The sequence below is a fragment of the Dama dama genome, chromosome 11, assembly GCF_033118175.1.
Source record: "Dama dama isolate Ldn47 chromosome 11, ASM3311817v1, whole genome shotgun sequence".
In the NCBI taxonomy this organism is placed as follows: domain Eukaryota; kingdom Metazoa; phylum Chordata; class Mammalia; order Artiodactyla; family Cervidae; genus Dama; species Dama dama.
This window is the reverse complement of record NC_083691.1, coordinates 6,750,830-7,032,439: the sequence shown is the minus strand read 5'-3', so window position 1 is coordinate 7,032,439 and position 281,610 is coordinate 6,750,830. Positions and strand designations below refer to the sequence as shown.

Genomic DNA, 281,610 nt, shown 5'->3' with positions numbered 1-281,610 from the left:
GGAAGCTGAGAAATGGAGCGTTTTCATTTTCTGGATTCTGTACAGAGGAAGACCAGAAGGAAGGGGATTGGAATGGGTGTTTGAGAGGCTGCACAGATAGTTTTCTGCAAAGTCTCAGCTTTCCTTTCATGTCATCTCACCCTAGGTCTTTGTATGGAACCTCAGCTCCCATGACTGACTGGTCACCAGCACCCCGTTCCTCGAAGGTGGTCGGGAGAGCCCAGTTCAGCCTGCAACCCCAGATGCCATCAATCCAGACTGGTCCCTGTGTCAGGGACACCAGTGCTGCTTCTGTCTGTTTTGCAGTTTCTGGCTTGAAGAGCACCCAAACTCAAAGCTTGTTTTCAGAGGAAGGCCCTCAGAGAGAGTTGCCAGATAAAATAGTTAAGTATGAATTTTGGATAAATAGTAAATAACTTTTAACTATAACTATCTGCATGGGACATACTTAAAACCTTATTATTTATTCAAAATCAGATTTAACTGAGTGTCTTGCAATTTTATTTGTGAAATCTGGCATCCCAGCACCCAGTCTCAGGTTCTATAGCTAGGAGGGAGCAACTCCAGGGCAGCTCTAAAACCACCCTGCTGTGTGATTCTGGGGATGTCACCTCCCCTCTCTGTTCCGGAGTCCCTGTCTCTGGAGGGAGCTCACCTGAAGGTCCCCCCCAGGGCTGGAGAAGCCTGTGCAGCCTCTAATGCCAAAGGAGGGACAGCGCCATCCCATTCGCACTTGGCACTGCTTTGCTTTGCAGCTGTATTGACCAGGAACGAAGAACATGGCGGGCTATGGTCCATGGGGTCTCGAGAGTCAGACACCACTCAGCGACTAAACTACCACCACCAAACTGACGTGTAGCTCTGGAGTTCCGCTGTGTAAGACAGATTGGATATTGGCGCATGAGACCCGTTCTGGCCAATGAGGTGAAGGCAGAATTAGGCTGTTTGTTCAGCCTGAGAATTCGCCATAGAGAACAAATGGGCGGAATTCCCTGGTGGTCCAGTGGTTAAGACTCTGTGCTCCCACTCCTGGGGGTGCAGATTCAATCCCTGGTCAGGATCCCCGTGTGCAGTGCATTGCTGCCCCCCGCCCCCGCCAAAAAAAAGGATTCTGAGATATCTCTACCTGAATCCTGACGCGCGTCTCTTTCTAGCGAGGAGACTTCCCCTTCCAGAGCCTCAGCTCATGTCCATCTGTAAAATGGGTATGTGTGCAGTGAGGATTCCATGAGTTGTGTGTGCCAAGTGCAGGAGCAGCGTTTCCCCACCCCTCTATGCCCACCTCCGTCTCATGGTTGGAGCATCTCCTGGGAGACACCAGCTTCAGGGTATGTGGAGGGAGGGGCGTGGAGTAGGGGTACTCCACCTCCGCATCGCGGTGCTGGGGTGTCTGTTAGTGCCCCTGCAGGGCTGTGCCCACCTTCCCCTTGGCTGGGAGCTCAGAGCGTAGCCTGGTGGCGGAGGGTATGGGGGCTTTCTGGGAGATCATGCTTCCCAGCCAGCTGTTAGGACCCCATGAATGACCCCCTGGGGAGTGGAGACCCCCCCCCCCCTCATGTCGCTGGCACCTGGGGACACCGGCCCTCGCCGGTCCATCCACAGTGTCCTGACCGCCGGGTGAACCCAGAAGTCATGGGCCGGAGAGGCCCTCCCCCCTCTCTCTGAGAAGAATCAGGGAAGGGTTGTCTTGTTTTTCTATCTTATCCCACTTCCTACCCCTCCCCAGACCGGCCAGATTGTCTGCCCAGACCTCTCCTCTTTCCAGCTGGGTGACTCCCTGGCCCCGAGCCGCAGTTTTCAGACCCGCAGAAGGGGAGGGGTTAGCAGCCTGCTCACCGCTGAGGTCCCAGGCGTTGGTGGGGCCCGCTCTGCCGCCGGCTCCACAAGGCCTGTCTTGTGCAAGCTCCCCCCTTTCTAGAATCCAGACTTGAGATGGTACAGCTCAGAGCTGGCCACCACCTCCCACACCTCCGGCAGGAGCATGTGGGGGCCTGGCATCAACGTGGAGGAACCTGAGCGGCAAGCAGGGAGACAGGCCGCTGAGAGTCATGGCACGGGGTGGGGGGCAGGGTAGATAAGCAGTTAGGGAGAGGGGACACTGGGCTTGTTGCTGTGTCAAAGCTGCCCCCCCCCCACGAAGCCACCTGAAAGCAGCGCCTGCAACCTGTGAACCCAGAGGACACCTCTCTCCTCCTGGTCCCCTGTCTCACCCCCCCACCCTCCCCCACCCCCTAGCCCCCAACCCCCCCCACACACTGGACTCCTCCTTCCCCTCTTCCTCTCATCCCCCCAGCTTTGCAGGTTTCCTCTGATTTGTTTAGAGGACAAGTAGAGGCCCACCAGGCTAGCTGTGTGCGTGCATTTATTGTGCTGTGTGCACATGTGGGTGCCTTTGTACATGTGTGTGTGCATGGGTGCATGTGTATGCATGGATTGTGTGTGTGTGCACACACGCATGTGTATGTGCCTTTGTGTATGTGTGTGCACAGGTCTCGTGTGTTTGTGTGCTGTGCATGTGTGCACACGTGCACGGGTGTGTATTGTGTGTTCTGCACACGTGTGTGCATGGGTGCTCGTATATGTGTACACCGTGCATGTGTGCATACTTGCACGTGTGTGTGTGTGTGTGTGTGTGTGTGTGTGTGTGCGCCTGTGTGAGCGGCCTGCAGGCTCGAGGAGGGGGCCCGCCAGGCTCGGGAGGGGATTTAAAGCCGCTTTCCCGACTGCCGGCGTGAGCGCTCCTGATAAACAGCCCGGAGCCGAGCGCTGCTGGCGGCTGGCAGGCTGCGTATCAGAGCTCCTGGCAGGCTCGCAAAAAGCTGTCCCCGGCCCCGCGAGCCGCTCTATCAGCCCACGGAGGCGGGCGGGGGAGGCAGGAGGGAGGGAGGGAAAAGTATTTGCTTCAGCCCTTAATCACGGAGTTTGAAATCCCAGTGAGTCCGTGCCATTTATTTTCAGAGGCTGTCAAGGCTGGTTTCAGCATTTAAAAGAAAGGAGGATAAAAAACATTTGCATTTCGCTCCCTCTCTGCCTACCCGCTCACTCTGCTCTCTCCTTCTCTCCCCCTCGCTCTCTGCTCACCTCACCGCCGGTGGGGCTGCGTGTTGGGGAAGGGATGCCATAGAGAGAGATGTTTCAGGGCACTCCGGGCATCCTCTAGGGTGGGGGGACAGCCCCGGTCAGAGGCAAGGGTGTGACGGAGGGGCACGGAGGACCAGTAGGGCAAGGGGTGTGGGTGGGGAGCAGGGTCGGCCAGGGCTGCTGTTTTGGGGTGTGTTGGCTGCCGTCTGTGGGGCTCTCCTGGGTCACTCCAGAAAGGAGCCTGGGCCCCCAAATTTGCCCCAGTCCCGCGAACTCCACCGGCTCCTCCTGGTGTCTGCAGGGGAAGTCTAGAATGTTGGGGCTGCAAGGGCAGCCAGGACACCCCGGGGGAACACCCTCCCTGCCCAGATAGAGAACCTAGGACTGCAAACCGAGAATGGCATGGCCAAGGTCACAGCCTGGCAGGACCAGGAGAAGGATGGAGGCTAATGGGGTATCAAGTGCATGCTGGGTGCCAAGCGCCGTGCAGCACCAGAGACGGGGACGCTGGACGCTGGATGCTGGCACAGCGCTGGACACTGGGCAGGGGGGCTAGGCAAGGAGATCTTTGCCATCAGGAGGACCAGTGCGCCCATGCAGGCCGTGCGGCTTCCCAGTACAGTGACCGTAGCCAAGGTCTTCTCTCTGACCTTCAGCTGGAGCTCATGGTACCTCCCAAGAGGACCAAAGAAATGCCTGCACTGCACTGCAGGGGTGGCTGTATCAGCAGGACCCTCATGTGCCCACAGCACCCACTCTTCTTACCCGGTATCTCTATTGCCTCTTGGGGATGACTTGATGGCTGGGTGACTCTGTCCTTGAAGAGGCTGGAGCACAGACCCGCTAGGTCTGCCTCCCCTGGGGCCCCTCTCTGAGACAGTTTCCTCATCAGTAAAATGAGAACACCCACAGCACTGTGGTCAGTGAGCCAATGTGTGTGAAGATCAGGGCGGAGCACGGAGAATGGGGAGGTGCCCCCACCCCACCCCATCCCACCGCCATCCCTCGCCCAAGGGATGATGGCTTTTATCTCTATGAGGATGTACCCACCTGTCTCACTCCAAAGACCTCAGGCTTCTCCAGGCCAAGACTCGGCTATTTTTCCTCAGAATGCCTCTTGGTCCCAACTTAGCAGAGTGATGCTGAAAACCGCCCAGTAGTTCCGCCCCTCCCCCCCACCCACCGCCACTGAGGCATCCAGAGAAGAGAAAAGAACCCCAGCCCTGTGGATGGAGCCCCCACTTTTGTCTGAACCGAGCCTGAGAAGGAAGTTCTTGTATCTGTGGAAGACACTCAGGATGCCCCACTCCACGCCTACCACCATTTGCTTATTTTTTTAATTAGCAAAATGAGCCATCTTCATTGTCACAGTGCAGAAGGTGTAAAGAAAATAGTAAAGTCGTCTCCCTCCCTCCCCCTCACAGTTCAGCTCCCCAGATACCCAGCGTCCAGAGTTGACCACGAAGACTTCCCACGTTTTTCTGTCAATGGAAGCACATATCAATACTTTTGATAAAAGCCAAGCAGCGCTATATATCCTTTTTATTGCTTTATTTTCCTTTACACATGACTATCTCCTTTCCAGGTCTGTGGGCTTCCTTGGTGGCTCAGATGGTAAAGAATCCGCCTGCCAAGCAGGAGACTCGAGTTCGATCCCTGGGTTGGGAAGATCCCCTGGCGAAGGGAAATTGCAACTCACTCTGGTATTCTTGCCTGGAGAATCCCATGGACAGAGGAGCCTGGCGGGCTACAGTCCCTGGGGTCGCAAATGGTTGGACAGGCCTGAGCGTGTCCAGGTCATGTCACTTCCAGGTTTCTATGAGGGGCGGCCCGGCTCTGTCTCGTGGCTGCAGCGTGTTCTCTTGTGCGCATGCTCCTGCAGGCGGAGGTCCACTCCCCGAGGGATAGGCACAGAGGCTGTGTCCCGTCTTGCCCTCTCAGGGCTGCAGAGGACAGGCTGGCCTTCCCCAGCAGGCAGCATTGCTGGCATCGGAGGGGTGCTGTCCTGAGGGTGCACGGGGCGGACCAGGGAGCCTGGGGGAGGCAGGATCCCCCTCCCCTTCCACGGGGACTGGCTGGGGGACCATGCCAGGACCAGGGCTGGGTGCGGAAAATGGCCTTGGGGAAAACAGGGTCCAGGGCCCCAGTCCTCATGGAGGCAGGGGAAGGAAGCCCCTTACCCCGCTGCCTGGGGGCCCTGGGATGTGGAAGCCACGGTGACAGGACGCAGCCTGGGTGGTCTGGGTCAGGTTCCTCCCTGCGTCCTCCCGTCCTCCCATGAGGAGGTGGAGTGGTCCGTGTCCCTCAGGTGGAGGGGGCCAGCTCTCTCTCCTCCTCCTGCTGGGCTCCAGTCCTGGCCTCCCTCTCCCCTCCAAAATGCCTCCATGTCCCAGAGGGGGACCTCGTGGCCCCAGATGGCACCTAAGTCAGCCAGGAGGGGCTCTGTCTGCAGAGAGGTGGTGTCTTGGTTCTTGATTTTGTTGTTTGTGCATCGGTGGGAATATTCAGTGTGGCTTCTGGAGACAGGCTGACCTGTGTTCCATGACACTTCCATCTGTTCCAAGCTCCAAATCCTTGAGCCTCAGTTTCCCAATCATTAAAATGGGGGCATTGACAGCACCTACTTCATAGGGTGATTGTGGGGACTGGGTGAGGGGGTCCACGCAACGAGTGTTAGGTATTATGTATGGGCTGTGTGTGTGTCGGGGGGTACGTGTGTGTTGGGTATGGTGTATTGTTTCTGGTACGTGTGTGTTAGGTATGGTGTGTTGTTTCTGGTACGTGTGTGTTGGGTATGGTGTGTTGCTTGTGGTACGTGTGTGTTGGGTAGGGTGTGTTGCTTGTGGTACGTGTGTGTTGGGTATGGTGTGTTGCTTGTGGTACGTGTGTGTTGGGTATGGTGTGTTGCTTGTGGTACATATGTGTTGGGTATGGTGTGTTGCTTGTGGTACATGTGTGTTGGGTATGCTGTGTTGTTTCTGGTACGTGTGTGTTAGGTATGGTGTGTTGTTTCTGGTACATGTGTGTTAGGTATGGTGTGGTGCTTGTGGTATGTGTGTTCAGTATGGAGTGTGTGGGTTGTGTGTTATACACAGTGTGCATGTGAAGGGATGTGGATGCGGCATGTGTGGTGTGTGTACATGTGTGTCTCACGTATGTCAGGTTCTCAGCATCTTCTGTGCCCTCTGCCCCCACCAGGCACTCTCTCCATTATCGCAGGAGCCTGGACTCTATCCCCCTCTCCCAGAATCACTGCTACCCCTAAATCTTCCTTGTGGCTGATGGACAAGCTTTGTTGACTGGGGGCCTGGGAGGGCCCGAGGACAACCCTGGGAAGCAGAAGACACCCCATTCTCTAACCACTTCCCTTCCCGGCGCCCCTCCCCAAACATGGAATGCAGATCTGCATGGGCCTCATGTTCAGTGGAGTTCGGGTCAACAAGGCCGTGGGAAGTTGCTTTCACCTCTCTGGGTGAGTTTCCCCATCTGGAAAAAAAAAGGATGATAACAATGAAGTCCTAAGATTGTTTAAGCCTCTCCTTTGCTCCCACCAAATAAGTAAGCAAACAAACAAGCAAAAAAAAAAAAAAAGCAGATGGACCAGAAAAAGCTCAACCCCCCCAGAGGCACTAAGAGCAGAAGGAGCTTGTGCCCAAGCGGGCCATCAACACAGATCCACATACCACACGGGCTCCTGGCATGAAGTGAGATTCTCCAGTCACTCTTCACAAGTGGGGGCCCCCACTCTCCCCCATTGTGTTTATTGACATAAACCATTTGCCCCTATCCCCCCAACCCTGCATGGCTCTGGTGGAATACCTAGATTTGCAGGGCAGGTTGAGCCAGGTGGAGAGGAGCTGAAAGGTGAGCTGTAGGTTCCCCAAGGAAAGGGCTCTTCAGACACCATGGCAGGGGGCACAGCTGGCTCACAGCACCCTATGCCAACAGAACACTGTCACGGCTAACACTCATGTTCATGCCTCATCCTGAACCAGCCCCCTCTCACCAAGCAATTTCTCACCGTGGCTGCCAAGAAGAGATGTGATGGGAATAAGACCCCATATGTGTGTAGACCCTTGTGAGTTCTTCAAGGCATGTTCACAGATCGTTTATCATACTAGATAGTGATCGGGTCTCTTCCCCTCTCAAGTCCTCAGTGTTCTTATCTATAAAACAGGGCTGTGATGCTGAAGCTGAAGCTCTATTCTTTGGCCACCTGATGTGAAGAGCTGATTCGTTGGAAAAGACCCTGATGTTGGGAAAGATTGAGGGCAGGAGGAGAAGGGGGTGACAGAGGAGGAGATGGTTAGATGGCATCACCAACTCAATGGACTGAGTTACAGCAAGCTTAGAGAGATGGTGAAGGACAGGGAAGCCTGGTGTGCTGCAGTCCATGGGGTCACAAAGAGTCAGACACAACTCAGTGACTGCATAACAACAAATGATGATGAATCAGTGAGCTAAGGATGTGAGGTTGCTGGCACAGAGCCCCACGTTTGGTAAATCTTAACCAGGGGAAGTCTTGTGGCAGGTGGTGCCATTGTTCCCAGTGATCCTGGGCCCTGAAAAGGTGACGCCTCCCCGCCCCGGTCAGTGACCCTCAGTGCCTCCCTACGGGCAGGGCAACATTCACACACTGGCACACTCACAGACAGCAGACTTGGTCATGTGAATTGCTCTGAAGCCACACACAGCATGCCCCATATGCATACATGCAGCACACACCACACATATAACATATAACACACCACCCACACCAGGTATGTGTGGGACTGCCCTGGTGGCCCAGTGGCTAAGACTCTGCAGTCCCAATGCAGGTGGCCCAGGTTTGATCCCTGGTCAGGGAACTAGATCTCACATGCCGCAACTAAAGCTCCTCCGTGCCACAACTAAATTGATGGCTCCAGGGCAGCCAGATAAGATAAATAAATAAATATCTTTTTAAAAGATGGCATGTGAAGCAGAAGGGCAAGCAAACTGTGGCCAACATTAAACCTGAATGAAAATAAACCTTTCCCATGGTAATCTACTGATATTTAAGGGATATTTGCTATGTAGCATAACCTAGCAAAATCTGACAGATACAGAAATTGGTCCCTAGAAATACTGGCGACAACAAAGAGCTGTAGCCCCTCCCTGGGAGTAGGTAACAGGTGACAAGGAGTCAGTTACTGGAGGTAAGAAACAAGACTACCCGTGTTATGCAGTGGGGCTTCCCACGGGGCGCTACTGTGAGGAACTCACCTGCCAACGCAGGAGACCTAACAGACATGGATTTGACCCTTGTGTTGGGAAAATCCCCTGGAGGAGAGCACAACAACCCACTCCAGTATCCTTGCCTGAAGAATCCCATGGACAGAGGAGCCTGGCGGCTGTGGTCCAAAGGGTCACAAAGAGTCGGACACCCCTGAACTGACTTAGCACGTGCTGTTCAGTAGGAAACATTTGGGAGGCTTCTTGCCTATAACAGCTTTACAAAGCTGATACTATCCAGCACTTGTGGTTTTAGTTGAAGACCTTGGGAAACAGAAATGTCTGGAATATCCTGGTTGCTTTTCACTACCTGTCATGGGTTGAATCAAGACCCCCAGTTCACATGTTGAAACCCTAATGCCCAGGACCTCAAAATATGAGTGTGTTAGTCACTCTTGAGACCCCACGGACTGTACCCACCAGGCTCCTCTGTCCATGGGATTCTCCAAGCAAGAGTACTGGAGTGGGTAGCCATTCCCTTCTCCAGGAGATCTTCCCGACCCATACAGGGTCCTTAAAGAGGTGATTAAGAGACAGTGAAGTCATCAGAGTGGGTCCCAATCTAACATGACTGGTGTCCTTCTAAAAAGAAGAAACGTGCACACAAACACATACAGAGGGGAGACGACGTGAAGACAGGGAGAATATGGCCCTCTACACAGCAAGGAGAGAGGCCTGGAACAGACCCTTCCTTTCCGGCCTTCAGAAGGAACAGCCCGCTGACACTTTGACTGTGAGAGCCAGCCTCCAGAATTGAGAGAAAGCAAACTCACACACTGCCTTGCACACACACTGTAGAAAACAGACGCCCTCCAAAAGGAATTAGTCTGCTTGCAAGCCGGAAAGAAAGGAAAAGGAAAGAAAGGGAAAATCCAGAAATTGGGAATGCGCAGAGTTGAAAAAATGCAACTATTTCTCATCTCTATCGAATGAATGAGAAAGGAAGCAAGTGCTCAGAGGCCTGGAGCCTGTGGGAGCACGCAGAGATGCCATCAGGAGAAGGGGGTCCCCGTGGAATGCTGAGCTTGGGCATAAACACCTCCTCCCCAGTGGAAAAAGGCACATCCCCAACTCCGCAAACAGCAGAAATTTACTTTCTCCCAGGCTTGGAGTCTGGAAGTCCAAGATCAAGCTGTCAGCAGGCTTGGTTTCTTTTGAGGCCTCTCTCCTCGGCTTGTGGACGGCCATCTTCTCATTGTGTCCTCACGTGGTCTCGTCTCTGTGTGCACGCACACGAGTCTGGTGTCTTTGTGTGCGTCCCTCTTCTTATAAGGACACCAGTGGGTTAGGACGCACCTCAATGACCACCTTGCAACTTAATTACCTCTTAAGATGTCCCTGGCAGTCCAGTGGTTAGGGCTCTGTGCTTTCACTGCCCAGGCCCCAGGTTCAATCCCTGGTCAAGAAGATGCGGCAAGTTGTGGGACTTGGCCAAAAATAAACAAAAGAACAAGTAAACAGATCAACAAAAAGTTAATTGCCTCTTATAAGCCATCTCTAAACACAGTCACATTCTGAGAGACTGATAGGTAGGACTTGGAAAAGACCCTGATGCTGGGAAAGACTGAAGGCAGAGGAGAGGAGGGAGACAGAAGATGAGATGGTTGGATGGCATCACCGATTCAATGGACATGAACTCGGGCAAATTCCGGGAGATGGTGAAGGGCAGAGAGGCCTGGCGTGCTGCAGTCCGTGGGGTCACAAAGAGTCGGACACGACTTGGCAACTGAACAACAACAACAACAGTGGGATTTCAACATACAAATTTTGGGGAGACACAATTCAGTTGACAACTCTGTGTGAGACCAGAAAACATTACCCTGTATATAGAGATCTGTATTAAGAGAAGCATGAGGGTGTGGGCGGGGGTGTTTACTCAGTTGCATTTAGCTGGCAGCTGGGCTGGAAGGTCAGAGAAGTCTTACTTTGTAGGTCGGGCACCTCAGTGCTTCTCCGCTGGCCTCTCTCTCTCGTCCTCTCCGTCTCTTGGGCTTCCTCACATTATGGCGGCTTTTTACCTGGCAGCTGCCTTCCAAGAAGGAGCTCTCCAGGAAGGATGAATGTAGAGGCCTCAGATCTCAGACGTCCCACAGCATCAGGTTGACTGCATTCTGCTTTACAAGGCCAGTCCTGGGGCCATCAAGATTCAGGGAGGTGGGGGGGGGGGGGGAGTGGGGGAAACACCTAGGTCTTGACGGGGCTTCCCCAGGTGGCTCAGTGGCAAAGAATCTGCCTGCCAACGCAGGAAAGGTGGGTTTGGTCCCTGGGTCGGGAAGATTCCACATGCTGCAGGCAACCAAGCCCTTGCGCCACAATTACTGAAGCCTGCATGCTTTATGGGCTGAGATGCAACTACTGAGCCCAAGTGCGGCAGCTCCTGGAGCCTGCATACTTAGAGCCTGCGCTCCGAGACAGGAGAAGCCCCCGCAGTGAGAAACCTGAGCACGGCAATGAAACGCAGCCCTGGCTTGCTGCGACAAGAGAAAGTCCGTGCACAGCAACAAAGACCCAGCACAGCCAGAAATGAAATAAATAAATACATTTTAATTCAAAATTTTTCTTAAATTAAAAAAAGAAAAAATCAAGACAGCTTTCAATGCCCAGCCACCATTCTGAGTGCCTTCCATGAATTAAATTTATTTACTCCTCCCAGGGACCTGATGAGGTTATGGGTCATCCTTAATCACATTTTACTGATGAGGAAACTGAGGCACATAATAGGTCAAGTCTGTGCTTCTCAAACTATCCACGGTGAATGAACTTAGGGTAAAAAAATTTCCAAGCTCTGGGGAATGATGCTTTTGTAACCTACACGGTCACAATGGATGCAGGTAGTACCAAACGGCTCTGAACATTTCTAAATGATTATCAGCCTCTATGTTTCCCCTATCAAGTCAACAAACAACGTGTGTCCCAGCACCAGCCTGTGGACCACACTTTTACACAGGATCAAGTGGCTTGCCAAAGACCACACAGCTGATGAGTCACAGGGTCCAGGATCTGGATAGGAATTTGGGTTCTTGACCACTTACTCTATCTGCAGGAAGATGGCGAAGGGTTTGGTCATTTGATTATTCTGATCATAATAAGAATCTGAGAAAGAAGGAAAAGAACACAGAGTGGCTGAAAGGCCCGTAGCTTGGTGTCAGAACTGGTCAGGAGTTTGTGCAATATTCTATAGGTTCTATCAAGAAAACTAGAAAGAAAGAAAAGAAAGTGAAGTCACTCAGGCGTGTCTGACTCTTTGTGACGCCATGGACTGTAGCCTCCACCAGGCTTCTCTTTCCATAGGATTTTCCAGGCAAGAGTACTGGAGTGGGTTGCCATTTCCTTCTCCAGGTGCTCTTTCTGACCCAGGGATTGAACCCAGGTCGCCCGCCTTGCAGGCAGACTCTTTACCCTCTGAGTTACCAAGGAAGAAAACTAGGGTGAGAGCAAATTGGTTGCTAAGGGACTCCCCCAGTGGTCCAGTTCGGTTAAGACTCTGCACTTCCAAGGCAGGGGGTGTGGGTTCGATCCCTGGTTGGGGAACTAAAATCCCACATGATGTGTGGTACAGCCAAAAATATTTTTTTAAAAAAAGAAAAGGATATACGCATACCTATGGCTGATTCATGTTGATATATGGCAGAAACCAACACAATATTGTATAGCAATCATCTCCAATTAAAAATAAATTAATTTAAAAGAAAAAGGCTGCTCTGCTGAGGGTTGTGAATTTGATCCCTTTGAAGTTCTTTGTGGGAAAAGCGAATTCAAAAACTCATTTAAATACTGTTGACTTGCTGGACTATGAAGTCACTCAGTGCCAAGACTGAGCTACGTGGAACCTCAGCTTTTATTTAGGTTATACTGACTCTAGCCTGGAGAATCCCACAGACAGAGGCACCTGGCAGGCTATAGTCCATGAGGTTGCAAAGAGTCAGACACGACTGAAGCGACTTGGGAGCAGCACACACATGAGCTTCAGTTTCTATACATCTCTTTCCACCCCCACAGAATTCAAACCACCACCAAACTGTGACCTACTGAGGTCTCAGTGATCACTTTTGGAATTAATGAGTAATGAACAACAGGTAAAGGGTCGGACAAAAGGTCATTCTTACATGTCTACTGTGCGCAGGATTCCAAGAGAGAATGCTGGGTGTGGAGGACCAGGAGGGGAAGTGAGCCCTCCAAATCTCAAAAGTGGACATCATTAAGTTACAGGATTAAAAGTGGTCTTTTTTATTAATATCTTCACTGAGCTTATCTGTATTCTGTATAATATCTATAACAAGCCTGTCTTACTTTTGTAGTAAGAATGAAGTTATTTGGGAGAACACAAACAGCCTCTGCTTGAAATGTGCCCCCAGTTTAATTGGAGAAAAGATGGTCAGATCATTGAGAGCAAGGATCCAGGCAAACAGGAGATGCTCAATACATGTTTGAATTAAATTTCAGTCCTGCGTCAGGAAGAAGATCCTTTCTGAGAAGGGAGCTTTGCTTTATTTCATCACCTCTTGCCCCCCGTAGGCGCCACTGTCCTCAGCCCGCAGGCTCACGGAGGGCACAGCACGGTTGCCTAGACTGGTGGCCACCACTTAGCGCTGGATCTGTAGCAGCCACAGTTGGCCCCCATGTGGATGGCAAAGTTGATCTGTTTGGGTAGTTTACTTTTCCTTCCAGCTCTCTAGCTTGTTTCGTTCCAAGGGGATGAGGGATGGGGACACCCTGGGGACCTCAGAGGACCAGGAACTGAAGAGGCCACCTGTTTCCCATTCCTCAGGACCTCTGTGGTCGGCGGTGCCTGCAGCATGGCCTGTCTCCTTCCTTTCTTCTAATTTCACCTGGCTGGTCCCTCGGGGCAGAGCGCAGCGTCCTGGGGCCACAGTTCCAGCTTTTCTCCTCCTTCCCCTCCCAGCTCCTGTCTCTCCTCTTTCTGGCTGCCTCAGCTCCTGCTCAAGGTCAAGGAACAAACAGATAAACCCTTTCCCTGGAGCCAGCCGCGGAAAGGACGCCTCCAGCTAGAATCCAATTCTGAGTCAGGGCCAGGGCTTTCTCTTTCCTGTGAATGCGAAGACAGGAAGGAAATTTTCTGTAGCCATAAAATCAGTTTTAAAAAAAGTGTTTTGTAGGCACAAGGCACAAATAACAAATGGAAATGGTCAGATGTGGGGAAGGAGGGTCTGGGAGTAAACGTGAATATTCTTGCAGCTTTTAGCAATATTTTCTCTTACCTGAGGGCCAACCAGGTGTTTGTGGTGGGATGGAGAACATGGGATGGCTCCCTGGCTCTATGGGACAGAATGGGGGATTTAAGTAGAGACAAGTGCGGGGAGGAGCAGGGAACTGACGACTCAGGATGTTTCTAGGCTTTGGGCCAAGACGTCCAAGGGCTGGAGCCAGGATCATAGTTATGGAGACCCAAGATGAATAGCAATGAATTTGACGGATTTCATATCTTAGAGGGATGAACCTGGAGCCCAGAGAAGGCAGCTCTGGCCAACTAGAGAAAGGTCTTCTTGGCAGCGACAGCGATTTAAGACTATCCAGAGGACAAGGATATCCATGAAGGGTTTAAGTGGGAGAATCGAAGGGTCACGTTTCTAATGTAGAAAGAGCTCTCTCATGGCACCCGGCATGTGGCCTGATGGACAGCAAACCTGAAGGCAAGGAGAGCGGTGAGGAGACTGCTGCTCTGATCCAGGTTGGTAGCTGAGCAGGTGGAGAGAAGATTCAAGGTATGTCAGAGGTGAAATGACAGGTCTGGGGGATCAACTCACAAGGGGGTGGCACTGGGGAGAAGGAAGGGAATGAGGGTGGAGCCCAGGTTTTGGGGCAGAGTGACTGGGTGTATGGAAGGGGTGCCCTCAAGGAAGAAGGGGAGGGTTGGGGGGCAGGATATATATTGTTTGAGCTTTGGCCAAGTACCGTGGGACAGGACACCAAGATGGGTAAGGCATGGATCTGACCCTGAGAAGCCAGAATTCACGGATATTAAAAAAAAAAAAAAAAGCCTGTAAGGGTGGGGCTGTCGCGATCTAACCATGAGATGTTGGGACCTGGGAGGATGGAGAGGTGGGGTAAGGGTTGTAGGAATTGATGGGCCTATTTGGAGGGGTCGGTAGTAAACAGCTGCAGGATCACAACCTTACCTTCCAGATCTTTCACATCCCTTCCCAAGAGCCGGTGTGCCTAGCTTCTCTGCCCACTCCAGCCTCAGAGCTCAGCTCTCCCGGGCTCTCTGGTAAACTACTCTCTGTTAAGCTGAGGCCAGAACACAACTTGATGTTCCCCTAAGAGACCCCTGTCTCTCGCTGGGAAACATGGCCCCTCCTCCATGTCGCCTGGATCGCATCTACCCTTCTTTATGCCTCAGCTTAGGAAGCCTTTCCCGAACCCCCTAAGGCTGGGCTGACTGTGCCTCTCCTGTGCTGAAGAAATGGTCTCTGGGTAGATGCATAGGGAATGAATGGACATTTGGGTGGAGCGGATGAATGAATGAGTGAAGGTGGATGGCTGGCTGAGGAGATGAACTAACGGATGGATGAATGAAGGAGGTGATTGGAGAACTAGGTAGAGGCATGGTTGGGTAGACAAAGAGCAGAGAGTGAACTGGTGAGGCAGGGGTAGAGGAGGTGGGATGGGGGAATAGGTAGGTGGGTGAGTGGGTGGAGGTGGATGGACAGTGGTGGGTGGCTGGAAAGGAGACTGCATACAAAGAAAGGGAAAGGAGACAAGGCGGGCTCCGGCATCCGGAAGTTTCTGGAAAGTGCAGCGTGTCCAAGGCAGCCGTGGAGTTGGAATTCTGCTCTCTGACTTCCGCCCTCTGACCTCTCAGCTCCCCAGAGTGCTCTGCTCCCCAGAGTGGAGGGACCCATTTCTGAGCAGCGCAGTCAGAGGTGTAACTGGCACCTGGAATCTCCCTCCCTTTTATCTCGCTGTCTTTATATATATATATATATATATATATATATATATATGTAACTCTTCATCCTGTGGATTTTCTTCCCCCAGCTGGTCTGATTATTGACAGATGATGCCCTGAGTTGGGGGACGAACTAAGAGATTTCAGTCTCTTCATAGCCATTCTCCTCTCATCTCTTCCCCTGCCTTCTGCACTCCCCCTCCTCCTCTGCTGGGTCTCTCCAGCAGATAGCCCAATCCCCACCGGCGCTGGGCCAGTGTACAGCCTTAGCGAGCAGCGGCCGCCTGAGCCCCGTTGCCCTCGGCCCCAACCAGCCCCGGTCCCCGCTGCCTGGTGCCTGCCCCCGCCCGGCAGCTCCGATTTTTCAGCTTGGGTTTGATCGCCTGCCAGGATCTCCCAAATGTCAGCTGCGACGTTAGCATCTTTAAGAGAGCGCCCGAGGCGATCTTTAAGCAGGGAGGCTGGGGCCCCATGCTGATGAGAGGAGCCTGCTCTGAGCTGACAGCTTTGCCTGCCGCCTTCCAGAGCCATGGCTCTGGGGACCTGTGGCCCCCCACTCTTTGGGCCTGGGCAGAACCTGGGTTTATTTTTAAGGCTGGATAAAGCAGGGCTTTGCCTGGAGTTGAGCTCTATCCCCATCGCCTCCCCCTACCAGGGAGCCCCAGGAGGGCAGGGAGGGGCCACAGTGTCATCACAGCCCTACCTCCAAGGCCAGTGTGGGGCCTGACCTCGAGAAGAAGGGGAAAAATATTTGTTAATCTAAATATTTGCTAATCTGCATGAGTGCGCGAGCATCCTAGGTTGCCCCAGAGAGCGAGTGCCGACAGGGGCGCTTTCTCCCGCACTTTCACCTTGAGGGCGAGATGTTCAAGGGGAGGGGCGATGGGCAGAGGCTCCAGACTTTGAGGTCAGACTGACAGATCCAGTGTGCAGAAGCTGTGTGACTTTGGGAAGGTTGCTGGCCCTCTCTGAGCCTGGCTTTATCATTGATGAAATGTGCAAGAGGATGGAATGATGTCCACATAGAGCTGTTGGGAGGATCCATGAGATAATGAGAGGGGAACGCTGGGTACAGTGTCCCCCTCCCACTACTGCACACAGTAGGCACTCACTCAGCTTCCCCTCTTCACCCTTTCTGCCCCTTCCCTGCCCCTGAGGCTCTGCAGGGGCGAGCCTTCCATTCCTCTGTCCCGAAGGCCCCTTTCCAATCATCCTTGTCTTTCCAGATCCTGCGTATGCCCCTGCTCTGGGACCCCCTCCTCGACAGCCCAGTCCAGGCCCAGTTGACATCCCTCCTCAGAGCCCCTAGGACTGAGCTGGCTCCTGAACCACCACCCACGCAATATGACTGTGCTTTCTGTCCCAAGACGAGGGTCAGCAAATTTCTGAGGGGCAGAAAATATTTGTTATTGATTTCCAGAGTCTTAAACAGGTCCTGTGCTGTGCTTAGTCGCTCCATCATGTCTGACTCTTTGCAACTGCATGGACTGTAGCCTGCCAGGCTCCTCTGTCCATGGGGATTCTCCAGGCAAGAATACCGGAGTGGGTTGCCATGCCCTCCTCCAGGGGATCTTCCCAACCCAGGGATCGAACCAGGGTCTCCTGCATTGCAGGTGGATTCTTTATCAGCTGGGCTACTAGGGAAGCCCCCCACCCTAGTACCAGTCCTAGTACACAGCTACTGCAGAATGAATGAATGAATTACGCTCATACCTAGTTAGCTGGCCTGAGCAGAATCAAGGGACCTTTCTGGAAGATTTTAGTAATAAGAGAATGTACACCTCAAAGGCTGAGCCCTGCTAAACCCTTCAAAAACGGCCCCAATGCGTTACTGAAAGGCTGTTGCCTTTTCCTGAAAGGCCATGTCTCACTCCGGTCCTCAGAACCGGGATGACTATTGTGTTTTCAGTTGCCATTTGTCACACAGCAGGCTGGAGGCAGGTGCAGAAGTTGCCCCTGGCCTGGTCCAGATCATCCTTCTGATCCTTGGTCCCTGGACTAGTGGGTCTTGGCCCATCCCCTGGCCACCACTGGTGCCCATGGCAGAGTCCCCAGTGCCCTGATGATCTATGTGCTTTGCAGAGTGGCAAGGCTTAGCAGTAAAGAATCTGCCTGGCAATGCAGGAAACTCGAGTTCGATCCCTGGGTCAGGAAGATCCCCTGGAGAAGAAAATGGCAACCTGCTCCAGTATTCTTGCCTGGGAAATCCCAAGGACAGAGGAGCCTGGTGGGCTGCAGTCCATGGGGTCACAAAAGAGTCGGACACAACTCAGTGACTCAACAACAACAACAACAAAGGCTATGGAAGTGACCTCCATGTTGGTGGCTCAGTCGTCTTCCACATTTTTGAGGTCTCTCACTTGGGACTGAAATACCCAGATGGGTAGGTGAAGTGACTCAGAAGAGAAAAGGAGAAGTACCTCCAGGCCAGATCCCACCCAAGTGGAGGCAAGGAGGGGAGGAGCGCAACTTGAACCTCGTACACAGGAGCTGCAGTCTCGATGGGGACCAGTTGGAACTGCTATGCTAAACGGGGAGACGGGGAGTTGGTACACTTCCACGGAGAGGATAGCATCCGCACCCAGCTCACACAGTGTTAGTCACTCAGTTGAGTCTGACTCTTTGTGACCCCGTGGACTGTAGCCCACCAGGCTCCTTGTCCATGGAATTCTTCCAGGCAAGAATCCTGGAGTGGGTTGCCATTTCCTTGTCCAGCTCACATAAGATATGTTTAAAAATTGAAAGGTGAAGGAACTGGACTCAGAACAGCTATGGAATAAAATGACTGAGTGACCGAACAACAAAGTACAATGAATAGATGAACAAAAGGGGAGTGAGTGGTAGGCGGACAGATGGCTACATGGGAGGGTGGTGGTTGGACAGGTGACAGCTAGGTGACCGGATGAGCTGAGAAATGAATAGATGGGTAGATGAATGGGTGGATGGATGGGTGAATGTGTGGGTGGATGGATGGATGATGGATAGATGAGTGGGTGGGTGGATGGGTAACGCAATGGATGCATAGATGGGAAGATGGATGGGTGAATGGGTTTATGCAGGAGTGGGTAGGTGAGTGGACAGGATGGATAGATGGAAGATGGGTGGATGGATGAGTGGTGGATGGAGGTGTAGACGGGAAGATGGACAAGTGAATGGGTTCATGGATGGATGGGTAGGTAAGGTAGATGGATGGATGGGAAGATGGATGAATGAGTGGGTAGGTCGGTGAGTGGACGGATGGGTAGATGGTAGCTGGGTGGAGAGATGAGCAGATGAGTGCATGGATGGGAAGATGGAGAGAGGAGGACAGGAGGATGGGTGAGCGGGTGGACAGAGGTAGCACTGGGGTAACTGGTTGGGGGTTGGGGAATCTTGCCTTTACCTTGATTCCCACCCTCATGAGAATCACTGGGGCTTGTTGTAATCATCTGATCTTTTTGAACTTCAGCTTCCTTATCTGCCTAAAGGGGCAGTGGTCCCTGCTCCTCCCTCCCCGCCCCACCACCACTACCCAGGGATGAGAAAAGATCTGGGCTGTGAGTACCCCAGGGCACCACGGCCTCTCCAGCCCTACTGACCAGTCTCACCCCGTCATGTGTCTGTCCCGTGATGAGCTTCCTCTTTCCTGTGCCCACAGGGGAACTTCTGTGCAGTTTCCATCAACATTTCCTAATGAGGTCAAGGGAATTCTGGTTCACAGCCAAGTCCAGCGTAGGCAGCACCCACACCCCTGAGTCTGGTTGCACCTGGCTGATACGGGCCGGGGTTATGAGGTCATCTGTGAGATCAAGAAGTGGATTCCAATCCCAGCTCTGGCTCTCAGTGCGGTGGGGACCTGAGGCAAGTCAACACACTTCTATGAGCCTCACTTTCATTACCTGAAAACAGGGAGAGCAGCAGCCACCCAGGGAGGGTGCCTAGGAGCTTCCCGTGACAAAACACATGTGGGTGTTCTGCCGGCGTGAGGCCCGGGGCTGGGCTCAGAGAGGCACCGCCATCCTTGCTATTACCTCCACGGGAACCAAATGATGGCCCACAGGCTTGCTGTAGAATGAGCACCCGTGTGTGAAGGTCTGGCTGCACACACGGGTGTCCCAGGGAGTCAAGAACCCCAGGTACAGGCAGGCTCGCAGCCACAGCACCTAGCCTGAATGACCCCTCTGTGCGGTCACGTTGTGGCTCCACACGTACCTCCTTCTGGACAGCCCAGAGTCTGGCGCTTCCCGTTACCAGCTGGGTGACCCTGGGCAAGTGACCTCACCTCTCTGAGTCTTGCTTTCCTCACTAGGAAAGGTGGGCCTCGGAGTTACCAGTGTGGTTTGCCATCTGCTTCCCCATCACAGGGCTTCCCTCGTGGCTCAGACAGTAAAGTGTCTGCCTGCAATGAGGGAGACCTGGGTTTGATCCCTGGGTCGGGAAGATCCCCTGGAGAAGGGACTGGCAACCCAGTCCAGTACCCTTGCCTGGAAAATCCCATGGACCGAGGAGCCTGGTAGACTACAGTCCATGGGGTGGCAAAGAGCCAGATGCGACTGAGCGACTTCACTTCACTTCACTTCCCCATCACTGGCTGGTTTGCCTTCCAGCGAGGGTGGTGGGGTGGGACCAGGACCCTTCACTGCTAGAGATGAAATGCTGGGGTCCGAAGAGGTTCTGAACAGGCCTCAGTGAAGAGCTGAGATAAGAATGCAGCCCCCTTCCAAGATCTCCACCTTAAGGATTTCAGCTGCAGCCTGGAGCTAAATAAAGGTTGGGCTCTGGGGCCATGATTCCTCGTGCTACTGCTACTCGGGCCAACGCCTGGCATTTCCTGGCCAGTTGTGGAGTCCTTGCTGTGAGCTGAGGGCTCCTGGGACTCTCCTTTCCATGGAGCCTTGAGAGACTGCCCCCTCGGGGGCCCTCCCAACCCTGCAGACCCAAGGCGCACCCACCGAGTCCATGGGAGTCTGGGTGGCCCAAGTGACATGGTTGTTGGGTCAGTGTCCCCCAGGCCTGGGTGCCCCGGGCTTGGGAGAGGTGCTGGGGGAGAGGAATGGGGACCCAGGGCCCCTGGAGGTGGCAGCAATGCAAGGTCCCAGCCCCCACCAGCCCGAGGGTCCCTCCTCCCCTTCCCCCACTGCTGCAGACTCTGGTTAAAATGGCACCTCTGCCATCTGTCATCCCTCCCCCACTCCACTGGCGGCTGTGACTCTGACTGGGGGGGGGGGGGGGGCGTTGCCTGTAAACAGGAGGCAGGCGGGTCCCCAGGGCCAGGCGAGCAGGGTAGTGATGGGCCTGATGCTGGCCCAGGGCTGCTGAGCTGGGGAGGAGCCCCTGGTGGGCGGGCAGGATACCTGGTACTAAGAGGTCCCCAAGCCCTTCCCAGGTGGGGGGGGGCAACTCCCCAGGGGTCCCTGGGTGGCCATCATCCTGGCTGCACCATGCCCTTCCCTGAGCGCCTCCAGCTCCATGGATCTCTCACATCCTCCCCGCCTTGCTTCTGCTGTGTTTAGAGAATTTCAGATCAATACCTGGGTCTGAGAGGGTCGATGGACCCTCCCTAACAAGGGCTGCCTCCCTGGGCAGCATGCACCCTGCCTCGGGCATCTCTGCTTTACAACCAGGAAGACCCAGGCCAGAGAGCAAGGCAGTGGGGGAGCCCCGGGGTGGACCCAGACTCACCCTGGCCCTGGCCCTGGCTTAGCTTTGCCTCACAGTCCGAGGTAGATGAGAGGAGGCAGGGAGGGGTGTCACAGGAGGTGAAAGGCTCTGAAGGTCAGCAAGCCTCGGAGCCTCACTTTTCCCACCGGGGGAATGGGGGAGTCGAGGCCGCTCCGAAAGGGTATCTTTGGAGCCAGAGGCACACAGGGACTTGTCCTTCTCTCCTAATGCCCCGCGACTGGAAAGGGGCAGCCTGGGGGTAAAGCGGGGAGCGAGATGGGGGTCGGGTAGGAATCAGTAGGTGTCAGCCCCCTCCACGGGCCTCCCCCACCCCCGCTCTGCAGCGGCTCCCTGCCCCCACCGCAGGGCCGCCAGCTGCCCCCTCCCCTCCATGCCTTCTGACTGCCAGCTCCTCCCCGCAAAGCCCCAGACCCCAGCTGCAGTGTTTTTACAGCTCTGACCGGCCGCTCAGCCTCCCTCCTCTCTCTCCCCCTGCTCCTCCCCCCCTCCGCCTCCGTCTTTCCCCCCCCCCTCCTCCATCCTCCCCCTCCCTCCTCCTCTTCATCTTTCTCCCTCGGTTCTCCCCTCTCCATCCTCTCCCCCTCCTCCCTTCCGCCTCCCCCCTTCCTCCAAGCCTCCTCCCCCTCCCTCTCCCACCTCCCTCTCTCCCCCACCGCCCCCCTCCCTCCCTCCCTCCTTCCCTCCCTCTCTCCGGGGGAAGAAAGGTCACCGTGCAGCTGATTACTCAGAGCTCAGTTGCTGTAGCAACCGGCGGGGGAAGTGGGACAGGCTGGCTTTGAGGACGCGTGAGGTCGGCCGCGGGCGGCTGGAGCCGGCGCGGGCCTCGGTGCTCCCGCGAGCTGGAAGCTGCCGGCAGCCGGGCTCCTCGGCCGCCGCGGGCCCGGCTGCGGGCTTTCATTTTTAATGAAGAATTCCTGCTCCCCTCTCGCACCCCACCCTGCCTCCTTCGCACCTCCCTGGGGTCTGGCAGGGGAGGTTTGCCCCTCCTCGGTTCGGCGGCTTCTTTCTGGTCCTCGTCTGTCTCTCCCCCCGCCCCCCCACCTCTGTTAGGTTCTGATGGCTTCTTTCTTTCTCCTGTCCCAGCGCTCAAAGGCACAAGGCCCCTTCCCCGCGCACACGCGCGCACACACTCACCTCTCACCAGCTTGGTAAGGAGCCCAGTGAAACCCTCAGCGTTCCCACCCCACCCAGGAGCCTTTGTCCGGGGCCTGGGAGGCCCCAGGCTCCCTCACACAGCCAGAGACAAGAACCCAGGGAGGTCCAGCCCACTGCCTCCTGGGCCCAGCCACATCTGCCTGGCACCCGCTGTGTGCCCAGCTCCCCGTCCAGGGGGGCTGGGGAAGGCAGCTCTCTGCTGGAAAGGGAAGCCAGACCCCTGGAGGGGAGGGTGAGATGGCAGCCCAGCCCCCTGCTGTGGGTTGGTCCCTCTCCTGCAGCCCAGAAGCCCCCGGGGTTGGGGGCGGGGGGCGGTGCAGGGTCAGCTGTGACAGAGGGTCCGGGAGGTCTGGGGCCTGGCAGTGAGGGACACAAGCTCTGTAGTGGGCTGAGCCTGGGTTCCAGTCCCCACCCTCCTCTGGGACCCTCCTCCTCTGCTGATGGGAGTGTAAAATGGTTCAAACACTCTGGAAAACATTTGGTAGCTTTTTCAAAAGTGGAGCATACACCTTCCATATGGTCAGGCCATTCCCCTCCTAGGCATTTATCCCAGAGAAAGGAAAACTTAGGTCCACGTGGACTTGGACACAAATGTTCACCGCAGCTGCATTTGTAACAGGCAAAACTGGAACCAACCCAAATATGCATTGGTTAGAGTGGCTCCACAGGTCCTGGGCATCCCTACCACGGAACAGGACTCGGTAACAGTAAGAAGAAATGCACTGCCGACACTGCAGCAACGCAGGGATCTCAAGGTTGTGATGCTGAGTGAAAGGAGCCAGGAGACACAGAGTGCATCCTCTGTGTCTCCATTTCTAGAACATTCTAGAAAGTGCCAACTGACCTATAGTAACAAAGCAGGTCTGTGTTTGCCTGGGGCCTCTGGGTGCTGGGAGGTCACACAAGGGGCACGGGAAAAGTTTTGGAGGGTGGTGGATATGTTCGCTGTCTTGACAGTAGTGATGGTTCTTTGGGTGCATGCATATGTATGCTCAGTCGCTTCAGTCATGTCCAACTCTTTGCAACCCCATGGACTGTAGCCTGCCAGGCTCCTCTGTCTGTGGAATTTTCCAGGCAGGAATACTGGAGTGGATTTCCATTAAACATGGGAGAAACTGGCCCTAACCCCATCCTCGTGGGTACATGGTCTGGGGCAGTTAGAGCATGAGGGACAGAAGTCCAGGCATGTGCAAAGGCCCTGTGGCTAATGGCAGCCCTGTACCTCCCAGAAGCTGAAATGGAAACAGCAAGAGGCACACAGACAGCCGCCACTGTGTAACCTCCTGCGGGCCCTGCTAAGGGGTCCACAAGCCTCCTGAGGGTTGCCAAGCTCCTGTGTGTGGTTTGCAGGAGACTGTAGAGGCATTGAATTCCAGCTCCCAGCTCAGCGTCCCTTTCTCTAAGCCTCAGATTTTCCATCTGGCAAATGGGGATGGTGATCCCTCATGCCACACTGTGTTCTAATTCTCAGGCTCTGTGGGCTCCCCTCTGAGCCTCTGTGCCTGGCACAGAGCAGACACCCAACAATATGTGAATAATCAGGGCACTGAGGCAGGAAGGATAGGGAGTCCACACTCAGGCTGAAAGACAGACTACTTCTGTGGGTGGGAAAGTATGGCCCCCACCCCCCGCAAATTCTCATAAGGTATTAGCTGGACACTGTCTTACCCCCCACCCTCAGCCTCAGTCTGAAGCCTTCTCTTGCACTGAGAGCAAGTGTGAGTGTGTGCTAAGTCATTTCAGTCATGTCTGACTCTGTGACCTCATGGACTGTAGCCCCCCAGGCTCCTCTGTCCATGGGATTCTCCAGGCAAGAATACTGGAGTAGATTGCCATGCCCTCCTCCCGGAGATCTTCCTGACTCAGGGATCAAACACACACGCCTTATGTCTCCTGAGAGCAAGCATGGGGAGAATTTTCTTGATGTTCTGAGCCGCAGTTGGTTTTGGCCCTTTGTCAGTGACTTTGACCGGCCAGGTTGTCACCTTTACTCACTTGAGGAGGCCCTGGAGAGGGCGAGGTTCTGAACTTCCATCCCCACCCTGGACGAGGTGTCCAGAGCATCACGGGGAATCAGGCTGATGTGAGAGATTTCCACCAGGAATCTCATGCCCAGAGAGGGGGCAGGCCTGGGCCAGCTGCACAGGGAGACCACGCCAGAGCCTGCCTTGGGCTCACCGTCCAGTGCTCTTCCCACGGGGCTGGGCCAGGCTGCAGACGAGCTGGCTGATTCCTTTCTTTGTTTTTTTTTTGCCACTGAGGCTCACCCCAGAGTTTCCAAATCGTGCCAGGGACAGGGGAGTAAAGCGTTATGTTGACACCCCCCACAGAGCTGGCCGGGAAGGTGGGCTCCAGCCTCTGAGTGGCTCACGTGTCCACCACTCCTTTCACAGCTCCCCGTCCTCACTCCTGCCCTCAGAGCAGAGGGAGAACCAGGGCCAGAGCCGGCCTGAAGCCGCAGCCCCGACACCTTGGAGCCTCCCCGGCTCTCCCTTGACCCGGCCGAGCAGTGCACCCACCCGCCAGCCCTGATCGCTGCCGTTTCAGAGAGAAGCTTAATGGAAAAAATCTCACGAGATACCACAGCCTCTGAAGCTGACCCCCACCACTCCTCCGTGCTCTGTGACCCCAACCACGTCACCGCCCCTCTCTGACCCACCTCTTCTGAAAGCTGTGTCTGCATCACGCTCACCTTCAAGGCGCTGACTTCACAAGCCCCCTGAAAAGCGGTCATTGCAGTTAAGAAATCCACTTTTCTGGAGGCCTGCAGAGTCTAGGTGAAGTGCCCCAAACCAGCCAGGTGGTGGCTGATGACACATGCAGCCAGAATCCGGGGTTCCCACCCCAGCACTGGCAGGACTGCATGACCTTGAGCAAGTCCCCGCACCCCTCGGAGCCTCAGTTTCCTCCTCTGTGACCTGGGGATGAGAAAGGGACAGAGTGACCTCCAGCAAGAGTGGCTCTTTTCACGGAGCAGGAGGCAGTCACCGGTATGTTGTCCTCGGTGGTGCCCTCCAGCTGCGCCTCCATTTGTGGCTGTAGCCCAAGGCCTCCCATGGGACTCTACTGGTGTCCAAGAGACAGGGGGTTACATTTGCTACAGTGGCACCGGGGCTGCCTCCTTCTCTCCCCTGCCCACAAACCCCAGAGGCCTGAGCCTGACCCTCCCGCTTGCCCTTGAACTGTCTTCCAGACACCTCCTGTGTGTGGGCATGGTGAGACCCTGAAGAGGAGGAGCTGTCCAGCGTGGTCAGGGGTGTGATGGGTGGGGCAGGGTCTGGAGAGAGGGCAGCAAAAGAGGGTCTAATCTGAAACCCAAATCTTGAGTCAGAGTAAGCCAGGCCAGGCAGAGGCTGTGGGGGGGCTCCTGGCAAAGGACACATAGCATATGCAAAGGCCCAGGGGTGAGGAAAAAAAACAGGGCTAATTCAAACAATTGAGATATGTTCCGTTTCAGAAGCAGAGAGCTACAAGCTGCGGAAAGGACCACTAAGAGGGGAGGTGGAGAAGTCAGTTTGGGTCAGGCCATTCCTGGGGCTTGTGTTAGTTTCTGTGTTATGCTGAGGGTCATGGGGAGCCATGGAAGGTTTTAGCAGAGGAGCGATGCATTCAGGGACCTTCCAGAAAGATTGCTCTGGCTCCTCCGAGCAGAAGGGACTGCAGGGACAAAAGGAGAAGCAGGGGAGGGGAGCCCAGCGGGGTGGCTGCTGCAGATGTCAGGCTAGAAATAATGGGGGCCTGGACTGGGGCGGCAGAGGGCTGGCAGAGGGGACTGCCGGGAAGGGTAATTTTGCTGGGACTTCCTGGGTGGTTCAGTGGCTAAGACTCAGCTCTCAATGCAGGGGACCTGGGTTCGATCCCTGGTCAGGGAACTAGATCCCACATGCCCAAAGACCAAGTGCATTCAAATGAAAAAAAAAAAAAAAATGTAGCTTTGCTGGACAAGGGGATGAGGAAGGAGGGAGGAAGAGGCTGGACAGCAGTGTGGGTACTGGGGCGTCTCTGAGTCAGGCCACGAGGGAGGAGGGAGCGGGGCAGTGTCTTCACAAGCCTGAAAGAAAGAAAGAAAGTGAAGTCGCTCAGTCGTGTCCTACTCTTTGCGACCCCATGGACTGTGCCTACCAGGCTCCTCTGTCCATGGGATTTTCCAGGCCACAGTTTTCTGGGGGCCTCATGGGATAGCCCTGACCCTGAAACAGCCCTCCTCAGCCAACGGGGAGCTGGAGCTGTCCTTGTGGAAAGCTGGGATCTCTGGCAGGTAGAAGCCCTTGTGGGTAAACAGCCGGCAGTCATGGGGGCCGGGTCCTGGGATCCAGGGAGTGCCACCTGCAGCTGGCAGAACATCCAAACCCCGGCCTGGAGGGGCAGCTTCCTGGGATGAGGCATCGAGCAAAGCAGAGCCAGGAGGGTCTGGCTCCAACCCTGGTGGATATTCCCTCTGCCTCGGGGTCCCTCTTCTCTGAGACGGACCGATGCAGAGGGACAGACTGACTGCCAGCCCCTGAGGGGCCCAGAGAGCTGAACATGGCACGGGACCCCCATGGACTACGGAGAACCAGGACGTGGGGTGGGGCTGTGGCTCCAGGGAGTCTATAATCTGGGGGTTGCCCCGCTCATTGGAAAGGACCCTGATGCCGGGAAAGATTGAGGGCAGGAGGAGAAGGGGGTGACAGAGGGTGAGATGGTTGGATGGCATCACCGACTCAAGGGACATGAGTTTGAGCAAACTCCGGGAGATTGGGAAGGACAGGGAGGCCTGGCGTGCTGCAGTCCATGGGGTTGCAAAGAGTCGGACACAAGTGAGCAACTGAACAACCACTCATAGAGGGGTCAGTTCTGACCCCAACCTCAAGCTCCACTCTGTCCAAGGGGTGAAAAGTGAATGTCCCCAAACTCAGGGTCCCCCCCGACACCATACCCAGTCATAAGCAAGTCCTGTTGGCTCTGCTGCCAGACCTGTGCCCTGCCCCTCCCCACGGCCACCCTGGGTCCAGCCTCCCCATCTCTCCCTGCACAGCAGCCTCCTCAGGGCCTCCCTGCCTCCACCACACTCTGACCCGGCCTCCTGCTCACTGCAGCCCGGGGAGACCCAGGGTGCATTTGAAGACAAGACTGGGTTCATGTCCAATGCCCGGCGGCTTTGCATTGTACCCAGAAGGACAGAGGACTCTGTGCCCACAGTATCAGCCCATGCGGGACTCTGCCTTGGTCCCCATCTTCCATCCTTCCCTCCATCTCTCACACGGGCTCCCCTCTACCCTTCCCTCCAGGCCTTTGCACTTGCCATTCCTGACACTTAGAGACCCTCTCCCTAAGGCTGCTGAGGCTCCATTTTTTGTTTTTTAAAGACTTTAGATTTTGTATTGGGGTGTAGTTGGTTAACAAACGATGTTGTGATAGTTTCAAGTAAACAGCAAAGGGGCTCAGCCATACATATAACATGTATCCACTCTCCCCCACACTCCCCTCCCATCCAGGCTGCCACATGACATTGAGCAGGGTCCCCTGAGCTACACAGTAGGTCCTTGTCGGTTATCCACGTGTACATGTCCATCCCAGACTCCCTAACTATCCCTTCTCCGCATCCTTCCCCCTGACAACCGTAAGTCCATTCTGGAAGTCTGTATGTTTCTGTTTTGTAAGTGTGTTCATTTACATCATTTATTTTTAGATTCCATGTATAAGAGAGGTCATACAATACTTCTCCTTCTCTGTCGGACTTACTTCACTCAGTATGACACTCTCTAGGCCCATCCACGTGGCTATAAATGGCATTATCTCATTCTTTTTAGGGGCTGAGTAATATCCCGTTGTATATATGTCCCAAATCATCTTTATCCATCCCTCTGTCGATGGACATTTAGGTGGCCTCCGTGTCTTGGCTGTTGTAAATGGTGTTGCGGGGCTCTTTTTACTGATCCTTCCAATCTTAGCCAGATGTCAGCTCCTGAAGGAGGCCCCAGCCCAACCGCATCCACTCCACAGCTTCACAGCTCTGAACACACCTGAACGTCCTTGTGCCGTGCCCTCCACGCATCGCCAGCTGCCCTGCGGGAAGCTCACTGTGGACAGACCCTGGGCTACCTGTGTGTCCTGTTGCCCACACAGTGTCTGAGTGAGTGAATGAGTGACTCTCTCCCACCCTCCCACCCACCCAACCACCTGCTGGAACTACTGAGGCCAGAATGTGGAAAGGGCGGGTGCCCCAGCTTGTGTAGCAGAGGTGAGTCCAGGGTCCTCATGCCTGGAGCACCCCTCCCCCCTTCCTTCACCAAGGGACAGAACAGCATGGGTGCTGAACTCCGTCAAACAAGGTTCAAAACCCAGCTCTGCCATCTGCAAGCGGCAGGGCCCCGGGTAGACTTCATCTCTCTGTGCCTCTATCTTCTCATCTATAAAATGGGGAGAATAACCGTCCCTCCCTCACAGCGCCAGAGGGAGGAGTCAGCAGGCTCCTGTGGGGCACAGACCGCTGAGCCACTGCATCTAGCACATGGTAAATCCTCAATAAATGGCAGCCCCTCAAAAGCATCAGTGGAGGGACTCCCCCGGTGGAAAGTGTTAGCCACTCAGTCGTGGCCAACTCTTTGTGACCCCATGGACTGTAGCCCACCAGGCTTCTCTGTCCATGGGATTCTCCAGGCAAGAATACTGGAGTCGGTTGCCATTTCCTTCTCCAAGGGACCTTTCCAACCCAGGGATTGAACCTGGGTCTCCTGCATTGGCATGCAGATTCTTTACCGTCTGAGCCACCAGGGAAGCCCTGTCTCCGGGGTCCAGTGGTTAAGAATCTGCTTTCCAGTGCAGGGAACACAGGTTTGATCCCTGGTCAGGGAACTGTAATCACACAGGCCTAGGAGCAACTAAGTCCTCACGTGGCAACTACTGAGCCCATGCTCCAGAGCTTGGGCTCTGCAACCAAGAGCCAGCACAGTCAAAAGAAAAGAACATCAGCTGAGCTTCTGAGTTGGGCACAGGGGCTCATGCCAGGTGAAGACCCCAGGCCCGTGTTTGGAGGCCTGTTTTCTTATCAACAATGCACATCCATCGCCCTTCAGAATCCCTCCGTGTGGGATAGGTGGTCATCCCTTGGGCTGGGAGCTCCATGAGGGCAGGGACCGGGGCTGTCTTTTACACTGTGTGGGCTCCTCACAGGCCTGTGAATGAGTGATGAATGCTGAGCGAGTGAATGAATGAGGCCAGAAATCATCTGCCTCCCAAGGCAGCATCCCAAGAGAAGCCCACGTTGGCTCCAACCTCTGCGGGGATCACCAGCCCAGGAGAGGAGGTTGCCAGGGTTGCCAACGGCTCAGAGGCTTCTAAGAGTCTCTTGACAAAAGGATCAAAGGAAGCAGATGACAGAAGGGCAGGAAATGGCTGCTGGTGGGTGGGGTTGCAGAGCCCCCTCCCCAGGCCGGGATGAAAGAGGCACAGGAAAAGGACACAGATGGATCGGCCATGGTGGGGAGGGGGGCGGTGACAGGATGTGGACAGAAGGTCTCAGCCACTTCCCTTTGCCCAGAGGATGAACTTGATGGTTTTCTTCTCCTGTACTACCCTCCTTCCTACTCCCCAGACCAGCAACCAGCTCTGAACCCAGTACTTGGAGAACACCCAGAAAGTGTTTGCCAAATCACTGTGTGCCTGAATGAATGAATGAATGAATGAATGAATGAAAGCTTTTGTCAGCTACTCCTGAGCTTTGCAGTAGTGAAGGGGAGTGGGTCAGTCCAGGGAATGTGGACATAAAAATGCAGAGCAAACTCCACTGGTTGTTTCAAAGAGAATATTAATAATTATGACTAGCTGATATTTTATAATAACTATAAATGGAGCATACCCTTTAAAAATTGTGAATCACTATGTTGGACACCTCTAACTTCTATAACATTGTACATCATCTACAGCTCAGTTGGTAAAGAATCCGCCTGCAATGCAGGAGGCCCTGGTTCGATTCCTGGGTCCGGAAGATCCACTAGAGAAGGGATAGGCTACCCACTCCAGTATTCTGGCCTAGAGAAGTCCATGGACTGTATAGTCCATGGGGTTGCAAAGAGCTGGACACAACTGAACGACTTTCACTTTCATACTTTGATAAAAAAAAAAAAAAAAAACAAAGAAAAAAAGAATAATTATTACAGCCAGTGCTTACTAAGCAGTTACTACGCACTGGGAGCTCAATATCTCTTCAGTATTTCCCCATGATCTCAGTGACTCCTCGCAACTCTACTATGCGTTGTTAGTTTCTAGAGGAGGAAACTAAAACTCAAGAAGTAGGGGCAAGTGGTTAAGAATCTGCCTGCCAATGCAGGGCACATGAGTTCGATCCCCGGTCCAGGAAGATTCCGCATGCCACAGAGCAACTAAGCCCCTTGAGCCACAATTACTGAGCCCATGCTCTAGGGCCCACGCTCCACAACGAGGGAAGCCAAAGCAATGAGAAGCCCGCACACGGCAAAGATGAGTAGCTTGCTGCAGCTAGAGAAAGCCCACGCAAAGCAACAAAGAACCAGTGCAGCCAAAAAAACATATATATATATATTTTTTTTAAAGAAAAAGCAGGGAGGAGGTGGGCATGGAAAAAATAAAAAATAAGCAGGATCCTGTTCCAAGTCACCAGCAAGTCAATGACTGAGGTGACATTAAAATTAGTCTTTCTGAGTCTCTGAACTCTGCTCTTAAATACACATTCTCAGGCAGATGGCAAAATGCCCTCATCACTCATGCAGCCATTGATTCATTTCCTCATTCATTCATTCGGAGAGCATTCACTGGGCTCCTCACCATGCCACCACACCCTGTGTTGGGCACCAGGGCTATGCCAATGAATGAAATAGGCACAGTCTCTGCTGGCTCAGGACTCTGGGTCAGGAGGGCAGTGCTCCACCCAGAATGAATTCATCATGTTCTGGAAAGTACTGGGAAGGAGAAAGCTGCAATGCAAAGCTAGCGGATGCAGGGGACCTGCCCAAGCTGGGGGCCTCAGAGAAGGCTTAGCGTGCAGACGGTGGGATAGGAGGGCATCGATGGCAGGGAGGTATGGACAGGTGGCGGGTAGGCAAAGGGGGTGGAATGGATGGAAGAAAATAACAGTCATCACCCTGGTCTGAACAGACACTCTTCACTGAGCTCTTTCTCTCCACAAGCACCTTGCATGAACTATTTTACAAATCTTTACAATAAGATGGAGCGACCGGTGCCTTTATCATCATCATTGTAATTGGAAAGATCAGCTCATGCAGCTGCTAAGAGGCAGAACCAGGGTCTGTCTGATGGGGGGTGGTTTGGGGGGTGCCTCAGCTCCTGAGCCTAAACCCAGCCTCTGAAGAAGAGAACCTCCTGCAACGTGACTAGGGGTGCACTGGACCCACAGGGACACACTGCCGTGGGAGGTGGTGTTCCTCCTTCCTGTGTCACACACCAGTCTTCCTTAGGCTGAGAAGGGCTTCATGTCCGGAGGGGAATATTCAGGGACTGAACATCTCTCTGAGCTCAAACCAGCTGGTGCTGCATTCAGAGGGTGTGGAACAAAGATGCCTGCCAGGGCTTCTGCCCAGGTTTTGAGAGCCTGAGAGCGGCAAATGTGGACCCCAGCCTCAAGCCCTGGGTTAGCAGAGGCTGCCATGCTCCGTGGAGGCAGAGCTGCAAGGGCCCCAATGTCTCCCACCTCTCCATGTACCCAAGCCCTGAAGACAAAGCTGCTTTCCTGTTTTTCCTTTGAAGGGAGAGAGGAGACCTGAGAACTTCCCCAGGCTGGGCTGGGAGTCCTGAGGGGTTGGGTGGAGGACTGCTGTCTCTTAGGGCTCCTCCCCATCATCTAGAGAATGCAGGGCACGGCGTGGAGGCCCCCACTTAACAGCCAGAGCAGTTCCCAGGGCTTGGGTCTAAGTGGGTCCCTGTATTCCAGAGTGCACATTTCCTGAGCACCAGCCACATACCTGGCCCTGTGTTGAGTGCTTCCCCAAAGTACCCCCTGAATCCTACATGGCAGAGGCTGCTGGCTGCTGCCCAGTACCCATTCTGCCATCTTGCTTTTAGTAATAGAAACCCCCTCTCCAGGGTTTTAATGAGGCACATGGCTGCCAGGCTAAATACTACATTTCCCAGTATCCCTTGCAACTAAGACACGGTCATGTGGTCAGTTCTGGCCAATGGGATGTGAGAGAGATGATCCAAGAGTTGTCCAGCTCTCCCTTAAAAAGGAGGAACAGTCTCCACCCCCTGGGTCCTCCCAACACACAGGAAAGAATCGGGAGGGGAAGGTGGTGGCCATCTTCCACCTTTAGGATGGAGGCAATTCCCTATGGAATGAGAGAGACAAAAAGTGCCTAGGGCCTGGACAACTCCCAGCACAGAACCCCCTAGACTGACCCGAGAAGGGAGTCAGTCCTTCTCTCCTTGAGCTGCTGTCCCCCGGGTTCTGCTAGAGCAGCCGGACGGCATCCTACCAGGAGACATGGAGGCTCCCAGAGGGAGGTTCATGACTGCTGGAGAGTGATGAAGCCGAGATCTGAACCGAGGACAGGGAGGAGTTGACGTGGAGCCTGGGCTCAAAGCTGCTGGGCTGGACATACTGTTGCACACAGCAGGTGCTCAATACATGATTTCAAGGCAGATGGATGAATAAATGAATGGGATGCTTTCCAGGGAGGATCTAACACTAGGAGACCTGATGGCTCTCGGCCCTAAATGCTGGTTAGTTTCCCTGAGAGGGGCTGCAGCCCTTACTTCTAAGCTCTATGCCCAGCATCCAAAGATGATCACCGTGGCGGTGTCCTCCAGTTTATAAAACAGCTGCTTCGCATTCACTGTCACCTTTAACCGTGACCCCCTCCTGCGAGGTCAGCGGGGAAGCATTGTTATTATCCCCATTATAGGCGAGCAAACAATCTCTGCACGCAGTTTAACTGCTTCACACGTGGCAGGTCTTCTCATTTCTTTAACAATGTTTTCTTACACATATGTGACCATTAACAACTTTTAAAATATCACTGTGAAAGAGGAGTAAGATGTGGGAGTGCACAGGAGAAGCCCACGTGGGGGACCCAGGAGACCAGCAGCCACTGGACTTGCTGATGACACTGAGACATCTCCTCCCCTCTCTGGTACCTGTTTCCCTTGGTGTAAAATAAGGGAGTTGGAGAAGAGGGTTCCCCTCTCCCTATTCCCATGCCAGTTTCTACTGCTCTGTACCCCTGGGGTGGGAAATGGCCAGGGTCCCTGCCACTGAGGGTAGAAGTAGCCCCACAGATGGATGGCAGCATGGCTCTGTGTCTTAGTCACATGTCAGTTCTCTGAGACTCAATGTTCTCATCTGTTAAATAGGAATGATAGTAAAAGTAAGGACATTGTTCACAGGATTGTCATGTCAGTAACATGGGTTTAAACATACAGCACCTGCCTCAGTAAGTACTCAGTTCATGCTATGGATATTAGGATTATTGATTGTCGATTATCACTAATAGTATTATTAATCATTATCATGAAGGGCTAGTGAGCATTTACAGATGACTGCAAGAGAAAGCAGCACGTCCAAATGTTAAGCAATAGCAGTTTTGTTGGAAGGCCAAGGGCTGTGGGCTGGGTTCCATGTCCCTTGGGTGCCTCTTCAGGGTCTGTGGGTTCCCAGTCTGGGCACTGTAACCTGTGGTCACCTTCTCTCTGTGTTAATTTTTCCCATCAGCTTCACTTGGGCTGGTCAGCTACATTAAGAACGGAAATTCCCAGTCTCAGTGTGGAAAAAGCTCTCAAAGTTGCCTCAGCCGATCCTTTTCCCGAGTCATGGCTCTGTACACACACAGACACACCCTATCCGTCCTTGAATACCTCCCCAGGCAGGATACTCACCACCTACAAGGCTACCCTGACAATTAAGACAGTTTGCCGTGTGAGGCTAAACACCTCTCTGGGTGACCTCCCCTAGTTCTGCCTTCTGGGTCTTCTCAGAGTGAGTCCACACCCTCTGCCCCGGCTAGTCCCTCAGGCACCAGGAACAGAGGCCACTAAATCATCTCCTCCCCAGCGGACGCCTCCCCAGTGCCTTGATCACCCTAGTGGAGCAGAAAAGAGGCTGTGGTTGCACAGAGCACTGGCTCAGGGGATCAGATGATGGAGCCCCGCAGATAGCCAAGAGAGCCACGCTGGCCCGCAGTGTCAGCCTGTCTGCTCACCACCAGCCCAGGTTCTCTCCTCTTGCTGGCCTGGCCATTTCCCTTTGTACCAGAACAGCAGGCAGAGAAAAGGCAAAGATTTGCCTGAAGCAAACACATCAAATCCTTCCGCAAACATGCATTCCCCAGAACACTGACTCCAAAGATAACCAGGAAGAAGAGGCTTACTTGATTAGATTTCTTTGGGGTCTGTCACCTAATTTTTTGCACATCTTAGCCTGAGGTCCCTGTAGTGATTGTACATTTTTCCAAGCCGTTCACAGGCGGTGAATATATACTCTCATCTTTGGAGACCCTTGTAAGTTACACTGCTGAGGCCAGTGGTCCTGCAGACAGCTCTCCTGTTTCAACCTCCTTGTTCCCCAGTGCCTTGAAATGGCAACCTACTCCAGTATTTTTGCCTGGAAAATCCCATGGATGGAGAAGCCTGGCAGGCTTTGCGACCATCCGTGGGGCCACAAAGAGTCGGACATGCCTGAGCAACTTCACTTTCTTTCTTTCTTTGCCCGTTTACAAGTCACTTTGCCTCACCTGGCCTCAATTTCTCCATCTGTAAAATGGGGACAATAATTGTCTCTACTTCTTAAAGCGTTTTTGTGAGTGTCTAGTCAGGTCAGCTATCTGAAACCTCAGATCCAGTCCCAGGGACACCATTGATCTTTAATAAGTATTAGAAACAATTAGCTTTCAGCTTGAAGGTGAGCTTGGTACACTGGTAAAATTGGCCAGAATTAGGTGTGATGAGGGGCTTCTCTGGTAGCTCAGTGGGTAAATAATCTTCCTGCAATGCAGGAGACCTGGGTTCGATCCCAGGGTCAGGAAGATTCCCTGGAGGAGGAAACGGTGATCCACTCAAGTATTCTTGCCTGGAAGATCCCATGGACAGAGGAGCCTGGCAGGTTACAGTTCATGGGGTAGCAAGAGTAAGACACGACTTGGTGACTAACCCACCACCAGGTGTGATGAGTCCCCTTTGTGAGAGGGACTTGGTCGACACATAATGTTTTGCGTGTCTCAAACTTTGCTGAGCTTGGGATGTACCTGAGGGAGTTCTAAAATGCAGAGTCCCAGGCCCTAAGTTCAGAGAGCCTGATTCAATAGGTCTGGAGGGACCCTGGTATCTGCAGTTTAACAATGTCTCCTCTGCCCCTAACATCCCATCCCCTCCTAAAACTGGGAATAGGTGTTACTTCTAAATGTATTTTAATGGTCTGCTCCATACCTACCCTGTGCTGAGAGCTGAAAATGCTTTGCCAAACAAGACGGAAGCAGCCCCTGCCCCTGGGAGCTCACCACCTAACAGGGGGCATTCCCTTGGGGTCATTTGAGGAGCCTGGGTTCTGGAAGGAGCAGGAACAGCTGTGGGAACTGAAAGGTCAGAAGAGATCTACCTCCTGGTACTGTGTGGCTGTTGTCACAAGACAGACAGTCTCCTAGGCTGGAGCGCTGGGGCATGAAGGCCTTGGGAAGGAGGGCACAGGCTGGCTTGGAGGAAAGGGCTGCTCTCCCTGACCTTACCTGGGCTGGAGCCATGGTGGGCACAGGTGAGATATGGCATGGTGTAGGTGAGGTGGTGGGTGGTATGTGCACTGAGGCAGTTCAGGGTGTTGCCCATAGAGTAAGACCTGGGCTGGTACCCCAGCTGCATTCTTTCCAGCTCTGTGACCTTGGGCCAGCGACTTCCCTCTCTAAAGCTTTCTTTCCACCTCTGCAAAGGAATAATTATGTCCCCCACCTCCAGTGGCCATTTACCAAGAAGATAATGAAGCTTCAGGTTCAGGGACTCCTGTCAAGGCTTTGGGCTTAACAGTGTATTCATAACTTTGCATTATTTTTCTTAAAGAGGGTCACCAAGATGGTAAAAGCTTCAGGCCCCAGGAAACCTGGATCTGCCCAGGTTCACCTCACACAGCTGTTTTAAGATTTGGAGGAGAGGGTGGGAGAGGATGAGATGGTTAGATAGCATCACCGACTCAACGGACATGAATGTGAGCAAACTCCGGGAGATACTGAAGGACCGGGAAGCCTGGTGTGCTGCAATCCATGGGGTCGCAAAGAGTCGGACAGGACTGAGCGACTGAAAAACAAGATTTGGTGAGAAGACAGTAAACCCCTTGACAAGCCTGAGTCTGGAAACAGAAGCCTGCTTAGTTCCTGAGCTCTGAGAGGATATACTGGCGCCCTGAACAGTGTGTCCAGAGACGCCAGGACCTTCTCGAGAGCTGAACCCACTTCTATTCTGACAAGCCCGGGCCCCCAGGGCCTCAGAGCTCCAAACCTCTTCAGCGGATGGGAAGCAGGGAAGAGAAGGCTGGAAGGAGGATGAAGGACGTGGGGAGAGGAGGAGGCTGCGGAGGAGGGAGGGATGTGGGGTGCAAGAAGATCCAGCTGAGGCTCACGGAGACCCCTCTGGCTGCCTTAGGCACTTGCCTTTGAAGGGCTAGGCAGTGAGAAGCCTGCCAGAGGTGAGAGCCCCGGACAGAGGCCTTGGGGTTGACTTGGTTTTGATAATGACCTTCAAATGTCTGAAGCCAAGGGAAGATGCAGGTTATCCAGCACCCACAGTTGGGGGTGGGGGGTGGGGCAGGGGCTCAGTCTGTAAAGAATCTGCCTGTGATACGGGAGACCTGGGTTCAACCCCTGGATTGGAAAGATCCCCTGGAGGAGGGCATGGCAACCCACTCCAGTATTCTTGCCTGGAAAATCCCATGGACAGAGGAGCCTAGAGGACTGCAGTTCATGGGGTCTCAAAAAGTTGGACACTGATCAATTAACACAGAGCACAGAGTTGGTGGGCAGGGGGGAGGGGAGGACATTGGGGGCCTTGGCATGTTCCCCTCAAAGTGAAGAGAGAATCTCTCCTCCCACACCCCACGTCTTTCAAGTTCTCTTTCTGCTCTTCTCCATCCAGCAGATGACGGAGGCTCAAAGAGGGCAAGTTCCTTGCCTAAGGGCACAGCGCAGGGGGAACACGGTACAAACGAAGAAATGGACCCAGCTCTAACTCCAGGGAAACTTGGCTATGCTGCAGTCCATGGGGTAGCGCAGAGTCACGAAAAAGACACGACTGAGAGACTGAACGGAACTAACTCCAAAATTCCTGCTCTTAACCCTCTTCTGCCACCGGCCATCCTCAGCTCTGGGCACAGTGGACCCCAGTGGGCTCGCAAAAAAGAAGGGAACGAATTAAGTCAGAAAGGAAAGAATTCGCAGCCAGGCTCTTCCCACGCCACCCCCCACCCCCCACCCCTCACCCCCAGTCAGCTCTTTCCAACCCCAGGCCTCCCGGTCTAATTGGGATGTTTCTGAGTTGTCTCTGTTGTTTCCGCGGATTCCCCCGCGCTCCTCCTGGAGCCCACCCCGAGGCAGTTTTCTCACAACAGGACCCCCGGCGTGGGGACGCCTCCCGACCCCCCGAGGCCCAGCAGGAGAGCCGCGACCTCAGTCAGGCGGGGTGGTCTCCGCAGCCGCCCTCCAGCTCCTCGGCCTTACCCCGCCCCTCCCCTTCCCGGGGCAGCTGAATAATTGATTCGGCCATAAATAATTGATCAGTGTTGCGCGCGCGCCCTCTGCCCCCCAGGGTGCGGGGGTTCCCCAGCAGGGTTGGGGGGGCGAGGGGGCGGGGTCTGGGGGAGCAGTGTGGCTCTACGGGCCTTTTTCTCTCCCTCTCTCTCCCTCGCGCCGGCTTTTTCCCTTTTTCTTTTTCCTTTTTTTCTTTCCTGGAGCGGAGCCCGGCGCCAGGAGTCTGGAACCAGCTTGACAAGCTTTTGAGTTATGGAGCGGGGGAGGGGAGGGAGCGGGCGGGCGGCCCGGGGAGGGGAGGGGAGGGGAGGGGAGGGAGGAGGGGGAGGGGAGGGGAGGGGAGGGGGAAGGAAAGGGGGGTGGGAAAGAGGGAGGGGAGGGGCGCCGCAACGGGTGGGGGCGGGGCGGCGGGCTCCGGCGGCAGGGGCGCGCGCACCCCCACGGGGAGACCCTCCCCGACTTTGGGCCCACGTTGTCAGAGGGTCTGCCGGCGGCGGCCGGGAGGGTCCGGGGGTTGGGGGGGGGCGGGAGCGGGCGGCGGGGCGCGGGGGTGAGTCATGCTGCCGACCCGGCGAGCAGCCGGGCTGGCGGAACGAGCCCGGTTTTAGAGCCGCAATAAATGAGGCCCGGGGAGGGCGGCCGGGTTTACACGGCCTCGGGGGCCCGCGGCCTCCCCCGCCGAGCAAGACATTCCTTTCCGCTGAACTGGGCGCCTGGGCCCGCGCCGCCGCCGCGCCCTGCACGCAGCGCCCTCAGCGGCCCGGCCCCGGGGGCGGGGAGCGGCGCCCGGCGGGACAAGGAGGGAGCGGGGAGCTGAGCCTGGGGTGGCCCCGTTATTACCCCCTACACTGTTCCCCTGGAGCTCACTGAATCCCCAGCTGCCGGGGAGAGAAGGGATCGATCTGCCCCTTTAATGGGTGGGGGACCTGAGTCCAGGAAGGGTCATCACTGCGGCGGCGGGTTGTTCTGCTGCCTGGCCGGGATGTCCGAAACCCCCGCCTCCCCCTTGGCCACCCCATTCCTTTGCCTGGGATTCTCCCTTCGCCCCTCTCCCCTGGTTGTGACTTGGAATCTGGTAACAGCCCTGGGAGCCGAGGGCGAGGCACTCTGTACGGGCACCTCAGCCTCTGAGTGAATTTGACCGCGCACTTTTCCAGGGACCTAGAAAGCAGTGAACAAGCCTGAAGCATCTGACCTCACAGGGTCAGACGCCCCCAGCCCCAGAGCCAGGCAGGGGTGGGAGGGGTCTGGAATTACTGGTTTACCAGGACTGGTTGGGGAGAGGTTTTCAGACTCCATGAGGTCTCCAGGGGTCCCAGTGTACCCTCCAGGAGGCTGCTAACAGAGACCCAGGGGCCAAGCATGCCTTCACGTGAGCTGCAGTTTCTGGTCGAGCCATAGTTGATGTTTGTGTATCAGAGTTGCCTTTAGTGGCTCCCAGTGTTTCCCCCACCCCAGGCACCCCTGGGTGCCTTCCAGCCCTGCCAGCTCCCAGCCAGCTAGTGACCTGCACCTCGTGGGCTCTGGAATGTCACAGGCCCGGCCTTGGCTTCTGCCTCTGTAGCCTCGATGGCCGCCTTCACCACTCTGCTTCTCCTGCTCATCTGTGAGATGGGTTAGTAACAGTGCCAGCCTTGCCTGGGCTATGGCACTGATGCTGTGCCAGTCTTGACTTAGCACAGAGTCTGGCACTCAGTAAGCGCTCAGTACAGGGTCACTGTTGTTGGAACCGGTTGACTGTTATCACAGTTATTTCTGAAGGACTCACCAAGGCCTAGCGAAGCCCCCCTCCCATTCCCCCCAAGCAGAGCCGTGAGAACGCTGAGCCGGGAGCAGCCTGGCTCCTCCCCATCCCCCGCTGAGCCGAGTGTCGAAATCCTCCCAGAGAAGCTGCTGGGCAGAAATTTCCAGTCTCCCTGGCAAAGCCTGGAAGAGTTTGGGTGCGGCTCAGAGACGCAGTTGGGCAAGCTCTGCGGGGGCCAGGGCTGGGGAAGAGCCCCCAGATCTTCTGCGAAGGGCAGCACCCTGATCCTGGGCCGTACCCAGCTTCCAGCTCCAGCTCCAGGGCTGCCAAAGCCGGGCAAGAGCTCACTGCCCTGCGCTGGTCAGTGCGGGCTGGGCCGAAAGGGTGCTGGTCCTGCCACTCCTTAGGCAAGCCCCTGTGCCCCAGGCGTGTGAGTGAGCCCCTGGAAGACAGCATAACAGGGGCCCTGTGAGCATCCCATACGTGGGGACTCTTTGCTTTAGTGACTTCCCTATTGTGGGGGCCATCGGGCCACCAAGAGGCCCTCTTTGCTGATTCCTTGGCCCCACAGGAGGACCAGAGGCCCCCGATCAGGGTGGTGGGTCTCACTGAAGCTGTGGGGAAGGGGCCCAGAGAATCTACCAGGGGCCTGGTGGACAGGCTGAACCTTACTTTGCTCACAGGGCTGTGTGACCTGGGGTCACAACTCGGCCTCTCTTGACCCTGTTCTCCTTATCTGCCAAACAGACAGCGATCTGTGAGCCTCACTCATCAGAAGGCAGTCAGGTGCCCTGGAGTGGGAGGAGACAGGGGTCGAGTACCAGTACTGCCCTTGACCTGACCGTCGACCTTGGGCAAGTCTGAATGAGACTGAATAGGACTGAATAACTCCCATGAGTAGAACATGTCAGCAGCCCTCTGCTTCAGCCCAGTGCTGGGTGTTTTACACACACTGTCATCTCACTGTTACTCTTGGAGGGAGGTGTTAGTATTGACATTATTTTCCAGATTAAGTAACAGAGGCTCAGAGAGGTTGATTGAATTTCTCAAGGACACACAGCTAGGAAATGAGAGAATCAGGATTCAAACCCTGATCTGCTGTCTTAGAGACTGAATCCCTAAAGAAAAAGCAAATTGAACACTTAAAAAAAATCTTTTTTCAAGCACCTACTATGTGTAAGACATCGAAGTAGGTGGCAACAAAAGAATGTGCAGAGAAGCTCATAGTCGAGTTAGAACACATGACTCGATGACACCCTTGTGAAAGTTAGATTTGAAAAGCACCACCATGAAAGGACCACCGGGGCTGTGGGGCACCAGGAGAGAGGTGAGGGGCAAGGAGGGTGGGAGCTGAGAAAGGGGGCGGAGGCCTGACAATGAGGAAGCCTGGTCTGGAGCAATGTAGAGTTTTGGCAGAGGCCCCTAGAGGCTGGCATAGCAAGGGCAAAGGCACGGCAGCTTGAGAGGAGGAAGTGTTGCTGAAAACCTTGGAAGAGCTACCTTTGCTGTATAAACGTGGGAGCCTCTGCAGGTCTTTGAGTGGAGGTGGGTACCATCCCATAGGAGTTGAAAAAAGGCAGTTCTATAGGTGGGGAAATGTCCTGGAAACCTACACCCAGAAGACCGGAAGGGTGGCTCAGGATGCACTATGCGAACTTTTATAGCGTTTCCTTCAATTTTTATTTTTATTTTTATTTTTGCCTTGTACAGGTATAACTACTCCAAAAAATAAAAGAGAAAGGAAATTTTCAAAGGAAAGAGGAGAGCTGGGAGGCAGAGACGTGGGAGGTTGCAGCAGGAGCAGGCAGGACTGAGCCAGGCCCAGGCCGCCTCTCTTGACTCCCGGCTTTCCGGCAGTTTGAGTGATGGGCGATCTGGCAGCATCTTCTCAGAGACAGGTGGGGCTGGGTCTGTGGGACCTGGAGACCCTCCTCTCACCTGGAGCCTGAGTCTCCCCTGACTGACAACTTCAGCCTGTCCCTGCTCGCCCCAGAAGACTGTCCTTACCAAACTCCTCCCCCTTGTGGGACACAGGCTGAGCCTTAAATCCCCTTCTGGGCTAAATGGGGACAGTTATCCCAGGGGCCTCCCTCTGTCCTTGAGGACAGCCTGTCCCCTGTAGGAGCACCGGGCACTGTGCTAGGTGCTTTAGGGACAAGTGTCTCTTAATCTGAATAGAACCCAGCAGAGAAAGGAGAAAAAAGTGCTGCTCTTCCCAATGGACAGATGCAGAAAAGGGGCTCGGTGTCTTGCCCAAGCTTCACAGTGCAGGGGGAGTGGGATTCTTACCCAGGGTGGGCTCATCCGAGAGTCCTGACCACTAGGCTGTCCTGCCTTGGGCTCATCAGGAGAAAGTCCATCCCTCCTGTCTCCCCAGATCTCTTGCCTTTGGCCTGCTCTGGTTTCTAGAAGAGGGGCTGCAGTCACCCGCCCTGAGCCATTCACTGCCTGGGATGCCTTTCCTCCTTCTCCCCCCGACCATTTACTGGGCGAATTCCTACTTGACCGGTGGAGCCCAGCAATACCCTGACTTCCTTCCCAGAGAGTCCCAAACTGTACCTCCTATCCCCTTATCTGTGTTCCCACAGAGCTCCCCAAGAAGGGGGGGAAAAAACTCAGGGGATATGGCTGGGACATGAGTTCCAGCCCAGCCCCGCGTGGGCAGAGGGGAGGGGACAGTCAGCTTGTTCTGGGTGCTCAGAAGGACAGGACTGGGGCAGGGTGGACATGAGAAGGAGGAAGTCCTTGGCTCACCCAGGAAAAGATGGATGGGCCACCCCTGTGACTAGTTGGCTTAGAGGCCAGGACGAGGACAAGTTCCAGAAAGAGAGGGAAGCAAAGATCCAGACTGCCTAGCATTGTCTGGCTGGCTCTCCCCTAGCCCAAGACGATAGCCAGGCCCTCCTGGTGTGTGTGCAACTGGGCTTCTGTGATAAGGCTGGGGGTGGGGGTTATGTTTTGTGCACAGGGGCCCTAGACCCCTATGCCCAGTGAGCATGTGCACAGAGAGACAAAAGCCTCCCTGAGAGCCCAGAGACCCCCATCCCAGGGTGGAGACAACCAGCATTGGGAACAGAGTGGTGTGGGTTCTTCCTAAACTCAAGAGAATCCCCAGTGCCGAGAACAGTAACTGGCACACAGTGGGCGCTTGAACACTGGTTGGATGAACAAATGAATGAATGAATGAGTGACTGCCTGATCCCAGGCCCAGGAGCCTTGAAGTCTCTCTGCCTGCTCCACTGTGAGGAAAGACTGCTTGGGTTCTGTAAGCCTGGGAGAGGGGGGTGTGCAGGCAGGCTTCAAGGGACCAGGAGGCAAGGGACGGGGACTGGGAGCACCATGGTGAACCACCCTCTGACCCCTGGGTATTCTCAGCACCGAGGAACTCTCAGGCACCCCGGGATCCCCTGGGGGACTCATACACACAGTTCCACAGTAGTCGTTAAAGCCGGGTCTGTGGACTCTAACATCTCACTAGCTAGACCAGTGTCTGTGGTTTGGCCTGCTAAGGGGCCTGATGGAACCCCCGAGGCACTGGTTTGCCGGCCCACCCACTTCCAGGGGTGACTTTGCACCAGCCCCAGCCTCTCCCCAGGCCTCAGTTTCCCCACTTGTACAGTCAGATCCTGTGATGCCCTCTCCCTGCCCCAGGCCAGACCTCGCATACAGCTGCCTCCCCCCATGACGGGCAAACAGCCCCTGGGACTGCCCGGGGGATGCATGGACGTGCATGAACACACACGTGCACACGCAGAGGCACACACACAGGCTTAGGCATGCGCACGCAGGCCCATGCTCCCATAGGCATGCACGTTCACACAAGCAGACACACACTCACACCCTGCAAACACGCCCACCCTCACACTCAGCCCCTCACCGTGTGTCCCGGCCCTTCTCTCCCGACACTCACCCTTGCCCAGGGCTCTCACACCCGCTCACACTCATGCTCCCTCACACACACCCTATATCGGCTGGGCACTGACAGTTGGGGAGGGCGGGGCTGGGAGCGGGAGGGAGAAAACCCGCGACTCCGCCGGGGAAGAGGGGTGCGGGGGGTGCGCGGGCGAGGGAAATGACAGCCCGCGGTCCCCCTCGAGTCCCGGCTCATGAATATTAATGTGGCGGTAATTAAAATGCAGGGACGCGGCAGGATGGATGCGGTGCCTCCGGAGCGCTGGGGAGCGCGGCGTCTTCGCAGGCGGGGTGGAACCCGCTCCTCGCGGGCGATCAGGCTCCGGGGCCGGGAGGGTGGGGGGGAGTTGGGGGCCGGGGCCGGGGTTTGGGATCATTTTCGGCGCGGCCGAGCGTGGCGGCTCCGCATTCCCACCCGCGCCCTGCCCCAGGCCGGGCCGCCCGCCAGGCCGCCGTTTCCCGGAGCCGGCCCCCTCCCGCCCTCGCGGCCCGGTGATGTCATCGGCACAAAACTTTCCGCTTCCCGGCCGTCTCGGGGCCCTGAGTCATCGCCGCCCCCGGCCCGGCCCGCGCCGTCTGTTTGTGCAGAGCTGAGCCCCGCGGGGCCCCGGCCTGACTTAAGGCTGACACGGTCCGGAACCGCGCGGGGCCCCTGAACCCCACGCTGCGGGCCGCAGGGGTGGGGACGGCACTCCTGGGGGCTGTGGAGTCGGCTGGGGCACACTCTGAGGTTCCAGGTTCAAATTGCTTCCTGCCGATTGCTTGACCTTGAGCAAGTCCTTTAGGCTTTCTGAATGTCCCATGTCCTCACCTGCCACTTAGCAGGTGCTCCATGAATCTTCCCAGACTCAGTAAATGAGTTGTACCGGTGGGGGCCCCCAGGCCCAGAGATGGGAAAGGACTTGTCCAAAGTCACACAGCACGTGGGCAGCAGAGCTGGGTTTCTGGGCCCAAGTCCTTTCTGCCTTGCCACTCGCTCTTAAGGACCTAGGGTTGAGGACCCATTGGGACATCTGCTGAGCAGCAGACCTAACAAGGTGGGGGGGGGGGCGGTTCTGGAGCAGGCCCACTGTGGGGTAGGGGGGTGAGTCCAGGCCAGTTTTCTCATCTCTAAAAGCAGAGCTGAAAATCAAGTCAGAGATAAGAAAAGGCTCCAATGAGAAAAGACCATTCAGTGTGAAGGCAAGGGGGCAGCTGTTAGCACATGATTAAGACTATGAACCCAACCCAGTGAGTGGGGCCGTTTTGGAGTCTGATGACCTGGGTTCGGATCCCTGGCTCTTGGCCTCCTGTCCCCCATGCCTTCCTCTGTGCCCTCAATTCAGGTACTGACAGTTGAGCCCTGGGCCAGAGCTGCCACCTTCCGCCTCCTCAGCCTCCTGAGTGCTGGGAACGCTTGTTAGCAAATGCCTACCCCATCAGAGACGTTCTGGGACTGCACCAAAAACATGGCCATTCTTAGGCTCTTTCTTGGGTCTTTGGCCTATAAACTCAGGGCCCAGTGGATAGATGGAAATGAAGACCCTTCTGGCTGCTGCTCTCTGGGGCTGAGCAGGGATTAGGTCTGGGATCCCAGACCATACAGCTTCTCAGATGGGTGGTTGTGGCTCAGGCTGTTCCCCCCACGCACCCCTACTGCCACCCAGCATCTCTCCTGGGTCCAGGCCTGCCCCTTCCATGGGCCTGTGTGTGTTAGTGTGGCTGAGCCCTCTTGACCCACACCCCACTCCTGCCCACACCTCCCCACTCCTGCCCACACACACCCCCTCAAGCATCAGAGAAAGGTTCACCCCGCATCCTTGCCTCTCCCTACTCGTTCCCCCCCACCCCCCGCCCAGCTTCACTAAGACTCTTTCAAGTGCTCCAGAGCTAGGGGCGCCTCTTCTTGCCTAGAGGCCTTTGTACGTGCTCTTCCCTCCCTCTGCCAGGAACACACCCTCTCTCCTCTTCCCTGTTTCTGGTTAACATCTTCTCCGCCATCTCTCCTTAGCTCTTCCCCTGGGGAGTGTCCTAGTTACCACTGCCCCATAACACACACACACACACACACACACACACACATTACACAGACCACACCGCACACAGGCGCAGGCACACTCCATTACACAGATCACAGACAGGCTCACACACACACTTGCACATTTACACGCTCTACATGCCATAGACCACAGACACACACCCGCACACATCACACGGACCATTCGGTGTGCACACCTTACATGCCCTGACCACACAACAAATGCACACACATTCACACACACACCTTACACAGTGGCGCCCCTCCGGTGGGCTCCTGCAGCCTCTAATCTTGCCTCCTGGCCACAGTACTTACCCTCCCCCCCTCCAGGGAGGGCAGGGACTCACTTCTTCACCATTCCAGCATAATCCAGGCCTTGCACCAGTTCTTGCTCAACCGTTGACCCCCTCCCATGGGCAGCATTTGTTTTTTGGCCAAGCCACGTGGCATGTGGCATCTCAGTTCTCTAACCAGGGATCAAACTTGTGCCTCTGCATTGGAAGTGTGGAGTCTTAAGCGCTGGACCACCAGGGAAGTCCCCCCATGGCCAACATTGTCCCAGTCCCACTCCATCAAGGTCCTCTCAAATGAATACCCACCCCTATCTGTGCCAGGAGCTGTCCACTCTCCCAGTAGAGCCGCTCTCGGCCCCGTCCTCTCACCCGCAGGTCACAGGCACCTGGGCTTTGAACAGTCACATTCCCAGGTGCGGCTGTCCCAACCCCTCCCATGTCCATCAACCCTCCAGAGCCTCAGGAGTATTTGGTGGCTTGAACAGCACCAGAGCCTTGAGGTCACTTCTTTCAGGAGTCTCAACTTTCTCATCTGTAAAATGGGGTCAGACTCAGATGTGTCCCAGTGGCTGCCAGATTCTTGCTGGGCCAAGTTTGTGAATGAATTGAGCTTTGGTTGGTGCAACTCATCCTTGAGGTGAGTCCAGTCCCCAACTGAGTGTCTCAGTCATGCCCTTCCTGCGAACTGAGACCCTGGGGCACTTTGCGCTAAGCCCTGGAGTGGGTTGGCTTGGGGTTCCTGACAAGTAGCAGGCATTGTCTGTCTGGGCGGGGGTGGGGGAGCTGCCTTGCAAGGAGGACTCGTGGCCTCCACGGAGGGGGAGAGGGAAAAGGAAGGGGGGGACAGGGAAACTGGGCTGGAGCCTCAGATCCCCTCCTGCTATCCAGCAGAGTGCCACCCTGGTTGCCTGGCCCTGATGAGAGAAACTTCTAGAGAAGGAGTGATTTTGGCAAGTGACCAGAATCAGGAGAATGAGGGGAGACAGGCAGGTGTGGAGAAGGACCTGAGGGACCTGCTTTCATCAAGGTAGATGCATTTATGGGAGATGGGAAAGAGGAACCTCACAATGTCCACCCTCCCCGTCACTGCCCCTTGGGTGTTAGGGTCCCTTCCCCGGCCCAGCAGGGGCCACCAGGAGCCCGGCAGCTCACCTGAGCTCAGACTCGGGGTGGTACACAACACCCCTTATTCAGAGAGGGGGAAACAGAGGCCAGGGCCAGGAGGGGACTGGCCAGGGCACAGGGAAGGGCGCGTGATTGGCCGCCTGCTGCTCTCGGAGATTTCCTTCACGGGGGAGTTGCTGACACCTCTGTGTGCCAGGCATGGAATTACACGCTGGGCACATGGTGAAGAAAGAATCCACTGCTGCCCTGATGGAGCTTAGAGTCTGAGGAGTGAATAAATGAGGCAGCACACGAAAAGCAGGAAAGGATGGAGGCTGGTGAAGGATGGTGCCCTGGTGAAGACAGGGCACTCATACTCTTTTATAAACACTCCCTTATGTGGACCTATGTTGTGCCCCAGAGTTTCTTCCAGAACCTTTCTTACCCCTTCATTCATTCTGTCTAGTTAGCTCAGTCGCTCAGTCATGTCCGACTCTTTGCGACCCCATGGACTGCAGCTCGACAGGCCTCCCTGTCTATCACCAATTCCTGGAGCTTGCTCAGACTCATGTCCATGGAATCGGTGATGCCATTCAACCATCTCATCCTCTGTCATCCCCTTCTCCTCCTGCCTTCAATCTTTCCCAGCATCAGGGTCTTTGCCAATGAGTCAGTTCTTTGCATCAGGTGGCCAAAGTATTGGAGTTTCAGCTTCAACAGCAGTCCTTCCAATGAATATTCAGGACTGATTTCCTTTAGGATGGACTGGTTGGATTTCCTTGCAGTCCAAAGGACTCTCAAGAGTCTTCTCCAACACCACAGTTCAAATGCATCAATTCTTTGGTGCTCAGCTTTCTTTATAGTCCAACTCTCACATTCATACGTGACTACTGGAAAAACCATAGCTTTGACTAGACATACTTTCATTCTGTCTAGGAACATGTTTTGAACACCTTCGCCTGAGGCAGAGTGATTAAGAGCAAAATCCAGACTACTCCTCCTGTCTGTGTGATTTGGGGCAAGTCCCTGTCCCTCTCTGAGTCTTCATGTCATGTCCTCCTCTGGAGAAATGGGTGCATATCCCTCAGGACTCTTGTGACAAAACCCTGAGATGTGGTGAAGTGTCCTCTCTGGCATGGGGACTTGAGCTGGACTCTGTTCCAAGTGGCACCTGGACATGACTGCTCAGGCCCCCTGGACCACTAGCCTCCTGTTTCTGCCTGAACCTCAGTCCCTAGCAGCTCAGCTTTGGGAGGGTATGAGCGGTCCCTGTGAGTGGAGGCCCAGCACTAGCTGGCTGTGATGACAAGATGATTGGTACCCATCTGGGCACTCTGGGCTCCTGCCTGTCTGAGGTAGAATGTTTCAAATTTAGAAGAGTTCTAGGACCACGGGGTCAAGTGGGTTAGGTGAGCCGTGGGCCCTGCTTTCCGAGACTTACTGATTTAAAAAAGATCAGCCACAGCTTCTAAGTACTGACCACCCCCATCCACCTTGCCTAACTCACACCCAACTGTTCTCCATCCATTTAAGTCCTTGGGCACCAACCACAGGACCTCCACAGAGAGTCTTGAGTAGGCGGGGCTGAGACCTGAGGAGGTGGGGCTGAGAGCAGGTGCACCAGGGGAACGTCCCAGGAAGTATCATGAGACCCTAGGATGTCAGGCTGGAAGAGATCTCAGGGATCACCACTTCAGCGACCCTACGTTGCCTACACAGGAAAGCTTCAGCTCAAAGAAGTGGAGACACTGGTCCAGGGACACACAGCCAGGTACTGGCCCAGCTGGGACTAGGTGGAAGGAGGAAGGGTTTGAGCTTTGGAACTCAACTACCCGTGTTCAGTCTGGGTCTGTTGCTTGCTCGGTCTGTTGTGAGCCTAAGTCTCTGAACCCTCTGTGCTCCAGTCTACTCATTCTATAGAATGGGAAGAATAATAGTTCCTATTTCAAAAGTGAGGACTTCCCTGGTGGTCCAATTGGTTGGGACTCCATGCTCCCAATGCAGGGGGCACCGGTTCAATCCCTGATCAAGGAACTAAGATCTCACATGCCACACCATGTGGCCAACCCCCCCCCCCCCAAAACAAACAAAACAAAAGCAAAAATCGTTTTGAGAAATAAGCATATACTATGAGGTGAAGGCAGGAGGAGAAGGGGACGACAGAGGATGAAATGGTTGGATGGCATCACCGAGTCGATGGACATGAGTTTGAGCAATCTCTGGGAATTGGTAATGAACAGGGAATCCTGGCATGCTGCAGTCTGTGGGGTCGCAGAATCAGACACAACTGAGCGACTGAACTGATGCAGGTGTACAAGACCTGGTACATGGAATGCAATGATACCATTTCCAGTCTCCTGGCTTCTAGTTCAGGGCAGGCTCATCTGGGCCAACTGCTCTGCCAACATTCAGATGGAGAAGTGAGCAAGACAGATCAAGTCTGCCTTCCTGGTGCCTACAGTCCAGATGGGAAACACCTGAAACAGGTAACTCCAGGGCAAATCAGTCCATTACATTGTCATCTCTCTGGTCCCGGGATTCAGGGAGGGTCCCCTGGAGAGGGGCCACTTAAGCTGAGACTGGCAAGATGAAGAGCAGAGAGCATGGTTGCAGGCAGAGGGAACTACATGCATGAAGACCTGGGGGGCAGAAAGGACATAAAACTGTCCTGATTGAAGGGAAGGTCCGAAGGACTGGAGCTTAGAACCAAAGGTGATGAGAGAAGAAGAGAAGCTGAGGGGAGGCAGACATCGGAGCCTGGAAACACTGCGTCATGAAACCAGAGAGACAGGGATGGGTAGAGAGGGAAAGAAGTGGTCTCTCAGGCCAGCATATTAGAAGGATCTATTTGGGGGACATCAGTTCAGTTCAGTTCAGTTCAGTTCAGTCGCTCAGTCGTGTCCGACTCTTTGCAACCCCATGGACTGCAGCACGCCAGGCCTCCCTATCCATCGCCAACTCCCGGGGGACATAGAGGGCAGATTGATGGGGAGGCTGGCAGAGAGTGGGAGCTGGGGGCCAAGCCTGGATTGGGGCAGGGGCAGTGGGTCCAGGGTGAAGGGAGCTGACTTCTTTAAGTGGGAAGCTCCTTAGGTCTTGGGCTGGGGGTTGTGGAGATAGAGGAGGAGGAGTCGGGGATGGCACCTGGGAACCGCACAGGGTCAGGGTGCATGAAGGGAAGTGATGGTCAGAAGCGAATTCCAAAAAGAGGAGATGGGTTGCATCCAGTTTGGGCCACCCCAGCTGTAGCAGCACCCAGGAACCACAGCAGTGTTCTCAGACCCGAATCCCAGTTTAGAGAGTGGCACTCTGGCCCTTTTCTGATTGTGCCTTTTCTCACAGGGCAAGGAATTTGTGATCGGGGCACCTGGGACCACGAAATTCCATGTTCAGTGGCCCCCAGCTCATGTCCTGGGTCCATCCTCCTGGGGGTGGTCTGAGCTGCCGGTTTGGGCACCTCTAATCCCAAGAGGTGACCAAGGGGTGGCTGTTTGCAGGCAGTGTGAGCAGAGTTCACTCATGCAGGCTGGAGCATCAGCACCCAAGCACACCCTCCCTCCACCCCCAGAAAAGAACAAAACCTGAGGCAGAAAGAAAAGAGTGGGTTGAGTGGAAACTGGAGGCCAGGGCCACCCCTCCCCACGCTGCCACTTCCAGTGTGGACCCCAGGAGCCTGTGATTTCTAAATAAAAACGCAGCCTTCCAGGTGTGTTTGTCCTTAGGAAGGTGTATTTGTCAAGGAAGAAGGACAGAACATATTTTATTTAGCAGTTCGTTAACTTGATTTATAACTTGTAAATACTTAGACACCAGGTATGTGGGTATCTGCTTCCAGTGCTGCCCAGAGGGGAACTGCCTCCCAGGTTCCACATCAGCATTGGGTGGCCGACCCTGGACCAGGAGGTTGACCCTAGGAGACCCTCCAGGCTTCAGAGCTTCCTGACCCCACTTCCTGCACACCCGCTCTCTGCATCCATCCATCCATCCTCTGCCTTTAGTCCAAGGTCCTCCTGCCGCCCTCTTTGAATGTTCACCTCCAGCCCCTCCTGCTCCAGGAAGCCTTCCCTCCCTGAAGCCCTGGCTCTCCAGCTTGTCACTGGTATTATCTGGTCACAGTGGCTGCTGGTGCTCTGACTAGCTGGGGATGTGACTCCTTTGGGACCAGGAGCTCCTAGAAGCAGCACTTCCCAGAAGAATCAGGGTTCTGCCAGTTGGGTGGGAATGCAGACTCAAGATGCACACAGGCTTAGGGTCAAATCCCAGCTCTGTGACTTTCCTGCTGTGTGACCTTGGGAGGTGCTTCGCGGCTCTGAGCCGGTTTCCTCTTCTGAAAACCCATAATCATAACTGCACCTCTTGCAGTGAAGAGGCAATGTGGAACGCGGAGCCCACGTGTGCCCGGCACTTGGCAAGTACTGGGGAAGGGATTAGGAAGGGCAGGAGTTACATCACTCATTTCTTTTTACAGCTGAGAAAACAAGCGGAGGAGGCTCAGGGAGGTAAGGCCGGTTGCCCAAGGTCACACAGCCCAGTAGGAGGATGGGGCCCCAGCGAGGCTAGCTGACTTGTGCTCTAACCACTGAGCCCTCTGGCCACAGGCCCGCCCCCCCCCCCCCAAAGTACCTTTCCCTGTCTCCGTGGCCCGTGAACCCCCGAGGCTGCGTGGGGCCGCGGGGACAAGTGGCACGGCCAAGGCTGAGCCCACGGGGCCGGAAGGGTTAACGCGCTCCTCCGCAATGGGCCGGCCTCCGGGGGAACCAGCCAATGGGCACTCGCCGCGATGAGGTAATGCCCGGGACCCGCGCGCGAGTGGGCGGAGCCCGTGGGGGTTCTCTCCTGTGCTCGAGTTCCATCCCTCCCCACCTACTCCTCACCTTTGACCTTGATGTTCCCCACTCCCCACCCCGCAGCCTTATAGCCTCGGAAACCTCTGTGCTGGAACTGAGAGTCTCAGGCGGCCCTGCAACCCTTAAGGTCTGCGGCGTATGAACCTGGAGAGAGGTCCTGCCTCCTTTGAGACTCAGTTTCCCCTTTTGCAAGAAGATCGCTGAAGACCCGACTAGCCGGTGGACGTTCTTGGATCCCAGAACGGTTTTCAGCCCCTCCCCGCCCTGGGCCCACCGTGTAGCTGCCACGACCCTGGCCCTGCGTAGGCAGTGTCCGGCGCAGTGGGGCAAGGAGTTCACCCGGCCCAATGGAAGGAGCCTGGCCAGCCCGTCACCCCGTCTATGCGGGCCCCAGAGCATCAGCCCCTCCCTATCCCTGGGGTGTCCGCGATGTCTCTTCGCTGCCCCCAAGCCCCAAGTTAGCTGCAAAAGCAGCTGGACGGGCCAGTCTGGTGGTCACAGGTCAAAGTTCACTGAACCACCAAAATTAATTGAGCGTCTACTACGTGCCACTCAGAGCTCGGCGGGCTTCGGGGGCTGTCCGCGACCCGGGCACCCCTTGCCCGCTGGGCCCGCGCGCTGGTTCTGGGCACGAAGCAGTTAAAGCCTTTCTAGCCGAGAAGCTGGCTCTGCTGCTGAGGCCCAGGCTTATTAGTCAGCTCGCGGGGAGAGGTGGGGGGGCGGTGGGAGAGAGGAGGGGCTCGAGTTGAGAACCGCAGAAAGCTATTCTCAGGGGCTCCCAAGTGTGGGGAGGGCGGCACAGCAGGAGCTGCTGCTTCCCAGAAAGTTGATTATTTTTAACCCAGGAAGAAGAAAGGAAAGAGGCGAGGGAGAAGGACTCAGAGAAAAGAGGAGAGGATGGCAGAGGAGAGGAGAGGATGGGGAAGCAGGGAGGGCGAGGGAAAGGGAAGGTGAGCAGGACAGAGGGACCAGGGAAGGCAGAGCGGGGAGGGGACGGGCAGGGGGGGTCAGAGAGGGACTGCAGCCAGAGGCAGGGCCAGTGGGAGTGGGGGAAGCCAGCCGGGAGTGGAGGGTTCTCTGGGAGGGGATTGGATGTGGAGAGGGCACGTCACCCCCCTCTTGAACCCCTCTGGTTCCTCTCCCAGGCCTCAGGCTGGGGGCAGGGGTGCTTCTGTGGGACCCACCCCAGGCCACCCAGCCTGGCCTTCGCAAGCCTGAGTAGAAAGCAGCACCCTCTTGGGTATCCCCAACCCAGGGCTGTGCGGGGCACTGAGGCTTGGAGAGTGGGGGGCAGCAGGCAGCCACAGCCCTGCCCTAGGGTGGTCTCCAGCCCACAGCAGCCCCGTGACTTGCCCTTGTTTGGGTGGTGATCACTGGGGAGGGGACAAGGAAGACCACCCTAAATACCCCATATGGCTCTGCAAGGGAGGGGTTCAGCTTAGGTTGGAGCCAAGCTGAAAACCAAACCCAGAGGGGGCCTCAAGGAGGGTGCTGGGGACACGGTGACAAACAAGACAGACACAGCCGGCCCACACGGGGCTGACGGTCCTGCAGGGGAGGCAGAGGCTGCACAAACCATTATGAATAATGCATTAAATAATGACCAGGGGGTGGCAGGCTGGCAGGGGACTGTGAGGGGCACTGGAAGGGCTGGTCCCAAGAGGCTGATCTCTGCAGGGGTCACAGGAGGGATCCCCAAGGAGGAAGGAGGGGTGCCTGAGGACTGGAGGGGCTTAACTAAGGGCAGAGTGACTGGTGGAGGGAGCAGGAATGGCGTGCTTATGGGTCCCAAGGGCACAAGGGCTCAAGAGAGCATTAGGGTGGCCGACCATAGCCCTTGTCCTAGAGGCAGCCCGAAGCTTCAGAAGTTTTACAGAGCAGAGAGGGGAGACCAGGGCTTTCCCGGTGGTACAGTATAAAGAATCTGCTTGCCCATGCAGTGGACATAAAAGACGTAGGTTCTATTCCTGGGTCGGGAAGATCCCCTGGAGTAAGAAATGGCAACGCGCTCCAGTATTCTTGCCTGGAAAATCCCATGGACAGAGAAGCCTGGAGGGCTACAGTCCTTAGGGTCCCAAAGAGTCAGTCACGACTGAGGATTGAGCATGTACACACACACTGAGAGGAGACCAGATCCACAAAATTCACCTGGGCTCTAGGGAACAAAAAATACCAGAGAGGTCCCAAGTTCCCAGGAGAGTGATGGCAGCCTGGCCTGGGGCAGTGACCTCTGAGTCGGAGGGGAGGCTGGCCTTGGATACGACTGGGGAGGTCCAGAGGACAGGAGCTGGTGGTCATGGTGTGGGGGTAAAGGAGGCCAAGGAGGGAAGTGCCAGAAAAGTTCCAGGCTCTGGCTTCTGCAAGGAGGGCGGCTGGGGCTGTCCCCTGAGACAGGGCAGCCAAGACAGCAGGTTCACAAGAGGTCAGGTGTTTGTGTTGGGCCAGGGTGGGGACAGACTGCAGGGACAACAGCCTGAGCAAAGGCACAGAGAGGAGAAGGGCAAAGGAAACCACACGAGGACCCGTGGAATATGCTGGAATCTTCCAGAAAGTGGGACTGTGGCTGGTCTTGGCGGCCTTGACTGCAGGCAGAGAGGTCTGAAACCAAGTTATAGTCAGTGGGGAGCATAAGAAGGCATGTTCCAACGCTGGACATGGGGAGGGCACCCAGCAGTGACCAGCAGGGGCAGGGACTGAGCCTATGACAGCTGGTGCCTACACCCCAAGGCTGGAGGTGGGGATGTGAATGACCGGGGTGTGTCACAAGCACACCTCTGGGACAGCCTGTAGGGTGGGTGAGCAAGAGTAACTGTGCGTTTGTCCCTTGCACAGAGTGTCCTAACCTTCACTCGAGGCAGGCCCTGGGCCACACCTCGGAATCCTCCAGGACCAGAGAGTGGCCTCCAGGCCAGACAAGCTCAAGGGAGATGGTGGATGGAGGAGGCCCTCAGCCACCAGTCACAGCTCTGGAAGTCTTGGACGGATACACACACACACACACACACAAAAACCACTGTGGAACCCGGAAGCAGCATCTGACCCCCTCTCCAAAGGAGCTGGGGCAGGTAGTGCTGGGTTATTGGGTTATTGACTGGGGCAGGGGCAATGTCTGTATGTTTTCAACTACTTCAGGGGGCCGAGGAAGCTTTGCTGCAGCAACCCAGGGTCACCCACGCCCACTTCCCACCTTGGGTCCCAGTTGGTCCTCTCCCAGGGTGGGAGGGCAGGTCTGCTTAGCCTGGGGCCGCCCTTAATACAAGGGTCCAGTGGCTCAGCTGAGGCCTGATTCCAGATAGTGGCTGGGGCCGTGGCCTGACCAACTGCAGCTCTGACCTCACCTTGAGAGTCTTGGACCACGTGGATCTGTGGCTTTCCCATCAGTCCTGCTACTACCATTAGCACACAACCCTCCAGGGTGGGTGCACATCATAAAGTCATGGTGAAGCTGAACGAACAAACTTGAATCCAAACTCATTGCCTGCCTGGCTGTGAGCACTGGCCTCTTGCGCCTCAGTTTCTTCATCTGAAAAATGGGCATAATAATGGCAGAGGCAGAGAAATGATGGAGGTAAGGCCCTTAGAGAAAGGGGCTTGTCCCAGGTCACCTGTGGCCCTGAAGCTTCCCCATCAGTACGGGCCATAAGTCTTCAAGGTGGAGAAGGATTGGGCTTACCACTATGTCCCACCATGGGGTTGGGTGGCGGTATTGCTCCTATCTGCATGTGAGAAGGGAAAGACTCAGAGAAGTTGGTAACTGGCCCTGCAGGACAGGAAGGGTACAAATTCTCAAGCCTGCTGTCTCCCTGGGATTTGGGATTCCATTCCCACCGCCCTCCTCCAGATAGAAAAACTCAAGTGCAAAATGCATTTCCCCTGCAGGACATCCTCCTCCCTCTCCCTAAAACCCACACAGTGACCCTTGCCTGGCCTTCTGCGCCCAGGAGGAGCAGGGTCCCTATCACGCATCTCGGAGCTGGTTTTCACATCGATGGAGCACAAAGGGGGGTAGCCGGGCAGAGAAAGAGCCCGACAGGCCAGGAGCCGGCTCCGCAGGCGCTTTTCTCCCAGCTTTCTTCCTCTCCCGGCTCTTTGTTAAGCTCCTTTTCAGCTGAGCCGGCAGAGCCTGGGTGTTCCGAGCTGACAATAATTGCTGCGTCTAGACAGTGTCTGGTATGAGGCCTCCCTCTCCCGCGCCTCCCCAAGGCTCGCTTTCCCAGCGCTGCCGGCCCTGCCCCATGCCCTGTGGTTCCCACACCCCTTCCCTTCTTTCTGGCTGCCCAGGGTCCCTGTCCTGCCTCCCTCCTGCTCAGACCCTACACCTCTCTCTCCTTCTCCTCCTTCGGTCTTCAGACACACTCACCCCATTGGGTCCCCAGGCCTGAAATCCAGGGAACAAAAGTGGATTTGCATGGACAGAGGAGCCTCGCAGGCTACAGTCCATGGGGTCACAAAGAATTGGACATGACTGGGGAACTGAGTTTACCCTCCCTGAGACAAGCATCATACAGAGTCTGTATGCATATTCATTTATTTAATTTTCTCAACAGCCCTATGAGGAAGAGTGAAAACAAGCCTGTACTTTGTCCCATTTTACAGATGAGGAAACTGAGGTCCGAGAGGTTAAATAACTTGCCCAAAGTAACAAAGCCAAGGAAGTGGAGGAGCCTGGATTTGAAGCCTCGGAGGATGGCTCCAGAGCCCCAACAATGAATAGCAAGAGGAGTATTAAATGCTTACTGAATACTTGAGGCTGAGATTAACATTTTACATGTGCTGTTTCCTTTATCCTCACAACAGTGTTAGATAGGATCCAGGGTTATGCCCATTATACGCATTAAAGGAGAATAGCCCAGGGCTGCTGGGTGTGGCCAGATGGTGACCTAACTCTGTTAGAAAGGCCCAGTAATCCCTGAGCTGCATGTGAAAAGCTTGGCCTGGAGTAGGAGCTCAATAAGTGTTGCTATTTCATTTCCCACTTCTTCCTTCTGGGCTTTCATGAGCCCCAGCCAGGCTGGAGAAGACAGTGTGGGACTCTGTCCTCATGAGACCGTGGCCTAGAAGAGGGACCTGGCAAACCAGTCACTTTCAGTGTGGAGGGGAAATTATGATGATGTGAGTGATGCAGGACCTCTGGGAGACAAGAGGAGGGACCCTGAATCCAAGAAGGCTTCCTGGAGGAGGAACTCAGAATTTTCCCAGTTGTAGGAGGAAAGGATTACACGTAGACCATGTATCTCCTAATACCCCCAGTGAAGTGTGGGGCAGCCCCTGTAATCAGACGCGTTAACAGGTCTGCAGCAAAGCCTATGAACAAAGATATAAACCCCCTCTGAAACTCACTTTTCTCATCTCTAACATGGAGCAATGGCTATAGTAGGCTCCCAGGGTTGCCCTGAAAATTTGATGATTCCCATGGTACCGGCCAGCCCGCAGGAGATACAGGTTCTTGGCCTGCCCCGAGCCCTTTGGGGCACGTGCTGCTCCTTCCTGGAACATCCATCCCTAGACATCTCAGGAGATCCCTCTCTCTCTTCCTTCAGGACTCGCCCCAGCAAGACTTGCCCTGTCTATCCCCGTCTCCTCCCGCCCCTCTGTTCTCCTTTCTCTCCCTTCCCAACCTCTATCATTTGACATATCACTTAATCGATTACTCCCTTGTTAATTGCCTGCCCTCCTGCAGTAGATTCCAAGCTCCGTGTAGTCAGGACTATGCTGTCACCCACTTTGCCCCAGCATTAGGAAAGAGCTGGCACAGATGGGCACTCTGATTTCTGTTGAATGAGTGACAGTCTGTTAAATGTGCCTTGCGCATCGAAAAGGCTCAATGAGGCCCAGCCCTGTGTCATCACCCTTGTTATTATTGATGCTGCTGTTATTATTTATTTTTTTAGTTGCCCTATGGCATGTGGGATCTTCCTGGACTGGGGATTGAACCCATATCCCCTGCATTGGCAGTGGATTCTTAACCACTCCACCACCAGGGAAGTCCCACTATTATGAATATTATTATTAGCATCATTACTATGTTCCTGAGCTGATCCCAGTCCTTGGTTCTCCAGCCTCTGAAATGAGCATCCTGGGGACTGAGGCATCAGCCGCCAGAAGCAGAAACAGGTCCTTGCTGGAGAGACAAAGAAGGCTGCCCACCCCCCTGGGGGAGCCTGTGCCCCTCACTGGAGAGAGAGGCCTGGGAGAAGCTTGGAGAAGGCACACAGCCCCATTGAACAGGGCTGCCAGAAGGCCATACATAATTCATTGCCAAATGGGGCGGCGGGCGGCTGTGCGCTGGGGGCTCACTCCGCGCCTGGCACTTTGCTGACTGCTCCTCACACGTTGCCTCATTGCATCTTCATGGATTTGCAGGGTGCGAACCTTCCCCCCGCCTCTCCCTTTTACCCGGGGGGGGGGGGGGCTGAGGTTTAGAGAATGGGGCCACCGTGCAAGACACACAGTTTCTCAGTGGCCAAGCGGGATCCATGGTCCCTGCCTCTCTGTGGAGGAAAGAGACCGAGTGGGACAGAGACCTACCCCAGACGGGGCAGCGGAGGAAGGGCCGGGTCACAGCAGGGCGAAAGGAAGGGGGCGGGGAACCCACAGCCCACGCCTCCTCCTCTCCTGGAGGACAAGCTCCCTGCTGTGGCTGCCGAGAGTGCTGGCTCTGGAGTTTCAAGGGCTCAGTTTGCTCAGCTGGAAAGTGGGAGGAACAGAACCCATCCCCTGAGGTTCCGAGGTCCTGCAGACAGGATGCTGGCTCAGAAAATGGCATCTGCCCAGGAGGAAAGCCAGTCCCCAAAAAGGTTACATCCTCTACAATTCCCTTCAGATAGCATATTCAAAGTCACACAATGATAGTGTGATGGAAGACAGATTAGGGACACGCTGGATGGAGGGGCGTGGTTATGAAAGAGCCCCGGGAGGGATCCTTGTGCCGATGGAAACGTCCTGCATCCTGCCTGTGACGGAGGATCTACAAACCTGTGATGAAATTGTGTAGAACTAGACACACACACAAAGCCTGTAAGGGAAACTGGGGAATGGGAGTAAGACTGGGGAGATGTGTCAATGTCTATATCCCAGCCGTGACCCTGTCCTATTCTGCTCGATGCTTCCACTGGGGGAAACTGGGTGAAGGGTGCAGGGAGTATCTCTGTACTACTTCCTACAGCTTCACGTCCATCTACAACCATCTCAATGGAGACGTCAATTTTTTAAAATATCATCTGGGGAATTCCCTGGGAGTCCAGCGGTTAGGACTCTGTACCTTTACTGCTAAGGGCCCGGTGTGGTCCCTGGTCAGGGAACTTAGGATCCCTCATGTGGCACAGCCCCCCAAAAGACAAAAAAATGTCATCTACCTCTGCCCCAGAAAGGATTACATGAACCATCTCAATCCGTTCTTTCCTCGGCTCTGAATTGTCCTTCCTGTCTCACTCTGAGGGTCCCCAGTCTTTGTTCCAGAATGTTCCTGTTGTCTCTCACTTTTGCCTAGACCGGAATTCAATACCACCCCTTGGGAATCTAGACAGACCCTAGAGGAGGACAAGGAAGGCCTTTGTCATCTGTCTCCTGTCTGCATCCAACTGGGAATCACAGCCACGCTGAGGCTCCCAGTCAGGATTACGAAAACCATGAACCCACTGGCCCTGGTCTCCCACTCCAAGAGAGTGTGGGCCAGTGAAGAGAATGCTGAGTGTCCAGCCCTACGGCTCCCAGACCCTGCCAATCTTCTGCCGCACCATGTGACTTTAGACAATCTCTGTCCTCTTTTCGTTTCCTAGTTTCCTCATTTGAAGCACAAACAAACTGGACTGGATTATCCTTAGGGGTCTTCCAGGCCCGTGAAGAGGCGAGCCTGGCCCCTATGCTGCTGCCCAGGGGCCTCTACTTGACTTTTGTGTGATTGGTTGAGAAGAGCAGGGCCCCAGGGCTGCCTCAGGCCCTCCCTGCCTTTCAGCATCAGTGTGGTGAGAGGTCATTAAGTCACTCAACAAACGTGCATTGAGCACTCACCAACTGCCAAGCACTGGGGAATAAAAGGTAGGGGGTGGGAGGGCAATGCTGTCCCTGCCTTTGCGGAACCTGCAGTCTAGGAGGGAAGAAAGCCACAAAGAAAGACAAAATAGCAGCTGAGATCATGCAAAGAAGCAAAGCAGCAGCTGGGTTGTTATGTTTCAGGGCCACGGTGAGGGCTTCCCTGGGAAGTGACCATTGAGCCACTGAACTGAGGTCTGAGCAAGGAATCAACTCTAAGCAAAGAAGCGGGGAGGTGGCCAAGGGTAGAGGCTCCTCCATGACAGGAGCAGCAAGAGCTGGGGGCCTGTGCAGAGAGAAGGTCTGGAGTAACAGATCATGATCCAGGAAAGAGCAACAGCTTCAGTGGGTTACAAAGGAGAGTCAGGATGAGGGGAGCCAGGCTGAGGAGCCTCGTCTCCATCCCAGACAGAAGGGATCCTGTGAGCTGCGTTAAGCAAGGGATTTGCATTTTGGATTTGGATTTTGTGTTGGATTTGTGTTTTGAAAATCTCCTCCTGGTTACCAACAGGTGAGGAGACCTCATGGATCCTCCTTGTTGCCTTATATTTTTACCATGGTGTTATTGAGGCATGTCCAAGCATTAAATGAAGCATAAGATCCTTATAGCTCTTTTTGAAAATTATTTTATTATTTACTTCTTTCTGTGCTGGGTCTTTGTTGCTGCGTGCAGGCTTTCTCTAGTTGCGGCGAGTGGGGGCTACTCTCTGGCTGTGATGCACAGGCTTCTGTGATGTGGTGGCTTCTCTTGTTGCAGAGCGCAGGCTTCTCTTGTTGCAGGGCTTCAGTAGTTGTGTTGCTTAGGCATGTGGAATCTTCCTGGACCAGAGATTGAACCTGCACTGGCAGGCAGATTCTTCACCACTAGATTGCCAGGGAAGTCTTCCTTACGGCTGTTAGAGTCATAAAACCAAGACAAATTGGTCAAGCAAATACAAAATCAAATCGGATTCATTTCACGGGACATATCTTTTTTTGAAACTCTGTCACCACCTACAGTGCAACTATGGCTCTGAGTCTGTGGGGCAGAGCAGATTGGCTTTATAATCCAAGAAGAAAGGGGCAGACAACTCAAGAAAAAAATGGAGGCAATGAATTAAAGTACTTCAAAGTAAATAGCCAGATAACCGGCAAACACATGATAAAGTGCCCAGCTTCATGACTCATTAAGAGGAAACACAAATTAAGATGACAGTGATTTACCACGTCAGACACAAGAAAACTGAAAGTGAAGAAGACTGACAATGGCAAGTGTTGGTAAGCACGAGGAGCAACTGGAACTCACACCCCGCTGGCGGGAATGTGAATCGCTGCAACTGCTGTGGGAAGCCTGTCAGGTCTGCTCCACCTGAGTACATCCTCCTCTCTGACCCACACTTCCTCTCCAAGGCGTGTGTCTGTGTGTTCTCCAAAAGATGTGATGGGAAATGTTCATAGCGGCACTATTTGCATAATAGCCCTTCATAGAATGAATTCAAATATCCTACAATTGTAGAACAGACAATCTAGTGCATAATTGGTCAGCTTTAAGGATGGATAAGGGCTTCCCCAGTGACTCAATGGTAAAGAATCCACTTGCAATACAGGAGCTGCAGGAGATGCTGGTTTGATCCTGAGTCAACTTGCAAGTGGTAACCCAGGTGCTTGGGCTTGACTGGTGGGAACTTGACACCAGGAACAAGAAAGGGGCTGGCTTTCCAAGCCAGAGAACAAGAGCTCCTTTGGGGAAAGAGGTCTTATCTGCAGCCCTGGGGCACTGGAGATTGGTGGAGACCTTGGCACAGGCTTCCAGGAAAGGGGAGGGTGCTGGGCAGTGTGAGGCAGCCACAAAGACCATAGGCTATTGACCCCAGGCAGCCTTGGGAAAGCTAAGCTCCAGTCCTGGGTTGAGGAATCCATTTGTTTGTACCTTAACCCCTCCCTACCTCCCTCCTTTGAAGCAGGTAAAGAAGGAGGGTTATTCCTTGCTCCTGAAAAGCAGACAAGTAACCTACATGCCAATGAGAAGGGTCCTGACTGTTTGGTATACAGCTGTTGCTCAGCAAAGACTGGCTAGATGACTGCTCAGCTGGGCATGATGCTATGTGAATGGCTGACTGGCGCCTCCCCATGGGAAGTTCACTGACAGGCTTCCAGCAAAGGGACTGTAAAATAAGTTGAGAGTTTTCACTTAAAAAGCACCCACCATGGGCCAGGCCCTCTGCTCAGAGCTTTGGTGCACAACCTCATTTAATTTTACGTATACACCAATAACTCAGACATGACCATTTTAAAAATCAAGTCTGACAGTATCTGCCTTTCAGCTGGAGAGTCTAGTCCTTTTACATTTAATGTACTTATAATTGCAGGTGGCTTTATGTTTGTCATCCTGCTATTTGATATCTGCCTGTCCTCTTTCTTCTTTTTTCCTTTGTTCTTCTTTGACTGCCCTCTGTTGGGTTAATCAAGTATTTATAAACATTCCATTTTGTCTTTTGCTTTTTCAGTTCTACCTGTTTATAGTTTGGGCTGCTCTAACAGGGATTACAATGTGCATTCTTAAGTTATCACAGTCTACCTGCCCATAATAATGCATTTCTTCATGTATTCTGTAAGAACTTTATAGAAATAGAATTCTACTTGATATTCTCCTGTCCTTTGTGCTATTATGGTCATTTTACCATTTAAAAAATTTTTATTTTTGGTTGCACTGGGTCTTTGTTGCTGCATGCAGGGTTTCTCTAGTCAATGTGAGGGGTGATTACTCTTGGTTGCAGTGAATGAAAGTGTTAGTCACTCAGTCGTGTCTGACTCTTTCTGATCCCATGGACTATAGCCTGCCAGGCTTCTCTGTCCATGGAATTCTCCTGGCAAGAATTCTGATGTGGGTTGCCGTTCCCTTCTCCAGGGGATCTCCCTAACCCAGGATCTCCTGCATTGATCAAACCCAGGTCTCCTGCATTGCAGGTGGATTCTTCACTGTCTGAGCCACCAGGGAAGCCCATTGGTGCATATGTTTCTCATCGAGGTGGTTTCTCTTGCAGAGCATGGGCCCTAGGTGTTCAGGCTTCAGTAGTTGCAGCACTCAGACTCGGTAGTTGTGCCTCATGGGCTCTAGAGTGTGGGTTCAGTAGTTATGGTACATGGGCTTAGTTGCTCCACAGCATGTGGAATCTTCCTGGACCAGGGATTAAACCTATATCCCCTGAATTGGCAAGCGGATTCTTACCCACTGCACTGCAGGGAAGTCCCCATATATTTTACTTTTATAGGCGATATCAATTCCAGAACACACTGTCATTTTTGCTTTAAGGACTCAATTACTTTTTAAAGATGTTAAGAAAAGGAAAATAGTCTTTTATATCTATTCACATATTCATGATTCCTGGTGCTATTTTTTCCTGTAAAAATTTCCTTGTACATTTTCTGCAATTCTGGTATCATTTTCCTTAAGCCTAAATACTTTTGTTTAGCATCTCTTATAATGCAGATCTACTGGAAACAAATTCTTTGTTTTATATATTCAGGAATGTTTTTATTTTTCCATTTTGAAATATATTTTCACTGATAGCTTTCTAAGTTGACAGATTTTAATCTCATTTGTTGTCAATTGTTCTATTGTCTTCTGACTTGCATTATTTTAATAAGAAGTCTGTTGTCTTCTGCATTATTGTTTTCCTATACACAATTATTGTATGCATTTTTATAGCTGTATTCCAGATTTTCTCTTGATCTTTAGTTTTTGGCAGTCTGTCCATGATGTGCCTGAATATGATTTTCCTTGTATTTATCCTGGTTAGGGTTCACTGAACTTCTTGGATCTGCAGGTTGATTGCTTTTCCAAACCCACTGAACATTCTCAGCCAATATTTCATTTAAAAAAAAAAATTTTTTTTTTTGCTCCATTATCTCTTTCTACCTGTTGGACTCCAGTTACATGTATATGTTAAGACTGCTTGATGTTGTCCTATAGATTATTGAGGCTCTGTTCACTTTTTCCATCATTTTTCAGATGTTTCAGTGGGGATAATTTCTATTGATCTGTTTTTAAACTCACTGATTCTTTTCTTAGTGATCTTGTCTATGTGTCTCATGTTCCTGTTTATTTCCATATTTGGTAATTTTTTATTTTATTCTGGACATTGTGATGATATACTATAGAGCCTCTGGATTGTGTTATCTTCCTCTGAAGAATTTTGTATACTGTTTCTGTTTAATTGTTGGCCATTCACCTTGATCTTGTGAAGTCCTGGTTTTAGACTTTGTTAGAGCAGGTTTATTCTGGTCCTTACTCCTAAGTAATGGTCCCCCAGGATCTCAGTGAAAAGCCTGGTGTATTTACCAAGCCGCTCTAACTTGGCGAGGTTTGAACTAGAAAATCTGTATTCCTAATGCCAAGCAGCTGCAAATATCGCTGCTCAGCTTTTTCAGCCCTCCAGCTGTGTTTTCCCCTGGACTCGTTGGAGTCGTGCCCCACAACAGAGCCAGCCAAGAATCTGAGGGGAGTTTTCTCCCTCTGCAGCTCTGTTTTCTGGGATTTTTTTTTTTTCTCTCTCAATTTCCAGCTGCTCGGCAGGCCCCAAACTCCCAACTTCTTACTTCTCAATCAATAAGGCTTCTCTTCTTTCTCTTTGAGTCCTACCCCCTCATGTACTACATAAACTAGGAAACACTCTCAGGAGAAAATCCAGATGAATGCGTTTCTCACCAGTAGAGTTTCTTTGTTTCAAGGGTCATATCTCCTCTAGTTCGTCTGGTTTTGGTCACTCTCCAGTAGTTCCAAACAAATCTGTTCTATATATTTCTGTACAGATTTTATAACTGTTACCAGCAGAAAGTTAATCTGATATAAACTACTCCTCCACTACCAGGAGTCTATGCTTTACAAACACTATGTCATGTTGCCTAAGACTTAATTTAGTGCTCATTTTAGGTCTAATTTTAGACTTGACACTGGAAGCAACATGGTTTAGTGGAAAATGTAAGTCATTGTGTTGAGGTCTGGAGCCAGCCATCTCCATAGTTGAGTCTTGACCCTGATACTTTGCTGTGTGACCTTGAACAAAGTTCTTCACCTCAGTGAGCCTCAGTGGCCTCACTTGGATAACAGGAAAAACAATCCCTGTCTTCAGGATGAGCAATGGAAGTAACCTGAGCTAAAACCCCAGCCCCATATCTATACATGGCGAAGTGCTGTTATTAGCACTGTTATTAGCAGTGAATTACATAGTTCTATTCTTACAAGTAAATATCCTCAATGATATGATAATTAGTCAGATCCAGTGTTGACCTTGAGTAAGTCCCTACTCTGTCGACATACTTTAAGATACAAGCTGATGTCTTCAAGTTTGATTTCATAGTAATGTCAGAGGCTCATCTTCCAAGTGCAGGGAGAGATCTTCATCCTCTGAGATAGCCCTAACTGTGCCTCCTCAGTGGCAGAAAATCCCCAGTTAGAAGACCAGTAGAGACTCCTGTTAATTCATATCTGGGCTAAGTCAAGTCCTGGTCAAATGAGAAGGGCTGGGTTGGGTGATACTCACTAGGCTTAAACAGCAACTCAGATACGGAGATACCAGTACGCTTGGTATTTATGGGACAGGTCCCCCTCTAAAGGGGCAAATGTCACTGACACCGCAGCCAAAACAATCACCTCGACAGAGGGACTTATTGTCTTCAGGCAGAGCTGTGGAAGCCAAGGCTGCATCCTGGACCAACCAATGGCCTTCGGCAAGTCCCCACCCCTCTCTGGATCTCCTTCCACCATCTGTACAAAGAATTAACCTCTCAAAGCCCTCTCAATGGGGAATCAGAAATCAAGTGACTTGACCCCTACCCATGGTCTTGCCTCCAACATAAGAAGCAACGAGGTTGGGCATCTCACTTTAATCACTCTCTGCTTCAGCTTCCCCATCTGGACGTGGGGTACACATGCTCAACACTCTCTTTGGCACCAAGCTGTCATGGATCCCTTGAAAATAACAAAGTGTTCTGAAAGCCAGAAGAACATATATGGAAACCCAAGATCCACAGCCTCGCACTGAGCTTGGCAAACTCAACAGACTCTTGCATTATAAGGGCAAGGAGGGGAAATGGAGCCAGCCCACCCTTGGGGGGAGAAAAAAAAAATGAGAGCTTTCAAAGAGAGACAAATAACTTGCAATTTAAATGCATAAGAGACCAGGCTGTGCCACCGCATATGCAGATCGATGCAAATGATATGCAAATGGCCCAGAGCAAGCCTGGGTTTGCCAATGTCCTCTGCCAAGCAGCCAGTTATGGGGTTCAGCCAGGTCTGGTATGTGCCAGAAGCTCACATCTGGGGCCCAGAGGCCTTGGGGTGAATATCAGATTGCACCTCCTCCAGAAAGCTTTCCAAGACCCAGCAGGACACAGCCCTCTCCCTCCCTTCCCAGGGCTTGGTGCCTGCCTCCAGACTCTGCCAGGGTGCTACCATCTCCCCCTCCAGACTGTGAGCTCCTAAGGGCAGGGCTTTGTCTCATTCACCACTGCACTCCTGGAAACTGCAGAGAACCTGGCAGCAAGCGGGTGCTCAGGGGCTGCAGGCTGAGTGATCTCAGGAAGGCAGCATGGGTGGGTAAATTCATTTGTAAGTCCTCCTTGGCCCAGGGAAGAGGCCACATCCACTTCAGGGGCTTTGGGTTGATCTGTCACCCAACAATAGGTGACCTTCAGCATTAATCCCCTGTTACCAGTAAAGACTAAAAAACTGAAGTTTGCAAATAACAATTTATAAATTAGGAAAGATTCCCCTTTGTTGGTACAATGACCTCCTTACCCCTCTCTTTCATTCTGCTGTCCTTTCTGGGGTGGGCAAGGGCCTGACCCAGAATCAGTGTTCAATAAATATTGACTGATGTTTGAATGAATGCATGCATGCATGAACAAAAGAATGAGGTTTCAGTTCACTTTCCAAAAATCACCCATAAGCCATAGCCCATTCTGTGAAAACACAGACCTTAAGTTGAGCTACTGACTTTGTCTATTTGTCTCTACAAATACGGATTCTTTTTGGTGCCTTTCTAGACTTCAGGGACTATAGCAGACACTTCTCTGCCACCTTACACCCCATGGTCTCCCGTCTGATTTCAGCTGCAATGAGGTGGACCGTCCTGACTCAGCGTATCTTGTGCCACCTTAAGCAGGAGATTTTCTGCCTCCAGGCTTCTCCCAAGGCCTCCCAAAGCCACTAGACAGCTCAGGAGTGGGAGGTAAAGATCCCCTGAGCAATTTTCTGCAATGGAAACAGAAGCCAGCGGATGAATGCCCCCCTTCTCCCATCTTCCAGAAAACAATTCTGGGAGGCAATCTGTACGCTTCTAGAGTTCCTCCTGGAAACCAGCCTTCTCTCACCCAAAGCAGAGAAGGACCCCCCCCCCCCCCCATCGCTCCTCCTCCTTCCACTCCTTTGCTCTCCTGCCTCCTGGGGTCACCCCAAAGTCCTTAACTCAGGCTCTGCTCTCAAAGGATCCCAAAACAAGGCAGCAGCAGTTCTCAAAATCTGGTTGCACCCACAACTGGGCATCTCATGAACATGATATACACGTGAAGGTGGAAGCCGGATCGAGAAGGTCTTCACAGCCACAGGAAACTATTTCATGGATAAGCCAAAGGTTCAGTGGGGTTGAACAGGCACTCATTCATTCATTCGGCCTACAGCAGGCAAGGCCCCGCCCTTATGCTGCTATAGCCCAGTGGCCATTGTGATGAGGACATGAATGCGCCACTGGGAAGGGCTGTGTCTGATTCCTAAATCCTCAAAACGATTTTGTTCCCCTGTGGGCAAAACTGTGCCATTTTCAGATGAGGAAATGAGGACCTGTCCCAGGGAAGGTCAGACCACTCATAGATGTTGCAGCCGAGACCAAAGCAGGAGCCTGCAGATACACCTGTCTGTCCTGGAGCCCATGTTTGGTGCCCAGGGCTTTGAGAGGAGGAAGGTCTGCTTGGGAATCATGTGGCCCATGCTCTAGACCAGTGCCTCCAACAGAAATGAGATGCCAGCCACAAACACAACTCATGTAGGTAATTTGAACTGTTCTGATAGCTTCATTAAAACAAAGTCAAAAGAAGCTAGTGGAATTCATTCTAATAATATTTGTGTTTAACCTAATACATCCAAAATATTATCATTTTGACATGTCATGAATATTTTAAATTCTTAATGAGATGTTTACTTTTATTTTTTCATACAAAGTCTGTGAACCCTGGTGTGTATCTTACACTTTAGGCACCTCTAGGTTCAGAACAGCCACATCTCAAGTGCTCACTCGGTGGTGGCCACTGGATAGTGCGGCCCTGATACCCCCATCCCGACTCCAATTCCAAGCCTCCCCCCCCCCTCCCCCGCCCACCCCAACTCCACACACACACTTGCAGAATCCCTTCCCAGTGTGTCTTCATCGGAGGGAAAGTGCTTTGTAAACTAATTGTGAGGGGGTGGTCACCGCGACCTTCCTTTTGTCCATGTATCTCGGCAGCAAAGGCACCCCCAGAGACAAAGCTGCTGGGGGGCCACAAATCTGGGGAGACAGGCTCCCAGTTCCCCTTGTCTTCCCAAACTTGGAGCCCCACCCACCCACGAGAAGGGGAGAAGGGGGGGTGGGGGAGGAGTCCCTCTTCCCCCTTCCCCCAGGATGTTACAGCCACCAGGCTGTAACAGCTGCTTTAATTTTGTAAAATCCAAACTCTGGTTCTCTGGGAATGCCGGCTCGCTGCTTCACGCATTAGACACACATTTATGGAGCGGCTTCGGTTGTTTACGCTGTTAACCGTGAAGATACTGAAGACACAGAGAGGAAAGCAGCCGGCGTCCTCCAGGGAGTGTGAGCCTGGTGGATGAGGCCAGTCAAGCGGGCAAACAGCCCCTACGAAGCTCTGGGGGCAGCGCTGCAGAGGCTCCTTTTGGGCACCCGGCCTGGGCAAGGGGCTGGGAGCACAAAGTTCAAAGAAGGATGAGACCCAGCTTGTGATCAGGTGTGTGGCTGGCAGTCAGGATGCCTAGGAGGGCTGTCTGGACATCAGACGGTACCCACGGGTAGGTTGAGTCCTGCCCAGGATAGGTCTTGAATATTCTCTGAGACTCCTGCTCCAAACAGCAGGACTGCCAGAGAAACTGACTCGGCTCTGCTGTGCCTTTTGCAAAATCGCCAATTAGGTGACTAGGACACCAATCGTGGCAATTCAGCTCCCTTTATTCACTGTTCACTGAGGCTCTATTGATGCTCTGCTGTGGGGAATACAGAGATGCAGAAGACAGTAGAAACCAGTGGGTGGGGTGGGGGTGGGGGGGACACCAAAAACGCAGGACTTTTATTTCCAAGCAGAATTGTGAGTTACACAGCAGAAAACCACCCTGCTACAAAGCAGGACTCTGAAACGGTGGTGGCTAAAATATAACAAACATCCTTTTAAATGCATGGCTGAGCTTGCAAGAAAGGAAGGGAACTCCCCAGGGATAAAAACAAAGACAGAGCTGAAAACCAGAGCAGGAATCATGAGGGCCAGTGTTGGTGCTGCGTTGGGCAGGCACAGGCAGGGAGGGGCTGTGGGACTCGGCAACCTGGGATTGGGTTTTACAGCCCCTATGGGGACAAGAAATAAGGCTTTGGGCTCCACAAAGCCAGGAGTTGTAAGTGAGACCTACCTCCAAGCCAGACTCTTCAGAGTTACATTCTTGGTGAAAAGGTGGGCAAAAAAAAAATGTCCACTCTCTGCTCAAACAGATCACCAGTCAGCCAGTTCATCTGCTACAGCCAGGGCTCTGGGAATTTGTAATCATAGAGGGAGCCCCAAGGGGGTTGGGATTTAAATTTACACTACCCTGCTTCCCTTGTCTTCAGGAGACTCTGAAAGCAAGAGGCTAATACAAAAAGGGGTCCCTGGCTAGAGATGCCTGTGGGCACTGGGCAGAAACAAATGCAAACACTCCCTAGAGGGCCATGACCTCAACTCAGGCTGCTCAGGGTTCCCACAGACAAAGGTTCCTGCAGATGAGCTCACAAGGACAAAATTACAAAACAAAAGCAGTCCTGAGACAGAGTCAGTGGGAAAACCAATGATATGCTTGCCCCACTCCCCTCACCGACCCCCACCCATCTCACTGAACCTCAGATGATAGATCCAGGTGATAGAGACCAGAGATTAGCTGTGATTGCAATGACTAAAATGTTTTGGGAAATATGAAAAAGAATTAATATAATGAAAAAAGAATAGCCAGGGTTCCTGCTATAGACAGCAGATTAATATAAGTGCTGCCAAAGCAAGCACTAGAGACAGCAGATTAAACACAGGCAATTTATCCCTGAACCCTCTTGAAATTTTTCAAAAAGGAGAAGGAAAGGAATTTTTCAAGTATTGCAATGATAAAAAAAAAAAAAAAAGGATAATTTTGAAATTGGAAAGCAGACTAATGAGTGAGAATGGACTTCATGGATGCAGAAAAATTGAGTCCTAAACTGGCAGTGAGGAAAGTCTAGAACACACTAAACCCCCAAAGGTTCATGAACTGAGTACCAGGTACTTCCGGCAGCACAGGTAAGAAAGCAGAGGGAACCACAGCGGACTTGAAAGAGAGCTTTAAAGAGCAGCTAGTAACCAAGATTCCATTCCCCAAGATGACTGCCTCTACTATATCCCAACAGAATATTATTCCCTGGAGTGGGTAAAACCATGGGACTCTGTCCTGGGGAAGAGCAGACCCAGCTAGGGGCAGGGGCATTGCACTGAAAGTGGGGAGATTAAGTGAAGGTCCTCACAGTGAATATTAATACTCCCAGACGGGAATCAGGTTTAGTATGAACCTCCAGGCAGGAGACTGAAAGATAACTCTTGCAGACCTGAGAAACCTAGGAGGAAACACCTAAAGGCGGTAACATTAGAAGTTGCTCAATGAAAGAGCCTAGCCAGATCACCCTTCAGTGGAGTCTCTGGTGGGCAGCCAACTCTGAGCTCTGAGCTTCTGAGCAGACTATGTGTGCAGAAGCCAAGGACGACCAAGAGCACAAGAGAAGCTCCTAACTCATAGTCAAATGATAATAGACAGATGAAAAGCAACGTGGAGGGAACGCAGATGATGACAAAAAGAAAATGCCAAAAAATCATCATTAGTATCATCAAAGACATAAGAGCACACATTAAACAAGTACAGGATGTTATTAAAAAGGAATGTTCTGAGAACAAAAAAAAAAACTCTCTTGCATAGCACAAATTAAAAGTTTAATGGAAAGTTTAGAAGATAAAGTTGCAGATTAGGCAATTTCCCAGCAAGTAGAGCAAAAAAACAAAATACAAGAGAGTAAAGATGTGAAAATTAGAGAACTAACCTGGGAGATCTCACATCCAAATAAAAGAACTCCCATTAAGAACAGAGAAAATAAAAGAGGAGGGGGTACTCATTCAATAAGTTATTCAAGTAAATGTCTCTGAATTAAATTACATGAGCTTCCAGTTTGAAGATGCCCACTAAGTACTGAACAAAATGGATGCTATTTGCACACGAAGACACATTATTGTGAAATTTTAGATCACTGAGAACAAAAGAAAAATCATACAAACTCCCAGAGAGAGAAAAACTAGGCTTTGCACAAAGCATCAGAAATCAGAAGGGCATCAGATTTCTTAACAACAACACCAATTTAGACCACAATGCCTTCAAAATCCAGAGAAAAGTATGCATAAAAGTTAGAATTCTATACCCAACTAAACTATCAGTTGTGAGTGTTGAATAAAGATTTTCAGAAACAAACAGTCTCAAAAAGCGTAACTCCCATGCATCTGTCACAGAAGGGCTTCCCTAGTTCAGACAATAAAGAATCTGCCTGCAATGCAGGAGACCCAGCTTCAATCCCTGGGTCAGGAAGATCCACTGGAAACGGAAATGGCAACCCTCTCCAGTATTCTTGCCTAGAGAATTCCATAGACAGAGGAGCCTGGATGGCTCAAGTCAGTGGGGTTGCAAAGAGTTGGACATGACTGAACAACTAACACAGCAACAACAGAGGTCCTGTAACAGAGCAGGACCCTATGGGGCCTTCCTAGAACAGAGTTCCCACTCTCCCCTGCTGCGTCCTCCTCCTCCCTTTTGTCTATAGAAAAACTTTAGTCAAAGAATAAACTTATACAACATTGCAAAGCAGCTATACTCCAATAAAAATTAATTAAAATAAAAAAATAAAAAAGAATAAATTTAATCAGAGAAGTGAGAAAAGGCAGAAAGAAGGGGAAAGTCAAGCAAGACAAAATGATAATAGTTTAGCCATGAAACAAAGTCAATGACCTTTAGTTCCTCCTCAAGGGCTATAGATAATACTCTGAGCTATATATCCTTTGAGCTGTTCTGCAGAAACTTCCAGGTGCAAGGAGTTAACTGTATGCTATCCACAAGCACTTAGACCCCAGCTCGGTTGGAACCAGAAGGTTGATGATGTTGACTCTTGATTACCTCACCACCAACCAATCATATGAATGTCTAGTAGATGATCACATACCGCCCGCCCCCACACACACCACCTCACCCTATCTTTAAAGCTCTTTACCAGAATGTCCTTGGAAAGTTTAGGACTTTTAAGCACTAGTTACCTGGACTCCTTTGTTGGTGCCCTGCACTTTGCTTCCCCATATCCTACTGTCAATAGATTGGCTTCACTGCACATAGGCAAGTGAACCCAAGTTTGGTTTGGGAATATCCTTTCTTGGGAATTTACTAGAGAATGGCAACCCACTCCAGTGTTCTTGCCTGGAGAATCCCAGGGACAGGGGAGCCTGGTGGGCTGTCTCTGTGGGGTCGCACAGAGTCGGAAATGACTGAAGTGACTTAGCAGCAGCAGTGCACCTCTAAAACAGGGAATAAATCAAGAAAGAAGTTAAGATGGGAAACCCATGCCTAAGAGAAATATTGTGAGTCCTCAAGCTGTTGATGAAGGGAGAACACAACAGCCTGGAGGGAATTGGAACAGACCAGAAAGGTCTGTGAAAGAAGTCTCCAAGATGATGCAATGGGAAATGTGCTTGGATGTATCAAGAGGTGGTTGGTGCTGCTGAGGAATGATTTGGGATAGTTTCATGATAATTAGACAGAAAACGAAGCAAACAAATAAAAATTAAACAGTATCAGCGACAAGTAAAACAAAAGATTGTGAAAGAAAAGAAAAATTGCTAATGTGTTCTATGTGGGACAAAGGTGAATAGAATTTATGTAATCATAATAATGTTAACTTTATGATTTAAACAAAACTGGAAGAACAGTGGGACAGGAAGTATGTGTGTGCAAGGTAGAGGGAGGGGTGTTGCTGGTAAAATCCAGGTAGTTCCTCACTTTCTGGTGTGAAAAGTTGACATTTAATGCCTGAAAACTAGGGGTGGGGAATAATAAAGCATGTTATTTAGTGATACAGAGGTAAATTCCAAAAGCAATAATAAAACAGCAGAAGTTGCCTGCCCCTGGGGAGCAGAAAGATGGACGAATTTGAGGATGGGGGACAGGAGGCTGAAGTTTTCATGGTAAGTCTGTGGACCTACTTGATGCTTTAAACTATATGCCTATATACAGACGAAAACTTAAGAAACAGATGAGACAGGTGGACAATACACTTCTCATATCCTCTTATGTGCCAGCTTGAATCCTCTTAGCTCCACCAGTCTACAAGAGTCTTTGCCAGTTGTTTTGTCCCAGCCAACTCTGCAAGGATTCTGATCAACTCTACATGGACACAACCTGATAGCATTTCTGCTTCCTGCCCCCATGGGCTTCTCTATGGCTGCTGGTGCTTGAAATGCTATGGATTCACTCAATGCCCAGACAAGCGCAAGATAGTTCCAGAAGATCAAGCAATCAGTTGTGCTTAACATCAAGCAGTGGCCAGCTCAATAATGTACCTTCACATTGGTTCTCACTCCTTTCCTTTTTTGAGACTGAACTCCCTGAAACATTAGTGGCACTTCAGCTCAGTTCAGTTCAGTTGCTTAGTGGTGTACGACTCTTTGCGTCCCCATGGACTGCAGCACGCCAGGCTTCCCTGTTCATCACCAACTCCTGGAGCTTGCTCAAATTCATGTCCATCGAGTCGGTGATGCCATCCAACTATCTCATCCTCTGTTGTCCCCTTCTCCTCCTGCCTTCAATCTTTCCCAGCATGAGGGTCTTCTCCAGTCAGTCAGTTCTTTGCATCAGGTGGCCAAAGTATTGGAGTTTCAGCTTCAGCATCAGTCCTTCCAATGAATATTCAGGACTGATTTCTTTTAGGATTGACTGGTTTGATCTCCTTGCTGTCCAAGGGACTCTCAAGAGTCTTCTCCAACACCACAGTTGAAAGGGATCAATTCTTCAGTGCTCAGCTTTCTTTATGGTCCAACTCTCACATACATACATGACTACTGGAAAAATCATAGCTTTGACTAGACGGACCTTTGTTGGCAAAGTAACGTCTCTGCTTTTTAATATGCTGTCTAGGTTGGTCATAGCTTTTCTTCCAAGGAGCAAGTGCCTTTTGATTTCATGGCTATAGTCACCATCTGCAGTGATTTTTGGAGCCCAAGAAAAGAAAGTCTGCCACAGTTTCCATTGTTTTCCCATCTATTTGCCATGAAGTGATGGGACTGGATGCCACGATCTCAGTTTTTTGAATGTTGAGTTTTAAGCCAGCTTTTTCACTCTCTTCTTTCACTTTCATCAAGAGGCTCTTTAGTTCCTCTTTGCTTTCTGCCATAAGGGTGGTGTCATCTGCATATCTGAGATTATTGATATTTCTCCCAGAAATCTTGATTCCAGCTTGTGCTTCCTCCAGCCCAGCATTTCACATGATGTACTCTGCATATAAGTTAAATAAGCAGCGTGACAATATACAGCTTTGACCTACTCCTTTCCCAATTTGGAACCAGTCTGTTGTTCCACATCCGGTTCTAACTGTTGCTTCTTGACCTGCATACAGATTTCCCAGGAGGCAGGTAAGGTGGTCTGGTATTCCCATCTCTTGAAGAATTTTCCACAGTTTGTGGTGATCCACACAGTCAACAACTTTGGCGTAGTCAACACAGCAGAACTAGATGCTTTTCTGAAATTTTCTTGATTTTTCTATGATCCAACTAGATTCAGTCCAATCCCAGGCAAAATCCTAGCAGGCTTTTCTGTAAAAATCAACAAGCTGATTCTGTGATTTACATGGGAAGGCAAAGAAACCAAAATAACTGAAATGATTTTGAAAAATAAGAACAAAGTTTCAGGATTCACACTATCTATTTTAAGACTTTCTATAAAGCTACAGTTATTAGTGTGGAACTGGTCATGGGATAGATACATAGATCAATGGAGTAAGGTATATAATCCAAAAATAGAATCACACAAGTTTGGCCAGTTTATTTTTCACAAAGATGCAAAGGCAATTTTATTGAGAAAGGATAACAGGTTCTTGTGTTGTTGTTTTTTCCAACAAATAGAATAATTTGGATAGCTACATTGGAAAAAAAAAAGGGCTTCCCTCATAGCTCAGTTGGTAAAGAATCTGCCTGCAGTGCAGGAGACCTGGGTTCTATTCCTGGGTTGGGAAGATCCCCTGGAGAAGGAAATGGCAACCCACGCCAGTATTCTTGCCTGGAGAATCCCATGGACAGAGGAGCCTGGCAGGCTACCGTCCATGGGGTCTCAAAAGTTAGACACGACTTAGTGACTAAACCACCACCACATTGAAAAAAAAAAGATTATCAATCTTTATGTCATATGTAATACAAAAATTAAGTCAAAATTGATCATAGACCTAAATGATAAAAGTAAAATAATAAAACTTTTAGAAGAAAATACAGGGGAAAAATCTTTTTGGCTTGGAATAAACAAAGCATTCTTAGATATGGTATAGAAAAGTGTGAAGTCAAGTGGACCTTAGGAAGCATTACTATGAACAAAGCTAGTGGATGTGATGGAATTCCAGCTGAGCTATTTCAAATCCTAAAAGATGATGCTGTTAAAGTGCTGCACTCATTATGTCAGCAAATTTGGAAAATTCAGCAGTGGCTACCACGCTGAAAAAGTCAGTTTTCATTCCAATCACAAAGAAGGGCAATGCCAAATAATGTTCAAACTACTGGACAGTTGAGCTCACTTCACATGCTAGCAAAGTCATACTCAAAATCCTTCAAGCTAGGTTTCAGCAGTATGTGAACCAAGAACTTTCAGATGTACAAGCTGGGTTTAGAAAAAGCAGAGGAACCAGAGATCAAATTGCCAACATCCATTGGATCATAGAGAAAGGAAGGGAATTCCAGAAAATCATCTACTTCTGCTTCATTGACTACACTAAAGCCTTTGACTGTGTGGATCACTATGGAAAATTCTTAAAGAGATGGGAATACCAGATCACCTTACCTGTCTGCTGAGAATCCTGTATGTGGGTCAAGAAGCAATAGTTAGAACTGGACATGGAATAACGGACTGGTTCAAAATTGGGAAAGGAGTATGACAAGGGTATATATTGTCACCCTGTTTATTTAATTTCTATGCAGAGTACATCATGCAAAATGCCAGGTTAGATGAATCACAAGCTGGACTCAAGACTGCTGGGAAAAATATCAACAACCTCAGATACACAGATGATACCACTCTAAAGGCAGAAAGTGAAAAGGAACTATAAAGCCTCCTGTTGAGGGTGAAAGAAGAGAGTGAAAAAGCTGGCTTGAAACTAAACATAGAACAAACTAAGATCATGACTGGAAAAAGTGGAAGCAGTGACAGATTTTATTTTCTTGGGCTCCAAAATCACTCCGGAGAGTGACCACAGCCATGAAATTAAAAGATGCTTGCTCTTTGGAAGGAAAACTATGACAAACCTAGACAGCATATTAAAAAGCAGAGACGTTACTTTGCCAACAGTGGTCCATGTAGTCAAAGCTATGGTTTTTCCAGTAGTCATGTATGGGTGTGAGAGTTGGACCATAAAGAAGGCTGAGTGTCAAAGAATTGATGCTCTTGAGCTGTGGTGCTGGAGAAGACTCTTGAGAGTCTCTTGGACTGCAAGTAGATCAAACCAGTCAGTCCTAAAGGAAATCAATCCTGAATATTCGTTGGAAGAACTGACGCTGAAGCTGAAAGCTTCAATACTTTGGCCACCCGATGATTGGAAAAGACCCTGATACTGGAAAAGATTGAAAGCAAAAGGAGAAGCAGGCATCAGAGGGTGAGATGGTTAGATGGCATCACTGACTCAACGGATGTGAATTTGGGCAAACTCTGGGAGATAGTGAGGGACAGGGAAGCCTGGCGTACTGCCATCCACGGGGTTGCAAAGAGTCAGACACAACTTAGCCACTGAACAACAACAGAGAAAAGAAAAAAAAGGTAAATTATGTTATATCAAAAATGTTAAACTTCGCTTCTGTAAAAGACACTGTTGGGAACTTCCCTGGCGGTCTAGTGGTTAAGAATTCATCTTGCAATCCAGGGGACATGGATTTGATCCTTAGTCAGGGAGCTAAGATCACACATGTTGCTGACCAACTAAGCCTGTGGGCCACAACTACTGGGTCTATGCACCAAAACTAGATAGTCCATGCTCCACAGCGAAGGATGATACATGACACAGTGAAGAATCCCACATGCTGCAATTAAGAGCTGATGCAGCAAATAAATGAAGCTTTTAAAAGACACTGTTAGGAGAAAAGATAAACTACAGGCTGAGAGAAAGTATTTGCAAATCACATATCCAGAGGAATGGATAAAGAAGATGTAGTACACATATAATGGAATATTACTCGGCCATTAAAAGGAAGGAAATACCGCCATTTGCAGCAACATCAATGGACCTAGAGACTGTCATACTGAGTGAAGTAAGTCAGACAGAGAAAGAGAAACATTGTATGACATCCCTTATATGCACATTCTAACAAGAAATTATTCACATGAACTTATTTACAAAACAGAAACAGACTCACAGACTTAGACAATAAGCTTATGGTTACCAGGGGAGGAAGGGTGGGGCGAAGGGACAGTTAGGGAATTCTGGATCGACATGTACACACTGCTATATTTTAAATGGATAACAACCAATGACACATTGTACATCACAGGGAACTCTGCTCAATGATACATGTGACAGCGAAGAACTGACTCACTGGAAAAGACCCTGATGCTGGGGAAGACTGAGGGCAGGAGGAGAAGGAGAAGACAGAGGATGAGATGGCTGGATGGCATCACCAACTCGATGGACATGAGTTTGAGCAGGCTCTGGGAGTTGGTGATGGACAGGGAAGTCTGGCGTGCTGCAGTCCATGGGGTCACAAAGTCGGGCACGACTGAGCAACTGAACTGAACGGAGATACATGTATATGTTTGGCTCAGTCCCTTTGCTGTCCACCTGAAACTATCACAACAATGAACTGGCTATACTCCAAGATAAAATAAAAAATTTAGGAACTTCCCTGGTGGTCCAGTGGTTAAGAATCCCCCTTGCAATGCAAAGGAGTTAGGTTTGATCCCTTGTCAGGAACTAAGATCCCACATGTTACAGAGCAACTAAGCCTGCATCCCACAACAAAAGAAGCCCACAGGCCACAACTAGAGAATCTGTGCACCACGACAAAGGATCCCGGTGCTGCAACTAAGATCTGATGCAGCCAAATAAAAAGTTAAAAAAATTAAAATAACAGAATAAAATAGAACAGACAAGAGTTAAAAACAAACAAAACAAAAAACTAAAATGAGATGTGCTGGTAAGTATAAACTACACAGATTTCAAGATTTAGCCAGAAAATATAAACTATTTTATTAATAATCTTACATTGATTATACTCTGAAATACTCCTTTTGATATATTATGTTAAATAAAGCATGCTATTAAAATTAGTTTCACCTGTTTCTTTTTAACATGGCTACTAGAAAATTTTAAATAATAATAGGACTCATATTTCTATTAGACAGCACAGTTTTGGACATTGTTGGGAAAATATATACCTGGGTTTCAATGTCAAAAGTTTAAGGGAAACCAGTTAAACAACAGAAATGCATGTATAATTTCAAAATTATCAAAGAAAAAAAGGATAATAAAGAGAACTGTAACTTTAATAGATGCCGTGTGCTGGCTTAGTCCTGCAGTCATGTCTGACTCTTTGCAGCCCCATGGACTGCAGCCTGTCGGGCTCTTCTTCTGTCCATGGATGCTCACACATGAGCATTTAAAGAGGTAGTGTAATGAGAACACAAAATAAAATGGTAGAAGTAAGTCTAAATATATCAACAGTCATTATGAATGTAAATTGATTTCATTTGCCTCCTTAAAGACAGAGACTGTCATATTGGATCAAAACAAAATACAATAGCCTGTTGGTTAGAAGGAACACTCTAAAGCAAAAGAAAAAGGAAAGACTGAAAATAAAATAATGGGAAAAGATATACCAGGCAAATAATAACCAAAAGAAAGCTGACGTAGAATACTAATATCAGGCAAAATACACCTAAGGCCAAGAAATACTAAAAAGAGATAAAGAGGGACATGAGAAGATGATTAAAGTCACAAATCACCAAAAAGACTCACCAGTAATAAGCTTTTCATATGTAACTACTAAACTTGAAATAAGTAAAGCAAAAACTGAAAGAATTAGTTTGAATTGAGGAATCACAAAAGGAATGGCTTCATAGTTGTCATGAATATATGAACATTTATTTAAAAAGCTGTCCCTGTGTTGGGTCATAAATGAAAGCCTGAGCAAATTTTGAAATGGATGTAAAGCAGACCACATTCTCTACCCACAATGCAGCAAAATTAGAAGTCAACAAAAATAGCAAAGGCAGACTAACTACAGCTGTAACTTTGAAAGCTAAAAAGCACACTTGTTGTAGGAACATTTCTTTCCTAGTCCTTATATTTCCTTCTTTGTGGAGGGAGCTAAATTAGTGTAGCACTCCCATTCTCTCTCTGCCCCATGGAGGAAGAGTAACAGAGCCGGTCAATGTGGAGAAAATAGAATGGGCTGACTTGCTTTACCAGTGCTTTCTCTTGGCAAAACTCTGTTAGCCGTTGCCCCACTTCATTTTGTACTCCAAGGCCAAATTTGCCTATTGCTCCAGGTATCTCTTGACTTCCTACTTTTGTATTCCAGTCCCCTATGATGAAAAGGACATCTTTTTTGGGTGTTAGTTCTAGAAGGTCTTGTAGGTCTTCATGGAATGGTTCAATTTCAGCTTCTTCAGCATTAGTGGTTGGGGCATAGACTTGGATTACTGTGATAATGAATGGTTTGCCTTGGAAATGAACAGAGATCATTCTGTCATTTTTGAGATTACATCCAATACTGCATTTTGGACTCTCTTGTTGACTATGAGGGCTAGTCCATTTCTTCTAAGGGATTCTTGCCCACAGTAATAGATACAACGGTTATCTGAATTAAATTCACCCATTCCTGTCCATTTTAGTTCACTGATTCCTAGAATGTCGATGTTCACTCTTGCCATCTCTTGTTTGACCACTTCTAATTTACCTCAATTCATGGTCCTAACATTCAAGGTCCCTATGCAATATTGTTCTTTACAGCATCAGACTTTACTTCCATCCCCAGTCACACCTACAACTGGGAGTTGTTTTCGCTTTGGCTCCATCTCTTCATTCTTTCTGGAGTTATTTCTCCACTGATCTCCAGTAGCATATTGGGCACCTACCGACCTAGGGAGTTTATCTTTCAGTGTCCTATCTTTTTGCCTTTTCATACTGTTCATGGGGTTGTCAAGGCAAGAATACTGAAGTGGTTTGCCATTCCCTTCTTGAGTGGATCACATTTTGTCAGAACTCTCCACCATGACCTATCTGTCTTGGGTGGTCCTACACAGCATGGCTTATAGTTTCATTGAGTTAGACAAGGCTGTGGTCCATGTGATCAGTTTCGTTAGTTTTCTTTGATTGTGGTTTTCAGTCTGTCTGCCCTCTGAGGGATAAGGATGAGAGGCTTATGGAAGTTTCCTGATGGGAGAGACTGACTGTGGGGGAAACTGGGTCTTGTTCTGATGGGTGGGGCCATGCTCAGTAAATCTTTAATCCAATTTTCTGTTGATGGGCAGGGCTGTGTTCCCTCCCTGTTGTTTGACCTGAGACCAAACTGTGGTGGAGCTAATGAAGGTAACGATGACCTCCTTCCAAAGGCCCCGTGCAGGCACTGCCACACTCAGTGCCCCTGACCCTGCAGCGGGCCACCGCCAACACACGCCTCCACCGGAGACTCCTGGACACTCACAGACAAGTCTGGGTCAGCCTCTTGTGGGGTCACCGCGCCTTTCTCCTGGGTCCTGGTGTGCACAAGGTTCTGTTTGTGCCTCCAAGAGTCTGTTTCCCCAATCCTATCTAAATTCTGTAATCAAATCCCGCTGGCCTCTGAAGTCAAATTCTCTGGGGGTTCTCAGTCACTTTGCCAGATTCCCAGGTTGGGAAATCAGTCAAGCTATTTCAAATCCTAAAAGATGATGCTGTTAAAGTGCTGCACTCAATATGTCAACAAATTTGGAAAACTCAACAGTGGCCATAGGACTGGAAAATGTCAGTTTTCAGTCCAATCCCAAAGAAAGGCAAAGCCAAAGAATGCTCAAATTACCACACAATTGCACTCATTTCACATGCTAGCAAAGTAATGCTCAAAATTCTCCAAGCCAGGCTTTAACAGTACACTAACTGTGAAGTTCCAGATGTTCAAGCTGGATTTAGAAAAGGCAGAGGAACCAGAGATCAAATTACAAACATCCCTTGGATCATAGAAAAAGCAAGAGAATTCCAGAAAAACATCTACTTCTGCTTTGTTGACTATGCCAAAGCCTTTGACTATGTGGATAGCAACAAACTGTGGAAAATTCTTCAAGAGATGGGAATACCAGACCACCTTACCTGCCTCCTGAGAAATCTGTATGCAGGTCAAGAAGTAACAGTTAGAACCAGACATAGAACAACAGACTATTTCCAAATTGGGAAAGGAGTATGACAAGGCTGTATAATGTCACTCTGCTTATTTAACTTCTATGCAGAGTACATCATGCAAAATGCAGGGCTGGATGAAGCACAAGCTGGAATCAAGATTGCCGGGAGAAATACCAGTAATCTCAGATATGCAGATGACACCACCCTTATGGCAGAAAGCAAAGAGGAACTAAAGAGCCTCTTGATGAAAGTGAAAGAAGAGAGTGGAAAAGCTGGCTTAAAACTCAACATTCAAAAAACTGAGATCGTGGCATCTGGTCCCATCACTTCATGGCAAATAGATGGGGAAACAGTGAAAACAGTGAGAGACTTTCTTTTCTTGGGCTCCAAAATTGCTGCAGATATTGACTGCAGTCATGAAGTCAAAAGGTGCTTGCTCCATGGAAGAAAAGCTATAACCAACCTAGGCAGCATATTAAAAAGCAGAGACATTACTTTGCCCACAAAAGCCTGTCTAGTCAAAGCTACAGTTTTTCCAGTAGTCAGGTATAGATGTGAGAGTTGGACTAAAAAGAAATCTGAGCACTGAAGAATTTATGGTTTTGAGCTGTGGTGTTGGAGAAGACTCTTGAGAGTCCCTTGGACAGCAAGGAGATCAAACCAGTCAATCCTAAAGGAAATCAGTCCTGAATATTCATTGGAAGGACTGATGCTGAAGCTGAAACTCCAATACTTTGGCCACCTGAGGCCAAGAACTGACTTTTTGGAAAAGACCCTGATGTTGGGAGAGACTGAAGGCAGGAGAAGTGGGAGACAGAGGATGAGATTGTTGGATGGCATCACTGACTCGATGGACTTGAGCTTGAGCAAGTTCCAGGAGCTGGTGATGGACAGGGAAGCCTGGTGTGCTGCAGTCCATGGGGTCACAGAGTCAGACATGACTGAGTGACTTAACTAGAACTAGACTAGAGGATGATTAAAGTCACAAATCACCAAAAAGACTCGCCAGTAATAGCTTTTTATATGTAACTACTAACCTTGAAATAAGTAAAGCAAAGACTGGAAGACTTAGTTTGATTTGAGGAATCACAAAAGGATTAGGTTCATAGTTGTCATGAATACATGAACATTTATTTTAAAAAATTGTCCTTGCGTTGGATCATAAATGAAAGCCTGAGCGAATTTTGAAGTGGATATAAAGCAGACCACAATGCAGGTACCCACACTGCTACCCACAGTGCAGCAAAATTAGAAGTCAGCAACAATAGCAAAGGCAGACCAACTATAGCTGTAACTTTGAAAACTAAATAGCACACTTGTAGGAACATTTCTCTCCAACCCTTATGTTTCCTTCTTGTGGAGGGTGCCAAATTAGTGTAGCACTCCCAGTCTCTCTCTGCCCCATGGAGGAAGAGTAACTCAGCTGGTCAATGTGGAGAAAATAAAATGAACTTTCTTGATTTACCAACTTCCTTTCTCTTCTTGGGAGAAGAGAAACTGCTTATAGGCAGTGTTCATTCTCTGTCCCCCATCCACCACCCGCAGCATCACAGAGCCTAGGGGTTTGGGTTGCCAACCCCCCATTTTCAGTATTTGTTGTACAGTCACTAAGTTATGTCCGACTGTTTGCAACCCCATGGACTGCAGCATACCGGGCTTCCCTGTCCTTCACTGTCTCCTGGAGTTTTCTCAAACTCGTTCATTGAGTTAGTGATGCTGTGTAACCATCTCATCCTCTGCCGCCCTCTTCTCCTTTTGCCTTCAATCTTTCCCAGCATCAGGGTCTTTTCCAACGAGTTGGCTTTTCGAATCAGGTGGCCAAAGTGTTGGAGCTTCAGCTGCAGCATCAGTCCTTCCAATGAACATTCAGGACTGATTTCCTTTAGGATTGACTGGTTTGATCTACTTCCTGTTCAAGGGACTCTCAGGAGTCTTCTCCAGCACCACAGTTTGAAAGTGTCAATTCTTCGGTGCTCAGACTTCTTTATGGTCCAAACTCACATCCATACATGACTACTGGAAAAATCATGGCTTTGACTACATGGACCTTTGTAAGCAAAGTAATGTCTCTGCTTTTAATATGGTGTTGAAGTTTGTCATAGCCTTCCTTCCAAAGAGCAAGCATCTTCTAATTTCATGGCCGCATCACCGGTATTAGGAAACCCATTTGACTGTCACATCTACCCTCCTCCTCAACTTCCAACCTTCTCTTAATCAGTTAAAAAACAAACACAAAACCCTCCCCTCACTCTTCACCTTGGCTCTGAGTTCAGTATCTAGGCATTTGAGAGAGGAAAGGGAAGTTGTTTACTGAGTACCCCTGCCCAAAGACATCAACAGAAATTGCAATGGGAATTATGAAATATTTGGTACTGAGGATAAAGAAAAAAATACAAAACAAGACTTGTAGAATGGAGCCACAATGACACTTGTAGAGAAATATATACTCTTAAGTACATTTACTCTAAAACAAGAATGATTTAAACATAAAGGAGTAAAGCTTTCAACTAAAGAAGCTTAGAAAAAAAAATAACAGTTGAAGGCAGTAAACAGTAAAGAGCACAAGTGAAAAGGAAGCAATCACAAAAATGATCAACAAAGCTAAAAGTTGTTTCTTTGAAAAGGCAATAATACAAACATCAAGCAAAATTAATCAAGGAAAGAAGAAAAAAGGCACAAATATCTAACACCAAGAATGAAAGGAGGATGAAACTACATATATAGAAGATTTAAGAATCATACTATGAGCAACTTTATGCCACTATGTATGAAAACATAAAATATAGAATTTATAGAAAAATAGAGATGATTAAAGTTTACTCAAGAAGATGAAAAAATAAATACATTAGTGACCATTAAAGGAAAAAAAATTAGTATTTTAAAAATCACCCCTATAAACTGGGGGCTGTGGTTGACACAGGAACTGTACTCAGTACTCTGAAATGGCCTATGTGGAAAAAGAATATAAAAACGAGTGGATATATGTGTATGTATAACTGATTGGTGTTGCTGTTGTCCTGAAACTAAGAAAACATTTTAAATTAACTACACACCAATAAAAATATTTTACAAACTCACCCCTTTCCACCTCCCCAAGGAAACCACATAGACGGTGGAGAGGAATGAGACAGGGCTCTTCTTTAGAAGCAGAAAGCAGCAGGCAGGAATAGCGGGAGACCTGGACGACCTCACTGAGGTGTGCTCCGTCCCTGCCCTTGTCACGGTTTGGTTTCACACTTGAGCTCACAGGGCTTCCCAGGTGGCTCTAGCAGTAAAGAACCCGCCTGCCAACACAGGCGATGTAAGAGACGAGGGTTCCATCCCCCGGCGGGGAAGATCCCCTGGAGGAGGGCATGGCTACCCACTCCAGTACTCTTGCCTGAAGAATCCCATGGACAGAGGAGCCTGGCGGGCTATAGTCCATGGGGTTGCAAAGAGTTGGACACGACTGAAGTGACTTAGCATGCATGCATGCACTGAGTTCATAAGTTTCCCATTTCTCCTGAGCAAATTCAGCCGAATTTATGTCATAGGTGTAGCCTGAATACAAGCAGAGATACCACATGTCCCATTATATTTTGAGAAATAAAAGCTGCAAGAAATACCATAGGAGTGGGGAGTTCCCTGGTGGTCTAGTGGTTAGGATTTGGTGCTTTCACTGCTGTGGCCTGGCTTCAGTGCCTGGTCAGGGAACTGAGATCCTGCAAGCCATGAGGCATGGTCAAAAAAAAAAAAAAGAAGTGGTGTGACGTCTTACCCAGTCTTAGGACTCCCCAGTACATACATGCTCTTCAGAATCCCACATTTGTGGCCTGACTCTCCTTCTCTGTTTTTCTTTTTAAGGAACTGATTTATCTATTTAGTTTTGGCTGTGCCAGAGCTTTCTCTAGTTGCAGCTGCCGCGATCAGACTTCTCATTTCAGAGGCTCCTCTTGTGGCGGAGCACAGACTCTAGGCACAGGGGCTTCAGTAGTTGTGGCCCACGGGCTCAGCTGCCCCAAGGCACGTGGAATCCTCCCAAACCAGGGATGGAGCCCGGGTCCCCTGCATTGGCAGGTGGGGTCTCAACCACTGTACCACCAGGGAAGCCCTCTCTCTCTCTGCTTTTCAAACAGCTCCATAGGGTCCCTCACTACGAGCTGGTCCTGTTCTTTCTTTTTTGTTGCCACACCATCCCAATCCTGAACTGAAGGTTAGACTGTGGTCCCAGCCATTCCGTCCCTGGATGAACCCAATTTTCTAACGCCCTCCTGTCATGTAGTTTGACCATGATGATAGCAGGGGTTAAGTCACAATCAGGAAACCAGTAACCAGTTGAATGTGTGCAATAAGTATATTTTCAGTCAATAACGATGTAATTGGGCTTAATGAATGAAGTGAAGCTCTAATCTTCAGACTAATCCTTTATCACTGCTCCTGCCTGTGGTTCTAAGATGTGCAAAGGATCTTAGGTCTCCATGCCAACCACCCAGTCCCATTGCCCCAACCCCCCACCATGTCCTGGGAAATGCTGACCAATGGTCCAGCCTCTGCCTGACCTATAATTGGCCCTTGCTCAATATATGGTAGATCACCTTCCCCCACCCCCATGCCAACACAGCATTTAGCCCAGCAGTGCCTCCTCCAGGAGGAAATTTCCCCTATTAGAAGGCAGAAGGAAGTGGAGAAGCTCTAAACATCAGACTCATCCTTTAGAGGATTACTGAACTCGGAGTTTGAAGGGACCTCAGGGACCCACTCACTTCTCAGATGAGAAGTATAAAGGTCAAGATGGGCCTGCCTGATAGTTGATAAAGAATCCGCCTGCAATGCAGGAGACCCCAGTTCAATTCCTGGGTCTGGCAGATCTGCTGGAGAAGGGATAGGCTACCACTCCAGTATTCTTGGGGTTCCCTGGTGGCTCAGCTGGTATAGAATCCACCTGCAATGTGAGAGACCTGGGTTCAATCCCTGGGCTGGGAAGATCTCCTGGAGAAGGGAAAGGCTACCCACTCCAGTATTTTGGCCTGGGCCTGGAGAATTCCATGGACTACAGTCCATGGAGTGGCAAAGAGCGGACACGGCTGAGCGACTTTCACTTAGGGAATGAATGTTCACAGGGCATCCGGGATGCTTGGGTGAATGGCCCACTCAAAGAGACTCGTGTTTCTTCCCTGTTAGCACTGATATTTTAAGTCATTCATATTGATCAATGTATAGTTCTTCGGTGTATTCTTTCTACCTCTTTTTAATTTCTTCCGCTTCTGTTAGGTCCTTGCTATTTCTGTCCTTTATTGTGCCCATCTTTACATGAAGTGTTCCCTTGGTATCTCCAATTTTCTTGAAGAGATGTCTAACCTTTCCCATTCTATTGTTTTCCTCTATTTCTTTGCATTGTTCACTTAAAAAGGCTTTCTTATAGCTCCTTGCTATTCTCTGAAACTCTGCATTCAGCTGGGTATATCTTTCCCTTTCTCCCTTACCTTTCACTTCTCTTCTTTCCTCAGGTGTTTGTAAGGCCTCTTCAGACAACCACAAATGCCTTCTTGCATTTCTTTTTCTTTGGGATGGTCTTGGTCACTGCCTCCTGTACAATGCTACGAACCTCCATCCACAGTTCTTCAGTGTGATGGTCATAGTTCTTCAGTGATTGACCCGTGTGATAGATCCAAGGAGGTTAAATTTGCTCAAAGTGTACATGAAAATTAGTGTGTGATCTTGTGTGACCCCCCACCTCTCTGCACACCCCTCTTTCTTCCTCCCTTCTTCCAGGAACATCAAGGGTCTGAGAGAACCGCTCCTGTGTGAATACGGCTCTCATGGATTCCTCACATTTGACTCAGACTGAAAACTAGGCCTTGGGACTGGGAGAGCCATGAGGGACGTCTCTCTCTTACTCGAGGCTGTCCCCACTCCCTGGCGCAGGGCTGCCTGCAACTAGAAGCCTAATAAGTCTGGTCGAATGCGTGAGCGCAGAACGTTAGACTCACTTCAACGTCAGGGTCACAGTCTATTAGTCTCCCAGCTTCTTGGACTGGGAGACCTGGAGAGGGGAGTGGCAGCCACATCGTTCAGGTGCAAAACTGAGATGCTGGGGCTTCCGGGGCTCATCCTGTGAGGACCCAGAAGACTGTGGCCTGGGCTGACTTAGGCTTCATTCTGCCCCTCCCCCACCTTGGGAAATGCCAGCTGGAAGTTTTGAGAGGCTACAGTCCATGGGGTCGCAGAGTCGGGCACGACTGAGCGACTAAAACTTTATGTAATTGCTGTTCTCCAAGTCACCTGCCATTCCCTCTCAAAAGTTCCACGGAACTCACGTGTTGGGGGGTCATCATTTTACTGGGGCGGGTATGCGGCCCATGATGATTGAGAAAGAGCTTCAGCAGGTGGCTGGGCCCCAGCCCTCTTTGGACCACTGTTTCCCTGTCAGGAATATGAGCTGTGGATTGGAAAAATCTGAGATGCCTTCCAGTTCCGGTTCCGGTATGCTAGGATTGCCTTTTATTAGGCACCCACTCCTTAGCAACAGGGTTTTGAGCAAGTTGCCAAAGCCCTTGCTAGTTCATCTGTAAAATGGGTACCTTACTGGAGGCAGCCTGTCAGCTAGAGTGGATTCTCACCCTTGCTGGGGGTTCACTGGGTCCACCTGGGAGGTGGCCCCTGGCACTTAGTTATAAGCTCAGACCTTGGTGTCTGGCAAGGCTGGCTTTGGGTTCCAGCCTCACGAAGGACTGACTGTACGACAACTTAAACTCTTGACCCTCAGTCTCCTCACCTGTGAAAAAACAACCTTAGCGGATCCTTACTTCCTAGCCCTGTTAGGACACCAGATCCACAAGCTTATAGCACACACTAAGTGTCTAGTCAACGCTGTCACTTCGCTGGTGGCTGAGAGCTGCAGGGGTCAAGGCAACCACACTAGCCTGGAGCAAGTCACCAGCTCAGAGACAGAGCTGGGATTCCCTTTGATTGCAGACCAGTTCTTCCTTTTCTTTTTTTTGGGGAATTTTTGACCCCAAACTACCCTTTTGGATCATTCTTTCTTCTTTTGTTTTTATAAAGTGAAGTATAGTTAATCAAACCAATCAGTTCTAAAGGAAATCAACCCTGAATATTCATTAGAAGGACTTGCTGGAACGGAATCCAATACTTTGGCCACCTGATGCTAAGAGCCGAATCACTGGAAAAGACCCTGATGCTGGGAAAGATTGAAGGCAAAAGAAGAAGGAGGCAGCAGAGAATGGTTAGATAGCATCACTGACTCAATGGACATGAATTTGAGCAAATTCTGGGACATAGTGTAGGACAGAGGAGCCTGGTGTGCTGCAGTCCATGGTGTCAAAAAAAGTAGGACACAACTTAGTGACTGAACAACAGCTAGTTAATTTACCATGTCGAGTTAGTTTCTGTTTCAGTTTTATATATATACATAACTTCCCAGGTAGCACTAATGTAAAGAACCCACCTGCCAATGCAGGAAAAGAGACATGGGTTTGATCCCTGGATCAGGAAGATCTCCTGGAGGTGGGCATAGCAACCCACCACTACTTTGCTGCTTCAGAGAAAACCCCGTTCCAGCTCGGTGGCAGGAGAGACCCTCCAGGGTAACAGCTTCCTGAGTCAAGTAGCCCAGCTTCCCCAGATCCCCTGGTTAAAGGAGAACTGCAGCCTTGAACTTGGCTAGTCCCTGTTGAGTGTGCACCTTGGAGAAGTCACGCTTTGAGCTGTAGATGTGTGTATACCATGACATACGAGCCAGCCCCACCCCATATCACCCTGCCTTCTGAAACCTTGCTTAGGCTTCTGCAGTGGAGAATCTTGCCATGCACTTGAGTTATTATTGATGGCCTCCTCCAGAGCCCTAACAGTAATGAAACGTCCCACTGAGTGAGTGCCACTATGAACGGTGCCAAGAGCTACTGGTGCCTCTGCTTCAATCCACCCAGGCAAGCCTGGGAAAGTGGCTCTTGCTGCTACTCTATCCCCGTTTGACAGCTGGGCAGACCGAGGTTGTGAGAGTAGCTTGCCCAAGGACACAGACGGCCAGGAAGTGGGAAAGCAGAATTTAAACCCTAATCCACTGGACTCCAGGTTTTGAGGTCCTTACTGGGCAGCCTCCACCCTGCCTGCTGGGGCCGGAGTTCCCTGAGGGCTGAGGCTGCTTCTGGTGCTGCCTCCAGGGCCCAGGGCAAGGCCCAGAAACTGGCTGACATCTAGTTGGCATCGAATTAATACAGTGTCTACTGAGAGAACCAGTTCAATGAAAGAAAGAGCATATCTCACAGGATAGATGGGTGTCTGGTCAGAAGCCCTTCAACCCCCAGACCGGTGGGACCCCAGGTGCTGGGGAGTTTTGACATCACTCCTTACCTGCGAGGCTGGATAGGACCCAGGGGTGTAAACTAAAACGTAGAGGTGGTAATAGGGAGCCACAGATGGTGTGGGAGCAGGGGAGTGGCGCACACAGCGCAGACCGACACTGCTTATCCAAGTGGGTACCGGAGGCAACAGCCCAGTTCTTAGAGAACTGGGCAGACTCGGCAAGCCACGAGGGAAGACGAGGACAGAACTCAAGAAGCTACCCCACTTAGCGTCACTGTGAACACGCTGGATCCATCCGGTCAGCCCTCTCCGCAGGGCCTGGCCCCAGTCATCCACTGGCCTTCTTAGGGAGACGGGGACGGTCAGCGGGGAGGCCTGCAGATTAAGATTTGGGAGAGTGGGGTTCTTTCATCTGCCTTCTAAGGCTGTGATGGAGGCTGTGAAGGCGAGTTGACGCCCCAGAGCGCAGGGGCTGAGCATGCGGAACACACATGCTCGGGCTCCGCGCACCGGGTAGGTAGGGCGCACGCTCAGGCGCACAGGCTAGGGGGCTCCAGTCGGGATGCACGGGGCTGGGGTGCAGGGACCCGGGCGCACAGGCTGGGGAGAACTAGACTAGGGCGCTCGGGCTGGAGTTCAAGGGCCTGGGCACCCGCTGGGGCGCAGCACCCGGGGCGCACCGGGGAGCCGATCCCCGCGCCCTCGCGGCCCGGACGCCGGGCGGCGGGCTGCTGCAGGAGGTACCGCTCGCGCCGCCGGTGTGTAACCTGATATTTTTCAGCACGGCCCCCCAGAGGAATTTTTCCATTACCCAGGCAGCGCCGCACGCCGCAGCCTTTCCTCTCGGCCCGCCTGGCATGCCCGCCGCCCCCCGCCATCCCCCACCCCGCGCAGCCCCTCCGGGCCGCGGAGCCGAGGCACTTTGTGCAAATGTAACCTTTCCGCAGGCCCCGCCTCCGCCAGGAAGCTGCGCGCCGGGTTGCCAGGAACGCGGCTCGCGCTCTCGGAGCTGGAAGGCGGCCCGTTAATCAGCGGCGGCTGACAGAAAATCAGACAGCCCGGGCAGCCGGCCGGCCTCGGGCCTCTCCCTCCCGGCGCCTCCGCGCCTCGCTCGCTGCGCGCCGGCTCTTTGTTCCCCCGGCTCGCCCTGCTCTTCCCGGCGAAGGGCTGCGTCTCTCCATCACGCCCCCCTTTTCTCCCCGATGCTCCGTCCTCTCCTCCCTTGCTTCCCGCTCTCTCCCCATCCTGCCAGATTGCCTCGTCCTCGCTTCCTTTCCTTCTCCTGGACAGCAGCACGTCAAAGAAAAGGCGCTCACTCACCTCGTTCTTCGCCAGCCTCTTGGGGGGAGGTTGGGCTCCCCAGAGTGTGCCTCTTGATAACATCTTCCCCACCGTCTCCCCCGGGATCTCAGGGCTGGCCCCTGCCCCAGATAGAAAGATTTTCGCCAGAGCTTTATGAATGACTTGAAGGTAGAGGAATGCATGAAACCCTTGAAATTATGTCCCACTCTGGGTGCTTGGCGAGGTGGCGGGTAGCGGGTGGGATGTCCAAAGTTTTCCTGGGTTTTTCAAAGTAGTCAGTGACTCAGAAAAGTTAGAAATCACAGCCCTAGAGATGCTTCCCTTGCATCTTCATTATTCAGCACATATTTATGGAGACCTGCTACAGGCCAGGTGGTGCTAAGTCCTGCAGCTACAGCCGTGAACTCCAGAGGAGGACTCTCATATTAGATATACTACAAGTAAATGACATTACAGGTGCCCTGGAGCTACGCAGTCACTGGGGAGAGGCTGAGCGCAGTGACAGGTGAGTCCAACCTGGGCTGGGGCAGGGGTGGTGTCTGAGGACTTCACAGGTCCCCTAGGTCCTACTCAGCCTGCACCCCAGCCTCCCCACTTGCAGGGCAGGGGCCAGGCCAAGGCAGTCCCTCTCCACCTCTGTTCCCACAGCCACCATAAAAAGTATTCAAAGCATGCATGGGGGGGGGGGGGGGGGCGGGGGTGGGAGTGGCTGGGGTGAGGGGTGGCTAGGACCCCCACCCTGTGCTCTCTTCAAGGCAGTAGAGCTGGCAGAGTGACTGACCCAAAGGTCACCATGTTCTATGTGGACAGTCTCAAAATGTGAGTGTGGGTTTGTTTTGTTTTTAGTATTTATTTGGCTGCACTAGGTCTGTGTTGATACATGCAAACTCTTAGTTGCAGCATGTGGGCCCTAGTTCCCAGACCAGGGATTGAACTCAGGCCCCCTGCATTGGGAATGTGGAGTCTTAGCCCCTGGACCACCAGGGAAGTCCTTGGGTTTGTTTAGTAGTAAGAACACTTGCTAGCATCCATGGAGCGACTGCTCTGCAACAGGCACCATGCTAAGTATTTTGCATGCATCATCTCTCATTCGATTATTCCTTTGCTTGCCAGGCACCCTGCCAGACGTTGGCAGGGGGCACTCCTTGCCCTCATGGAGCTCACAGTCTGCTAGAGCAGAGACAATAGACAAGTAATAAATGTCACAGCCAGTGACAAGGGCTGGGAATGAAATATGCAAGGTAATGAGAGAGACAGCAACCAGTGTGTATGACAGGAGGCAGGTAGTAGCTACGCGGTCTAGGGATAGTCAAGGAGGCCATACCTGAGGAAGGCGCATTCAAACAGAGATAAGGGGGCGAGCAGAAGCTAGTCCCCTGAAGAGCTGGTTCCCTGAAGAGCCAGAGAGAAATTTTCCAAGCAGAAGGACCAGTCCACAAAATGTTCTACCATTCTTACAACTACCTTGGGAGAGGGATGCCACTACTGCACCCATTTTACAGATGAGGAATCTGAGGCTCAAAAAATAAAATTCCTTCTGGCCTGGGGTTACCCCGCTAGGAAGAAGCAAAGCAGGTCCTGGCATCCAGGCCTTCCCCCAACACTCTCCACTTTCTCCTCCTGCTCCCCCACTCCCCACCTCCTTCCTGATCAGCAGGCCCTCTGTGGAGGGAGCAGTGGGTAGCAGTGTTCAGTGCAAAGTGCTCTAGTCTGGACCAGGAGACCTGAGTTCTAGTCCCTTCTCTGCCTCTCCCAGCAGGGTGACCTTGGGCAGTTCACCTACTCTCTCTGGAGTTCGGTTTCCCCTCTGTGTACAAGGATAATAAAGGCACGCCTGTCACAAAGTTGTAGTCCAGTGAGGTCAAGGGCACGGAGTGTTTAGCAGAAACACTGCACCCAGAATGGAGAAGAAAATCAACCCACTCCAGTATTCTTGCCTGGGAAATCCCATGGACCGAGAAGCCTGGCAGGCTACAGTCCATGGGGTTGCAAGAGTCGGATATGACTTAGTGACTAAACCACCACCACCTGCACCCAGTAAGTGACCAGTGTGATCCTAGATGATGCCAGATTAAATGAAGGGTCATACTGAAGTAAGCGGTTTCAGGGACTTCCCTAGTGGCCAGGTGGCTAAGATTCTGTGCTCCCAAAGCAGGGGGCCCAGGTTCGATCCCTGGTCAGGCAACTAGATCCCACCTGCAACTAAAGATCCCACGAGCCGCAATTAAGATCTGGCTCAGCAAAATAAATAAATACTAAAAAGAAAAAAAAAAACCTGGTGAAAATTAGACAGGATTTTTTGTTGCTGTGAACGCCAATGCTAAAGGGCCCATGGTGAAGCTGCCCGATGCCCCCTCCTCACTCACCTTCCCAAGCACCCAGCCTTTGTCTAACTGTCCACAAGCTGCCCCAGCGATGCTGTTTGCAGGTTTGCCCATAAGAGGTGGCAGGGAGATTTTGCTCACGGCACCCCTGGCCTCTTTTTTTAAAAAAAAAGAATTTATTTTTTACAATCCCCCTCCCACTCCTGTGCTCCTGGGCTGGATACAGGAGAGATGAAGGGCAAGGAATCCCTGAGGAGGATGGGGAACTAAATTCTGAGGCTGCAGAAAGAGGAATCACAGCTGGTGGTTAATTTCCAGTGTGCACTTGGAGCCAGGCAGACCTCAGGTCTGTGAATGACCTCCACCCTCTTGTCTATAAAATGAGGGTGAGGAGAAGAGCACTTCCTTTGTAGCTGATCATGTTGGAAAGGCCTTAGTGAGTTCCTGGCCCCAGAGAAGGCTCTGCTCTTGTCAGTAAACCTTTTTTATGGTGGTGTTTCTGCCCTGGGAGGTTGGGAAGACAGGATGGAGGAGGACCATGTGAGCTCAACACTGTAGGACAAAGAACTGGAGGGCTCAAAGGAAGGGAATGACCTCAGGAGCTTGGGATGAAGACATGCACACTACTGTTTATAAGATAACCAACGAAACCCACTGTATAGCCCAGGGCACTCTACCCAAGACTGTGTGATAACCTATATGAGAAAAGACTCTTAAAAAAAAAAAAAAAAAACAAATATAGGGGACTTCTCTGGTGGTCCAGTGGTTAAGAATAATAAATTAATAAAATTTTTTAAAAAACTTAAAAAAAATAAGAATGTATGTATAACTGCACCACTTTGCTGTACATCTGAATAGAACACAATTTGTAAATCAGCTCCAATAAAATTAAAATATTTTAAAGCAACAACAAAAAAAGAGGGACTTCCCTGGTGGTCCAATGGTTAAGAATCTACCTGACAGTGCAGGGGACATAGGTTTGACCCCTGATCTGGGAGGACCCCAACATGCCGAGGAGCAATTAAGCCCATGAGCTACAATAACTGAGTCCACACTCTAAAGCCCATGCTCTGCAATAAGAGAAGCCACTGCAATGAGAAGCCCGTGTACCCCAACAAAGAGAAGCCCCGTCTTGCTGCAACTAGAGAGCCTGCCTAGCAATGAAGACGCAGCATAGCCAAAAATAAATAAATAATAAAAATTTTTTTAAAAAGAAGAAGAAAGGGATTGGCAGCAGAGAAGCCCCTCAGGAATGGCAGACAGGCAAGGGGGAGCTGAGGAGGGGGGAGAGGGGTGAGACTGGATCTGAGCAGTCTCAGGGCACACTGGGCAAGCCCCCCGGACAACTGGCTGTCTCTTCCACACGCTGCTTCAGTGAGGACACTTCTGGCTGCAGCTAACAGGCATCCTGACTCAGGCTGGCATAAGTATAAGCTAGTTTGCTAAGTCGCTTCAGTTGTGTACCACTCTTTGCAACACCTGGACAAAACATGCAGCCCAGCGTGGCCAGCTGCCGGGTCAGGGCTGTCCCTTCTTCGCCCAGAGCTGAATCCTCGGGGAACAGTGGAGGCCACCTGGTTTCTTCCTGGAGTCCAGCAGGAGGGAAAGAGGGCCTCCCACAGCCAGAGGAGAGTGAAAATGCTGGCTTAAAACTCAACGTTCAAAAGAAGATCGTGGCATTCGGTCCCATCACTTCATGGCAAATAGATGGGGAAAAAAATGGAAACAGTGACAGACCTTATTTCCTGGGTTCCAAAATCACTGTGGATGGTGACTGCAGCCATGAAATTAAAAGACACTTTCTCTTTGGAAGGAAAGCTATGACAAACCTAGACAGCATATTAAAAAGCAGAGACATCACTTTGCCGACAAAGGTTCATCTAGTCAAAGCTATGGTTTTTCCAGTAGTCATGTATAGATGTGAGAGTTGGACCATAAAGAAGGCTGACGCTGAAGAATTGATGCTTTTGAACTGTGGTGCTGGAGAAGGCTGCTGAGACTCCCTTGGAAACAAGGAGATCAAACCAGTCAATCCTAAAGGAAATCAGTCCTGAATATTCTTTGGAAGGACTGATGCTGAAGCTGAAGCTCCAATACTTGGGCCACCTGATGTGAAGAGTTGACTCATTGGGAAAGACCCTCATGCTGGGAAAGACTGAGGGCAGGAAAAGGGGGCGACAGAGGATGAGATGGTTGGACGGCATCATCGACTGAATGGAAGTGGGTTTGAACAAACTCCAGGAGACAGTGAAGGAAGGGACGCCTGGGGTCTGCATGCTGCAGCCCATGGAGTCACCAAGAGTCAGACACGACTGAGCGACTGAACAATACAGCCTAGGTCTCCAGGAGATGGCCTGGAGCTGGGGTAGACCCAAACCAGTGCTGCTACACATGGGAGGGTTGGGGGCACCACACACAGCAGGAAGAAGGGTCTTTTGTTTTACGAAGACCATTAACCTTGGGGGTCAAGGGCTGGGAGCCTGATCTCTACCCCTTCCCGGGCTCGCAGCATGATGGGCTGGGTCCACCTCACCTCGATGTCCACAGTGTCCAGCCCAGGGCCTGGCATGGAGTGAGTGCTCCATGAGGACTTGTTAAATGAATGCTGAATGGTGCCCTATTTCTGTAAGTTCAGAGAATCAGGAGAGAGCAGGCATCAGTTAAATAAACAAGTCTTCAGACCAGGATTTCTCAGGACAGTGTCTGGAATCACTAGGAAGATGAGTGATAGGCTGAATAACTCCTAAAGACACCAGGTCATAATCCCTGAAACCTGTGAATGCTTCCTGATAAAGCAAAGGGGGTGCTGCAGGTGTGATTAAATGAAGGATCCTGAGATGGAGGAAGTTATCCCAGAGTGTCTGGACAGGCCCTAAATGGAATCACAATTGTCCTTATAAGAGGAAGACACAGGAGATTTGATGGGAGGAAAGGTGATCTGAAGACAGAAGCAGAGACTGGAGTGATGGGGCCACAAGCCAAGGAATGCCAGCAGCCTCCCGAAGCTGGAAGAGGCAAGGAACAGATTCTCTTCTGGGGCCTCCAGAAGGAACTATCCCTGCTGACACTTGTCTGAGCCCAGTAAGACTCAGTCTGGACTTCGGCCTCCAGAACCACGAGAGGATAAATTTCTGTTGTATTAATATTAAGCCACCCAGTCTGACGTCAGGTATTACTGCAGCCCTGGGAAACAAAGATGGGACAGCTATTAAAATGCAGATTGTTGTTGTTTAGTCGATAAGTTGCATCAGACTCTTTGCAACCCCCATGGACTGTTGCCTGCCAGGTTCCTCTGTCCATAGGATTCTCCAGGCAAAGAATACTGGAATGGGTTGCCATTTTCTTCTCCAGGGGACTCGAGCCAGGGATGGAACCAAAGTGTCCTCCACTGGCAGGTGGATTCTTTACCACTGAGCCACGAGGGAAACCCTACAATCCATGTTAAGTTCAGTCCAGTTGCTCAGTCATGTCGGACTTTTTGTGACCCCATGGACTGCAGCACGCCAGGCTTCTCTGTCCATCACCAACTCCCAGAGCTTGCTCAAACTCATGTCCATCGAGTCGGTGATGCCATCCAACCATCTCATCCTCTGTCATCCCCTTCTCCTCCTGCCTTCAATCTTTCCCATCATCAGGGTCTTTTCCAATGAGTCAGTTCTTCACATCAGGGGGCCAAAGTATTGGAGCTTTAGCTTTAGCATCAGTGCTTCCAATGAGTATTCAGGACTGATCTCCTTTAGGATGGACTGGTTGGATCTCCTTGCAGTCCAAAGGACTCTCAAGAGTCTTCTCCAACACCACAGTTTAAAAGCATCAATTCTTTGGCACTCAGTTTTCTTTATGATCCAACTCTCACATCTATACATAACTACTGGAAAAACCACAGCTTTGACTATACAGAACTTTGTCAGTAAAGTATTGTCTCTGCTTTTTAATATACATCTAGGTTTGTCATAGCTTTTCTTCCAAGGAGCAAGGAGAATGGAAATCACAAGTACATAAAACTAACCAAACTGATCACTTGGATCACAGCCTTGTCTAACTCAATGAAACTGTGAGCCATGCCGTGGAGGGCCACCCAAGATGGACGGGTCATGGAGAGTTCTAACAAAACGTGGTCCACTGGAGAAGGCAATGGCAAACACTTCAGTATTCTTGCCTTGAGAACCCCATGAACAGTAGGAAAAGGCAAAAAGATAGGACACTGAAAGATGAATCCCCCAGTCGGTAGGTGCCCAATATGCTACTGGAGATCAGTGGACAAATAACTCCAGAAAGAATGAAGGGACGGAGCCAAAGCAAAAACAATGCCGAGTTGTGGATGTGACTGGTGATGGAAGTAAAGTCCGATGCTGTAAAGAACAATATTGCTTAGGAACCTGGAATGTTAGGACCATGAATCAAGGTAAACTGGACATGGTCAAACAGGAGATGGCAAGATAAAACATCGACATTTTAGGAATCAGAGAACTAAAATGGACTGGAATGGGTGAATTTAACTCAGATGATCATTATATCTACTACTGTAGGCAGGAATCCCTTAGAAGAAATGGAGTAGCCCTCACAGTCAACAAAAGACTCCAAAATGCAGTACTTGGATGCAATCTCAAAAAACAACAGAATGATTTCTGTTCGTTTCCAAGGCAAAGCATTCATTATCACAGTAATCCAAGTCTATGCCCCAATCAGTAATGCTGAAGAAGCTGAAGTTGAATGGTTCTATGAAGACTTACAAGACCTTCTAGAACTAACACCAAAAATCCACATTACTGGGTTCCAAACTAAAAACATGGGGTGCTGGGCCAGAGGCTCTACATTTTAAGCAAGTTCTTCCTCCTCCTCCCCTGCCCTGCACACTGAAGCATGAGAAAGCTCTGCCTCGGAAGAGGAATGTGACTGGGACTTGATTCACGCAGAACACGGTCTTCTTTGGGGTCCAGAGAACCCAGTCCTGTGAAACTCACCAGCTCTCCCAGGAGCCCTGCCCCAAGGCCACAGATATGCTGGTCCTGACCTGGGCCTACCTGGGCCCCCTCTTCGCCTCTCATTTATTGTTCCCCTCATCTACCAGTCTTCAGCATCCCTCATCACAGATCATAGCACCAGATTTTGGTTCCCCACTAAGGGCTGCAAGGACCCCACAACCAAGGCAGGATTGGTCCTATCCTAACCATCAGGGGTCCCCAAGTTATTCCTGGCACACACGGATGGCTCAGCAAACACTTGACTGTGCCCATGATGTCACTGGCCCTTCTGTACCCCCCAGACCTTCTGGTAGTTAGTGAGACAGAAGCTGGGCAAGAGCTGGGGCGCTGATTCCCTGGTCCCAGCCCCTCCTGTAGAAGCAGGCCAGACCCCCAGATGCTACAAAGGAATGCAGGCAGAGGTCCTCCATCCCCTCCCTGCCTGTACCCCGCCCCACCACCTGCACGACCCTGTGTGGCCTGCCAGCAGGTAAACAGAAGAGGAGTCTGGGAAGGAAGAACCCACAGCAGCCTGGCTCTTCAGGGCTGGAAGGGAAGAGAGTGGAGGGGACCCAGCATTGCCTTTCCTTTGGGACACTGTTTCTCACCCGCGCCCGCCTCTAAGTAGCTGGGGGACTGGCCGTGAGCCTACCCCCTTCCATCCCAGGTCCTCCATCCTTCAGCCAGTGGGTCTCAACACCAGGGTCCCCCAGAGTTCAGAAGCAGGATTCCTGCATTCTATCAGAAGGCGTGATGTCCAAAGTGTTTTGTTTCATTTTTTTGGCCGTGCCATGCAGCATGTAAGTTCCCCAACCAGGGATCAAACCCATGCCCCCTTCAGTGGAAATAGAGAGTCCTAACCACTGTACCATCAGGGAATTCCCCAAATGTCTTGTGTGGGGACACGACTACTCCCCAGTTCAAAGCAGGTCTGCTGCTCCCCGGCCGTGTTCTCTCAACCTGCGGCTTTCACTTGCTGAACTCACCCAGTTCTGAAGACTCGTGGGTCTTCCCTCACTCTATACTTGGGCCTAAAGCAACCTTGCAAATAAATGGGGCTATTTTCCAGCCCATGGAGGGCTGATAGCAAAATAATCAAGTCTAGCCCTTCTTTCTACCAGCCCGGGATAGACGGTCACTGCTGACTTCCTCTGTATCACTCTCTTAAATCCTCCGTAGCTCCCTATTGCTTACAGCAGTCATTTCCAAACCTCCCTTTTCTACACCTGTGTTTATAAAACAGACGAAGACAGCTGCTCAGGTTGAAGCAGGAGTGGAGACAAGGCTGAACTCTGCCCCCACCCTCCTGTCTCCTGGAATGGTTTGCTTATGTTGGCAAACCATTAGCCAAGAGATAAGGCAGATACGACTGTAGCTCACAGATCCCCCACCCCTCCTTGGCTGGCCTCTTGGGACAGGGGTCATGGTTGCTGGAAGCCTCCCCAGAAGAGGCTACACTTCTGAGGCCAGCAGAGTCCCCACCTCCCGATGCCTACAGTTGTTGTTGTTCTTTAGTCGCTAAGTTGTGTACCACTCTTTGCAACCCCAGGGACTGTGGCCCGCCAGGCTCCTCTGTCCATGGGATTTCCATGGCAAGAATACTGGAGTGGGTTGCCATTTCCTTCTCCAAGGGATCATCCCCATCCAGGGATCGACCCTGCGTCTCCTGCATTGGCAGGCAGATTCTTTACCACTGAGCCACCGGGGAAGCAGTGCCTACAGAAGCATCCACAAATATCTGAGGGACCACCACCCCACACCAGGCCCTGTACTAAGTGCTAGGGTACACGAGGCAGAAGTGATTGCCTTCAGACAGCAGGAACCTTTGGGTAAAGGCTTGGCACCCAAGAGACAAGTCCAGGGACAGATGGATGCAAATGGCAACAAGTGCCATAAAGACAAGAGAGGCAAGAAGAGGAATGTGGCATGAGGGCTGGGGGACATCGTCAGACCAGGGGATCAGGGAAGGCCGAGATCTCTGAGAGGTACAGGAACAGAGCACCCAGACAGACATAACAGCATATGCAAAGGCCCCGAGGCTCTGGATGTGCTTCTAGTCAGGAATCAGGGGATGAATAAAAGCGTCATATCAAGTCTCTCCCACTCCACAAAGAACAGGTAACACAGTAACCTCACTCATCAGTCAGAGACCAGAAATTGGAATAGCCATTGACAGGAGATGGGATAAATAAATGGTGAAATTCAACTGAACAATGAGAAAAGACGGTACTCATGTGCTCAGTGACATAGATGAATCCCCAAAATATGTGGAGCGAAAAAGCCAGGCATAGGGACTTCCCTGGTGGTCCAGCGGCTGAGACTCCAGGCTCCCAATGCAGGGGGCCCCGGTTTGATTCCTGGTCAGGGAACCAAGTCCCACCAGCCTCAATTAATCCAAGATCCTGTGTGCAGCAACTAAGACCCACCGCAACCAAAGAAATGAATACCGTTTTTTAAAGCCAGGCATAAAAGAGACCCTCCTCTTATGCTGCTGCTGCTGCTAAGTCACTTCAGTCGTGTCCGACTCTGTGCGACCCCATAGACGGCAGCCCACCAGGCTCCCCTGTCCCTGGGATTCTCCAGGCAAGAATACTGGAGTGGGCTGCCATTTCCTTCTCCAGTGCATGAAAGTGAAGTCGCTCAGTCGTGTCCGACTCTGAGCGACCCCACAGACTGCAGCCTATCAGGCTCCTCTGTCCATGGGATTTTCCAGGCAAGAGTACTGCAGTGGGGTGCCATTGCCTTCTCCGTCCTCTGATTATACTTGTGTGTAAATGGAAAGCTGTCCGTGGTGAAGGAGAGATTAGCAGATCCCTGTGGGGTGGAGCATGACGGGAACATCCCCAGGTGATGGAGCCTGGCTCCTTGCCCAGGGTAGTGATCACACAGGAACAGACATGTATGAAACTGCCGAGCTGTGTGTGGAACCCGAGAGCGTTCTAGCTTCTGTGACGTACATGCCCGGGAAGTACCGAAAGGCAGAGACACACAGTTTGCCCTATTTGGAAAGAAAGCCTCCCGTCTCACCCCAGCCCACCTCGTGCAAATCAGCAGTCACCCTGCAGATTCTGTCTGAGATCACACCCCGGGGCAGAAAAGTCCTGGGTCCCCTCCCAGAAAAAAAAAAAAAAAAAACCCACCCAAACCCCGTCTTGTCCCATGCGTACACGAGGACCTGGACCCCGCCACCCCCAGATTTTCCATCCTCTTCCCCGCTCCTTCCTCTCGAGGCCCGAGGGCCCCAGGGGATCCCAGGGTAGGGACCAGGTGGACCCAGAGACCAACCTTCCGGAATGTTCGGTGTCAGGCTGGGAAGGGCCCGACTCCTCCCCAGCACCACGACTGTAACCCGAGACTCCTCGCTTAAGCGGATTTCTCCCGGGGCAGGACCCCCCTCCCCAGGTTCTGGAATGCAGCCTGGGGTGTGGAGGGTGGGACCACGCTGGGATAACAAAGGGTGAAACCGCTTTGAAACTCTGCTTCCTGCCCCCCCTCGACCAGTGGCAGAGCTGAACAAACAGGCCCTCTTCTCCCGGCTAGGCCTTTGTTGGGAGGGAGGGCGGGGGTCCGTCTGGTGCCCGCCCCTCCCCGGGCTGGAATTGCAGTTCCACCCCCACCCCCACCCTCCAGGCCCAGCTGCCCCCGCCGGCTGCCTGGAGCCCGCGCCCTCCGGTACCCCGGGGGCCAGAGCACAGATCCAGCGCTTCCTCACCGACTCGTCGGCCTCCAGCGTTGGGCCCACCCGTTGAGATGAGATTCAGCCCCGCCGCTTGGAGTCCGTTGGAGGGAGGCATCAGGGCCTCCCGCAGTGGTTGAGGCTTCGCGGTGAGGCCCAGACTGAGGTCGTGGGGTTAAAAGCCAGCCTGGGGGGAGCAAAACCACCCCCCAACCCCCCCCGCCCGGGTGGGCTTCTCCCCTTGTCCGCCTCATGAGGCCTCCACGCCTGGGTTCCGCTCCAGGATTCTGGGTCTCAAACCGGGACAGGCTGAGACAGGGGCTGTGAAGAATGGTTTTGTTCAGTTTCAATAAGAGGAGCCGCCTTGGGACTCCCCTGGAGATCCAGGGGCGAGGACTCGGTGCTTCCATTGCAGGGGGGTGCAGGTTTGATCCCTGGTCAGGGAACTAGGATCCCATCAAAAAATTTAAAGAACCAATTTAAGGGGAGACACCTTTATTTGAAGGGGCTTCTCTGGTGACTCAGACGGTAGAGACTCTGCCTGCAATGCAGGAGACCTGGGTTTGATCCCTGGGTTGGGAAGATCCTTTGGAGAAGGGAATGGCAACCCACTCCAATATTCTTGCCTGGAGAACTCCATGGACAGAGGGGCCTGGCGGGCTACAGTCCATGTGGTTGCAAAGAGCATCACACCTTTATCTGGAGCCACCCTCATCCGGGCACTTCCCTGAATCAAGTGAGGATGGGATGGGAACACAGCCCACTGGGGCCCAGTTCTCAATCTCACCAAATGAATAGGGAGGGGAAGGGGCAACAGTGAGGCTCCAGCCCCTCTCGTCCTGCCAACTTCTCCAGAGGTGATGGGGAACGGCTAGGCAGGGCCCTAGTAAGGAGACCTTACTGGGAGAGGACGGGGCCTTTAGAAGGGAGCCATTTACCCAGCAGGCACGAGCAGGGGGAACCACCGGCATACACGTGCAATGACACAGGCACATGAGGACACACCTAGGCCCCCGGTCCCCGGCTCCCAGGCCAGTCCCAGCAACTCGATCCCCCACAGGGTCCTCCGAAAAGCCCCCGTGGCTCCCACCACTCTCCCAGAAGACCCCCGTCCCACCCGCTGCCCCCACTGCGGTCTTCCCTCCTCCCCCTCTCTCTGCACTCCCACTGCTGAGCCCCAGCTTCACCTCCCAGTCCAGTTTCCACCTGCACTGGTCACACAAGGCTCCTCCAAGCCAGGGCCCAGATGGTCTCCGGAGCTTCTCCATCCTTGGAACTTCCCCTCGGACAGGATCTTCACCTCAGCTTTGGCACCCATGGAACCCCAAGGGAGGACACCCTGCCCCCTCCTCTGCCTGCACCTTGGCCTCCCTGGACCCCTTCCTGATTCATCTTGTCCGGGGGCATTGCCTGGGGGCCAGGCACCGGAGATGGGGCAGGAGCTGGCCAGACCACCGAGGAAGTCCCCTGTTGTATCTCTTGGTGAAGGGAAAGCCAAGACAGAAGTGGGCTTGATGGCTTCATCCCTGTCCTCAGAGATGTTCCAGAAGCTGAGCCGGGTGGGGTGGGGCTGAGAACCCTACAGGGCCCCCACATCCCACAAACCAGCAGATGTGGTCTGGCCGCATGGGACCTGCCAATCTCCTCTGGGGCCTGACCCTCTCCAAGCAGCCTCACCAACTCCACCAAGCTGGCCTGGGGGTGGGGGTCTCCTCTGCATTCCCCTGCCGCAGCACCGACCACTCTGGACTGCTCTTGTCTCTGCAGCTCTGCCTCTCCCGCACCGGCTGGGTTTCCAAGATTCTGCTCACTGTCAGGCACAGAGAGAGAAGTGGATTCGTGAGTGAGTGAATGACTGAATCAATGAAGGGGTGAAAATGAATGAAAAGGGAAGAGCTTTTCCACCAATTGTTCATTTACAGGCTTCCCTGCCCTTTCAGGTCATGCCCACACTCAGGGGAAGAATTTGCCCCCTCCCCAGTTAATGTTGGTCATTAACTCAGTGCCTAGACTGCCTGGTTAATGAATAATTAAAGTGGACAAGGGCTGACCTCAGGCTGACCTTGAGCCTCCTCCCACTAAGTTCCCACCACAGTCAGATGTGTGACCGCTTCAGAGTGACCCTCCTCCTCCTGTGCTCTACTGGTGGGTTCTGAATCCTGGGGAAACACCAGGCACAGAGAAGCAAGCCCTGGTCCCAGTCCCGGAGTGCCCCAGCCTGCCCACGAGGCTGCCATTCAGGACATGGGGAGTGGGGACTCCTTTTTCTCCACACTCCTTACCACAACCCAGAATCACAGAACTGAATTGGCATGTGGGCCTCAAGCTGGACTCTGCCACTGATGCGCCAGTGATGAGAGGGTAACAGGCAGGAAGGCCAGGGGTCTCCAAACGGAGGAAATAGGCTGCAAGGGTCAGACATGTTTTCTCTCTTCCTTAAGTGGCAGGTGGAAACAAACTACAAGTGTCAGATTTTTTTTTTTTCCTTCTCTATACAAAATTAAAAGGAGGTTTCTCTTAAAATTCCGTGTTGCCATGACGACACCTGGTTGCACCTGAACTTAACTTTTCTCAAACCTTGAGCTAACCGATGTATTTTTCTTATGGAAATGTTTTTCTTAAGCTATGTTAATGAAACTATGTATTTGCTTTGGAATTTGCCTTTCTTCCAAATGGTTCCACCTAAGACTAGGTTCTCAAACCTTGGACTGGTAATAGCTCAGCAAACCAGTATTCATATCAACTGTTTTATGGCTGGGGAATGACACGCCTCATTCCATCCTATTTCAAAAATAAATATTGTGGGAGAGGGGCCTGGTGAAACCCCCTCAGCCTGGAGGTGTCCCTCTTATCTGATTAACAGCTTTCTAACAGAGATAAAACAGCTTGCTAAAAGCTAGCAAGGGGGCACTCTTTCTGCTTGCTTCTGATGTCTAGGTCAGGAGGTCTGTCTATTACTTTTATACTTTAATGAAACTTTATTACACAAAAGCTCTGAGCGACCAAGCCTTGTCACTGGCCCCGGATTGAATTTCTCGCCTCTGGAGGCCAAGAATCCCGGTGTCTCTCATGGCTCAACAACAACTTTTCAGTGACCTGAGGGTCCAGCTCTCCCCCACCACTGGGCCTCGGTTTCCCCATCAGTCAAACAAGGGGGATGGGTTCAGAATGACAGCAAATCATGCTGTGATGCTGTGGAAACAGGCAAGTGTTGCAACTGAGCCAGAGGACCCCAGAGACCATGTCATCTTGTGTAGTGAGGGTCTGCAATCACACAGCAAGTGGGCCAGTGGGGGAGGGCTAGGACGAGAACACAGACTCTCGAGCCACAGTCCTGGTCTCCCTCCCCTTCGTGGCAGCCCTCCCTGTGGCCCATTATGCTCTTCCCTTCTTGTTATTCATTCATTCAATGGATAAGCTAGGAAGGGCTCAGCATGAGGGGCCAGGGTCTTACCCTCAGGGAGGCCCAACCTTGGGGACACAGTCATCCCAGGCACTTACGATCCAGAGCTGTTTGTGAAGGTTTGCAAAAGGGAGGGTGAGAGGGCCTCCCAGAGAAGGTGGAGGAGAAGAAGGGAAGAGGGGAGACAGGGGCAACAACAAAGGCCCCACAGAGCGAGAATGACCCCTTGGGAGAGCTGCATGCCGTTCAGTTGGGCTGTATCAAGACCCAGGGAGCCACAAGCAGGAGTTTGAAATTAACTCCTAGATGACGAGGAGTCAAAGGATTTGAACTAGGGAGCGGGATGGTCAGAGTGCAGTCTGGAAAGATGGCTCTGGCTGCTGCCACATGAAATCACAGGACAGAAAAGAAAAAGCCCAGGAGGCTGTGGGTATTATGCCAGGCAAGAGCCACTGGGGTCTGGATCCGTGGCAGGGGTTGGGAGAGAAGGAAGGAGATTCAAGAGTTACTAGGAAGTAGAATCATTAAGATCTGGTAACTGACTTCTGATGAGAAGGTTGGATGGCTTCACTGACTCAATGGACATGAGTTTGACCAAACTCTGGGAGATAGTGAAGGACAGGGAAGCCTAGCATGCTGCAGTCCATGGGGTCTCAAAGAGTCAGAGCAAACTCTGGGAGATGGTGAAGGACCAGGAAGCCTGGTGTGCTTCAGTCCATGGAGTCACAAAGAGTCAGACACATGAGCAGCTGAAAAACAAGGACAACTGACTTCTGCTTTTGGCCAAGATGAAGTAATGGAGGCCAGATTTCCTATCCCACCTGAAACAACCAAAAAATTCAGACAGAAGGAAAAAAAAAAAAACAACAGTGGTTTTCAAGAAAGAACCATATGAAAGGATTACAGGGAACTGTGTCTGATGCTCACACAGGGCTGGGAATACTGCCTGTTCCCACCAGCCAGACTGGAAAAGTCATAATTCACAAGGAAGTGGGGAGAGCACTTAGGAAGGTCTTGTCTCAGAGGTAGGGAAGAGTTAGTCCTAGACAGTATTGCTAAAAACCCACCTAATAAATCTTCAAACAAGACCCAAAAACATCAATTGGATCCCAAGTAATTTAACTGCTTCCCAGAAGAAAGCTCAAGAAGATTTATAAGAATACAAAAATATCCCAAAATCACAATGTCTGGCATCCACTAAAAATTATCAGGCATACAAGGAAGCCAGAAAACATAAGCCATAAAGAAAAGAATAATCAATCAATGGCAACTGACCCAGAACTGACACAGATGTTAGAATTAGCAGAGAAGGATTCTAAAACAGCTTTTATAACTCTATTCCATATTTTCAAAATGCTAGAGACATGAAGATAGACAAAAGACCCAAATTAACTTTTAAGAGTTGAAAACTGCAATGTCTGAGGTAAAAAATACACTGAGTGGGATTTGTGGCAGATTAGATAAGGCAGAAGAAATGTTCATGAACATGAAGGCATAGCAATAAAAACTATCCAAAATGAAACATGGAGAAAAAATGTTTTTAAAAATGGGAAGAACACCAGTCAGCTGTAGAATAATTCCAAACAGCCTAATATACGGATAATTGGAGTCCCAGAGGAAAGGGGGAAGGTGGAGGAGGAGAAGCAGACAAGGGCAATGTCCTGACTTCTGGCCCAGAAGACATACATGGCTGGGGCACCATTCTCTGAGGGGGAGGCCTGGAGGACGGGAGGGCGGGATTGGGGTGGGAAGGGCCTGTGTGGGCTTTAAGGAACAGAGGAGATGTCAAGGGCAGCAAATACGGTGGGTCTAGTGTTCAGAAGACAATGGATCTGGACTGGAGATAGATGTCCAGAAGGCCGTGGTCTTGGAGATCTAAAGTGGCAATGTGGTCACTTAAGAGGTGAAGTCTGGTGAGGCTGGCTTGGCCCTACAGTGGGAACATCTCAGGACACTGCACAGAAAAAGGTAGCTGTCCTGAGGATGGTTGGGACCACCGGGGTCTGGAAGAAGGTGGCAAGCATGAAAGACTCACAAAAGGGTGAGGGCTAGATAGGCGGGAGGTGGGATGGAGGCAGGGATGTCTGAATTTCAGACCTCAGAAGTACAGGCGTGCGAGTGATGACCGTGTCAGGGTGGACCACGGTGCAGGAGCCAAGCCAAGTGCCCCAGAAGCAACAGGATGGAGAAAGAGGGAGCCCAGCGTATTGGCCAGGGGTTCCTGGTGGTGCTGGAGGGGGACTGAACGAGGAAAGGAGGGTTGTGGGAGGCCCCAACGTCGTCTGAGAATGAAGCATTGTGCGGGGTGAGGAGGGGCCCCAGGGACCAGGGTACAGAAACCCCAAAGGGATGAGGGAGTCAGATGGGGATGGGGGAGAAGCAAGCTGTGGTGGGCGGAAGACCATCTCAGACCTACGTTAGGAACCACAGAGGTTCCCATGGACAGAAAAAGCGTGAACAAGCTCATTTTCTGCACACCGGGCTTCATCACTACCACCCAGGCTGGCAGCTTAAGGAAGGATGCGCTGGGACTTCCCTGGTGGTCCAGTGGCAGACTCCACACTCCCAGTGCAGGAGGTCCATGTTCGATCCCTGGTCAGGGAACTAGATCCCACATGCCACAACTAAAGATCCCACATGCCTCGGTGAAGACGGAAGATCCTGTGTGCTACAACTAAGACCCGGCACAGTCAAATAAATAAATACTTTTTAATATTACTCAGCCATAAAAAGGAACGCCTTTGATTCAGTTCTAATGAGGTGGATGAACCTAGAACCTATTATACAGAGTGAAGTAAGTCAGAAAGAGAAAGACAAATATCATACTCTAACGCATATATATGGAATCTAGAAAAATGGTACTGAGAAATTTATTTACAGAGGCAGCAATGGAGAAACAGACATAGAGAATAGACTTATGGACATGGGGAGGGGGGAGGAGAGGGTGAGATGTATGGAAAGAGTAACATGGAAACTTACATTACCAAATGTAAAATAGACAGCCATGGGAATTTGCTGTCTGGCTCAGGAAACTCAAACAGGGGCTCAGTATCAACCTAGAGGGGTGGGATGGGGAGGGAGGTGGGAGGGAGGTTCAGAAGGGAGGCGATATATGTATACCTATGGCTGATTCATGTTGAGGTTTGACAGAAAACAGCAAATTCTGTAAAGCAATTGTCCTTCAATTAAAAAAATTTTTTTTACTTAAAAAAAAAAAGGAAGGATGTTCTTGTGCATCTTGACTTCACCAGAGGCTCCAGCTGCTTGAGAGGAGAGCCTTGACGCAGTCCCAACCTGAGCCTTGAAGCCAGGGAGATGGGATGGAGAAAAAGTCGAGAGGAGCCAGACTCCACCGCCTGCCACTGGAGCCTATGATGCTCGCAGCAGACAGGCCAGGGCACATGTGTGAGAGGCCCGAGCAGGGAGGTGGCAGGCGGCAGCCGACCTCTCTAAACTCAAAGGCTCAGGAAAGCCTCCCTTGGCAAGGGGCTCCGGGGAGGCCTCAGCCTGCTCGGCAAGGCCACCTGCTGCCTCCTGCCCCTGCCATCCCTAGAGGCCCGGAGGAGGTGCGGGGAGGAGGCCGTTTCCCTGGACCCTGGCTGGGTGCAGCAGGCAGCTGGCAGTCCTGGCCAGCTTCTACCTCCCTCTTCAGCATCTTGTACCAGGTAAGCAGCAGCCAAGCCCTGCCTGGGTCTCTCTGTCTTTTGCTGAAAGATGGGGAAGCACCCTCTTCCCCACAGGAGTGTGCTGTGCTCCCTAATGGATGTGGGGTGACACACACCCAGGGCGCTGTATGTATGCTCAGAACGGGCATGGAGGCAAACACAGACACAGGCACGAACATACACAACCTCAGAAATGCACGTGCACTAGGGAGGCGCTCCCTACACCGACGTGCACACACATAGAGGACTCGCACGGGCACACGCAAACACAAGGAAGGCCTGAAACCACAAAGGTGTGTACCTGCCCTGCATACACCTGCATACCCATGAGTGCCAGCATGCACACATCATACACTCAGAATGCAAGTACATAGCCAGTGTCCCAACACACAGCCCCTTCCTGCACATCTCTGCACCTCCGTCCATCCACAGAGATGCCCATCCTATGTGCTTCTAAGCATTCACAGAGATGTTCAAACCCCACACAAATGAGTGCTGAAAACCAAGTATAAACAGATGTACACAGGCACGTGCAACACACACAAAGATGCACATTTACATAACTGAACACATGCACACACATACAGTTATTCATGCTTGTATGGTGCTACCCACACTTATACATATGTGTACACGCAGACTGAGTAGTATGTGTACACATGTACAGCCACGCCCACATACACAATGCACAAATACGCACATGCTGGGTTGGCCAAAGCGTTCAGACAGGTTTTTCTGTGCCATCTTATGGAGAAAGCCAATACAAAGATGAACACATGTCCTTGTATGTCATTGTTGTTGTTTAGTCGTTAAGTTGTGTCCAACTCTTTGAGACCCCATGGACTGTAGCCCACCAGGCTCCTCTGTCCATGGGATTCTCCCGGCAAGAATACCAGAGTGGGTTGCCATTTCCTTCTCCAAGGCTTCTTCCCAATCCAGGGATTGAACCCACGTTTCCTGCATTGGCAGGCAGATTCTTTACCACTAAGCGACCAGGGAAGCTTGTCCTCATCTGTACCTGCATGTTTATAAAAGCCTAAGTAAAGGTGCTGCACACATTCAGGCTACACTGAAAGCGCCCCACGGGCAGGGTCTGTGGGCCCTGGTTCACAGTTGCATCCCTGAAGCCCAGCTCAGGGCTTGGTGCCCAGAGGGTTTGCAGGCCTGCAACATCAGGAAAAGCTCAGAGGCAGAAGGGCGACAGTCTGGGAGTGGCCAGGGGTTCCCTGTGAGTGAATGAGGCTGGGATGGGCCTGGTGGCTGGGGAGGAGGGTGTTCAGGACAGTCACCCCTTGACTTCTTCCTCCCCTCCTTCCCCATTCGCACTCCTCTGTTCACCTTCCTGCTTACTGATGGCAGGTGGAATGTCAGATGGGGTAGGAGGGAGAGGAGTGTCAGAGAAAACATAGAGCCTTGCAGCCAGGGAGGCAGGTCTTGTTTCAAATCTGGTTCTGTCTTAGTGCTGGGGGACCTAGCCAGGGCACTGACTTTCTCTGGGCCTCAGTTACACTCTAGGTGTTCGGAACAGGATGAAAAGGCAAAAAGATATGACACTGAAAGATGAACCCCCCAGGTCAGTAGGTGTCCGATATGCTACTGGAGAAGAGTGGAGAAATAGCTCAGGATGGAAAGAAGAGGCTGAGCCAAAGGGAAAACAACGCCCAGTTGTGGGTGTGACTGGTGAGGGAAGTAAAGTCCAATGCTGTAAAGAAGAATACTGAAAAAAAAAAAAAAAGAAGAAGAAGAATACTGCATAGGAACCTGGAATGTTAGCTCAGATCCCACACGCCTCCAGGCCAAAAAACAAAAATATGAAACAGGAGCAACATTGTAACAGATTCAATAAAGACTTAAAAAAAAAAAATCCCCAAGAAGAAGAAATGCAAAAAGGCAAAATGGTTGTCTGAGGAGGCCTTACAAGTAGCTGTGAAAAGAAGAGAAGCAAAAGACAAAGGAGAAAAGGAAAGATATGCCCATCTGAATGCAGAGATCCAAAGATAACTAGGAGAGGTAAGAAGGCCTTCCCAAGTGATCAATGCAAAGAAATAGAGGAAGACGATAGAATGGGAATGACTAGAGATCACTTCAAGAAAATGGAGATACCAAGGGAACATTTCATGCAAAATGGGCTCAATAAAATACAGAAACAGTATGGACCTAACAGAAGCAGAAGATATTAAGAGGAGGTGGTAAGAATACACAGAAGAACTATAGAAAAAAGATCTTCATGACCCAGATAATCACGATGGTGTGATCACTCACCTAGAGCCAGATATCCTGGAGTGGGAAGTCAAGTGGGCCTTAGGAAGCATCACTATGAACAAAGCTAGTGGAGGTGATGGAATTCCAGTCAAGCTATTTCAAATCCTGAAAGATGATGCTGTTAAATTGCTGCACTCAATATGCCAGCAAATTTGGAAAACTCAGCAGTGGCCACGGGACTGGAATCCAGTCTCAAAGAAGGGCAATGCAAAAAAAAAAAAAAGAATGTTCAATATATTTTATTTATTTGAAAGTCAATCAGTTGTGTCTGACTCTTTGTGACCCCATGGTCTGCACAGTCCATGGAATTCTCCAGGCCAGAATACTGGAGTGGGTAGCCTTTCCCTCCTCCAGGGGATCTTCCCGACCCAGGGATCGAACCCAGGTCTCTCGCATTGCAGGCAGATTCTTCACCAGCTGAGCCACAAGGGAAGCCCAAGGATGTTCAAACTACAACAATTGCACTCATCCCTGGTGGCTCAGAGGTTAAAGCGTCTGCCTGCAATGCAGGAGACCCGGAGCTCGATCCCTGAGTCGGGAAGATCCCCTGGAGAAGGAAATGGCAACCCACTCCAGTATTCTTGTGTGGAGAATCCCATGGAGGGAGGAGCCTGGTAGGCTACAGTCCATGGGGTCGCAAAGAGTCGGACACAACTGAGCGACTTCACTCACTAATAACATGCTAGTGCTCAAATTTCTCCAAGCTAGGCTTCACCAAGAACTTCCAGATGTTCAGGCTAGATTTGGAAAAGGCAGAGGAACCAGAAATCAAATTGCCAACACCAACTGGATCATAAAAAAAAAAGCACGAGAATTCCAGAAAAACATCTACTTCTACTTCATTGATTACCCTAAAGCTTTTGACTGTGTGGATCACAAGAAACTGCAGAAAATTCTTCAAGAGATGGGAATACCAAACCACCTTACCTGCCTCCTAAGAAACCTGTAGGCAGGTCAAGAAGCAACAGTTAAAACTGGACATCAACAACGGATTGGTTCCAAATTGGGAAAGGAGTACATCAAGGCTGTATATCGTCACCATGTTTAACTTATAGGCAGAGTATATACTAGGGTCTTCCCTAGCAGCTCGGATGGCAAAGCATCTGCCTGCAACGCAGGAGACCTGGGTTCGATCTCTGGCTGGGAAGATCCCCTGGAGAAGGAAATGGCAACCCACTCCAGTGTCCTTGCCTGGAGAATCCCATGGACAGAGGAGCCTGGCGGGTCACAGTCCACGGGGTCGCAAAGAGTCGGACACGACTGAGGGACAAGACATGCACACACACAGAGTATATCATGGGAAACACCGGGCTGGATGAAGCACAAACTGGAGTCAAGATTGCTGGGAGAAATATCAATAACCTCAGATACACAGATGACACCACCCTTATGGCAGAAAGCGAAGAGGAACTGAAGAGCCTCTTGATGAAAGTGAAAGAGGAGAGTGAAAAAGCTGCCTTAAACCTCAGCGCTCAAAAAACCAAATTCATGACATCTGATCCCATCACTTCATAGCAAATAGATGGAGAAACAATGGAAACAGTGAGAGATTTTATTTTCTTGGGCTCCAAAATCACCACAGATGGTGACTGTAGCCATGAAATTAAAAGACGCTTGCTCCTTGGAAGAAAAGCTATGACCAACCTAGACAGCATATTAAAAAGCAGAGACATTACTTTGCTGACAAAGGTTCATCTAGTCAAAGCTATGGTTTCTCCAGTAGTCATGTACAGATGTACATGAAAGCTGAGCGCTGAAGAATTGATGCTTTTGAACTGTGGTGTTGGAGGAGACTCCAACTGTGGTGTTGGAGTCTCCCCTCTGCAAGGAGATCTAACCAGTCCATCCTAAAGGAAATCAGTCCTGAATATTCATTGGAAGGACCGATGCTGAAGCTGAAACTCCAATACTTGGGCCACCTGATGTGAAGAACTGACTCACTGGAAAAGACCCTGATGCTGGGAAAGATTTAAGGCAGGAGGAGAAGGGGATGACAGAGGATGAGGTAGTTGGATGGCATCGCTGACTTGGCAGACATGAGTTTGAGTAAACTCCGGGAGTTGATGATGAACAGGGAAGCCTGGTGTGCTGCAGTCCATGGGGTGGCAAAGAGTCAGACACGACCGAGTGACTGAACTGAACAGTCACATGCTAGGTATTCAGCTGTAAGAATTTTCACTAAGTAAACCCACCTGTATAACTAATCAGCATGCAAACCAAGAAATAGAATATATCCTGCTCCCGAGTGGATACGGGTCAGTTTTCATTGTTGTTGTTTCTCTGCAACCGCATAGACTATAGCCTACCAGGTTCCTCTGTCCATGGGATTCTCCAGGCAAGAATACTGGAGTGGGTTGCCATTTCCTTCTCCAGGAGATCTTCCCCACCCAGGGATTGAACCAGGGTCTCCTGCACTGCAGGCAGCTTCTTTACCAGCTGAGCTAGCTGGGAAGCCTCCCAACCCTTTTTGTAAGTGAGGGTCAGTTTTTACAGAACATAAGGCAGCCGCAGGGCCCATAGGCCAGCCTGCAGTCCCTGCTCCCCATAAGTTTCTATTTGCCCTCAAAGACAGCAAGGGGGCACTGGTCTCCTCATCTCAGGACCCCTTTGCCAAGGTCCCTGCAACCCACAGGCAGAAGAGGCAGAATCAGCCTGTTAGCCTCCAGTGGTCTGGCCTTGCCTCTCCTCCAGCATCAGGCCAGGGCTACTGTGGCCTGCGGAGGGGCCACATCCCCTTCACAGCACCACCTCTGGGGACCTCCCAACGGTCCAGTGGTTAAGACTCCTCACTTTCACTGCAGGGCACGCGGGTTCAGTCCTTGGTCAGGGAACTATTAAAAAGATCCCATATGCCCTGTGGCAGGGCCAAAACAAACAAAAAAGAAAACAAGCACCATCTCTGGAGCCCCATTTGGCAAGCCAGGAAATCTTGGGAGAGGAAGGACAAGATGCTAGGCCGCTCTGCCCCTTTGATTGAACCACGTGTTGATAGTACCCAACGGGCATGGACACATGCGTGCTAAGTCGCTTCAGTCGTGTCTAACTCTTTGTGACCCCACGGACTGTGACCCACACGGCTGCTCTGTCCACGGGGTTCTCCAGGCAAGAATATTGGAGTGGGTTGCCATGCCCTGCTCCCGGGGATCTACCCAACCCAGGAATTGAACCCACGTCTCTTACATCTCCTGCACTGGCAGGCAGGTTCTTTACCACTAATGCCACCTGGAAAGTCCCAGCACCTAAGGTACTGTAGCTTTAACGGAAGACTTGAACCCAGGGCTAAACCAATTCAAAGCCACTGCCCTTACCTTGGTGGAGATCATTATTTCCATTTTACAGGGGAGAAAACTGAGGCGCAGAGAGACCAAGAACAGAGTCAGGACTCCAATGCAGGATTTCTGCACATCAGGCTTCCAGCCGTGGGGGTGAACTTGACCCTGTCATCCTCCTCCTCAATGCCCTTTGCTGGGACACTGCCAAGTTCTCCATGATCAGACTCTGCCAACCTCTCCCTGGAGGGACATAAGGTCCAAACCCCTTTTTGTGGAAGGCCTGGGACAGAGTCAAGGGCATCCCCAAAGTCACATTCAGGTGAGTGGAGGGACAGGGTTTTAGGGCTCAGATACCCTGCTTCCCAGCCTGGAGCCTCCTTATCCCCACCCCTCAGCCTAGTCCTGGGAAAGAGAGAGGCCCTCCCTGCTCCCCGGAGGCTGCAGAGCCCCAGCTGCCCTGAGCCCTCCTTCCTCTCTTACCACCCCCCTCCGCCTTTTGTATGTCAGCACCCACTGAGAAGACCCCCCCCCCCTCAATCTCCCCTCTGTTAGCTGGGCTCTAGTGTCATGGGGCCGCCCCATTGGCTGTATGGGGTGGACAAGGCACTTCCCCCCTCAGAGTTCAGTTTACTCATCTATAAAATGGGGACACGAGAACATGACACATCTCCTAGAGTTGCTGGGAAGAACTGGCGGTATAAACGTGAAAGCAACCCTCCAACATGCTTCCTTCCAGGCGACCAGCCCAGGCACTCCTTCTTGAAGCCTCTGATTTTATCCTCTCAACAAGCAAGATGTAGAACTGCCCAGTTTATAGGGGAGGAAACTGAGGCTTGGATCAAACACTTTCCCAGGCAACAGGGCTCCAAACCCTGGCTTACCGGGAACAGGCTTTCCTCCACGCCAGCTCGCTGGGGCTCTCAGGGGCGGGGGGCAGGGCCCACCCTGGGGGTGCTCTCAGCACTCAGACTGGGCGCCGGGCGCCAAGCCCACGAGGCGGGGCGGCCGGTGCTGGGGGCGGGGGACGCCCGTCAGCTCGGGGTCGGGTTTGGGTCGATACCACGGCGGCGGGATGAATGGGAGAGGAGAGAGGCAGAGAGGCCGGGAGGAGGGTGCGGGGAGGAGGAGGAGGAGGTGGAGGAGCGCCGCGAGGAGACGGAGAGGGAGGGGAGAGGGCGGGGGAGGTCCCCCCTTCCCCCATCCCTGCCCCCTCCTCGCCGCACCCGCCCGGCGGGCCGGGCCCGGGTCTGCAGCAGTCAGCGCCGAGCGCGGCCCCGCGGCCCCGCCGAGGGATCGATAACTAATTTCACCGCAGCGGCCGCCCCAGTTTTTTCCCGATAATTGTGCGCCGGCAGCTGCGAGCGAGGCCCCCAGCACGGCGCGCGGCCCCCGCCCGCGCCCGATCAATTGACACCGCCACCGGGCGGCAGGAAAACTCATTTCTTTCTCCCTCCCCGGCTCCCGGTGGGCGCGGGCGAGGCTCCGCCTCGGGCCGAGGCTGGGGGGCGGCGCGGGCCGGTTCCCGGACTGACTCGGGTTTGGGAGGGAGGCTTCCAGGGAACCCGAGGCAGGCAGAGTACCTGGGTCTTCCCGGTCCACAAGTAAGTGGCGTGGCCGGAGGCCTGGGGGCCGGACTGACCCCCGCCGCTCTGGACTGACCCTCGGCCTTCCCCTTTGGTCCCCTTTGGCAACTGCTCCCGCCACCCCCATCCCTGCTGGCAGGGTGGACCAAGAGCGCAGGCCCCTGGGCTGGACCTGTGGGTTCGAATCCAGCCTCCACCTGTTACCGCTGTGTGACCTTAACTCTTCCCTCTGGGCTTTTCCTCTCTGAGCCTCAGTTTCCCCATCTTCCCAAAGGGGCTGGCACAGTCCTAGGCATGCAGGGCTTGCTAATCAGAGGCCGTGTGCAAGTATTACACCCTCCATAAATAGCCGCTGTCATTAGAGAGCAGAATCTTCATTCATCAGGTATCTACTGAGCACCCATTGTGTGCCGGGCGCCAGTTCTGGGCTGGGGGACCCAGCAGTGACAAGAGGCAAAAATCTCTGCCCTCGGGGAGCTGACCTTCTAACGAGGGGATGAACAACCAACAGCACCTGTATCCTTGCCTGGAGCATCCCATGGACAGAGGTGGCTGGGGGGTTACAGTCCATAGGGTCGCACAGTTGGACACGACTAGCACACCCACACAAGTGAAGTAACTAGTGAGAAGATGAGAAAAGCCAGGGAGAAAAGGAAACTCGGGGCTTGGCGTAGGGTGTGGGGAGGGGGCCAGCAAGGACAGTGCAGCCTCCCAGGACCAAGAGAACAGGAAGGCTTCCTGTTACAGTCACCGGAGGCCCTTTTGCAAAGCTCTGAGCTGCAGGCTCCCAGCCTGCTATCTGCTCAAGGTCAGGGAAAGCTGCAGACCTGGCATTCTGAGGAGGGTGGGCAGGAGACGGGAGAGCAGAGTGGGGAGAAGGCAAGATGGGGAGGGGGAGGGTGGCAGCCAGAGAGAAAGGGGGTGTGCAGACGGAGGGAGAAGGAAGAATAGAGCTCCAGTGGCCAGGAGGCCTGAAGGATCAAGGTCAGAAGGACTTGAGAGAGCCAGCCACCTCAGCTGGGTGCCACGGAGGCGTAGAGAGGGCCAGAGGCCTGCTCAAGGCCACAGTACTTGCGCCGGGTCAGAGGAGAGTTCCTGGGTCTTGGCTCCAGACCCTGCAGGAGGGTGAGAAGGGCCCAAGAGGAAGAGAGGAGAGACTCACCCAGGGGAGGAGGCTGGGGGCAGCCCATAGGCCCAGCCAGAGGGGTCCTGGGTGCATCTTTGGAGCAACGTGGGTTGAGTGAGGACACCTTTGGGAGGACTGGAAATGACTCGGGGAACCCAATCTGCTGGCCAAACGCCCCCCACTCCCCTACCCCCCCTTCCAACCAATTACCAAATCTGCCAGAGGAGGCCTAAAGCCTTCCCATGGTGGTGGGTGAGCCAGGCAAGCGTGGGGGCCTTTGGCTGCTGGGGAGGTGGGCCATTCCGGGGCTGAACAAACCTCAGGACCCTCCCCCTGCCTCGGTTTCCTCATCTCGAAAATGGAGCTAGTGGTGAAGTTCTGAGGTTCTGTTTCCTCCTCTCTGGATTCCTGGCACGCCCAGCCCCATCACGGGGTTGGAGAGCAATGACTCGGCAGAAATGAAAGTGGGAGACGGCTAGCAACCAAATGAGGTTAGCAAGGGGAGGGAAGGGCTGGACTGGGTGGTTGGGATTTGGAAAAAACGGAGCTAGGCCACAGCTACCTACCTGTCTGTCCGTTTGTCCATCCACCCTTGCACTCAGTCATTCAGTCATTCAGCACATACTTAGTAAGCCCCTACTATGTGCGGGGCATTATGGAGGGGAGTGGGCATAAGGTCCCTGCCTTTCCCACCCTCTCGCTCTTCCCACGACCCCCACGCTTTCTCTTGAGGAGTGGTGGAAGGAACGCTGGATTGGCAATCAAGGTAGGGCTCAGGCCCACTGGTGGCCGCTCTGTGGCCTGGCTGGACTAACAACCCTGTTGAGGGCCAGGCCCCCAGCATCTCGTTCAGCCCCACAGTCCTCCTGAGGCCCGATGAGGGGACGAAGACAGGACTCACCCAGGGTTATGCATTCAGAAGGCTGTGTCTGACCCAGAGCCCAGTCCACCTGTCCTGAGCCTGGGAGGTTGTCGTTGTTGTTTAGTCGCTCAGTCGTGTCCGACTCTTTTACGACCCCGTGGACTGTGGCCCACCAAGCTCCTCTGTCCAGAATACTGGAGTGGGTTGCCATTCATTTCCTTCTCCAGGGGATCTTCCTGACCAGGGATTGAACCCCCGCCTCCTGCATTTGGAGACATGTTCTTTACCACTGAACCACCTGGGAAGCTGAGCCCGGGAGGAATGATGGTCTGTCAAGAAGGATTTAGGGATCCTGGGCAGAAATCAGGCTTTGGGAGTTCACAGTCACCTTGTCCTGCCCCTCAGTGGGTGACTTTGGCTGCCAGTTTTTCCAGAAAGGTCTCCGTGGGTCAGCCTAGCAGCTGCCTGTTTGCCCACACCCACTGGTGGCTGTTGCCCTGGGAGGCCATGCAGGGTCACTTCGGCCTCCACACTATTCCCTGAGCCGGCCCAGGCAGAGACCAAGCCTCCCTTTTTAAGGAGATGTGTGCTCCGTCATCTGTCACACCTCTCAGAACATCACAGCCGGTCACATCCTAGGCCTTACACAGCTCTTCATCTGGAGACATGGGACCCCATCCTCCCTGGGCCTTGGACCAAGGGCCCGACTTTATGGCAAGAGAAGAGCGGGAACACAGCAGCCATCATCTGACCCTGGAGCAAGGGCCTGACAGAACGCGGGGGCAAGCAGGCCCGAGCCCAGAGCCCACAGCCAGTCGGTGGTGCTGTGTTCCCAAGGACTAGGACACCCGGGCCAGAGACAAACTGTGGAACCAGGACTGCCTGTCTGGGATGTCCCTCCGCCCACCCGAACCTTCCAGCAGTTGTAGGAGATCAGCTGTAACACCTTCAGGGCAACCCTTGATCCCAGGGAGCAGGAGCTCTGGGATGCCTCCTCCGAGGTACATCTCATAAGGAATTTCAGACAACCCCCGGGCCTGGGCACCCAGGCAGCCTAAATGGGGAACTCGGGGAACTCGAGGAACTCGAGGAACTCGAGAATGTGGGTTTGTGTTAGTTCTCTTTTTTATTTCACCCTCCCCTCTCCCACCCTCACTCTTGCCCCTGACAAGCTACTCATACCTCAGCCTTTATTTTAGCCTGTGTACAGGGAGCCCAGACCAAACTGGTATTATGGGCTGAATTAAGTCCCTCCCCCTCTCCCAGGGCTTCCCTGATAGCTCAGTTGGTGAAGAATCCTCCTGCAATGCAGGAAACTATAGTTTGATTCCTGGATCCGGAAGATCCCCTGGAAAAGGGATAGGCTACCCACTCCAGAGTTCTTGGGTTTCCCTTGTGGCTCAGCTGGTAAAGAATCCCCCTGCAGTGCGGGAGACCTGGGTTCGATCCCTGGGTTGGAAAGATCCCCTGGAGAAGGGAAAGGGTACCCACTCCAGTATTCTGGCCTGAGGAATTCCATGGATTTATTGTCTGTGGGGTCCCAAAGAGTCCCCCCAAATTTGTAGGTTGAAGTCCTAAGCCCCAGCACCTTAGATGTGACTGTGTTTGAACACGGGGTCTTTAAAGAGGTAATTAAGTTAAAATGAGGTCATCGGGGTGGGTCCTGATGCAATGTCCTCCTCTAAGAAGAGGAGAAAAAGACACAGGCATGCACTGAGCAAGGACCACATGAAGACACAGCGAGAAGGCGGCCATCTACAAGCCGAGGAGCGAGGCCTCAGAGGAAACCAACCCTGTTGATAACTTGCTCTTGGTTCCCCGTCTCCAGAAATAGGAGAAAACTAATTTCTGTGGTTTAGGCCACCCGGCCTGTGGCACTTTTGTTATGGTAGCCCCAGGAAATACATAGGGATGTTCTATCATTCTCATTTTACACCCAAAGTAAAGGAGGCTTCGAGAGGCAAAGGGCTTGCCCAGAGTCACACAGCTAGTGAGAAGCAGAGCCTGAATCAGACAGGGGCCTCCGAGCAGCAGAGTGCAAGCCCTGCACACCAGGGATGCTAGGAAGCCTGTGAGTCCTCAGACCCCCAGCCCAGGGTCCTCAGCCTCCCCTCCCAGGTCTGGGAAGCCCCTCCTTCCAGCCAGGCCCACCCCTCCTCCAGCTTTGACTGCAGTGGCCTTGGGAGGCTTCTTTCAGCTCCTGCCTCTGGGCCTCCGGTTCCACTGCTGCTGCAGCGCTCAGCTCTGCCAGCTCACTCCCTCCCTCCTCTCCTCTGAAGTCTCTCCTCCAGCAGCTGTACACACACACACACACACACACACACACACACGTGCACTCAGCGCTCACCCTCTTTCGGCAGCCACTCTGAGGCTCTTTCTACCACCCTCCCCAATGCCCGCTGCAGACCAGCCACACAGCAGTTTTGGGGGCACCCCCCTGAAGACCACGCCCCTGTTGCTCCCTGTGTCCCAGTTCCCCAGGGAGCGCCCTCCTGTCCCAGCAGGGGCGCTGGGCACAGAGCGCCTCCCTACCTCCTACCCTCTGCAGCAGGGACCAGCATTGCCTCCACCTCCCGTATGAGGACCTGGGGCCCAGAGAGGGGGCGGGCGCTGCCTAAGGATGCACAGCACTGAGTGCTGCCAGGATGCAGCCCGAGCCTCGGGACCCGGTCTCCCTAGCTGAGACCAAACGCAGAGAGTAGGATGAAGTCCAAAATGTGGCAAGCGCAGGCCCTTCCCTGAAAGCAGGCTATGATGCCAGGCAGAAGGCAGGGACTGGGTGTGGGCACCCAGAGGCCATCCCCCTCCCGGCCACTGTCCTGATCTCCCCCCCAAGGGTGCGCCCCTCCCCCAAGGTCACGCATGAACCTCCACCCAGCCCACACTATGCCCACGTGGCCGCCTGATCTTTGGGTACGGGCACTCTGCAGCGCCCCTCAAAGACTCCCGCTGTGGAAGGGAGGATGCCAGCAGTGGCCACCCTTTATCAGGCAACTCCCATGTGCCAGGCTCTTCACTGTTTTGTAGCAACATAAGAAGGAGCCAGGCCAGGCCTGACCTCCAGGAACACACGGTCCCAGTGGGGGACACACACACACAGTGATCCCGCAAGCAGGGGAACTTTCTGATCACAACAGACGCTGGGAGAGAGACGCAGTCAGTAATGGAATGGGGGCTGCGCTGGCGGCTCAGTGAAAAAGAATCTGCCTGCCGATGCAGGGGACATAGGTTCGATCCCTGGTCTGGGAAGATCCCACATGCCTCAGAGCAACGAAGCCCATGCACAACTACCGAGCCCGAGCTCTAGAGCCACGAGCTGCAACTAGCCTGTGCCCCGCAGCAGGAGAAACCACTGCAATAAGAGGGCCGTGCACCGCCACAGAGTAGCCCCTGCTCATCGCAACTACAGAAGACCCAGCAAAGTCAAAAATGAAATGAATCAGTTCAGTTCAGTGGCTAGGTCATGTCCGACTCTTTGCTACCCCATGGACTGCAGCATGCTAGGCTTCCCTGTCCATCACCAACTCCTGGAGTTTACTCAAACTCATGTCCATTGAGTCGGTGATGCCATCCAACCATCTCATCCTCTGTCGTCCCCTTCTCCTCCTGCCTTCAATCTTTCCCAGCATCAGGGTCTTTTCCAATGACTCAGTTCTTCCCATCAGGTGGCCAAAGTATTGGAGCTTCAGCTTCAGCATCAGTCCTTCCAATGAATATTCAGGACTGATTTCCTTTAGGGTGGACTGGTTTGATCTCCTTGCAGTCCAAGGGACTCTCAAGAGTCTTCTCCAACACCATAGTTCAAAAGCACCAATTCTTCAATGTTCAGCTTTCTTTATAGTCCAACTCTCATATCCATACAAGACAACTGGAAAAACCATAGCTTTGACTGGACGGATCTTTGTTGGCAAAGTAATGTCCCTGCTTTTTAATATGCTGTCTAAGTTGGTCAATAAATAAATATTTTTAAAGAAATAATGGGGTAATTTGACCCAGTCTCAGGAGAGATTAAGGAGGACTTCCCAGAGGGTGGGGCCCTAGAAAGGAGACCTGAAGACTGAGTGCCAGTCACCAGTTAAAGAGGGAGGGAACAGCATGTTGTGCTCAGAGGGCCTGTACAGTGAGGGCCAGGAGAGGAGGGGCAGAGAGAAGGCCTGTGTAGCGGAGCTGGTGGAGGCTTTCCACGAGGCTGGAAGGGTTCCCAGGGGCTGGCCGTGTGGGCCCCTGTGAGCCATGTCACATTCCAGTCTATCACAAGCAGACGCTTGTGTTTCGAGACCCCTACACCAGCTGCACGGGATGGAGAATGGAGTCAAGGCAGAGAAACAGGCAGAAAAGCAAAAGGCCAGCAGTGTGTCCAGAGGAGAGGACCTGGGAATGTGTGAGCTAGCATGAATATTTAAAAAAAAAAAAAGACCCAAAACTCAGCACAGCAGCGACAACGTTCCAGGAGGAACCTTAGAAAGTCTTAGTTTGTGGACTTGCAGTTTGACACATAAGGAAACTGAGACCCGGAGACAGTAAGTGCTTTACCCCACCTGAGTCTGGTGGGGTTTATTCTTTTAACATATTTTTGGAGCACCTACTTGGTGCCAGAGGGAGGGGACATAAATATGAGCCAGACAGACCTGTCCCACTGTGCCAGGGGTGTGCTGGGACCAGACCTGCATGGTCCTCAGCGCAGGATGGCCACGGCCAGGGGCGAGGAATGGGGGGTAAGGGGGTGATGTCATTGATGACAAAATTAAAGGCACTCAGCATCCTCCAGCACCAGACACCGTGTCAAGCCTTCTGTAAACAAGATCTCATTAATTGCTACAACGCTGCAAGGGAGGGCTGTGGTGCCATTGTGCAGATGACAGGGTCAAGGGTCAGAAAGGTGGCATGATCTGCCTCACCCAGGCATGAGGGAGGGACTCGGCAGGCAGGCAGTGGTCTAGGCTAAGAGGCCCGGCCCGGCCAGCCCTTGCCCCCCGACCCCACCCCAGGTTGCCCTTCTCCTGGCCTGACCAGGTCCTCCCCAGCACCCGGACCAGAGCTGGGAGGATGGTGTGGGGGTGGGGTGGGGGCCCGCCTGGAGAAGTACTGCCTGGCTTGGTGTCCCCTGGGGACACTGGGAGGTCTCTGCCCTTCCCCCCATTCAGTGGAGGGCCCAGGCTGGCGGATGGAGGTCACGGGGAGGTCAGGGAGGAAGGAAGGAGCGGAATGCGTTCTGTGCTGAAGGCAGCAAGGGTCTGCCTTCCTTTTACCTCTCCGCTCTCTCCTCCCGCTTCCACAGCTAAGTCACCTCCCTGAGTCCAGGTCTGCGCAGGGGAGAGGGGACCACGAGGGAAGCGGAGCACGCTCTGGCCTTCCCCTGCTCCAGCCCCCTCCAGGGCACGGTCGTGGTCCCACCACCATCACTCCCGGCAGGAACACACATGCTGCACACCCCTCCAGCAGCGAACAAGCACGCATGTGCACGGGTAAGTGATAGCAGCCTCCTCGCTCATGCACCCAGACCTGTGCATTCACCCACTCGTTCATTCATTCAACAAAGTTCTGAGCACCTGCTCTGGGCTAGACTCCATGCTGAGTGCTGGTGACAGGGAGAGCAAGGCATTCTAGGTTTCTGCCCTCAGAAGGAGGAAGGATGCTCACGAGCGATTATCCAACCCGGTGGTTAGTGCTGAGGCCAGGGGAGCACATAGGAAGGAGGTGCCCGTGAAGTCAAAGGTGGGATAATCATCCCAGTGAGGGTAGCAGTCAGGGAAGGCTACCTGGAGGAGGTCATCTTCTCAAAACCCAGACTGATTCGGTGCTAGTCAGCGAGGAGCAAAAAGAGAGAAGTATTCCAGATGGAGGAATACTTTGCACAGAACAGCATGTGTAAAGGCCTGGACGCCCACGGGAACATGACCCACTTAAGGAACAGAGAGGAGGCAGGCAGGGCTGGATCCCCGGGTGCAAGCTGGGGAGTTGGGGAGGCAGAGAGGCTGCAGGTGCCAGACAGTGCTGGGTCCCAGAGGCCACGTTGAAGACGTGACCTTCTCCCTGGGGCAGTAGGGGGGCTACGAGCAGGGGAGAGACACGTCCAAGTTGAATTTCAGAATGCTCATCCAGGCTGCATAGATAACTGCACACGGGTCCCAGCACAGGCATACCTATCATGGGCACCTGGACACGCACACCTGCCCACCTGGGGACATGCAGGGTTACCCCTGTGTGCCTGGCCCTATGCTGAGCTCGTCACACACACACACACACACACACACACACGCGCGCGCGCGACATCCAGGTGGACACTACAGGTAAGTCCCACTGACTCTCTGCATTTTACAGAAGAGGAAACTGAGGCTCGGAGCAGTGGGGGGACCTGCCCAGAGACCATGTGATGGCTCGGCAGGGCGGAGAAGCAGCGCCTGGGCACCCTTTTCCAGCTTGTGACTCATGGGCTTGGAGGACTCTCGGTGAAGACGGGCAGCTGCAGGGAGCAGCCCAGCGGGCCCCACTTTCTGCTCTGAAAAGGCACTCTCCTGTTTCTCCTGCTCACCTTGCAGACCCCCGCCCGGCCCCGCCCCACCCCACCCCCAGTCAAAGCGGCTGGTTTCCTTTCCTGGAGAAACTATAGATGACCCCGTGACCTCATGAAGCTCCCACCCTGCCTCTTTGTAAAGCAGGGTCACGCGTATTACTTCTTGTCTTTCTGGAACAGCAGGGCTTGCTAAGACTTGGGAGAAGAGCTGGTGCAACACCACAGTATGGGCTTCCTGTAGCTACCACTGCAAATAACCACAGATTTAGTATGTGTGCTAAGTCACCTCAGTCATGTCCGACTCTTTGTGACCCCATGGACTGTAGCCCGCCAGGCTCTCCTGTCCATGGGATTCCCCAGGTAAGAATATTGGAGTGAGTTGCCTCGCCCTCCTCCAGGGAATCTTCCCAAGCCAGGGATTGAACCTGCGTTTCTTACATCTCCTGCATTGGCAGGCAGGTTCTTTTATACTAGCACCACCTGGGAAGGGGCAAGTGGCTTAACACAAATCCATCTCTTTCAGTCTGGGGTCAGAAACCTGAAGTCCAGGTGTCAGGAGTGCTGTGTTCCTTTTGTGGGTCTAGGGGGAATCTGTTTCCTTGCTTTTTTCAGCTTCTAGAGGCAGCCCACATTTGTTGGTTTATGGCCTCATCCTTCTCCTTCAAAGCCAGCAGCACAGGGACTCCTTGAGGGTCCAGTGACTAAGACTCCCAGCTCCCAATGCAGGGGGCTTGGGTTTGATCTCTGGTCAGGGAGCTAGATCCTGAGTGCCTCAACTAAAGACCTCACATGCTGCATAGAAGACTGAAGATCCCACGTGCTGCAACCAAGACCCAGTGCAGCCAAATAAATAAAATAAATTTTTAAAAAGCCAGCAGCACAGCACCTTCCAATATCTTCCTGATTCTGCCTTTCTCGCCTTGCTTGTGATGACGATGGGCCCACCTCTCCCAGCCTGACTGTAAACCTCCCGGGGGGCTCAGCAGGGCTTCTCCCACATCGTTCCTCCCCCAACCCCCACACAAGGCCCAGGATAGGCATGAGGCTTCTCACCACTGCCTATAAGACAGGGAGCCCCATCCAGGCTTCCTGGGAAAGAGTCAAGACGCTCCTGAGGACTCAGACTCTCTGGCTTCAAACCAGAGCCCCACCTCTCCCTTGCCAGAGACAGCTGGCTAAGTAGGAGTTGCACTTTGAGTTGGTGAGGACCCACAAGTCCTGTACGAATTCCCCTGGGCCTGACTGGTATCTCCTGCTTTGGGGAACAGTGCCAGCAGCCAATTAGCTGGGCCTCACCAGGCTCTGCGAGGCGAAGAGGGAGGGGGACTCTAAGACCTTGGACCAAGAACATTCCAGGGAACTTGGAACAAGGAGTCCTTACTCTGCCATATCCCTGCTGGGCCACCCATGGGGAGTCTTACTCCCTCTCTGAGCCCCAGGGGTCCATTGGGAAGATGGAGCTCATCTTGGAGCCCTCCTCCTGGGTTGCGTGGGATTCAGGGCAACTGCTTGAGTGAGTATTGCGTATTAAGAATGGTTCAGGGACTTCCCTGGTGGTCCAGTGGTTAAGACTCTGCATTCCCACTGCAGGGGGAGCGAGTTCCATCCCTGGTGGGGGAACTAAGATCCTGCAAGTCTTGCAGTGCGTCAAAAAAAATAAGAACGGTTCAAACTTGCAAAGCAGCCAGACATGGGCCTTCGAGGGGCCCTGGTTTACTGTGAAAACAGCAATGTCTCCACCTGGATCCTGCAGAAGGTGATACACAGTGGAGCTGCAGGTGAGCAAGAAAAGCTTTGTGGTTATGACACCCCGGAGAAACGGAGGCTGTTTGTTACCACAGCATAACCAAGCAAGAGCTGACTAAAACACACGCTCTCTTTCCCGCTGGAACCACTTCCAGCTGAGCTGCTCACTCTCTCCTCTTCCTGACCACCCTCTTCTATCAGGAATCCTAGTACCCAGGATCCCAGGCTGGAGAAACCAGGAAGTAAGCTGGCTCCTCCCTCTCCCCCTGTTTCCTCATTTCATTGGTTACTGGGGTCAGGTGATTCTCCCTGGAGTCTAGGACTCCTCCCCTTAGCTACTTGGCCCCTCCCAGAACTCCATGTTTGGTGATATGCTGTCCATACCCCAATTATTGGAGCAGAGCTCAGTTCAGTTCAGTCACTCCGTCCTATCGGACTCTTTGCGACCCTGTGGACTGTAGCACGCCAGGCTTCTGTGTCCATCACCAACTCCCGGGGTTTGCTCAAACTCATGTCCATCCATTTGGTGATGCCGTCCAACCATCTCATCCTCTGTCGTCCCCTTCTCCTCCTGCCTTCTTCAACTGGAGCACAGTAGGAAACCTTAAGCTAGGGTGCAGCGTGGATAGAATTCAGGGTGACCATCATGAACTTGGGTGGGAAAAAAATTTACATCTTCATTTTCACTGCCCTTTAACTATACAATTTAGCATTTCCTTCAGTGAGGAACTTACCCAACATGCCCTGTATTCAGCAGTACCTGCGGCTTTGTTTCCAGTAGGAATCCTTGATATCTTCAGACCACATCAAAGTTGATGCAGATTTCTCAAAATCTCACTCATCCCTTCTTCTCCATTTTAGACCTGCTGCTAGATCTTGTTAATGGTTAATAAAGTAGGATATTTATTGTTCCATTACAAATGTGGTTTTAAAAATTATCTTGATACCTGCATTTCAGATTAATTGGCTTCCAGTGTGATCCTATGTATTTTGTTCTACATTTACAAACAAGACAGGGTGTGGAGGTGCCACCCAATGCTCTGGTGGCCCATGGCAGAGAAAAAGTCACCATCCGCCCCTGCCCCTTCTCCCCTGCCCCAAGGGAAAAGGATTGAGACCTTGAGTTCTTGAAGAAGTAGGGCCAGGAGTGCCGCCAGGAATTCTGCAGGGGGGGTGGTGGTGGGGGGCAGGAGACTTGGCAGGGGCCCAGTGGATGGCTGGCTGGTGTCCAGGTGGGGTTGGGTGTGGGGAGAACGAGTCTGTCTGGTTCTCTGGGCCTCTCTCCTTGAGGGATGGAACCTCAAGGCTGAGGCTGGACGTTTCCAGGGCCTCCTCTGCACCAAACCCAGATGAACTGAGTAGGAAAATGTCCCCAGGAAGAGCTCCTTGGCAGAGATACTCTGTGGGGAGGCAGCCACCACCCAAGGGAGATGCTGGAAAAATGCTGATGAGACAACATCCCTGGGTTCCTGCAGGGCCAGGCAAGAGCCTACCCCACCCCCAGGCTCTCCTGCCTGCTTCCCCAGGATCAGGATTCCCCCCGCCGCCCCTAATCCCAGGAGTCAGAAGTTTGGGTCGGGCCATCCCAGCTAATGCCCTGCCCTGGGAAGATATTCTTTTCACAGAGATTCAGTCCCAGGTTTTGAAGGAGGCCGGAGGTTGCCGTCATGTCGCCTCCCTCCCTCCCCCTTGGTTCTCTGGAACCTTCCATCACAGCTGTCCCTGCCCCTTCTTCTCTTCCCAGGGGCAAACCCCTTTGTCCTGTGCAAGAGCTGGCTTTGCCAAGTCCCCCTGCCTCAGGCCAGGCTCTGTCCTGGAGGCCACAGCTCAGGTCCTGAGCCAGCCCAAGTGGGGAACCCACATTGAGGGATCCCCAGTCCTTTTTTGGGCTGGATCCTCTGGGTTCCCAGGTCTGGCAAGGCCCTACTCAACCAGGACCCTGCCCAGACTCCTTGGTGCCCCCAGCCTCTGCCCTTCCTTCCTCTAGTGAGTCCTTCCTCTCTCTGCCACTCACACAATCCAGCCCAACTACTGCACCCTCTGCTCTTCCCACCACTCACTCTCCCCTGCCCCTGCCTTTGCTTTCAATTCATCCATGCCACTTCCTCCAGGAAGCCTTCCCTGATATCTGTCTTAGAACCTTTTCTCAGAACTGTCTGTAGTTCCACCATCATAGCCTGTCTTTATGGGTCTATCTGTTCATGTCTGCTCCCCACCACCAACTAAATGATGACTCTATCCTGTCCCCAGAGGCATCCACAGCACTCAGCACAGGGTTGGCACAGAGTAAGCACCCAGCAGACATTTATTAAGGGAAGGAAGTAGGAGAACTACTCCAAACCTCCAGGAAAGGGAAGAAAACCGGCTGAGAGGCTTGGCCCAGGCAGGAGTCGGGTCTCCTGCCACTGCGGTGAGCTGTTCCATTCTCTCTCCCTTCTTCCCTCTGACAGCCTAACCCAGGACCCTGGGGTGGGGGTGGGAGCAGCTGGAGGGGTGGGAGGGAGCTGCAGGCGTAAGACCCCATCCCCTGGGGAGGCAGAAAGCTGGAGCTGGAGGAGAGAGGAGGCTGAAGCTCACATCTGCTGTGGCCCACCCAGGCTGCACATCCACGCCTACAGCCCCCCCCTAACCAGCCCTCCTTCTCCCCCTCCTGGGGAAGCCCTGGAGGGTCCTTTCTGAGCTGCCCTGGGATCTGTGTGCACGTACAGCCAGGTCCATGGTGCTGTGCATGCAGCTAAACATCAATTCCTGAGACCTAACACTGGAGCCTGTCTTGAGGCTTGTGGCCAATTTGTTCCTGTGTTTAGTATGTGAAAATCCACCCCCCTCCAAAAAAAAAAAAAGGATGGTGCCTGGACCCTCTCAGGCTCCCAGACGGCCTTGGTTGAATGGAGTCCTACGTTTGATTCCAGCCTGAGCATGGGGCTCCCTCTCTTTCCTGAGGCCTAGTACTGCCAGCTCCATCCCCCCAGCTCTGGGCCTCTGTGTCCCCCTCTGCAACTTGGAACTAAAACTCTGTCCCCAGCCTGCCTCTCTGGGAGGCTTGGAGAGGCTGGGGGAGTCCTCTGCATGGGCAGAGGCCTCGGGTCTGAGAAGCAGCTGCAGAACATCATGGGACTCTGGGTAGGGAGTCAGGAGGCTGGGGCTTTTGGGCACTGTCAGTGGTTGAGAGTCCATTGGACAGCAAAGAGATCCAACCAGTCAACCCTAAAGGAAATTAACCCTGAATATTCATTGGAAGGACTGGTATTGAAGCTGAAGCTCCAATACTTTGGCCACCTGATGGGAAGTGCTGGCTCATTGGATAAGACCTGATGCTGGGAAAGACTGAGGGCGGGAGAAGAGGGTGACAGAAGTTGAGATGGTTGGATAGCATTTACCAACTCAATAACATGAGTTTGAGCAATCTGGGAGAGATGGTGAGGGACAGGGAGGCCTGGCATGCTGCAGTCTATGGGGGTCACAGAGTCGGACACAACTGAGCGACTGAACAAGAGAAGTTGAGCTCCTCTGTAGTGAGTGAGGGCAAGGCCTGGCCTGGAGGCGGGGAGAAAGGCCAACCAGCCTTGTAATGGGAGGACAAGGTGCATCAGGAACCTGGGGTGTGCTGAGGAGCCTGGAATCCTCTGAGCGCCCCACCCTCCACCCTCGCACCAGACTGGTGGCCCCAAGCCTTATTATTATGGCTGCTGCTATTGAAACAGTCCTCCCTGTTTCCCAAGCACGTTCCCACAGCTGATCAGGCAGGGTGGGGGGAGCGAGGTGGGGGCCAATGTGGCGGTGGTGGGGAACTCAAGGATGCTGGTCCTGAAGCTCATAGCCAGAGGCCTGGGGTGGGGGTTACCAGAGCCTGTGCTGCCCTGGGAGGGGGTGCCCCCCCCCCCCCGCCCCGCGGCGGCAGCGGACCAGGAGGAAGGCACCAGGCAGGGGTGGGGCGCGGTTCTGGAAAGGTCCAGAAGAAGAGATAAAGCCCCAGCCTAAGACCTGACCCTGAGGCCTGGGAGGAAAAGCTGGGAAGCGCGTTTCAGGCAGGAGGAATAGCATCTGATAGGTCCTGAGATCCAGCGACACCTGGGAGCCACAGTCACTGTCCGGCCCGGGGGCGCTGAGTGGGGGCGTCGCAACCGGTGGTGCCGGCAGCGCACCCGCCTGCGGGGCCTTGAATGCCGACGACAGGCCGCTTCCTCGCTCCCGCGAGCGGGGCTTGAACCCTCCGCACCCCCTCCCCCGCCTCCTCCCCTCCGCGGGGCGATCCCAGGAAGGCTGCACCCGCGGCTGCCCTTTCAAGTCGGCCTCCCTGAGGCTCCAAGCCGCCCAGGCAGAGGGGCCGCAGCTCCTCCGCCGACATCAAAGCCGGCCGCCCGGGCCTGATCCGGTTGCGGGAGGGGCGGGCGAGCCGGGAGGGAGGCAGGTTTGGGCGGATTCCCCTTTCATCCCGCGGCTGGGCCGGCGCAGACCTCGGGGAGGCCCTGCAGCCCCTGCGGGGCGTGTCCCTACAGGGCCTGGCGGCCTGGGGAAGGCAGGGGCTGCGGGGGTGCGGGGTGCTCGGGAGGCTGCGCCTTGGGACCCGGCGGGTCAGAGCCTCCATCCTGGCCCAGCTGTGTGACCTCGGGCCTGTCGCTGCCCTCCTCTGTGCCTCGGCTTCCCCAGCAGCCCTCCTCCCTGCCCAGGAAGCCCTGGCACTCGGTAAGATGCTGGGAAGATTCCCTAGTGTTTGGTTTACTGAGATCCAGAGCAGGAAGCTGGTGGGCTGCCGTCTATGGGGTCGCACAGAGTCGGACACGACTGAAGCGACTTAGCAGTAGGAAGCTGGGGCTCACCTTGGCAGGCGGCCACCCTAAGAGACGCCTGAAAAAAAAAAAAAAAAAAAGAGACGCCTGTACCTAGCACCCCCAATTTACAGATGAGAAAACCGTGGCACTAGGAGCTCACACAGCCAGCTAGTAGCAGAGACTTTTATGTTGTTGTTTGGTGGTGGTTTGGCTGCGCTGGGTCGTCGCTGTGCCGGCTTTCTCGGGCTGTGGCAGGCTGGGGCTCCGGGTCCAGCTTGGTTCATGGGCTTCTCAAGGCCGTGGCTTGTCTTGCTGCAGAGCTTGGGCTCCAGGGTTGGGGCTCAGTCGCCGTGGCAGGAGGGCCTAGCCGCCCCACGGCATGTGGAATCTTCCCGGACCAGGAATTGAACCCGGGTCTCCTGCTCTGGCAGGTGGACTCGCAACCACTGGCTCACCAGGGAAGTCCTGTTTGTTTTTGTTTTTCTCCAGAGACTTGAAGCTTAGCTGCTGCCTCTGGGATGAGAAGAGAAGAGCCCTTTATTCCCAGAGCCCAGGCAGGGAACCATCTCAGTTAACCCAAGAACCCCACCTGGGAAGTTCTGTTTTTATGTCCACTGTATAGTGAGGGACGGAGGCACGGAGAAGTGAAGGGTGGGCCTTAGTCTCATGGGAACTGACCGAGTCACAATTTGAACCCAGCCTGTCTGGCTCCTGAGCCGTGGTGCTTGACTTGATAGCTTTGGCCCCAGGGCATGGGGCTGTCACCACCACCTTCCCCGACCCCACGGGCCAAACGACACAGTCACAGAGCCTGGCAGGGTTTCTCAGCGAGGGACCTCGTCTGCCAAGAGGGCAGTTTTCACGGGCCTCCCCAGGATGTCAGGTGCACTCGGGCTGGTGGGATGGGATGGGTGCCCGGGGCTCAGGCAGATGCCACCCCAGCCCAGAGATTTAAAATTCCTCCCTGGAAAATCAGATAATCAAGGAAGTCAAATACCGTGAAATGAGTGTGATCCTTGCCAGAAACCCACAGGGAGCCGCAGAGAATCATCACACGGCAAGTGCAGGAGTGTGACCCACCCCCTCATCTTATAGGCAGGGAAACTGAGGTGCAGGACACAGCAGGGAACCCCTTTGGGGGCCCCTGGGTGGCAGGGTCTGGGCAGGAACCTGTTCAGTCCCTGGGCTCCTGGAGCTTGGGGTCTGCTGAGAGTGGTCCTCTGTGTGCCAGCAATGTTACCGTGGTTCTGGGCTGATCCAGGAGGGCTTCCCTGAGGAGGAGACTTCCAAGCTGAGACCTGATGTTAAGCAGGAGTCAGTGAAGCTAGTGGGAATAGCATTTCAGGCAGAGGGGAAAGCAAGTGCAGAGGCCCTGAGTGCATGAAGAAAGCCTGCTTGCTGCAGAGGAGGGGAGAAGCCAGCGGGAAGGCTGAAGGGCAGGACCTCGGTTGGGGCTTGGAGAAGCCTGCCTGGGCAGGGTCAGTGCCACACGGGGCAGGGGAGAGGAGGCTGACAGCCACCTCCGTGGCACCCCAAGACTTCAGACCTCCTCGGGGGAATGCTGGCCGGGAGCAGGATTGAGAAGGGAGCTGTCTCCAGCCCTGTTCTAAACCCAGTTCTGTTGAGCCACTAAGAGAAAAAAGAAGGGAGATCAAAAGGGAAAATTTGCAAGTTAGATTTACCCTCAATTCTATTAAACCACCACAAGCTGTTGGGAAATAGTATTGGGGTCTTAACTCCACAGTCGCTGGAAATCCCAGCCTGGAAGGCCCACGGAGACCCCAGGCCTGTCCTGCCTGCCCTGGGGGCTAGAGGCCCGGGATCGGGAGTGGGCGGCCTGAACTGGTCTGTCTGGCTCAGCCAGCTTGCAAACTGCATGGCTTCTGCAGACGAGGTCCGGGCTTCTCAGAAATGGGCTGTGTCCAGGGCAGAGCTGTACACGGTCTAGTGTTTGCCTTGTTTGTGGAGGGGTGGGGGTGGGAGGAGAAGCAGGAGGGAAGGAGAAGAGCAGAGAGAAGGGATGCAGGGAGGATGGAAGGGAAGGAGAGAAGAGGGGTAGGGAGGGGGGGCGCCTGTCTGTGCTGGGATGGCAGCCCGCAGGGGTGTCTGCACTGGGGGGCCCCCACTTTGGTCCCTTCCCTCACAATAATATCAGCTCCCTGGATGGTGGAGCCCCCCATGCTGGCCTCAAGCCAGAGAAATCTCCAGGTGCATCTCCTCTGATCTTCACAAGGCCTGGCCCCCAGCCACCAACCCTAGCCAGACCCCCAAGCCCGGGTGCGACCTTGGGCTCTCCACTCTAATCCACAGGTGTCCCAAGGGGCCAGGCACCGTGCATTCGTGTGTGCGCGCACGCTCGTGCATGTGTATATGTTAGGCTGAGAGGACAGACTGGCTGGACTGGCCAGGCTTAGATCCGGGCTGAGCCCCTTACAGACTGTGTGACCTTTGGTGAATGACCTTCAATCCTGGGGCATATGTGAGTTCATCGGAGGAACCCCGCGGTACAACCCCTGAAATGGTAACTGCTCAATTTTAGCTACTACTGATTGTTGTTCCTTACTATTCCAAAAAGGCTGACGGTGAGATTCCTCTAAGAACAGGCTCTAAACTGGAGGAAGGGGTCCGCGGATGGGCCAAAGAAGATCCTGGAAGCTCCCGGAAGTGAGTGCAGAACTTTGTGTGTGGGTACATTTTTTTGGACAGATAAGGTCCTTAGCTTTCATCAGAAGGTTTCATGAGCCCCTTCACAAAGTGGCGCCTCCTTTCGCCAGCGTCAGTGACACCCCCAGTGCTTGGAGGGCCCCCAGCTTCTGGGGCTGCCTGTTGCCTGGGGCGGCTTGACCAGGCAGGTGGGTGTCCAGCTGTCCTGCAGACCCACCAGTGGCACCCGCACTTCGGGGGCCATGTGTGCCCAGGGACACCGAGCCCTCAACTCAGGAGGAATTATTTTAAAGGCTGAGAAAACTGCTTCGAGTTATCCCCTAACCGGTTCCCTTGTCTGGGATGGGGGAGGCACAAAAACAGATTTCAAAGGCGAGCTTCGAATAAACAAAACACAATAAAAATAACGCTTCGAACCCAAATGCTGAATCGCAGCCCCAGGCACATTCAACCAGCTGATGCCAGCCCTCTCGAGCGATAGGCCGCCAAGGGGTGCGTGCCAGGAGCCTCCATGCAGCTGGGGCCTGGGGGCCAGGCACCCACACCTGCCCCCCCCTCCCCACCCAGCAGGCCACCTGGCCCAGCCCCGCCCTCCAGGCCTTGCTGGGACTCCCGCCAGCTCCATCCTGGCGGCTTTGTCAGGCTGGCAGGGTCCTTTGCCCAGTTCTCACCTGCTGAAGTCGAGGCCTTCCCATCTGGCATAGGGGAGGTTGGGAGTATATGACAAGGGGCAGCGCCCCACCACCTGGGGAAATGTGATCCTGCTCATGGGAGGCACTGCGGCTTTGCAGGTCTCGGCCTTTGTTCAGCTGTGTGACCCCAAGACGGTGGCCACACCTCTCTGAGCCCCATGTAGAAATTCAGATCATCGCAGCACCTCCTTCACAGAATAGAGCTTTGGCTCCCTCCACGGCAGTCCTTGAAATTAGGACAGGAGAGGTGCTGGCTGTCAGCGACGCCTGGGCAAATATGAGCACGTGGAGGGACCGTGGGCATCACAGTGCCATGGCCAGGAGCTGTGCCTGGGCCACCAGAACACCCCACACTTGCTGTGACACTCTGGGTCCCAGTTCCTCCATCTCTCCAATTCAATGACCTTGAAAGAGCCTTCTCTGAGTTCCCAGTTAGACTGTCAAGTGGGAACACCAACAGCAGAAAATGTGTGCAATACAGAACGTATATATTAATAAAATTGACACTACACCAAAAAAAAATCAGTGTCACAATACAAAAATACACGAATGTACGCACTTCCTTGTACGGTGCAAATAACTCTGGAGGGTGTCCAGGAAACGGTGTTACCCAGTGGGAGGGACCAGGGCTGGGTTGGGGATGGCTAGGCGGGGCTTTCTTCTCTTCGGCTCCAGCTTAACGCCTACCAGTGCTGGGCATGCATTATCACTGAGTCGATACAGACACGCAGGGGTGGTTTTAAAGTCCCTTGGGAGCTTTGCTGGTCCTGACCTCCTGCCTGATGCTGACTGACCCAGCTCCTAGGGAGCTGCCTTGAGGGATCTGGGGACCCAGGATGGGATTTGGGGTCAGGACAAAGCCCACATCCAGGCTGATCTATGACTGCCTCTTCCAAGAAAGCTTGTGGACCCTCTGGCCAGCCCTCCTTAATGTCTGTGTCCAGGACTAGCTCACAGTTTGCAAAGGCTCAGGACAACATGAAAACCTAGGGCTCCTTGCTCAAAAGTGATTACGAATCTCCAGATGTTGGCGTTAAATCCAGCTGAAGGCCCTTCCGGGAAAGGGTCCTGAGTGTCTGACTGCAGGAGTCACTGACCTGTGAGCCCAGCCCCATTTGTGTCTGCCCGCCCAAGATGTGGGCTCCTTGAGGCGGAAGTGCTTCTGTCTTATTTCCAGAGCCTGCACACAGTAGATGCTCAATAAATGTGTTCTGTGAGTGAATGCAGGACGAGGAAGAGAACGGAAGTGTGGGCAGAGTTTACCATCAATAGGGCAGCCTGTTTATGCTGGCTACAGCCCTGCCCTCCTGGGCCTTCCCCTTTGGGCCAAAGGAAAGCTGGGGCCGGTTTTTCTGGAAGCAGAAGCCTCCATCTCAGAGGAGGTGGCTGCCCTGTGCTCCCCAGCACAGCTTCCTGTCCGTCCCTCATCACAGCACTTCTCACGGCCCTCTTATCTGGAGCCCAGCTGTGTGACTCTGGGAAAGTGACTTAACCTGTCTGTGCCGTGGTTTTTTCACCTGTAATATGGAGCTAAGGGCGCTTCCCTGGTGGCTCAGACAGTAACGAATCCACCTTGAGACCCACGTTCAATCCCTGAGTCAGGAAGATCCTCTGGAGAAGAGAATGGCAACCCACTCCAGTATTCTTGCCTGGAGAATCCCATGGAGAGAGGAGCCTGGGGGGCTACATTCCATGGGGTCGCAAAGAGTGGGACATGACTGAGCAATACACACACACATATGGGGCTAAGGGCATGTACTTCAGAGAGCCGCACCCTCCTTCACAGATCGGGAAGCTCTAAGCGTGGCAGTCTTCGGATCAATGTCTGTACAAGGACCTGCTCAGTAGCTTTGTCACTATGCCTCTGGGGTCCCCAGTGGCCTCTGAGCTCCATGAGGGCAGGGCCCAGGTCTGTCTCACTCACATGGATTCCCGGTCGCCCTGGTTAACACTGTGGGATGGCTGTGGGAGGCACCGCCCCTGGAGAACACGATCCAGGCAGCTCGGAGCTGCCTGGGCCAGCAGGTTCCTGGAAGAGGGTTCTTCGAGGTTTGCTGGGCCCTGCAGCTGGGGGAGCTGGAAGCCAGCCCAGAGCCAGATGGGGGCTCCCTGGGAGTTTGCAGGCGTCACCGCGGTCCCCAGGACTGCCAGGTGCAGACAATAAACCCGGGAAACCCTGGCGAGTGAGTCATTAAGGGTCCCCAAGGCCTCATAATGGGAGACAGCAGATGAGCTGCCCCTGGCTCTTTGGGTCCCAATTCCACTGTTGAAGAGGGTTCCAGAACCCTGTCTGATGCGTCCAGTCTCTGCTTCTGACTCGGACCCCACCCAGCATCTGAAGCTGGCTCTGATGAGCCCATATGGCACAGCGACCGTTATCAGCATCACCCCTTTTCCTGAGGCTGTTTACAGGGAATGTTGAGGCTTGGGGGGCTGCTTGGAGGTGGCAGCATGCATTGTCTCCATGGAAGGGTTCGAGGGCCTTCTGCAGGAGCCCCTGGAAGCTGCAGACCGTCTGTCAGTTGCGGCATATTTGGGAAGGAATGACAACAGGATCCCAAAAGACAGGAATGCCAGGGGATGGGAGGGTGTGGTGGGCTGGGATGGCACAGACAAAAGCAATTGGAACGAGCAACTGCAGGTGACTGGGGCAGGGGTGTGTGTCTATCTCGGCTGGGGTAACCCTGGCCTTCCCCCTGCCTCATCCACAGCCCTCCTGGGCCCCTTGCCCCGCCGCCAGCCCATGCGAAGAAGTGTGGCACCAGTCTGATGCGGTTGCCTCCCTGCCCATCCCCCGGTCCTCTGTCTGGGTCTGGCCACGCCTCTACCTCCCTGTCATCACAAGGCCCAGATGTCTACCCAGCGCCCTAAACAGCGGGTTAGGTCCTCCCGGTGCCCCCAGAGCCCCGGGCCTCCCCTCATCGCCTCTGCCACTGTGTCCTGCAATCACCCACTGGAGCCCACGTCCCCAGCAGACGGCAGGTCCGGACGGCAGGGCTGCCCGTGGGGGGGCCCACTGTGTGCTCAGGGCCCAACGTGAGTGCGGCGCACAGTAGGTGCTCAGCGAACTGCCTGCAGATGAAGTGAAAGAGCCCCTGCGACAGCTCGTATTCCTGGAGCAGGGCAGGCTCTCGGGTTCCACAACTCCGTGGCTCCACCCTGACACCCAGACTCCTGGCCCCTCTCTGACCCTGCCTGGAGTCAGCGTTCCCGTCCCCCCTCCCCGGGGGCCCAGCCCCGCCTTCTAGGGAATTCTTGAGACTCCGGCTCTCAGGACCCTTTGCTCCAGCCCTGTCATTTGCCAGTCTCCACAGCCTCCCCAAACGCCACCTTCTAATACATCTCTCCCTCCCTGGCCTTGCCCGGGTTCTCCCTGCCTCCCAGGGGCCCCAGTACTGGAGGAGAGACCCCAGGGCAGGAAGGGGGCTCCAGACCACCCTGCTTGCCCCGGGGAGAGGAAGGCTCAGGATCCCATGTTGGCCTCTCATCCTGCTGAATTTGAATCCTGACTCCAACACTTAAAAAAGAAGTGACCTTGAGAAAGAGATGAGCCTGTCTGGGTTTTGGTTTCCCAACAAGGAATGGTTGTGAGAGAAGGTCCAGGGTGGGGAGGTCAGGGGGTGGGGTGGGTTGGTGGTGGTGATGGCGTGGTGGTAGGGTGGCGGGGAGGGTGGGGGGGGGTGAATGGGGGAGGGGGAGGGGGTTGGGGGGAGGGTGAATGGGGGAGGGGGTTGGGGGGAGGGTGAATGGGGGAGGGGGAGGGGCAGGGTTGGGGGGAGGGTGGGGGAGGGTCTGGTCTGGGACATTCGTGGACCTGGCTCCAGTTCCAGCGGTAGGCACAGCCTGCACAAGACCCTGTGACTTCCCTGGCCCTCAGTTTCCTTATTTGCTAAGGAGCTAAGGAGATGCCCTCGCAGTGGGTGGAGAGGCCCAGTGAAGGGGGACTCCCAGGAGAAAGGAGGGGTGCTTTTCCTGCTTCTCCCATCACTTTCTTCTGCGCTGGGTTGGGAGTCTTTCCTCCCTCCCCCCCCCCCCAAACTAGCCGCTGCTCCAGCACCCAGCCCTGGTTTGGCACAGGTCTGCCCACGGCCCAAGCAGGCAGTCCAGGGTAGGGGGTGGAATGGGGTGGGTGCTACTACGGCTCAGAGAGAGGAGGGCAGACAGGAACTGGAAGAGACCAGTGCGTGGGGCGGAGGGTGGTCCACCTGCCTCGCCCCACCCTCCGGAGATTCAGGCCACAGCTGCTTCCCGGGGCCTTCCAGCCATGCTGCTCCCTGAAGCCCAGGAAGGACTGGCCACGTGTCAGTCCTGAGTGGAAATGTACCAGCGAGAAGGACCCCGCAGGGGACCCTGGGGAGGGGTCGCTCCCCTCCGGCCTCCTTCTTAGTCACCCCACGTCCCAGCTGTGTGTGTGGAGGGGCAGGGGCATGCTGGCAAGGCCTAGAGAGGACTGCCGCGGGGGCTGCATCTGCAGCCTCCCAGGCAACAAGTGCACCCCGAAGGCGGGGGTGCGGTCGCTGGCAGACCCCCCCGCCGTGGGAGGGTATGTGGGTGTTCCCTGTTATGTGGGGTTTCTAACTGTGGTGTGGGTCTTGGGATGTGGTGCCTGTGTGTGTGTGTGATGTGTCTGTGCGTGTGTGATGCGTGTGTTTATGTGCATGTATGTATGTGTGTGTGTGTGTGCGCGCGCGCAGGCGCCTGTCGGCGGCTGTCCCCGTGTGTCCCTGCGTTTCTGCTGGGAGTGGCGGGAGGGGAGGCTCGGGGCCGCCGCTCAAGGTCCTCTTGTCACAGAATCCGTGTCTGTCGAGGAGGGAGACAGGAGGGAGGACGAGAACGCGGAGGGAAGGAAGAAATGGAGGGCTGGGGTGGGGACCCCGGGGGAGGGGGACGATGCGAGCGGAAGGGATGCGAGGCGGGGCGTGGCGGGGTGGGGGCGAGGAGCGGAGGGGTCCCCGACTAGCCGGTCTGCGGGACCCCGCGTGGCCACCCGCCGGGTCCGCGCCGCCCCGCTCTGGGGGGCCCCGACACCCCGACTCCCGCCCCTGTGCGCTGCACGCGGGACTCCATCTCCAGTGCTCGCGGCTGATCGCGCTGTTACAAGCTTAAGCAGATTTTTTGCTTTAACGACAAAAAGCGAGAAAGAGCCGTTGGGGGAGGGGGTTGGGAGCGTCCCCCGGGGTCCCTGTCCGCGGTCCGGCGCAAAGAGCTCGCGTAGGGGGCAGGACGCCAGGCGCCAGCGCCGCGCGAGGGGAAAAGTTTCCGACCCTTGAGCGAGAGGCTGAGAAGTTTCGGCCGCGCCGGGCGGCGCCAAAGCCAGGCCAACACTGCCCCCGCGTGGGCGCGGCGCGGCGCTGCAGCCGGTGGCCTCCTTGGGGTCCGCGGCGTCTCTGCGGGGGGTACACACTGAGGCTCGGAGCCGGGAGCTTGGCCTGCGCAAAGGCCAAGAGAAGGAGGTGCAGTAGAAGCAAGTCTTCTCCTGGATTCGCAGGTTCTCCAGGAAACAGAACTACTGCTGGTGGAGTGGGAGGGCGGGCAAGTCAGAAAGTGGGGATGGGAGAGATTAAGTCATCCCAGGGATTGCAATTCCCCTCCGGTCCCATCCCCCACAGGGTTTGTAGATCCATGACTTGAGAGTCCCTTGGACAGCAAGGAGATTCAGCCAGTCCATCCTAAAGGAGATCAGTCCTGGGTGTTCATTGGAAGCAATGATGCTGAAGTTGAAACTCCAATACTTTGGCCACCTGATGCCAAGAACTGACTCATTGGAAAAGACCCTGATGCTGGGAAAGATTGAGGGCAGAAGGAGAAGGGGACGACAGAGGATGAGATGGTTGGATGGCATCACCAACTCAATGGACATGAGTCTGAGTAAACTCAGGGAGTTGGTGATGGACAGGGAAGCCTGGCGTGCTGCAGTCCATGGGCTCGCAAAGAGTCAGACACGACTGAGCAACTGAACTGACCCGAACTGACCCTTTTGTGGAGGCAAAGTCGTCCTTCAAAACAGCGCCCTCAACTTCTATTACCATATGTAAAATAGATAGCCAATAGGGAATTTGCTGTCTGGCTCTGTAAACTCAAACAGGGGCTCTGTATCAACCTAGAAGGGTGGGATGGGGAGGGGGGTGGGATGGGGAGGGAGGTGGGAGGGAGTTTCAAAAGGGAGGGGATAGATGTATACCTATGGCTGATTCATGTTGAAGTTTGACAGAAAACAACAAAATTCTGTAAAGCAATTATCCTTCAATTAAAAAAAAAATTTTTATTTTTTTTTTTTTAAGAAAGGAAACAGCGCCCTCCTCCATCCACAACACGTCCTGGTCCCAAGATTCCCTGCGGCCCGTCCAGCCCAAATCCCATCCCTTCGTCTTCAGCAGTGCACCCACTGGGTGTGGGTTCCGTGGCTGTTCCCTCGGTGGCCAGGAGGTGGCGAAAGAGACCTCGACGCTGGCCTTGGTGAGGGGTCGGCGCCGCAGCGCGGCTTCAAGAAGGGAGGGGGCTGAACTCTGCCCAGCGGCGGGCACGCAGGTGTGTGGCAGGGCCAAGGCGGGCACACAGGCAGAAGCAGGTGGCGCTGCTGGGTCAGTGCAGCGTCAGGAGGACTCCAGGCGGTTCCTGCCACCTTGTCTTTCACCACCTCCTGAAATGACTCCAAACACTCCCCCACTCCCGGTACCAATCCCCGCCCCAACTAGGACAGAAACATCTGGCCCCTGCCCACCCAGATGCTTGCCCTCCAGTGACCAGATGGTGAAAACCTGGCCTGGGGAACGCAGAAGACGAATGCTTCTCCCTTCTGCCACAGTCTGGATGCCCTTACCCTATCAGGGAGTTCCACAAGCAGCCTTTCCGTTCAGTCGCTCAGTCATCTCCAACTCTGCGACCCCACGGACTGCAGAACACCAGGCTTCCCTGTCCATCACCAACTCTCTGAGCTTGCTCAAACTCATGTCCATCAAGTCGTTGATGGGCCATTTCATCCAACCATCTCATCCTCTGTCGTCCCCTTCTCCTCCTGCCTTCAATCTTTCCCAGCATCAGGGTCTTTTCCGACGAGTCAGTTCTTTGCATCAGGTGGCCAAAGTATTGGAGCTTCAGCATCAGTCCATCCAATGAATATTCAGGACTGATTTCTTTTAGGGTGGACTGGTTGGACCTCCTTGCCGTTCAAGGGATGCTCAAGAATCTTCTTCAACACCACAGTTTAAAAGTATCAATTCTTTGGCGCTCAGCCTTCTTTATGATCCAACTGGAAAAACCACAGCTTTGACTATACAAATCTTTGTCAGTAAAGCAATGTCTCTGCTTTTTAATATGTGTCTAGGTTTGTCATAGCTTTTCTTCCAAGGAGCAAGCGTCTTTTAACTTCATGGCTGCAGTCACCATCTGCAGTGATTTTGAAGCCCAAGAAAATAAAATCTCTCACTGTTTCCATTGTTTTCAACCTATTTGTCATGAAATGATGGGACTGGATGCCATGATCTTAGTTTTTTTGAATGTTGAGTTTTAAGCCAGTTTTTTTTACTCTCCTCCTTCACTTTCATCAAGAGGCTCTTTAGTTCCTCTTCACTTTCTGCCAGCAACGCTTAGCAAGTCCCTTATCCTGAAGCTGGAGAAGGAAATGGCAACCCACTCCAGTATCCTTGCCTGGAAAATTCCATGGACTGAGGAGTCTGGTGGGCTACAGTCCATGGGGTTGCAAAGAGTCAGACATGACTGAGCGACTTCACTTCACTTTCTGCCATAAGGGTGGTGTCATCTGCATATCGGAGGTTATTGATATTTCTCCTGGCAATCTTTGATTCCAGCTTGTGCTTCATCCAGCCTAGTGTTTCTCATGATGTACTCTGCATAGAAGTTAAATAAGCAGGGTGACAACATACAGCCTTCACGTACTCCCTTCCCAGTTTTGAACAGTTTTAACTGTTGCTTCTTGACCTGCATACAGATTTCCCAGGTGGCGGGTAAGGAGGTCTGACATTTCCATCTCTTGAAGAATTTTCCACAGTTTCTTGTGATTCACACAGTCAAAGACTTTAGTGTAGTCAATGAAGCAGATGTTTTTCTGGAATTCTCTTGCTTTTTCTATGATCTAATGGATGTTGGCAATTTGATCACTGGTTCCTCTGCCTTTTCTAAATCCAACTTGAACATCTAAAAGTTCTTGGTTAATGTACTTTAGAAGTCTATCTTGGAGAATTTTGAGCATTACTTTGCTAGCATGTGGGATTGAATGCAATTGTGCAGTAGTTGAGCATTCTTTGGCTTTGCCGTTCTTTGGCATTGGAATGAAAACTGACCTTTTCCAGTCCTGTGGCCACTGCTGAGTTTTCCAAATTTGCTGGCATATTGAGTGCAGCACTTTCACAGCATCATCTTTCAGGATTTGAAATAGCTCAGCTGGAATTCCATTGCCTCCACTAGCCTTGTTTATGGTGATGCTTCCTAAGGCCCACTTGACTTCACATTCCAGGATGTCTGGCTCTAGGTGAGTAGTCACACCATCATGGTCATCTGGGTCATTAAGATCTTTCTTGTATAGTTCTTCTGTGTATTCTTGCTACCTCTTCTTAATATCTTCTGCTTCTGTTAGGTCCATACCATTTCTGTCCTTTATTGTGCCCATTTTGCATGAAATATTCCCTTGGTATCTCTCATTTTCTTAAAGAGATCTCTAGTCTTCCCCATTCTATTGTTTTCCTTTATTTCTTTGCATTGATCACTTAGGAAGGCTTTCTTATCTCTCCTTGCTATTCTTTGGAACTCTGCATTCAGACGGGCATATCTTTCCATTTCTCCTTTGTCTTTCGCTTCTCTTCTTTTCTCAGCTATTTGTAAAGTCTCCTCAGACAACCATTTTGCCTTTTTGCATTTCTTTTTCTTGGGCATGGTTTTGATCACAGTCTCCTGTACAGTGTTACAAACCGCCATCCACAGTTCTTCAGATCATCTGTCTATCAGATCTAATCCCTTGAATCTATTTGTCACTTCCACTGCATAATTGTAAGGGATTTTATTTAGGTCATACCTGAATGGTCTAGTGGTTTCCTTACTTTCTTCAATTTAGGTCTGAATTTTGCAATAGGAGTTCATGATCTGAGCCACAGTCAGCTTCCAGTCTTGTTTTTGCTGACTGTATAAAGCTTCTCTATCTTCGACTGCAAAGAATATAATCAATCTGATTTCTGCATTGACCACCTGGTGATGTTCATGTGTAGAGTCATCTCTTGTGTTGTTGGAAGAAGGTCCTCTCCCAACAACAAGCAGCCTTTGGTTCCAGTCAAAGATGGAGGGGGTGGGGTGGTTCAGAGCAGATGCCTGTTTCAGGTGTGGGCTGATCTAGGTTGACAGAGGCCTGGTTCCCGGTTTGAGGTGTATGGCAGGGTCTCCCACCTCCCAGAATGGTTCACTTGGAAGAAGCCTGGCCCCTAAAGATGCCTCACTCCCTCATCTTCTGTGACCCTACCCCTTCCGTACCCCTTGGTCCAGGACCCCCGAAGACTAGCAACCAGGCACCTGGAAAGGTTTGCAGGGTGAGACCCAACAGCGGACACCAGCCACCTGGGATGCGCGTTTATTTGTGGGTCAGGGAAGGCCTCTCCTCACCCCTCACCCATGTCCATGGCTGGGCTTGGACACCCAGAGTGACCATTCACCTCTGGATGCGATGTGATGCTGACGGCAGGAGGAGCTGGTACCCCTTGGGGCAGCCTCGTTTCAGGACCGTGTGCAGCACCACGCTGGGCAGGAAGGACTCCTAGAGCGAGAAGGAGGGCCACTTTCGGGGGCCTCCGGGAAGGAGACGGGGTTTCCTGGGCCCAGGGAGCTCTATACTGCAGCCCGAGGGGGCAGACACCACGGTCAGCCCCATTTTACAGATGCAGAAACTGACATTAAAAAGCCCCCACCTATAGCAGGGTAGGAGCTGGAATCTGACCCCCAGTGGTCCAGCCTGAAGCCCGCCCCTTAGCCAAGCACATACAGAGGCTTTACCCAGAGGCCAAGCCACCCCACTGGGCATCCTCCCAGCAGGCAGGGCGCTCCAGGTGGCTGGCCGCTGGCAGATGCTCACCAGCTTCTGACTCCAGGAACAGGGCGATTTGCCCACCTGCTCCAGAAAGGTTTTGAGGTCCCCCCGCTGCCTCTGGGTGGTGGCCCTGGGGATGAAGGGCAGGCTGCTGTTCATGGAAGTGTCCTCAGAGAGGTGGCCTTTCGGCTCCAGGGTAGACCTGAGGGGGACAGGCGCCCATGAGCTGCGTGGACCCTGAGTCTCAGGTCCACGCGTAGCTGGCAGGACCCTCCAGGGCCCAGACCACCGCTGGACAGGGAGGTTTACAGGGGGAGGAGGCGCGTGAATCCTGTCCCCTTCCACAAAGCCTCACAGGCCAGGGAAGTCCCAGCTGAAGGGGCTGGCCGCAGTCTCCTCCTTGGCCCTTGAGCACAGGGCTTTGGGCAAGCTCTCCAGCCATCTCCCGACACTCCCGAACACCCGATCTGATGCTGTCGACCGGGGCTTGGCTGTCCTGTTCTCGAAGATGCCCTGCCGGGCTGAAGGAGAAGGGGCATGGGTGAGATCTCTTCCCTGGGCGGGGCCACCTGTACCCCACCCTCCCCCCTCTTCCCTGTGACAGGCAGAGCCCTGTCTCCATGGCAACCCAAGGCTCCCCAGCGCCTTCTGTCTGCCTCCAGAGAAGGCTCTGGTTTTAAAACTATCCTGCATGACTGTTTCTGCCTTTCTTATCCAAGCTCTGCACCGCCTGCCCAATTCTCTCCCCACACACCTACTCCTGTTCCAGCCCAATACAGGCCCCTTTTCCCACCATGGGAAGCCCAGTGGCCCCACAAGGGAATAAAAGCAATGATACTAAGAATCCCATGGGGTTGGAGTCTTTCCTGCCCAACAGCTGCCCCTCTGGCTGGTCAGGAAGCCTGAAATCCCCACCCTGCTGCCCCGAGGGGATGGCCATGGCCCCTGTGCCCAGCGGCTGCCAAGAAAGTGTCTCCTGTGCCAGCCGGCTACCATTCCCAAGAAACTTTCTCCAGGCCCCCCTCCCTTTCCTGGCACTCCCAGTGGCTGCGGTGGACTCTGACTTCTCAGCTGCTTGTCATCTGCTCTTGGGGCCTTGGCTTCCCCCATCAAACAAAACTGGGCAAAATTTCAGCTTCCCCCTCCAACTTCCTGCCATCCTGATGGCACTGGGTCGGGCTCCTCCTGAATCGGCCAAGGTCCTAGATTTTGAGGACTTCACCCCCAGCAAGGGCAGGAGGAGAAGGGGGTGACAGAGGATGAGGTGGTTGGAGGGCAGCATCAACTCAATGGACATGAATTTGAGCAAGCTCTGGGAGTTGGTGAAGGACAGGGAAGCCTGGCGTGCTGCAGTCCATGGGGTCGCAACGAGTCGGACACGACTAAGCGACTGAACAGTAACAATCCCCAGCAAGGCTTTGGAGCAGCTGTTCTCTGAAAGTGCACACAGTTCGTGCTTAATAAATAAATGAGGCTGTTGGATTGCTGGATCCTCAGAAGAGAAAGGGCCGGGCAGATGGGGAAAGGGGGTCTTGGGAAGGGTCATACTAGAGCGAGGGTGTGTATTCTTCCCGCCTGCCTCTTGTGACACCCACTGCAGAAAACATTGGAAACTGCCAGCACTGATACGACCACATCCATCACCCAAGAGCCGAGAGCAAAGTTCTCCCCAGGGAATCTGGGACTGATACTCGGTTCTGAGCTTCCTTGCTGGACCAGGCAGTGCCAGCCTCCCGCAGAGATGTGATCTTCTAGAACTTTCTGGACACCTCCTCAGCCAGGCCCCTGAGGTCTGCCTTCAGAGATCTGGGAAAAGCTTCGGGTGTCTCAGTTCCCACCTTCTCCAGCCCCTGGAGGCCAGATGCGGGGTCTGCAGGCTGTGGGTGCGGGTTCCAAGGTGGGCAGAGGATACAGCATGTGGGAACCCTTGGTAGTGAGCAAGCCTTCCGTGATGGCCAGGCCTGGGCACAGACTGTTCTCTGGACCCAGCTGCTCCCTGGCACCATCTGCCTTGAGCCACCTCTGCTGGACCTCAGACCCTATACACGGTCCTTGAAGGTCACCCTAAGAGCCTCTGGAAAGGCCAGTTCAGGGGCCTCCTCTGTGGGGTCAGTGGCCGCTTGGCCTTTGCAGTACCAGGGCCCAGTCTCTGCTGGCCAGGTTTCAGGCTGGAACTTTCTGGAGTCCCGGGGCTCCCCCTCCTGTCTGCTCACCAGCACAGCTCCGTTCCCAGTAACGGAGCGCTGTGTCCCTCAGCGTCTCGTCAGCGAATCTCACTCGGAAAGGGCAGCATCGCCTGCGGCGCCCTGGGCCTTCCCCCGAGGAGCTGTGGGTGAGCACAGCCTTGAGCTTGGGGGCATGGGTAGCCTGGGGCCTGGTGAGAGAGACGAGAGGGGCTCAGCCTCCAGCCTCCATGCCACCCCGGCAACACACACCTCCACCAGAGCTCTCTGTGGGATCCCGACCATCCTTCCTGAGCACTTCCTGCCCCCCAAAGAGATGGATCAAGCATGTAACCGGCATCAGCCCACCAAACTCACACAACCCTGTGAAACACGATTATTAGTCCCATTTTACCGATGAGGAAACTGAGGCACAGAGTTTTTTTGATTTTTTTTTTTTTTTTGCAACTTGCCCAAGATCGCACAGCTGGTTAGGGGTGGGACTGGGCTGTGAATCCTGGTTCCAGAGTGGGTACTCTTATATATCAAGCAATTCAGCAGAGAGAAGAAGGATATGAACTCAGGAGCTGGACGGTCCCTGGGTTTCAATTCTAACTCTTGGAGCCTCAGTTTCTTTGTCTGTAAAATGGGATCATCATGCCCACAGTACAGGGCTGGGAAGACATGAAAGAGACTGAAAAGCACCACCCCCCCTCCACGGTCTGCAGGGCCAAGAGTAAACATCTCTGCGAACTGTTCCCATAGTCGTCAATTTCAACTATGAAACATCCCAGTCCTGTGACATGGGGCAGACTACCAGCAGATCTCCCCTTTAAATGATGTACTGTGTATTGTGGGCAGGATAACAGCATCCTTATAAGGGTTTGCATGAGTGCATGCTAAGTCTCTTCAGTCGTGTCAGACTCCTTTGCGACCCTATGAACTATAGTCCGCCAGGCTCCTCTGTCCGTGGGAGTCTCCTGGCAAGAACACTGGAGTGGGTTGCTGTGCCCTGCTCCAGGGGGTCTTCCTGACCCAGGGATCAAACTTGCATCTCTTTTATCTAACCTGCATTGATAGGCGGCTTCTTTACACTAACATCCCCTAGAAGTGCTCTAAGAGTTTGGTGAGTATTAGATAAAATGTGAGGCATCTAGTATGGAGCCTGGCCAGGGGCCTTGGCTCAGTAAAGGGGATCTGTGATTATTACATTTATTGTTATTCATTTCGGCCTCCAGAGCAAGGCTGCAGGACGGTGTGCTTGATTCATTGATGTCTCTGTTATTCAGAAATGCCATGTTCGATCTTAAGCACATGCCTATGGATATACCTGTCTCCGTTTATCTGACCACATCTTTATGTCCATGTGGACACAGAGAGGACACTTTTCATGAGTCCCTTAAAGAGCCAGGCAGCCAGGAGATGACCAAGATGGTGTTGGCTACACGCACTGGGACCTAGTTACACAACAGTAATGTGCATCTATAGGCGGTGTCTTCCTGGAGCACTGAGTCAAGAAAGGTTCTGAGGCTCAGTGGGGGGAGAAGTGCTGTGGTCAATTAGTAATGTTTGCCATGGGCCCAGGATGAGAAGGAGTGGCACGTCTAGTGTGTGTACTGTCCCTGGTCTTTAAACTCAAGGACGATGCTCTTCACCTTTCATCCAGGGTTAAGCAGGAGGAACTACTTCTGCATTATTTTCTCCCTCCCTTAGAGCTACTGCATCCAGGTCCAGCTAGGTTACAGTGCCCAGGCTCTTCCGACTTCCATTCCTTATTCTGTTTCTCCCAATATTTGACACATGTGTTGTGCTCAGTCGCTCAGTCATGGTGGCTCTCTGTGACCCCATGGATGGTAGCCCACCAGGCTCCTCTGTCCATGGAACTTTCCAGGCAAGAATACTGGAGTGGGTTGCCATTTCCTTCTCCATTGACTTCTTCCCTGGTGTCTTCTTCCCTGGGTCTTCCCTGGTGGCTTAGAGGTTAAAGCGCCTGCCTGCAATGCAGGAGACCTGGGTTCAATCCCTGGGTCGGGAAGATCCCCTGGAAGAGGAAATGGCAATCCACTCCAGTATTCTTACCTGGAGAATCCCATGCACAGAGGAGTGTGGTGGGGCTACAGTCCACGGGGTTACAAAGAGTCAGACATGACTGAGCGACTTCACTTTCTCCATTGACATATAGTAAAAGTGAATCAAAGTTAGAGGAAGAGATGGATGAATGAATGGCAGGGTGGGTGAAAGAATGGGTTGGTGGGTGGGTGGGTGGATGGACTGATGGATGAATTAGTGAAAAGGTCTTTTTTATTTGGCACACCACTCGGCTTGCAGGACCTTAGTTCCCCAACCAGGGGTAGAATCCAGGCCACAGAAGTGAAAGCATTGAGTCCTAACCACTGAACTGCCAAAGGGATTCCCAAAAAGGTCTTAATATAAGGTTTGGATCTTAGGAGGATAGGTAGATGTATGGATGCATGGGTGGATGAATGATTATGTAGATTGGTATGTAGACTGGCTTCATGATTGGATTAGTGATGGACAATATCCTGGATTTACAAGTGGATGGAAGGATTGGTAGATGATCAATCATTGAATTCATGGATAGGTGGATAGAATTGTGGGAGTTTGTGAATAGCTGGATGACTGGCTGGCTGGCTGGTGGAGAGATGGATTAATGAATCAACAGGAGACCTGATTCATGAGTGGATGGATGGATGGAGAGGTTCATGAATAGATTGTAAAAGACCTGGTTCACAGATGTATGCAATGGTGGATGGGTGAATAGGAGAATGAATATATGAATGGATTCATCAATGAATTATGAGTGTGTGGGTAAAAGACCTGATTAATGAATGGGTGGATGAATTCATAGATGTTGATGGATGATCCTTAAACAGGTTGGGAGAAGACCTGATTCATGGATGGACATATAGATGGATGAACAGGTGGACAGATGGATAAATTCTGAAAAGACAGAGGAAGGAAAGAAATGTTCTTTCTCCCCACCCCCCTACCCCCATCCTCCCACAACTCACGGATTGGCCTTGACCGTGGTGAACTGCGGGTAATCTCTACTCAAGGGCCCCAGGACAGGTGTCTGATGAAGTAAAATCTTCTTAAGGCTATTCTTGAGGTAGGATGACCGGCCCCTTGAAAACAAATAGGCCATACCTGCTATGAGTGACCAGGGTCCCCCATGGTCAGAGCGTTGATGACAACCCTGTCCCCACGAAGAGGTCACTGACGCTTACCCAACGTCTGGGAGGAAGTGGGAGCTGGAACACCGAGGAGGACTTCCGTTGAACTCTGACGTAGGATGCCTTTGATGTTGAGATGCTGAGGGTGCTGGGGTGGGTGGGGGGGCAGAATGAAGTAGAAAGAGTTATGAGCCTTCGCTTGGGGACAGTCTTTATTAGGGTGTTCCTGGTTGCATGGCCTTGGGCCTGTTTATTCATCTGTACAATGGCAGACCCGCCCTCAGGCGGTGGTTGTCAGGATTCTGCCAGCCCTGCTTCACTAATGCAAGCATCCTTCTATGCCAGGTGCTGTGACCCCCACCCCGACCACCGCCACCCCGACCACCCCCACCATCGGAAATGACGCAGCCCCGCCTTGCCCCGCCCCCTGGGGGGCCGTGGGGGCCTCACTCGGTGGGAGGAGCCGTTCCGCAGACTCAGCCCTGAACTGTCGCAGGAACTGCCGGAATCGGCCCGGGAGAACTTCTCCTAGGAGGGAGCCCAAGGAATCGGAGGTCTCCTTGGCCGAGCCCCTGCGAGGGTCCTCGCGCTCTCCGAGCTCGGGGCATGCGGGCGCCGATTCGGGGGGCTCGCCGGCCAAGAGCAGGGGCGGCAGCAGCAGCGACCTCAGCCCTGTCCGGCTCCTTGCCGGCCGCTGGGCCACGGTGGGCAGGACCGGCAGGCGGGACCGGGAGCGCCTGAGGCCCAGCCCGGGATCGGAATACAAGGACTCACACGCGGGGGCCTGCCACCACTCGGCGCCGCTCTCCGAGGCCCTCAAGCCCCCGAAGACCCTCGTGCCCGAGGCTGCTCGGAGCTCGGGCGGCAGCAGCCTGGGCAGCCGCGGGTCTCTGCGCCGGCGATCGCCACCGCCGGGGAGCCCCTCGGGCGCCACCTGCTGGGCCCAGAAGCTGGGGCGACGCCGGGTCATGTCTGGCCCTGCGCTCAGCTCAGGGCATCCTCACGCCAGTCGGGGGCGGAGCGGGGTGGGGGTGCCGTGGGAAGTGGACAGGAGGGCGTAGACCAGCCCCCCAGGCCATAGCGCCCAGAACGCGGCAGTGTGGTTCGGGGGGTACCACCACTGGCCCGCCAGACAGTAAAAGTGGCTTCAGGCTAGAGCGCCCCGATCCTCTGTTTCCTCACCTGAAGAAATGGTGACGGTAAGAGTACCCACCTTTTCAAGTTGCTGTGACGTTTAAATGAGCCAGCAGATGTAAATGGCTTAGAATAATGCCAGGCACATTGTACGTGCTTAACAAAGCCTAACTGCTATTATTATTTTAAAATTATTATTTAGAATGTAGTCTCAGCTCCACTACTTACTGGGGCTTCCCCGGTGGCTCAGACAGTCAAGAATCCCCCTGCAATGGGGGAGACCTCGGTTCCATCCCTGGGTTGGGAAGATCCCCTGGAGGAGGGAATGGCTACCCACTCCAGTATTCTTGCCTGGAGAAGTCCATGGACAGAGGAGTCTGGCGGGCTCTACAGTCCGTGGGGTCCATAAAGAGTTGGACAGGACTGAGCGCTTTCACTGCCATTACTTATTAGCTGTGCCCTTGGGCAAGCCAGTTAATTGCTCTCAGTGCCCCCATCTGTAGAATGGGGATAACCCAGGGCCTGCTCCTTTGTGAGAATGAAACCGCACCATGTGGAAAGCACTTCACACCTGGAGTGTTTAACCTCTTCTTCTGTTACTAGCGCTCAGGTGGAAATTGGGAAAGCTGGAACCAGCTTAAAGGGGTGGCTTGCCCTGCAGTTGCCCATTCCTACTGGAGCCCCAGAGTCCCTTGAGTGGGAGCTTCTTGAAAATACAGACGCCTCAGATTCCGATTCACTGGGTCTGGGGTCAGGTCAAGACACTTATTTTTAACAAAATTCCCCTTTGGAGACAGAGCCCCAGACTCCCCCCACCCCACCCCACCCCCACCCCCGCCCCAGCTTCTGACACTGGGATCTGAGCCTGCTTCCTCCCTACCACACCCCACTCCCCAGATTGCTGACAGCTCTGAACCGGCTTCCCAGGTGGCACCGTGGTAAAGAATCTGCCTGCCAAGCAGGAGACTCAGGTTCAATCCCTGGATCGGGAAGATCCCCTGGAGGAGGAAACGGCAACCCACTCCAGTATTCTTGCCAGGAGAATCCCATGGACAGAGGAGCCTGGCGGGCTGCAGTCCATGGGGTCGCAGAGAGTCAGACATGACTAAGCGTGCACCCACGCACACGTGCACTGACCAGCTGCTAGTGTCACACTCACCCTAGTAGGGCCTTGGGGGGTGGGGCCAGAGACGGCCCCCTGAGTTTAGAGCCCCCTAACAGGTGGGCTGGTCCTTGGGGGAGCCCATCTTCCCGGCCTGGTCCCTCTGCTGGCCCCTCCCTGCTGCCTCCATGCCTTTCCAGAGTGATTGTGACCCGCCTGGCACTCAGGGCCAAGTGGGCGCTGAGGCTGCGTGTGGGGGAGGGCAGAGGGCGGGGCTGTCATGCTCAGGATGTCAAAGCCACAGTAACAAACGGGCGTGGGGCCCCCCGCCAGGGCAGCCAGGCACAAGGCAGGGATGAAGGGCTGAGGGGTTCAGTTACCCCCTCTGGACCTGGGAGGCTCAGGTGGGTCAGGTTTGGGCTGGGGTGGCTCTGGAGTTAGAACTTGGAAGTCTGGGCAGTAAGAATGCGGTGGGCCTGGAAGCTGCGAGAACCAGCTTTGAGCCTGTGCTCTGCTTCTGCACGCTGTGTGATGCAGGTTAAGTCTCTCCTTTCTCAGGGCTCCATGATAATATGGACAGTTGGGCTCCATCTGTGACTCTCGGTTGGGAGAGGGCAGGGAGGAAGCTTGTACTAAAACTTGAGTGAGGAACAAGGGTAGTTTGGGCAGTGATTTCACTGGCCTGGTAGGATTTTACAATTTGAAAATGGAAAAAAAGATGACTTTGAATTCACATTACAAGATGTCTGCCTGGAGGAGGCATCCCAGATAATGTAATGGATTTCTTTTCTTTTTTTTTTTAATTAGGTATTTATTTGGCTGTGTTAGGTCTTGGTTGTGGCATGCAGACTCTCCATTGCCTCAAGCGAGATATCTCGTTGTGATGTATGATCTTTTGTTGTGACTTGTTGTGACATATGGACCCTCCAGCTGGGGCACGAAGACTCATTTTTCTCCTCAGCATGTGGGATCTTAGTTCCCCCACCAGGGATTGAACTCATGTCCCCTGCACTGCCAAGCAGATTCCTAACCCCTGGGCCACCAGGGAAATCCCAATGTAATGTATTTCTGCAAAGACTCCTCAACCAGGGATGGAAGAGCATCCTTCCTTGGGAAGTTAGAATATTGAGTGGGGAGGATAAGAAATTTTTTCTATTTATTCTAAGGGTGTGTAAATTTTTAGAAAATGAATGAGGAACACCAGACTACCTAGATGATTTCTAAGGAACCATCCGGCCCATACATACTGCGGACATTTATTGAGTATCTACCATGTGCAAGCCTTGGGAATTCAGTGACTCGAGAGACTTTGGAGGTCAGCGGCCCAGCCAGACCTGGAAAAGTCTTGGAGTCCAGATGCAGGGAAGGGACTTTGTCTTCCATGGACAGAAAAAAAAAAAAAAAAAGGTAGAGGTGAATTTTTAGGCACCCCTAAAAGATCTAGACTCAGAGCCACACCCACAAAGATTATAGAAATTTCCTGATTGAGGCTGCCCAAGATTTATCCTCTTGCCGTAGAGGTGTGGAAAACGAAGCTTGGGAGAGGGGCCCCAGGCCAGGGAACCAAGTCTTAACTGGAGTGCCCTAGGGAGTCATGTATGGATGTGAGAGCTGGACTATAAAGAAAGTTGAGCGCTGAAGAATTGATGCTTTTGAACTGTGGTGTTGAAGACTCTTGAGAGTCCCTTGGACTGCAAGGAGATCCAACCAGTCCATCCTAAAGGAAATCAGTCCTGAATATTCATTGGAAGGACTGATGCTGAAGCTGAAACTCCAATACTCTGGCCACCTGATGTGAACAGCTGACTCATTGGAAAAGACCTTGATGCTGGGAAAGATTGAAGGCAGGAGGAGAAGGGGGCAACAGAGGATGAGGTGGTTGGATGGCATCACTGACTCAATGGACATGAGTTTGAGTAAACTCTGGGAGTTGGTGATGGACAGGGAGGCCTGGCATGCTGCAGTCCATGGGGTGGCAAAGAGTCGGACATGACTGAGTGACTGAACTGAACTGAACTGAAGGGAGGATGCTACATAATATGAACAGAACTGGGGACTCAATAGCAGGTCAGGGGACTTCCCTGGTGGTCCAGTGGCTAAGACTCTGTACTCCCAATGCAGGGGGCCCAGTTTCAATCCCTGGTCAGGGAACTAGATCCCAAATGCAACAACTAAGAGCCCACATGCTGCAACTAAGACCCAGCTCAGCCAAATAAATAAATATAAAAAAAAAAAAAAAGCAGGTGGGGCTTTTCAGGGCACCCCACTTCCCCACCATAGCTTTCACTTCATTAAAGCAAACACACTTTAAGAACCTCCTGTGTGCAATGTCCAGGAGGCACTGTAAATCTAAGCCAGGATGTCAGTTTAGGAAAAAAGAATTTATGATAAATATTGTGAATATTATGCTATACATGAATATTGTGACGAATATTATGAATCAGTTTCTATTTACTGACAGCCGGCTCCAAACACAGGGCTGAAGGCTCAACTCACAATATCCCACAGATTAGCCCTCCAAGCATTGAAAGATGACTAATTATTCTGTGCATCTGGCGGAAGTAGACTGAGGCTTGCAGAGGTTCACAGGGTCGTCTACCTGCAAATTCACAGGTTCATCTCGGCTGCTTCAGGGACCAATTCAGAATTTGTGTATGGGACGAACCTAGGAGAGGGCAACCTTTCGAAATGGAAACTTCATGGACTTGTTCTGCTTATTTGGAGTGGCAACCCCTTGGCACTGTCAAGGGTATTTTTTTTCTTTACCTATTTATTTTTTTGGATCTGTATATTTTAAGGATGTTAATTGTTATGGGTAGAGTTAAGGCTTGAATAAGGCTCTCTCCCCACCCCCCGCCTTTTTTTGTAACCCAGGGGAAGACCCACAAAAGGCTCTTTTTAAGCCGTCTCCAAATGAGCTGGTGCACAAGCCGGAGGCGGAATAAGCTCTGCCCTGCGGCTCTGCAAAGGCAGGGAAGTTCTCGAGTTAGGGCAGGAGCCCACGGGGGCAGGGGGGCGGGGACAAGTCGCGCGCGGGCGGAGCCCGGAGCGGTCCCGCCCCCAGAAGCCCGGAAGTGACGTGAGCGGACAAAGGGGGCGCGCGCCGCGAGGTGTCGCTTCTAGCCAAGGTTGGACGGAGCAGGTCGTAGTCAGGTGGGGGTCTTCGCTGTGGCCGCCGCCGCCGCCCTCTTTTCCGCTTCCCCGTCCTCTTCTCCCGCGTCCCAGGAGCCCCCACCCGCGGTGAGTAGCGCGAGGCGGAGCGGGGTGGGGGGGCGGAGACAGCGGCCGCCGGGAGAGGGGAGGCCCCGGACCCCAACCGCCTCGTTGCCGTGAGGCCTCCCCGGCTCCCCACGTGACCCGAGCGCAAGCGGGCTAGGCTCCACGTGCGCGCTCGCGGAAGGTCCGCCGGCCGGCCCTGGGCCCCCGGGGTCCCGGGCTGGAGGAAGGCTGAGACCCCGCAAGCCTGATCAGGGCACGGCCCCCACGCCAAACCCCGCCGCCGCCAGTTCCTTTCCCTGTCTGAGCCTCAGTTTCCCCTGTGCCAGACGGGTAAGGCGCGCACCCGCAAAGGAGGGTGGGTGTGAGGATTCAGGAAGAGCGCTCGGATCACAGTCGGGCACAGGGTATCCTGCTCGTTACACAGGCGTCGCTCTCATATTTCACTTTGGACCCGACCCCAGTGACGGCTCAACAGAGGTGCTATTTCTAAAGACAGCCCGCCGGCCCCCTGAGCCCTTGGAGCCAAGGTCAGCCTGTTGGCAGAGAGGCTGCCATAAATCTGAAGGCTCAGGCCCTGCTGCCCAGTCAACTGCGACTCTCTTTGGATCTTGGTGTGTCTGTGCGACTAGGGTTAGAAACAGCTGGTGTCAGAGGCCCTGCTGGGCTGTACTGCACGTGGTCTGGATGTATAGAGTCTGCTCAGTGAGATGGCCTGAGCCCCTGGGAGAAAGGGGACCTTGAGCGGGGTCAGAAGCCTGGATTCTCTCCTTGTTCTGTTTCTGGTTTCCTCTGTGTGTGCATCGCTTCATTTTAGTGAATGGTTTTTCTCTCTGTGTGTACCAGGGACCGTGGGAGGGTTGGAAGTAAATACATGTGACATGCTTTGGTGGCGACCAGAAACCCTGGAGTCTCCAAAACCTCGGGGGTTTCTGTGCCTACGTGGCCGGAGGCTTGCTCCCCTCTGCTGCCATTGGCAGAGCCATTTGAGCGACTGGATTGACCACACTGCAGTAGCAGTAGTAATCCCTTAGGTGTGACCAGCACACCACGGTTTATAGGGCCTTTCAGCACAATTTCTCATTAGATCTTCACACTTAGCAGAGAGAATTGATGAGCATCTCATTGGACAGAGGTTTTCTGTGGGTTTTTTTTTTTTTTTCCAGATTAACATGTGCCCAGCAGTGTCTGGACCACTTTTCACTTTTATATCCACATTTAATCATCACAGCCCTCCTGTAAAGTCAATATTGTTCCTGTTTTATAGATAGAGACACCTACTTAACTGAGGTTGTGTCTTATCTGAGCTTACACAGCCAGGGAGAGGCAGAACCAGCATTCAGACCTGGTTCATTCATCATCAGGAGTTTAATCCCCTCCCCTCTTTTTTGCATCTTCCTTGTTCCCTTCCTTATGACATGATTCCTTTACGTGTCAAGGTCCACTGAATAATCTCATTTACAAGAATTTCACTTACAGGCGATGACAGTTTAGACACCATTCTCTGTCGCAGATCCTGGAAGAAGAGTAGTTGCTGGGACGGCTGCCCAGGGTCACCCTAAACACCTTGGGGTGGGGGGATGACCATGTAGGATGCCCAGACACATTGCACTCTGAGAAGCAGAAGTTCCCTAATGAGCAAAGGGTCTCTTTTCTCCTCCGAGCTCGTTTACAGCACTCACAAAGCCAGACTGTGCCCAGGCCCCTTCCCATCCCTGCAGCCATGTGGCTCCTTCCTGTGATCTGGACTGAGTGTAGGAGGACTTGCAGTTTGATCGATAACCCTGCTGTCCCCTCTGACTCCTAGGGACCTCCTGCCCACCCCGTCTGGATGCCAGGAGGTCCAGGGTGGACAGGGCCCAGGAGTCCTGTTTACTAATGAATCCAAGCCGTTAGAACAAATGTCAGCGTCACCCTTGCCATTTCCCAGCCTGGCTGTGCCTCCCTGGCTTATTCCCAGCCTCTGCCTGTAAGTGGAATTCTCGTCAGTGAGATTATTCAGGGGACCTTGGCATTTAAAGGAATCGTGTTGTATGGCTTTTGGTAAAGCAAAAAATTATACTGTCAGTAAAGGGCTTCAGTGTTATAGATTGAAATGGTTACATCTTTGTTTGTAGGATTTTCTGAAGAAGTACAGAATGCCTGTAGCCGCACCAAGGTCCTTCTTTGATTCCTTCAGCAACCAGTTAGTACACCGCCACCGCGTATCAGGTCTGAGGCTAATGGTGTGTGAGGCAGTGTCCCTGCGCCCAGGAGCCGTGTCTGCTGGGGGGCAAAGGCAGACAGCCGGCAGAGGGAGAGAGTACAGCCCCGGGGCGTCTGGCCCACAATTATTCTGTTCCTTTGATCGACAGGGAATTTTGTTGACTACCTATGAACTATGTGGAAAGCAAGAGAAACACAGGGATGCATCTCAGGGTGTCGCCACTGCTTTCTCAGGCAGTTCCCAGTCTAGTGGGGAGAGGGACACAAATACAGAACCAGAAGTTTGTCTGAGGGGGAGCATTGCTCTGTGGTGTGGAAGAGCTGGCTTTGGCACTCTCCTTCCGGGGTGGTGGCTGGGGGCGGGTGGGACGCTGTGACAGGGTTGCCGTGGCCCCTGTTGGCCAGGGCCAGGGAGTCCGCTCGGCCTTGCCGACCCTGCCCACGTAAGCCGCCCCCAAGCCCAGTCAGGTTACACAGTGACATTCGAGCTGGTGGCCCCCTCTCCTGTTAGCTGTCAGGGAGCCACACGGATGGCCACTCTGCCGCAGCTCGCACGCTTGGGGACTGGCAGGCCTCTGCGTCTTTGCTGTGCGTGTCCCTACAGGCTGGAGGGGCAAGAGTCCATCCTCACAAATAGCATGCCGCGTCCTCGTCCAGATTGGGGAGTAGTCGCTTCAGGGGTTGGGACACGGGTGTGGGACACCGCCATGATGGGGGTGGGGGCAGTATTTGGAACCCAGGCCCCCCCAGCCTGTTACCCCAAAGGGCTCTTGGGTTGGTGCAATCACTGGAGCCATCGTCACTGGAGTCCCAAGCCCTGCAGCTGCCCGGGGAGATCAGTCCTAGAGTTGATTCAGGAGTCCGCAGAAGGACTGGAGCAGGGGTCTCTGGGGGCACAGTGGAAGGGGCCTCCGAGGGTGGAAACCTTAGCCGACCCGGGTCAGACACGTGGATCTGTCGGCCCTCATCTGTTCCTCGGAAGGCCAGCGTGTGACCTGGCCCCTGAGAAAGCTGGGATCCGTGGAGGAGGCGGCCCCCTGCCCAGCAGCTCTCACCCGCCAGGCCGGCCTCTCCCTGGTGACCCCACTCACCGGTGGGGTCTCCAGAAAGGACTGTGTCTCTGAGTTGTTTGGGCGGGGCACACCTGCTGCTTCTGGAAGGTTCCTTCTGGGACAAGTTCAGAATACAGGTGTGGGTTGGAGGCTGGCTGCAGACACAGGAGTGAAAATCTTCGGCACGCCTCATTTTTGTTTCCCTTCTCGCCTCCTGGTCTCCACGCTGCGTCCTGAAGGCCCGTGCTGTCCTCGGGGCAGTTTCCCATTACTTCTCTTGAAGCATTCCTCGGTTTTCGGGGGTTCTCAGCTCTTTTGCAGGACTGTACTGACGGGGCGGGGGTGGGCTTAACTACAGCCCCATGGATTTCTATAAAGGAGGCGGGGTGAAGCCCCCAGAGCACAGACGCGCATAGCTTTCCTATAGGTCTGAGGGGCGTCACCTCTGCTCCCAGTGACCCCTGTGGGCTCAGTGCTGGGACGCGGTGGTGAAAAGGCCCTGCCTGGAGGCCAGGCAGTCAGTAAACAGCTCATTTCAGAGGAAACACACGCTCTGAAGGCAGCAGCCGTGGGCAGTGGATAAGGGTGCACCTCGGGCAGGTCAGGGCAGGCCTCTGGGAGGAGCTGACATTCAGGCTGACACGCGGTGATGGAAATGAGCTGCTCACGTGGGGAGGCCTAGGGCGTGGCAGGTGCGCGGGCCTCCTGACCTCGGGCAGGATGCTTGTGTGCGTCCGCCCCTCCTCTGCACGGGGCTCCTGGGGGCCCTGACCTGGCCCTGCCTTCCCACGCTGGGTGCTTGCCCACCCTCACCCTTCAGAAACTCAGCCGATCGCTTCCCCGTTAGTGACACACGGCAGCCAGCCGGCCCAGCCCTCTGTGCGGCATGCATGCCACGCCGTCTCCGCTCTGTCCCTGTCCCCATCTGGAGTGTTCCTTGTCCTCAGGGTTTGCCTTCTCTCAGCCGCTGCCCCGTCTGCCATTCGGAAGGGACTCCTCCATGCCTCGAGTTCCCGTAACACTTTCTGTCTCAGCGAGAGGCCTTGTTTCTGCCTGGTGTTTGCCTTGGTTCCATTCGGGGATCGGGCTTTACCTGGACCAGCCCTGTGCACAGAGAGCATCTGTAGACCAGTGTTGTCCTGGGAAGAGGGGTGCCCCTCCCTGCCCCGCGCGGCGCACCAGCCGGCAGGTGTGGGGCGCGGTGGGCCTCCGTCCTGCTGCAGGGGCCTGGCCGGCCGCCGGTCCTCTCACCCCGGAGTCCACTCAGCTGCCAACACCGCCTTCCGGATCTCACGTCTCAGGCCACTTCCTGCTTAACCCAGAGTAGTGGCAGCTCGCTGCCCTTCGGGGTGAAGGCTGAGTTGGTAACCGTGACCTAGAGGGCCCCGGGTTTCCCCTGGAAGAGCCCCTCGCCCTCACATCTTCCAGTCGCTGCGCGAACGCGTCCTCCCTGCTGTCGGCTGCTGTGTCACCGCCCTTGGTGCCCGTCTGCCTGCCCCGTGCCTCTCTGTGGCCTCACACACGCACGATGGTGTGTATCTGCTGCCTGTCTCCGTGTTCACAGCACTGCACCCCGCAGTGAGCCTGCCCGTGTGCTCGTGACCGAAGCTGGGAGGCGGGGTCCTCGGGGTCCCAGAGAGGAGGCTTCAGTTCGGCGCTTTGCTCTCCTTTAAGTGTAGGTCAGGATCCTGTCTACCCTGGGGTCAGAAGCCGCCAGGTCTGGTGTCCTGTCGGGAGAGGAAGGATGGAGAAGCCGGGACGCCGGGTCTCCTGCTCTGATGTGAAGATAGCTTTGCGAAACGACTCGAATGCAAGAGTCAGGAGGCACTGCCCTCCGAGGGGTAGGAGTGGGCGGGGGTTGGGGGCGCCCCTTGGCATCAGACAGGATCGTGTGACCAGCAGCAGCCGTGCCAGGAGACTGGGGCCCGAAACCTGACTGCCTCACCCACTTCCCTTTCCTTCTCAGGAGCCGCTGCCGCTGAGTTTGGTGCCTGAGCAGAGACGTGCTGCTGAGAGCATGACGAGCGAGGTGATCGAGGACGAGAAGCAGTTCTACTCCAAGGCCAAGACGTACTGGAAGGAGGTCCCAGCCACCGTGGACGGCATGCTCGGGGGGTATGGCCACATCTCCAGCATCGACATCAACAGCTCCCGGAAGTTCCTGCAGAGGTTTCTGAGGGTAGGCAGGTCCGGTGTGCTCTCCAGGAGGAGAGCCCATGTCCACCGCCCAGGCCTTGATGAGCGGGTGGGGCGGGCCAGCTCACAGGCTTTGCCGCAAGGTCCCCTGCCAGGAGCCGGCTGTCATGCTGGGGCCTCCTGGTGCCGGCACAGAGCAGCCTTCTTGCAGACTGTTCTGTTTTTCCAGAGGTGGAAACCTTTGCCCTCCTGCCATGTTTGCAAAAATCTGGGCTGTGGGTGTTGGCTGGTCTGCTTGCTGAACACAGGCTCCCAGTTTCTCATTCTGCTGCCTCCTCTGTGGCAGCCTGGCAGGGCTGTGGCCGGAGCCTCCCCAGGCCCGCCTCCCTGCCTCTCCCTCAGCACGCACCGAGGCTGCTGTTGCCCCTCACTCTGCCTGCGTGCCGGCCTCCCAGGTGCGTTCACTGAGTGCCCTCTTCTTTCAGCGCTTCTCTCGACGGTCCTTCTGACGGGAGTCTCGGGAGAGAGAGGAGATGAGCGTATCTATTCGGGTTAATGCCTTTAAGCGGAGGTTGGCTTTCATTTCAGGAACACGTGGCCCAGAGAAAGGCTGTGTTGTGCTCACACCAGCCGCCAGCCTGTGCTGATCTGAGTAGTTCTGGGGGCTCTCAGGGAAAGGCCCTTTGCAGAGACAGGGTCCCTCTGGTTTTCTAACCCTTCTCTTCAGTCTGTCTTCTCTGCTGCTTCAGGAAGGCCCAAACAAGACAGGGACCTCGTACGCCCTGGACTGCGGAGCCGGCATTGGGAGGATCACCAAGCGGCTGCTCTTGCCTCTCTTCGGAGTGGTGGACATGGTGGACGTGACGGAGGACTTCCTGGTCAAGGCCAAGACCTACCTGGGCGAGGAGGGCAAGCGAGTGAGGAACTTCTTTTGCTGCGGCCTCCAGGACTTCAGCCCCGAGCCACAGTCGTACGATGTGATCTGGATCCAGTGGGTGATAGGTGAGCCTCCTGCGCCTCTCTGTGCCTTCCTGCCCGTCTCTGCTCCTGCAGGTGGGGGGCCAGCAGGGGCTTCTCAAATCCTCCCTCCCTAGGGCTCCACCTCGAAGGTTCATTTGTTTCCACATTTTGTCTCAACTCCGTATCTGCTGTGACCCATTTGGGGGCAGTGTTTTGTTGAAAAAAATTTTTTAATTTTCAAGTTTTAACAGCATTCAAAGAATGTGGAAATTAGTTTTGTTAAGGAAGGGGTTTTTAGGAAAAGTGGAAGCCTCGCGCCCCCTGTGCTGTTTGTGGGGAGCGAGCCCTGCCCTGCTGTCCTGTCTGGCCCCCGCTTAGCCTGACGGCACACTCGGGGTGCTCTTCTCGGGCTGCTCATCTGGCAGCAGGCCTCCCCACTGCAGGCTGGGCGGCCCCGGCCTGCCGGGAGCCCATGGGGTCCAGCCCTGAGTTCTGTTCGGGGTTGTAATGTAGGCGAGGAGCTTGGCTGGGTGCACGCCCCTGGCGCAGGCTAGGAGGGTTGGGTGGAGGGCAGGTGTGGGGCAGGTGGCTTCTGAGCCCATTTCCGCTCAAAGTGGGGTTTGGTGAACCCCTCCGGGCTGTTGAGAGCCAGCGCGCCCTGTGTGTTCAGCACAGTCAGCACTCAGGAAGTCAGTAGCGGTGCCGAAGGCCACGCGGGGGCCTGGCGGGCCCGGCTCTCCCGTGACGGCCTCTGCCTCCCCCAGGCCACCTGACCGATCAGCACCTGGCCGAGTTCCTGCGGCGCTGCAAGCGGGGCCTGCGTCCCAACGGCATCATCGTCATCAAGGACAACATGGCCCAGGAGGGTGTCATCCTGGACGACGTGGACAGCAGCGTGTGCCGCGACCTGGACGTGGTGCACAGCATCGTCCACAGCGCGGGCCTCAGCCTCCTGGCCCAGGAGCGGCAGGAGAACCTCCCGGACGAGATCTACCACGTCTACAGCCTCGCCCTGAGATGAGCGGGCCGGCGCAACCAGGGACCAGTGTGGGGCCGGGGGACTGGCGGCCGGGCAAGGCCCAGAAGCGCCACGTCGGTGGTTCAGGAGTGTTGAGCGGGGCCACTAAATACAGCTGTCTGCCGCCCACTGCCAAACAGGCTCTTTTTCAGAGAGGCGCAAGGGAACTCGATCCCGAGCGGTGCTGCTGGATGGGGCGGTGAGGCTGGAGGTGGGGACTGGGCCCTGCAGGCCCGCTGACCCCTGGGCCCTTGTGCTCCCATGAGAAGCGAGAGTGAGTCCCTCACCGCCAGGACACCAGCTGGCCTTCCAGCCTGGCTGCCTCAGGAGGAAGAGAATGACCCTTAATGCAGCTGCTGAGGACTGGGCCTCGGGGTAGGAGGGGAGCTGGGCCTGTGGGACCTCCTGGCTGGCAAAGCCCATGCGGCACCTGCTGAATCATGGGGCTGGGGGCAAGTCCACGTTCCTGGTGCTGCTGGGAGATGGGGGATGTCCACATTTCTGGTGCTGGTGGCGATGGGCCCTGGCGTCCTAACGTGATGGTCACCACAGCCTGTGGCAGGGGAGAGGCCGGAGCGTCACTCCTGGCTATGCCTTGTGGCTCCTCCTCGGGGGGCGTTTTCAAAAATAAAGGGGTGAAGCCTCTCCCGGAAAGGCCCTGGCCCGTCTGGATGGTGCTCGTCTTTACTGGGACAGCTGTGTCTTGGGCCTGCCACCCCTCCCTCCTGACTGCCGTGGGATCCTTCACCCTGAACTCGGAAGGTGGTGGGTGTGTGTGAATGTTACACAAGGACCTTTAAGGCCAAGAGAAATCATTTTAATCTTATAAATATATCCTTTAGTTGCCTCGGCTTATCTCCAAGGCAGTTACACAATTCACACTGACCACCTTGTGTGACCCACAGGCGGCCTGCTGAGGGCTCAACACAGGGCGGAGGTTGGCTTTCACCCTTGGTAGCGTTTCCCATCAGATGAACCCTCACGATGTGAGACATTTCAGAAAGACAGCGCACAGTCATGCATGATTGCTTGTTAGAAGGCGTGGTCCCCAAACCCCAGGTTTGGCACGAACAGCTGCCACCCGGGCAGGGCCCTGGCCCTTGCTGGGCAGGGTGGCGGGTGGCTTGGCCCCAGAGCCATAGAAGCTGGCCGGAGTTAGCTCAGCTCTCCCTGCCTGCCCCGAAGCGCTTATTCTTTTTGACAGAATCTTGGGTGAAGAGTCAATGGTCTTGGCCGGGCTGCACCCCACAGGCCCCTCCTGGCGTCTCCACGCAGGCCGGGCCGGCTCCTGCAGAGGGCCCGGGCGTGGAGGCCCCTTGCTTCTCGGAGTGCCCGGCACTCCCTCCCATCAGGAGGGTCCGTGCTTGTCCCAAACCCTGTCCCCGCTTCCACTGTGGGCCGAGGCTCGGAGTCACCGCCAGGGGAAGCGGGGGCAGTCTCCCTCCAGAGAGGCCTTCCTCCGCTGGCGTGCTTGCTGCTGCTGGGCTCCACCCTGCGCCTCTGACAGGCGGACCGAAGGCTGTCCCCTCGGGCCACCCAGGTACTTGAATCACCCACATGCCAATGGGGCTGCCCAGACCCTGCCCCCCAGCCCGGACGGTCAGATGTCGTCCTCGACGGCGCCGCTGTGCTCGCTGAGGAGGTACCACTTGAGCCTGTCCGGCAGAGGTAGGGCCTTGACCTTGGCGTCCACGGGCCACGGCTGAAGGTAGAGGCGGATGCACACGCGGCATAGGTGCTTGAGGGGCGGGGGGTAGCTCTCCAGCTGCCTCAGGGAGACGTGCAGGGCCTGGATCTTGTCCGCCAGGCTGCCCACGGGGTGGATGTCAAAGTTTTCAGGCAGCTGGAGCTTCTGGGAGTTAGTCACCATGAGATCCAGCACGGTCTCCGCCTTGCGCAGCAGGTCCGCGTGGCTCTCGTCCTCCGCACAGCCTGGGTGGGAGCAGAGCCTCTCGAAGATGATGTGGAAGCCGGACCAGCAGGACGCGCCGTGCAGGGAGCAGTTGTAGGCGGCTCCCGACTCCAGCAGGAAGCGCAGCAGGGGGAAGTGCAGCTTGAAGCTTTTGAGGCAGATGTGCGTGAGGGACTCGTGGGCCGGGCACTCGCTGGGGTCGGCACCGTGGGCCAGCAGCAGCTGCGTGACTTGGAAGCAGAAGCGGTTGATCAGCTGGGCCTCCTCTTTGTCGCCTCCCACTGTCTCGCCCAGCAGGAAGATGATGCAGGTGAACACCGTGTCTCCGTCTTTGGTAGTGGCCTTGACGTCCGCCCCTAGGAGAGCCAGGAGGGGGAAAAGGTGGGAGGAGGCCTTCAGCCCCAGCAGAGCCACGCCTCATGGTCCGGGGGTCCGTGTGGAAGGGTGGGGCTCACCTCCTTCCAGCAGGAGCCGGATGTTCTCGGTGTTGTGGATCTGCACCCCATCACTGCTGGCCAGAGCGTGAAGCAGGGCTGTCTTACCTAGGGAGGGAGAGCCAGTGAGGCAGGAAGTGGGAGGTGGGGAAGCCAAGGTCAGGCCAGGCCAGCCCAGGGGTGGGAGAGGAAATATAGACCCTCAGGACCAAAGAATGAAGGTTAAAAACAACTCATCTTGTGGATTTCCCTGTGGTCTAGTGGCTAGGACGCTGCGCACCCAATGCTGGGGGTCTGGGTTTGATCCCAGGTCTAGATCCCATACGCTACAACTAAGACCCAGTGCAGCCAATAAATATATTAAAAAACCAAAACTGATCTCGGGCTTCCCTGGTGGCTCAGTGGTAAAGAATCCACCTGCCAGTGCAGGAGACACAGGTCTGATCCCTGGTCTGGAAGATCCCACATCAGCGGAGCAGCTAAGCCCGTGCTGCAGGGCCCGGGAGCCGCAGCTACTGAGTCCACACGCCCTGGGACCCGTGTTCCCCAAGAGAAGCCTCCGAAATGGAAAGACTGCACACCACAACCAGAAAGGAGCCCCCACTCGCCACAACTAGATCAACATTCACATACCAACGAAGACCCAGCACAGCCAAAAATAAATTATTAAAAAAAAAACCAAACTGACCTCTCAGCTACGGCTGAGGGTGACAGGTTTCTGGCCGTTTTCTCTCCACTGACACAAACACGGGACCAGAAGGGCCAGGAGAAGTAGGATTTTTCTGGACCCTGAGATGCTACCTGAGACCCAGCCTGGGTGGAAGGAAGGCCTGTCACTCAGGAGCTGAGCACACAGGTCCAGCTCCTGCAGACGCCCTCGTGGGGCCAAGATGCACCGCCTCCCGCGCCTCTGTGAGTCAGCAGAAGGCACCAGTGTGCACCCAGCCGTGCTCTGTCATCAGACAGGTTGCCTCCAGTCTGCCTGCCGAGCCATCACCCCAGCACGCCCGGGGTTGCCTCACGAGGCAGTCTGGCCCAGCCTGGCCTGCTTTTCTCCGGGGGCACCCACCATGCTTGTCGGCCGCATTGACATCTGCTCCGAGGTCCAGGAGGCGTTGCAGGCAGGGCAGGCGCTCTGGCTCCTCGCTGGCCAGGTCCAGGGGGCTGCTCTCGTGGATCTGAGCCGAGAAAGCACAGCCAGGTTGGCCCCGGGGCCTGTAAGCGGCTCGGGGCCCCAGCCACACCCCTCCTGTAGAGCAGGGCTGGCCCTCACCCGGTCCCTGCGGTTGACGTCAGCCCCGTGGCGCACCAGCAGCTCCACCATGTCCGGCTGGTTCCGTAGGACGGCGATGTGCAGCGCCGTGTAGTAGGTGACCGGGTCTGAAGGCGCAGACACAGCTCACATCAGCCCTGCCTGTCGGCACATTCTCACGGGATCCCAGGACCAGCCTGGTAGCCCGGCCCCAATACTCTGACCCAAGGGCTCCCAGCACCGCGAGGGGTCAGGACACAGCTGTCCTCGTCAGACGCTAGGGTACTCAGTCAGGCCTAGGTTCGTGTCCTGGGGAGGCGTTCCAATGAACGGACAAGGTACTTAACCTGGGTTTTAGTCCCTTTTGTAAAATAGGACCTAAAACAAGGCTGTACAGATGAATACCCACAAATGCTCAAAGCTGGGTCTCCCAAGTGACTGACTGCAGAACGCCTCAGGTGCCTCCCCCAGCTCCTTGACCTCCCAGGAGCCCAGCAGCCTCTGAGCCTATCCTCCAAAGGGCAGGAGAGACATGCCGGCACGCCCTGTATCAGCACAAAAACCCCCACTGGGAACAAGTCAGTCCGGAGTGTCTCCTGGCTGACCTTGCCTGCCCCCCCAGCCCCCACCCAGGGCGAAACAAAGAGGGAAGGAAGATGGCTCCATCAACACTCCCGGGCACACCAGCGAGATGCCAACACTGGCTGGCTGTGATTTCTGCCCAATGTGTCTCATCTGTTTCCCCCTCTGCCCGTGGCAGGAACCAGCATGCAACATGGCTCAGAACCAGTGGCAGAAAATTACTTTCTCTTAGCTCTGGGCACAGCGCCAGCAGCCCCATTTTCGCATTAATGGAAGCAAGGATTTAGCTGGGAGCTGGGGGAAAGTTTGCTAAGTCAATCACCTGATAGAAGCAGTGACCAACTTGCTCCTGATCAGAGGTGGTTAAGGGCCACTGGGAAACCTGCAGGGGGATGGGAGGCCACCCAGTGTGGGCTTCCTTAGTCATCACCCATGGCACAGATGAGGGCAGCACCTTCCAAAAGCAGAGTCTGAAGGCTGGACCGCCCACCCCCAGCAGGGCCACACTTAAGCCATGCATCCTCCCCAGCCCTCCGGGCTCCGGCGGACCTTCGAAGTTGAGGTTGGCTCCATTCCGCAGGAGCACGGCGGCCGCGCGTGCCAGCCCCAGCTCTGCCATCTTCAGCAGGGCGTTGCTCACGCCTTCCTGGTAAAATGGAGACTGGGCTTTTCTCTCAAGCAGCTCGGTGAGAACAAGGATGCGGCTCTCCTCACTGGCGGCATAACTGGGCCTGGGGCAGGAGAGAGGACCAGCTGAGGGTGGGACCTGCTGGCTGGGCACCCAGTGGCCTTTGGTTTCCCGCAGTCATCCCCACGTTGTCCCCCCCACCTCCCACCCCAGGCAGGGCCCTGGCTCCATGGGGCAGAAAGTCTCTTCCGAAAAGGTTGGTGGGAGAAAGAGGACCAAGCTGGATCTCTTCAATGGAGCAGACTCCTCAGGTCTGCTGAGAAAGGATTGGGGCTGTCATCAACCTCCTTCCAAGTCACCCATACCACCTGGCCCCTGGCTTGGGTACAAAGCCTCATACACCTGCGCTGTCGGCACTGAAGGGAACCCTTGTGGCCAAGGGCAAGAACCAGACACCGACTGACCCGGGGCTGAGGGTGCTGCACCCCAGCTCAGGCCACCCCGCAGCCACAGCGGTCAGCAGATCTCCCGAAGCCCAATCACACTCAGAGACGTTCGGTCCACCGAAGGCAGAGGGACCCAGAAAGCCCCAACCCGCCTGCCCACCTCGCCAATTCCAACTGATGCCCGAAACACACCCCCATCCCCCTCTCCTCGGCTCTTTTCTCCGCTCCACGTAAGGCAGTATATACCACTTTAACCACTGTCAGCCTCTCCTCTCTGGGGGCACGATCACCACGAAGGCTGAGGGTTTTAGCTCGCCGATGTAGTCTCTAAACGATGCGCTTTCTGAACAGCCTTCCCACAGGTTCGCGTTGGACAGACCCGCGCCTGTCTATACCAAACGGGAAACTCGGGGCTACAGAAAGCTCATCCCGCGCCGCGTTTACCGACTCCACCCTGCTCTTCTGCAACTCCAGGTAGAGAGCACAGGACAGGCGGGGCGCAGGGCGGGGCGCTGAGGTGGAGGCCCTGCCGCCACCCCGCCCCACGGCCCTCCCTGAGCGGGCCGCGGCCGCCTCCACCCATCCCCGCCCGCCCTCGGTCTCATCTGACAGATGAGGACGCCGCCCGCCATGTTTGTGGGGACAAGGAAAGGGGTGCCGCGCCGGTCTGAGGCGGGGAAGAGCGCGAGTTACCCGTCCAGGGGCTCCTGCCGCTCGGGGTCCTGGATGCCCAAGGAGCCCAGGATAGCATCCACGAGCGGCTGGTACTCGAAGATAATCCTCCGGAAGCCATGCAGAAACGGCATAGCGGCGGCCGCAGCTTCCACCGAGGCCGAGACGCCGACTGGGGTGCGTCGCGCGGCCCGCGGTCCTGACCAGGTTCGGCCACTCGCTGGGTCCAGTTCCCAGCCCCGCGCCCGGCCCGGTGCACCGCCCAACCCGGGACTACGCGCCGGAAGTCACCCGAGCGCTTCCGGCCTGCTCAGGCTCCGGGGAAGGGAGCGCGGGGACGGCGATAGCGCCCTCTGCGGGTTCGGAGGATCGCGGTGCGATTGGGCGCGCACGCTGAGGGTGTCTTGGCCGGGCCGCCCCGCGGGACTGGAGGGTACGGACCCGCAGCCAAGCCAGATCCCAGCCCTAGGCCCGCAAGCCCCGTTCCCGGCCCGGCCCGGCTCCGCCTTGCTATCCCGCGCGCGGCCGCTGGGCGCCGTCCGAGCTCCGCCCATTGAGCGAGCACACACCGGCCGGATCCTTGGCCAGCTCTCAGGAAGGCTGAGTCCCGGGTGCCCCCGACTTGGGTCGGACTTGGGCTCGGACCACGGCTGGGCCTGGCTTTCGCCTTCTCCCCACGCTGACTGGCAATGGGGACGATTCCTTAGCCCTGAAGCTTACTAGGGCTTCTTCCACTTTCTGCCTTGATGGACTCAATGAACTTTACTTTCATCTGTATAATGGGGATAATCAAACAAGATCTTGGGTCAAGACCTCTGTTACTGTCAGTCGAGTCTAACAGGAAGGAGCCCAAGGCTGGGGCCGCTTTTCTAGGGAGTAGAGTCTGGCCCTGCGCCTCGCATTCCGACGTCCACAACGTTACAAGGTTGTTATGCAGATCAAGGGACAAGACTTTAAAATCCCCATCAGGTCTTAGAAGACCTCATTTTGCCCCCCCTCCACTGCCTAAAGGAGTGAGAAAAGTGGGGAGTGGGGATCAGCAGGGAATCTGCCTGTAGTCCAGGAGACCCGGGTTCGATCCCTGGGTCAGGAAGATTCCCTGGAGGAGGAAATGGCAACCCACTCCGGTATTCTTGCCTGAAGAATTCCATGGACGGAGGAGCCTGGCCAACTACAGTCCATGGGGTCGCAGAGTCAGACATGACTGAGCGACTGACACGCGCGCGCACACACGCACATACACAGAAGGCTTGCCGGAAGGGGCTCCAGACCACACAGTCCCTCAGTCCCAGCACACATCTGCCTTGGTTCTCACTCCAGGGAGAAGTACCTTCTCCTTAAGTGAAACTGGAAATTTATTTTGCTCACAAAGAAGTGGAGATTTCCAGCTTGTCTTGTAAAATCAGAGGACTGGACACCTGAGCCCAAATTCCTATCTGGCAACAAGGCCCCTCTGGATGGGCCCCTTGCCCGGGTGCACCTCAGTCTCCGCAGGAGTTCCCCTGGGGGTCTGGAAAAGAATTCACACCCCACCCCTCAGTTGACCCCCTGGCCCTCAATGGCACAGGTGCCCCCAGGTGACCCCTGGGTTTCACAACCCTGTTTGATCCCGAGTCACTTGCTCCATGGCACAGGTGAGGGGCCTAAGGGGCCTGGAGAACGCTGGAGCACGTGGTCAGTAACTGCAGGAGGCCCATCTTCTAGACCATTCTATGGGGTCCAGGGCAGAACTGGGAGGGGTGGACACAGCCTGGTCCGAGGCCAGCCTCTACCCTGGCTTCGTTCATTCCCTGAGGCTGTGAGAACAAAGCACCAGGAACCAGGTGGCTTAAAACAACAGAAATCTGTTCTCTCCCAATCCTGGGAGCCAGAACTCTGACCTCAAAGTGTTAGCAGGGTCACGCTCCCTCTGAAGACAATAGAGAAGGTTTTTAGCATCTCTGGGCATGGCTTGGCTTGCGTTGGTATCACCTGATCTCTGCCTGGGCATGGAACAACAGACTGGTTCCAAATTGGGAAAGGAGTACATCAAGGCTGTATATTGTCACCCTGCTTATTTAACTTATATGCAGAGTACATCACGAGAAACGCTGGGCTGGAAGAAGCACAAGCTGGAATCAAGATTGCCGGGAGAAATATCAATAACCTCAGATATGCAGATAACACCACCCTTATGGCAGAAAGTGAAGAAGAACTAAAGAGCCTCTTGATGAAAGTGAAAGAGGAGAGTGAAAAAGTTGACTTAAAGCTCAACATTCAGAAAACTAAGATCATGGCATCTGGTCTAATCACTTCATGGCAAATAGATGGGAAAACAATGGAAACAGTGACATACTATTTTGGGGGGCTCCAGAATCACTGCAGATGGTAACTGCAGTCATTAAATTAAAAGACGCTTACTCCTTGGAAGAAAAGTTATGACCAACCTAGACAGCATATTAAAGCAGAGACATTACGCTGCCAACAAAGGTCCATCTAGTCAAGGCTATGACTTTTCCAGTGGTCATGTATAGATGTGAGAGTTGGACTATAAAGAAAGCTGAATGCAGAAGAATTGATGCTTTTGAACTGTGGTGTTGGAGAAGACTCTTGAGAGTCCTTTGGACTGCAAGGAGATCCAACCAGTCCATCCTAAAGGAAATCAGTCCTGAATATTCATTGGAAGGACTGATGTTGAAGCTGAAACTCCAATACTCTGGCCACTTGATGTGAAGAGCTGACTCATTTGAAAAGACCCTGATGCTATAAAAGATTGAAGTCAGGAGAAGAAGGGAATGACAGAGGATGAGATGGTTGGATGGCATCACTGACTCAATGGACATGAATCTGAGCAAACGCTGGGAGATAGTGAAGGACAGGGAAGCCTGGCGTGCTGCAGCCCATGGGGTCGTGAAGAGTCAGACATGACTTAGAGACCGAACAGCAATAAGCAGGTGTTGGTATTACACCCTTTCAACAAGGAAACTGAGGCTCAGAGAGGTTTGAGTGCTCGCCCAGTGTTGCTCAGCTGGGCTGTGTCGTTAACCGAAGTTTGGGGGTCTCTTCCGTATACCTGGCCTCCGGGGCTCAGGTGCCTGCAGCTACTCTGCTTCTGGGCCTGAGAGGGTCTGGACATGCAGAAGGGAGGGGCTAACCCTTGCTCTGTCCCAGCCCCTGGGCACCACACCATGGAGTGGCCCTGCCGCCTGCCCGTCTCCCAGATTCCTATCTTTAGAAAGCCCCATGACCCATGACCTCCTTCCCATCAGGAAGGGCAACTCTGTTTCCTCCATCTGCCTCCCATTAAGGCTCTCACCCAGGCCTCTCATTTCAGCTCTGAACCTTCTCTTTTTCTCCCTGCTTCTCACTACCCTGCCAGTCCAGCCACTTCCTGCCACCCAACTCCAGGCTTCTTAGCAGGCGGTGGGCCTGGGGCCAAGCACCCAGTGCTCAGAGCCTAGCAGGGTCTGTCCCTGCCCCCTCCTCCCCAGGGAGCTTGGGGGTCACTCAGAGTACCCAACTCACAGAGGGGGATAACCTTCATATATAAAGAACTGTTGAAAATCACCAAGAAGAAAACGAAAACACCAAGAGAAGAATGGTCAAAGGACACGCACAGGCATGTCACGAAGGATGCTAAAGGGTTGACCAAAATAAGGAGAGAAGTGTAGCCTGTCCAGCTTTTCAACACTAGCAGTGAAGACAGCTGACATGTGGAACTTACCATGTGCTCGACTCTGCTCTATGGAAGCTCAGCAAAGTAAGTTACATAACAGTAGGTGCTGTCTGATCCCACTTGGGGAGAAGTGTGTGTGTGTGTGCATGTGTGCATGGGAAGGACTAATTCTCTTATTTATTTTTAAGTTTTTGGCCATGCTGCATGGTACCTGGGATCCTTGTTCCCCAACCAGGGATCAAACCCACTCCCCCTGCATTAGAAACACAGGATCTTAACCACTGAACCACCGGGGTAGTCCCCAGGAGTAATTCCCGATGGTCCCGTACTGAGATGCTCAGTCAGTTCAGTTCAGTTCAGTCGCTCAGTCGTGTCCGGCTCTTTGCGACCCCATGAATTGCAGCACACCGGGCCTCCCTGTCCATCACCAACTCCCAGCGTTCACTCAAACTCATGTCCATTGAGTCGGCGATGCCATCCAGCCATCTCACCCTCTGTCATCCCCTTCTCCTCCTGCCCCCAATCCCTCCCAGCATCAGGGTCTTTTCCAGTGAGTCAGCTCTTCGCATGAGGTGGCCAAAGTTTTGGAGTTTCAGCTGCAGCATCAGTCCTTCCAAAGAACACCCAGGACTGATCTCCTTTAGGATGGACTGGTTGGATCTCCTTGCAGTCCAAGGGACTTTCAAGAGTCTTTTCCAACACCACAGTTCAAAAGCATCAATTCTTCGGTGCTCAGCTTTCTTCACAGTCCAACTCTCACATCCATACATAACTGGAAAAGTCATAGCCTTGACTAGATAGACCCTTGTTGACAAAGTAATGTCTCTGCTTTTTAATATGCTGTCTAGGTTGGTCACAAATTTCCTTCCAGCTGAGATGTTAGTGGTGACTATTTCTAGGGGCTTGGATCAGGGAAACTTTGATCTTTGTGCTTCTGTGTATTTTCCACCTTCTTACCAAAGACTGTGTCTTACTTGAGACTCAAAATGCTAAACCAGCCAGAGGCAGGATCCAGCCCTGAACACTCTCACTCCTGGGGTTGAAGGGAAGACCATTGAGTACCAGAGCAAGGTCTGTCCACAAAAACTTCTCTCCTCCTGGGACTTCCCTGGTGGTCCAGGAACTAGGACTCTGTGCAGGGGGCCTGGGTCCGGTTCTTAGTCGGGGAACTAGACCCCACTTGAGCTAACGGTTCACATATTGGAACTGAAGATCGGGGATCCCGTGTCCTGTGACTGGGTCCCAGCGCAGCCAAATAAATAAATTAATTAAAAACACTTTTTCTCCCGACTTCACCTAGGGACATCCTTCCCAGCACACAGGTCACCTCCCCCAAGGCCCTCCTGAATGCCCCCACCTCCCCTGACTGCCCCCCCCCACCAACTGCCCTCCCCATCCTCTGGTGCCGTAGGGCCCAGGTTGACTGCATGAATGACACATTGGTGACCTCAGCAGCCTCTGGTGGGGGGCATCCTGGGCCCATGAATCAGATTAGAAGCTCCACATGGCTTCCCTTGTGGCTCAGCTGGTAAAGAACCCTTCTGCAATGCAGGAGACCTGAGTTCGATCCCTGGCTTGGGACGATCCCCTGGAGAAGGGAAAGGCTACCCACTCCAGTATTCTTGGGAAGCATTCTTGGGCTTCCCTGGTGGCTCAGCTGGTAAAGAATCCGCAGTGTGGGTTCTGGGTTCAGTCCCTGGGTTGGGAAGATCCCCTGGAGAAGGGAACGACTACCCACTCCAGTGTTCTGGCCTGGAGAATCCCATGGACTGTATAGTCCATGGGGTCGCAAAGAGTCAGATGTGACTGAGCGACTTTCACTTCACTTCACTTCACATGGATGTCGCATCGACTGGTCAGAACACCCCAGGAAGGAAGCGGCAGCAGTATTCCTGTCATAGTCCGCGAGACCAAGGCCCGCAGAGAGGACTGACCAGCTCCAGGGCAGCCGGCCAGCAAGCGGCTCCCCAGGACCCGAGCCCGAGCCTGGCCCTTGGCATCTCCCTGGAAACCCACCCCTTGCCCAGCCATGGTCCCCCACATTCCCTCCTGCTCCCCCCCCCCACTCCTGCTCACCCTTTTACACGCTCACACATGCTCACACACAGGCGCCCTCACACACCCACACGTGCTTGTGATGCTGCATTCACACTCACAAGACATTCTCACATGCAAACACTCACTTGCTGAGACACAATCATGCACACGCATTCACACACACACGCAGGGCAGAGGCTGTAGGAGGGCCAATGTCACGGCCCCAGCGCAGCACCCCACCCTCCCAGTGGCCCCTGTTGGCAGCCAGTTCTGTCTGTTATAAGGCCCTGGAGGGGGGAATTGGTAAAACTCCCCCCTTTCCCCTTTTATTTCTCTCTCTCTCTCTTTTGATTTGGCAGAGTTTGCTTAAAGTAAGATACTTGGTATTAGTTAGCCACTCAGTCGTGTCCAGCTCTGCCACCCCATGGACTGTAGCCCGCCAGGCTCCTCTGTTCATGGAATTCTCCAGACAAGAATACTGGAGTGGGTTGCCCTTTCCTTCTCCAGGGGATTTTCTGGACCCAGGGATCGAACCCGGATCGCCTGCATGCAGGCAGATTCTCTACTGTCTGAGCCACCACCTGGAGAACGCAGCAGCTGCCACAAGGACTGGTCTCCCTCCGCTCCTCGGTGGGGCTGCCAGCTGTAGGCCTGTGGTCCTGGCAGTGAGGCGCAGACGGGTGGGCTGGGCGGACCCCCTCTGGTGTGGCCGTGGGGCCGCCGCCACCACCCTGGGCTTTCTCCTGTGTGCGCCCCCCAAACTCTTCTCTGTCTCCTTTCCCCTCACCGACACCTGACCCCACCCTGACCCCCCCGCAGCCCTCAGAAGCGGCCCAGCCTGCTTGGCTGCAGTCCCCACACTGAAGGGCCTGGCCCTCTGTGGGGCTCAGGGGGCAGCTGAGGGACCAGGGGACCGGGAGCAGGAGTGGCCGGAAGGATCTGGGCTGGGCCAGGGAAAGACTGTCCTGTCCCCTCCCTCGTTCTGTGTCTCTCCTAGGAAGCACCCAGAATTTTCAAGACCCCCCAACCACCAGGGACATCTCTGCCGCCGTCTTTTCCCCGCTTTTTCCCCACCACCTGCCGCCCTCCAGGAAATCCGGCCCTGCTGGCTAGAGCCCCTGCTCCCAGGGCAGCCTCCTCCCTGGTGTGTCCCTGCCCCATCCTGCATCCAGACACTGCCAGGTGGTCCTGAGGTGGGGCCTGTGAGAGCCAGTTATGGGCTGGGCTAGCCCCTGACGAAGCCCCGAGATGGGCAGTCCAGAGCCGCAGAGGGGATGTTGAGGGACCTCTCCCCTTTCTCTGCCATCCTTGTGATCCTTGTGTGCCCACGTCAGAGGCCTCACCAGACCCCCAGCCTCTTCCAGAAGAGGTGAGTCCTTAGGGATAGAAGGAGAACAGAGAAAGAAGGTACTTACAGCCTGTCTTAGCTCAGGCTGCCGTACAAAGTACCATAGGTTAGGTGGCTCCAACGACAGGCATTTATTTCTCATAGTTCTGGAGGCTGAGAAGTTTAATATCAAGATGCTCGCAAGGTAGGTTTCATTTCGAGGCCTCTTCTTCTGGCTTGTAGGCAGCCACCATCCTCTGTGTGCCCACATGACCGCACCTTCCTTCCATAAGGGCACTAATCCTATTGTGGGGGTTCCACCCTCATGACCTCATCTAACGCCTTCCAATGGTCATACCTCCTAACGCCATCACACTGGAGGTTAGGGCATCCATGTATGAATTTGCAGAGTGGGGAATACAAACGTTCAGTCCACACAGAGCCCCTCAGGACCCCCACCTCAAGATGGGAGGAGGGTCTGGGGCCTGGGCTCCGTTCTGGCTTGTTCTCAACTTAACTGCCTCATGGGCACAAGAAAATGGTGGTTTCAAGGCTCACCTAGGTTCCTTCCTGCTCCAGAAGTCAGGGGTCCTACTGAGAAGGACACTGAACTTCACATGCGGGAACCATCCCAGGCCTCCTCCGGGCACACCCTCTCCACCTAAATGCTAGTCCATCTGTCTGCATCTGCCTCTCCATCCCTGGCAGGCAGGTATGTGTAATCTTGGCCCAGGCCTTGCCCTCGATGAGCCTTGGTCTATCTTCTTGCCAAAATGGGTCGGAGAGGGTGCCCAGGAGGTCTGAGCCTGCCCCATGCCTCGCTGGCCTGTGAGCCCAGAGTCTTGATTCCCCCAGACTCCCCATCTGACCCATACTGTCACCAGCTTGGCCTCAGTTCCTGGCAGGCTGGCCCAGAGGCGGAGCTCAGGGCAAGGACCACTCAGACCCCTCCACCCCTTGCAGCTCAGCTGAATGCGAGGCTCTGCCAAGCGAAGGCTCAGGAGGGCTCAGAGCCCTTGGGAGGGAGGCAGAGGGGGCACAGAGGAGGGCCCTTTGTGCTCTGGGGAAGCCCCCCACCCCGCCCGACTCCACCGCCACGGGCCCTGCTTGGCAAAGCTGACGGCAGGAAGAGTCCCGTCGGCCATCCGTCAGGGAGACAAGAGAGGGCCCATGCTAGGAGGGGAGCCGGGAAATTTGATCATTAAGAAACCCTCCTGGCTGTCTGGGGGAATTTAATTAAATTGCTGGAGAGGGCTGGGAGAGAGAGCCACATCTGGAACCAATATGTGGGCTTTGATTTTTTTTTTCCCCTCCTCTCTTCTCTCTCTCTGTCTCATTCCCTGCCTCCCTCTCCCCATCTCTGGAAGAGGGAACACAGAAAAGCCTTGGAGTATTGGTTCCTCTGGGACACAGTTCCTGGCAGACGAAGATGGAGGGAAACCAAAGACAGTGAAACCGTGAAGGAGGCACAGAGACAGAAGAACTGGCTGAACACTGAGGCGGAGGCGGGGACGGGAGAGCCAGGGCAGAAGAGGCCTGGGGGCAGGGGGGAGTTGTTCCCTGGGATTTGGCCTCAGGGGAGTCAACAGTGACCAGAGGTCAAGGTCTACTTCGCAGGCCAAGAGAGTAGGTTCCAGAAAATCCCAGAAATCCACACGCTCAGCCAAGGGTCCCTCCACTAGCCAGCATTTGTCAAGGCCCTGCCCGGCTTGAAATGCATTGTGGGTGAATCCTCCAGAGGTGCAGGTACAGATGAGAGAGAAGTGACTTGCCCAGGGTCCCAGAGCACACGGGTGGGGGTACAGGGGTTTGAGTCCAGGCTTTTCTGGATTCTGCCCAGATGTGCTGCGGGGGTCACAGTGATTGCGATTCCTCTGCTGGGCAGCTGGTACTGGGCACAGGCTTAGGCTTTCCTGGGCGGGAGCTGACTGAGGGAGGAGGTGAGGCCAGAGGCCTTGGGGTCTACCTCTTACCCCTGTGGGGCAGGACTCTCCGGACCCCAGGCTGCAGCCCCAAGCCAGGCCACTGTGCGTGTTCACGGGCAGGGGAGTGGGTGGTCAGCTTCCCGGCCTTGACCCCGGTGTCTGACCCATCTGACACTAACCTAGTTCCCTCTCAGCCAGATGCCTGCATGTTAGAAACCCTGCCCCTGGACTCCATGCTTGCCACCCCGCGCCCCTCAGGCCCCAGAGTCACCTGCCAGGGCTGGGTCTCTACCCTGGGCAGACAACCTCTGGGCTAATTCTCTTCCTCCCCTAAAACCCAATACCTCCCCACCAGCCTGCACAGCCTGGGGTCCTTTCCTGGATCCCACCTTCCCACCCCCGCCCAGGATGGCTGAAGTTCAGCCCATGAGTTCAGTATCTATCTTCACGTTTCATCTGCAGGTTGTGAGCCCAGAGGGCAACCTGGTCCCTGCCATAGTCCCAGGTCCAGCCCAGAGCAGGCACAGGGAGGGGGTGGCTCCTGTGTGTGGAATGGATGCCTCATGACCTTGGTGCATGCAGGGCAGTTGAAAAAGGTCATTCAAGCTCTTGGCTGGGAGGGGAAAGCGGGGGAAAGCGAGAACAAAAAGGATGCTTGGAACAGGTAAGGCTGGAGGCTTGGGGCTCCTTGGCATGTGCTGGGGCTCCTGCCTGGCTGCCGCTAGACTCTGTCCCCGTCCCCTGCGAAGTGGAAAGTGGTAGTCATTCAGTCATGCCTGACTCTTTGCAACCCCATGGACTGTAGTCCGCCGGGCTCCTCTGTCCATGGGACTCTCCGGGCAGGCTTCAAGAGTCAGTTTAACACAGCTTCCTTGGGGAAGCCCTCTCCCCCGTGGAGCTCTAATCTGTTTACTTCTCTGCTGAGATTGGCTTATTGACATCTCTGCAGGACCGAGCTCTCTGGGTCACCACTCTATCCCCCGTGCTCCAGCCGACTCCAGGACTGGAAGGCAATCAATAAAAACGTGTCGATAGAGTACTAAGCCCTGCATTCCCTGGGTGCACCAGCTTGTGAGCTGAGGCTGGGTGGGAGTGGTGGGGTGGGGTGGGGGACATGCCAGGTCCTGCCCTCGGGCTCTGCTCTAGTTCTGTAGTTTTTGTTGTTTAGTTGCTAAGTCACATCCGATTCTTTGCCACCCGTGGACTATAGCCTGCCAGGCTCCTCTGTCCATGGGATTTCCCAGGCAAGAATACTGGAGTGGGTTGCCACTTCCTTCTCCAGGGGATCTTCCTGACCCAGGAATCGAACCTGTGACTCCTGCATTGGCAGGTGGATTCTTTACTGCTGAGCCTCCAGGCAAGCCCGCTCTAGGTCTGGGGGAGTAATGGCGGTGGTGATGTGGCCGCTGTAATAAGTGGAGCGTGCTCTGGGGGGACAGGCACGGGGCACAGGCTAGGGATGACCAGCAGAGGCTTTCTGAAGCCTCATGGTGAGCTGAGGGGTACAGGTAATTCTTTTTATCCTACCATTGGACTGATAAATAAAGGAAGATTTAGGGAAACTGGGCGGGGCTGGGGGAAGATTGGAGAGTGCCCAAGTTGGGACTGGAACTCAGCACTGTCTGGGATGGTTTATGTCAGTTCATCACTGCATAACCATCGAGTCATGTCTTCTCGGAGGGCAGGGAAAGAAGGTCTCCAGGTATGCTGAGCGGTGGGAGGCAGCTGGGCTGGGGTAGGATGGGAAGGTGGAGGACCAGAGGCCAAATGGCTGCACTGAGATCTGGGTGATCAGACGGGGTGGGGGTGGGGGCCGCACGGGGCATCGGGCCAGCCGCCCTAAGGGAAGGAGTGGGAAGACCAGTGGCAAGCCCTAGCAACCAGCCTACTGGGCCGTCCACACCGCCCAGGGATCCGAAACAAACCAGGAGGGAGGCTTGGGGTCCCACTTGGAGGCCCTGACAGGGTGATGATATACAGAGTTTTAAATAAATGGATGTCCTTAGGGGCGCATTGTCTGGAGAGAGAAAAAATGGCCATGCTCTTCCCTACTCCTGCCTCCCATCCCTCCCCCCACCCCGGCCAAAGGAAAAAAAAAACGGAGAAAAAGAGGGGAAAAAAAATCCATCGCTACAGCTAAAAAGGAAATTGCATTAATACAGATTGTTTTATTTAAAAAACCTTGACCTCCACTTCAAAAAAAAGTCATTAGACATTCTCCTTCTCAAAGGCCGCCGAGTGATTACTGGGAGGCCGGTCCATTTCTCAATGACTTACTGTTCCTGGCTGCTCGAGGGAAATGTGTGAGGAATCGGGAGTAATTTAAGGCTCCCTGCAGAAAGGTGTGTAAATCTTTGCATGTATAAAGAAACTTTACCAGACCACTAAGTCAGAGGAAAAGAAAACTGGAAGAGCCCCCCACCCCCCCACCTCCTTTTTTTTTTTTTTTTCCGTTTTTTGCCTTTGGAACTCTGATCTCTTTGATCGTAAAAATGGTCATATTTCACCCCCAAAATATCAGCAATCAGCGAACTAAGGAAGTGGGGGCCCATGGGGAGTTTAACCAGCGATTAGGCCCTTGGTTTAATTATTTAACGCCTGCCTGGATCGTACAGGCTGTGAACACACTCTCCTGGCGAGGGTTCAAGATCAAGTTATAAATAATAATAACTATTAGATCCCCAATTAAGCCAGTGAGCTGAACGTCCCAGCCCTGTCTTTCAGCCCCACCTTGTCCTCCGCCCCCACGGCCCCCACCCCCATGCTGAGTGCGGGCCTCGAGAGTAGCTCCACTCGGCTCACCGCAGAGTAATCACAGCAAGATGTTGGCAGGCCCGCGAGGGAGCCAGGGCAGGGCCCGAGGGCTCCGGAAGCCTTTGTGGAGGCTGGGGGTGCCCTGGGCCTAGCTAGGCCCATGCCCCTCACCCTGCATCCTTCCCTGGATTGCTGGGGAAGCCAGGGACGGAGGGGGTGGGATGGATCACTGGCTGGAGGGGGTGCCTTTCCCCTCCAAGACTCAGATTTTCCACCTATAACAGAAAGGACTTCTCCAGCAGGGCTCAACCTGGGAGTCACATGGGTCCCCAGAGCCTGAAGCCTACAGCTTGGAAGACGTCTTTGTTGGAACAGAGTGCCTGGCACACCTGAGTTGAATCTGTGATGCTCTGACTGCCGAGATTAAACGGGAGCCCCTCTTGAGTGTCCGTCCCACCACGGCTTCGTGCTCCTCCGAAAGGCCTCAGTATTCAGCCCGTGCACACGCGCCCAGTGACTTCAGTCATGTCTGACTCTTTGCAGCCCTACGGATCCACCAGTCCACGGGGATTCTCCAGGCAAGAATACTGGAGTAGGTTGCCACGCCCTCCTCCAGGGGACCTTCCCCACCCCGGGATCGAGCCTGCGTTTCTTATGTCTCCTGCACTGGCAGGTGGGTTCTTTACCACTAGCACCACCCAGGAAGCCCTCTGTATACAATAGGTGCTCAGTAAATCGCTGTGGCATGAGTTGTTCAGGACCATTTCCCATTGGTCCTGTGAAGCCTGTGAGCCCTGCCCGAAGGGCAGGTAGGTAAGAGGGGTTGTCGCAGGTCCAGAGTGTAAGTAACCTGGGCATCACGCCGTGCCCACCAGGAGCCCTGCATGCAACAGGTTCTTAATAGGAGCCTGTCATTTGGCCCGAGACCCAGATCCAGGCCTGTCCCAGCCCTGGGCGGGTCTTCGGGTCCCCAGAACTGCCTGAATGCCATTGTAGCGTGGCTTAGACCTAGGGCATCCTGCCAGCCAGGTGTGTCCTGGGCAGTAGAGATTCTGACCACCAGCCATTCGACCCACCATTCTCTTTCGGAATAAGCCTGCATGGAGCCCGACTGTGCGCTGGGTCAGGGCCTGCATCACTTCTCCTTTCTCCTCCCGTGCAGGCTCTGCAGACACGGCGGTGTAAAGGATAGAGCAGGCAGTTTACAGACGGGACGCCAAGGCTCAGAGAGGAAAGCACGCAGCCCAGAGTCACAGAGCAGGCCAGCCTCGTGCCCAGCCAAGTCTTCCCATTTAGGACAGGTTCTCTTTGCTCTTTTGACTTCATCAAAGCCTTCTTTCTTTTTTTAAGTCTTTATTGAATTTGTTACAATATTGCTTCTGTTTTATGTTTCGGTTTTTTGGCCACGAGGCACGTGGGCTCTTAGTTCCCCAACCAGGGATCAAACCTGCGCCCCCTGTATTGGAAAATGAAGTTTTAACCACTGGACCACCAGAAAAGTCCCCCAAAGCCTGTTGCTACACCCATCAGTGCCGTTTATTGACTATTTTCCACTTGCCAGGCTCATGCTGGGCTTTTTGCTCAACTCTTACGCAGATCACTTCATTTGATTCTCACAACAGCCCTGTGAGATAGGTCCCATTGTTACCTCCATCTTACAGGTGAGGAAACTAAAAGGCCAAGAGGTTGGGTGACCCTGTGAATGTCGTGCAGCTGGAAAATGTCGAAGGCAGGGGCCACTGCATCAGAAAGACTTAAACACAGGAAAATGAAAAAGTCATGTGAAAGGAGAGGAAAAGAGAAGTTAATACACTGACTTGCCTCCTGGACAGAGAATTACTGTGATTATGTCTCAACACTATCTGGGATTCCTGGAAGCCAGGGCAAAAAGGGAAACGCAATGGGTTGTGCAGATCTCATTACTTGGTCTTTATTTTTTAAGGCGGGACCATAATGCTTCAAGAGAAACAAATGACTTCTTAGCCCTAAATCCTCATGGGACCACTTGTGATGGTTAGAAGCCTGACAAGCTTACCAGGAGATGGAACTCAAGCTGTCCAGTCTCCGTCCCCCTCCCCTCACAGTCGTTGGGAGGGTGCTACAAGGCGATGTGGTTCAGTACCTCTCCGGGCTTGCAGGAAGGCTCAGTGAATAACGAGCCCCCTCTATCTGGAGGACATCTCTTTCTTTGGACTTGAAGGTAGAGCAGAAACATTTTTCAAAGGGATATAGTATTTCACCCCTTGCCAAGAACTGAGAACCAGTCACTTCAGTAGGATTTCCTGGTGTGGAGGGTCCTTAGGAAGGAAACTGAGGCCAGGAAAAGGTTGGGTGGTGAGCTGAGGGAGGGCACCAGATGTTCTGCCCTGTTTAGGCTTGGCTCCGCTTCCCGCAGGGTGGACCAGGGTCTGGGGTGAGCAGGGAGCCCCGCTGTGATAGCAGCCTGACACAATATTTACAGAACCCTGTGATCTGTCACGGTCACGCCTGGTCACATCTGAGTCACATCGGCCTGCAGTGTTTACGATTCCCCAGACGTGCAGCAGTGAACACAGCTTGGCCCGCGAGCCTCTGTGTACTATCCCTGCTAAACTGTCTCCTCCAGAAGAGGCTCTTGGGTTTGTGGCTACAGGGGCTGATCAGGTGAACAGAAGAGCTGCAGGACGCCACGTCGTCCTTGGTCTCTGTTTCTCCATCTGTGAAATGGGCTTAGTCCTTTAGTGATTGACAATCAAGTGTCCTACGGAGGTTGTTACAGTGAAAGAATGGCCCAATTATAGACACAGAACCATTCCATAAGAAAACTGAGTAGTGAATATAATCAGACATTTTGCAAATAAATACAAGTAGCTGTTAAAGTAATAACCTCTATGAGAAAAGAATCTGAAAAAGCGAAGACGTTCCTTTGCCAACAAAGGTCCATCTAGTCAAAGCTATGGTTTTTCCAGTAGTCATGTATGGATGTGAGAGTTGGACTATTAAGAAAGCTGAGCGCTGAAGAATGAATGCTTTTGAACTGTGATGTTGGAGAAGACTCTTGAGAATCCCTTGGATTGCCAGGAGATCAAATCAGTCAATCCTCAAGGAAATCAGTCCTGAATATTCATTGGAAGGACTGATGCTGAAGCTGAAGCTCCAATACTTTGGCTATCTGATGGGAAGAACTGACTCATTGGAGAAGACCCTTATGCTGGGAAAGATTGAGGGCAGGAGGAGAAGGGGACAACAGAAGATGAGATGGTTGGATGGCATCACTGACTCAATAGACATGAGTTTGAGCAAGCTGGGGGAATTGGTGATGGACAGGGAGGCCTGGCGTGCTGCAGTCTATGGGGTCGCAAAGAGTCAGACACGACTGAATGAACTGAACTGATATGTATAACTGAATCATATTGCTAAATACCTGATACTAACACAACAATGTAAATGAACTGTACTCCAATATAAAATAAAAATTAAATTAAAAAATTAAAAAATAAGCAGAGTAGCCATTAAATATTCCCATTCAGTGATTAATTCAAGCAGAGACATTACTCTGCTGACAAAGGTTTGTATTGTCAAGGCTATGGTCTTCCCAGTGGTCACGTACAGTTGTGAGAGCTGAACCTTAAAGAATGCAGAACACCAAAGAATTGATGCCTTCAAACTGTGGTGCTGGAGAAGACTCCTGAAACTCCCTTGGGCAGCAAGGAGATCAAACCAGCCAACCTTAAGGGAGATCAACCCTGAATTTTCACTGGAAGGACTGATGCTGAAGCTGAAGCTCCAGTATTTTGGTCATCTGATGAGAACAGACAACTCATTGGAAAAGTTCCTTATGCTGGGAAAGATTAAGGGCAGAAGGAGAAGAGGGTGTCAGAGGATGAGATGGCTGGAAAGCATCACCGATGCAATTAACATGAACTTGGGCAAATTCTTGGAGATGGTGAGGGACAGACAGGGAGGCCTGGCGTGTTGCAGTCCATGGGGTCACAAAGAGTCTGACATGACTGGGCGACTGAAAAACAACAACATGTATGCTAAAAGAAGAAAATGCCTTTTAAAATTTAAAGTAAGTTATTACTATTATTTTATTTATTTATGGCTGTGCTCGGGCTTTCTCTAGTTGCAGCAAGCAGGGGTTACTCTCCAATTGCGGTGCTCAGACTTCTCATTACGGTGCTTCTCTTGTTGCAGAGCCTGGGCTTCAGTAGTTGTGGCCCATGGGCTTAGTTGCCCCACAGCATGTGGAATCTTCTCAAACAAGGGATGGAACTCATGCCCCTTGAACTGGCAGACGGGTTCTTAATCACTGGACCACCAGGGAAGTCCAAGTTATTATTAATATTATCATCCTTCTTCCTGGTCTGTCGGCGGTATGACGAGAGGAGGAGTTTGGCAGGAACTCAGTCATTCACAACAGGATCCAGAGAAGATTCAAGGGCCTGTTTTCCATGCCCAGCAGAGGTCACGGGAGTAACAAGGAAACAAGTAGAGGCTGTTCAGTGGCTCCCTGAAGTTCCCAATCTGCAGCATCAAGAAGCTGGAAGTAACGACCTTGCTGATGTGCAACAGATCTAAGTGTGCTGAGATTGTCCGCGGTGTTTTCTTAACAGCTACAAGGCTGTCCGGGAAGAGCAGCCAGCCAGCCATCAGAGTCACCCATCCCAAGAGGAGGCTGTGCAGTAAAGAAAGAGAATAGACAGCTCTTGGGCACATTTTATTCACGTTAAATAAAACCATAAAGACTTGTCCCATCAGTAGAGAAAATAATTAAAGTAGTGCATGCTCTTCAGGGGTAGAAATTGATACAACCTTTTTGGAGGCTATGTAGCAATATTATCAAAAGTCTTAAAATCTTTGGCCAGTATCTGTGACTCAATGCCTTAGCCCTCTGCTGCTGTAACAAATGATCACAAACCTAGTGTTTTAAAACCATACAAAGGCATTATGTTAACCTTTTCAGAGAACAGATGTTGTTGTTGTTGTTCAGTGGCTACTCTTTGCATCGGACTCTTTATGACCTCATGGGCTGCACGCCCGGCTCCTCTGTCCTCCAGCGTCTCCCAGAGTTTGCCCAAATCCATGTCCATGAAATCGGTGATGCCATCTAAACGTCACGTCTTCTCCTTTTGCCTTCAATCTTTCTCAGAGAACAGAAGTCCTGGGCTAAAATGAATGTCCGGCAGGGCTGCATTTCCTTCTGGAGGCTCCAGGGAAGAATCTATTTTCTTGCCTTTTCCAACGTCTAGAGGCTGTCTGTGTTCTTCAGTCAGTGGCTGCCTTCTTCCACCTTCAAAGCCAGCACTGCCCAGTCAAGTCTTTCACATTGCATCACTCCAGCAATGACTCTCCTGTCTCTCTCTTCTACTTTATTTATTTTTAAAATTATTTTTATTTATTTTTTGGCCTTGCTGCGTGCCATGTGGGATCTTAGTTCCCTGACAAGGGATTGAACCCGCATCCCCTGCATTGGAAGCACAGAATCTTAACCACTTGACTGTCAGGGAAGTCCCGCTCTTCTACTTTAAAGGACCTATTCAGATGATCTAAAACATTCTCCCTGTTTTAAGGTCACCTGATAGGAAAACTTAATTCCATCTGCTACCTTAGTTTTGCCTTGCCGTATCCACAATTTCCAGGGATTATCATGTCAATATCTTTGGGAGGTTGTTATCTGCCTACCACATCCAGATATCCTATTTCTAGGTATTTACGATCAAGAAAGTAACTATGGATGTATAGTAATAGGGAATGATGTACAGCAATGGGGAATAATGTATCACTAGGTTTTCAGTAAAAATAATAGTGGACAAGACTAATGACACAATGTGCAAGCTATTAAAAACCACAACATAATTTGACTTTTATAATGTTTTTAACTATTCTCTCATTGATCGAGAATATAGATAAAAGCTAGAAAGATAAACTCTATTTTCAGCTCACTCCTTTTTCTTGTCTTATAGCTTCTTCTAGGTCTTCAATTCAATACTGAATAAATAGGAAGATTATCATCAATCTCATTAAACCAACTTTATATATATATGTATATAAAACCTATTGTGTCTCAGAAATCTCTAGGAGTGGGATATATGTGCTTTTATTTTCTTAATTTTATTCGTGTATTCTAAAATCTCTGCAATAAACATGTCACTTCTGTAATAAGAGAAGTTAACTTTTTTTTTTAAACCATGCAAGCTTTCAAGACCGAGACAAATATGCATTTTTACTCATGCTCAGACTTGGAAGCCAGTCTCGAACAGAGGTACCAACTAAGGATCAGCTCCTCTCCGCAGAGCAGGGGCTCCCTCTGTTCCCTTCACTTCTTCCCCTTCCCCCCTGCTTAGAGCAGGGCCTGGTTCAACAACCACTCATTGAACAGAGACGTTCCAAACTGGAATCTTAGTCTCCCTTCATTGCCCACTCTGGGTTAGCATCACAGGATTTATCTAAATCACCGTGGAAGTCATTTGTCTTTTAGCTGTATTCCTTTCGGGTAATGAGTTCCATCCTTCCCAGGTTAGCTGGCGTTTCCTGGGGTGCACTCCAGGCTGCCTCAGGCCTGGAGCTCTCGCTCAAGAGCTGAGCTATAGAATAGCAGTCAATGCCACTTGCCCTACTCTGCCATCCTTGTACCACCCCAGCCACCAGCCCCAGGACTGGCCAGGGGGATTAGCAACCTGATAACAACAACATGAAGAATGCCAAATTCACAAGAATCCTTTCAAATTGGTCTCTTTATCATACAGATGACAGATCACATTCAGGGAGGACCAGCAAGTGACCTCTTCGAGGCCACACAGCTAGTAAAGGGCAGTGCACAGATTCAAACTGGCGTCTCCTCAGCACTAAAGCTGGAGTTTGCCATCACTGCCTTCCATGACTTCTTGGAATAAATGTTTATTTTTGTTTTTTTTTTAATCTTTTAAAAAATTATTATTATTATTATTATTTTGCTGCACTGGGTCTTTTTTTGCTACACTTTTTCTCTAGTTGCAGCAAGCAGGGGCTACTCTTCATTGCAGTGCGCTGGCTTCTCCTTGCAGAGGCTTCTCTTATTGCGGAACACAGGCTCCAGGGCATGTGGGTTCAGCAGTGGTGGTACATGAGCTTAGTGGCCACGTGGCATGTGGAATCTTCCAGGGCCAGGAATGGAACCTGTGTCCCTGCATTGGCAAGCGGAATCTTAACCAGTGGACTTCCAGGGTAGTCCCCTAAAAATGGTAACTGTTAACGCTAATTGATTGCTCCCCAGGTATTAGGTGCCCCACATATATCAACCTACTGAATCCTCCTAAGAGTCCACTTTACAGATGCGGCAACTGAGAGGCCAGTATTAATAGGCTGCCAAAGCTTACAGCTGAGAAGCGCAAGGTCCACATTTGAACCCGGATGATGTTCAGGCCCTTTCCAGCTCTGCAGGCTGACGCTGACAGTGTCCTGTGTTTTAGGCCACACGCCCAGGATTGCACTCTGGTGGAGTGCCCATAGAGCCCAAGCAGTAGGTGCATCATTAGACCCCTTCTACAAGGGAGGACTGCCCTAGTGGCTCAGACAGGTAAAGCGTCTGCCTACAATGCGGGAGGCCTGGGTTCAATCCCTGGGTCGGGAAGATCCCCTGGAGAAGGAAATGGCAACCCACTCCCGTACTGTTGCTTGGAAAATCCCATGGATGGAGGAGCCTGGTAGGCTACAGTCTACAAGATCACAAAGAGTCGGACACGACAGCGATTTCACTTCAGTTCACAGGGGAGGAGGTGGGACTCAGAGAGGCGAGGGACGTGTTTGAGGTCACACAGCAGTGCATGGTGGACTGGGCCTGGCGCCTGGTCTCCAACACCAATGCTGCTCTGAACGCTGGGCTGTGTTTTTCCCGGGATAAGCGCCCCCTACCCTTCGCTTGCTGGGTGCTCCAGCAGGGGGAGAGTTTCTTCCAGACAGTTCCTAGAGCCCAGTCACCGTCTCACCCTGCTCAGTCCCTCAGAAAGTCGTTCAACCACTCACACGTGGGCAGCGCTGGGGACCCCCAGAGCCCTTGGATCTCTTTCTCATTGGACACTCATTGGGCAACTTTCCAAAGAGGAAGAATTTGCTGTCCAGCGGTTAAGACTCTGCACTTTCAGTGCTGGGGGTGGGGGTTCTATCCCTGGGAAGGGAACCAAGATCCCATGTGCTATGTGGCATGACCAATAAAATAAAATAAAAAAAAGAAGAACCTCATCTCTCATCATCTCCAGGTCCTCAACCTACCCTCGCACGTGCTCTTATGGATGACTGTGGCTAATGTGGGGGACACTTGGCCTCATCTTGGAGGTGATGCCTTTCTGGGAAAAATCCAGGCCCATGCAAAACCTGGCTGCCCATCTACAGGTTTTCAGGGGTGTGTGCAGGCTGGGTTTCCTTTGCGGCAGCCCAGAAAGGAGTTTCTGAAGGTCTTCTCCTGGTGGGCTTATTTTTCTTGCTCAAACGTTATGGCTCTGCCGTGGCGGAGGGGACAATGGAAGGCCAGGGCCTCCAAGAGCAGTTTTGGGGAAAAACCAGCAGCATCTGGACGGCTTACAGTGTTGCTTCACCACCGGAGGCATCTTCTCTGTGCTTTCCTTGCAAAATAAAAACAAGAGCAGAGACCCAGGCAGGCCTCTCTCTCTCACTCTGTCACCCATCTGTCAGTCTGGCTGTCGTCTGGCTATCTATCCATCTTCCGTGTGTAAACTAGGAATTCTGGGGAGGGGAGGGAGGAACCTCCTTCCTCTTGCTTTGGTTTTCCTTGGGGAGGGCCTGGACTATCCCCGAAGTGGGCTGGGGGGGGTGGGGTGCTACACCCCCAGAGGCTTGATGATGTACAGCCTCCTGGGGCAGAGAACCTGGCGCAAGGTGGCGTGAACCAGGCGGACCCAGGACTCTCATCCGTCTGGGCAGGGACGGCAGCATTAGGGTGCATGGGGGTAAAGGTGGGTTGGGAAGTTTCAGATCTTCCGTGGAGTCCGTCTCCCCCAGAGTCGCTCCCCCAGTCTCCTGCGGAGGAATTTGTAAATGGAAGCGGGGCTGCTAATCCCTCCACTGTCACCTCCCCAGACACTTGTTGGGGGATTAAAAAAAAAGAGAGAGAGACACATAGCCAAACACTGAACTTTCCCATTCCTCCAAATGCGGGTGGGGACGCTGAAAGAAGGACACCCCTATCTTCTCCCCCCCTCCCCGCCCCCAGCCTCCAGCCGGCCTGGCGCGGGACCCCCTCCCTCCCTCAGCCGGAGCGGTGGGGGCGGGCGAGGCGAGGAGAAGGGGGAGGAGGAGAGGCAGGGGGCGAGGTCTGCTTCAAGAAGGGGCGTGTGGCCGGAGGAGCTCGCGTCGGAGCAACTTGGGAGCGAGCGAGGCGGCAGAGAAGGGGAGGGAAGAAAGTTGGTTTCCCCCGACGTCAGCGCCGGGCGGGCCGCGGAGCCAGGAGGCGGCCGGGAGCGGGGCCGAGCGCGGGGCGGCCGGGGCGCGCTCGCTCCGACCCGCGCCTGCCACCCGCGCCTCGGACCCGCGCCCGCCACCGCCGCCGGCGACCCCGGGGCGGCCCGCGGGCATGGACAGCGCGGCCGGCCCCGCCTTCGCCCCGGACAAGCCGGCGCTAGGCCCGGGGCCGCCGCCGCCGCCGCCCGCGCTGGGGCCGGGCGACTGCGCCCAGGCGCGCAAGAACTTCACGGTCAGCCACCTCCTGGACCTGGAGGAGGTGGCGGCGGCCGGGCGGCTGGCGGCGCGCCCCGCGCCCAGGGCCGAGGCGCGGGAGGGCACGGCGCGCGAGCCGTCCGGGGGCAGCAGCGGCAGCGAGGCGGCGCCGCAGGACGGTGAGTGCGCGGGGCCGGGGCCGGGGCCGGGGCGCGCGGCCGGGCGGGGGGCCGGTGGTGCGGGGCCAGAGGCTCGTGGGCCCGAAGGGGCGAGCGCAGGACCGGCGACGGATGCGGGGGCGCTGGCTCCGCCGGACCCCGGCCCGGGAAGGAGGCGCCGCGGCGGGACCTCCGGGGGTGCGGGCGCTGGGCGCCGCCTCCCGAGCGGCTGGCGTGGTCCCAGTCGCCGCCGCCCTCGCTGAGGTTGTTTGTCGGCGATGGACGGGACGGGAGTTGTCGGCTGGGGGAGGCCAGATCCACCTCCTGTGGTTGGGAGCACAGGGCGCTGCGCTGCCTTGTGCCCTGCCCCGGGAGGCGCCCCTCGAGCCCCCCACTCCCAAACAGCCTGGGAGAAGTGGGTGCGATTATTGCTGGGGAAACTGAGGCTTCCGAGTGGGCGAAGAGACCTAGTCGCCCAGCTGGGTCTCCAACTCTGCCCCGTTCTCCTCCGGGACACCAACCCAGCGACTGCTAGGCTTTTGTAAGAAGGGTGCCCCCGGGGTATCGATGCTGCCCTCCCCCTCCAGGTTGCCCCCACTGCTAGCAGCTCCCTAGGGCGAGCGGCCCAGCCCTGAAAAGCCAGCTAGGCCTCTCTTCCCCTGCCGAGGTTAAAGGTCATCAGGAAGGGGCTTTAAAAACAAACAACCCACCCAAGTGGCTTTTTTTTTTTTTTTCCTTCAAAAAGTCACAGAGGACTGCAGGGTCCTGAGCCCTTGGTAAGAATGGGGGAGTGGCTGGAAGAGGAGAAGATGAAGATAAAGCAAAGATCCTGGCCCAGGAGGGTCTCCTGGAGGGAGCAGGGGGGCTGGAGTCGGCATAGCTCACCCCCAGGCCCTGGAAAGGAGTGTGGGGGTCCTCTGAGACCACTGCCCGCTCTGGGGGGCAGGCAGACCTGCTGGAGACTCTGGGCCCTTTAAGAGTCACCCACTTGACTCCAGAAGCATTCCCACCTGTCCCTGGGGTCCCCGACATCCTGCGCCAGCCTCCGGGGTCTCCAGGGAGGCCTGGGTGGCTGTGTACCCCAGTTTTCAGATGAAAGGAGATGCAGGAAAAGGTGAGGCGACAGCAGCCTTGTTGGAATCCCTGTACGGGAGCCTGGGTGTACCCGAGAGGGACGGCTGACACACACCTGACTGTCACGGTGCCACTCAGAGGGCGCCCGCCTGGCACCAGCCGCGTGCCATGACCTCCAAAGCCGTCCCAGTGGCGTCCGTCCACCTCTCGCCAGCCCCTCTGGCCTCTGTTCACCCACCCAGGGGATCAGGAAGCAGGCTGACCCCCTCCTGGGAGCTGGGGTATCGCTGGTGGAAAGATGGGCAGTGTCTGGTTTGGGCCAAGAGAAAAGTGGGGTACCCTTTTCTGGTGTCGGGTGGCTCCTGCCAGCTGGTCTTTGAGGTCGTCGGGTCTCCCGCTGGCTCTGAGCCGGCTCCCCCGCAGGACAGAGGGGAGGTCTCTGAGTTTTCCCTGAGGCATGGGGGACCCCTGGGGACTGGGGACAGAAAGAGGAGCAAATTGAAGAAAGGAAGGAAAGGAGAAGGGCGGAGTGCAGGTGGGATGGGGAGAGAAGGATGCAGGCCTGGGGTCGGTGGGGGGGGCGGTGGCGTTGGTCCTCAAGTCCTGGCCGCCGTGGGTGTGGGCTTCTGGCCTGCCCATGGCCATGGGATGGACAGGAGATGGCCCTGCTTCTCCTGCTCACAGCCTAGAAGGGCTCCAAGTGGGGAGCTTTTCTGGGGGAGTCCCAGGATAGCTGGGGTCACAAGTGCTCGGCCTGGGCCCCTGGCAGCCCCCAAGCCGCCGGGCCTCCCCAGCAACCCCCCTGGGATCGTGTCTCCCCCACTGAGGGCCCGGGAGCCCTTTCTCTTCTGCACATGGGGAATTCCCAGGTACTGGGGACAGAGGACCCCCCGGGTGTGGGGTCAGGTGGGACAGGGCTGAGGGTGGTGGTCAGTCTGCCCCCAGAGGTGGGCATCTCCTTCCGTCACTGTGAGGGACTGGGGGCCACAGGCAGAGTCAGGGCCAGGCTCAAGGAGCCCCTCCCCCCCCCACCCCCAGATCTCAGCTCCATCGTCCCAGCCCTCAGCCCTTGGGGACATTTTCTCCAGGCCTCAACAGACAAACGGAAGCCCAACGTGGACACTACAGGGAGTTCCTGAAGCTCAAAAACCTAGCTTAAAGAATTCTCTGTTTGAGATTCCATCTTTCCTAGCTCACTTTTGGTGTTAAAACGCACTTTCTTTCATGAAACAAGGATAATGGCTGGCGATGGTTTTATTTTAATGTCCTTACTTGGCAAAATTAAAAGGAGGTAACCCTATACTCATTCCTCAGACTGAAAACAAATCTCTAGGCCATGAAACCCAAATGTTTTATGTCGAGTCAAGCAGCTCCCCAAGGCCAATTGGGCACATTCCAGCGGTGCCCGCTGCCAGGCTGCAGGGGGGCAGGGCTGGGGGCGCTCTGGGGCAGCCCCCAGGCCTGGGAGAGAGAATCCCTTGGCTTGCTCAGGGGCCCAGACCCCTGAGCAGGAAGGTGGATGGAGGAGAGGCTGGCATCCTGCCCTCCTCCCCTCCTTCCTCATTCTAGCAGGTGCCCCCTCCCACTGTGTCTGGATCCCCAACTCCTGAAGTCTCCAAAGGTGGAGGAGAAGGGACCTTTTGTCCCCATCCTGATGAGCCCAGCCCGCGTCACTGGGCCCTTTTAATAAGCGGGCAGCCAAACCTCAGGGTGCTGGGACTCTGGTCCCCAGGCCAGCAGCCGTGGGCTCTCGGCTGTGGCTTCATCCTCCAGTCCTGGACCCCGAGGGAGTCCTGGCCCCTCGCTGAGGATTTGGACATGCTTGGAAGTAGGTTTTTCTTGTGGCTTCTGGAGATGTTTCCAGATCCAAAGGCAGCAACTGAAACCAGAGACATGCATGCATGCTCGGTCGCTTAGTTGGGTCCAACTGTCTTCAGACCCATGGACTGTAGCCGGCCAGGCTCCTCTGTCCCTGGGATTCTCCAGGCAAGAATACTGGAGTGGGTTGCCATGCCCTCCTCCAGGGGATCTTCCCCACCCAGGGATTGAACCTGCATCTCCTGCATTGTCAGGCAAATTCTTCACCACTGTGCCACCTGGGAAGCCCATGAAGAAATGGGGTGACCCTTATTAGAAAAATAAAGGTTAATGCGGAAACCAATGAGATAGAAAATTGATGTATTTTCAACCTGTCGGGTTAGCAGTCTCAAAATTTTTTGAATAGATTTTTCAATCTTTCGTTTTCACAAAGTCATCAGTAGATCTAGCCTATTCTTGCCAGTGATTTCCCCAGACCAGGCTCCCCCTGGAACTGACCAGGAAGGTTGTGGCTTTGCCGGTGACTCAGAGCAAACTGGGGTCTCGGGTTCCTCCCAAGTCAAACGCTGAGGTCTGGGCCGGGGCGCCGAGCTATGCCAAGCACGTTAGGAAAATAAACTCTCGTTTGCTGCCTTCGCAGTGACTTACAACAAAAGAAACCACATTAATAACTGAGATTTTCCTTAAAACATTCCCTCCTGTGGGCAGGGTGGAAACAGGAATGCGAACGCACTGAAAATAAACGAAACCCCTGGAGCCAGGCAGGGATGAAGCCCGCAACCCAGGGAGGCTGCCTGGCCCCAGTGGGGCTGCGACCTGTTTAGGAAAAATGCCTGGACCCAGTGGGTTCCCTTCCCAGAGATTCAAGTGGGGGCTTTGGAGCCTGAGGGCACAGGCTGAGCTGGGGTGGGCTGGGGCCCTGGGCCGGGGATTTGGGCTCCCCTCACGGACCTATTCTCTGAGTCACCTCCGTTGATGCGCGACAGGAAGCCAAGGACACGCCTGGCTTGGGTGGGCACCTCCCTTTGCCCCTTGCCAGTGGTGGCGGGCAAGGCCAAGTATCTGAGTGGGATGCCTGAAGGGACCCCTGAGTTTGAGAGATGGGCCAACTGGCCTTTAATTTTTGGATTTTTCTTGTGGTCAGATACATCTACCATGGTTTACTGTTTCAGTCGTTTCGAAGCGTCAAGTTCAACGGCGTGAAGTTCATTCACATCCTTGTACCACCATCCCCACCATCCAGCTCCAAAACTTCTTCCATCTTCCCCAGCTGAAACTTTGCCCCCCATTGAGCACTAACTCCCCATCCACCCGCCCCCAGCCCTTGGCAACCAGTGTTTTCTGTCTCTATGAATTAGACCACCCTCGGGACCTCATCGATGTGGAATCATGCAGTACCTGTCCTTCTGTTGCCTAGCTTATTTCACTTAGCATAATGTTCTCAAGATGTGTACATGACGTAGCAGGTGTTAGAATTTCTTTCCTTTTTAAAGTTAAATAGTATTCCACCATGTTGAAAATTGTCCACATTTTATTTCCCCATTCATCCATTGGTGGACACTTGGGTTGCTTCTGCCGTTGGGCTATTGTGAGTGATACTACTATGAACATGGGTGTGTGTCCCTGCTTTCAGTTCTTTGGGGAGCCAGGAGTGGAATTCTATGTTGAGTGTTTTGAGAACCGCCGTACTGTTTTCCACATCTGACTTTTTAGCCAGCCTCCCTCTAACTGGCTCTGAAAGGTGGCAGCGGCAGCCTCTGAGGCCGTGGAGAAGGGGGATGGGGGTGGTACCAGGTGCCAGCCTGCGAGACGGGGCGGGGCCGGTAGGCGATAAAGACAAATGGATTTCTTCAGAACCGGCCTTTTAAAGACAAGCCTGCTTTTCTTCCTCCCCTTCCTTCCTTTCCCTCCATCCATTTCCTTCGGGGTCACGGGTGGGGAGACAGAGCCATCCGCCGTGAATGAGCCCGGGAAGAGGGCGGTCGGGACACCTGGGTCCAGCTCCTGGCTTTGGCTCGCCTCTCCGTGTGTGACCTCAGGGCTGCCCCATCCCTTCTCCAGGCCCCAACCTGAAGGATGGGAGGCAGCATCCGGGTGTCTGTGGGGCACCTCCTGTCTCTCCGTGATTCGATCTGGGCTGAGAAATTGCCCTGGGATGGGCCCATCTCCCCAGGGAGGTGGTGTTTCTTGAGGCCTGGGTCCTGGCTGAGCCTGGACCCCCCAGACAGGTGAGAGCCTCCCTCAGCACATGCCCAGGAGCAGGGAGACAGGAGAGCTGAGAGCCCAGGGCATCCAGTCTGAGAACGGCTGGGCACCCGGTAGGAGGGGTCAGCATCTGCATCTCTGGCTTTTCGTCAGCAGGGAGGACTCTGGCTAGTTCGTGCACTGCCCCTGGTTCCAGGGTGGTCTTGCTGCTCTATTTAACAGATCATCTGAGTGGAGCTTGCGGGCCTGGCATGGGGGCCTGGGACCACCGGACACTCCCACAGGGGTCCTTCCCTGTGAACAGAAGCTCAACAGGGCAGGAGCTTCCACTGTTCCCTTCCAGAAGACTCCAGAAAAGTGACTTTGCAGCAGTAGTGGTAATGCCTGCTGGCCCCCTTGAGGCCCAGGAAGCTCCCTGGGGCTCAGTGTTGCTATCTGTGAAATGGGGATGATGGACAGTGATGTCCCTTATAGGGTGTGGGAGACCATGCCTGGAGCATAGTAGGTGCTCGATAAAGGGCCTCCTTTACAGCTCATGGAGATGCTCACTGTGAGTCAGGACGGGCTAGTGGTTGCCATTCCTATTATAGGGGCGACCCAGAGAGGCACGGTGACCTGCCTGAGGTCTCCCGGCTGGGGAGGGCGGGGTGGGCTTTATTTTGTCCAGGCCTCTCTCTTCGGCACAGTGCAGTGTTTGGGCTGCAGGAGTGGGTCAGGGGAAGCCCTACTGGTTGTTGGGGAGACTTGAGCTTTGTTTCAGGATTTATAGTGGTCAGGGAGGTCCTGAGGTCTGGCACGGAGTGGGGTGCTGGGCTGAAACCTTGGGTTTCTAAGTGGATAGAGACAGGAGGAAGGGTTCTCAATGTCTTGTCCTGGGCAGGGATGTGGGGCCAGCCTGGACAAGGCAAAACTTGGGAGGCCTTCCTGCTGTGCCAGACCCAGAGGGCAGGGGCTCATCTCAGGTGGGAGATTAGAACCTTGGGAGTGATTTAAGGAGCCAATGCTGCCCTGAACACATCCTACAAACGGAGCTTCGGTGTTGGAACCTGACCAGGGTAGCGCCCCAGGGCTAGAGGCAGTGGGAGTGGAGGGGAGGGCAGATGCCTTTGATGGCACGTGGTGAGGGTGACCGGTTACTCACTGTTTGCTGGCCACGGGCACCCCTGTGCTTCACCCTTTATTGTCTTCCCACCAACCAGAAGTGGGTCCTTTTATTATCCCCATTTTATGGAGAGAGAAACTGAGGCTCAGAGAAGCTGAGTGGTTGCCAAGGTCACACAAATGAATATGGAATTCCGGCCCAGGCCTGTCCCCAAACCCCTGCCCTCTACTTCTCGCCGAAGCCACCCCTGGCGCCCCCAGAATGCTGGGTGCTCTGACCAGGGATGTCCACTCCCAGGCTGGTGTGGGCTGTGTTTAGCGGACCATGAGGCAGCCGGGGGAGGGGTCTTCTCCACATCCTCAGCAGTGTGGCCTGGGCCCCAGGGTGGGGGGTGGGGTGAGGCGGGTCAGGCCTGGCAGTGTGGGGACCATCTATCTTGGCCGGGGGTTTTGGAAGGTATGAGCGTGAGTGGAAGTCCTGCCCAGAAGCATCCAGAATGGCCTCATGAACACGGGAGAGCTGTGGAGGGTCCCTGACTGAGGAACATCAATAGGACTTCTTCTCTAGTCTACCCCCAGCTTCCATATTCACCCATTCATTCACTCACTCACTGTATTCAGCAATTATTTTCTGATCACCAACTATGTGTCTCGCCTTGAGCTTCTACCAGCTGCCTAAACTTTCAGATCTCAAGCCCTAGTGAGAATTTCCAGGCACTTCGAAGAACTGGCATAGAGTGGGGCAGTTTTAGAAGCTGCCAAGAGAGACTTCCCTGGCCATCCAGTGGTTAACACTCCATGCTTCCACGGTAGGGAGTACGAGTTGAATCTCTGGATGCGATGCCAGGTGGCATGGCCAAAAAATTAAAAATAAATTAAAAAAAAATTTTTAAGTGGCCAAGAAAAGCCATTTACTGACAACTGCCACCATGTTGCCCCCATCCATTTATCCAAGCAAGAACCTGTCAGCATCTTCATCTCAGAGTCGAGAATGGTCCTCAAAACAGACTTAGTTTGGCTTAACCAAAAAGCTTGCAAGTTGCCCCTATTTTTCTCATTTTGCGGTAGGTCAGTGATAACTCTGGCTGGCATTTGGGAACCACATGGTGGCTTTCCCAGACTCACAGACACAGAGATACACACCACCCGCCCCAACACACACGACCACCACACCCAAACCCGCTCACTCACTCCCACACACATACACTGTCACACACACACACATACACACACTTGCACCCACACCCACCCTCACACCCCCCATCCCGAAGGCTCCAGCCTGGCAAATGATCGGGTCCAGGCTCTTGACTGTCAGGGTGGCCACGGGCCGCTGGTGGGCAGACCAGCAGCCAGATTGCAGCCAGATCACGCCTGGACAGGGCTGGGGGTTAAGTGCCTCTTGCGAGGTGCTGAGTAGAAAGGCACCGTGGGAGCTTCCTGTTTAGACAGAGTCGGGGAAAGTGGTCTTAGCAGGCGCCCATGCTGAGCAGATGCAGGGGTGCCTGGTGGTCTCCAAGGGCAAGGCGGGCAGGGTGCTCCCCGCCCAGAGGGAGCCGAGCTGCTGCTTGCGAGAGGCCGTGCCTCCCCGGGAGCGAGGGAATCTCCAGGTGTCCTGGGAATGGAGGTCACTGAATATGTGACCCTGATGCTCAGGCTGGGTCCCCCACTCCCGCCAGCCAGACCCCTCACCCCGTGTCCCTTCCACATGTGGGAAGCCGCTTGCTCCCAGCCCGGCTCCGAGGGGCCCCCGTGATGACAGGACGCCGTCCACCTGGGGCCCTTTACGGCTAATGATCTCTTTTATTGCATCCTAAAAGTGAAGCCGGCTCTGGAAGACATTACTTTGGGTCCCTCTTGGTGATCCTTTCTGCTTTCTCGTGCTTGGGAGGTGCAGCCGGGACCTTCCAGTCGGGGGGCAGGGGCAGTGGGGACCTTGGAAGGATGCTGGGGCGATAGTTGCAGAGGAGTTGAGAAGCCGGCACCTGGCGGCCCGAGGATGGGTGGCGGGGGCTGCTGGGCGCGACTGTGGTCTTTGGAGAAGGTTCTGGGTTGGGAGGGGCGGGGAGGTCAGGGCAGTGAGAGCAGGACACCCAGGGGCTACAAGACCTGGAAGCTTCCCAACGGCTTTCCCACCCAGAGCTGAGCGAGCACCGCCCTCAAGCTGAGCGAGCTCCTCAAGGCGAGGGTGTGTCACCTCCTTGCGGCTGCAGGAGGTGAAGGAGGAGGCAGGAGGAGAAGGACAAAGAATCGGGGGCTGGGACCTGCCTGGCCCTACAACCCGGCACACTCCCTGACGCTGCGCGCCTCAGTGTCCCCAGTGAGGGGGTCGGACCTTCTGCTTGTCAATGTGTGGGCCCGGGAATCATTGCATTCAAATCACCCTGGGAGGGGGTGAAATGCATGTTCCCAGGTCCCAGCCCATGGAAGGAAACCCTCTGGAGCCCGGACCTGGCTCTGTGTTTGGCACAGTCCTAGTCATTTTGGGGGCTTCCCAGGTAACTCGGTGGTAAAGAATCTGCCTGCCAATGCAGGAGAATCGGGTTCTATTCCTGGGTCGAGGAGGGCATGGCAACCCACTCCAGGATTCTTGCCTGGGAAATCCCACGGACAGAGGAGCCTGGCGGGGCTACAGTCCAGGGGGTTGCAAAGAGTCAGACATGACTGAGCGATTAAACAACAGCTAGTCATTTTTATAGGCATCAAAGCGTATGCACTGCTGTGCTCTCGGAAGCTCCTTCTAGGACTAACTCTGCCCCTCTGTCATCCTCCTCAGTTTGCCTGAGGGGATAATGGTCCTCTCGTGGGAGGATGGAGAGGTCCACTGGAGCCGCCAGGGAAGACTGGCATCGTTTGGAAGCATCTAGAAGGGGCCAGTATAGGGGGGTGGTGTTTGCTGCTCCAAGGCCCAGCCCAGCCTCCACCTCCCCAGAGACCTGACTGCACTGGAAGCCGCCCAACTGGGTCTAGGGGAGCACAGTCACTGTTGAGCATCTCCCCACACTCATCGGGCGCCCACTGGGTACCAGCCCAAGGCTCCCCAAGAGCTGGACTGAAGGGGGTGTTCCCACGGCAGAAGATCCTGTCTCTTTCCCTCGAGCATCCCGACTCCCTCTGGCTGCCAGGGTGACGGGGTGGGGGTGCGGGGAGTCAGAAGCCTCATTGCTGAGCTGGGGGTCTCTATCACTCGTCACCGGAAAAGCCGCCTCCCATCGTCTGGCTGTCTGTCCTGCTCCTCCCTGTCCCCCCACCCTCTCTGCCCCTCACAATGCTGCAGGCTTTCCTCGCAGGGGTTCGTAGGGTAGGACATCCATGCCCCCAGGAGGGTGACCACCACCCCAGGCGGTTTTGTCGACTGGTCCCCAATCCCGCCTCCCTCCCTGCCTGTCCTTCCATGCCCCCCCTCCGCCCCCCACCATCAGCCTCCCCCTCCCAGCTGCCCCTCTTGCCGCGGGCGCAGCCGTTTACATGCCAGAGATGGCGTTATTAAAAATGACATTTAACCAGAGCTAGAATTACCATGCGGATGGCTGCAAACCTCGGAATCAAAGCAGGAGCCGCCGGGCGCGCCTGGCAGGGGCCTCGCGGCCTCCTCTCGCCGCCAGAGCTCCGCGCGGGCCTCCCATATAAAACCCCCGCAGAACTCCGAGGTCTTGAAAGCCCGTGCACCTCCTTTCATTAGACTAACAAATAACACGTAACAGAAAACATCTGTGAACAGCAGCCCCTAATGCTCTCAAGATGGTGCCTCGGGCAGCCGGTCCAGCCAGCGGGCAGCCGGCCGTAGTCTGGGGCTCAGGCCCTAGCCACCCCCCACCCCAGGCGGGCGAGGACCCTCGGGAGTGCCTGGCACCCCTCCCCTTCCCTCCTGAGCTTCCCCACCAGCACCCCGTGGTCCTGGGGGCCTCCTTCTCTGCCTCCCCATCCTCCTCCAACCCAAGCTTCAGCCCTCTCCTCTTGCAGATGAGAACCAGTAATCTGGGGGTCTCTTTGCAAGGGGATAGTTGCTGCACAGGGCATCTCAGCCATCCCCTCAAGGGTCGAGGCTGGGGCTTGGCCAGCCGTGTCACCTTGGCAAGTGTTATCTCTCTGAGCGTGTTTGTCAGGGGGAAGATAATTGTGCCCCTTGTGGGGGTTTTAAGGGTTTAGGGAAGTGATGGAAGCAGAATAGCTGAGAAGGTCAGAGGAGGCGTCTGCAATTCTCACAATGGTTGGGGAAATTGAGGCTCTGAGCGGTTGCGTGACCCTCCCAAGGGTTCACCATGGGCGGAGGAGCCGGGGTTTGGAGCCTCAGAGTCTGCACCCTTTTCACGACCCCATGAAGTGTGAACTGAGGATATGGTAAGTGAGGGGGACGTTCAGACGTGGATCTACCACAACCCCTGCCCTCAGGGAATGCCTGGTCTGTGCAGATGGCAGAGGACGGACTCACCTTTGAGAGAGTACAGGCTAGCCCTGCCCTCCCTGAGGTCAGCACCCCCTCCACAGCCCCACCTCTAACCCTGTGGGCTTGGAAGCCAGAGGCCCCTCAAGATGCAAGGTCCTCCCCGCGTGGCTGGACACCTGGCCGCCTCCCCAGGACCCGAAGCATGGTTCTCACAGCTCAAACCGGGTGGGGGGGGTGTGCATCCCAGATGAGGGAGGAAAGGCCAGGAAAACATCCCAGAAATGGGAGAAAAGACAAATTGGCCCTTTGTTCCCTATTTTCCCCACGATGAAGCTACAGAAAACAGGTCTTTCCACCTTCCCCCAAAAGACTATATGTGAAACTCCATCCCTCCTAGTCCCCTTCCAAGCGATGCCTTGCTATTTGGTTCCCAGAACACTGGATGTAATCCGTTAATTCACTCACTCATTCGACTGAACTGAACTGATTCATTTATTCATTACCTGCACACGTGTGTTGTTTGAGGCATCACTGGACAGGTGAATTGTCACTCAGTCGTGTCCGATTCTTTGCGACCCTATGTACCTCAGTAAGCCAGGCTTCCCTGTCCATCACCAACTCCCAGAGCTTGCTCAAATTCATGTCCATCAAGTCAGTGATGCCATCCAACCATCTCATCCTCGGTCGTCCCCTTCTCCTCCTGCCCTCAATCTTTCTCAGCATCAGGGTCTTTTCCAGTGAGTCAGTTCTTCGTGTCCGGTGGCCAAATTATTGGAATTTCAGCTTCGGCATCAGTCCTTCCAATGAATATTCAGGACTGATCTCCTTTAGGATGGACTGGTTGGACCTCCTTGCAGTCCAAGGGACTCTCAAGAGTCTTCTCAACACCACAGTTCAAAAGCATCAATTTTTTGACGCTCAGCCTTCTTTATGGCCAGCTCTCACACCCGTACATGACCGCTGGAAGAACCACAGCTTTGACTATGTAGACGTTTGTCAGCAAAGTGCTATCTCTGCTTTTTAACTCAGTGTCTGGGTTGGTCCTGCTTGTCCCTAACCAGCGAGTGGAGCGCAGAGGCAGGAGCACCCTGATGCCCAGCTCTTTGCCTCTGTCTGGGCCCGAGCTCAGGACTTCACAAGCTGCCTCATGCTGAGCTCTCTCAGCAGCCTCGTGAGGCAGGTGTGGTATTGTCCCTGGTGGCTCAGGCCGTAAAGAATTCACCTGCCATGCGGGAGACCTAGGTTCAGTCCCTGGTTGGGAAGATCCCCTGGAGAAGGGAACAGCTACCCACTCCAGTATTCTTGCCCGGAGAATCCCATGGACACAGGAGCCTGGTGGGCTACAGTCCATGGCATCACAAAGAGTCTGAGCGACTTTCACTACAGATGAAGAAACTGAGGCTCAGGAAGGCCAAGTGACTTGCCCAAGGTCACCCAGGAAATATGCTGTGGTCCCCAGAGCCCAGGTTCGATGCCGACCACTCCATGCTGCACCCCCAGATGGCCCAAGGGCCACAGTGTCCTCTTTTTAAATGTTTAAGTATTTATTTCTGGCTGCACTGGGTCTTCGCTGCTGCTCGGGCTTTTCTCGAGTTGCGGTGCTCGGGCTTCTCACTGTGATGACTTCTCTCGGTGCAGACCACAGACTCTAGGGCTCAGTAGTTGAGGTTTGCGGGTTCTAGAGCACAGACTCAATAGTTGCGGTGTTCGGGTCTTCATTGCTCTGCAGCATGTGGGATCTTCCCGGATCAGGGATCGAACCCATGTCTCCTGCATCGGCAGGTGAATTCTTGACCGCTGAGCCCCCAGGGAAGCCCCACAGTGCCCTCTTCCTGGAGTCAGCACAGCCCCTGCCAGGGAGGGACTGCGCCTCTGGTTCCCTTGGTTCTCACCCCAAAGCTCCACAGTGGCTGCTGCTGCTGCTGCTAAGTCGCTTCAGTCGTGTCCGACTCTTAGCGACCCCATGGACTGCAGCCTACCAGGCTCCTCCATCCATGGGATTTTCCAGGCAAGAGTACCGGAGTGGGTTGCCATTGCCTTCTCTGCCACAGTGGCTGAGATACTGCTTTTCTGGGGACACACCCCCTGTGCAGAGTCCGACCCATACTGCCAGGCCAGAGGGTTTCTGGGCTGTTGTGATGGGGGTTGGGGGGCGGCTTGGGAGGGCCCCCAGCCTTTGGGAATCTCGAGTTTCTGAGAAACATCATGTTCTAATTGGAAGGCCAGCCTCTCCTGCTGAGCCGGCTGCCCTGCCACCAAACCCCCAGGCGAGGAGAGTGTTAGAGCTCAAAGTGGGAAATCGCTGGAGACAAGAAGTAAAAATGAACTACTCTGGTTTCACAGGGAGGGGAAAAAGAAAAGGCCAAGATCTAATGAGGCTGAAAGTGGGGTTGCCGTTAAAGAAATCTCTTGCCATTGCAGTGGATTCAAGTTGGGGGCAGATCAGAGCTCCACGGGGATGGAATGGGGAAGGCTTCCCTCCAGCCTTCCTTCCACAAATATTTCTTGCCAGTCTGAGGGTTGGATCCTGGGGTCCCATCAGGAAACAAAGGGGTGTGATCCCTGCTCTAAAGGAGATGAGGACAGATATTGGGGTCACCTACCTGATCTGGAGGTTCAGGGAAGGCGTCCTGGAGGAAGTGGATTCTCAGAAGGGCTCGAAAGGATGAGTGACATTAACCAGAAGAAGTTGGGAAGGGTGCTCCAGATGGAGGGAGCAGCAGATACAGAGGCTCAGAGGTGAGAAAGCAATTGGCTGTGAGGCTTCCCTGGCCATCCAGTGATGAGGACTCCATGTTTCCAGTTCAGGGTTCACAAGTTCGATCCCTGGTCGGGGAACCAAGATTCTGCATGCCGCTCAGCACACAAGAAGAGAGAGAGAAAAGGGCTGTTCCAGGAGCAGAGGAGCGGGAGGGAGCCCCAGGGAGAGGACCAATGAGCAAGGCCTGCTTCAAGATTGGCAGTTTCTATGTTAGGAGGAGTGGGAATGCTTTCTGTGCCCCTTGTGGGTATTGGGAGTGCGCAGAGCACCCTGGTGGGCCTCGCTGGGCAGGTGCCTCTTGTCATCTGGGAAGTGAATGGCTAACTTGGGAACACCTCTTGTGTCCTGGCTGCGCAGAGCCTCGTGGGCACCCTATCTCCAAAGGAGCAGACCACAAGCGCTGTCTGTCCCAGCACAGCTTCTCTCTGAGATCCAAGAACCCGCATCAGGAAAGGGTGGGTCCAGGAGCCGTGCAGAACCCGGGGCAGGGTGTCCCTGTGCCCAGAGTGGGGCTCGCCTCTCCATCAGTGGGGCAACTGCACCCGTCACAACACCAGGGCTTCAGGGATGGCAGTTTCCTTGACAAGATGAGGAAGGTCGGCCCAGGCTGTCTGACTGCAAACCCCGCCTTCCAGGGGGAGTGGAGGGAGTGTGGGGTGCTTGTGGCTGAGTCAGGGGCTGGATGATCGGGGTTCACTGAGTGGCCTTGGAGTGTGTCCACCTTCATCATCTCCGAGACCCCGACAGTCAGGACCATTTATTGTGCACCTGCTCTGTACTCAGCCCTCTGTGTAAATCTTCTCATTAATTCCTCCCAGATCTTCCAGGAAGTAGGCAGTCTTATGGCCCCATTTCCCAGATGACGAAGCTGAGGCCCAGAAAGATGGACTGTGTATGGAGGACATGGGGGCTCTAGGCCTTGGACCCTTGTCTTCAGATGTTCCCCAAACTGCTGACCCGGAGCCCCTGGGCTGTGCTCACCCCGACCTCACCCAGCCTTTCTTGGCTTGTTTAAAAAGGGATGGATGAGAGTGGTGAGAGCGCCGGGCAGAGGGTTGCCAGACAGAAATCAGAACTGCTCCTCGACCCAGGCAGGCAGGCCAGGATCCTGGGACAGGAACCGCCTGCCCCCATTGTTCCCATGCAGCTTGACAATGACCCAGGCATAGAAGTAGAGAGCTGGCCCCGATGTCCCAGTGAGTCCCCCACCTTCTCAGGGGCAGGACATGCTGCCTGGCTTAGCTGTGGGACTCCAGCTCCAACCTCACCCCCATTTCCTGGATGATCTTGGGAAAGTGCCTCATTTCTCTGAGCCTCAAATTCCTCATCTGCAAAATGGGCACAATGCCGGTACCTGGGGCCTGGGCCGTTCAGCCGAGTTGATGAAGTCAAGCAGGTAGGGGTTCACCTCTGGTCTCCAGGAGGCGTGCAGTAAACATCTATGTGTTTTCTTTCTCATACTCCTTGACATTGGGAAGAAGAAGCAGATGCCCAGTTTAGGACTGTCAATCCCCCTTTTAGAGATAGAAAAACCAAGGTGGGAGAAGTTTCCCAAGACCCCGCAGGAAGAGGAGTCAAGATCAGGAACAGAATTCTGGGTCCCAGGAGCTGACCCCAGTGGCCTTTGCTGGCTCTTTAACGATGCTTTCTAAAAGGGAGTCAAGTTATCCAATGCACACCCAGGACCACGAGCCCTCTGCCCCTGTCCAGCCCTGCCTGGTGACCTGGGGTCCCCTCTCTGGGAGGATGGGGCTTTGCTGCAGACCCAGGCTGACGTTCCCCCATGCAGAAAGAGCAGCTTGCTTTCTTTTCCATGGCATAAATTGTAACCATGTATAATTTCATGACAAATACCATCTATAAAACACAACACAACTATTTTTATAATGTGGCATTTGAGGTTAAAAATTCAAATTAGAGATTAATTGCAACTTCTAGAGGGTCGGTGGATAAGATGGCTTGGGGAGGAAAACTGAGATATTCAGATACGCTCCTTCGGGAATTACAGATGGGTTCTCACCACATGTCTAGAACATGCATGTGTGCGCGCACACACCCACACCCACCCACACACACACTTGCACTCAGCTGATCTCTGGCTTAACATGGTGTTTGCAATGCTGAGAAAGCTGATCTTGATGCTGGCTCCTTTTTCTGCCCAGGGCTCTGACGTCTAACCATCCATCAGAAGCAGGTTATGTGATAATCAAGCAGCCCTGAGATTTGTGGGGGCGGATGGCGGGGGAAATGCACAGAGCTTGGGGCGCCAAGAAAAGAAGCAAACTAGCGGGTTAACCTCCATCGGGTGCCAGCTCTCAGCTTCTCCCTAAACCCTCCCCTTCCTCCACCCCCTAAAACCAAAACCAGATGGAAATCTAAGTGAAAAGCGGGTCTGTGGACAGGGCAGACAGCGTGGGATGGAGCCCTGATCAGAGGGGAGGGAGACAAGCCGGAAGAGCCCCATTCCATTGAGGCCACGGGCGGGGTGTGTCCCCTGTGGCACCCAGGGGCCAGATCGGAGCCCCCTGTGGAAGAATATGGGCCTCCGGAGAGTTCGGTTTGAGGACACTTCTTGGGGACTGTGGGGATCGTGGCGAATGTTTTTGCTGCTTACTTCCAACTGGAACAGCAGACGTTGGGAGAGGGGGCTGCCCTCTGCAACGCACACTTTCCTCTCCCGCCTTCTCTTGGGTTCTGGCAGGGGGCAGCAGCTCCAGGGGGTCAGCAGTAGCCCAGCGGTCTCCTAATGCACCCAAGGGCCCTAGGGAGAGGAGGGCCAGAGTGGGGCCAGCGAGTCAGACTGAGCCCAGTTGACTTCCTGGGCCCGGGCCTTCCCCCTTCTGAGCCTCAGTTTCTTCATCTGTCAAATGGGGATAAGGGCCAGTGAACGGTGAGGGTCCAGAGACAGGAGGCCTTGCACGTAGTCCTGGCACGTGGCCAGCTGCTGTTGTCACCGTTACTGCCATTGCTATTATTAGCAACTTGCAGGCGGTCCCAGAGAGTGAGGGTGTGGGGACCCAGCCACACCCCTGGCAGCTGCTGGTCCCCTGGGTCCCTCGTCTCCCCAGCATGCGCATGGGAACTGTCCAACCCAAACTAGCTCCATATAAGGTGACAGCTCCCTTGCTGCTCCACCCCCAGCCCCACCCTGGGGTGGACAGTGTGGGTGGGGCTTGTTTATTCCCCTCATCTTCTGGCAGGTTTGGGGTGAGATGGAGGGGGGAGCGTGCAGGCAGTGTGACCACCCTTCTGTCAGCAGCAGCTGTGTCCATCCTGGGGAACTCAGCACTCCCCCCGCCCCGTCTTGCTCACACAGGGGCCCGGGCAGGAGCAGCTCTGGGGAGGGGCTTCCGTCTCTGGCATGGAGACCTCTGAGTATGGCCTCTCTTGTTCCCCTTCTCCTCTGGCTGGGCCCGTGCCTGCCACACCACCTTTAATGTCACTTCTTTGGCCGAAGTCACTCCACCGAGAGCCTTTGCCGGGACGCCCTTCATAGCAGTAATGCATCATCTCCCTAAAGAGGCCCGAGCTAACCCCAGAGTGTCCAAGCTCACCCCTCATCTTTAGAGAAGCTATCAGAGGCTCCCCAGCTCAGCATGTATTTCTTGAGCCTATATTTTGTGCTGGCACCGCAGATTGCCCATCGCCCCTAGGAGCTTCTCGGTAACAGGAGACAGGCCATTAACTGATAATGGCACGGTGCCTACGTGTGTGTGTGTGCGCGCGCGCGCTCAGTCACTTCAGTCATGTCCGACTTTGCGACCACGTGGACTCTAGCCCGCCAAGCTTCTCTGTCCATGGGCTTTCCCATCAAGAATACTGGAGTGGGTTGCTGTTTCCTTCTCCAGGGGATCTTCTTGACCCAGGGATCGAGCCCAAGTCTCCTGCGTCTCCGGCGTTGGCAGGCGGATGGATTCTACAGATCATTAATTGCTAGGTCGGTCATTCGACTAAGTTGAGAAGCACAGAGCATCTGGGGCTCAGAGACAGGAGTCACCATCCCAAGACTGCACGGCCAGCCCAGAGCCCTCTCATCCCCACGTCCCCACTGCCCAAGGCTGTGGCTAACCGGAGCCCCTCTGAACACGCTGCAAAGATCCACATCCCAAATTAATCGGGAGAGGGACCCACGAGCAGCCCACGAGGCAGGAGAGGGGTTGGGAGCAGAGGAGAGAGTTCACAAGTCTAAACGCAGGTCCACAAGTCCCTCTGGTGCGGTACTCACTGCAGACTTGGGGGTGGGGATTCCGCTAGTGTGTGTGCGGGGGCCGGGGCGGAGGCGGGGGGGCGGGGGGGGGGGTTGGCAATCTACTAGTTCTGCCAGGGTCCAGATCTACATGGGGCTTGGGCAGCATGCTAGTCGGGATTGGCACCTACAACGGACAGAAAGCTGGCCCAGAGTGGCTTTTGAAAAGCTCAGATAATGTGCAAAACTGAAACATCCAGGGTGGAACTTCGGGCACGACTCGATCCCGGGCTTAAACAATGGAGTAGCCAGAGTCTGTCTGAATCTTGCTGCCCCATCGGGTCCCTGCCCACCTCTGAACCAATCACAGCGGCCGCAGAGGAGCTGCGTGCTGATTGGCCAGAGCTGGGCTGTGGGGGTGGGGCTTCAACCGAATCCCTTGGACGGGGAATGCGGGGAGCTTGCCTCCGGAGCGATGCTTCTGGATACAGCAGAGCTGACATTCACAGGGAAGAGTTCACGAAATAGCGCGAGCCCTGCTTCGTGGACTTCACATGCATTACCCACGAGAGTCTTGCTGGGCTCCCTTCCGTATCAGTGCCCCCCTCCCATTCCATCAGTCACTCCGGGCCAAATACATTTCATCCACAGCCAAGGGTGAGGTGGACTTTGGGTGTCCAGCTGACATGCAGTCCTGCGCGGTCCACATGTCATTAACCATTTGTTAATTGCCCTTCTGCTCGTACTTTAGAGGTAATAAGAAATTGTATTTCAGGAGTCCCAAAGATCAGATTTTGAAAAGCACCTGGACCTCAGGCATCGTGGGCCTAAAGGCTAAACTGAGATGGGCTGTGACTCATTCATTCATTCATTCATCCATCCAGTGTTTCCTGAGCACCTGCCTTGTGGGCACCACTGTCAACACAGAGGACCCTGGAGAGGGACGGAGGGAAACAGACTGGTGTAGTTCAAGCGAGTTTAGGTCATGCTATTGAAGCATCTGGGGAGGCAGATGAGCCTTTCTGAGTAGTGAGAGGCGAATTCCTACAGGAAGTGGTGCCTAAGCTGAGAGGTGAAGACTAGATTGGGCTTCGTGGGGAAAGTATTCCAGCCAGAGCATACGGAAAGACAGGAGGTGACAGGTGAGGCTGATGGGATGTTTGTGATGGGACAGGGGCTCCTAAATCTGAGTTCTAGACTCTGATCCTGTGCATTGGCTCTTCTCCAGGTCAGGACTAGGGTGAGGGGAGTGAGGTACAGAGGGTGCAAACTGTAAGGAGGTGCTGTTGGGCTCGTGTAAGTTCCAGGGGGTTGTGGGGAGGACGTATCTGAGATTGCACCTCCCTCCCTTTAGTTGCCTCCTGGGCAGGGCCAGCTCAGAAAGAGGTCCCTGCTCATCAGGAGATTTGGAATTAGTCTTCACAATCAGCTACCCTTCCTCCACCTGGGGCTCCCTCCCCTCCTCTCTGAAAAAAAAAAAAAACAAAACAAAAAAAAAACCTTCCACCATACTAATTTTTTGAGTAGGGGGCCTTGGTGGGTCTGGTCAGGGGAGGGGGAAGGCTGGGCAGAATGCTAATGAAATCAGAGGTGCCCAGGTGGGGGCCCTGGTTAGGGAAGAATTAGACAAATACACCCAGCCTGCTGCAGACTCTTTTCCATATTTGATTGGTGCTGACTGAGGGACAGCCCCCTGCCATGCAGCCCCCTGCAGAGGGGGATGGAGGGGGGGGGGGGTAGAATGAGGGGAGCAGGTTGCTTCTTCAGTCCTGGGAGCCTGAGACGTGGGCTGCATTCAGCCTTCAGAGGTGCTTCATGGAAGGGAAGGGGCAAATAGGGGCTCCTGGCTTGGCCGGGAGCTTGGCCTATACAACCCATGCCTCTGGATAGGTGAGGCATACGGAGGGCTGAACAAGTGCTTGTCAGCCACAGAGACACTCGTGGGCTCCGTGTCTTGACCACTTTCCAGGCATCACCCCGTGGAATCTTCCCCACAATCATGAGTGGCATGCTATGCCACGTTGCTTCAGTAGTGTCTGACTCTGTAACCCCGTGGACTGTAGCCCACCAGGCTCCTCTGTCCATGGGGGATTCTCCAGGCAAGAATACTGGAGTGGGTTGCCATGCCCTCCTCCAGGGGATCTTCCTGACCCCGGGATTGAACCCGTGTCTCCTGTGGCTCCTGCACTGCAGGTGGATTCTTTACCACTGAGCCGCCGGGGAAGCCCAGTGACATGCTCTGCAGACAGGGAACCTGAGCACAGAGCAGTGCGGTGACCTGCCAGGGCCACAGAATCGGCAGCCTGACTCCCTCCCCTACCCCTTCTCTTTTCCTAGTTTTTGGCAACGCTTTGCGGCATGCAGGATCTTAGTTCCCCAAGCAGGGATCAACCCCCCCACCCCCTGCAGTGGAAACATTGTGTCTTAACCACTTGACCACGGAGAAAGTCCCTTCCAGCCTCCTTTGTTCACTGTACCTGAGTCCATGCAGTCATGATAAGAACCCACTGGGGATGGCTACTCCTATTTTATCCACCTGAGATGTGGGGAGCATAAAGGTAGCAGGCCCAGGAGGTAAGAGCAAATAGACACACTGTAGCTCAGATCCCAGCTGGGCAAGCTCGGGCAGGAACACCAGTGCTCTATGCCCGTTTCTCTTTCTGTAAAGCAAGGTAGTGCCAGAACCTGCTGTGCACCATTACCGAGGGTGGATGGAAAAGGCTTTGAGGGCTTCCCAGGCGGCGCTAGTGGTAAAGAACCTGCCTGCCAATGCGGGAGACATAAGAGATGTAAGTTCTATCCCTGGGTTGGGAAGATCCCCTGTAGGAGGGCATGGCAACCCACTCCAGTATTCTTGCCTGGAGAATCCCATGGACAGAGGAGCCTGGTGGGCTACAGTCCGTGGGGTTGCAAAGAGCCTGACATGACTGAGCAACTAACACGTGAGGACTGGAAGGGTCTCATGATGTGAAAGGAGGTTGTCTGACCTAGGCTCCGTGGTGTGGTCACTGAGAATGAGCTGTCCATCTCAGCATCTGTCCCTCTGTCTGGAGCTTCCTCCCCACTCCCTAAACATGTGCAATAGCACATCCATCTCACCTTTCCTCCAAGAAGCACATCAATGGACAAGGTCTATTTGATGCTGAAGGAGAAAGGCCAGGAAGGCTCCCTAGGCTCACATTTCTTCTGCTTTTTCTACTTCTCTTCAGTTTCTGGTGGCTGAAGACGGTAAAGAATCAGCCTGCAATGCAGGAGACCCAGGTTCGACCCCTCAGTCGGGAAGATGCCCTGGAGAAGGGAATGGCAACCTACTCCAGTATTCTTGCCAGGAGAATTCCATGGACAGAGGAGCCTGGTGGGCACCGTCCATGGGATCACAAAGAGTCAGACAGGACTGAGCAACTAACCCTTCAGTTATACTACATCCAAAGAGGCACCTGGGAGCTCATAGCCTGGTAGGGAGTGAGACAGAGAACCAAATCCAGAAGCCAGTGTGAGGAGTCTGAAGCAGGCATGCACAAGGGGAGGAGGGCTTTTCAAGTGGGGTCCTGTAGGATGAGTAAGAGTCCACTGTTAGCCAGTTCTTGCCATGCCACCTGTGTGACTTTGAGCCTAGCACCCCTATCTCATTCATAGAATGGAATGGAAACCCCCTACTCTGCTGAGACTTCCCATAAATTATGAATAAGGAGGGTCTCAGAGAAAAGAGCTAAAGTATACATGAGGCCAGGAATGCTCCATATTGTTGGTTCTTAAGAGGCCCCTGGCTTAGGGATATTGGTCCCATGGCACAAGGAGACACTCCTGTACCACTTTGCACACTCCCATCTCCTCTCTAAAGCCCTCCTCTTTGAAGTTTTCCTGCCATTTCCACCCCCAGCTCTTCTCTGAGCCCCCAAAGCACTCACTTCCTGAGTCATAAGCTGCCGGCTCTCGTCTGAATCCTGACACTGCCCCAGCTCACTGATGACTTAGGCAAGTCCCCCTTTTCCCTGAGCCTTGGATCCTCATCTGTAAAAGAGGAGTAAATGCTTATCTCCCAGGGTGGTGCATTTGGCCTGGTGCCCTGCACACAGGAATCGCTCCACGCATGTACACAGGATCCGTCATTATTTCCCGTTTTCCCTCCCTGTACCTGGTACTGTGCTTGGCTACCTGAGATATCACCTATGACAAGCCTGGAGGGAGATCTCCATTTGGCACATGAAAAAACTCATTTTGGGTAAGTGGCCTGCAGCTGGGACTTGACTCTAGGCCAGTCTAATAGCTAATGATCATGCACTTGGCGTTGTCAGTGTTTCTCAACCCTGACCACAACTACATGACCTGGAGTACTGTCAGTGAGTTCGATGTCCAGACCCCACCCAAAACCTGTTGAGTCAGACTCTCCAGTCTGGAGGGGTGGGGCTTGGCATTCTTTTTTTTTTTTTTTCAGTTCAGTTCAGTTCAGTTGCTCGGTCATGTCCGACTCTTTCTGACCCCATGGCCTGCAGTTTGCCAGGCATCCCTGTCCATCACCAGCTCCCGGAGCTTGCTCAAATTCTTGTCCATCGAGTCGATGATGCCATCCAACCATCTTATCCTCTGTCATCCCCTTCTCCTCCTGCCCTCAATCTTTTCCAGCATCAGGATCTTTTCCAATGAGTCAGTTCTTTGTGTCAGGTGGCCAAAGTATTGGAGCTTCAGCTTCAGCATCAGTCCTCCCAATGAATATTCAGGACTGATTTCCTTTAGTATTTTTTTGAATATTTTACTTATTTATTTATTTGGCTGCCCCAGGTCTTAGTTGCAGCATGTAAGATCTTCAGTCTTTCATTGCAGCCTTCAGGATTATTTTGGTTGCAGCAGGCAGAATCTAGTTCCCTGACCTGGGCTCCCTGCATTGGGAGTGCAGAGTCTTAGCCACTGGACCACCAGGGAAGTCCCATTCCTTTTTTTTTTTTTTTCCATTCCTTTTTTAAAAAACTCCATCTACGCCACCCCCGAACCCAGCTAGGACTGAGGACCCCAGTTCCAGTTTCTGCTTCCATCCCTCCCACCTTACTCCCCATTTTCTGGGGGGCTGCTAGTCACTATGATGCCTAGTTTGCAGATCAAAAACAGGTTGTGCAGCATGATGCCAGCTCTGATAAAATACACCTGCAAGTGGATAAAGATGGAAAGAAATAGGCAAAACCAAGACCACTTCCCTTAGATGGGCTAGAAATCATAGTGGTGTAGCTAGTGCTGGCTCATGAGAACCAATTGTTAAATTTCCAGAATTTTGGAAGCTGGTTGTCAAATACAGATGCTTGCAAAAGTTAAAATATATAAACTTACAAATATACAAGTTATATTTAAAACTGGGCTTTCCTAGTGACTCAGACGGTAGAGAATCTGCTGCAATGCTGGAGACCTGGGTTTGATCCCTGGGTTGGGAAGATCCCCTGGAGGAGGGCATGGCAACCCACTTCTGTATTCTTGCCTGGAGAATCCCCGTGGACAGAGGAGCCTGGTGGGCTACAGTTCATAGGGTCGCAAAGCACAGCATAGCACATATTTAAAACAAAGGCAATATATACTCAAAACTTACCTCTGTCTAGTGATTTTACTACATTTTACTATTATCTAGGTATGTTCTTGGGATTATTTATATCTAGATAGTGGAAATACTATATACTGGTGTGCCCCTGCACAATTTTACCCTAATTGATGTCACAGTATAGCTAGAAATCAGCTGTGGTAGAAATATCTATACTCCAGAAATTGGCAAACACTGTAAATTAAAGGTCCCCTTTCCCAGAGAGCCAGTTGTTAAAATACTTACCAGCATGCCATAGGCTATATTTTAATTTTTTATTTTCCTTTTTTCCCTTTTAAGTAGATTTTAAGAGGAATTTCAAGTTCACAGAAAAATGGAGCAGGAAGTTCAGAGAGTCCCCACATAGCCTTTGCTCCCATCATACATACACACCCTCCCCACTATCAACATCCCCCACCAGAAAGAAAGTGAAAGTCGCTCAGTTGTGTCCAACTCTGTTACCCCATGGCCTGGAATTCCCCAGGCCAGAATACTGGAGTTGGTAGCCTTTCCCTTCTCCAGGGGATCTTCCCAACCCAGGAATCAAACTGGGGTCTCCTGCATTGCAGGCGGATTCTTTACCAAATGAGCCACCAGGGAAGCCCTCTCCCTCCCAAAACCCCCGCCCAGAGTGGTATGTTTGTTATAGTCCGTGAGCCTAAATTGACACGTCAAGGGGGCAAGGAAGTCCAATGACAGTCACCGTTATAGTATCATGCAAAATAGTTTCATTGCCCTAAAAATCCTCTATGCTCTGCCTATTCATCCCTCCTCTTTCCCCTGCCCCCAACTCCTGGCAACATCTTATCTTTTCACTCTCTGCATAGTTTTGCCTTTTCCAGAATGTCATGTAGTTTCCAGAATCATACAATATAGAGTCTTTGGAGACTGGTTTCTTTTATTTAGCAATATGTGTTTAAACTTCCCTGGTGACTCAGACAGTAAAGAATCTGCCTGCAATGCAGGAGACCTGGGTTTGATCCCTGGGTTGAGAAGATCCCCTGGAGAAGGGAGTGGCAACCCACTCCAGTATTCTTACCTGAAGAATTTCTTGCCTGGAGAATGCCACAGACAGAGGAGCCTGGCAGGCTACAGTCCATGGGGTTGCAAACAGTCAGACAGGACTGAGTGACTAACACTTTCACTCATGCATTTAGACTTCCTTCATGTCTTCTCTTAGCTTTATAGATCATTTTTTTTTTAATTGTTGGATATTATCCCATCATCTGGATGGACCACTGTTTACTTATCCATTCACATATTGAGGGCATATAGCTGCCTCCAAGTTTTGGCAATTATGAATGAAGCTGCTGTAAACACCTATGTGTAGCTTTTTGTGTGGATATAAGTTTTCAGCTCCTTTAGGTAAAAACCAAGAAGTATGCTTGCTGGGTTGTATGGGCACAGTTGGTTTCGTTTTGTAAGAAACCACCAAACCCTTTTCTCCAGTGAACGTATCATTTTGCATTCCCACCAGCAATGAATAAGAGTTCCCGTTTCTCTGCATCCTCACCAGCACTGAATATTGTCAGTGCTCTCGATCTGGGCTATTTTAGTAGATGTGTGATGGTGTCTCACTGTTGTTTTCACTTGCATTTTCCCTAATAACACATGATGTAGAACATCTTTTCATATGGTTATTTGCCAGCTGTGTATCTTCTTTGGTGAGGTGTCCATTGAGATCTCTGGCCAATTTTTTAATTGGGCTGTTTATAATTTAATTTTATAAAAAATTTTCTCACGATAATCATAAAAAAAAAAAACTGTTCTTGGGGCAAACTCTAGTAGTATTTCTATGCAGGAGGTAGAATATTGTCCCTATTTGTTTTCTTCTGTTTTTATTGCCATATAGTTGACATATGGCCCTGTATAAGTTTAAGGTGTACAGCATAATGATTTGACTTACAAACATCATGAAATGATTATCACAATAAGTTTAATGAACACCCATCATCTCATATAGATGAAAAATTAAAGAAATGAAAAAATATTTCTTGGGGATGAGAACTCAGAATTTACTCTCTCAGTTTTCATATATAACACACAGTGAATGAGTGAGTGAGTGAGTGAGTGAAATTCGCTCAGTTGTGTCCGACTCTTTGCGACCCCATGGACTATAGAGTCCATGGAATTCTCTAGCCCAGAATACTGGAGTTGGTAGCCTTTCCCTTCTTCAGGGGACCTTCCCAACCCAGGAATCGAATCCAGGTCTTCCGCATTGTGGGCGGATTCTTTACCAGCTGAGCCACAAGGAAAGCCCAAGAATACCGGAGTGGGTAGCTTATCCCTTCTCCAGCAGATCTTCCCAAACCAGGAATCGAACTGGGGTCTCCTGCATTGCAGGCAGATTGTAAAGTATGTTTTATCATGTTGTACATTACATCCCCTCTTGCTCCTACTTTTTAAGTGTTTAGAAGTTTGGATAATTCTTCCTGCACCACCAAGGCCCTGGACAAGGGTTTGTCTCCTGGCAACGCCGGATTGCTATGCATTAATTTCCTTAAAGAGGCAGAACTAACGTGTGTGCTCAGTCACTTCAAGTGTGTGTTAGTTGATCTGTCATATTCAACTCTTTGCGACCCCACGAACTGCAGCCTGCCAGGCTCCTCTATTCATGGGATTTTCCAGGCAAGAATACTGGAACAGGTTGCCATTTCCTTCTCCAGGGAATCATCCCGACCCAGGGATCGAACCTGTGTCTCCTGCATTGCAGGTGGATTCTTTACTGCTGAGCCACTGGGGAAGCCCCAGAACTAACATAGCTCTCTTCAAATGGACTTTCGTGACCTGTGTGGAACTTCCCAGGATGAACATGTCAGGGGCAAGGGGTGGTGAGATGGTGGCACCTGTGACCCTGTTTGCTGTGTCCCTGAGCGGGGAGTGAAGCCCATATCCTCTCCCTGGCCCTGCCCAGAACTCTCTCTTCAAACCCAGGGTCAGGATTGGCAATTATTTGCCTCCTTGTCAGAATCCCCTTCCCAGGACTCCCCTGGTGATCCATTGGATAAGACTCCACGCTCCCAATGCAGGGGGCTTGGGTCCGATCCCTGGTCAGGGAACTAGGTCCCACATGCCGCAACTAAGAGTGCATACGTCTCAATTAAAGATTACAAAGACCACAACTAAGACCCGGTGCAGCCATATAAATAAAGAAATGTTAAAAAAAAAAAAATAGAATCCTCTTCCTGAGCACGCGGCAGTCAAAACTAATCAAGTGCTCCTCAGAATCCTCCTTAACACAGCGTTCCAACCAGCTGGTAACCAGACTGTTACTCTGAGTGACCGGGCTGGGGGTGGGCGGGGGAGGATGACGCCGAGATCCAGCCCTGGTCTGAGTGCTCCCTGAGGCCCTTTGCAACTCTGACTCTCTGTACAGGATGCTTCCTGGAAGGAGGTGAGCACAGACTCGCCCACGCTCAGCTAAAGCCTTCCCAACAGGAGGCAGTGTGTCTCTGTGGTTAGGAGCACATGAGCTGGAGTCTGGTACATCAGGGTGTGAGTGAGTATCAGTTCTTCCGCTAATAGGCTGTGTGACCTTAGAGAAGTTACTAGGCCTCTCAGATCCTGTGTCTTCCTCTGTAAGATGGGTTGATGCTACCTGCTTCCTAACGCTGCAGGTGTGAGGATTCCACAAAGTCACCACGTTAAGAGCCTCCACGGAGGGCAGCCCCTTTTAGATCATGGTGTCAGCACATGGCTGAGCAAAGGCCTCGTGGCTGGGTCAAGCCTTTGGCCTGGAAGGTCAGTGTCTCATGGGCCTCGTGGAGATCATGAGTGAAAATCACTCAGGTGCGTCTGACTTTTTGTGACCCCATGGACTGTACAGTCCCTGGAATCCTCCAGGCCAGAATACTGGAGTGGATAGCTTTCCCCTTCTCCAGGGGATCTTCCCAACCCAGGGATCAAACCCAGGTCTCCTGCATTGCAAGCTGATTCTTGACCATCTGAGCCACCAGCGAAGCCCTTGTGGAGATCAGGGCTGCTCTGTAAATTCGCAGGACTCCCTCCCCCACCACCAGCCCTGGAGTGTGGACGGAGTGCCTGCAGTCAGCACCCGTTCTAGAAGTTTCTGACTCCAGGGGAGTGAGGGGTAAAGGAAGGCTAGGAGACCCAGTTCTGTGACCGGAAATCACCACAAGCCCTCTCGAGGAGCAGAAGAAACTGTCTTTGCAGGGAGAAAGGATGAAACGTGACAGAGGCCTTGCAGAATCCGCTTCCTCCAGATTCAGTCACTTGCCCCAGGTTGCACTTGAGCAGTGTGCTTCTTAGGTTTGGTTTTCACACATCTGAGCCAGTGTCCATTAGTCCTGGCCAGTGGCCTGGCCTTCACCCCCTGTCCCCCAAGCCTGCCGGGGAAGGGGACTGTCTCATCATGATGGAGGGTAGGGAATCAGAGCTGAGAGCCGGCTCAGGACCCCCAGTTTGTCTGAGCTTCCCCTTCCTGCACCATGCTGGTCTTCCCCAGACCCCCACCTCTTTCGAGGGGGAGGGCAAGGGGTGTCCCACAAGCCAGGAACCTCTACTGTGGGACTTGGCTGAAACATAAAAAAAGGCTCCTTTCCCCATTGGTTTCCAGTGCCCGGGCATGTCCACAGAGACCATTACAGAACTGATTACCCTCCCTCAGCCTGGGAACTTTTAAAGTGTGGTTTTGTTCGAAACCCTAGAATTTCTGACAGCCTGAAATAACAAGCACCCCCGGCCGCTCCCCGCCCCCACACACCCCACAAGTGAATTCAGAGGGTATGAATGGGAAAGTTTTGAGCTTAACTCTTTTGCTGTCATATAAGCATCTCAGAAAAAGGCTCTTCTCCCAGTTTAAGGCTGAGTGTGGCACTTTGCCATGGCCTCCTTTTCTTATAAAGTCCCCTCAGAGAAGGGGGATGCTGAAACTTAACTTGGACACAACACGGTACTTGCTAGTGCAATTTGCAAGCACACATGCTTAGCCCTTAGGGCTAAAGGCCATGGCTAAAATAAGCAAGCAAAGAAATAAAACAACAAGAGAGAAAGACAAAAACCCACCTCCACTCTCGCATCCACTTTAGCCCACTCAGACCTGTAACCCTGAGGGCGACTGTTAGGGGGACTGTTTTTAAAGATCATAGTCCCCTGTTAGGAGCAGAACACCTCTTATAGCCTTGAATGATTAAAAAAAAGAAAGAAAGAAAAAAAGGAGCTTCTACAACTGAGCAGTTCTCTCAGCAAGAGAGGACTTGGAGTGTACCTTCCAAGATCAGGGTTTGATGTGGGGTGCGATGGGGAATAAGCATCCACCCGAATTCCTGGGAGTTCTCTGGGAGCCTCACTGCCCCCAGGTGCTTGGGTCAGAGGACCTGTCAGATAAGGGACCAGGGATGCGGGTGAGAAGAGCTTCTCCGAAAAAGGAGGGGAGGAGCGCCCCAGATAAAGGCACGTGTTTCTGCCAACTTCGGGAGACCTCGGGTCCCAGGGATGTGGATCTGTCTGGGGGCTGGAGTCCAATAGTCCAGGTCTGCGGTTGCCTTCTCCCTGCGTGATCTTGGGCCAGTGGACCTCTGAGCCTCAGTTTCCCGGCCTGTGAAATGGGAACCGGCGCGGTAGCAGCGTACCTGTCACATAAGGTTATTATGCGGAGATATACCGGGCCCGGCCGGGCCCCTGGAAGCCGGCGACACGCCCCCGGACAAGCAGGAACTACCTCTGCTACTAACTGAATTTGGTTTCCCAGGATGGGGAAGGCCAGTGCTAGCTCCGACCCGGAACCCAGCGGAGGCTGGGGGAAGGGTGGGTGGGGATGGAGGCTTCGGAGGAGGAGGGAAGACAGGCGGTCGGAAGGGCGAAGGGAGGGTGGGCTCTGCGCCCCTAGCCCCCGGCCTCGCCGGCCGCGCGCCCACCCCTCCGACCGCGCCCACCTTCCCGCGCGGGCGGCCGCCTCTCTCTCGCGCTGAGCGGCCTGGCGGCGGCGGGCGCGGACCGCGCGGGGCTGGGCGCGCCGATCTATTAACGTCTGTGTGTCTGGGCCGCGGGTCTGCGGCGAGGCAGGCGCCAGGGGCTCGCCTGGAACCAGATGTGCCCCGGCGCCGCTCTGGCCGCCACCGGCGCGGCGCGCTCGCACGCACGGGCTGGCGCGCACATGGCGGGGAGGGCCGGGCGGTGGCCGGCGCGCCCGGGCGGGCACCCCCTGGGTTCCGGGGCCGACCCCAGACCCGAGGGGGCGGAAAAGCGACCTTCCCTCCGCACCCTGCCCTCCGGCCCCCGCCTGCTGGCCAGCGCTCCGCCCAGATGGGCCAGTGGCCCCGGGATGCTGGGCTCCCGCGGGTGGGGTCCCCCGAGGGAAGGCTCCCTCTTGGAAGGCCCAGCCCTTCCACGCACCCTACGAGGGCCAGGGGACTCTTCCCGCCTCGCCCCCCAAGTTTGTTTTCTTAAGTTTGTGCGTAAGATTTTTTTAAAGTTCTGAGTCAGAGCTTCCCCTAAGACGAGGAGTTTGGGCCGTGCCGAGAAATGCCAAAATAGGGGGAGGGGGGCAGGAAATGGGGCAAAGGAAATGTAGGGATTGGAGGCTTTTTGACGCATGGATTTGGACGGGGGCTTTTCACCCACGGGGCGGGTGGGGGTTGTGAAATACAAGGATTTCACTGAGGCCTCTCCTAGTTTGGCATCAGATCAGCGTCAGCCGCACGATGGTTCTCAGCCCCGGTGGCGAGTCAGCCGCTTGCCCCACCCCCAGGCTGCGGCAGCCTCGGGGTGCTCTGCTGTGCCCTCTGGGCCTTCTCGGGGGTCCTGTGAAGTGAGCCACAGAGCTGAGCCATCAGAGCCCCCAGTTGTCGGGGCTTGGGCTCCCAGCGGCCGCCCTCCGCCCCCCGCAGTGACTATTCCCAGCAGGGGAGGTTAGGAAGATGGGGGCACGGGGGGGGGGGGGGGGTGGGGTGGTGGAGACGTAAAGGGAATGGTTTGGTACCGCTAGATGGAGGCGGAATGGAGGGCAGAGAGAAGGCAAAAGGGCAGGGCGGTGCTGTCAGGCTGGGCCAGCCCAGCCTTGCCGCAGAGGAGGGGGCCTCACGCAGGGCCTTTGGCTGGGGGCGGTGGGGCGGTCCCTTTAGTTTGCACCTCCCCCCCCCCCCCCCTCCTCCGTGCTTCCTAGAAGAGTGTCTCATAGAAAACCTTTGAAGATATGTGGAAAGACTGGGTTTTCCCAGCCATTCCAGGCTTCCTTGTTCTGGAAGTGAGGAGCTAGGATGCTGAGTGGGGGGAAGGGGGTGTCAGTCCCCTTAACATTAAAACACTGAAAGAGGACTCACCGTCGTGGTCCCCAGGGGCTCAAGGTGGAGCCCCGGCCATTTGTCAGTGCGGTGGACGCTCCAGCTCACATTTCTGGGGGGACCAGCACGTGCCCTCTTCAGGAGGAGACAGGCCCAGAGAGGACCAGCGACAGGCTCAAGGTCACAGGGCTGCGAAGTGGAGGAGGTGGGATCCCAGCCCAGGCCGTTGGGCTCTGGAGACGACACTTTGGGACTGATATCAAGTCTCCTCTGTGTTTGGGGGCCCAAGGGAGAGGGAGGGTGGTGGCCCCAGTTGGAGAGGGGATTGGGATAGCCAGCCCCCTGCCCCTTCAGTCCAGCCCTTCCTGTCCAAGCAGACTCAGTGGCCGGGGCTCCAGCCCAGGGACCTCTTTACTGCCTCTCCTACAGGAAGACGATGCCTACGGCCCTCTGGCCTTGAGCACCATACTGAAGCTTTCTCTTCGGGAGGGGATTTCTCTGGCGCGTGTTCTGGCCCTTAAATTTAAAAAAAAAAAAAAAAAAATGAGTGCGACTTCCCTGGCAGTTAAGATTCTGTGCTTCCACTGCAAGGGGGAGCAGTTTCAGTCCCTGGTTGGGAAATGAAGATCCCACGTGCTGTGCGGTGTGGCCAAAACGTAAAAAATAAATAAATAAAAATAAATAAAGCCCGGCAAATTTGTTTCTGCAGATAGGAGGGTCTCAGTGGTTTAAAAAAAAAAAAAAAAAATCCGCCTGCCAGTGCAGGAGACACAGGAGATGGGGGTTCAATCCCTGGGGGTCGGGAAGATCCCCTGGAGAAGGAAATGGCAACCCACTCCAGTATTGTTGCCTGAAAAATCCTATGGACAGAGGAGCCTGGGGGACTGCCGTCCATGGGGTTGAAGAAGAGTTGGACACGACTGAGCATGCACGCACACACAGGAGGGCCGGGGAAGTTGGGAAGCTTGAAACGGTTTACCCGATCTACAGTGCACCGAAGTCATCACGTGTTTGGGTGGACAGAGAATTGGGACTACCTCCCCACTGGGACCCAAGTTCCATTCATTAGATCATACGTGTATTTGCTCCATATCTATTGAGCACCTACTACGTGCCAGGGGCTGATGATAAAGACTTCTCAGGCACGTTCAGGGCAGCCTCCCAGTGGGAGGGCACTAGCTCTTGAGGGGAAAGTAAGTGTCCTACATGCTCTTGTTTAGGAGCAAGATTTAGGGCACCCACCCCTAATCCTCTGAAAGTCTCCACTCGACAGATGCAAACATGAGGTTTGGAGAGGTTAAGGAATTTGCCAGTAGGTGGCGTGGCTAACATATGGCAAGTCTGGGAATCAAACCTAGACCCAGCTGACTCCAAATAAATATACTAATGGCTAATGTGATTCAACACTTACTTTGTCCCAGACACTGTCTTAAGAACTTTACATATGGTAACTCTTTTAATCCCCACAAAAACTCTTGTTAGGGATATGTGTTCAGTTGTGTCCAATTCTTTGCGGGCCTCTGGACTGTAGCTTGCCAGGCTCCTCTGCCCATAGAATTTTCCAGGCCAGAATACTGGAGTGGGGTGTCATTTCCTCCTCCAGGGGATTTTCCTGACCCAAGGGTAAACCCGCATCTCTTGCATCTTCTGTATTGGCAGGTGGATTCTTTACCCCTAGTTCCAGGAAGCCCTATTGGAATATATTATCTCCATTTTCCAGATGGGAAAACAGAAGCAACAGGAAAGGGGTAACTTTGGACTTCCCTGGGGATGGATGGGAATGTCCCTTTTTAATGAGCTTCCCGGGGAGTCTCGAAGCAGAATGTCAGTGAACACTTCTTGAGAAATCTGGAAGATCTGGTATCAGCCCCTCCCCTGGGGGCCACCAGGGTGGAGAGGGGGCAGGGCAGTCTCCAAGCGTCACGGCGGAGGCTTTGGAAAAGCTGCCTTCAAATGTTAGCAAGGTGGCCCTGAGGAAGAGTCAGCTGTGCTGTCCTTCGCTCGAAGAGTAAACTCGGGGACCCACAGAGAGAGGGACTATGGCTCACTACCACAGATAATTTTCTAGAGTTGGGGTTGACTGTCATCCCAGGGTGTGACTAGGGCCAGTTGGAGATGTTACAGGGACTTCCCTGGAGGTCCAGTGGCTAAGACTTCAAGATCCCAATGCAGGGGGACTGGGTTCAAGCCCTGGTCAGAGAACTAGATCCCACATGCTGCAGCTAAGACTCGGCGTAGCCAAATAAATTTAAAAACAAGAGAGAGAGAGAAAGATGTCACAGATGGCCCTGGGCCCAGGCTCTGCGTGCACCTTGCCGATGAGGCTGGTGGGAGCCAGGACACATAGGAGGGGGTCGTCAGCTCTGAGGGCACCTGGGCCCATGAGCCTGGTGTGTGGGTGTGGGCAGAACACACAGATTTGCTCAAGCAGAGCTAAGCCACAGGAAATTGGAATGGTCTCTGCACCCGGCCCCCAGCCTCGCCCTGACTCCCAGCAGGTTGCAAGCTTCAAGAGGCTGGGAGCTCCTAAGTGGGAGAAGAAACCCTACTGGGTCCTTGGCAGCAACTTCAGCCTGGTCTGGAAATGGTTAATGAGGGCACCTTCCACTGCCAGGTGCCAGCCACTCTGGGGGCAGACAGACCAGACATAAGCCTCCGCTTCATCACTGCTTGGCTGTGTGACCTGGGTCAGCTACTTTACCCCCCTAAACCTCACTGTCTGTGACGGAGAGCAAGGCTTACTCACAGCACCATCTGCACTGGAGAAGGCAGGGCTTTGTAACACAGTGCCAGGCACACAATAAGAGTTTAGTAAGTGGGAGCCAAAAAAGAAAGTGGAGGGGAGGGGCGGCTCTGTCCTCGCCACCAGCAGAAACACTCGAGACAGCCTGGAGCTTCTCTGAGCCGAGCCTCAAACTCACATTTTCCAGCATGCCTGGAACTCACAGATGGGTCATAAAAACCTGCAGTGATGCTTTAAAGGTCAGCCTCTCTGGGAGCACAGCACTGCCCCAGAGCCGGGGTCAGGGGAGGTCCCGCCAGCCTTGGAAGAGGGACAGATGGGCACTGCCTTTGTCTCAGCTGCTATCTCGGTGGCGGGGGTTGTGGGGGGGGAGTCTGTGCAGGGGACCCCAAGGTGAAACAGGGACAAAGGGGCAGGTTCTTCTGGAGCACAAAAGCTGATTTTCCATCAAGCTGACTTTTAGTTTTTTTAAAAAATGTTTTTAATTAATTTATTATTTTTGGTTGTCCCCGGTCTGCGTTGCTGTGTGGGCTTTCTCTAGTTGAACTTCCCTGGTGGCTCAAACGGTAATCTGCCCGCTGTGTGGGAAACCCAGGTTCCATCCCTGGGTGGGGAGATTCCCTGGAGACAGAAATGGCTACCCACTCCAGTATTCTTGCCTGGAGAATTCCACGGACAGAGGAGTCTGGCAGGCTACACAGTCCATAGGGTCACAAAGAGTCAGACACGACTGAGTGACTAACACAACACACAACTGGTTGAGGCAAGAAGGGGCTACTCCTCACTGTTGCTCTTGGCTTTCTGATTGCGGTGGCTTCTCTTGTTGTGGAGCACAGGCTCTAGAGCACGTGGGCTCAGTAGTTGTGACTTAGTTGCCCTGAGGCATGTGGGATCTTCCTGGACCCTGGATCTTCCTGGACCAGTGTCCCCTGCATTGGCAGGCAGAATCTTACCCACTGTGCCACCAGCGAAGTCCTCAAGCTGACTTTTTAGTATACGGTCTGTGAACACGATTCAGAAAGTCTATGAACCATGCCCCGCCCCAGGGTATGTGCAAACTTCTGTGTGCACCTGTGTTTTTCTGGGAAAGTGGAAGTGTTAGTCGCTCAGTCTGTCCCACTCTTTGCAGCCCCATGGACTGTAGCCCGCCAGGCTTCTCTGTCCATGGAATCCTCCGGGCAAGAATACGGAAGTGGGCAACCATTCCCTTCTCTGGAGGATCTTCCCAACCCAGGGATTGAACCCAGGTCTCCTGCATTGCAGGCAGATTCTTTACCATCTGAGCCAGCAGGGAAGGGTCCATAGCAATCCTTAGATTCCTCCAAGGGCTCATGATTGACATAGGGGAAGAACCAATGAATCAGGGCCTAGGTTTCATTTTGAAAAAGTGCTAGTAAGGGCAGTGGGCATCTGTATAGCTCACTGCATTTATCATGTTCTCGGGAAAGCCCTGGACTATTCCACGTTCTCTGTGCCACCTTGAGAGGGAGGTATAGACTCTCGTCCCAGTGCACAGATGATGAGACAGAGCACCCAAGAGGGGAGCTCTCTTGACTAAGGACACACAGGGCGATGTTTTCCTCCATCGCAGATGCTCAGGGGAGGCAGCCATTGGCTCTGTGGCGGGTTTGCCCTGCCCTCTGCCAACCACGCCCTGTTGCTAGGTCAAGGATGCCCGTCTGCACCACTCCCCAGGGAACCCAGAAACAGAGAGAGCAGGAAGGAGGAAAATGCATGTCCTCAGGGGTGGACATCAGTGGACAGGACTTGGGGTATTACTGCCTTGCTGGAAGCCCTTTGGCTAAGTCACTGCCCCCCCCACCACCACCACATGCCTCAGTTTCCCCACTGGCAACATGAGGGACTTTGACAGATAATCTGTAAGGTGCTTTCAAGTCTGAGCCCTGAGAAGACAAACGTAACAGACTTGAGATCCCAGAATTGTTTGCAGCTTTGTTTCAGAATCAGGTTACACAGAGTCGGACTGCCTCTGCCCCTGGCCCACAGGCTTTGCCCCGACTCCCAGCAGGTGCTGGCCATGGGCTTCAAGAGGCCCGGGAACTCGAGCTGGGAGAGGGAACCCCACACTGAGCCCTGAGCAGCAACTTCACCCTGGTCTGGAAATGGTTAATGAGCTTTCCTCCAGATACCAGCCCCTTATTAAAATGTAGGTTTTACAATAAATCTGGCGTTTGGCCACCAACCTTAGATTAAAACCAGACGGAACAGACGCTAACCCCCTTCTCAGATCAAATTTTGAGCAAAGGGCTGGTCTTCTTCCTCCTGATGGACTCCCTAACCCTCAATCCCCTATGCACCCCCATTCCAACCATGTGCCCCCAATTTATGGAGCTCTGTTTGGGGATCTCGAAAGCGGAGAAGGCTGGGCTGAATTTCTGGTTCCTGGGGCCCTGAGATGGGAGGTGATCAGGTCCCAAACCCAGAGGTTTTGGGGACACCAGGGGAGGTTCCGGGGACCCCAGAGCCTTTGAGATTGCCAGCTATGTCTGGCTTCTGACCTCCCACCCTTCTCTGTGCCTGAGAATAGGATGCAAATGCTCTGTCTGGTAGCTTCATCCCTTCTCCCCACTTGGGCCCAGTCATCCCATTTGTCAAAGTCCCCTGGGACTCTGAAGATGTTTTGGTCCCACCCATCTGCCTCCGGCAGCCCCCACACAAAGACATTCTGTCCTGAGAACCCCTCCTTGTGGCTGCTGTCTTTCTAAGCATTTCTGCAAAGACCCTGACCCGGTGGCTTTGGGGCTTCCCATGCAGGATTGAGCCCCCGCCCCACTCGCTATCACTGTCTTCCCTGGGTCCCCCCCACCCCCACCAAGCATACAGGAGTCTTCTTTCCTTGCTATTCTCAGCCAATCCCCGTATTTCTCTCTGCCTCCTCCCGTTTTTCTGTGTTCTTGTATAACAACTTTTTGAAACATAATTCATGTACCATACAACTCACCAATTTAAAGCACACAATCCAGTGATTTTTAGTTTATTCAGTTGTGCAGCCATCACCACAATCGATTTGAGAACATTTTCATCACCCAGAAAGCAACCTTGCACACTTTAGTTCTTACCCCACCCCAATCCCCATCTCCACTAGCCCCCGCCCCAATACCCTGGCAAACACTAATCTACTTCCTGTCTCTATAGATTTGCCTATTTGGGGCAGTTCATACGAGTGGAATCTTACATTATGCGCCCTTCTGCCAATGGCACCATCTTCTTTCTTTCAACATAATGGTGCTGGTGGTAAAGAATCCACCTGCCAATACAGGAGATGCAAGAGATACAAGTTCAGTGGAGTAGGAAATGGCAGCCTGCTCCAGTATTCTTGCCTGGAGAATTCCATGGAGAGAAGAGGCTGGTGGGCTACAGTCCACGGGTTTGCAAAGAGTCGGACAGGACTGAGTGACCGAGCACACACAGAATATTTTCCACGGTCGTTCGCTTGTGGCATGGGGCAGTACTTCATTCCTTTTGACAGTCGAATAATATTCCATTGTATGGATATTGGTGTACACATCAGTGGATGGGCCTTTTGGGTTGTTTCCACTTTGGGGGCTACTATGAGTAATACTGCTATGAACATTCATTCATATCCAAGTTTTTGTGTGGACATATGTTTTCATTTCTCTTGAGTGTATAACTGAGAGTGGAATCACTGGGTCATATGCTGACTCTATTTTTAACACTTTGAGGAACTGCCAGGCTGTTTTCCAGAGCGGCTGCATCACTTTACATTCCTATCAGCTGTGGCTGGAAGTTCTGACTCCACTGCCTTCTTGCCACCATTTGTTACTGTTTCTTTTGATTCTAGCCATCCTAGTGGGTATGGAGTGCTATCTCGTTGTGAATTTTGCTTTGCTTCGCCATCAGTTTCCCTGATGGCTAATGATGTTGAGCATCTCTTCATGTGCTTATTGGTCATTTGTATATCTTACTTGAAGAAATGTCTATTCAGATCATTTGTTCACTTTTATTTATTTTTGTAAAATATTTATGTGTTTATTTGGCTGCACCGGGTCTTAGTTGTGGCATGTGAACTCTTGGTTGCAGCGTGTGGGATCTAGTTCCTTGACCGGGGATGGAGCCTGGGACCCCTGAATTGGGAGCGTGAAGTCTTAGCCACTGGACAACCAGGGAAGTTCCCATTTGCTCATTTTTTAATTGGATTGTTTGTCTTTTTGTTGTTGAGTTACAAGAGTTCTTAACATCTTCTAAATACAGGTCTCTTACCAAATATATGATTTGTAAGTAGTTTTCCTATCCTGTGAGTTGCCTTTTAACTCTCTTGATGGTGTTCACAAAAGTTTTTGATTTGAAGAGGTCTGGTTTCTCTTCTGTCCTTTAATTCCTTGTGCTTTTGGTGTCATATCTAAGAAACCATTGTCTGGCCCTTTTGAAGGTGAAAGGAAGTGGCTTTGGAACTTGACACTTCTCATCGTTTTTTGGAATGAGTCCTTCCCTCATTTATATAATCATTCATTCAGAAATGTTTCTAAAACCAAACTACTTGCCCAATGCTGGGGATACAGCAGTGACAAGGCAAACCCATCCCCTGCCTTCCTAGAGCTTAGAATGAAATGAAAGAGACAGGCGTGAAGCAGGTAACCAAAACAGAAGAATGACTTAATTACAGATGTGTGGGAGAGAGAGAGAGGGCCCGGAAGCCTGTACCAAGGAGATGTGTCTGGTCTGGGGGCTGAAAAAGACCCCAAGGACGGGCACCCAGTCTGAAATTAAAGGCAGGGATGCATTCGCCAGGCAAAAGCGGTGCAGGGCTCCAGGCAGAGGGAACAGCATGTGCAAAGGCCCCGAGGTGACGGGAGTTCATGCTGCCCAGTAAGGCAAGTTCCCCCGGCACACTTGCCTCTCCACTAGGGCTTCTTGGGGCATCCGGTGGCCTGATGGAAGTGTGTGCAGCATGCCATGTCCTTAGTGCATGTACAGAAGAGGTTCTAGACTCTAGGGAGACCCAGATGCATTGCAGCTGCCTCCAGGACTCTGCTGATATTTCGAGAGGACACGCGGGGGCCTCCCCAGCCTCCTCCAGACTCCAGGGTCAGCCCAAGCCTGGCTGAGCCCTCCTTGTAGATACACTGGTTACTGTGCAGGCTGGGAAGGCCTAGGGGTGCAGCAGTCCCAGACGGGGGTGGCCTGTGACCCCTGGCTTCTCATATGCTGTCTGAGGCCTGTGAGGCCACAGGGACATGGGTAGGTCTCCAGGGCACCTCACTTCCCCCTTAAGACCCAGTGTGTCTTCCTTCCTCACTTTCCTTCCTGCGATACTTTCTCCTTCTTCAGACTGGTAGGTATAAAAGTGGATCAGCAGCTTCGGTTTTTGTTCAGAATTATTGAGATGAAACATCCTTGGAGGGCTGGCTGGGCAGTGGTTGTTGGTGGCTGACTCCCCAGCCCACCACCCCAAGCCCCTGCCCCCTACCCTGTGACATGTGCTGTCATGACTCAGCCCTGGCCAGGCCTCTGTAGCTCCGCAAGGAAGATCCTGGACCCTGGAGACAGCCCAGGACAGGAGCAGACTCTGAAGTCTTCCCACACATTTCCAGTGCCGCCCCATTCATTTGTTCATCTCTTCATTTGTTCATTCACTTAACATTCAACAAATATTTGTGCAGAGTTTGCCTTGGGTGGCTTTCCTGCTGGCTCAGATGGTAAGAAATTTGCAATGTGGGAGACCCAGGTTTGATCCCTGGGCCAGGAACATCTTCTGGAGAAGGAAATGGCTACCCACTCCAGTATTCTTGCTTGAAGAATTCCATGGACAGAGGAGTCTGGCGGGCTACAGTCCATGGGGTCACAAAAAGTCAAACACAACTGAGCAACTAACACTTCCTACCTTGAACCAGGCCCTGTGATGGGTCCCAGGGAGTCAGAAAATAGTTGTTTCAGTCCCTGCCAGGCAAATGACCCTACATTTACCCTACAGCATGACAGAGCTGTGATGGGGGCGGGGTGTCTGGGATGGCTTCCTGGAGGAAGCGGCATTCTGCTGAGAGCTGAAGGTGAGCAGGGAGGCAGAGAGAAATGGCAAGTCCAGGAACGGAACGGGCAGGAGTCCACAGGGAGAGGATGTGCCTGTCCAGTGTAAATACTGGCCTCAGGAGAACACTAACCTGGGACATCTCTGAAACCACTGGGGCCCCTGTCCTGGCGCTGCCCACCTGGGGGGCCCCATCCAGTAGATAGAACCAGAAACCCCTCAAGAGGAAGACCCCAACCCTCTGTCAAGGTCACTGTCAGTTTGCTCAGGGCTGGACTGGGGGCTGGGGCTATCTCTTCCCTCCCTTCTTGATGCCGAGAGGCTACCAGGGGTCTAGTAAGAAAAAGAATGGGTCTGGGGGTTGCAGAGGGAAAGCTCTCACTTGCTATGTGACCCTGGGTAGGTCCCAGCCCCTCTCTGGGCCCCCCTTCCATCTTCTCTGTGAGGCAGTGACATCCCGCCCCCCTTCTCAAGGTTTCTGGGGGCCTCCTGGGAGTAATGCTGGAAAGTTCGCCTCAGTGATCTCACTGACTGCTCCCATTTGTGCCTTAGGCTTGGTCCCTGCGTGTGCCGGACAGAGGCCGGCCGGTCCAAGCGTGAAAGTGGCTCTTGGCTCCTTGCTTGAGATTCTGGGGGCGGGGTGGGGCTGGCCTCCTGGGGAAGCCCCTGGAAGCCCAGGTTTCCTTCTCCAGAGGGCTCCAGGGTCCACGCTTCTTCTCCTTCCTCCTCCCTGTTGCCCATCCTTCCTTTCTTCCTTCCAATATGAGTGGTGCGTGTAGTGCCCTGCCCAACCCTGGCTCTGCCCTCACAGGCGTCACAGGCTGGGCACCCCCTTGCCCCTTCTCAAAGCTACCCTGCCCTGCATACCGCTCCCAGCTGCCCCCAGCCTGTGTGCTGGGGACTCCAGCACAGACCCCAGCTTTAGAGATGCTCCTGTTGCCTTCAACCCCCTCTTCTTGGCTGACCATTCACCCTAAGCCCCTGGAGAGACCCCTACCCCGCCCAGGATCCCTCTACATGAGGACCTGGGGGTACTCATCAGGCCAGCTGCCCATGCCAAGGTGGTAAGAAGCCTGGGCTCTGGACCAATCTGCAGATTTAAGTCCCTGCCCCAGCCTTTACTGGCCACATGGCTTTGACAGGTTGTTTAAACCCCCTGTGCCTCAGTTTCCCCTTCTGTAAAAATCAGGCTAAGAGCACCCAGGTCGGATGCTTATGAGGGTTCAGTGAAGTGGTTCCTGTTACCTCCGTTTCTCAGGGGGATTCCTGGGGCTGGGATGGAATAAAGGCTTCACCCATGGCCACTCTGCTGAGCCAGTCCCAGCCTGCAGTCCTAAACCCCGGCCTCCTTCACCACCTCTGTTCCCTGTTACTTCTTATCTGATTTTCTCCCAAGGCTCTCCTGGTGGCTCTGGAATCAGGGATGCTTCCTGGAAGGCAGGTAAGGATACAGATTCCAGAATTCCCATCTGAGCCCCACTCCTAGGGGTCTTTCAAAGGAACCCAGCTCTCTACCAAGAAACCTGGGTGTTTGGGGGCACAGCCTCCGTGCACCCCCTCACCTCCACTTCCTTCCCCAGACTCTTCTGGCTGTAAGTATTTCTGCAGCCTCGAAACTCCTTTGACCAAGGCCCAGTGTTAATTTGTTAAATCCACATCGAGGTCCTGGGGACCCGTTGTTTATTTTTGTGAACGTGTTGGCAGAGATCACATTTGGGGTGGGGGAGGCCGCTTATTCGGTCGGAATAAATGCTAATTAATAAAAGCTATTTATTTGAGTTGGAGCTCGCCGTGGCCCCAGGGTCAGGCACAAACTGACTATTTGAAGGAAAAACAAACAGAGAGTGTCTCTCAACAGCTTGAGAAAGGCAGAAACAAAGAGGCTGGGTTTATTTGTCTTAGGAAGAATTTGCAGTTAATTCCCTCCAGACTATTTAGACCCTTAAATTACATGGAATAAGGAAAACCATGGGTGCAGGGGAAGGAGCCAGGAACACTTGATCATTTGGCTGAGAGCAGAGTTTTTAAATGTCTTTGGCCTGAAGTCAGCCAAGTAAATGGTATGTGTGAAATAATTTAATGGCAGAAAATGGTGCAGCAGTCACTTTTTCTCACTGTAATGTAATGAGAGAGACGGCGTGGCCCGTCTCCCCTATCTGAGTCCGTTTATCTTTCCCCGGACTCAGCCCTTCACGGTAGCCCCTAAAGAGCCCAGGTCAATGGAGGTGGTTTCAGGCTTTATTTTCAATCCCAGAACTTTGACTGAACAAAAGGAAACTTCGGGCACAGCCCTGATTGGAACAGACCTGGCCCCAGCGCTCACTGGCCCGAGGCTTCAAGAGTATTTATTTATTTTCCAAATGCTTGAAGCTCAAGCGTGGAACCCCCAGAGGACACACGCCCACCACATCCACTTCTCAGGGGGCGATTCAAGAATTCGTGGTAATGAACATCCGGCACATCCGCTGGGAAGCAAAATGCAGCCCGAGAGTGAGCCCTGGCTGAGGCCAAAGCTGTGGGTTCGAGTCCTGGGTCACCTCCAAGACGCCGCCTCTAAATCTTCCACATCCTCAACGGCCTCTCCTCAGCCTCTGCCCGCAGCTGGGATTGGAAGCAGCTTTCTGCTGGGGGCTGGGCTGAAGGAGAAAGATCCTTGTTTTTGAGGGGTGCGGGGGAAGTGGGTAAGGGCAGGAACTTCCCTGGAGGCCCAGTGATTAAGACTCTGCGCTTCCAATGCAGGGGGCGCAGGTTGGATCCCTGGTCTGAGAATGAAGATCCCACGTGGTGTGCAGCACACAGCCGAAAACAATGTTAAGCGCAGTGAGCATTGACTGCGCTCCTGGCATTCCGTTAAACTCAGCTCCTCCGGGAACTTTGTGTGACCCTGGGCAAGCCGCGGTCCTGCAGGACTCCCAGAAGTGAGGTCTTCCCCCCTGGGGGGCTAGGATGGAGTCTCGAGGACATTTCCACAGTGGTGAGATGACGTGATCCATGACGTCTCCCAGAGCTGGGACCGAGAGTGTGACCCCCAGCACTGGCATCACCTCCCCCGGGAACCAGGAAGATGAGGGAAGATGACCGAAGCAGACAAACTCACACCCCGGGCTGCCTGAGTCTCCCCACGGGCACGTCCCAGCTATGTGATCTTGGGTCAACCTCTCAGAGTCTCAGTTTCCCAGTGTGTGAAATGGGATAACACCTCGTAGGGCAGATGCTGGGGTCCAGTGGATGGGAGTGTATGCAACACTGGATGCTGTTCCTGCCCAAACCCGCAGCTGCCCTGATGGAGAGAAGTGACTCCAGACCAGCTGGGGTGAGGGGTGTGAGTCGGGTTGCCGGAGCAGAGGGTGTAGATCCCTTGCCTGAGGGTTTCGGCTCCAAGGCTCCAGCAGTTTAGCCAAAGAGCAGAGTTGTTTCTTCCGGCACCCCCTTGGCAGGGGCCAAGGCTGCAAAATGGTTTTCATTTCAACACCCTCCGTTTTGAATTGCTCAGAAATTTCCCGAAAAAGTCTCCTTTTTTGGCTGAAAGGCCTCCTGCATTGGGTCTGTGCCCAAGCAGCATTGCCTAAAGGGGAGGTGGAAATCGGCTCACGATGGCTGGTGTTTCAGAAGCTTCCATCCGCTCTCTGGGGTCTTGATCACACAGGTTTTCAGCGCTCGACCCTTGATATTTCGGTGTAAGGTTTCTTCCCGCTCGAGGGGGTGAGGGGTGGGGGTGGAGAGACATTCACAGCCACCAGACACTCTCATCCATCTTCACCTTTTCTTGGAGGAAAGGGGTGAGGAGTGAAGATTGAAGCGGGTCCAGGAGACGAGGCCAGCTTGCTCTGTGTTCCCTGCCACCGCCTACCCCATTCCCACATGTGTCCTGTGTTTTCAGTACTTCCCAAAGGGGAAAAGTACTGGACTTCAATTCCTGGTCCTCCCTCCAAACCAGGGCCTCTCTCCCTCGGCGCTATGCACATGGTGAACCAAAGAATTCCCTGATCCAGGGTCTGTTCTGGGCACTGAAGTTTACCTAGCAACAGTCCCAGTCTCTACCTCCATCCTAGGAGCACCATCTGCCTCAGTCCTGACCATCAAAAATGTCTCCAGACATTGCCAGATGTCCCCTGGAGGCTAAATCGCCCTCAATTGGGAACCACCGGTCCAAACCCAGTAAGGTCATCTTTTCCCGGGAAACCCTGCCTGATTCCTGCTTGACAACTCCCCACCACCACCCCCACCCCATGCAGCCATTCCCGGACTCATGAAACAGTTTGCCCTCCAATCCAATCAGTTGGTTGATCAAGAGTCAGTAAACTCTGCGAACGTGGGAGCGTTCAAAAGCCAGGATTGAATGGTATCTGTGGCCGGGCCTGGAATGTTCTAGATGCTAAGCTGAACAACTCAGCATCGTGTGAAGAACGTAGGATGTGATCAAACCAGTCTGTCCTACAGGAAATCAATTCTGAATATTCACGGGAGGGACTGATGCTGAAGCTGAAGCTCCAATACCTCGGCCACCTGATGCGAAAAGCTGACTCATTGGAAAAGACCCTGATGCTGGGAAAGATTGAGGGCAGGAGGAGAAGGGGACGACAGAGGGCCAGATGGTTGGGTGGCATCACTGACTCAATGGATGTGAATTTGAGCAAGCTCCTGGAGATGGTAAAGGATAGACAGAGAAGCCTGGCATGCTGCAGTCCATGGGGTCACAGAATTGGACACAACTGAGTTACTGAACAACAACATAAAGGGAATATGTAACTGGGAAAGCAAAAGTGCAAGGTGTGTCCCCAAATCCAGAAGGTTATACACACCCTCTGTTGACCCAACTGGGAGCAAAACTGGCCTTCCTGTCCACTGCTGCTGGGAACCCTGGATGGGGGCCTTGGCTATAGCTAGCATTTTACTCATTGGCCCAACAATCCCAATTCTAGGAATCTGTCCCAAATATTCACTGGCAAAAATAGAAAATCATGTTTGCACGAGGTTATTCACTGTGGTATTCTTCTGAGTTGCAAAAGATTGGAAACACACCACCTGCCAATCGATAGGGCTCTGGTTTTAGTTGAAGAAACCCTAGTTTAGGGGTTTCCCTGGTGGTCCAGTGGTGAAGACTCTGCACTCCCAATGCAGAGGGGGCCTGGGTTCGATTCTGGGTCTGGAAACTAGATCCCGCGTGCCACAACGGAAAAATCTCGCATAGCTGAATAAGTAGATAAATGAAATATTTTTAAAAACATAGTACGTTTGCACAACTGAGTGGTAGGGGGCCGCATGCAGGACTTTCTGAACTGGGTGGAGAAATCCCTGGGAGGTATTGCTCAGTGGGGACAAAGAGAGGGGCCCAGCAGTCCATAGTCTGCTAGCTTCCAATAGAAGAGCGGGAGAAAATACTAGACTTGAAAAAAAAAATTGCAAAAAGCAATGCTGAAAGGATAAAGCAAAGACGAATTTTAAAATGGTTCTGACAGGTGGAAGGTGGGATAGTGAAAGTGGTAAAGTCGCTCAAAGTCAACCACTAAAAGGAACGAAATAGGGTCATTTGTAGAGTCATGCTTATAAATTATTTTAAAATCACACATGTAGTTTTGTAAAGCTTGGGGAGCAGAGTCAGGAACAGGGAGTCGTTAACTTTTGCTTTGTCCCTCGCTGTGTTGTTTGACAACAGATGACGGTTAGTGTTTCTGTGACAACTGTTTCGGTTCTTTTCGACCCCATGGGATAGTCCATGGGGTTCTGCGGGCCAGAACACTGGAGTGGGTAGCCGTTCTCTTCTCCAGGGGATCTTCCCAACCCAGGGGTCGACTCCAGGTCTCCTGCATTGCGGGCAGATTCTTTACCAGCTGAGCCACCAGGGAAGGAGGGAACAAAAGGAAAAGTACAGATCAGTGCATATGATGCAAATAAAGAAGGCTGGTTTGCTGGCCTGGGTTGGGGCGGTCTCAGGAGTACAGTAAATAGGAAGAGGCATGTGGCAGCACCAGTGTGTTCAGCATGATCTCATACTTGTAAGCTTTTTAAATTTTATTTTGTTGGAGTATAATTGCTTTGCAAAATTGTATTCGTTTCTGCTGTGCGATGAAGTGAATTAGCTATAAGTATCCATATATCCCCTCCCTCTTGGACCCCCTCCTCCCCAGCCACACCCATCCCACCCCTTAGGTCATCACAGAGCACTGAGCTGAGTCTCCTGTGCTTTATAGCAGGTGCCCACTAGATATCTATTTTACACATGGTAGTGTATATATGGCTCCTGGAGGAGGGCATGGCAACCCACTCCAGTATTCTTGCCTGGAGAATCCCCAGGAACAGAGGCGGCTGGTGAGCTACAGTCCATGGGGTCGCAAAGGGTCGGACACGACTGGGCAGCTAAGCGCAGCACAACACAGTCCATGTATGTCTGTCCTAACCTCCCAGCTCCTCCCACCCTTCCTTCCTGCCCCATTTCCACATGTGTTCTCTACGTCTCTATTCTATTCTTTACGTCTCTATTCCTACCCTGGAAACATGTGCCTCTGTAACACTTTTCTAGATTCCACATATGTGCATTAATACATGATATTTGTTTTTCTCCTTCTGACTTATTCAGCCTATATGACAGACTGTAGGTCCACCCTACATCTCTACAAATGACCCTATTTCGTTCCTTGACACATGTACCCTGATATTCATTGCAGCACTATTTACAATGGCCAGGACATGGCAACAACCAAAATGTTCAACGACAAATGAATGGAGAAAGAAGACGTGGTACGTGAACACAATGGAATATTACTCAGTCACTAAAAGGAGTGAAATAGGGTCATTTGTAGAGTCATACTTGTAAATTATTTTATTTTATTTTTGTAAATTATTTTAAATTCACATTTGTAATTTTGTAAAGCTTGGGGAGTAGAGTCAAGAAAAGGGAGTCATTACTTCTACTTTGTCCTTTTCTGTGTTGTCTGAATCTGTCACTGTGACAGTGATATTACTTGGTTATTAGAATATACTTTGCTTTAACATGAAATCTCCAAATTCTTTAATTTGATGAAGTATCCTTCTTTTTTAAAAAGTACAGTGGATTTACAATGTGTTAATTTCTGGTGAACAGCAAGGTGATTCAGTTATACCTGTACATATTCTTCTTCATATCTTTTCCCATTATGCTTAATTATAGGATATTGAATATTGTTCCCTGTGCTATACAGTAGGAGCTTGTTGCTTATCCATGAAATGCACATTTTTAATAAGAAAATAAGACACACAAGGAAGTACTGAATCACACAGTGTTGGTTCTAAGTGCCCAGTGAATGCAATGGAGGAGAGAGAATTCCGTGTGCACTCAGGTGATCAGGGAGGGCTCCCTGGAAGAGTGAGCAATGAGCTGGGCTCTTCAGGATGAAGGGTCAGCAGTTTAACCCCTGGGTAAAATTGAAATGTGGAAACAGCAGGTGAACCCTGCTGTAGGACCCAGCAGAGGACCCCTGGTCCTCTGTAGATGGGGCATGAGGAGGCGAATAGCACCTGCCTGAGTTTTTGTGAGCATTCAGTGGTCTGTGAGTGTTAAAAAGCCTACCTGTGTGCAGTGGACTCTCAGAACTGTGACTTTCACTGCGCCTTTTTATATATTACTATAATTCAACAACAAATACCCATGGCGGTTGACCATATCCCAGAGTCTGAGCCAGCTTCTGAGGACGGGTAGATGCCTCTGGCCCTCCCTGCCCAGGTCAGTTGTCCCCTCATGGCAGCAAGTGCGCCCCCTGGCTCCCCAGGAGGGGGACCCTGGCCTCTTTGGTTCGCATTTATATCCCCAGGGCCTTAGCCCTGTGCCTGCCACTTCGGAGGTGCTCAGTATGTGTGTTGTAAAATGAATGGATGGATGGATGAAGAAATTGACAAAGGAGTGAATTAAAGGGTCCTGCTCTCAGGGCTGGACCATCCACCCGCAGTGGGAAGACACAGGTTAAAGCGCTCGGTGCACGTTGCTGAGCTGGTGCCTGAGTCACGACCGCGTGGGCGCCTGCGGGCGCAGGGGGGGCCCGGCCTGGCCTCGCGCTGACCCTTGGGTCCCTCCGCAGGTGAGTGCCCCAGTCCCGGGCGCAGCAGCGCCGCCAAGCGGAAGAAGAAGCAGCGGCGGAACCGCACCACGTTCAACAGCAGCCAGCTGCAGGCGCTGGAGCGTGTGTTCGAGCGCACGCACTACCCCGACGCCTTCGTGCGGGAGGAGCTGGCCCGGCGGGTCAACCTCAGCGAGGCGCGCGTCCAGGTGAGCGCTGCGCGCCCGTGGGCTCCTCGCAGGAGCGTGTGCAGCCACCACGCACCCAGGGGTAAGGAACTGCCGAGGCGTGCGGGGGCGTCTGAGGCCCGCAGGGCTGAGGGTCCAATCCAAGCCCTGCCACTGGTCCGCTGTGTGAGCTTGAGCAAGTTACTTAACCTCTCTGTGCCATAGGCGGTGGTGGAGGTTTAGTCGCTAAGTCGTGTCCGACTCTTGCGACCCCATGGACTGCAGCCCGCCAGTCCATGGGATTCTCCAGGCAAGAATACTGGAGTGGGTTTCCAATCCTTCTCCAGGGGATCTTCCCAGCCCAGGAATCGAACCCAACCGGGGTCTCCTGCACTGCAGGCAGATGAGCTAAAAGGGAAGCCCGTAGGGTGGCTTCCCTGTAAAATGAGGGTCGTGTGGGTCTATTTCAGAGCATTCTCATGAGAAAGAAGAGTTATTTTTGTAGCTTAGCTCAGTGTCTGGCGCAGAGGGTTTTGATAAATAAAAGTCGTTTTAAAGTGTCCAGGGCTTGCTCCGTGCCAGCCCTGAGCGGAGTGCCCTCTCTTCACTACAGCCTCCCAGCAGCTAAATGCTCATTGGCTCATGCCTTCATTCCCCCACGTGCACGTTCTCCAACACACACTGACCCAGCGGCCGGCACTATATCACCCCCCATTTTACAGATGGGAAAACTGAGGCTCAGGGAGGTGAGGCCGCCAGTGTAGGGCGGGTGGCAGAGCAGGCACACAGTGGGTCCAAAAGGCCTTAGGTGTCCCTGGGCGCCCGCTCACGGCTCCCTCCCACCCCCAGGTCTGGTTTCAGAACCGCCGGGCCAAGTTCCGCAGAAACGAGCGGGCCATGCTGGCCAACCGCTCGGCCTCGCTGCTCAAGTCCTACAGTCAGGAGGCCGCCATCGAGCAACCGGTGGCTCCCCGGCCCACCACGCTGAGCCCGGACTATCTCTCCTGGACAGCCTCGTCCCCCTACAGGTGAGAGTGGGAACTGCTCCGGGTCGGGGTTGGGGGGCAGGCAGCGGCCCGGAGACCCCGGGTGTTTTAGGATCCAGATTCCTTCGAGGCTCTGGAGAGAACTGTGAAAGGGGCCCAGGCCCTCTGTGAACTGGGGGTGTGGGGGCAGGCGTCTGACTGTGTGCATGGAGGAGGTTGTAAGAGTGTGCGCGTGTGTGCGTGCGCGTGCACACGTGTACTTGTAAATGTGTGCACTGGCAAGATGAGACTTGTCTGGGGGGAGTGGAGAATCCCTGTCACCCTGAGGGAGATGAACAGTTGCCAATTTCTGGGACGTCCCTGGTGGTGCAGTGGCTAAGTCTCTGCACTCTCGATGCCGGGGGCCTGGGTTCCAACCCTGGTCAGGGAACTAGATCCCACAACTTTAGCGGAACTGTAACAGCCTCGACTAAAAGAGCCCGCCTGCCACAACAAAGACCCAGTGCAGCCAAATAAATTACTAAATAAATATTTTTTAAAAATGAAAAAGAAAGAAAAAACCCTGCAGCTTTCTAGGCTGGCCCGAGCGCCTCAGCACCTCTTGTTGGTCATCCCAGAGAGAGGCTGGGAGGGGCCTCGAGGACGGTTCCCAGTCGCGGGGACCTGGCTGGGACCCAGAGGCGAGGTCTGGGGCAATTTTGTCCTGGTTAAAGCCAGGAAGAGGTGGCAGGGCAGGAAGGGAAAGGGAGGGGGTGTTGGGGAGTTGGGGTTTTGCACCCCACAACTCCTGGGGGTGCCGTCCACCCCTTAGTCTGTGTGAGCAGCTCAGCTGGAGCCCTGGTCTCAGGAGATCCAGTGGGTCAGCTCGTGGGATCTGAGTCCTAGAGATGCTAGACCCACAGCCCTCCCACCCCCTCCCTGCCCTCTCCTTAGCTGGGGCAGGAGAACCATCAAGAGGTATCCTTCCATACAGGTGTGTGTTCATCCCACCCCCATCCTGTGTGTGTCAGGCACCAGGCGGGCGCTGGGGGGGTGGACAGGATGCAGGAAGCTCCTGGTCCAGCGAGGAATGACCCCAAACCTGCAGGGGCGGCTCCAGGTCCCAGGGACCATGGGCCCGTCTGCCTCGACCCTAAATCTTGCGGCTGCAGGTCACCTCCAGCCCCTGGGGAAGGCTGCCCACGAGCTGAGGAGGGGAGGCAGGAGGACCAGAGGCTGGGGCCCAGGACAGACAGCCAGGGATGGTCAGCTCCGGGCAGCACCAACATGTCCTTGGGTCTTGTGTCACCTCCAGCACGGTGCCGCCCTACAGCCCTGGAGGCTCAGGCCCCGCGACCCCGGGGGTCAACATGGCCAACAGCATCGCCAGTCTCCGTCTCAAGGCCAAGGAGTTCAGCCTGCATCACAGCCAGGTGCCCACCGTGAACTGACAGCCGGCTCCGCCAGGATCCCAGTGCCTCCCTGGTCTGATGACAACAGAAAAGAGGGCAGACACGCGGGAAAGTGACCTTCTCCTGCCCCCTGTCTCCAGGACAGGCTGGCTGGGCTCTCCTGGCCCTTCTCTGCAGCCCAGATTCCTGGGCCCAAGAGGCTGCTGAGACGCCTGGAGCCTGGCTCAGCCCCTCATTCCCGGCCGCTGGAGACTTCGGCCCCTGATCCTTGGAGGGGCTGGGCCAGAAGGTGGAATAGCAGCTCACCGAGGACCTCACTTACTTGGTGTATGAAAGCCAAAAAGCTGTTGTCTGTAAGAAATAAAAAAAAGAAGAAATTGTTTAAGCCCCCAAAGGTTGCGGGGAGGGCGGACAGGACAGCAAACCAATGAGGGGCCACTTTGGGGGGCCAGCTGCACTCATCTGGCTCCCTCGTTCTGAAAAAGTCCCCCATCACCCTGCAGACCCCAGGGGCGGGGAGGGGGGTTGGAGGACAGAGACCTGCCCTGGAGCCCCTGACACCCAGGTGTTTGGGAGAAACCCTGCTGCGTGACTCTGGGCAGGATCCCAGCCCTCTCTGGGCAGGGGGTATCTCCCCTACCCTATGGCAGGGGCAGCGTGGGTGTGGGGGGCAAAGGCTGGAATTAAAGCCCTTGCTGCTGGACATGCAGGAGATGTGGGTCCCCCTGGGCCTTTGGCTGTGGAGGGGCCTGGGCAAATGGCCCAGACAGTGGGCATGCAGAGTGGAGGCCCCAGGTGGCTCACAGGACAGAGTGGTCCTAACAGCCAAGACCACCAGAGCCCTTCTCCCAAGTTCTCCAGGATGCCCTTTCGCAGGTGGTTACTGGGGGTGACAGAGGACATGAGTGCCGGCAGCCACTTAGGAGTCCGCAGAAAATTGTGTAGTGAGGGGAGTGGTCTGAAGCCAGCCCTTTCCATCTGGCCCCAGGCCACCCCTCCTGATGGGCATAGCCTCCAGGGAGGTTAAGAGGTCATTTCTGCAACCAGCCCCCAGGAAGTGAGACCACACTTCCCAGGGGAATTCCCTGGGGGTCCAGTGGTTAGAGCTTCCCAGGTGGCACTAGTGGTAAGGTTCTCTCCCACCTTGCAATGCAGGAGACATAAGAGACATGGGTTCGATCCCTGGGTGGGGAAGGTCCCCTGGAAGCAGGCATGGCAACCCACCTCCACTATTCTAAGAGTAGGACACGACTGAAGTGACTTAGCATGCACGCCCACCAGTGGTTAGAACCAAGTGCTTTTACTGCCGTCTCCCAGGTTCAATCCCTGACTGGGGAACCAGATCCTACAAGCCATGTGGCATGGCCAAAAAAAGAAAAACAAAAACACACTTCCCGACCCCGAGATGACCCAGAGGTGCTCAGCTCCTCATTACACTGCTGGACTCCACAAGTGGACCCCTCTTCTCCAGTCTGCCCTGCCCACAGGGTATCAAAGCACCCCCAAAGGGCCAGCATCCTCGCCACAGGCTGCATCTTCCACGTGACCTTGAACAGGTCAAAGCCACATGACAATCCTAACATAAGAAATGGTTTCTGTTTTTGTTTTAGAAGGTGTGACCGTCCCCGACTGAGGTGAGGACCTTCCCCATCTCCCCCAAGTCACCCCCAGAGATTCTTCCCCATCTTCCACTGGGAATTCCACCGTGAAAACACAGTTCCTGTGGGGCGGGTGTCACCATCTTCAGAAGTGCCAATGGCCACCGGGACCGTTGCCGTGTGACCGTGACGGGAGGTTGGGGCTCTGGTCAGTGGAGGGGGGGCACCAATGAGGGGAGGCACTGGCTCTGGCTGAAGGCGTGGGGAGGGTCATTCTGCTGATGTCTGCAGCTGGCTCTGCCCACCTGACTACAGGGGCCAGAGCAAGGAGAGACCAGTGCCCTGACCATGTGTGTGTGACGGGGACAGGGATGGGGGGGGCGTGAAGGGGCAACAGTCAGAGCTGTGTCTTCTTGCTCAGTTTGGCCTCTGCCTTGGGCAAGTGATTTCTGTGTCTCCATTTGCCATCCATAAACTGAACAAACATAAAACTCTTGAAGTGTGCAGGGCCCTGAGCAGATTGCAGAGAACTGACATGGGGTCCCTGGCTACAGAGGCCATCTCAATCACAGGGAGCCCCAAGTCTCATCTAAGGCACCCAGGCAGGCTTCCTGGAAGAGGTGTCCTGGAAAGATGAAGAGAGGAGGGAGAACAGTGTTTCTGGCTAGGGGAACAGCAAGAGTAAAGGCTCCGTGGTAGGCCAGAAGCAGTCTCTCTGGGCCAGTGGGGGACAGTTCTGGGTCCAGATCTCATGCAGGATGAAGACGGACAGAAGCAGGGACCAGTTCACATGGGGTTTGTGTGGCCAGATCTGAAGTGCGGATGTCATCCTGGCAGGAGTCATGGAGGGGATTTGCTTCGTGGAGGGACCCCCTCTCCCTACCTTGGACTCTGTGTGGAAGCAGAGAGACCCCTGCAGAGGCTGTCCAGGCAGGAGGGCAGCAGCCTGGACCAGATAGGACAGAGTGGGCGATCCAGGAGGCGTCCCGGATCCAGCAGAGACAGAGGTTGATGACTAGCTATTGGACGCAGGGGAGGCCAGGGGGCCAGGATGTGGTTTAAACACAGGGATGCGCCCGGGAGGAAGAGACCCTGGAAACAGGACTCACCTGGTAGAGGCGGCGGGAAGAAGCCGGCCACCTTCTTCCTCCACCTGCTGGCCACTGAAGGGCTCATCAGTGCCCCTCCCCCCGGACGAGCACTGGGGCCGTCCTGGTCTGAGCAAGGTCCTCCCTCACAAGGAGCTTACCGCTCCCCCGCCCGCCCTGGGGATTTGCACCAGCCAGGGGCCAGTGCACAGGGTCCAGAGCTGTGCCCTCCTGGGCAACCAAGAAAAATGGTCTCTTTCCTCCCAGAAGCACTGGTCTGGTCATGAGCGAGTGGACGAGCCCGTCCAGGTCCCGGGCAGCGCTCCGGAGTTCAGACAGAGGCACATCTGGTCTTTCTATTTTCAGTCTAAAGGGAGCGGCCGTGAAGCATCGCCAGGTTGGGGCTGCAGGCAGCAGAGATGGGCTGCCACCGGGCGGGGGGCTCCCAGCAGGCAGGGGGCTCCCACTAGGGCCTGGAAAGGCGGGTCCTGAGACCGGGTTCAGAGAGAGAGCCGTGGGCCCGGTTCCCACAGAGGCGCTGGCCCTGCCATCAGGCCGCAAGGATGTCAATGTCACTTCCTCCCCAGCACTCTAGAAAAAACAAACCGGCTTAATCGTTTACACATGCAGCTCTGGGGAGCTGAGGGAGGGAGCACCGGGGCCCTCCTTGTGAAAGAAAATATATTCCAACATTGCTGTCGCTATTGTAGCCCTAATTACAGGGCTTGTGTGGGCAGCCCCCTGGGCAACCATCCAGGGATATAATTTTTCCATGAGGATAAGGTACCCGAGGCCCCCGTCCCAGGCTGGGAGACTTTGGAATCCTCCTCCCTCTGCCTCCCCTTTGCCCATTTGGCCAAGCAGGCTTGGGACGGGGCATGGTGTGCCTTGGCTTCTGTTTCTGTTTGAAAGACGGGAACTTGAGAGAAAGAGGGAGAGATGGAAGGAAAGGCAGCCTCTGGCTCTTCTTGCCAAACCCAAAACCTGAGAAATAAAGACCAGAGTTTTACCTTAGGTGAGGCACACCTCCAGGCCTCAGTTTCCCCCCTCTGTGAAATGGGGGTGACGACAGAAGCCACCTCACAGGATTGTTGGCACGGAGTGACCCTCCATCAAGAAGCGCTTTGGTGGTTTTGGTGGAAAAATACAGAGTGAGGGGTGGAGTTTGAGGAAGTCAACATACTCCCCATTCTGGAGTAAAATTGGCTTTCCTTGCCCAGAGAGTCTGGCTCTCCCGCTTGCCCCTTCCAAGCACACACTCCGTGGGCATAGCTGGGGTCGGGGGGCGGGTACCAAAGCAACATGGCACCCCCAGCTTCTGCACTTTTGCTTCTGGCCCCTGGAGGGCGCTGTGGGGAGGTCTCTGTCTGTTCTCCCGCTAGACACAGAGTTAGGAAAATCAGGGCTCTCTCCCACACAGATGGCCAGAGCCAGCCCAGGCTCCTGACCTGAAGACAAAGTAGCAAGCAAGTCCCAAATCACCAGCAGGGGTCCCTGTATAAACACCAACACAAGCATTTTGGAAAATGTACCAATAGCCTCAAAAACGCTTGCATGCTTTCACCCAGTAATTCCTTCTCTAAGCCCTACTTCAAAAAGTAATCCAAAAAAGGGGGCGGGGGCGGGGAGGGGGTAGCAATGTGTGCCAAGATGTTTGTCATACATTTTCGTACATGCAATGTAAAAAATCTGGGAAGACCCAAACCAGAATGCAAATACTTTATAATGGCTCACAATCCACTTGTCTCCATGTTTTCTGTAATGAGATTAATAACCTCCCAGGGAAACAAGACAAGCAGGCCAATGTGATCGTCCCAGCTATATAAGTAGCTCTTTGAAGTAAGAGGAAAAAAGTGTTTTCTTCCCTTTTATGTCCCTTTCATGGTGCCTCAGTTCAGAGATGGACTTGTCTTTTCAGTGACTATCGATGAGTGAGTAGCCCCCATCTGAAGCTCTCCCCTTCACTCCTGTTACCCCACTGGGAGTCCTCCAGGTCTTGAAGCTTGTGATTATCAAGAATTCCCTTCTCTCTTGAAAGTGCTGGAAAGAGTGTATTGAGAGCTTAACATTTAGCTCACATCTTAGAAGACGTGGGAATGGATTGAACTTGGGAATATGAGGGGTCAGGAGTGGGCCCCTTGAACTCAGAAGGTGCCCTTGAAAAAGTAGTGTGGATGGCATAATTCTAAGATGGCCCCATGATCCCCACCCCAGGCAGACACACTTTTTGTCATACCCTCTCCTTGGGTAGGGGTGGAACTGACTTTATGTGATTAAGGTGCCTACTCAGTTGACTTTGATCAAAAGGGGGATTGTCCTGGGTGGGCCTGGCCTAATCAGGTAAGCCCTTTAAAAGAGAGTCCAGGTCTTCCCTGGAAGAAGAGATTCAGAGCAGAGAGGGAGGCTCCCTCTAGCCTTGAGAAACAAACGAGAAACCAATCCTGCTGACATCTGTATGAGCTCAGAAGAGGACACTGAACTCCAGATGAGACCTCAGCTGGGGACTCCTTGACTGCAGCCTGAGAGACCCTGAGCAGATGACCCAGTTAAGCTGTGCCCAGGCTCCTGACCTATAGAAACTGTAAGATCATAAATGGCTGTTGTTTTCTTTTTTTTTCTTTTTACTGTACCACACAGCTTGTGGGATCTTAGTTCCCCAACCAGGAGACCAGGGATTGAACCTGTGCCCCCTGCAGCAGGAGCAGAATATTAACCACTGGACCTCCAGGGAAGTCTCTGGATGTTGTTTCAGCTGCTATGTTTGTGGCAACTCGTTACCCAACATCAAAAGCTAAAGATAGAGACGGAGCTTGGAAGTCCACTTGAGCCTGGCTTCTCTCTACCCATGGCACACCCAAAGGACCCCAGACCCATGGCACAGACCTGAAGCCTCTGCTCAAATTACCTGCCATCTTAGCACTTTCTGAGCCATTCTGCATAAAACAGATTAACTGCCCTAAATGACAGTCTTGATCAAGTCCCTCTCGTGCCTAAACCCTCCTGGGGCCCCCCAGGACCCTCCCAACAAGGTCCCATCACCCAGATCAGGTGTTGAGGTCTTGGCATCCAGCTCTGCTCTCCGTGTCCAGCCTTAAACCCCTCTTGTTTCTACCCCAGATTCTTCAGACAATCTTGACAACTCATCCCCTCTCCCCACAGTGTCCCTTCCTCCCACACTCCCCTCAAAGCAACATCCTGCCCACCTAGTCCTCTTCCTCCAGTGACAATATATTCCCTGGAGGGTTACAATGTAGTGCAAATTTTTTTTTAAAAAGCAAGTTAAGGGACTTCGCTGGAGGCTCAGTGATGGAGAATCCATCTGCCAATGCAGGAGACACAGGTTCGATCCCTGGTCAGGGAAGATCCCACATGCTGCGGAGCAGCTAAGTCCGTGTGCCACAACTACTGAGCCTGTGCTCTAAGCCCGGGGAACCGCAACTGCTGAGCCTGAGTGCCCTAGATTCGGGGCTCCGCAACAAGAGAGGCCACTGCAACGAGAAGCCCATTCACTGCAACTAGAGAGTGGCCCTCGCTCGCCACAACTAGAGAAAAGTCCACCCAGCAATGAAGACCCAGCACAGCCAAAAATAAAGAAATTTTTTAAAAAAGCAAGTTAAATTCTAGATGGCAGGCCCATCCGCATGTCTGAGGAGATGTGTGTAGTATGAAACAGGATAATCCAATGTCATAATTTATTATATTCAGAAAATGGAAAGAACAGCCCTATTATTTTCATAATTCAAACTGTAAAAAAATGAAGCTACTCAACATCTTCTTGGTGGGCACACAGACCAGGAGGAGCAACCACTGTCTCCTGGGTGGCCACATAGCAGGATCTCCGGGGAAGGGAGGTAATATATAAAATATAAATATAATGTGTTTAATATGCATAAAAATATATGCATATTACATATTTTATATACAGTTTGTATGTTTATTTAATAAGCATAGTTTAAAAATCTGGAAAGTCATAGCGTGAACTGTTGTTTTCTCAGGGAGGTAGATTGTGGGTGGTCTCTATGCACACTTGTACATTTCCCTACTTGGGTACTAAAAGTTGACAAAACTCTTTTTAGAACCCTATTCAAATTGGAACCATCTTTTTGGAGAACAATATATACTACACACCTTAAAAACAGGCATGCCTTTTGGCCCAGTAATTTTACTTCTAGTAATGTACCTGAAAACAATAGATTGGCACAGACATTTATGTTCGAAGGTGCCCACGAAAGCATTGCTTATGCTGATGCAGCTTGGAAAATTAATTATCCAACGATAAGGGCAGATAAATAAATGATGAGGGTATCCGGGATGATGGAAGGCCAGGGAGCTGTTAAAATTCATGGTATGGACCATCGAAAGCCCTGGGAGGAAGTGCAGAGGTATTATTAAGGAAAATCTCAAACAATGACAAGAGGGCCAGATTTTGAGCTCCTGAGAACAAATATCACCTGCATCTATGACACACCAGTGACATCTCCCCTATGCCAAACACCCTCAATTCATATTTTTCTGTTGTGGAATTCCATCTGGGATAAAACCAGTTCTGAATCCCTATGTCTATACTATGTGTACACACACACACACATATACATTTATTTTACACATCATTCATTCATTAATAGACATGCCCTAGAAGCCAGATGCTCTTACAAGCCCTGGGGACACAGGTGCGCAGGGAACGACACAAACCCAAATTTCTGCTCCCCCAAAATGCACATTCTAGAGGGAGAGGCGGACGAGGAGGAAGGAAGATGCTGCGGGGTTCGCCAGCCCCCGCCAAGTAGGAAGAAGCCAGCAGAGGGCCTGGCACACACAAGCTTCCAGCCCCAGAAGCCAGTGGCCTCCTGGGACACGCACAGAAGTCCCGGGAGCCCTTAATGCTGTGGGGCTTGGGCTCCACCTTCCGAGGGGGACCCCAGGTTCCGATCCTGCCTCCAGGACTGAAAACCAGCCCCTTTGTCCTCTCATCCTGGCCTGTTCCTCCAAGTCCCTCACGTACCAGGGTACCACATACCAAGGACCACATACTCTTGAAGGCTAGAGCCATGAAATCCATTAAACGAGGGAGCCCCAGCGGTTCCCCCAAGGGGCCTCCTAGAAGACTGGGGAGTCCAGTTGGGGCCCACCAGCCATCACCTGGCATGGGCTTCCTCAGAATGGGTGTGTCCTGGGATGGGGGAAAAGGTTCTACCGCATTAAACCATATTGGCAACATTTTGAGGTGACGGCCTCAACTCGCAGCCCAAGGGCCCTGCTCAGGGCTTTCACCTGACTCAGAGCCGAGGAGAAGATGCCCCCTTCCCAGACACCAAGCCCCAGCCAGGGGTAGCCGTGTGTTTCCAGGCCCGGACTGTGCCCCAAAGTCCTTGCCTGCACCCTGGGCCTTGGTTCCAGAGGCCCCAGGCTCCGCACGGCCTCTGCTTTGCTCTACCAGCCCCCCCGCCCCCGCCCAGGGTCAGGAGGAAGGTGGGGGTCTCATGTGCGGATGGAGCCCAGGAGGGTGAACGGGAAGTCAGAGGAACTCAGGCTGGGGCCCGAGGGCAACTGGCGCTGGTGCCCAGCATGGCCTGGGGCAGGGTGGGGGTGGGGCTGAGCACTGGTCAGCAGACCCCCCCGCCTCACCGGTCTCACCCGCTGCTGCCCAGGAGAGGCACACAGGCTTTCATGGCCTGGGTGTGCGGCCACAGGGGCAGCTGCTCCCCACTGGGGAGGTCGCCTGCAGCCCTTCCCCAGTCCTGGAGGGTTGGGTCTGTTCTGGAAAAGTCACCGGGCTCCTGCCAGCTGCCCCTGGACAGCACCCTGGGGCGGCCCCTCCCTGCCGCTGGGCTGCATGCACCTCTCTCCTGGGCACCCCCCCCCCCAGCTCCTGGAGGGGCAGTCGGGCATCGTCTGTACCACCCGGGGATCATGGGCCACTGCCCAGCTGTTGACCTCACTTCACTGCCCTCTCTCTCCAAGAGAGACGGTTTGTCAAACAAACCCAGATCCCCAAGCACACTGGCTTGTCCCCAGCCTGGCTCGGAACCCCGCAACAAGGCTCCAAATCTTCGAAGGAGCCCCACTGCCGCTCACCCCTTTAACCTCCTTCCCCTCCTCATCCACAGCTCCCCACTCAGCCCCCCCCCCCATCATCCTCCCTTCACGCCCCCCTCCCTCCCACGCCTCCCCTCCACTTCCCAGGCACTGACCTCAGGGGGCTGAGCTCTGCTCGTCTTTGTATCTCAATTCCCTCAGCCTGATTGGACAACCCCCACAAAAAAACAAACCAGCCTGACTTACCCCCATCACAGGTGAGTTGCCACCTCCTCCAGGAAGCCCCTCCCCAGCAGGGATTAGAGGCCCTCCTGGGGCTCCCACTGTCCAACCCCCCATTAGGGCGCTGAGCGCTTGGAGTTGTCACTGTCTGAAGTCTTGCTGTCCGCCCAGCCCCACTGTTGCGGCTCAGCGACCCAGGCAGGGCACAAGGGGCTGCGGCCCCTGCAGCTCCGAGGGGCGGCCCCCTCACCTATTTCCAGGGTCACGCAGTCCCCGTGAGTGTCGGATGCCCTCCTCACCCGGGTCTGATCTGGGCACTTTGCCTTCTCAGCCCCTCTTTCCCCAGAAGGGAAAATATTAAAATACAAGCGCACACACTAGGTCCGTGCCTCTGTTCCACCCCAGCTCAGGGACGCTGGACAAGCCGCGGTTCCTTTCAGAGCCTTTCCTCATCAAAAAGCAGAAATACCTCCCTCCTGGGATGTGTTTAAGCTTCAAGTGGGGAAAAAAAAGTTGTGAACACCACGCCCAGCCCCTGCTTAGCAGACGGCAGGCACTGCTCTCCGGGCTGTGCCTTCCTGTTTCCCGGATGTGCAGTGGCGGCCTTAGAAGCGACGGTCCAGTGGTTCAGATTCCATGCTTTCAATGCAGGAGACGCAGGTTTGATCCCCGGTCGGGTACGTAAGATCTCACATGCTGTGGTACAACTAAGCCCATGCACTTTAACAAAGACTCGATGCAGCTGATAATAATAATAATATAAATAAACATTTTGGGGCTTCCCTGATAGCTCAGTTGGTAAAGAATCCGCCTGCGATGCAGGAGACCCTGGTTCGATTTCTGGGTCGGGAAGCCGCTGGAGAAGGGATAGGCTACCCACTCCAGTATTCTGGCCTAGAGAATTCACAGTCCATGGGGTCGCAAAGAGTCGGACTCAACTGAGAGACTTTCACTTTTTCCCTTTTCCTGAACAGAGGCTCATCTCACCACCAGGGGGCAGTGTTACCCACTGGCAGCTCCCAGCGCGGCCGGACGGGGCCTAACTCCGAATTCTTGTGAGGCCTGGGGTCCCCAGGGAGGCCCGGCCCACTCCCGCCGCCCTAATAGGCAAGCCCGTCAGTCCTCATCAGTCTTCCGGGGCAGAGGTTCAGGGGCTGCAGGGTGGTGGGAGGGGGCATCCCCAGATCCTAGAAGAAAGGGGCAGTGCTGGGTGGGGGTGGTGGGTGTGGAAAGTGAGGCCGGAGGGCGCAGTGGTTAGAGCCGGTTTGGAAGCCAGACACAAGCTGGGTTCAGAGCTGATCCTGCACTGCAGGGAGTCCACTCGGAGCTTTGATTTCCTCCTCTGCCAAAATGCTGGCTGAGTGACCCCCGCTACTTGCCCGTGGCAGGAGGTGGAGAGGGTGTCTCCCAGGAGTCTGCTTGCATTCTGAGTGGGGTAACACCCTAGTCTGGGCGTGTTTGTGTGTTTGCCCCAGACACAAGCCCACAAAAGTGTCCAGGGAGCCAGATCCTCGGCCAGCCCGAACAGCAGCGGACGGCCAGGAAGCAGCAGGCAAGGACACTTCCTAATGGCTGAACCCACACAGTCTTAGACCAAGGGTCCAGGGGCACATCGGCGGTTTTCAAACCTCACAAATATGGAAGGAGCCAGAAAATTTCTTCTAGCGGTTGGTCCTTCAAAGCCCATCATTCTTGACTGACAGTGCTTTGGAGCAACTAAAGCCTCAGGAAGAGAAGGCCAGCCTTACTGGTGGGCCCTCCCAATCAGCGCCTGTGCCAAGGAGAGAAACGTCGAGCCAAGGAACGTGTCCGGAACACAGGGAAGTGTCAGCGGGGCACGAAGGCACACAACCCCACCCCCACCTCACTCAACTCCCATCCTAAGGGAAATTCACACCCTGCCTGCCCTGGGCCTCCCCAAGACAGAACTGGCAATGATACCCAGGTCCTGCCATTGCTGGGACTCTCAAGGGAGCTTTCTAAAAATGCAGATGCCCAGGCTCCCCTCTTGACCAGCTGAACCAGAATCTCTGCGGTGGAGGTGAGAAGTCCTCATTTATTACATCCCTGGATTCAGAAGGTCATTAGGTTCTAAAACCTGAACCGAGCCTCTGTTCACTTTTCCCAGCATTGGGGAGGAAGAAGGAGGAAGGTTTTTACAGTGGAAAAATTTTCTATCAATCATGACAATCCATCTCTAAACGGTTCCAAAATCGGCCGCTTCACCCAGGAATCCAGGGGACACACGGGCAAACACACACAGGCCCCCCAGGCCCAAGATCATGTGCTCAGTCAGTCGCCAGGAAACCAGGCCCTGGGGCCTGTCACAATCTCAAAGGGGCCATCAGTCCCCCAGGTTCAGCCCCGGAGGCTCGTGGCCAGTGGTCTGGCGGCCGAGGTGGCATCCGCGGCTGGTCACAGGTGGCGGGCTGCCTCCCAGACAATCTGCAGGGCCATGGAGGCGCAGGGGAGCTGGGCCAGGGTGTAGGCCAGGGAGCGGGTGGGCGCCCGCAGTTTCCCCAGATAGGCCACGGTGTGCACCATGCGGCCCAGGAAGAAGACCAGGAAGTGCATCCGGGCGACGAAGGGGTTCGGCCCGAGGAAGGAGTAGACAAAGCCCAGGAACAGGAAGGGGTAGATGGTCTCCATGTCGTTCCGGTGGGCTCTGAGAAGGCAAAGGGGTGCGGTCAGCCAGGTGTCAGCTTTGAGAATGTCCTGGATGCTGGGACCCTCTGCCCCCAAAGGCCCTGCACCCCTGGGAATCATCTCTGGGGTGCCAGACTCACGTCCGTTGTGGCCGGGACAAGGAGGTACCCCAGAGGCAGAGGGGGATCATGACTCCAAGCTGGTGCCTGCAAGCAGCTCAGGAAGTGCAGCCCTGTTAATGGCCTAGGAGCCACGAAGGGCTGCCGCCTGGGTTTTCCTACCAAGCCCTAGGGCTCGCCAGGACCCAGCACCTGCCATGGTCCCCCCGTCCTCCCCTCTGGCCTTGGACACCAGCAGGGAAAAGTGGGGCTCACTGGGGTTGCATGAGAGCTGGGGTGGGGCCTAGGTCTGCCTCCAGCCCCTGATCTTTTTTTTTTTTTTTTTTTTCAGTTTTGGCTGTACCACATGGCTTATGAGATCTCAGTTCCCTGACCAGGAATTGAACCCAGGACACAGTAGTAGAAGTGCTGAATCCAAACCACTAGATTACCAGGGCACTCCCCAGTCCATGCTGTGTACCTTTCCCCAAGGCAGGGCTTTTCTGAGGCCGCTTCCTTCTGAATGCAAGTTCCTGGACCCTCCCCAGTAGGACGGGCTAAAAACACATGTCTGACAGCCACGCCTGGCTCTGTCTTCTTCTGTCCCTAAATCTAAGCAAACCCTCCTCCTCTTGGGGATTCAGGGATAACAGTAACAACTTCCACTCATGGAGCCAGCCAATCGCTGGACAGTAGTGAGGCTGTTTCATCTGTGCTACCCTGCTTCTTTCTTTGTTTAAAATGATCAAGTGTGTGTGTATGTGGGGTGATGGGGATGAGCGTGGGGGTGGCTGTGTTTAACCCGGCCATAAAAAAATGACCAACAAAGAAAACTCATCCACTTCAGCTAAGAGTCGGTTCACATTTTCCATGACTCCTGCTAATGGGCAGCTTCCTCTGTGGAGGGAGGTCGAGTCCCATAAATTAGAGACTAAGCAAGAGACCAAAGCCAGAGATGGCATGCTGGAGGCGCAAATAAACAGGAACACAGTGCCCGAGCTGTGACCTCCCCTGAGGACAGGCCACATGTGTGAGGCGTGGAGATGCTGCTGGAAGTGAAGCCCCTTCTCCAAACCTTTCAGCTGGAAGGTTTCACCAAGATTGCACCAGCAAGCCAGGCCCAGCCCAGCAGCTCCTAAGTGGGGACCTGCTGTGGTCCTCCTCTTCCCTCCCACTCTTGCAAAGAGAGTCTCAGCCAAGGGCCATGGTATGTGGATGCTAGGAATTGGGCAGGGCAGGGAGGAGGAGCCCTCCAAAATCCAGGGCTGCAGGGGTCTCTGCAGCATGACTAGGGTGGGTGTGGTCAGGGAAGGAGACATTTGTGGTGAAGCCTGAAAAGTGAGGGGCCATCTGTGCAGGGATGAACTCTCCAGGGAGAAGGTGGGCATGTGCAAAGGCCCTGAGGTGGGAATGGGCAGAGTGTGTTGAAGGCTCAGGAAGTGAGCATTCCACATGTGTCTGGAATGTGGTCATAAGAGGGAGTGAGGCAGGATCAGGATAAGCTGGGGAGAGAGCCCTCAAGAAGCAGAGTAAGGGGTCTGGAATTCCGTAAACCTATCAGGGCCTGGATCTTTCTTACATCAGACTCGGGACATAGCAGTTGGTGTCTCTGTCCCCATATCTTGGACCAACCAACCATGAGTCTTCCTTCTCCTTATCTCACAGAGCCCGACCTCGGGACCCAGCCCCAGGGAACACAAGTCTATAGCAGGGCTGGTCTCACAAGCTGGGGGAAATACTGCTAGATGCCCATGTGAAAGAAGCCGGCTGGGTTTTGGCTTCAGGGACAAAGTGGGGGGGAAACTGGGGATGGGGGCCACTCCAGCTCCTCAATCGAGCAAGTCCCTTATGTTATCTGGGAGGAGGCAGCAACTGTGGCTATAAAATCATCCCATGCTATGGAGAAGGAGCTGTGTAACAACAACCCCCCCACACACACACTCAGACAGACACCTCGGAGAACCTATCTCTCGTGAAGTCTATGTGTCCCAGAAAATGTGGTCTGTCTCCCACAGGTGATTCATGAGATGGTGCCAGCTGGGAGTATTTTTGTCATCCTGGACGTTTCTGGGAAAGTTTCAGGAAAAGCATAACTAGCATATGATACCCATTCATTCAGGCACTTCTCCTTAAAGGAGGTATTTACACTTTAAGGGTGAGTCACTTCTCAGAAAGCTGTTGAGAGGATCCTTGGCCAAACCCCAAGCACAGGTGAGGTGAAGAAATCAGGGGACACAGGGCGGGGAGGAGGCGTAAGGATGGGAGGTTGGCCCCACCTCCTGGCCCCCGCATTCGGGACTAGAGGATTGAGGGGGTCACCTTCGAGGGAACAGAGGTGTTGGGGAGCTGATAAAGCCCCTCAGCTCTGACCTTCGGCCCCTGGGGTACCCAGTCTCCCATCCTCCTCCCTCTGGTACACTGAAAACCACAGCGGGGCCCCGCAAAGCCACAAGTGGTAAGGATGGGGGAGACGTGGGGCATTCAGCTGGATGAGGCAAGGTAACTCATGCCCTCCTCCCATCCCAGGATCTGAGCAGAGAGACACGGAGAGAGTCACGTACCAGACAGAAGCTTGGGCAAAAACGTGTCATTCCAATAACAACCACTTTTTTTAAAGGTAAAGGTCACTCAAAGCTGTTTCCTGCCAGACTGGACTTGCATGGCCTCCTGCAGCATCAGGCCGGCCCCTTCCCCTCACCAGATAGTGCAACACTAGCTGCACTTTACTGCATCAAGTGACAGGGGTGGGGAGAGGGCCCCGTCCCCGTCCCCGCCAGCTCCTCCTGGGCAGGGATGGCGGCTGGCAGCCAGCCAGCTCTCTCCTCTTGTGTTGGGCCCATTCTTATCCACCCAGATGATTTCTTGGAAGTCAGGTTTGATACGAGGTAAAGGCTGCTTAGTTTTAAAGGCAGGTATAAAATAGAGTTAAACTGCATTCTTGCAAGGAGGGCAGAGCTCATATCTGACGGCCTGGGCTCAATGGCAGCTTAGCCATCATGAGCGATGTGGCCTTGGCAGACGGGCTTCCTCCACTATAGCTACTAGTTCCGCCCTTGGAAGGTTACTGCCAAGTGGACGAGTTGGTCCCTATTATGCTTAGAACCCTGCCTGGCTCTGAGCTCGTTGCTGTTTAGTCGCTTGGTCATGTTCAACTCTTTCGTGACCCCAGGGACTGTAGCCCACCAGGCTCCTCTGTCCATGGCACTTCCCAGGAGAGAATCCTGGAATGGATTGCCATTTCCTTCTTCAGGGGATCTTCCCGATCCGGGGATCCAACCTGTGTCTCCTGCACTGGCAGGGGTATTCTCTACCACCGAGCCTCCAGGGAGGCCCCCTGGCACGGAGTAGCTTTGTCCTGATCTAGCTGTCTCCCTCTTTGTCATCATCACCATCACCAGCCCCGTCTTGGACACGACTGCTAAAGCTGTTTTGCCAGACTCCCAACCACCCTCAGAAGGGCAGGCCAAATTAATAAAAAACATTTTATGGCACGAGGGCGGGGGGGAGGAAGTGTGCGAGGCCTGCAGCCTGCAGCTCGCTGGGTGCTCATTAGACACTTGACCTTGGTCAAGTCTCTGTCTCTGGGCATCTGTCCACCATCCACAAATAATGTGCTGGGTGGTGTCTTAAGGGACTTCTAATGCAGAGATGTCGGGACCCAATCTCCTGACAAACCAGTTCACTCAGATGTCATCTACACGCTCCAGATAATCAGAACTATCCCAAAGCTTGGGTCAGGTGCTTATTGTCTTCCTTTCTCGGGGCCACTTAGAGAGCCCCCCGCCCCACCCACCCATAGCAGTTGCATTCACACAAACTCAGAATTTGGTCAAAAGACACAACGCCAGACTTCGATGAAAAGTGAAAGTGTTAGTCACTCCATCGTATCCAGCTCTTTGCGACCCCATGGACTGTAGCCCGCCAGGATCCTCTGTCCACGGGGATTCTCCAGGCAAGAATACTGGAGTGGGTTGCCATGCCCTCCTCCAGGGGATCTTCTCAACCCAGGGATCAAACCCAGGTCTCCTGCACTGCAGGCAGATTCTTTACCATCTGAGCCACCAGGGAAGCCCAAGAATACTGGAGTGGGTAGCCTATCCCTTCTCCAGGGGGATCTTCCTGACCCAGCAAATGAACTGAGTCTCCTGCATTGCAGGTGGATTCTTTACCAGCTTAGCTACCAGGAAAACCGGAGAAACTTAATAGGGAATCGCTAAAAGGATGAGCCTGGGTTTCAAAACTTTCCTTGAAATCTGTTTTCCAACTTCCCCCAGAGTGGGGTTCACGTTTGGGCTCCAGCCTACGCTCATCCACAAGGCAGATCTGTGCTCTAAGAACCAGGGCCTAAATGTTTTCCTGTTTGTGTAGAAGGTGGCCCTGGCTGCGCTAAAAGCCCTGGTCTAATATTTAACTCACTTTTGCTTCCAGGGCATCTCCCATCAGGTTCCAGCCAGTTCTCCGGTAGCGGATGACAGGATGTGTGATTCTCTGTACCCTTGAGGTTTCATGAAGTTTTGTGAAGTCAGGAGGAGGAGCCCTGGGGGGCCCAAGAGCCCCTGGGTCTGGCATAGTAAGTCCCAGTAAATACCAGTCCATGGAAGGTCCCCAGTAAACACTCATTGAATTATATAAAACATTATTAGATAAGAGGTGCTCAGAAAGTACTGAACTGAATTTCAGCCATCTGAGCATTTGTACAGTAGATATTAGGGGCTTCCCTGGTGGCCCAGTGGTAAACAATCCACCTGCAATGCAGGAGACATGAGTTTGTTCCCTGGGCCGGGAAGATCCCCTGGAGGAGGAAATGGCAACCCACTCCAGTATTCTTGCCTGGGAAATCCAATGGACAGAGGAACCTGGTGGGCTACAGTCCAGTCATAGGAGTCAGACATGACCTAGTGACTAAACAACATCTGTAGATCATAGGTCCTTTTGTTCAGAAATAAAAGTTAAATTGTGTGTGGGGGGGTGTTGGTGGTGTCTTGGCACCAGGCAGGTGTGTGGTCTCTCCCTGGCATGGTTACAGCCAGCAGAAATAAAGCACTCAGGAACCTGTATAACTACTCCTGTGCCACAAGTAAGCTTTGCTAGGCAGAACTCACACACCCTGGGAGAAAACAAACACTCCTCTGGGTGGATGTTCTGAGTATACACAGTCTTGGCAGCCTGCTGTCCCTGCTACTAATCACACCCTTCCCCACAAGCAGATGGCCTGAGGGTCACGTATGGATTATCGTGATGGGTGAGGCTTTTGTTCACCAAAGTACAACTAGTGCTTAGCACAGTACGTAACACTTAGGAAGTGACGTGAAAGTCGCTCAGTCGTGTCCGACTCTTTGTGACCCCATGGACTATACAGCCCATGGAATTCTCCAGGCCAGAATACTGGAGTGGGTAGCCTTTCCCTTCTCCAGGGGGTCTTCCCAACCCAGGGCTCGAACCCAGGTCTCCCGAATTGTGGCCGGATTCTTTACCAGCTGAGCTACCAGGGAAGCGCCTGACGCTTAGGAAGTGCTCATTAGATGTGGAGTGAACTAACAGGTGGACAGATGGACGGATGGAACTCATGTGAAGGACTGTATCCTGTAATTACATTGTCGTTGTGGCTAAGTTGTATCCAACTCTTTTGAGACCCAGCGGACTGTAGCCCCTCCAGGGTCCTCAGTCCATGGGATTCTCCAGGCAAGAATACTGGAGTGGGTTGCCACTTCCTTCTCCAGAGGATCTTCCCGGCCCAGGGACTGAACTCATGTCTCTTGCATTGCAGGCGGATTCTTTACCACTGGGCCACCAGGGAAGCCCATAGTTACATTCAGTTCAGTTCAGTTGCTCAGTCGTGTCCAACCCTTTGCGACCCCATGAATTGCAGATTAGAAAGGGTGAAATAGCAATGAATCTCACTTTCTATATTATGCATTTCTGTAACTTTAAAAAACCGCAAATACATGTGTCATCTTCAATGGCCAAGAAAAATGTAAGGAAAAACCCCACTGACTTTCTTTCCGTAAAAGAATCTCTATTATTTTTACTGCTTTGTCCCACCCATGTCTGCCTGTGACTCATGGGAATGTGATAAGAACCATGTGAGGGTTTGTCTCCGTCTCCCTCCTGTCTAAGCTGCCCATCCTTCCCATCCCCATTCCACTCCACTGACAATCCCCATCCCCGGGGAGGGCCTCCTCCTGGTTCTCCAGCCTATTGGTGTAAAACAGCAGAGGAAACTGCCAAAATACCCACTGAGACCAGCTTTGTGATTAACATCCGATGGAATTTTACACAGCCCCTTCCTTTTCTTGGCCGCACGTGAGGCTGGTGGGATCTCAGCTTCCTGACCAGGAATTGAACCCAGCCCACAGCAGTGAAACCACTAAGTCCTAACCACTAGACCACCAGGGAACTCCCTACACAGCTCTTTTTTAAGAATCACTTTTTGAGTAGTATTTACTGACATGGAAAGTGCTCATGAAATAGCATTATCTGAAAAAATGCAGAACCCCAAATTAGGTGTACAATGCACGCCTTAGGCTATGAAAAATATTTAGACAGACGGCAAAGAGGAGCTAGAAGAACATGTCAACAGTGATTGGATTTGTGAGTGGTTTCCCCCCTTATCCTCTACACGTTTTCAGTATTACCAAACTGCAATGAATAGTTCTGATCTCTATAAGAAAAAACTGTTTTTGATTGACTGGGGAAAGCTAAGCCTACGAAAAGATGTTCAGCTTCATTCGGAAATGCAAAGTAAAGGGGCTTCCCTGGTGGTCCAGTGGTTAGCCACAACTAGAGAAAGCCCATGCGCAGCAACAAAGACCCAGCGCAGCCAAAAAAGAAAGGAAGGAAGAAAGAAACGCAACGTAAAAGTGAAAAGGGACATACATTTTCACCCGTCATACTGGCAGGAGCATAGAGAAACATCTCACACACCAGTGGTGGGAATGGACTTAGGTACCATTAGACAGTATTTCTTACCATTTGATTGCATCCTGCAGGTTTGTTCACACGTACACACAAAGGCAAAGGAAAGAGGTTTTGATGCACTCTGTTCATAACAGAGAAAGACTCAGCCTAAATGCCATCAGAGGGGAAGAGGTTGGATCAGTTACGGACCATCCATTCAACAGAGAAACGGCATAAATACGATGGCACTGATGTAATGAATGAGGCCCCTATATAGGCTGATGTGAAACAATTTCTGTTGTTACATTAAAAAAAAAACCCACAGTATAAATAAGTGGGTAAAGGGTGATCCTTTGGGGATACAGTGGAAAAAGCACAGCGTGTGTGTTGTAAATGCAGAAGAAGTTTCTCCAAGAAAATGCATAAGACACCGGTAACAGCGTGAGCCCCTGGAGAGCAGATTCTTCAGGTCAGAGGTTAGAGACGGACTGAATAAATTCACACTGAATAACCTTTTCTAACTCTGTCATGCTGAGCCATGAGGACGTACTATAATACTTTTCCTAACTTTTCTTTTCTGAACTAATACTTAACTAGAAATGAAATCAATGAATAAATGAAAACTGTTTAACAGGATTCAGAAGGCAGAAGATCTTGGCTCCTGGGCATCCTCCAAGCGCCCCATGTTCAGAAAAGGGTCTGAAAGAACAGGCTGTGATCTGGCCAAGGACCAAGGGTACTTGCCTGAGGCAGCGTTCCACATCTGGGTCGTTCCGGCAATACTGGAGGCCTCCATGTCTCTGAGCATCCTCGGGGTTGGCAAAAGCCTGGAATACATCAGCTGAGAATTACTGTTCATGAGATGGACGGCCCAGTGGACTAGGTCTGTGGCAATGCAGTCACATACATGTCCATTCAGCAGCGTCCGTGAACTCCACTGTGTGCTGAGCGCTGGGGACTCATCGTGAACAAGGCTGCTATGAACTAAATGCTCGTGTCCCTGCGAATTTCCTGTGTTAAAACCTGACTCCCCCACTCCCCCCCTCAAAAAAAACGTAACTCCCAGTGTGACGGTGTTAGGAGGTGGGGCCTTTGGGAGGTGATGAGGTCATGAGGGTGGAGCTCTCTTGAATGAGATCAACACTCATAAAAGAGACTCCAGAGAGCTCCCTTCCCCCTTTGCAGTGTGAGGACCCAGCAAGAAGACCGCCATCTATGAACCAGGAAGTGGGCCCTCACCCGACACTGAACTTGCTAGTGCCTTGACCTTGGACTTCCCAGTCTCTAAAACTGTGAGAAATAAATTTTTGTTGTTGCTAGGCCACCCAGTCTCTGGTATTTTTTTGTATAGCAGCTTGAAAAGAGTAAGAAAAAGGCCCCCTTATCCCTGCTCTTGGGAAGCTCACAGTGTGATGAGGGACTTGCCAATGAACCAGAAAAGATCAGGTGGTCAGAGTAAGGAAAAAGAAGACAGGGTTAGCTTTGAGAATGTTCATGGGAGACCCGACCAAGTCTGGGAATCAGAGAAGGCTTCTCTGAGGCAGTGACAGTAAAGCTGAGACTTGAAGGATGCGACAACATTAACCGGAAAATGGGAGGGTTATAGCAACCACATTCAAGGCATCAGGAACAGCATGTGCAAAGGCCCTGGGGTCGGAAGAAGAACATGTGTGAAGAATAAAAAACCAGCATGGCTGGAGCAGTGACAAGCAAGGGACAGAGTTCCAAGATCAAATTGTAGGGGTCCTAGAGGCATCCTAAGAATTTAGACTTTGAACTGAGAGCAGTGAGAGAGCCTTGACAGGCCCCAGTGAGAAACCCAGCCCCACAGGAACTAACTGCAGGTATCTGAACTTTCCTGGGTCTCAGCTTCCTCATCTGTGAACTTCAGATCACACTGAGATCATCTACCACACGAAGGAAGTTAAGTGGAGATGCCATGGCACAATGCCTGGTGCCAGGAGGGCGCTCGATGAATTGTCACTGCAAAGCAGGGAGGGACCTGAGGTTACACACACTCAGGTCATCGAAGTCCACACCTATTCCTCCTGCTCCACCATTGCCTGCGGGCATCCAGCCAGCCCACCCCACCCCACCAACCCCTCAGCAGACTTGAATCTCTGTAGCATGCTTTCTACATTGCTCATCCAATGACAGATCCTACTGCTTCCAATATCTGGCCCCTCAGTCGTGACCAACTCTTTGCGGCTCCAAGGACTGCAGCCCGCCAGGCTCCTCTGTCCACGGGATTTCCCAGGCAAAAATTCTGGAGTGGGTTGCCATTCCCTTCTCCAGGGGATCTTTGTGACCCAGGGATCAAACCCAGGTCTCCTGCATTGCCAACAGATTCTTTACCATCTGAGCCAGCAGGGAAGACCCTAGTCTGTCCCCAAGTGTTTGCTTTTCTTCTCCCTGTCCTGTCTGATGGGTCTGGCCCTCCTCACCCTGGAGGTGAATGCAGTGTCTGTCGTGATCAGGAGCCCCCACAACCGGAATTCCTCTTTGCTGGCCCTTAAGTCACAGAATCACTGGTTCTGATGGCCCTGCACACAGTACATGGGCCTGTGACACTTTTCACAGGGTCTTGGCATTCAGTGACACGTGCTGCTCACCCCTGAAGACAGCATGTATACACGTTGGCTGGGCCAGGAGCCGCAGCAGTGCAAGCATTGGAAGCAGAAGCACTGCCTCCAGCAGGGACCGGGGGTGGGGTGGGCAGGCCTTGGGATGTACCCCCACCAGGAGACCTATGGCCGGTCATGTTAATTACAATTGTTAATAAGTAATGAAGACTAACAATGGTGGGGGCATTTGCTCATTGCCAGGCACTGAACTCTCCCGGTACTACGTGACTATCCTGAAGTTTACCAATGAGGAAATCAAGCTCTCAGACTTACCCACGGTCCCCAGGCTAATAGGTGGAGGAGCCAGAGCATCCCCGAGTCACCTCCCCATGGGGTAGTTCCCCCAGCTCTTCCCTGGCTGCCTGAATGCAGGGAGCAGCAATGAGAGGGAAATTCACAGGGTTGGGAGAATCCAGGGACAGCCCAAGTGATTTCTTTCTGCCACGCCCTACTGACCCGACAGAAAGGCACCCCAATAGGTTTGACTCTTCCTTCCCTAATCCTCGTGAAAAGGAAAGCTCTGGGCCCAGCACGGCCCTGAGAGAACGCCATCCCCCCATGGCAGGGTGTGGGCTCCGGAGCTGGGCACCTGGATCCAAGCCCTGCCGGCACAGGCAACATCAGCTGTCGGAGCCCAGGTTTCTGGTGTGGATCAGAAGTTGAATACGGCCCCCTCCTCCCCACCATGATGGGGACTAACGCTCACTCCAAGAAGGACTCAGTTAGTCTGTGAGGAAGACTCTGTGAGGCTGTCCCCACGCATGGGGTGGGTACAGGGCAGGGAGAAGTCGGGATGACCAGTGTGCCTCTCTCTGCTCCAGGAGTTTCTTCACCTGGGAGGCCGACCTGCCTTGTGTCCTGTCTGTACCTGCTGAGACTAGGGGCTGAGCAAGACCCGCCCCCCACCCCACCCCACCTCCCCGCCCCGGCTCCCCCGCCGACCGTCCACCTTCAGGACGATGTCCGAGCCAGCCTCGACTTGCCTTTGAGCTGGGCAAAAGGGCAGGGCCGGGGACATCTCCTCTCTGAAATACCTGGTGGGTAATCAGCTATCCCTCGTGGCGCTCAGGATGGCTGGCGAGCTCGGCCAGAACGTTTCCCCCGGCTCTGGCTGGAAGCAGCCCTCCCGCCCAGCGGCTCCCCGCGCCCCGCCTCACCCCACACGGGCTCAGATCTTGGCGTCAATCTTTATTGTTGTTTTGGCTCCGGGACTCCGATCGGTGGGGGAAATTCCTCTCGGAGAACTCCAGGGGAGCCTGGCCCGAGATCTGCCGTGCGAAGGCTGCGGTGGGTTTGGGAGCGACCTCGCCCGGGGCCAGTCGGGAATTTCCACTGAAAGGTTTCTCGGGGCTCCTGCTCGGCCGGTTTCCATCCCACCCAAATATCAGCTCTTCGGTGCGGGAAACCGCCGGGTCAGAGGGAGGCTGAGCGCCCCTGCAGTTTCAAGTGGGACTCGGGAATCTGGCTGTGCCGAGAACTTACCTGGGGACACAGCAAGCGGGTAAAACGCTCTTAAAACGCCGAGCCAGTGCTCGCTTAGGCGGCGCCAATACTGAGACCGGAGCGCTACCGAGGTGAGCACGGCCCCTGCGCAAGCAGAACGTGCAAATTCGGGTTAAAACAAAGACAACCACGGGTCACGGACATGCGGGCCACAGAGGAGCCATCCCACAGGGCTGGGAGGGGCAGGTCCTTCCCAACCCGCTCCCGCACGCTCCGGGGCCGGGATGACTCCCTGGCAAAGGGTCCGCGACTCCAGCCTTCCCGGCGGCTGCCGGAGACGTGAGCGCACGCACGCGGGACTGGGGGTCCCCGAGAGCCGCACATACCTTCTTCCGCAGCCTCACTTGGCCGGTGATGATGGCCACCACGTACATCTTAATGACCAGCAGCGCGCTGCAGAGCAGAAAGGCGGGGAGCACCTGGCCGTTCATCAGCTCCAGGCCGGAGGGCGGCATCTCGGCTGCGGCGGCTGGGGGTAGAGACGGCGGGCAGAGAGCTCGGGCGCGTGTGTCTCCGGGAGCAGGGAGGGGCAGCGAGAGCGCAGGGAGGCTTGTCCGTACTCTGCACCCGCCCACTCCCAGCCAAAGGCAGCAACTTCGGCTCTAGGCTCTCGGGTTTTGGAAGAAGCAGAGCCGCCGTGGCGGGGTGTCCCTACTGGGCCTCTAGCCCCGCCCCACCCCTCCAGGGCAAATCCTTAAACGCTTTCTAGTCTAGGAATTGAAGGCTTGTATGGCCCTGCCTGCCTGCCTAGGGGTGCAGCAAAGCCAGGAGCCTGCCCGACCTCCACGGGATGGTAGATTCACTAACCCGGCCTCCCTGAGGGTCAGGGCAGGGAGTGGGCTTGAGATCCGAACTCTCTGCCCCCACGTTCAGCCTGGACACTTGAACCGCAGCGTAAGGACACTAATGTCACTTTGTTGAATAGTGTGCCCCTCCCCCCCTCTCCCCACTCCCAAAGATGTCCAGTCTGCATCCTTAGAGCGCGTGTGTATGTTAGGGAACATGGCCAAGGGGCTTTGCAGGGACTAAGTCAAGGTCCTAAAGTGGGGAGATTTTCCTGGATTATCCGTGAATCCAGTTGAATCAGAAGAGTCCTGGCTCAGTGGTAAAGAATCCACCTGCCAATGCAAGAGACACAGGTTGGATCCCTCATCCAGGAAGATCCCACATGCTGTGGAGCAACTAAGCCCATGCCCCACAACTACTGAGCCTGTGCTCTAGAGCCTGGGAACCCCAACAAGAGAAGCCCGCACACTGCAACTAGAGAAGAACCCCAGCTCGAGAAAATTCTGCACAACAATGAAGACCCGGCACAGCCAAAAGTGAAAACAAATCAATAAAAAGAAGTGTCCTCCTAAAAAAGAGAGGCCATAGAATTGGGGGAGAAAGCTGTGAAGACAGAAGCAGAGGTCAGAGAGAAGAGAAGATACTACACTGTTAGCCTCAAAGGTGAAAGGAAGATGAGCCGGAGAACGCGGCCTGGCGGCCTCTAGAAGCCGGACAAGACTAGGAGAAGAATTCTCCCCCAGAGCTTCTAGAAGGAACCAGCCTTGTGGGTACCGTAACTGTAGCCTACCGAGATTGATTTTGGGCTTTTGGCCTCCAGAACTATGAGATAACACATGTGTGTTGTTTTATGCCACTAAATTTCGGGTAATTTATTACAGGAACCATATGAAACTAGCGTACTGTTCTACTGTCTTTTAGTATCACTTTAGTTTTCCAGGAAATTCCCAGGCAAATGGTTTGATTGTTCATTACAGGAACTTGTCAAAAGATCCATCAGCTCTTCGGTGATGATCAACAGTGTGTGAGCCCTTTGAATTTCTTGCTTCAAAATCCTCACCCACCTGTGTCCTCCCCTCCCCATAGCCCCTCCCCAGGTGTGCGGTGGGACCTCGGCAAAGGCAGTGATCTTGTCGCTTTAGTTTTCCCAAGGTGGCTGGCTTTGCTAGGGGGCTTCTTGATGGCTCAGCAGGTGAAGAACCTAATCCCTGGATCAGAAAGATCCCTGGAAGAGGAAATGGCAACACACTCCAGTATCCTTGCCTGAAAAATACCATGGACAGAAGAGGCCGGCAGGCTACATAGTCCGTTGCGTCACAAAGAGTTGGACATGACCAAGCACTCGCCTGAGACCCTGGGGAAGTGGGGAAGATGGAAAAATTAGTTTCTGGTGCCCACTCTGACCTTGGACCTGCCCAGAAGGATAGCAGTGTCAGTCTGGTGACCCTAAAACTGGGTTCCCCCTTGGTGGGTGTTGAGTCAAAAGACATACCAAGCCAAAGATCAGGAGAAGGAAGGATTTATTTCTTGCAGCAAGAAGAACACTGGGTATCTTTCAGCAATCAGTGTCCTCCCAACAGCATAACTGGGGAAGTTTTAAGTTTAGGGTGTATGTGCATTCATAGAGGGGCTTGAGCAGAGGACAATCCATCACAGAATCATGGCAAAGAGTCCAAGCTCTGAGAGTGAAACTGAAGTCGCTCAGTTGTCTCCGACTCTTTGCGACCCCGTGGACTGTAGCCTACCAGGCTCCTCCATCCATGGGATTTTCCAGGCAAGAATACTGGAGTGGGTTGCCATTTCCTTCTCCAGGAGGTCTTCCCGACCCAGGGTTTGAACCCAGGTCTTGAGCATTGTAAGCAGGTGCTTTACTGAGCTGGGGAAAATGCTCTTAAAACACGAGGCCCGTGCTTGCTTCAGTTCAGCCCAGTCCTCAGTCGTGTCCGGCTCTGTGCAACCCCGTGAACCGCAGCACGCCAGGCCTCCCTGTCCATCACCAACTCCCGGAGTTCACTCAAACTCATGTCCTTCGAGTCAGTGATGCCATCCAGCCATCTCATCCTCTGTCGTCCCCTTCTCCTCCTGCCCCCAACCCCTCCCAGCATCAGAGTCTTTTCCAATGAGTCAACTCTTCACATGAGGTGGCCAAAGTATTGGAGTTTCAGCTTTAGCATCAGTCCTTCCAATGAACACCCAGGACTGATCTCCTTCAGGATGGACTGGTTGGATCTCCTTGCAGTCCAAGGGACTCTCAAGAGCCTTCTCCAACACCACAGTTTAAAAGCATCAATTCTTCGGTGCTCGGCTTTCTTTCTAGTCCAATTCTCACATCCATATACGACCACTGGAAAAACCATAGCCTTGACTAGACGGACTTTTGTTGGCAAAGTAATGTCTCTGCTTTTTAATATGCTGTCTAGGTTGGCCATAACTTTCCTTCCAAGGAGTAAGCTTCTTTTGATTTCATGGCTGCAATCACCATCTGCAGTGCTTTTGGAGCCCCAAAAAATAAAGTCTGACACTGTTTCCACTATTTCCCCATCTATTTCCCATGAAGTGATGGGACCAGATGCCATGATCTTAGTTTTCTGAATGTTGAGCTTTAAGCTTTCTTAATGTTGAGCCTTTTCACTCTCCTCTTTCACTTTCATCAAGAGGCTTTTTAGTTCCTCTTCACTTTCTGCCATAAGGGTGGTGTCATCTGCATATCTGAGGTCATTGATATTTCTCCTGGCAATCGTGATTCCAGCTTGTGCTTCTTCCAGCCCAGCGTTTCTCATGATGTACTCTGCATATAAGTTAAATAAGCTGGGTGACAATATACAGCCTTGATGTACTGCTTTTCCTATTTGGAACCAGTCTGTTGTTGCATGTCCAGTTCTAACTGGTGCTTCCTGATCTGCATATAGGTTTCTCAAGAAGCAGGTCAGGTGGTCTGGTATTCCCATCTCTTTCACAATTTTCCACTGTTTATTGTGATCCACACAGTCAAAGGCTTTGGCATAGTCAATAAAGCAGAAATAGATGTTTTTCTGGAACTCTCTTGCTTTTTCTATGATCCCGTGGAGGTTGGCAATTTGATATCTGGTTCCTCTGCCTTTTCTAAAACAGCTTGAACATCTGGAAGTTCACGGTTCATGTATTGTTGAAGCCTGGCTTGGAGAATTTTGAGCATTACTTTACTAGCATGTGAGATGAGTGCAATTGTGCAGTAGTTTGAGCATTCTTTGGGATTGCCTTTCTTTGAGATTGGAATGAAAATTGACCTTTTCCAGTCCTGTGGCCCCTGCTGAATTATCCAAATTTGCTGGCATATTGAGTGCAGCACTTTCACAGCATCATCTTTCAGGCGGTGCCAATACTGAGACGAGAGCGCTACCCGAGGTGAGCACAGCCCCTGCGCAAGGAGAACGTGCAAATTCGGGTTAAAACAAAGACAACCATGGGTCACGGACATGCGGGCCACAGAGGAGCCACAGGGCTGGGAGGGGCAGGTCATAGCCACCAAGATGCCGCCCTCCTGCCTGAAGCTGATGAACAGCCAGGTACTCCCCGCGTTCCTGCTCTGCAGCGCGCGCTGGTCATCAAGATGTACGTGGTGGCTATCACCGGCCAATGAGGCTGCAGAAGAAGGTACGTGCGACTCTCGGGGACCCCCAGTCCCTTGTGTGTGCATTCACGTCTCCCGCCGCCGCCGGGAAGGCTGGATTCGGGGACCAGAAGTCTTCCCGGTCCTGGAGCATGCAGGAGCGGGTTGGGAAGGACCTGCCCCTCCCAGCCCTGTGGGATGGCTCCTCTGTGGCCCGCACGTCCTTGTCCCGTGGTTGTTTTCGTTTTAACCCAAATTTGCACATTCTCCTTGCACAGGGGCCCTGCTCTGGGCCACCAGGGAAGTCCAAGCGTTAGTTGATTGAAATTTCAAGGCTCAGAAAAAGTTATTAACATTCCCCAGATTTCGGTTGATCTGGGCACCAAGCATGTAAGGAGGCTTTAAAATCCGAAAAAAAACACCTAGGAAGGTGCTTCAGGCTAATTTTTATCATGGAAACTTTACTTGTGTGTTTTTACAACTGCTCCTGCCTGATAACAGTTTGTTCTTTGGTTCCCTTAAACTCATTATTATTGAGACCTGTTCAAGGACTAGCACCGTGGCCAGGCTTAGATCACAAAATGGCTTAGGTCAAAATGGCTTCTCCTGTGTCAAGAAAACTATACATGGTTCTTTCCTTCTGGGGACGCCCTACCCTATCTTACAGCCCAGCCTGTGCTCCAAAGCAGCAGAGACCAAGGAAGGACCTATAATAGTCGTAGTAGTGTTAGTCCCTCAGCTGTGTCCGACTCTTGGCGACCTCATGGGCTACAGCCCATCAGATTCCTCTGTCCATGGGATTCTCTAGGCAGCCACACTGGAGTGGGTCGCCATTTCCTTCTCCAAAACTTAATGGCTTATAGACTCTTTGCAACCCTATGGACTGTAGCCCGCTAGGCTCCTCTGTCTGTGGGATTTCTCAGGCAAAGAATACTGGAATGGATTGCCGTCTCCTTTTCCATTGGAGCTTTCCAAACCAAGGATCGAACCCATGTCTCCTGCATTGGCAGGCAGGTTCTTTACCACCAGGCCACCAGAGAAGTGCTCCAAAGCAGCGGAAACCAAGGAAAGACCTGAGCAGAGGGCAAAGACACTGGCCGTGGACTCTGAAGCCAGATTCAGCTGGCCTCCCTCGAATCCCAGAGCGAGCCCTCAGTGACAGATGTGTAGCTTTGGGCAAGCAGCTGCCCTCTCTGAACCCATTTTTTCAACTGTAAAATTCAGCCAACAGTCAGTCACTCCCCACAGTAGTTGTGGGAACGAAGAGGAGTCATGTCTGATTATTAGCACGTGGTGCATAATTGACCCTCCATCAGTAGGAGCCTCTGAACCTCGGTTTCCTCCTCCAAATGGGGATAGTGATGGCTAGCTAGCAAGGTTGCTGGGAGGGAGACTCTTGGAAAATGCCCATTCTTGCTGCGGGTAACAGTGGGTTGGAGGGGTGGGGGAGGGGAGGGGAGGGGCTAGCTTCTTGTCCACTTGTATGTGCCAAGCCTTTCTTTATCCGGACAAAAGATGTGTTTGTAAACTGATACCCATGTCACTGGAGCATGGGGCTGCCAGACAGATTGTCCCAGCCTCATGAGATAAATGGTAGGCCACAATCAAGGACCATCACAGAAAGCAATGGATGTCCTGAAACGTGTTTTATCTCTGACAGGAGACGGGGAGGAACTGTACTAACTTGCTCATTGCTGATGTTTTGTCTGAGAAGAGAGGCTGCCCACCTCTTTTGCCCTCAGCTCAGGAAAACCACTGGAGGGGGCTGTCTCCCTCATCCAAAAGCTCAGGTATGGGGCAGGGGTCTTTCTCTGCACCACCCCAGAACCGTGGACTGGAGACAGCCAAGGGGAGACCCTCATGTTCATCCCTCCTTGGGCCAAGGGGCATGCTTGGCCTTCTAAAATAGCTAGATAGAAACCTCACCAGAAGAGGCAGGGTAAACCAGGGTAGACCTACTGTACCTACTGTAACCTGTAGCTGAAAATAAGAGGGACTTTGTAGGGGAGGCCCTTCTGACCTACGTGTGTGACTTCACGGTAGGAATCTTTCCCTCATCGTCTGCTGAAATGAACCAGCTAAGCCAGGGCCCAGTAAGGACAACAAACCCTTCTCTGATCTTCTTTCAAGAATTTCCCTAAAGCCTCCCTCAGTCGGAGGAGCTGCCTGTTGTTGTTTTTGGTGGTGGTGTTAATTTTCTCTGAGCTCCAGTTACATTCTTTGCCTGTAAAATGGGATCCGTGCCCCGCCCTCCTCCACTCCTTGCAGGGGCTGGAGGGGGGGCGGGGGGGTGGTGCACGGCGGAGAACAGGAGGTGGGAGCGTGCACCATGGGCCTGGGCCTCAAGGCCTCCAGAAAATACAGGGGTGAATGCACAAAAATGAGGGCAAGAGAAGACCCAGAGCCACCCCGGGAGGAGGCCTGCCTCCTGGACTTTGTAAATATTTTGTCTTGTCCCAGGTAGTAGTTCCACAGGTGAATTTCCTAAAAATTCACCAAGGTATAGTCAAAATGTGTTACATTGCTGTATTAAAAAAAAAAAACAAAGCTACAAAAGTTTCCCCGTCCCAAGTCTACAACCCTGAGCAGACAGCAGCTGTTGTGTGCCAGCCTTCTTCCAGCTTACCCTCCTCGGCATTTCCCGAGGATCAGAGACCAAGTTCTTCCCGCTGTTTCAATTGTCTGTGACTTCAGAGAAGGCTTAGAGAGACGAGGAAATGGCCCCACCTCAGTTCCTGACCTCAGTCTTTATTACTGGGGTTTTCTCCAGTCAGGGATGGGGGAAACGCAGTGATTAATTAAAAAAAAAAAAAAAAAAATTAGACTGTCTCAGCATCATGACTTTTCAGAGAAGCAATGTTTGTGAAATGTGGTATGTGGTCAACGGGAGAAGCAAACCTGGATGAGTGAATGCTTTCAGATTGCTCGGCAGCCTCTCCTGGGGCAGAGGCCACCAGGTGGGAACCCTGAGCTCCCCTTGAGACAAGCAATTCAAGGGCTGTTACTTTTCACCTGCCAGCTCAGCTCTCCTTTCTGCCTTCCTCTGGGAAATCACAACTTTCATTTCCTTACACCCCAGGGTAGCCATGCGACCCAGACCAGCCAATCACAATGTTTTTAGCATCTGGCCACTGAGATTGGTCCAAGCAGAGCCAATCAGAAACGTTCCCTGGGAGTTTCTATTCCCACACTGATAGAGAAATCCCTCTAGCCTGCAGGTTTGGGGGGGGTGGGGGGGGTGGGGCTAGGGTGGTGTCGGCCTGAAGTTGTGTGCAGCCATTCACGCTCGCGCTCTCCCTGCGCGGCACAGGCTGTTATTCTCAAGGAAACAAAGAGGCTCCAATCTCTGACTCACCCAGCCTAGGAGTCTAGGCGTTTCCTTTTTAGCTTCAATAAAACATCACTCAAATCACATCCCTCCTCTGCTCCAAACTCTGCAGTAGTGCCCATCTCACTCAGAATAAACGCCCAAGTTTGAACAATGGCCCATGGCCCTAGCCCATCTGGTCCCCATCTGGTTTTCTATGAACTCCTTTTTTACTCCTTCCTCTCCTCATTCATTCAGCTCAGTCACACTGCCCTCCTTGCTGGTTCTCAAACATAGACCTGACACTCCTTTCTCTGATCCTCTGCCTAGAATACTCCCTTCCCAGGCATCCATTGCATTGACAACTCACCTTCAAGTCTTTGCTCAAGTCTCACCTTCCCAATCACTCTGAATCAGTTTTGAAGCCTGTCTCCACCCCCAGCTCTCCTGATGCCATTTCCCTATCTCCACTTTTTCTTTTCTTAACACATATTGCTCAAAGATACATCAGATAATTTATTTAGTACCCTTACCTGGCAATTCATTCCAGTATTCTTGCCTGGGAAATCCCCTGGACAGAGGAGCCTGGCAAGCTAGAGTCCATGGGGTCACCAAAGTGTCAGACACCACTTAGTGACTAAAATGCTCTAATACCTGGCTTTCTTGGGCAGGGGTATCTCTTTTGTTTACTAATGAACCACCAGCATCAGTCCCAATATGCCTGACACGTAGACATCACTGTTACTTCTTGAACGGAATTGAACTGAAGTAAGATAATTTGATTTGGATATCTTTATAAATATATCTAGAGTATGAATCTAGTCCAAAATAAGTAAAGTCCAAGAATTTAGTTCTGCATTCCAACTCCTATCTGCTTACTTCTTGGAATTCCCCTGCAGCGAGCCTGGCTGTCTCTTCTGCCCGCCAAAAAGAGAGCCCAAGAAGAGGACTAGGTGTCTCTGAGTGGGACTGGCTGCCAAGCAGGTTGGGACCAGAACAAGATTGCCCCAGGACACCTGTCTTTGATAACTATTCAGTTAAGGCTGGAAAAGAAAATGTGATTTTAAATTTGGGTAGTTGGCATGCTGACAGCACAAACGCTCATCCAGCAGTGCAGAAATACAGAAGCTGATCTTTATTGACAAGGATAAACGGTTAAGACTGGAAGCCACCTGTCAGTGAATCAGGCCGATCTGGGGCTTCCCGAAAAGCTATGACAAACCTAGACAGCATTATTATTATATATATTAAAGAAGCAGAGACATTACTTTGCCAACAAAGGTCCATATAGTCAAAGCTATGGTTTTTCCAGTAGTCATGTACAGATGTGAGAGTTGGACCATTAAGAAGGCTGAGTGCCAAAGAATTGATGCTTTCCAACTGTGGTGCTGGAAAGGACTCTTGAGAGTCCCTTGGACAGCAAAGAGATCATACCCATCAATCCTAAAGGAAATCAACCCTGAATAGTCACTGGAAGAACTGATGCTGAAGTTGAAGCTCCAATACTTTAGCCACCTGATGCCAAGAGCTAACTCCTTGGAAAAGACCCTGATGCTGGGAAAGATTGAAGGCAGGAGGAGGAGGGGAAAACAGAGGATGAGATGGTTGGATGGCATCACCGACTCAACAGACATGAGTTTTAGCAAACTCCAGGACATAGTGGAGGACAGAGAAGCCTGGTATCCTGCAAAGAGTTGGACAGGACTTAGCTATTGAACAACAACAACAGGTGGTGTTACTGATGAAGAGCCCACCTTCCAATGCAAGAGATGAGAGAGACTCGGGTTCGATCCCTGGATCAGGAAGATCCTCTGGAGGAGGGCATGGCAATCCACTCCAGTATTCTTGCCTGAAGAAGCCCATGGACAGAGGAGCCTGGTGGGCTACAGTCCATAGCATCACAAAAAAATCAAACATGACTGAAGTAATTTAGCATGCGTGCATGCCAAGCTGTCTGTCTAGGCTCCTGAGCCCAGCCTGACCCTGAAACCCATTCTTGAGATAACCTTCAGGGATTATGCCATCCCACTAAACACAGGAGTCAGATGTGATGATGGCCCCAGGATCACTGTGGCATTGCCCTCACACCTGACACTGGGCTAATCACAGACATCATGATATTCAACCTTCCTGAGAAGAGACAACTGTTAGACCCACTTTTGAGATGCGGGGCCCAGATGGAAGCTATACTTGCCATGGGTCCTACAGCTGAGTTTTGGTCAAGGAGGACATTCTTTTCATTTATTTACTTATTTAAGGCTGCACTGGGTCTTCGTTGCTCTGCATGGGCTTTCTTTAGTTGCGGTGAGCAGGGGCTACTCTTCGTTGCTGTGTGTGGTCTTCTCATTGCGGTGGCTTCTCTTGTTGTGGAGCACAGGCTCTAGATATGCAGACTTCAGTAGTTTCAGCCTGTGGGCTCAGTAGCTGTGGCCCATGGGCTTAGCTGCTCCACGGCATGTGGCATCTTCCCGGACCAGGGATCAAACCCGTGTCCCCTGCATTGACAGGTGGATTCTCATCTACTGCCCTACCAGGGAAGTCCAAGGTGGACATTCTTGTCACAGAGTCAGTGCTGTTCTGCCAGGCCCACAGGAGCTGGTATGTGGCAGGCACTCAAGAGGCAGCAACATTTACTGTGTAATTAAAAATTTTTTGGGGCCTCACCATGCGGTCTGAGGATTCTTAGTTCTCTAACCAGGGATTGAACCTGTGCCCTTTACCATAGAAGCATGGAGTCTTAACCACTGGACCACTAGGGAAGCCCTCTGTTATAAATCAATTTTTTAAAATTTTAAAATAATTTAATGTGTAATATAGGGTCCTTTCCACTCTCTCCAAGCTTCTCCACATCAGGAAACTCTCAGGAAGCTCTTCCTAATGAGAAATAGCAGGATTGCTCAGGTGTAAAGGCCAGTGACTATCCAGAAAAGACTGGATAGTCACACAACGGAATATGATTCAGCCATTAAAGGGAATGGAGCACCGATACAGACTACAGTTCGGATGAATCTGAAAAACATCAAGACAAGAGAAAGGAGACACAGAAATCCACTTACTGTATGATTCTCTGGATAGGTGTCAACTACAAATTTGCACTTACCAAGAGCACTGCCAATGACTGAACAACAAAGGCGTTTGCCGTCTGCCTCTATGGAAACTGAACCCCATGCTGCTATAGCTGTTGACCTTCAACAATCCCTGAGGGAGTTCAGGGTGGAGTGAGGCACTCTGTGCTCCAGGGAATCTGGTGGGACCGATCTTTAGCTAGTTGGATGTTTTTAGGAACAGATTTTATTATCTCAATCCTTACATCTCCTCATATCTAGAGAAGCACTAAATCCCTTCGTGGTGACATCAGATCCTCATGACTAACAAAAACCTTTTGTAAAATGAGTGCTTCATGGCATTGAACTCCCCCTTCACAGAACCTTCAGTTCCGTTTAGTTCAGTCGCTCAGTCGAGTCCAACTCTGCAACCCCACGGACCACAGCATGCCAGGCCTCCCTGTCTATCACCAGTCCCGGAGTTTACTCAAACTCATGTCCATTGAGTCAGTGATGCCATCCAACCATCTCATCCTCTGTCGTCCCCTCTCCTCCCACTTTCAATCCTTCCCAGCCTCAGGGTCCTTTCAAATGAGTGAGCTCTTTGCATCAGGTGGCCAAAGTATTGGAGTTTCAGCTTCAACATCAGGCCTTCCAGTGAATATTCAGGACTGATTTCCTTTAGGATGGACTGGTTGGATCTCCTTGCAGTACAAGGGACTCTCAAGAGTCTTCTCCAACACCACAGTTCAAAAGCATCAATTCTTCAGCATTCAGATTTCTTTATGGTCCAACTCTCACATCCATACATGACCACTGGAAAAACCATAGCCTTGACTTGATGGACCTTTGTTGGCAAAGTAATGTCTCTGTTTTTTAATATGCTGCCTAGATTGGTCATAACTTTTCTTCCAAGGAGTAAGTGTCTTTTAATTTCATGGCTGCAGTCACCATCTGCAGTGATTTTGGAGCCCCCCCAAAAAAGTCTGTAACTGTTTCCACTGTTTCCCCATCTATTTCCCATGAAGTGATGGGACCAGATGCCATGATCTTAGTTTTCTGAATGTTGACTTTTAAGCTAACTTTTTTCACTCTTTCACTTTCATCAAGAGGCTCTTTAGTTCTTCTTCGATTTCTGCCATAAGTGTGGTATCATTTGCATATCTGAGGTTATTGATATTTCTCCCGGCAATCTTGATTCCAGCTTGTGCTTCATCCAGTCCAGCATTTCTCAAGTTGTACTCTGCATATAAGTTAAATAAGCAGGGTGACAGTATACAGCCTTAATGTACTCCTTTCCTTATTTGGAACCAGTCTGTGGTTCCATGTCCAGTTCTAACTGGTGCTTCCTGATTTCTCAGGAGGCAGGTAAGGTGATCTGGTACTCCCATCTCTTTCAGAATTTTCAACAGTTTGTTGTGATCCACACAGTCAAAAGCTTTGGCATAGTCAATAGAGCAGAAATAGATGTTTTACTGGAACTCTCTTGCTTTTTCGATGATCCAGCGAATGTTGGCAATTTGATCTCTGGTTCCTCTGCCTTTTCTAAATCCAGCTTGAACATCTGGAAGTTCACAGTTCACGTACTGCTTCTATTAGGTCCATACCATTACCAAAACTTTATATATTGACTTCCCCACTGCCACTTTGGAGCAGTCTCTCAGAGCTATCTGAGATGCTGCCTCCTGGGTTGCAGTCCTCATTTTGCCCCAAATAAAACTTAACTCACAACTCTCAAGTTGTACATCTTTTTTTTTTTTTTTTAAGTAAACATAGGCAAATGTCCAGGAGAGGCAAATCCAGAGAGAAACAGATGGTGGTGGCCAGGGCGGCATGGAGTTGGGGGTGGGAGTGAGGGTTTGATGCTCACACAGTTTCCTTGCGGGAAGATGAAAATGTTTCAGAGAGGGTTGGTGGTGATGGGTGCACAACATTAGGAACGCACTTGATGTCGCTGAATTGTACACTTTAAAATGGCTAATTTTCCATGAAAAAGAAAAGCCAAGGTGGCCGTCTTGTTTGTGGCTGTATTTGCACACCTAGAGCGGTGTCTGCATAGAGCTGTGCTGGGTCAGCATTTGTCAGGAGACAGACTGCCTGCCTGTGTGCACAAAACGCTGGTGAGTTGCTGGGGCCGGCCGTGGCTCCCATCCTCGTCTGTCTCCGGGGAGGGAAACGCCCTCCGGACTTTTCCGAGCTCTGACCCAGCGTGTCCTGGATGGACTCCATTTGCTGCTCCTGGGCTCCGGGCCTCAGATCCCGGCACTGATGTCAGGAAGAATCAGCAGTTCCTGGAAACAGCCTGGGGACACAGCTGAGAGGAGCAGGCGGAGTGGGTAGGAGAGAGGAGAAATGTTTGTCTCAGCACGAACCACGGCCAAGAGGTTTCCAGGGAAGTGGCAGTCGGCCTGAGCGTGGACTCCAGGCAGAGGCTCCGGGATCAGCCAGGGTCGAGACCCTTCCCGTGTCCAGCTCTCAGACACATTGGGAGCCCATTTCCTAGGAGGCCCTGGAGGGGCTCTTGTGCATTCCTGGGATGGCGACAGCTGGCTGAGGTTTTCAAAGGCAAGAACGACGGGAACACCCCCGCCTCCCTCTTCTTCAGCAGCCTCCAGGCCCCCAAAACGTCCTCCACTCCACCAAAAAAAGCACCACCCCGTCTCCCTCCAGGACAAAGACAGGCTTTTATGACTGTAGGTTTCTAAACTAACCCTCCAAATATGCCAGATGCTGAAACTGTCCAGGGGGCAAAGGGGTCACTTCCTCCTTTAGCTCTGGTGCAAGGGTCATCTCTGCAAGTCCCGGTTGGGCCATCTCCACCCGAACCCTGCCAGTTTGAGGAACTCACTGTCTTCCAGTAATAATAACAAGAACAATAGCAGCAAGGGCAGCAGCTGTTAGCATAGGTAACCTCCCAGGAACCAGGCTCCCTTTACACACCACAAACTTGCCTTTTATCTCTAGCACTTCGCCCTGTGTTAGGGAGCATTCTCAGGCCTGTTTCCTGCATGTGAAAATGGACTCAGGGCTCTGAATGACCTTCTCTAAGGTCACAGATTTGGGCAGAGATAGAAATACCCCAAGACAGAGCCCGAGCTCTCAGCCTCCAGGCAGAGCTGAGGTTTGAACTGAAGTCAGCCATTCCCGTCCTGCAAAGCTCTGTTCATAATTCTTCCTTCACACGGGGCTGGATCTGCCCTCCTGGGCCACTGAAAATACTGCTATTGCCTTCTTCTCCCCACTGCCCTTCAGAAATTGGAGGACACGCTGGGTCCATCCCAAATCTCCTCTTCCAGGTGAAACAGCTGCCACCCCAGCCGCTGATGCTTAGAGTCCATGTTTTCCAATGGCCACGATCCAGTTCAGAGAGATTCCTCTTAGAGGGGCCATCACCCCATGTGCCACTGAGCCAACTCAGACCAGAAGGGAAAATTCTTACCTCTCGCGACTACAGACACAGGATGCACGGTGACCCCAAGCCGGTCTGGTTACCAAGTTTGTGGGCCCCAGTGCAAAATGAAAATGCAAAGTGCCTTGTTCCGAAGTCATTAAGAAGACAGCAGGGCAGTAAATCAAGCTCAGGACCCCGTGTGAATGCACGAGACTGGCCCTGAGCTCAGGGTGACTGAGTGTGGGGTGAGGGAAGGAGGCAAGTCCTAACCAAAGCCAGAGAAGGAATCACATCAGACCTTGATAGGGCCTTTCAGGAGGCCAACATCTTAAAATAAGAACTCAAACAGTAATTGTTGTTGTTTGTGGTTCAGTTGCTAAGTCACATATGACTCTTTGCAACCCCATGGACTGTAGCATGCCAGGCTCCTCTGTCCTCCACTATCTCCTAGAGTTTGCTCAAATTCATATCCATTGAGTTGGTGATGCTATCTAACCATCTCATCCTCTGTCGCCACCTTCTCCACTTGCCCTCAATCTTTCCCAGCACCAGGGTTTTTTCCAGTGAGTCGGCTCTTCGCATCAGGTATCCAAAGTATTGCAGCCTCAGGGTAACTTATCCTAAGAGCTAATGAGAGGTCTCACAACAATCTTTTGGAGCTAATACTCATAATGCCAAGATTTCCGATATTCATAGAGGATTCCTGAGGTTCCAGGGAGAAAAACAGCAATAGTAACAGGATCACAAGTGGAGAATTCAAATCCTGATCCACAGAGTTGCAGACCCATGCTCTGAGCCCCCTTTGCAGTCCAGCCTCTACAAAGACAAGAGGTAACATGTCTGTAGGGTGTTGAATAATGTCCCCAGAAAAGATATGTCTGAGTCCTAACCCACAGCACCTGTGAATGTGACCTTATTTGGAAATGGGGTCTATATTAGGGTTTTCTAGAGAAACAAAATCAAAAACAAAATCAGGAACTTCCCTGGTGGTCCAGTGGTTAAGAATCCACCTTCCAAGCCAGGCGACAAGGGTTCAACCCCTGGCCAGGGAACTAAGAGCCCACAGACAGCAGGGCAACTCAGCCCGAGTGCCACAACTGCTGAGTCTGAGTGCTACCATGTAGATCAGACACCTCTCCCCCAAAAAGCCAATCATCAATCAAATCATATATATCTATATATATGTGTGTATACAGACAGAGAGAGGAGAAATTATATGACTATATAGATATAATCTAAGTGGCTTCAGTTGCGTCTGACTCTTTGTGACTTTATGGACTGTAGCCTGCCAGGCTTCTCTGTCCATGAGATTCTCCAGGCAAGCATACTGGAGTGGGTTGCCCTTTCCTTCTCCAGGGGATCTTCCCAATCCAGGGAGCAAACCCGAGTCTCCTGAGTCTCCTGCACTGGCAGGGAGGTTCTTTACCACTAGCACCACCTGGGTATCTATATATAAGCCATTTAGAGTTTGTCTATCTATCTATTCTCTAAAGGGATTTAGAGGATATAAATGAGAAATTAGCCCCTGTGATTATAGAGCCTGAGAAGTCCTGTGAATTGCCATCTGCAAGCTGGAGACCCGGAAAACTGGTGGCATAGTTCAGTCCAAGTCCAAAGGCCTGAGAACCAGGGGAGTCACGGGTTTAAACCTCAGCCTGAGGACTGGGGAAGTGAGTGAACCTGGGAGGCAGGAAAAGAAGGGTGAATCGTCATTCAGCCCTGGTGACTGGATGAAGCCCACCTTTGCTGGGGGGGCGTCCTACTTTCCTGAGTCCACTGATTCAAATGCTGATCTCATCTAGAAACATTCTCACAGACACCCTCAGAAATAATGCTTAATCTGGGCACCCAGTGACCAGTCAAGCTGACACATTAAATTAATCAGCTCGGGGTCTTTGCATATGTAATTAAGTTTGTTGTTGTTCAGTCACTAAGTCATGTCCCACTCTGTGACCCCACGACTGCAGCATACCAGTCCTACCATACCTCCCCACTATCACCTAGGTCCTTGATTAAGTTAAGGATCTTGAAACGAGGTCATCTCAGATTTGAGGTGGACTCAATGCAATGGCTGGTGCCCTTGAGGGAGAACAGAGAAGGAGGCTCAGACTCAGAAGAAAGGCCATGTAGAGATAGAGGCAGAAATTGGAGTGATGCGGCCACAAGCCAAGGAGCACCCTGCCAGCCGACACCTGAAGCTGGGAAAGAGGCGTGAGAGAGACTCCCCCAGCGGTGACCAGCCCTGCCTACACGGGGGTCTCAGACCGCTGGCTTCCAGAACTACTAGAGAAAAAAAATTCCGTTGTTTATATGCGGTAATTTGTCACGGCAGCCCCAAGAAACTAACAAAATGTCTTTCTGTGTTTTTAAAAGGGTTTGCATGTCCACAGGACACATGTAACTGCTTCTTGGATCTTTGGAGAGTGCTTACTTCATGTAATCCAGCCAAAGACCAAAGATATCTTTAACCAGTACTGCCAACCTAAAAATAAATCTGCAGTCACCATCCTGGATCCGCAGAGACCCAAGGACTGCAGATGGGAAGTGTGACTCTGGTTCAACGCCTTGTTGAACAAGGAGCCAGAGAGGAGAGGTGGCTTCCTTTCCTTGGAGAAAGGTCCAAGGTCACCAAGATGGCCAGCCACAGTTCGTAAGTAACAATTTTCTAGTAGCCATGTTAAAAAAAAAAAAAACAGTGAAATTAATTTCAATAACTGTTTGAGTTCCCCCAGAATATTGTAACAAATCACCAGAGATTTGGTGAAGTTAAAACAACAGAAACTTAACTCTCTCAAGTTCTGGAGGCTGAAAGTCTGAAACCCAGGTGTCAGCAGGGCTGTGCTCCCCCCACCCTCTAGGAGAAAATCTGTTCTTGTCTCTTCCAAAACCTCCTTGGCTTGTGGTTGCACCCCTCCCACTTACAAGGAAGGAAGCCTGGTGTACTAGGGTCCACAAGGTTGAAAAGAGTCGGATGCAACTGAAGTGATTTAGCATACACACAGTAATGTATTTTATTTAACCAATAGATCCAAAGTATCATTTTAACACATAATCAATATTTCAAAATGATTAATTAGATATTTAACTTCTTTTTTTCATATTCAGGTATGAATTCTATACTCGTGACACATCTCAGTTTGGACTTTTCACATTTCAGGAGCTCAGGGATCATTTCTGGTTTGAGGTTGCCATAGGGACAGTGCAGCTCTACATAAAATATTCTAGGACTTGTCTTTCTGGTTCTTTTATTATTTCCTTAAGACACTTGATATAAAGGTCACAGATGTGATTAGAATCTCAAGCGAAACTCATGCCTTTCAGTTCAGCTCCCAGGACCTGTGAATCAGTCTGTCGAAGCTGCCTGTGAGGTACCCAAATCGGGGGGTGATTTCGAGCAAGTTGGACTTAAAAAATTCAACTCTGAAAACCCCAGCTTATCACCAAAAGAACAGAACTCTGCTTCCTGTCTGTGACGATGATGCCAACCCAGGAGTTGAGTTTTAGTCTGAAACATGCTGATTTTCTGTGACCACTCTGTGTGTTAAATCTTCTTATCCCACTTTTGAAGAAAGTAAAACTGGGACCTGGAGAGGCCCAGTGACCTGCCCTCGGGGCCAAGCAGCAAGGAGCACAGACCGAGTCAGGTGCTGCCGGGCACCACCTGAGCCTCACTTTCCCCATCTCTACAATGGGTGTGAGAATAGACCTTCCTCTGAGGATGACTGAGCTAACCCAGGTAGCACATAGCATTGTGACTGGCATTACATGAACATGGCTGCTGCTGCTGGTGTTGGGATAGGTTTATTTAAGTGACCCAGTCTAACTCCAGAGGCAAAGCCCTCGGGCTGGGACCTGAGTGTGTGTGTGTGTGTGTGTGTGTGTGTGTGTGTGTGTGAAGGGCCACCTGCCCTCCAATTGTCAACTCAGTGGGGATCGAGACTGATATTGAATTAATTACCTGAAAACAGGATAAGAACCATTCATAGGGACTTTCCTGGAGGTCCCTTTGGATATTCCCATCGGAATGCAGAGTTCCAAAGAATAGCAAGAAGAGATAAGAAAGCCTTCCTAAGTGATCAATGCAAAGAAATACAGGAAACAATAGAATGGGAAAGACTAGAGATCTCTTCAAGAAAATTAGAGATACCAAGGGAACATTTCATGCAAAGATGGGTTCGATAAAGGACAGAAATGGTATGAACCTAACAGAAGCAGAAGGTATTAAGAAGAGGTGGCAAGAATACGAAGAAGAACAAAAAAGAATACAAAAAAGATCTTCATGACCCAGATAATCACGATGGGGTCATCACTCACCAAGAGCCAGACATCCTGGAATGTGAAGTCAAGTGGGCCTTAGGAAGCATCACTATGAACAAAGCTAGTTGAGGTGATGGAATTCCAGTCGAGCTATTTCAAATCCTAAAAGATGATGTTGTGAAAGTGCTGCACTCGGTATGCCAGCACATTTGGAAAACTCAGCAGTGGCCACAGGACTGGAAAAGGTCAGTTCTCTTTCCAATCCCAAAGAAAGGCAATGCCAAAGAATGTTCAAACTATTGCACAATTGCACTCATCTCACATGCTAGGAAAGTAATGCTCAAAGTTCTCCAAGCCTGGCTTCAACAGTGCGTGAACCATGAACTTCCAGATGTTCAAGCTGGTTTTAGAAAAGGCAGAGAAACCAGAGATCAAATTGCCAACATCCACTCGATCATCGAAAAAGCAAGAGAGTTCCAGAAAAACATCTATTTCTGCTTTATTGACTCTGCCAAAGACTTTGACTGTATGGATCACAACAAACTGTGG

The 281,610-nt window shown here is 53.1% G+C and overlaps 5 protein-coding genes, 2 long non-coding RNA genes and 1 other non-coding gene across 12 annotated transcripts; 3 read left to right on the top strand and 5 right to left on the bottom strand.

Moving 5' to 3' along the window:
• Positions 1 to 4,654: 4,654 nt before the first annotated feature.
• LOC133064397 (uncharacterized) lies at positions 4,655 to 9,749 on the bottom strand. The gene is made up of 3 exons (XR_009694626.1): positions 9,659 to 9,749; positions 9,429 to 9,553; positions 4,655 to 6,567 (listed from the first exon to the last, which is right to left on the bottom strand). It is a non-coding gene; the product is annotated as an uncharacterized LOC133064397 (long non-coding RNA).
• Positions 9,750 to 16,188: 6,439 nt separating this feature from the next.
• LOC133064398 (uncharacterized) lies at positions 16,189 to 22,124 on the bottom strand. Its single transcript, XR_009694627.1, has 3 exons — positions 22,040 to 22,124; positions 18,832 to 19,079; positions 16,189 to 16,272 (listed from the first exon to the last, which is right to left on the bottom strand). It is a non-coding gene; the product is annotated as an uncharacterized LOC133064398 (long non-coding RNA).
• A 118,863-nt stretch (positions 22,125 to 140,987) lies between these two features.
• Positions 140,988 to 151,056, bottom strand: C11H9orf50 (chromosome 11 C9orf50 homolog). Its single transcript, XM_061156072.1, has 7 exons — positions 150,537 to 151,056; positions 150,141 to 150,234; positions 149,925 to 150,038; positions 146,944 to 147,104; positions 145,086 to 145,251; positions 144,776 to 144,932; positions 140,988 to 144,460 (listed from the first exon to the last, which is right to left on the bottom strand). Exons 1-7 carry the CDS (start codon positions 151,054 to 151,056, stop codon positions 144,356 to 144,358), a joined length of 1,317 nt encoding a protein of 438 aa, XP_061012055.1. The 3' UTR covers positions 140,988 to 144,355.
• An 88-nt stretch (positions 151,057 to 151,144) lies between these two features.
• On the top strand, positions 151,145 to 163,567 carry NTMT1 (N-terminal Xaa-Pro-Lys N-methyltransferase 1). Of its 4 annotated transcripts, none has more exons than XM_061154427.1 (4): positions 151,145 to 151,285; positions 160,762 to 160,974; positions 161,681 to 161,933; positions 162,656 to 163,567. In XM_061154427.1, the coding sequence occupies exons 1-4, from the start codon at positions 151,277 to 151,279 to the stop codon at positions 162,910 to 162,912; spliced, it is 732 nt and encodes a 243-aa protein (XP_061010410.1). In that variant the 5' UTR covers positions 151,145 to 151,276; the 3' UTR covers positions 162,913 to 163,567. The 4 variants fall into 4 exon arrangements, with proteins under 4 accessions (XP_061010410.1, XP_061010411.1, XP_061010409.1 ...); XM_061154428.1 differs by lacking the exon at positions 151,145 to 151,285 and adding an exon at positions 155,378 to 155,562; XM_061154426.1 differs by lacking the exon at positions 151,145 to 151,285 and adding an exon at positions 158,435 to 160,636.
• Positions 154,401 to 154,473, top strand: TRNAG-CCC (transfer RNA glycine (anticodon CCC)). Its single transcript has one exon. It is a non-coding gene; the product is annotated as a tRNA-Gly (tRNA).
• Positions 163,568 to 163,704: 137 nt separating the features above from the next.
• Positions 163,705 to 169,123, bottom strand: ASB6 (ankyrin repeat and SOCS box containing 6). Of its 2 annotated transcripts, XM_061154425.1 has the most exons (7): positions 168,857 to 168,995; positions 168,410 to 168,552; positions 167,639 to 167,820; positions 166,529 to 166,635; positions 166,325 to 166,433; positions 165,277 to 165,363; positions 163,705 to 165,177 (listed from the first exon to the last, which is right to left on the bottom strand). In XM_061154425.1, the coding sequence occupies exons 3-7, from the start codon at positions 167,706 to 167,708 to the stop codon at positions 164,510 to 164,512; spliced, it is 1,041 nt and encodes a 346-aa protein (XP_061010408.1). In that variant the 5' UTR covers positions 167,709 to 167,820; positions 168,410 to 168,552; positions 168,857 to 168,995; the 3' UTR covers positions 163,705 to 164,509. The 2 variants fall into 2 exon arrangements, with proteins under 2 accessions (XP_061010408.1, XP_061010407.1); XM_061154424.1 differs by lacking the exon at positions 168,410 to 168,552 and having other exon boundaries at positions 168,857 to 169,123.
• A 20,957-nt stretch (positions 169,124 to 190,080) lies between these two features.
• PRRX2 (paired related homeobox 2) lies at positions 190,081 to 240,355 on the top strand. Its single transcript, XM_061154423.1, has 4 exons — positions 190,081 to 190,342; positions 237,453 to 237,640; positions 238,448 to 238,626; positions 239,879 to 240,355. The coding sequence occupies exons 1-4, from the start codon at positions 190,081 to 190,083 to the stop codon at positions 240,012 to 240,014; spliced, it is 765 nt and encodes a 254-aa protein (XP_061010406.1). The 3' UTR covers positions 240,015 to 240,355.
• Positions 240,356 to 250,955: 10,600 nt separating this feature from the next.
• PTGES (prostaglandin E synthase) lies at positions 250,956 to 263,318 on the bottom strand. The gene is made up of 3 exons (XM_061154422.1): positions 263,014 to 263,318; positions 259,305 to 259,387; positions 250,956 to 251,584 (listed from the first exon to the last, which is right to left on the bottom strand). The coding sequence occupies exons 1-3, from the start codon at positions 263,140 to 263,142 to the stop codon at positions 251,335 to 251,337; spliced, it is 462 nt and encodes a 153-aa protein (XP_061010405.1). The 5' UTR covers positions 263,143 to 263,318; the 3' UTR covers positions 250,956 to 251,334.
• Between the last annotated feature and the right edge of the window lie 18,292 nt (positions 263,319 to 281,610).

Bases quoted from the DNA above. Each gene is read 5' to 3' on its own strand.
- C11H9orf50 (XM_061156072.1), bottom strand. From the start codon at position 151,056: ATGACCCGGCGTCGCCCCAGCTTCTGGGCCCAGCAGGTGGCGCCCGAG. The intron at 145,252-146,943 runs GTGAGCAGACAG...CTTCTCCTTCAG, and splicing joins CTGGGAACGGAGCTGTGCTG to CCCGGCAGGGCATCTTCGAG. The intron at 144,933-145,085 runs GTGAGGCTTTGT...TGTCCCCCTCAG, and splicing joins AGCTGGGACTTCCCTGGCCT to GTCTACCCTGGAGCCGAAAG.
- NTMT1 (XM_061154426.1), top strand. From the start codon at position 160,604: ATGCAAGAGTCAGGAGGCACTGCCCTCCGAGGG. The intron at 160,637-160,761 runs GTAGGAGTGGGC...TTTCCTTCTCAG, and splicing joins GAGGCACTGCCCTCCGAGGG to GAGCCGCTGCCGCTGAGTTT. The intron at 161,934-162,655 runs GTGAGCCTCCTG...TGCCTCCCCCAG, and splicing joins CTGGATCCAGTGGGTGATAG to GCCACCTGACCGATCAGCAC.
- ASB6 (XM_061154424.1), bottom strand. From the start codon at position 168,969: ATGCCGTTTCTGCATGGCTTCCGGAGGATTATCTTCGAGTACCAGCCG. The intron at 167,821-168,856 runs GTAACTCGCGCT...CTCCTGCCCCAG, and splicing joins CGGCAGGAGCCCCTGGACGG to GCCCAGTTATGCCGCCAGTG. The intron at 166,434-166,528 runs GTGAGGGCCAGC...TTCTCGGCTCAG, and splicing joins ACGTCAACCGCAGGGACCGG to ATCCACGAGAGCAGCCCCCT.
- PRRX2 (XM_061154423.1), top strand. From the start codon at position 190,081: ATGGACAGCGCGGCCGGCCCCGCCTTCGCCCCGGACAAGCCGGCGCTA. The intron at 237,641-238,447 runs GTGAGCGCTGCG...TCCCACCCCCAG, and splicing joins TCAGCGAGGCGCGCGTCCAG to GTCTGGTTTCAGAACCGCCG. The intron at 238,627-239,878 runs GTGAGAGTGGGA...TGTCACCTCCAG, and splicing joins ACAGCCTCGTCCCCCTACAG to CACGGTGCCGCCCTACAGCC.
- PTGES (XM_061154422.1), bottom strand. From the start codon at position 263,142: ATGCCGCCCTCCGGCCTGGAGCTGATGAACGGCCAGGTGCTCCCCGCC. The intron at 259,388-263,013 runs GTATGTGCGGCT...GATGTATTCCAG, and splicing joins AAGTGAGGCTGCGGAAGAAG to GCTTTTGCCAACCCCGAGGA. The intron at 251,585-259,304 runs GCAAGTACCCTT...TTGCCTTCTCAG, and splicing joins GATGTGGAACGCTGCCTCAG to AGCCCACCGGAACGACATGG.